The sequence below is a fragment of the Dama dama genome, chromosome 11 (genome assembly GCF_033118175.1).
Source record: "Dama dama isolate Ldn47 chromosome 11, ASM3311817v1, whole genome shotgun sequence".
Lineage (NCBI taxonomy): Eukaryota > Metazoa > Chordata > Mammalia > Artiodactyla > Cervidae > Dama > Dama dama.
In genome coordinates this window covers 5054876-5337143 of record NC_083691.1, presented here as the reverse complement: position 1 = coordinate 5337143, position 282268 = coordinate 5054876, and the positions used below count along the sequence as shown (strand labels likewise).

At 51.9% G+C, this 282268-nt stretch overlaps 6 protein-coding genes and 2 non-coding genes across 31 annotated transcripts in view; 5 read left to right on the top strand and 3 right to left on the bottom strand.

Annotated features, from left to right (window-relative positions):
* Positions 1-29656, top strand: part of PRRC2B (proline rich coiled-coil 2B) — an 84949-nt gene extending 55293 nt beyond the window's left edge. For 4 of the 15 annotated variants that reach the window (XM_061154368.1, XM_061154365.1, XM_061154364.1 and 1 more), the window contains 19 exons: positions 1059-1254; positions 5722-5938; positions 6576-8642; positions 9929-10125; positions 10692-10837; positions 11323-11464; positions 12951-13033; positions 13341-13529; positions 13675-13872; positions 14426-14512; positions 15088-15192; positions 15343-15535; positions 16287-16402; positions 17308-17435; positions 17829-18069; positions 20579-20755; positions 21208-21299; positions 23983-24064; positions 25280-29656. In XM_061154368.1, coding sequence (XP_061010351.1) covers positions 1059-1254; positions 5722-5938; positions 6576-8642; positions 9929-10125; positions 10692-10837; positions 11323-11464; positions 12951-13033; positions 13341-13529; positions 13675-13872; positions 14426-14512; positions 15088-15192; positions 15343-15535; positions 16287-16402; positions 17308-17435; positions 17829-18069; positions 20579-20755; positions 21208-21299; positions 23983-24064; positions 25280-25414 — 4791 coding nt within the window. In that variant the 3' untranslated portion in view covers positions 25415-29656. Of the gene's footprint in view, positions 1-1058; positions 1255-5721; positions 5939-6575; positions 8643-9928; positions 10126-10691; positions 10838-11322; positions 11465-12950; positions 13034-13340; positions 13530-13674; positions 13873-14425; positions 14513-15087; positions 15193-15342; positions 15536-16286; positions 16403-16678; positions 16740-17307; positions 17438-17828; positions 18070-20578; positions 20756-21207; positions 21300-23982; positions 24065-25279 lie in introns of those variants that run through there. The other 11 variants (XM_061154372.1, XM_061154367.1, XM_061154366.1 and 8 more) reach the window with 11 other exon arrangements.
* Positions 16000-16085, top strand: LOC133065704 (small nucleolar RNA SNORD62). The gene has a single exon (XR_009694965.1). It is a non-coding gene; the product is annotated as a small nucleolar RNA SNORD62 (small nucleolar RNA).
* LOC133065705 (small nucleolar RNA SNORD62) lies at positions 19945-20030 on the top strand. The gene has a single exon (XR_009694966.1). It is a non-coding gene; the product is annotated as a small nucleolar RNA SNORD62 (small nucleolar RNA).
* Positions 29657-31190: 1534 nt separating the features above from the next.
* Positions 31191-48933, top strand: POMT1 (protein O-mannosyltransferase 1). 3 transcript variants are annotated; one of them, XM_061154359.1, is made up of 20 exons: positions 31191-31351; positions 32002-32157; positions 33264-33370; positions 33753-33803; positions 34357-34503; positions 35228-35339; positions 35670-35735; positions 35822-35915; positions 36197-36352; positions 37129-37259; positions 37756-37851; positions 41351-41443; positions 43105-43201; positions 44541-44633; positions 44847-44967; positions 45252-45349; positions 45864-45977; positions 46660-46786; positions 47513-47690; positions 48163-48933. In XM_061154359.1, exons 2-20 carry the CDS (start codon positions 32036-32038, stop codon positions 48335-48337), a joined length of 2178 nt encoding a protein of 725 aa, XP_061010342.1. In that variant the 5' UTR covers positions 31191-31351; positions 32002-32035; the 3' UTR covers positions 48338-48933. The 3 variants fall into 3 exon arrangements, with proteins under 3 accessions (XP_061010342.1, XP_061010341.1, XP_061010340.1); XM_061154358.1 differs by having other exon boundaries at positions 31221-31351; positions 37186-37259; XM_061154357.1 differs by having other exon boundaries at positions 31272-31400.
* Positions 48930-54402, bottom strand: UCK1 (uridine-cytidine kinase 1). 3 transcript variants are annotated; one of them, XM_061154360.1, is made up of 7 exons: positions 54197-54402; positions 53651-53836; positions 52711-52807; positions 52405-52547; positions 52215-52309; positions 50572-50620; positions 48930-50126 (listed from the first exon to the last, which is right to left on the bottom strand). In XM_061154360.1, the coding sequence occupies exons 1-7, from the start codon at positions 54324-54326 to the stop codon at positions 49945-49947; spliced, it is 882 nt and encodes a 293-aa protein (XP_061010343.1). In that variant the 5' UTR covers positions 54327-54402; the 3' UTR covers positions 48930-49944. The 3 variants fall into 3 exon arrangements, with proteins under 3 accessions (XP_061010343.1, XP_061010345.1, XP_061010344.1); XM_061154362.1 differs by having other exon boundaries at positions 52405-52478; positions 53651-53810; positions 54197-54398; XM_061154361.1 differs by having other exon boundaries at positions 53651-53810; positions 54197-54396.
* A 7533-nt stretch (positions 54403-61935) lies between these two features.
* Positions 61936-84387, top strand: PRRT1B (proline rich transmembrane protein 1B). The gene is made up of 5 exons (XM_061156167.1): positions 61936-62033; positions 79003-79169; positions 79218-79466; positions 80148-80291; positions 81661-84387. Exons 1-5 carry the CDS (start codon positions 62024-62026, stop codon positions 81808-81810), a joined length of 720 nt encoding a protein of 239 aa, XP_061012150.1. The 5' UTR covers positions 61936-62023; the 3' UTR covers positions 81811-84387.
* Positions 84388-100677: 16290 nt separating this feature from the next.
* On the bottom strand, positions 100678-237387 carry LOC133064366 (rap guanine nucleotide exchange factor 1). Of its 6 annotated transcripts, none has more exons than XM_061154349.1 (24): positions 237281-237387; positions 167128-167267; positions 166447-166560; positions 161881-162059; positions 156953-157109; positions 144333-144421; positions 143517-143669; positions 142941-143064; positions 142348-142531; positions 140758-141258; positions 135766-135968; positions 118521-118609; positions 114743-114851; positions 113211-113286; positions 110414-110498; positions 108409-108501; positions 107436-107621; positions 106792-106876; positions 106562-106656; positions 105275-105353; positions 105091-105192; positions 104116-104213; positions 103015-103143; positions 100678-102830 (listed from the first exon to the last, which is right to left on the bottom strand). In XM_061154349.1, exons 1-24 carry the CDS (start codon positions 237339-237341, stop codon positions 102680-102682), a joined length of 3282 nt encoding a protein of 1093 aa, XP_061010332.1. In that variant the 5' UTR covers positions 237342-237387; the 3' UTR covers positions 100678-102679. The 6 variants fall into 6 exon arrangements, with proteins under 6 accessions (XP_061010332.1, XP_061010334.1, XP_061010331.1 ...); XM_061154351.1 differs by lacking the exon at positions 237281-237387 and adding an exon at positions 235422-235443; XM_061154348.1 differs by lacking the exon at positions 237281-237387 and adding an exon at positions 213150-213355.
* LOC133064367 (uncharacterized) lies at positions 120868-133957 on the bottom strand. Its single transcript, XM_061154356.1, has 2 exons — positions 133557-133957; positions 120868-121678 (listed from the first exon to the last, which is right to left on the bottom strand). Exons 1-2 carry the CDS (start codon positions 133869-133871, stop codon positions 121289-121291), a joined length of 705 nt encoding a protein of 234 aa, XP_061010339.1. The 5' UTR covers positions 133872-133957; the 3' UTR covers positions 120868-121288.
* Positions 237388-282268: the final 44881 nt, after the last annotated feature.

Sequence of the window (282268 nt, the reverse complement as noted above, 5' to 3'; positions counted from 1 at the left end):
AGCACCGGCAAGCCATCCAGGGAACCCAGCCGAGGCTGGAATTTGAGCCAGCGGCTGGTAGGATAGGGTGTGCCGGGTCAGCTGTCCTGCTTGTTTGACTGCACCTGTGTCCGGCCAGGATGCTGGTTCGGGATGCACTTGTAAGGGAAGCCCCGGGGGTCATCGGTGCTGTGGAGCAGGGTCTGAGATGAACTCTCACTGAGTCTAGGTCCTTGATTTTTAATACTCTATTGATGTGTTAGTTCATCCATTCATGCAATGAACTTTTTCTGTACCATGTCTGATGGTAGAGGTGAGTGGACTGCAGTGAACTTGGCACGCGATCTCCTGATACAGGGAGGGAGGCAAATGCAGGAGAAGCACCAGTGCTGTGAGAGCCGAGAACAGGGCACCTGATCTTCCTGGGAACTTGTGGCAGGCTTCCCAGAGGAAGTGCTCTTTAAGCTGAAACCTGAAGGAGGGGTGTGGGTGAGCAGGTTTGGGGCCCAGGGAACAGATGGCCCAGAGTGTTTCCAAGGCCTGAAGCAGGCGGGCAGACAGGTGTGTAGACTGGAGGCCAGGGCAGTCGTGGGAGGTGATGCTGGAGAGGCAGATGGGTCAAGACCCGCAGGACCCTGTAGATCACATGCAGCCCTGTGGGATTCCGGCTGTTGGATGGAGAGCTGTGGAGAACCCAGGAAGACTCCGGCTGTAGTCAGGGCATCAGAGTGTGGAGAGTGGATTGAAGGGACAGTAGGGGCTGGGAGTGGGGAGGAGCGTCGGGGAGAGGTGCTCTGAGAGGTGTGCTGGTCATGTGTCAGCTCCAGGAGAGCCTTTGATCTGTTGAGCACCTAAGCTGTCGTGTGTAGTGGAGGAGCCCGAGGGCCCCGTGTGATGATGGCATGACTGTGCATCCGTCCTGGGGGAGGGCCCGGGCCTGAACGTGGTCATGCATACACTGGGGCCTCCCCTCTCTGGTCTTCTGTCTGGGTGGGTTTTCCCTGGAAGCGTGTGTGTGCGTGCACGTGCAGCCTGTCTGCTCTGCAGCACCTGTGCAGCCAGGTCTCTGTCTCTACCAGGAGCAGCTGTACAAGATGCAGCACTGGCAGCCGGTGTACCCTCCGCCGTCCCACCCGCAGCGCACCTTCTACCCCCACCACCCCCAGATGCTGGGCTTCGACCCCAGGTGGATGATGATGCCCTCTTACATGGACCCACGGATCCCGCCCGCTCGGACCCCAGTGGATTTCTATCCCTCGGCCCTGCATCCCTCGGGTAAGCCCCAAAGTGCAGTGAAGGTCAGGGTATGTGGTGTGGTCAAGGGCGTTGCCTTGGGAGGTAGACAGACCCCCACCTGGATTCCAGTCTGACCTCTTTGCAAGTCACATATCCAGTCTGAGTTTTAACTTCCTTGTTTACAAAATGAGGGTGTAATAGTACCTCCCACAAAGAATTGTTAGGAAGAGACTTTAAGACTATGAATCATGCTGCTGCTGCTAAGTCGCTTCAGTCGTGTCCGACTCTTTGCGGCCCCATAGACGGCAGCCCACCAGGCTCCCCCATCCCTGGGATTAATTGTCTTAATTTTCCTATCTCTGCCATGTAGTTTTGTCCCTCTTTCCATTCTTTAGTGTTCTTTGTGTTCTCTCTTTTCCTTGATTAGTATTTCCCAAGGTTTGTTGAATGCCATTTTTTAAAAAGTATCTTTTGAGGTTCTTAATTCCTGTCTTTTATTTGCTTTTTATTTCATTAATTTCTGCCCCCCCCCATTATTTCCACTGAAATTATTTTGTTCTTTTTCTGATTATGTTGGATGCTTAATTAGATGACTAGTTTCTGAGTTTTCTGATGTATTTACATCTCACCTGATTTTATGAGCCACTGAGTTTTAAAATAACATTTTTATTATTATACAGTTTTAAATATTAGTCTGATTTTGAGTGATTTTTAATGATATGTGGTAAAATTTCCAAATACAGAGTTTTAATATCATCCATATGTTGTTAATTTCTACTGTGGCTGCCTTTTGGTCATAGATCATGGTCTGTATGATATAGACCAGCAGTCACAATTTTTTTCTATTAATACCAGATAATAAATATTTTAGTCTTTGAAATGCTACTCCAGTTTTGCTGTTGTAGAACAAAAACAGCTATAGACAATAGTAACTGAATGGATATGGTTGCTTTCCAGTAAAACTTTATTTTTAACAAGTGGCAGATCAAACTGCACTCAGGGGCTTGAAAAGAATATATTTTTCTGTTGGACATGGTCCATTAAAGTGTGCTTGCTAATTAACTGTGCTGTATAAATGTATATCATCACAGTTTTTTTTTTAATCCCCTTGATCAGTTTCTAAGAGGTGTGTGAACATTTTCCACCATGATTGTGGATTTGTCAAATCTTGTAAACCTGTCAGTTTTTGTTTTACCTACCTGGAAGCACATATGCTTGGGATGACTGCATCTTGTTTCTTGTATCTTCGTATAGCACCTTTGTTTCTTGGGTTTTCTACCTTTAATGTCTACTTTATCTGATGATAATTTCATTCCTGTTTTCTTTCAACTAGTATTCGTGTGGTATCTTTTTACCCCAACTTTTTATTGTCAGCCTGAGCCCTTTTCAGAGGAGAATATCTTTGTACATTTAAGATGTGTCTGGTTTTACCCACATTGAGTGGGTAAAACTGTGACTTTAGTTACCAAAGTTGTTCCCTTTAGATTGGGGGAGTGGGTATCAAGTTTTCCGATTCTTTTTTTTTTCTTCTACATTCTGTTTCTACTGTGAGTGGTTAGGTTAAATTCTAACATGCACCCTTGACTTAACAGAGGCTAATCAGTTTAACCTGAACCTGAGCTCTAATTCAGGAGTCTTGTAATTTTTGCCTAGAATTTTAATTCTTCCCTTGTTTTCATGCTTACCAAATTATCATCTTTGTTGTTTTATTCAATTTATGCTTGTTCAGATCTGCCTGTATGGTTACTAGTGTCTTTGTGGCTTATCCTTCCATCTGGGTTCCATTTATTTTTTCAGAACACATGTTCTGTCAAGGCCTCTACAAAAGTTTTTTGGCAATACATGTTCTTCACATGGGGCTTCCCAGGTGGCACTAGTGGTAAAGAATTTGCCTGCCAGTGCAGGAGACATGGGTTCCACACCTGGGTCTAGAAGATCCCCTGGTGGAGAAAATGGCACCCCACCTCAGTATTCTTGCCTGTGAAATCCCATAGACAGAGGAGCCTAACTGGCTACAGTCCATGGGGCTGCAAAGAGTTTGATGCAACTGAGCACTATTTCTCACCTATGGCAGCCTTTCTCTTGAATGATAGTGTAGCTGGGTGTAGAACTCTAGGTTTGCAGTTACTTTATTTTGGGACTGTGAAGGTAGTATTCCTTTTCTTCTGGCTCTTGTGTCTGGTTTGTGTTGCTTTAAGATCTCTTTGTCTTTGGTCTCCTGGAGTTCTTCTCAAAATGCTGTGTCTAGGTATATATCTATATCTATCCTTACTTTATTCTGCTTAAAACTCATGGTGCTCAAATCTAAGGTTGTATCGCTTTCGTCACTTCTGGGAGTTTCTCTTCTAATTATCGTGTTAACTATTTGCTCTTTTTCATTCTTTGTATCCTTTCTTCCCAGGTCACCCACTTAGATTATTTGTAGTGATTGTGCTGTACAGATGCCCGCATCATCATGATTCTTCTCAGTTTGCCTCCAAGTCTCTTGAATATATGAGAGCTGATTTCTGTGGTGCCTTCTGGGAAAATGCTTGGAATTATTTTCTAATTCCATGTTCTCTCCAACTGTGTCTAATCTGCTGTTTTTATTTTATTTTTTACTGTCCAGTGGGTTTTTAATTTCAGTGACTGTATTTTTATTACTAGACTTTCTCTCTCAAATCTTTCTTTTTTCTTGTGTCTTGTATTTTTTGTGAGTTTTCAATTCCTTATTTGCTTTTAATCATGTAAACCATAATTCTCTGGTGTTTAACATTTTGATCTGTTTCTGAAGTTCTTGGGGACGGTGCATGATCCTGTGGACTTGCTATGGACTTGTGGTGGATTGCTTTCCCTGCCGATGTTCTGGGAGTTTTGACTCATGAGTTCATTTCCGGCAGAGCTGTTCTTAACTTGGGGATTCGGTGTAGCTTGGTTTGAGAGCTTATCCCTCCAGTGTTGCTCTGTCTTTTCATCTGCCAGCCTAGAACTACCTTTTATTGTAACTCAGGAAGTTTTTGGAGAATTCTAGGGGTGTAAATCTGAACTCCACTCTGTTACCCCCAAGCCTGTGTGAAAGCTGGCACGTGACCATGAATTCCTCACTGGAGATTGTTTTCCCTGACCTGACCCTGGCCAGGACACTAGCTCAGTCATCTCCCTGTCCTAAAGAGTGTGAGGTTTTTCTGGTCTGCCTTGTAATTGAATGCATAGCCCTTTGAGGGTCTTTGTGTAAGCAGCACCTCAGCTGTAACTCTCTGCCTTGTGCAGAGAAGCCCCATCTCTTTTCGGGAGAGGGTGAGGGGTGGTGTTTAGGAACACGGCTGTAGGTTACTACATCTGACAGATGTGTCCCTGGCTCGTGCCTCTGGCCCATGGCTCTGGCCCATGGCTGTGGTTTCCGCTCCCTGGGGGTTTCCTGGTTTTGGGGAGCAGAGCTCTGCAAGTGAAGTGTGTGTAATATGTTTTGTGCAGCGTTTTTGTGACAGGAGATTTTTTTCAGGTAATGAGAGCTGTCATATTGCCAAAAACAGGTCTGTGTAGTGCTGAGCAGTCTGCCTACCTCATGATCAATAACTGGGTATAATTTTAGGATTCCAGAGAGGGTCCTCGCCACCACATGACTCAGACCACCTTTGTGCCGGAGTCATATATTGGTAACCTTTGGACAGAGCATCCACAGCTGAAAGACAGTATAAAACCACTGGCCTGATGCAGAATCATTTTCCTGATCAGATTATCTTTGCTTTAAAGCACAAAAACATTGGTGGCCAGTAATTAGCTTTGTGAAATATCTGAAAAATCAGACCCTCTTTTCTACACAGACTCTGGCCCAATGGGAGGCGTTTAATGTTGTCTACAACGTCCCATGTGGTAGAAGTGGACAGAGGGGCCCTAGTGAGGGGGTGCCATCTCCCAGGCTGGTTTGTATCTGGTTGGACCGAGATGTCAGCTTATCCCTGTCTCCTTGGGCCAGTTAAGAGTTGAGTGTCATCTGTGTGTCCCCTTCTCCCCTTCCCTGGAGAGAATGTGGATTATCACTATAAGCTCAGGGGCAGAAACAAGCAGAGCTGAAGCCCAGACCCCTTTCTGAATCTTCTTGCAGGGTTTGGAAGCAGGCAGACGCTGGCTCCTTGGTGCCTGTAGGCTCCCTGGAGCGTAGCTTATCTTCCCTGTGTCTGTGCAAGAGACCCTCGGGCATCTCCCGCTGCCGGTTGCCTGGCCTCTTAGCTTTCTGCTGCCAGCCATGAGCTCTCTAGTTGGTTGTGTCCTGTTTCCATATGCCAGTTTTTTATATCCTTCAACATAGGGGCTCTTTGTCGGGAACTAAGATTGGACCTCCAGGGTCTTTGAACAGGCCTTTCAGATGGCGTGCCTGTGTGCTTTCAGAGGTTCTGTGAACAGATGATGTGAAGCAGGTGGGGTGCTGCATCCGTGTGATGGTCGGGGCAGCTTGTCTCCTCTGGGCCTGTGGGCGACCCATGGCTTGCTGAACGAGGTGACCGATTGGCTGTTTGCCTTCTTCAGGATTGATGAAACCCTTAATGCCCCCGGATTCCCTCAGTGGGACCGGCTGTCGCTCTGAGGACCAGAGCTGTGTGCCCCCGCTGCCGGAAAGGAAGGTGACCGCCATTGACCCTGCCCCTGTGTGGAGCCCTGAGGGTTACATGGCATTGCAGAGCAAGGGCTACTCGCTGCCCCACCCGAAATCCAGCGACAGTTTGGCCATGGACATGCATGTCAGGTGAGGCGATGCTTGGTCCTGCTGCCCTGCAGCTGAAGGAGGAATCTTGGTCCTCAGTGAGATGGGCTCTGGGAGGAGGCCCTGTCCCAGGAGATACCACCCTTAGGGAAGGGGCACCTTGGGAGGGACCAGTGTGCTCTGGGGAAGGTGATTGAGATGAGGATGGCTGGGTGCTTTCATGTGAGAGGCTCCGATGGTGACTGAAGGCCCAGGAGGAATCCTGGGGTCAGAGGCAAATCCCACAGAACCTTGGGCCAGGGCCATGGGGTGGGGTTGAGCACGTGTGTTATGGCTCCTTCCTGTGAAAGTAAGGCGAGCTGGCTCTGCCAGCCCAGCACCCCAGACTCTTCTCGGACTTCCCGGCTCCAGCGTGTTTGAACCAGAGGATGCCCAGCTGTTCATGGAGTCCACCAGCCACTGATCATCACTCTGGACTCCAGGGGCCGCCACCAGCCCATGGCCCAGCATCTCTGAGGCCCGTTTAAAGATAGAGCGAATGTTCGTGCCTATGTTTTTTTCTTTTTCTTTTTAAAAAAAATTTTTTTTTCTTTTATTTTTTTTTTTTTAACTGTGTTCAGCGTGGAAACCAGGAACCAGGCTCCAATCACATTGACTGATTTTTCTGGTTCCTTTTCAGGAGTGAAAGCTCTTACTCTGCCTCCCCCGGAAGGTCAGGGGGCATGAGTGCCCAGCGCGAACTCCTTGAGGAGAGAGGGCAGGAGTACTTGAGCGCTTCTGACAAGAAGGCCCCAGCAGACTGTGACTCCCGTGTCTCCTCTCAGAGAGTAGGCCAGGAGCTTTTGTTTCCACCCCAAGAGAATGGTCAGGAAGCAGGCACTCCTGTGAGTCACACCCCAAACCTCAGGTGCTCCCCACTGGAGCCTGACTTTGCCCCCACAGAGAAAAAGCCCGAGTATGGCGACTGGGACGTGAACCACCAGTCAAAGGTCACCGACCCAGACGCTGCGGTTGAGAAGGAGGTACCGCGGGAGGAGCCACCCTTCAGTGTCTCCTCCTGGGAGAAGGAAGGGAGCCCGAGTAAGCCGCCAGCTCTGGAGCCCGAGTGGACGCCAGAAGCCCGGGGCACCAGCAGCCAGCACCCAGAGCAGACCGGCAGGACCCGTAGGTCCGGCCCCATCAAGAAACCTGTCCTGAAGGCCCTCAAGGTGGAGGACAAGGAGAAGGAGCTCGAGAAGGTAAAGCCGGAGCTGGCAGAGGGGAGTACCCGCCTGGCCCGGGGGACGGGGCCTGTCCACGAGGCAGCTGAGGACGAGGACCAAGAGAATGACCCTGCGCTGGCCAATGCGGCTCCGGCCACTTCGGAGGACCAGGGCTCAGCCCGTGCCAGCTTGGGCCGTGAGACCAGCCGTCCAGAGGAGGACAACAAGCCTGATGGGGCCCCAGAGGCCAGACCCTCTAGGGAGGCCAGCCACACACCCCCAACCAAGAGGAATAACTGGATCTTTATTGATGAGGAGCAAGCCTTTGGGAGCCGAGGGCCAGCCCGGGGCCGAGGCCGCGGGTTCCGAGAGTTCACCTTTCGTGGGCGACCCACTGGTAGTGGCCTGTGTGGCGGGGGTGTCCTTGGGGCACGGGGCCTCTACAGCGGCAGCCAGAGGAGTGGCCGGGGCCGGGGGCCACGGGAGTTTGGGCCGCCAGATGACTTCCCTCGGGCCAAGCCCCGGCGGAGGATTGCCAGTGAGACCCACAGCGAGGGCTCTGAGTATGAGGAGCTTCCTAAGCGGCGGCGGCAGCGAGGTGCTGAGCCCGGGGATGAGGGTGCACTTCCGGAGCGGGAGGAGGCCACGGGAAGGAAGGGCGACTTCAGGGAGTCCTGGCGGTCTGGCAGGATGCACCCCGAGGACCATGGCGGGCCTGAGGCCAAGAACCGAGGCCCCCGGGCCTTCGGGCGTGCCCTTCCCCCGCGTCTGAGCAACTGTGCGTACGGCCGGAAAACCTTCGCGGCCAAGGAGGTGGCCCCTTGGCCCAGCCGGGGTCCTGGTGCCTCCTGGAAGGAGCCTGGCCCCCCTGATGCGTGTGGGGCCCGGCGGCCCTTAGACAGAGACTACATCCCAGACACCTACAGACGCCCCGACACCTTGGGCTCCCGGGGCTTCGAGGATGGCCGCGTGGAGGACAAGAGGGCCTTCTTCCAAGATGACCACGCAGCAGATACCGAAAATGCAGAGAACCGGCCCTTCAGGCGAAGGCGGCCTCCGCGCCAGGACAAGCCCCCCCGCTTCCGGCGCCTCCGACAGGAAAGGGAGGCCCTGGGCCTGTGGGGGCCGGAGGACGAGCCATCCCTGGCAGCTGGCCAGTGGCCGGGCCGTCCCAGACCCTGCCCTGGGGACAGGAGCAGCGCCACAGGCCGCAGGTCCCCTGAGCTCGCCTATCAGAACTCCTCCGACCACGCCAATGAGGAGTGGGAGACGGCGTCCGAGAGCAGTGACTTCAACGAGAGGCGGGAGCGGCGGGCCGGCCCCGAGCTGGACCCCCAGGCCGATGGCGGCCCCCCCGGGGTGAGCGCAGGCGAGAAGAAGGAGCTGGCCAAGCGGAGCTTCTCGGGCCAGAGACCCCTGGTGGACAGGCAGAGCCGGAAGCTGGAGCCGGGAGGGTTTGGGGAGAAGTCTGTTAGGCCAGGTGGCGGTGACACTTCTCCCCGCTATGAGAGTCATCAGAACGGGACGCCTCTGAAAGCCAAAAGGTAAACCAGAAGCAGAGTCCCAGGTTCTTTTTTGTTGCTATGGTTCTGTTAGCCGGTGTTTCCGGCAGCACCTCACGCATGCTGTCCCGCCGTGTGTCAGGGCCCCGACTCCTTCCCTCTCGTTGTGCTCCAGGGCGACCGCCCGCCAAGGCCATCACGTGTGAGCACCTCCATCATTGCCTCTCACCCTGCTATCTGCTTCTCTTGTGGTGTGTTGTTGTTATTGTGGCTTCAGAACCGAGACTAGAGGCCCCATCTGGTAGTCCCCTATAGTGGCTGTCCCAGTACCACTCAAGAGTTCAGTCTCTGTATGTCTCCTCGGGGTCCAGCCAAGGGGCCCCCACCGCAGGGTTGGGGTCGTTCTCTGTGCGTGGCACCTGCTGAGCGCTGGTCTGTTCCCCAGACTCCCTCGCCCTCGACTGTGCCAGGCAGTTTCTTCGCTGGGGCATTGCTGGCCTCCTGGCCCTGCAGAGAGAGATGCTCCCTGAGTGCCTTTGCTTTTCCATGAAAGACAAGCAATCCCACTCTGAGGATTCCCCCCACACACTTGGCGATAGCCAGGCAGTAAGCAGGGGCTGTGAGTGACTCCTGAGGCCCAAAGGGCGCCTCTCTGGACTCAGAGGCATTGGGGTGGGTGCCCTGTGCTTGCTGCCTGCTCACTGCCCACAGCTGGCCTGGGATCAGGGTAGGGGCAGAGCCTGTGCAGCCCGCATCCCTGATGTGGCTCAGGCCCCCACCAGGTGCCGAGGAAGACAATTATGCTGTTTCCCGGCCTCCTCAAGAGTTCAGAGCACAGAGGCCTGGCCTGTAGTTCAGTATCTCTGAACAAGGCACCACAGGAGAATGTGAGTTCTTGTCGGTGTGGATCTAGAGGAACTTTCTAGGGCCCAGATGGCAAGACCTGTCTTTACTTGAGGTTTCTGCCCCAGGGGAGTGGCCGTGGAGTGAGGCCTGGGCTCCCTCTGTGGCCCGGTTCTAAGCCTTGCCCCTTACCTCTTTACCGTAGCCCTACTGGGTGTGGTAGGCAAAGGTAAAGGACAGGAGACGAGCTGGGGGAGGGGGTGAGGACAGAGCAGCTTCTCAGGGGCTTTGCTGGAGCAGTGGTCTGGGGTGGCCTCCCCACGGGCTCCCGGCAGCATGTAACTAGCCACCCCTTCTGCTGGGTGGAGGGGACACCAGGAGGAAATGACGGAGACGAGGGCTGAGCTTGGGTGTGTGCTGGGTGTGTATGCGGCTTCTCCTTCTTGGGCCGCTTCTGAGCTGACGAGATCCTCCTTCCTCTCTAGGTCCCCAGACGAGGCCTTGCCTGGAGGTCTTGGCTGTGGCAATGGGACTGGCCACTACACGCTGGAGCGGGCAGCCCATGCTGCCTCTGATGTCACTGAAGCCTCCTGTGAGAAGGCAGAGAAGGAGGCCAAGCTGGCCACCCAGAGGTCAGGCGAGCAGGGAGAGACCATGAAACCATTTGACCTGAACTACGGACGTGAGTGTCAGCTCACATCTTCAGGGGAAGAAAGATCCAGATAGAATGGGGGGCGAGGGGGGAATGGCCACTGCCATGGGTTGCTGAGTTTGCCCTTTCACTGAATATCTTAGGTTCTGGGCACGTACTGGGTTAAGAGCAAAACAGGAAGGATTCCTGCCCTCGTGTTGCTCACAGCCCTGCTGCACTCCCATAACAGCCCTGCAATGTCTCAGTTTTAAAGATGGGAAGCTGAGCCCCAGAGAAGTTGAGTGGTTTGTCCAGGGTCACACTGCTGGTTAGGAGTGGAGCTGGGACTTAGGTGTGTGTCTCTCTGAGGCCTGTTTTCTTAACTGTGACCTGTTTGGTTTGAGATAACAGTGCATTGCAGGGTTGTGAGAAGGGTGTAGAAATCCTCTCTGAGTTTCCTAGACCCTGGTGATGGTGAATATGCTGAGGCCCAAGCCAGCTAAGTGCCTGGCCTTTTGACCTGACTCAGTGCTTAGATATCACGTGTCTGTAGGGTTAGATAATCCTTAGCTTTCAATAAATGGAACCATTGCCCTTCCTTGTGAATCTTGGTTCAGATGCCATCATTGAAAATTGCGGATCCAGCCCTGGGGAGGAGAGTGAGGTGGGCTCTCTGGTGGGCGAAGGCTTCATTGAGGTCCTGACCAAGAAGCAGCGTCGCCTGCTGGAGGAGGAGAGGAGAAAGAAGGAGCAAGCTGTGCAGGTACGGGGTGTGCTGTGAGGGGACGTGGGTCTGGGACACGGACACCTGTAGCCTGCGGTGTCAAAGTGTTCTGAATTCGGCCCGGGCTGGGAGAGGAAGAAAGGCATGCTTGTAAACAGGCGCTGCCTCCCAGGGCCCACTGTCGCTATGCTCCATGGGGTAGATGGTGTGATTTCCCTGCTCTCAGAGGGTAACTGATCCCTGGTGACAAGAGCCGAAACAGGCTGAGCAGGACCCAGACCTCTGTTAGCCCCTGAAGTCCAGCCTACTCCTACTGTGGTCTCAGATCTCAGCCCACTGGGCACTTGCAGGGGTGGTTTGGTTGGCACTGCAGTTCCCGCATGGTTGAGGTCTTAACTGACGGTTGGTGAATTCTCTGGAGCAGTTTCCGTGTGTGGTTTTGGAGCCCACGGTCGTCTGCCTGGGGGGAACTCATTTTTCATGTCTGCTATCGAGGCTGGACCCTATCACCCTCTTCTCCATAGGTTCCTGTCAAAGGCCGAAGTCTTTCCTCTCGAATTCCTCCTCGGTTTGCGAAGAAGCAGAACAACCTGTGCCTGGAGCAGGGTGATGGGCCGGTGCCCGGCAGCAGCCTGGGCACCGAGATCTGGGAGAGCAGCAGCCAGGGTAAGAGCTTGTGTTGGGACCCCGAGGTTCGGGCTGCCTCCCAGGCTTGGGGCCGTGAGTACAGGCACAGCACTGCCTGTCTCCCGGCTTCCTCTGCCGAGTCTAGGGTTAATGCCGTCTGAGCACCACGTGCGGCTGCAACCTCTGAGCAGATGTAAGAGTTTCCTTGCCTGAAGCGTGGTGGCGAGCAGAGCATTCTGCATCCAGTGACGGGAAAGAGGGGTCCCCACCCCGCCTGGCTGAGGTCGCTCAGGAGTTGGTTTGACTGTTGCCCATGTCAGTTATCCTTCCTTCTTACCTTGAGGGCGAGCAGCAGACGACTGTTTGGGAGAACAGGAGTCCACTGCTTTCCTGTCTGTGCTGTGCGCCCTTTCCTTGCCAAAAGGTTTCTGTCAGCTCCTTCCCAAATGCTGTCTTAGACTTTAAAGCAGACTAGGGTGGCCCTTAATTTATAGAACATCTGTTTCCCCGAAGTTAAAAGAATTTCTTATCCAGTGGTATTTTCCTCGTAATCTTTCATTTTAAAATATAAAACCATTTTAACTGAGCAGATTGTTCTTGAGTTCCTGCTTTGGGCAAGGGCCTGCAGGGCGGGCAGCAGGAATTTGGTGAAATCATCCATTGCTAGCTCTTTTATTCAGAGCAGCTGAGGCTTCCAGAGTGAAGTGACAACCCCAGAGCCATGTGACAGACACCCAAGAGCCTGGTTCTGAGCCTGATTCTCTTAGTTCTGCCACATAGCCTGTCTTCATGTTTCTGATTAAAACCTTGATTCTAACACATTTCAGTGTAATATTGGGAAATTGTCAACTCTGATTGAAAGTACAATAGCCTTTTAGTAAATTTTGGTATCAGTCAGTTTGGTTTTGTGAGAGTGGTGGGTGTCGCAGTGTAAATGTCCAAAAATACGTACTTTCTAGCTTGGTCAAGCAGGGTGGACCAACTCAGGAGTCGCCCCTGGCTATCAAGGCTTTCCCTCCTGGATTGTGCAGTGTCTCGTGGTTGCTCAGACCAGGGGTGTGTGGATGGCTTCAGAAGGGCCCTGGATCTTGGAAAAGAGCTTGGGAGGTTTTGTGCACACAGACAGGGTCTGTGACTTTTGTTGGATTTTCAAGAATGGTTGAGCTAACAATAGTTGAGTAATAATCAACTTGACTCATTCAAAGACCTGTAGAGAGGTGCCAATTTGCAGAAATAAATAGTTGGCTTATGTGAAAAATGCTTTATCACAGCAGAGGTAGTGATACGGAGTTCTAATCCCTATGAGTGAGAAGTTGCTGGTGTGTTTACCTGGAGCTCATCGTCCATGAAATCTCGGGGAGCTCATTTATGGAGATGTTTCTGGGAACGTTGGGAAGTCGAGTGAAAGTGTCAGACTGAGGAGGGAGGTGGTTTGAACACTTGAGTTTGTGTGAGCTGCCTGTGGTCGTATTTCTGGCTTGGTGGTTCCTCTTTGATGTCCTGACTCTGTCTTCCTCTTTGGCAGCCCTCCCCCTTCAGGCCTCAACCAGTGACTCCTGGACCAAAGCTGCCACTGCCTTCACCAGCACTGAGCCTGGCTCTGCTGAGGTGAGTGGCCCCCAGGCACCAAGCGTGTGCTCATAGTCCAGAGCCGTCCCAGCGGCCTGCCCAGGCTCTCCCTGGCCAGGTGGTGAGCCTGGCTCATCGCTGGTCTCCAGTCTTGCTTTCAGGTGTGTGGGAGGGAAAAAGAGGGGATGGCCAGGGAGTACCCACTCTGGGTCCTTAGCATCTGGCCATGCTCACAGTGCAGGGGCCCACATGTACCAGGGATCACGGGCTTGGGCCGGGAGACATGTCATGCCCCAGGTCTCGCTCTGCGGGACTCAGGTGCTGACTGGCCGTGTGTCCTGCACAGCAGGGCTTTAAGAGCAGCCAGGGAGACAGCGGTGTTGACCTGAGCGCCGAGTCCCGAGAGTCCTCAGCGACCTCCTCGCAGCGCAGCTCCCCATATGGCACCCTGAAGCCCGAAGAGGCAAGCGGACCTGGTCTGGAGCCCAAGGCCGACGGCCACAAGGAGCAGACTCAAAAGCAGTCAGAGCCAAAGGTAACCTGGAGCCTGGCTCTCAGGGGCCAGGCTAGGCAGAATGGCTGGTGTCTTTTGTCTTCTTTTCCGGCTCCCGGTTCCTTGGAAGCTAGAGGTCAGGGTCACTCCAGACTGTGTGTCTCAGCCTCTTTGCTTTTCTGTCAAGGATTCAGAACAAGGCTCAGGACAGAGCAAGGAGCACAGACCAGGACCCATTGGCAATGAGCGCTCTCTGAAAAACAGAAAGGGCTCCGAGGGGGCCGAACGGCTGCAGGGGGCTGTGGTTCCCCCTGTTAATGGGGTGGAGATTCACGTCGACTCTGTGCTGCCGGTGCCACCCATTGAATTTGGAGTCAATCCGAAGGTGAGGCTTGAAGTGTTTCTTCTACCCACCTCCTCAACCCCTGTTTTTGGTGCTTAGGAAGGAGGGGCCTTTCCTGGAGGAGCGGGGTGGTAGGTGCTGGCAGCACTCCAAGGGATGTTGTGGGGTGGCGTCATGGATGAAGAGCTGCTGTGGGCTGGTTCCGTCTCCCTGCCAGTGCCAGGCAGGTTCTCAGACCAAGCAGGAAGCCAGGCAGAGAAGGGGGTGGCTGCCTTGCTTGGGGGCTGTCGGGGAACAGCTGGCTGTTTCGTTCACGTGGTGAATACTACTTACTTATTTATGTGGCTGTGCTAGGTCTTAGTTGCGTCACATGGAGTCTTTGATCTTTGTTGCGGCATATGGCATCTAATTCCCTGACCAGGGATTGAATTCGGGCCCCCTGCATTAGGATCCCAGAGTCTTAGCCTCTGGACCACCAGAGAAGTCCTGTATTGGGTTTTTTGAGTTGCTGAGGCTATGGGTCCATTTCACATGTGTCTCTGCCAGAAGGTGAACCAGGGTGATTTCTGTGGCTTTGTTCCCCTTTTTCCCCCAGGACTCTGATTTCAGCTTGCAGCCCGGCTCTTCCTCTGGCCCCGTGGGGAACCCAGTTGTCAAACTTCAGGACGCGTTGGCCAGTAATGTAAGTCTGTGCTTCTGCCGCCCGGCTTTGTGGCCTCTGTCCCAGCAGGCCCGTGGGATGAGAGCCTCGCCAGTGTGCTCTGGGGTTGGGCCAGGCAGTTTGTGTCTGGGTGCCATTTCTAGTTACACGCCCGTGGCAAGTTGTTCCATGCCCTGGTTTTGTGAACTTAAAACGGAGTGGTGTAACTCCTAAGGTCTGGTGTATTTGGCACTTTGTGATTCAGAACTTTCCCAGTTCCACGGTCACACACGTTTGAGAATGCTGTGCTAAATAAACAAGTGTCTTTACTCTGCAGTTTCTCAGAAATCCTGTAACCTGCAGGTGGGCGCCAGGCATGGCAGGAGGGGGGTCTAGTGCTGTATTTCTGACCAAATTTCCAGGGCCTCTTTTTCACGGTTTGGGGGAAGGGGCTAAGACAGGAACTGGGACCTCCCCGCCTTGCAGTGGGGCCTGCCTGCTGGCCGCCAGCCGTGCTTCTGTTGCCAAAACATGGCGGCCCTGCTGGAAGGCTGGGTCCGGGCAGGAGGGGTGTGGCTCCCCTGCCTGCAGGTGTCCCACCGTGTCCTTCCCTCCAGGCCGGGCTGGCCCCCAGCATCCCCATCCTACGGCGGGACCACCACATCCAGAGGGCCATCGGTCTCTCCCACATGTCCTTCCCCACCGCCGACCTCACTCTGAAGGTAACTCGGGGCCCGGGTTGTGAGGGGGCAAGAGCAAGCAGACCCCACCCCAGCACACACACCCCAGCCCCACCCCAGGGCCTAGCTTTGTGCCACCTGCTGCCTTCCCGGCAGTAACTTCCATCTCCCCCCACCTCCTTGCTTCCGAAGATGGAGTCTGCACGCAAGGCTTGGGAAAACTCACCCAACTTGCCGGAGCAGAGCTCGCCAGGAGGCGCCGGCTCAGGCCTGCAGCCCCCATCCTCCGGGGGGGCCTCCAGCGGGGTCAGCTATAGCTCCTTTGGCGGCGTCTCCATGCCCCCCGTGCCTGTGGCCTCAGTCGCACCTTCTGCATCCCTTCCAGGTACCTCTCCCCTGGTCCAGCTCAGAGATCCTTATCCATTCCCTCAAGGGAAATACAGGGTTCATAGCCCTGAGCACCCCTGCCTTGACCTAAGGAGCATGTTCCTGGCTGGGGGCCACAGGTTCCTGTGTGCTCTGGTCTCTGGCACTTGCTGCTCTCCGCTTCCAGCCCTGGGAGGAGACAGGACTCTGTGACCTCAGCAGGGCTCTCTCATCTCCTGGAGAGAGGCCCCAGCAGAGACTCTGTCACATGAGCAGCTGTCTGAGCTTTGTGAAATAGCACAGGGTCGTGATGGCTGGGTATGGGGTCACCACACTGATGAGATGAGCTCACACCTGGGAAGGGGTTTGTATCAACTGAGCCTCAGTAAGCGGGAACCAGTTTTATCCCAATTGTCACTGTCCTTGTCACGGTATCAGTGCCCGAAGGAGCCTGTGGGGATTCAGGGGGCCCAGCTGCCAGCGTCTCAGTGATGCGATTCCAATAGATCCTTCTGACCCTCCACTGTGGACTCAATAGCAGGGAGATGAAGAGGACCGTGACTGAGAGACCATGGCAGCCTCCTTTATGACCGAGCCCTTCCTGGGCGTGTGGGGCGGTGGGTGAGAGGGGAGGCCGGCTGCAGCGGCCCCTCCCCCCAGGCTGCACAGGAGCCCAGGGCCAGCTCTGCCACGTTCCCTCCCCGACCACTTCGCGGGACCTGGGACAGCGAGACTTGATCCTGTTCCCCTGCCTTGAATTCTGTTTCCAGGCAGTCACCTGCCACCTCTCTACCTGGATGGCCATGTGTTTGCAAGTCAGCCCCGGCTGGTTCCTCAGACCATACCTCAGCAGCAGAGTTACCAACAGGTGATGCCGTTGAGACAGGTGATCCAGGGATACGGGGGAGGGTGCAGCACAGGGCGTGATTGGCTGCTTCATGTACCTGTTCACAGCTTGTCTCGTGTTTTGCACCCCTCACGTTACTGCCCCGTACCTGGCACATTACGGCAGCCAGTCAGTGTTTCCTGAGTGAACGCGCGAGAGCCGAGGAGGAGGGATGGAGCTGAGTGCTCTGGACTGCTTAGCTTTCCTTTCTTGACGCTCTCCCTCCTGCACCCTAGCTGGGGAATTCACTGAAATGGGATTCTCTTTGGTGATCAGGTATCCTTCTGATGAAGAGAAGAAAGGCCTAGACTCCCAGGCATGGATGCGTTAGAAAGAGGTAGTTGTAGAAGTGAGCAGGTGTCTGTGTTCATGCACAGTGGGTACACTGCTGTGCTGCCAGGGGCTGCGTGTGGGAGTCTCCTCCTGAAGCTGGTGCTGGGCCTTCCACGGGGGGTCCTGTACCTGCAGAAACCAGGGTGAAGCGCCGCCCCAGGGGCAGAGGACACGGCCCGTCCTGGTCTTTTCAAAGCGTATTCTTAAACATTATGTTGTTTGGTTCTGCAAGGTCTCATAACTGGGTCGTAGCGCACGTATTCCTATGTCCGTGGCGTTTCCCATCCACTGTTGGGTTTCTAAACCCACCTCTGTTGGATGTGGAGCTCAGGCTTGTTCGTCCTGCTGTGCCGGGTCAGTGTAGGGACAGTTGTGCTGGTCTGGGGCTGCTGCTAGTTCTCTCTTCTCTCCCAAGAAGGAAGGAAGTGCAGGCAGGCTGTGTTGAGTTTGCTTTGAGGGCGGTGTTGGCTGCCTTGGGAAGAAGGACCGGGTGGGGGTGAGGGGGTGCCGTTGGCGGGCTGGGAGAAGCAGCTTGCAGGACAGCGTGGTGACCGCCCGCCTCCCGTCTGCAGGCTGCCGCTGCCCAGCAGATCCCAATTTCCCTTCACACATCTCTGCAAGCTCAAGCCCAGCTGGGACTGCGGGGCGGGCTGCCCGTCTCCCAGTCTCAGGAGATCTTCAGCTCCTTACAGCCCTTCAGGTGAGGAGCCTGGGTGTGGGGGCCTTGGCGGCCGGTCCCGTGGCCACTGGCGGCTGTGCGTGTGTCTGCGGGGTCTGGGGTCGGGGTTGAGCTGGCCCGCGCTCTCGGCGTGTCTGTCCTGTGCTTTTGGCCTCACAGGTTTTCCTGTGTCTCGTACAGCCTGTATGTTTGCTTAATATTGTGATGTTCAAACTAGGGTCCCTAGACCAGCAGCAGCAGCAGCAGCGACTAGGAGCTTGTAAATGCAGGTTCTCAGGTCTCATCCCAGGCCTCTGAGTCAGAAACCCTGGGGCTGAGCCAAGGGCCCATGTGGGAGCGAGTGCTCTGGGGTCTGAGGTGAGTGCAGCCGGTACATCCACCTGCCTGACCCAACCGTCCATCTGGCTTTTGCAGGTCTCAGGTGTACATGCACCCCAGCCTGTCACCGCCCAGCACCATGATCCTCTCCGGAGGCACAGCCTTGAAGGCCCCCTACTCGGCGTTCCCAGGCATGCAGCCCCTGGAGATGGTGAAGCCCCAGTCCGGCTCGCCCTACCAGCCCATGAGTGGAAGCCAGGCCCTGGTCTATGAGGGCCCGCTCAGCCAGGCGGCCGGGCTCGGCGCCTCCCAGATGTTGGACTCCCAGCTCCCGCAGGTCAGGAATTCAGTCATGCCTGCCTCCAAGCCCCAGATCTCTTTTCTTCATGACCCTTTTCCCTTGTATCTGCCTCTTGACTCGCCCTGGCTTCCATGTGGCTTGTGGCTGCTGTGATTAGTGTCTGGGCTCAGGCCCGGGCCAGCTCCTCCACCAGCCATGAACAGCCCCGAGACCTGGATTCTCCTGCAGCCTCTCCCCCTACCCAGGCTCAGGGGTGCTGAGTGTCCTCTCTCGTGCTCACTCATGCTTCTAGACCTTCTAACCCTGGTCCCACCACCAACCCCCATGTGCTGCAAGCACCACGTGACAGGATCTCTGGTTCCACGTCCTCCTGCCCCCTGGGCACATTAAACTGTTCTGAGGGTCACTCCCTTTCTTTGGACCCTGGATCAGTCTTGAGCTCCACTTCCATGTGGTTCTCAGCAGGGTGGACATCTCTGTGGATGACCCTCCTGCAGCCTCCTCACCCCCAGTGCTCCACTCACCAGTCCAGAGTCTGGACTGGTCCCTGCCCACAGCTGCACCTCTCCTATCATCTTGGGCTTAAGGGTCCTACCCAGTCACCACCTTGAACTTTTCACCCCCTCCCTCTAGTGACCAACTACCTCCAAACACCTTTTAACGCTCCCTCCTACTTCCCTACTCCTTGTGAGGTGGGGTGCACCATGGCTTGTAGGATCTTAGTTCTCTGACCAGGGATTGAACCTGTGTAGTCTGCAGTGGAAGCATGGGGTCCTAACCACTGGACCACCAGGGAACTACCCCTTCCTTGTCATTTGCACTCCGCTTCCCACCCCCACCTCTGTGCTCACCCATGTTAAACCCTGGCTTGCCTCTGCTCATCTGCCTGTGGATGGATTCAGGCTAAATACAGACCCTCCAGATGGCCCTCCACAGACACAGGGCCCTCCCCACCCGACGCACAGCCCCCTGGACGCACAGTTCCTGATGGCTAGATTCAGACTGAATACAGATCCCTCCAGATAGCCCCTTGCAGTCACACAGGGCCCTCCCTGCCCGTCGCAGAGCCTCCTGCATGCACAGTTCCCAGTGGTTTTGGTACCTCGCCTATTTATTGCCTTCTCCCCCACCTTGATGGTGCCTCCTGTGTCCACAAAGAAATGTGAGTCATAACCAGGAAGAGACCATCTACAAGCTCCCAGCACCATGACTCTGAAGGACGGAAGGGGCCCTGGGGCGAGGGCAGCAGCTGTCCTTACTTACCCGGGTACTGCGGCAGCACGCGTCAGCGCCTGCCATACTCAGCCATGAGGGTCTTCCACCCTGCGCCTGCATCCCCAGGCAACCCTGTCCTTCCTTTTTCTTCTAAAAAAGGAAACCCTTTAAGGGCATTAGCCCACTCCATATTACTGAACCTGACCTTCATCCTCCTCCTCCTGATCGGTCAGTAGCATCTGATGCAGGGGTCATGCTCGCTGGGCCACGGGGACTCTGCCCCTGGTTCTCCTCCCTCCCTGAGGCCGTCTTTCTCAGTCTCCTTTGCCGTTTCCTCCTCGCCTCCCTGGGCAGTAAGTCACTGTGCCTCCTGGGCTCTGTCTAGACCTGTGCTTCTGAGCCTCATCCCAGCACAGCTCTCCCTGGTTCTGTCTTCAGTCCAGACCTGTCTCTTGGAGTTGAACTCAGGCCCAGTGGGCTGCCCGCTGTCTCTGCTCACAACTCACAGTATCTCAGACTTAAGGGAAGCAAACTTCATGTCCAGCAGAGTCATCTTTGGGTTCCTGTTCCCCGCAAGCCCCTATTGATGCTTAAGCCCAAAAGTATTCAGAGTCTGGGCCTTTCTCGTCCTGTTTACCCCGCTCCCACCCTCACCCCCGTCAAGGCTCTGCACGGCTAACGTGGGACTGCCACTTGTCTCAGTGATGCAATTCCAATAGATCCTTCTGATCCTCCACTGTGGACTCAATAGCAGGGAGATGAAGAGGAACGTGACTGAGAGACGCCACGTGGTGGCCCCCGGCCCCCGCTCCTGAGGGTCTCCTGACCCACCTCCTTGCTCTCTCTCACCTCGTTCCAGCATTTAGGAGCATTCCCTTGGGCCTGGTGGTTCCCGCCTCGTCCTGTCATAACAGGCTTCAGGAGGATCCAAAGACACTAGGGACCCTAAGCCCCAGACCCTAGTTTTCTGTCACCTTTGGAGGCAAAGCATAAAGGACTCCTGCCTTTTTGTGCCACAAAAGGGCGCACAAAGATACCTTTGCTCTCCAGCTCCCCTCTTTGGGGGACTCACTGGGTCACTACTTAGGAGGAGGTCTCTGGGCCTTGCTGACCTTTCTGTCTTTCCTCTCAACCGCCGCAGCCAGCCTGTGGTTCTTTCTCCCGCTCTCCTGAGAGTGTAAAATTAGGGTGATTTCTGCTGCGGTCTGTCGAGAAGCTGTCCTTCTGGGGAAGAGCCTTGCTTCCTCCTCTGGAATGAGAGCCTGAGCGCGACACAGGCTTGCTCTCAGACATGCATGCTGTCCTCCTGACTGTGCCCTTTGCCCAGCAGTTGACGATGCCCCTGCCTGGCTCCCAGCTGCCTCTGCCCCGGTACGGCTCCGGGCAGCAGCCCCTGCTCCTGCCACAGTCCATCCAGCTGCCCCAGGCGCAGAGCCTCTCGGTCGGGGCCCCCCGCAGGATCCTCGCCCCTGGGTCCCAGCCTTCGGTCCTCAACACCAGCAGAGAGGTGAGGCTCACTCCCATCTTGCTGTGATCCTGGGATGCGGGGTGGGGGAGTCTTGGCTTTGGGGGACCCTCCTGGTAAGTCAGGAACCATAGCTGTCATGCAACGTGGAGGCTCTCGGCCTGACCAGACGGCTGGCTTCCTGCTCTTTGCCAAGTCCTCTCGGTCCCAAGGCAGGAGCTCCTTGCTCACGTGTCACCAACAGCATGGACAGGCCTGGGTGCGTGGATCAGGAGGGCCTTAGGGGGCTGCTGCTGAGGTCCAGGGCCAAAGTCCTCGCCAGCTCCAGGGTTCCACAGAAGGTGGCCTCAGGGTGGTGCACAGTCCATCCTCCCCATCTCGTGGCACCACCACCCCCACCCCGCAGCCCCAGCTCTGCCCAGGGTGGTGGTGTGGGGGCAGCTGTCCCCAGGGCCCTCCTATGACTCTGTCGCTTCCCTTCCCGGTGTTTGGAGTCCTCTCAGATGGAGATGAAGGGCTTCCACTTTGCCGACAGTAAACAGAATGTTCCTTCAGGAGGCTCTGTGCCGTCGCCGCAGACCTACAGGTAAAGCGCCACCCTGGGGCTGGGTGCCCACGGCCGAGCCCTCAAGGTGCAGTCACGGGCCCCGGGAGAGCAGGGCGAAGGCAGGGCGCTGAGGCGGGGTCGCCTTTGTCAGCCTCCTGTCACCAGGAGGCTGCAGTGCGGGGATGCAGGAGACTTGTGAATGGTTCTGCTTTAATCATTATCATAAACTGTTCTGATGCCGGAGAACTTTGTGGAGAGATAGGGAAAGGAAAAGCTGATGTTACAGTAACATCAGGGCTGACTCTGGCTACTGGCAACCTTCTCACCAGATTCTTCATAAAAGACTCACTGGCATGGGGGGTGCACACTCTGGAGCAGGGATTCCTCTCCCGGGGCCACATGTCCCCCATGGGCTTCTGACCCACCAGGGCTTGCTGCTCTGGGCTCGTGGGCATGAGTGGACCTCCTTTGGATCCGCCTCCACCTCTAGTAAGTGTCCCAGGTCACTTGCTGGATTCAGAGGGGGCTTGCTGTATGTAAGTCATGGGCTGAGTTATGGCTGACCCTTGAACAATACAGGGGGCAGGGGTGCTCACCTCCCACGTGGTTGAGAAGTCAAGTATAACTTCATAGCCCTTCATATCCATGGTTCCATATTTGAGGATTCAGCCAACTGTGGGTTGTGTAGTACATGTATATTGAAAAAAATCTGCGTGTAAGTGGACCCCATACGGTTGTTCAAGGGTCAGCGGTTCTTAGTATGTTAGAAAGTTAGGGAGCGTCCAGTTCTGACAGCGTTTGCACTGACTGGGAAGGCCCCACACTCTGGGGTCTGGCCCGAGGGTTGGCACAGTCGACTCTTGTTAACCGTGGAAGTTTCCTGGAATTCCCTCCTGTTTACCCGTGAGGAACACAGGTGTGTGTGACCTGCAGTGCCTGTGCGAGGTGACTGCGTAGCTGTGGCTGAGCTCACCTCCAACACAGCCAGCCGTGTGCCCCCTGACCCGGAGTGTGGAGGCCGAGTCGCCCTCCTTCACGTCAGTCCTTCTCCAGCTGCAGTTCCCGAGAAAGGGGCTTTTGTCAAATCGCCCCGTTTCATTATCTTTCCTGTTCTTGTTTTCACTCTCTTGGCTTGATTTTTTTCTGTTTGTTGTTTTCAAGTATATTTTTCATATAGGCCAAAACTACAGACCTGTAAAAAGTATATATGGGCAGCAGCAGCAGCAAACAATGAGTTTGATTGGGAAGAAAAAAGGAAGCTTCAGGCACAGATTCCCCTGCTGCCACAGGCAGGTTTTACCCCCGTCTGATTGGAGAGCCTTCCTTGGAGGCCAACCCGCAAAAGGCACGCTCACGTAACAAGAGTCGCCTGTGTCCATTCACTGTCAGCATGGCAGCAGCAGCTTTGTTTTTGGGAGAATGCTTAGAAAAGACAAGCATAGCTGGTAGCCTTTGTTGGTGTCTTAGTGAGGTTGGGAGAATGGGAGTGGTTTACAGTGCAGTGTTGCCCAAATTTTCTGGAGACAGGGCTTCGGATGCATGCCCTGTCAAAGAAGGGTTCCTTGACCAGATACTTGGGCAGGGGGCGGGGGTGACGTGTGAGCCCAGGAGGGCTTGCTAGGGGGTCAGGGTGCACCTCAGCAGACGGCCTGCATTCCCCTGGCCCTCAGGGGGTCTTCTTGAGCTCTTCTCATGACCTTTGACCACAGAATCCTTTTCCACATGTTATTTAGTCACTAAGTGGTGTCCGACTCTGTGGCCCCGTGGCCTATAGCCCACCAGGTTCCTCTGTCCGTGGGATTTCCTAGGCAAGGATACTGGAGTGGGTTGCTATTTCCTTCTCCAAGGAATCATCCCTACGTAGGGATCGAGGCCGCATCCCCTGCATTGGCAGTTGGATTCTTTACCACTGAGCCACCAGGGAGGCCTTTTTTTCCACACGGCACCTGATTAATTAACATCCTTGGAGCTAGTTGTCTGTCAGTGGAATACATGTAGAAAGGTGATTTACATTTTTATTACTTTTGGTATTATTCTTTGCTACCCACCACCCTCTACTTCCCAAATGAAGACTGGAAGGATACTTGGCATAACTCATGTATCAGGCTTTTGGGGGGGTGGGGGTGGGGCACGCTGTGTAGCTTGCAGGATCTTAGTTTCCCAGCCAGGGGTTGAACCTAGGCCCCAACAGTGTGAGCACCGAGTCCTAACCTCTGGATCACCAGGGAGTTCTCTTCTTTTTAAAGTCTGAACTCCTATTGGAGTTTAAGCTCATTTTTATTTTTTATTTATTTCATCAATCATATATACACATATGTATCTGCCGTGGCACTCAGCTTGTGGGATCTTAATTCCATGACCAAGGATTGAACCCAGATCCACGGCAGTGAAAAGCAGAGTCCTAACCACTGGACCACCAGGGAATCCCTTCATGTGTCAGGTCTTGTAGCCCTTTTGTCTGGAGCATCAAGTTGGTCCAGACCCTCCAAACCTGAGAGACGGTTGGTGACCGTCTGTCCTTTGGTCGGTGTCTGCCCATGGTGGGGCCCTGGCCACCGCCCCTCAGGTGCGTCCCTGTGAACTGGGTTGAAGGTGCCAGGGCCCCATGGCGACACCCTCGCCCCCTGTGCCCTGGCTGTCTGGGTCTGTGTCCTCCGATGGAGGCTTGACTCCGTTTCCATGGTGACGCGTGTGTTCTCACCCCCTCCTTTGGTTTTTTCAGGCCTAGCTCTGCTAGCCCCAGTGGGAAGCCCTCTGGATCAGCAGTTAACATGGGCTCTGTGCAGGGACACTACGTTCAACAGGTAGAAGATGGCTTTCCAGACCCTCCAGCCCCGGATGCTTAGGCCCGTCTCCAAGTGCCAAAAGAGGAGGGACTGTCCAGCCCGTTTGCGTGCTCCTCTTAGAAAGAGACATGCCCTGGCGCTTAGAGAGTGGCGCCGAGAGCCCGTGTCCCTCCCGGAGAAGGTGCTTCTCCTTTTGCCGGGCGTCTGGATCCTTCCTTGTCCTGCTGAGAAGGGAGGATGCGGATTCCTCGGAGGAGGTGACGCCGGAAGGGGGACTCTCCCTCCGTAACAATTGGGCTGTGAAGGCGCTGGGACCCGGTTAGGCCCAGGGGTCAGCTCTAGAAGCCGGGGGTATGCAGGCACGTGTGTGCCTGGCGCGTGTGCCTGTGCGTGCTGGCCTAGTAAGTGCTGTGTCTCATCCCTGTTTTGGCCGGGTGGGGTCCAGACGGATTGACATTCTCCCATTTATAACGAGAGGGCTCGCTCAGCATCTTTGCCTTCGGCACGATCTCTTCAATCCTCTAAAATGTGACCGAGCTCCAGAGCTCAGACAAGTCAGGTGTGGGATGTTAGCGAGACAGCCTTCCTGGCTGGTGGAGGTAGAGGCTCTGTTGTTCAGTTCACTTCTCCTAACTCAGTTCCCCAAGGGTCACTCTCTGAGTTGCTAGACCTGAGCTTCTAAAGCTTCCTTGAGAACTCACACCACCGTGTGAGGGGCAGAACCAGGCTGCTCACTCGGTGACACCCCTCAGTGTGCAGAGTTGCAGCATAAGGGGTCCCTGGCTGTGACTCGAGGTCACACTAGGGGCTTGGAGAACGGCTCCCACAAAATGGGAGTCAGGTGGGTTGAGGATCTGGGAGGCCGAGTTGGACGAGAGGCCCCATGCCCCTGCAGCATGGATGGGGGGTGCGTTGATTTGAGAAGGTCCCTGGGGCAGCCTTGGGTGGGCCGCTCCTGCAGAGGCCCCTGGGCGGCACAGATGCTTCCCCGGAACCCGGGCCTCCTGCCTCTCCGAATCACTGCACTCAGCGCCCTGGGAGGGAGCAGAGCCTTCTCAAGCCAGGGTCCTGCCCAGGAGAGGCATTTCTGAGTCTGGTCCTTGACTGAAAGATGGGCTTCTTAGGGTAGCTTTCCTCTGACGCAGGAGCAGGAAGCAGGTGGTGGGACCATGGGTCCTGGCAGGTATGTTTGCGCAAGGCTGACTTCCTCTGTCTCCATCCATCTGTCCAAAGGCAAAGCAGCGAGTGGATGAAAAGCCCGGCCTGGGAGCCGTGAAGCTGCAGGAGCCACCCTCAGCCGCTTCCCCGCTGAAGCGAACCGGAGCGATCAAGCCCCGGGCGGTCAAGGTGGAGGAGAGCAAGGCCTGAGGGGCTGGGCCCGGCCTGCCCGGGAGGACTCTGCCCTTGGCCTTGCTGCTGCCCGTCGCTGGGGAGTCTCGCCGAGGGATCCCCCATCCACTCACCTGGCCCGGACTTCGAGGTCTCCCTTCTCTCCTCCATTCTCGAAAGCTCCGTTGTCCAACCGGCTTGCACCCGTGGATCTCTGGCATTGACCTGCTTGCTTTAATACGAAACGAACAAGCAAACGACTCCATTCCCATCTCCTTTCCACCATGACTGCGGACTGACCGAGCGTGGAGTGCAGTCATGCCGTGCAGACTAACCCCGCCCTCCCCCGCTTCCACCCCTCCCTGCCTCCCGTCCTCGGGGCACCGTGGTCTGGCAGCAGGGCCGTTTTAGTTTGAGGCTTTTTGTTTTAAAAAGCAGCTACAGGTTTTTACAAAAGAGAAAGGAAAAGAAAACAAAAACACAGGCTTTGTATAGCTGGACTTTTATCTGTCCTTTGCCACCCTCTCCCTGACCTCCTCCTGTTGCAGTAGTTTCCTGTCACCTCCCCTGTTCAGTGTGGTAGGTCACTGCGGTACTGGTAGGGGTGATGCTTGGGAGCACGCCTCTCCTGCTCTCTCTCTGCTGGTTACTTGCAGAAAGAAGTGGTTTCAGACACTGCTCCTGAGCTCGGGAAGCGGTGACTTGCGGGGGCGGGGAGTGGGCAGGTGGACTGGCATTTCAATGGCCTCCAGCCTCTGGGCTGGTGACCACAGGGAGCTTATGGTCAGTCCATTGATGATGATGATGTTTTTAGCCTAAGAATGACACAGAACTTCTGTCTCAGACTCTCCCTAAAGCTGGTGGGGACACTGCTGGGAACGTGAGGTGAATCATGGAAATAAAAGGCCGTGGTGTGTTCCTGTCTTGAGCGGGGCGGTGCGAGCTGACAGCACCACCACCACACCCCACCCCCTCATCAGTGCCGGCTGCACCCACAGGGCCTGATGTTTTCTCATGCTCCCTCTTCTCCGAGCTGCCTTGTCTCTCTGGGTCCTCCTGTCCATCCACCCCTCCCGCAGCTCGGCACTGGAAACCCTGCTGTCCTCTGTGGCGACAGGCGGCTGGACCATTGTCACTAGAGATGACGGGTGTGGTCGGGTCTGTCGCTGCGGCCCGAGCTCTGGGAGGAGGCAGGAGGGCTTGCTTCTCTCCCTTTCTCCCCTCGCAGCTACAGGCCCAGGCTGTGGGGCCAGAGAGGCCTGAGCAGGGCAGTGGGGTCTCTGGTCTTTCCAGAGGCCAGAGCAGGGCCCAAGGGGAGGTGGGCGACTGCAGGGCTGGCAATGCTGCCAAAACAGCCTGCCTAGCCTTTTAACGTGTGCAGAGCTATTGCTGTCCAAATGTGGGGGCATTTATGCTAAGTCTCTGCTTTTAAAATAAGTACTAGAAGGAAATCATCCTAAACTCCAAGGAAAGGCAAGGGGAAATGTGAAGTTTTGCCTATGCTCTTGAGAGAACTAAGCTGCCATCAACAGTTGCTGGCAGGTCTGGGGGAGACTTGGCTTGAAGGATGGGAGGCAGGGAGATGGCACGGCCCACAGAGTCCACCTGCAGTGTCGCCCCAGGTGGTGACGGCTACTCGGGCTGGGACTTTAGGCTCTGGCTAGTGTGGAACACGGAAAGAAGGGCCTTAGGAATCGCTGTAGTCACTCGTTGCTCTTCGCTGCTTTAAGGAAGCATGGGAACAACAGCCTCTGGCAAAAGGTGCAGGGTTTCAACGTTTAATCAGTGGTGTCCAGCACTCCCCTCCTTGCCTCCACCCTCAGACCTTACTTCTCACTGGCATGTGTTTTTGCCTTTTCTTCTCTTTCATCCCCTGGATCTTTACTCTGAAGCCCTTTCTTGCAGGGCTGCCACTGGACAGAGCTCTCTGTGTGCTCACCTGCCCTTGTCCCCCTCCCCCTGTGAGCGCCTGGCTACTGTCCCCACTGACGGGGCTCCCTTCCCCTCCGGTAGCCCCTTCAGGGCCTCACGCTCTCAGATAGAAACGTGGCCAGACCCCTCACACCTGATTCCAGTGCATATTATCAAAAGGAAAAAAGGCTTTCTCGTTTTGAAATTCAGCAGGACAGGCCTGGATGCTGTTACAAACTCTTTTAAGATGTGTCCCTTCAGGTGAACCTGCCCTCAGAGTGACAGTACTTCCTGTTTGAGGAAAAAAAAAAGTGAAAAGGTCACCTGTTCTCCCTTTTCTCTACCTACCCCTGTATTCCCCCCACCCCCAATAAAAACAGAAAACACTAGAATTTATTTATATGTATTGATGTCGTAGGTCTAGGTGGAAAAAGAAGTAAATGTTTCACTGCTCTATTTATATATAATGTCTGAATTATTCTGTGCAGGAAAGGCCAGGAAAATTGCATGTGAAGTTCAGTGCGTTTACCACCTTCGTGTGCCCAAACTGCAGTCTCTTTCCGGATAAGACAGATTTTACAATGAACTCTGGAGGCAGAGGGTGGGCCCTGGGCCCACCCAGCACCCCATCCCTTCCTTGGTCTGATGAAATGCAGTAATTACTGCAGAGATGTCTTGGGGGGCAGTCTCTCTCCTGTCATGTGGTTTTGGAGCCAATCTCCAGGTAATAGGACTTGGGGTCATATTTTGCCTTCATATCCCCATCCTCAGAGTGCAAATCCACACAGAGGCCTCTGCCAGAAAGCCTTGGGTCAACCAGCGGGAGGGAACACGTAAAGACTAGCACTCAACAATTTTCTGCTCCTGGGCAGGGGCAGGGGCAGGGGTCAGAGCCCTCTCACTTTGCCTTCAGCTACTCAGCTTACCCTTCTTTGCCATGCTGGCTGCTCCACCCTGGCCGTTGATGATGCATCCTGTTCCTCGGCAGCCAGTGACCCTGTAGTTACTGTGTGTCGTCCAGCATCAATTCCTCTGTGGGGTAAAACCCAAGAGCGTGAGCTCATGTACCTGTGAGGCCTCGTCCACCCCCTGAAGGCTTCTTTGCCAGCTGTATTTGGTCTGGTTTTCGTTTCCTGTTTTGAATTAATGTTACTGTTTTCAAACTTGGAATTCCTACACTTTGGGCTCCAGGTTCCTTCAGGGAGAAAACTAAAGAATGACTATTACCCAGAAAAATCGGTCGGTCCGGTTCCAAAGCCATGGTCATTGCAGCAACTTCTGGGGACACTGGGGTATCTTGTTACATACTGACATCAGTTCTCTCCAGCTCTGCCCTCACCCTCCTGTCTTGTAGATCTGCCTTCTGGATGGTTGATGAGGTTTGTCAAGGGCTGTGGAGGCTCAGAGTGTGCACTCACAGGCATGGTCTCACTCAGAACTGGCCCGCTGAGGCAGCGTGGGGTCAGCAGCTGAAGCCCCCTCCCTCCTGTGTGGTTCCCCTCCGCTGAGTAGCTGCATGTTACCTCTCAAATCTGTATTTGTCCCATTTTTCTTGCAGAGCTAGCCTGGGTTAGAAGGTCTGCTGGAAATGGCCTTTGAGCACCAAGGACACTAGGGTACTTGAACTTAGTACTATTCTGTGATGACTGGGAAATGCAGACTTCAGAAAGCTGGCTCTTCCAGTTTGAAAAGTGAACCGGACCTAAGACATCACCAGGACAGGAGCGGCTCAGTGTTGGAGTCGGACACTGTTGTCCAGCCATGTCCTCCACCGGGACCACCAGTGCATATCTGGCCAGTGATCTTCAGGCACATCCAACCTGCAGTTCACCATTTCTCCACCCCAGTTAGGTGACCTCCAAGAGGGAGCAGTGTCCCCGAGGCCCTGCCTTCAGCATGGTACAAAGCCTCAGTGCAGAACTTTCTGTTGAGGCTCTCTGTGGACGACCTTCCGTTGTGAAAAGGGGGTCCTGCACACCAAGCTTTTGACCTCATGCCTTGCATAGTAAAAAGCGTTCGGGTTTTTGTTGAGAGGGTTGTGGTTTTTGTTTTTTTTTTCTTATCTTATTTTGGCCTTTCCTCTCTTTGTCTTTTCATGTAGACCAGATATTTGAAAGGGCAGACGATGGCTAAAAGGTGTAACGTGCAGCTTGTTTCTACGTTGTTTGGGGGAGCTTTTACCTTAGATGGGAAAATGGAACCTTGGATTCACCAGGCCATGGTGGCACCCTCCTCCTTCACCCTTCCCTCCGGTTCAGTACCTGTTGTTTCTCCTTTCAAATATGTGATTGTACTAGCTCTTTCCATATGAAAGAATTCTCCTTATTTAAATAAAAAAAAGTTAAAAAAAAAAGACCCACTGAAACCAAACATGCTTTGTTAGGCTGTGTGTTCCTCGACCATGTCATTTGAGTAGAAATGGAAGAGTTCCGCTTGTGTAGAAATTAAGAGACTGGGCAACGTGAGGGTGAGGAGGGGCTGAAGCCTGGGGTTATTAAGGTGGGTCTTCCCAGTGGGTGGACGTTAGCACTGCCTGCCCCCTGCCCTTCCTCACCCCACTCCCCTTGTGAAATGGCTGGGTCACAGAAGGTAGGTGCTTGACTTGTGTTTTGTTGCCACTTCTAATGTCCCTTTTGTTTTGCTGTAATAGGAGAGGTAATAAAGTACAAAGTTTTGCGGTACTTTGGGCTAGGAAAGCAGAGCAAGCCAGGTGTGGGCCGTGAAGGATGGAGAGTTAGGATCTGGGTTCGAGTGGTAGTCCTCGGTTCTGCCCTCCACTAGATGGTCACCTTGGGAAAGACACCACTGCCCAGAGCCACAATTTTCATAATTATAAAATGTGGGTTGTAAACAGTACCTACTGGGCAGGGTACTGTGGATGCAGAGGCCATGGCAGTGTTCAGCACAGTGCCTGGCCCCAGGTGAGGATGTAGGAAACTTACACATTCAGTGAGTTTAACACTTTCCAAAAAGAAATCCCAGGCAGGCGTGGCCCCTGGGTTCCCTGCTCCCAGGAGCCTGGCCCTGAGGGAGCCTGTGGGCCAACAGGAGGGAGGCCCTGGGTCCTCGGGACCAGAGGGCCCCTACTTTGAGAGCCCAGCCCCACTCCTCTAGGGCCCAGGACGCCCTCTGGCTGCAAGCAGGTGAGCCTGCGCTGCCTCCCTCTACATAGCCCGTGTGAGAGTCACCTGCACTACCTAATGCTGGGTGACGGGGAAGGCAGGAAAGAATCGTAATTCGTTATTAGACTTGTAGTAAGTACCCTTCCATCTGGGAGTTTAGTCGCTAGGTCGTGTCCGACTCTGCGACACCCATGGACTGTAGTCCGCCAGGCTCCTCTTGTCCATGGGATTTCCCAGGCAAGAATACTGGAGTGGGTTCCCACTTCTTTCTCCAGGGAATCTTCCCCACCCAAAGGATCGAATCGCCTCTCCTGCATTGGCAGGCCGGGTTCTTTACCGCTGAGGCACAGGAAAGCCCGTCCAGGAGTACTGACTCCCAGATAGACGAAGCTAGGCTAAAAAGCAGGGCTGCTTTCCTGCCCGTTAATCGTTGGGTCATTCGCTTGACCGGAAGACGCCGTGTCCCGCTGCAGAGCAGGCTCGGAGGGGCCCCTCGGGCCGGAGGGTGGGGGGCACCGCCGGGCCGGGGATGGGCCTCCGCGTCACACCGATCGAAAAGCCGATACGGTCGCACTGTGTCGTTTAACAGATGTAGCCGTGTATCTCGTGGCTCAAAGGAACCTGGACTCCCCAGCCGGGAGTCACAGACTTAAAAGACTGACAACCCTCCGGGATGTCGCACATTCTTTGAGCGCCGATCTCGGCTAGCCCAGTGCGCGCGTGCGCCGTCTTCGCCCAGTGCGCAGGCGCGCTGCACCCCGCCCCATCCCGCGCCCCGGCAGGCCCCGCAGGCGCGGCGAGTCGAGCGTCGAGCGGGCCAGTGGGCAGCAAAGAGTGCCGAGCGGCCTCGCCCACTACCAACGGTCGGCCTCGCCGCTCACCCCCGCCCCCAGGCAGGTCTGAGGCGCAGGGAGCGGCTCTGCGGGGACCTGAAGAAACAGCAGTACGTTTGTGGCGCCGGGGCCCAGAGCCCAGTCGGGTCCCCCGGGCAGGTGAAACCCTCCGGAGAGAAGCGGAGTGCCGGGCAGAGGAGCGGGGCTCCCAGGGCGGACAGGGTCCCGGGAGAGAACGGGGTGCCCCGGGCCGACGTAGCGGCAGGAGGGAAGCTTGTCGCCCTGAGGACAGAAGGGGGCCGCCACAGGCCAGAGGCGGCGTTGCTGTGAGAACGCGGGGGAGGGGGGGGGTCCCCCACGGCACCGGCAGCCTCCAGAGAAAAGTGGACCCGAGGGATGGGGGGAGCCTCGGGAAAGAGATGGGGTGCCCGATGTAGCGCGGTGAGAAAGGGGGCGCGACGGGAGGGCGGCCCTTGGCGCAGACGGTAGGCTCTGAGTCTCGGGGGTTGGGGGGCGGACGGAGGTCACCGGCTGTAAGCCGGCCACACTACCCAGGTGCACAGGGGCCCGGGGGTCCAACGCTGTCACTGACTGGAAGGGCTCCTCAGGTGGTGTGGGAGTGAGGGACTCTTTAGTCCTGAGGTGGCCACCTCACCGCGTGTGACTGCCGGTGAAAGAGGGTCCTGATGTCACAGCCTCCTCCTAGCCTGCAAGGGAGCCACCGGTGTTCTTGATGATAGCTTTTCCTCTGCTTTTCCAGGGCATCCTCCTCCCCCCGACTGCTTTTCTGCAAGATGTTGGGATTCTTGCAGCACCCTGTGGTGGTGACCGCTGAGGTGAACTTGAATATGGTAGCTCTGACCGCGGTGGGATTGCTGAGCCGACTGTGGCAGCTTGCCTATCCAAGGGCCGTGGTGTAAGTCAAGCAACTCAATTCTGGGGGCCTCCAGAAGGAACTGTAATTTTTTTCAGTGCATTGATGACTGGAAGTGCCTTTTTGAGCCCCATAAAATGGGAGAGCCAACTTCTGGGCTTCCTTGGTGATGGATGCCTTGGCAGTTAGAGGAGAGACCAGCTTGTCCCCAGGACAGCCCCTGCAGAGTCCACCTGTTCAGTCTTGCCCCGTAGGTCAGTAGTAGGTGCAGTAACCATGATGGGTGACCTTTGACAGTCCAGAGAATGGAGGGCAGAAGACTGAGGAATTTGAAAGCAAGTCCTCACTGATGGTAGAGCACGTGTTCTTTGTCATAATGAGAAATGATTGTTGTTATTATTAAAGGGCTGTTAATGATCTGATTAATATATGTGTTTCTTTTCACTTAACTTTTTATTATGGAAAACATCAAACATATACAAAAGTACAGAGAATGATATATTAGTCACCCAGTTGCAACAGTTACCAGCTCATAGCCAACTCCCTCCCTGCAGTGGGTCTTTTTGAAGCACATCATAGACACTATATTTCATTCATTGATCAATTTAGTATCTTTAAAAGATCAGGATTCTTGAAAATCACAGGATCACAGTAGCATCATCATGCCTAAGAAACTGACAGTAATTTCTCTGTGTCAGCAAACGTCCCTGATTGTCTGAAAGAGGTTTGCTGCAGTTGGCACCTCTCCCTTTTACACCTGTGACTGTTTTGTTGGGTCACCAGCTCTGATTCTGACTCTCAGCTGCAGACACGCAGGTAGACAGCCAGATCAGCTTTGTGTCCAGGAGGCCTTTGGTAGCCTGGCTCGTGGTACATCCTAACCTATACGCAGGGAGAGAAGTAGAATCTGTGTCAGAAAAGCCTCCTGAATGCCCAGCTTCTGGGGGGCGTTTCCCCCCTATCCTTGTGGATGTGTGGTGCTGCACATGTGTCTTAATATTTAGGGATGCCATGCAGTTGGGGCAAAAGATCCAACCTTGACTGGTCACTCTCCAAAGTCATTTGGAAGCAAAGGTGTACATTGCTCCTCATACCTTTTGTGTACAGTTAAGATCTCTAGCTGAACATAACATGGGTTTGCTTTGCAGTTTTGATGAAGTGTATTACGGGCAGTACATCTCTTTTTACATGAAGCGGATCTTCTTTTTGGATGGCAGTGGACCACCGTTTGGCCACATGCTTTTGGCCTTGGGAGGTAGGATTCCTTAGTAAAAGAAGTGGCTCTTTAACACTTAAACATGGAAGTTCATGACAGCAGAAGCAGTGTCTTTATTTTATTTATTTATTTATCTATCTGGGACTGCCCTGGGTCTTCATTGCTTTGCACCGGCTTTCTCTAATTGTGGCGAGACGGGGCTAGTCTTCCTTGGTGGCACACGGGCTTCTCATTGCAGAGGCTTCTCGTTGCAGGCTGTACGCTGCACAGGCTTCAGTATTTGCTGCACACAGACACATGGGCTTAGTTGCTCCGTGGGTCTTATTTTTTCTTTATCATTGTTCCCCTGATGCCTGCTGCAGTTTGGTGCTTCAGAAGTATTTACTGAACAGGATAGTTATTGATTCATCTTTTGTTTTAGGTTATTTAGGAGGATTTGATGGTAACTTTCTGTGGAACAGAATTGGAGCAGGTAAAATATCATTGTCCTCTCCCTTACTAATGTGCACGTATTAGAATTGAGAGGAGGTAACTATCCTAGAGATTAACAACTACGGTTTATTCATCTGAATCCAGGGTATGATAAATAGTTTGGGTACAAGAGAAAGAATTTCAAAAAGTCCAGTAAATTCCTTAGTGCTTACTTGTAGTAAGTATATTTTCCTTGGTCTTTGGTACACATAACACACTGTACATGGCATCTGTACATGCCACTGTATGTGGCAAGTACCTTTTGTACATAAACGTGTGTTGCCACAATGTTTTTGGAAACAGATTGGGTAAATCTGTAAATAAGCGTTAACTCATTTCAGAGTCCTCAGCATCATCGCATACTTACTGAGAACTGGCCCTCGACCACGTGAACCTGTGGCCCTCACACTTGGTCCCTGATGAGACCCATCCTTGCAGACTTGTGCTGTGGTCCATGGGCACGTGTGAGGAGGCTCCGTGTGAGGAGACGCTGCAGTGTAGGGAGGGGGGCTGTGTGCCCTGTGCGCTCAGCCACGCTGTGCTTGCTCTTCCAGAATACAGCAGCAACGTGCCCGTGTGGTCCCTGCGCCTGCTGCCGGCCCTCTCGGGGGCCCTGTCGGTGCCCATGGCCTATGAGATCGTGTGGGAGCTTGGCTTCTCTCACTGTGCCGCCACGGGGGCCGCTCTGCTGATGCTGATCGGTGAGGCCCAGGTGTCTGCCTGCTCCGGGGGGGCCAGGTCGACCCCAGCGCTGACCTCTGTCTGCGTCTCTGTGGCCCAGGAGGGCTCGAGGTTTAGTGGACATGCCCCCTCCCATGTCTGCTACTCTCAGGACAGAAGGAAGCACGTCTAGGGTATCCAGATCAGACTCTGGGAGTCACCCCATTCTCAGGCCGGGGATTGTGCATAGGACATAGTTCAGACTGTGACATTGTGGAGGGGCAGCCAACATGTAGCGGGGTTGCCCAAATGATGCTCCTATGTACGCGCCCCTCACCCCCTGACCATCGCCCCTGGTAACCCAGTCTGTCCTTGAATGAGAACCTCCCCTGCCCCCCTACCCACCTTGACCAGTGGAGACAGAGATTCAGGAATGAGTGGATATCCTCAGAGGGGACTCTCTCAGCCCAGGTCTGTGAACAAATGAAGTTAAGTCAGATGAAAATAAACCAAATTCATGTCTGTTGAGTGACAACCCTAACTGGGGCCCATGCCCACAGAGTGTTAGAATGTCCAGGCACCCTGCAGAATTGGTATTTCTCCTACAGATGAGGAAAACGAAGGTTCAGGAAGGGCCAGTAATTTCCAGCCAGGTCGAGCGCCCACTGCCCACCTCCACACTCTGGGACGTTTGGCAAGGACCATTTTTTGTGGACATTCACCCTTGTTCCCTGACACCTGATGCCCGTGTCCTTTTCCCAACAGAGAACGCCCTCATCACTCAGTCAAGGTTAATGCTTTTGGAATCAGTGCTGATATTTTTCAATCTGTTGGCTGTGCTGTCTTACCTGAAGTTCTCCAACTCCCAGAAAGACAGGTATGGAGGAGGCAGAGGAGTCCAGGGGCTTGTCCGCCTGAGCAGGTCTGATACCTTTCCACAGGGGACAGCTGCCCCAGGCACCTCCACTGGCTCTTGGCTCCTCACTTCATAAATAATTCTCATCTCTCTATAATGTAAACTAAGTGGAAACATCTTCTGACCCAAAGGAGAAGTTGTATCAGGAGGACTGCTCTTCGGGGAGATGAGAAATCTTTCCCTTGTACCCGGAGCTTGGTGCAGCCAGCTGAGATCTCTGCGGCCGTGCCTTCTCTGGCCCTCATGGGAAATGTTCCAAGGCCTCAGCTCTGCTTCTGTGCTTTGCTCCAGGCCCTTCTCCCCGAGATGGTGGTTTTGGTTGGTGCTGTCGGGCATGGCCTGCTCCTGCGCAGTTGGGTGAGTCTGGTGCACTGGGTCTGGGGCGGCAGCCACGCCCCCCACGTGTGTCTCGTCTTGACTTCCTCTTCACCCTGTGTCTTTAGCATCAAATACGTGGGTGTGTTCACATACTTGCTGGTGCTTGGGGTTGCCGCTGTCCACGCCTGGCACCTGATAGGAGACCAGACGCTGTCAAACGTAGGTGCTGATGCCAAGGGGTGGGGTGGGGCTGGCCTGGGGGCAGGGCTGGTGGGGATCAAGGGTGTAAGTCTGGGATCGGAGTTAGGCTGATCCTGGGGGCGCAGGAGGCAGAGCTGGGGTGGGGATGGAGCTGAGGGCAGGGCAGAGATATGGTGGGGTTGGGGGTGAGGTGGGGCTGGCTGTTGGGGGGCAGGGAGCAAGATGAGAACCCTGAAAGGACGACTGGCCGGGGCCCACCTTCCCCCGGGTCGGGTGATGTCCCCTCCATCCTCTGGCAGGTCCGTGTGCTCTGCCACCTGCTCGCCCGAGCGGTGGCCCTGGTGGTGCTCCCGGTCCTTGTGTACCTGCTGTTCTTCTACATCCACCTGCTGCTGCTCTACCGCTCCGGGCCCCATGACCAGATCATGTCCAGTGCCTTCCAGGCCAGCTTGGAGGTAAAAGTGCCATCCTAGAAAGAAGGCCACACTAGACTCGGGGTTTTCTTAACGTAAACCACCCCAGGTGAGCATCAGAGGGAAAACCAAATTGGGGAAGTGAGGCATGTCTTCACTCTCTCTACACTAATTCTGAACGTGCTAGTGGCGTGGGAGGGGACAAGGGGTCCGCTCTCCACAGTGTGACCTGCGGGCAGGTGCCAGGCTGCACGGGACAGACATATTTCTGGTGTTCATGCAACTCACTTTGCAAAAATAAAAACAGGCTTCAAATGAGGTGTCAGGAATGTAGAGCCTGAAGTCGGCAGACCTGCTCTTAAGGGCCGGCTCTGCTGATGGCAAATTCTCTGAGTATTCGGACAGATTTCCTAACTCACCCATGTCTTGAATTAGTCAGATGTAATTGTTATCACGGGCTACAGGTAAGAAGTAAATGAGGACGAGTGCGGGGAGTTCCCTGGAGGTCCAGTGGTTAGGACTCTGCACTTTAACGGCCAAGGCCTGGGTTCAATCCTTGGTCGGGGAACTAAGATCTCGCATGCCACATGGCATGGCCCCAAAATAAAATAAGGACAAGCAGGGGAGGGTGAGGTGAGCGCCTCCCCAGTGGCCACCTCCAGTCGCTGGTAATGTGTAACGTGCCAGGATTATGTCACACGTGACCATGGCTGATGGTGTGACTGTGGCCCAGATGGGAGGGGCTGTCAGGGCTGGCGCGGGTGTCACATGTGTGCTCTCTCTCTCCCTCACTGGCCACCCCTGTGCTCCTGGCTCAGGGTGGGCTGGCAAGGGTCACGCAAGGCCAGCCTCTGGAGGTGGCCTTCGGTTCCCAGGTCACCCTGAAGAACGTCTTCGGCCAACCCGTGCCCTGCTGGCTTCACTCTCACCAGAGCACCTACCCTATGATGTAAGTAAGGAAAGCCATGTTTTCAATCCAGAGGTTATAACATGTTTGTTTGTTTGTTTGTTTTCACATTTTTGTTGTTATCAACTTTCACTTCATGTGAAGGAGCTTCTGAGATTGAAAGAAATGAAGCGGGGATTTCTCTGGTGGTCCAGTGGCTGACTCCACACTCCTAATGCAGGGGGCCTGGGTTCAATCCCTGGTCAGGGAACTGGACCCCACATGCTGCAACTTAGATGGAAGATCCCTCAAGCTACAGCTAAGACCCAGCACAGCCAAACAAATAATAAATAAATAAGATAAACCTTTAAAAAAAAAAAAAGAAATAGAGCTCTCAGAACCTGGTGTCATTGAGTCTCGTTATATACCATCGCTGGAGGGACCAGCCCCTCTGGGATGGAAACATATCTGACACCTCGCTGGGTGGCGTGTGTAGGGACCTTGGGGGGAGGTCGTGGGCCCCTGACTCCCCACCCGCAGGTGCACCCTCTTCTTGCAGATATGAGAACGGCCGTGGCAGCTCCCACCAGCAGCAGGTGACCTGCTACCCCTTCAAGGACGTCAACAACTGGTGGATTGTCAAGGACCCCGGGAGGTGAGTACAGGTCGGGGGACAGCCTGGCCTCAGTCCCTGGCCTCCTCGTAGCTTCGGGACCAGCTCTGTGCCAAGAAGCCCACGGTCAGGGACATAGCAGCGTTCCTAGCAAGTGCAGTACAGTTAAATTCAGTCGCTCAGTCATGTCCAACTCTTTGCGACCCCGTGGACTGCAGCACGCCAAGCCTCCCTGTCCATTACCAAGTCCTGGAGTTTACTCAAATTCATGTCCATTGAGTCACTGATGCCATCCAATCATCTCATCCTCTGTCGTCCCCTTCTCCTCCTGCCCTCAATCTTTCCCAGCATCAGGGTCTTTTCAAATGAGTCAGCTCTTCACATCAGGTGGCCAAAGGATTGGAGTTTCAGCTTCAACATCAGTACTTCCAATGAATACCCAGGACTGATCTCCTTTAGGATGGACTGGTTGGATCTCCCTGAAGTACAAGGGACTCTCAAGAGTCTTCTCCAGCACCACAATTTGAAAGCATCAATTCTTTGGCCCTCAGCTTTCTTTATAGTCCAACTCTCACATCCATACATGACTATTGGAAAGACCATAGCCTTGACTAGACAGACCTTTGTTGGCAAAGTAGTGGCTTTTTAATATGCTGTCTAGGTTGGTCATAACTTTTCTTTTCTTCCAAGGAGTAAGCGTCTTTTAATTTCACGTAGTCACCATCTGCAGTGATTTGGGAACCCAAAAAAGAAAAATCTGCCACTGTTTCCACTGTTTCCCCATCTATTTGCCATGAAGTAATGGGACCGGATGCCATGATCTTAGTTTTCTGAATGTTGAACTTTGAGCCAACTTTTTCACTCTCCTCTTTCACTTTCATCAAGAGGCTCTTTAGTTCTTCTTCACTTTCTGCCATTAAGGTTGGTGTCATCTGCATATCTGAGGTTATTGATATTTCTCCTGGCAGTCTTAATTCCAGCTTGTGCTTCATCCAGCCCAGCATTCCTCATGATGTACTCTGCATATAAGTTAAAGAAGCAGGGTGACAATATACAGCCTTGACGTACTCCTTTTCCTATTTGGAACCAGTCTGTTGTTTCATGTCCAGTTCTAACTGTTGCTTCCTGACCTGCATATAGATTTCTCAAGAGGCAGGTCAGGTGGTCTGGTATTCATTCTTATATCGTTCAGAATTTTCCACAGTTTGTTGTGATCCACACAGTCAAAGGCTTTGGCATAGTCAATAACGCAGAAGTAGATGTTTTTCTGGAACTCTTGCTTTTTCAGTGATCCAATGGATGTTGGCAATTTGATCTCTGGTTCCTCTGCCTTTTCTAAAGCCAGCTTGAACATCTGAAAGTTCATGGTTCACATATTGTTGAAGCCTGGTTTGGAGAGTTTTGAGCATTACTTTACTAGTGTGTGAGATGAGTGCAATTGTGTAGTAGTTTGAGCATTCTTTGGCATTGCCTTTCTTTGGGATTGGGATGAAAACTGACCTTTTCCAGTCCCGTGGCCACTGCTGAGTTTTCCAGATTTGCTGGCATATTGAGTGCAGCACACTCACAGCATCATCTTTTATTATTTGAAATGGCTCAACTGAAATTCCATCACCTCCACTAGCTTTGATCGTAGTGATGCTTCCTAAGGCCCACTTGACTTCCCATTCCAGGATGTCTGGCTCTAGGTGAATGATCACACCATCATGATTATTTGGGTCTTGAAGATCATTTTTGTGTAGTTCTTCTGTGTATTCTTGCTACCTCTTCTTAATGTCGTCTGCTTCTGTTAGGTCCATACCATTTCTGTCCTTTATTGAGCCCATCTTTGCATGAAACGTTCCCTTGGTATCTCTAATTTTCTTGAAGAGATCTCTAGTCTTTCCCATTGTATTGTTTTTCTCTATTTCTTTGCATTGATCACTGAGGAAGGCTTTCTTAGCTCTCCTTGCTATTCTTTGGAACTCTGCATTCAAATGGGTATATCTTTCCTTTTCTCCTTTGCTTTTCACTTCTGTTCTTTTCACAACTATTTGTAAGTCCTCCTCAGATAGCCATTTTGCCTTTTTGTATTTCTTTTTCTTGGGGATGGTCTTGATCACTGTCTCCTGTATAATGTCATGAACCTCTGTCCATAGTTCATCAGGCACTCTGTCTATCAGATCTAGTCCCTTAAATATATTTCTCACTTCCACTGTATAATTGTAAGGGATTTGATTTAGGTCATACCTGAATGATCTCGTGGTTTTCCCCACTTGCTTCAGTTTAAGTCTGAATTTGGCAATAAGGAGTTCATGATCTGAGCCATGCCGTGTAGGGCCACCCAAGATGGATGGGTCATGGTGGAGAGTTCTGACAAAATGTGGTCCATTGGAGAAGGGAATGGCAAACCACTTCAGTATTTTTGCCTTGAGAACCCCATGAACAGTATGAAAAGGCAAAAAGATAGGACACTGAAAGATGAACTCCCCAGGTCTGTAGGTGCCCAATATGCTACTGGAGATAGTGGAGAAATAACTCCAGAAAGAATGAAGAGATGGAGCCAAAGCAAAAACAACACCCAGTTGTGGTTGTGACTGGTGATGGAAGCAAGGTCCAATGCTGTAAAGAGCAATATTGCTTAGGAACCTGGAATGTTAGGTCCATGAATCAAGGCAAATTCAAAATGGTCAAACAGGAGATGGCAAGAGTGAATATCGACATTTTAGGAATCAGCGAACTAAAATGGACTGGAATGGGTGAATTTAACTCAGATGACCATTTTATCTACCACTGTGGGCAAGAATCCCTTAGAAGAAATGGAATAGCCATCATGGTCAACAAAAGAGTCTGAAATGCAATACTTAGAAGCAGTCTCAAAAATGACAGAATGATTTCTGTTCATTTCCAAGGCAAACCATTCAATATGATGGTAATCCAAGTCTATGCCCCAACTGCTAATGCTGAAGAAGCTGAAGTTGAACAGTTCTATGAAGACCTACAAGACCTTCTAGAACTAACACCCCAAAAAGGTGTCCTTTTCATTTTAGGGGACTGGAATGCAAAAGTAGGAAGTCAAGAAACACCTGTAGTAACAGGCAAATTTGGCCTTGGAGTACAGGATGAAGCAGGGTAAAGGCTAATAGAGTTAGGCCAAAAGAATGCACTCATAGCAAACACCCTCTTCCAACAACACAAGAGAAGACTCTTCACATGGACATCACCAGATGGCCAACACTGAAATCAGATTGATTATATTCTTTGCAGCCGAAGATAGAGAAGCTCTATACAGTCAGCAAAACCAAGACCAGGAGCTGACTGTGGCTCAGATCATGAACTCCTTATTGACAAATTCAGATTTAAATTGAAGTACAGCACAGCTGTAGTCAATGTGATGATGGCAACGGGGGCCACGCCAGGAAGCGTGGGAAGTGACCCGAAGTTTCAGAAAAGAGTTAAATGTGTACGTTCACCTTGTACGAGGAACACGCTGACAGGGTGGCTGTGAGACTCCACAGAGCCTGAGCAAGGAACCCACGAGCCTGGCCGTGCTCTCTTCCAGGCATCAGCTGGTGGTGAACAACCCCCCGAGGCCTGTGCGGCACGGCGACGTCGTGCAGCTGGTGCACGGCATGACCACCCGCCTCCTCAACACGTGAGTCCCTGCCGCTGCTCAGAGCAGGCATGCCTGCATCACCGCCTCGGGTCCCGCTCTGCAGTAGGTGTCGAGGGTGGGGAGGGGAGACCTCAGTGATGGCGCACGGGCTGGGAAGGAGAGTCCCATCCAGAGTGATGTGTGGGGTGCCCTGGCAGACGGGGGCACGTGCTGAAAGGAGAAGCGAATTCAAGAAGGCCATGAGTTGGGGGACAGAGCACCTGACCTCTGGGCCACCTCTGCTGTCCTTCCACCTGGCCTCATGGGTCAACCACGTGGCCTCAGGGACCCTGCCCTCCCCCCTTGGACACCTGGGCTCTCCACGCCGTGTCTGCCTTGTCCTCTCCCCCTTCTGCCATCCCTGGGTCGGGAAATCCACGGGGCTCCAGTCCCTCCTGCCCTCACTCCCAGTCCCGCTGGGAATCGCCCGCCCTCTGCAAAACAGAGGCAGTTTTCCGTCTGAAAACTCACGCTTGACCAACCTCACGTCTCTGCCAAGAGGCTCCAGGGATATCCAGCGTGACTGTCACACTCAGAATAACTCCCCACTCTCCCCTGGCTGCAGGCCCCCCTGGGACCCAGCCCACGAACTCCTCGGTAGACTTCATGCCAGTCACCCTAGCCCCCTGCTGTCTCAAAATGACCCTGTGCAGCCTCCCTGGGGCCTTTGCTCACTCTGTCTGCCTGGAATGTTCTTCAGCTCAGACCCCACTGCCATCCTCACCATGGCCCACTCTTTCACTTTTTTAAAGAATAATTTTATTCATTTATATTTTTGGCTGCACCGGGTCTTCATTGTTGCCTCCAGGCTACTCTCTAGTTGTGGTGCTTGGGCTTCTTATTTCGGCGGCTTCTTTTGTTTTGGAGCACTGGCTCTAGAGCTCAGGCTTCCACAGTGGTGCCGCATGGGCTCCGTAGTTGCAGTCTCCAGGCTCTAGAGCTTGGGCTCAGTTGCCCTGCAGCATGTGGGATCTTCCTGGAGCAGGGATAGAGCCCATGTCTCCTGCATTGGCATGCAGATTCTTTACCACTGAGCCGCCAGGAAAGCCCCCATGTAGTCACTGTATTCAGGGGTCAGCTGAAATGTCCCTGCACCAAAAGCATTTCTTGTGCACTGTGCCCACCGGGGTCAGTGTCGTTTGTGGTGCCCACAGGGCCTGCAGTCATATTTGACTTTTCCAGTGTCATGAGGGCCTCTTCCTTACTGCTCACTGTGGGTTCTCCCCCAGTGTGGTCCCGTGCAAAGTCCGATCAGGCGTGGTTTCCCTGAAAGTGAACAAGGGGAACTGACGTCCCTGGGCGCTTGTTTTGCAACAGTATTCTTGGTGCCCCAGCCATTTCCACGACCTGGCGTCAGGGAGCCCCCAGTGGTCAGGCTGTGCTCCTGGCTCGGTTTATCCTCTGCAAAGGGGATGGTGAGCCCGTGGTTTAGATGGACGTCCTGCTGCTTCCCCATCACATGCATCCCTGGAGGCATGGTCGCTGCAGGGCCTCTGCCCTCCTTGAGGGATTTAGCGCCCTGGGGAATGGCAGCCAAGGTGCTTGAAGGTTGAGCTGGCTTTGTTTCCTGAAAAAAAAGTGTTTTTTTTTCTCCTTAAAGAACAGTGAGTGCCTTTCAGGAGAGCTTGGGGCGCCCCCAGCAGCGCTGTTTGGTTTTCCAGGCACGATGTTGCAGCCCCCCTGAGCCCCCACGCGCAGGAGGTTTCCTGCTACGTTGACTACAACATCTCCATGCCCCCCCAGAACCTCTGGCGGCTGGTGAGTTCCCGGCCTTCTTGAGCACGGGCATCACGGCCCTTTTCCAACCGCAAGTGGAACAAGTGACCCCCTGTTCTACAGAGAAGGGGAGCCAGGGGGTTTTCCTGTGTCCAGGAAGGAGCTGCAGGGTAGTGGGTGGGTCTCAAAGTGCTGTGGGGAGGAGGCCCCTCCCACAGCTCGGCTCAGACCAGCTGCCTGGGCACCCCGGGAGTCTCTTTAATCAACCCTTCCCTGGGGATAGGCAGGGCCATGGAGGAGCAATTTCTGGCACTGTCCCCCTGGGCCCCGGGCCCTCCTGCGGGTGAACCACTGGCTCTTCTGGGTGGCACACTTCGTCCTGGGCCATGCCACAGGAGGGAAGTTCTGTGGCTGGGCTGCTGGACCGTCTGAAGTCAGGGTCATGAGTGCAAAACGCAGCAGCAGGGCCGTGATCGCACTGGGCTTACTTTTGGGAGAGGTATGCTCCCCTTCAGCCTCCATGGCCGCTGCCTTGTACCACCAGCCCCTCAATGAGTTCTCAATGCTGTGATGCAAAGCCAGGGGCCCTGAAGGCCGCCTCTGTGTTTGTGCACAGCGGAGCCCGGGTGCTGGGCGCTGCACACAGGTGCGCCGTGCATCTGCCTCTGCCCCTCCCCCGAGGCTGCTCTGATGTGGTTGTCACCCCAGCTCCTTGTCCCCAGGATTGTCCTGAAGGTCCTGCCTGCTCCCCTCTCTGGTGAGGCCCATCGCTGACCCCTTCTCTGTGCCTCATCCCCTTTCAGCCCCACCCGCCCCTGTTTCAAGGACCTGAAGCTCCATGATGGGCAGAGAGGATGGCCAACCAGAGGGTGTGGCTTCCTTGTCCTGCTCCTGCTCAGCCCCTCGGGTGCTGGCTTGTCAGTAGCCATTGGACCTTCCGGGGTCGTGCCAGGCACCCGTAAGCAGTGCCAAGCTCTTCCAGTGTCAGTTCTTTATTACCCATCACCAGGAGACCCCGCTCAGGGCACAGTCTTGCGGGGACAGTCTCTGACCTTCCTCTGCACTATCTTCATGTTTGGCCCGAGGTCTCAGGGAGGAGGCATCACAGCAGCTCAGGGAGGAGTATCATCCTTAAATCCCCACTGGAAACGGTATCTGCATCTGGGGGGGGGCTGGTGTCCCCACCCCCACCTCCCAGCACCTCGCACAGACCTCTGGAATAAAGTCGACGGCACTGTCTGGGACCAGCCGTGTCAGCTTCCCTTGGGGGACTGTCCCCTCATATCAGACCAAACAGTCTCACCGTGGTGACTGGTCTTTATTTTTACATTTAAGGAAATCTGACAAAGAGTGAACTAATGGCCCAGACCTGCTTTTACAGGACATTGTGAACAGGGAGTCGGACACGGATGTCTGGAAGACCATCTTGTCAGAGGTCCGCTTTGTGCATGTGAACACCTCGGCCATCCTCAAGGTCAGCAACACTGCCTCCCTGGTCCTGCCCAGAGGGACAGACTGAAGGGGGTTGTGGGGGGTTGCGGGGTCTCTGTAACTGCTCAGAACTGAACCCTGGCATGAGCTCCCCAGAGGAAAGCCGCTGCCCTTGTGGGTGACCTGGGGTGGGGTCCCCCCAGCTGGGCGGGCCCAGGCCCTCCATCACGATCCCCCCACCATCTTGCTTTGCCAGCTGAGTGGAGTGCCTCTCCCAGACTGGGGCTTTCGGCAGCTGGAAGTGGTCGGGGAGAAGCTGTTTTGGGGCTACCATGAAAGCACCGTGTGGAACGTGGAGGAGCACCGCTACGGCAGGAGTGAGCACTCCTGGGGGCGGGGCAGCCCGCGGGCTCCAGTCCCCACTGCGGACCTTCTCCCTCCCTCCCCCACTCCCTCGCAGGGCTGAAGCGGTGAGAGCTGTCTGGTGGGCGAGGGGGGCAGTGCCACCGGAAGGCAGGGCAAGGAGAGCTGGAAAGATGGCCAGGCGGGTGGGGGACCGCGGACCGTGTCTGGCGGGTTCTTTGGAAAGCAGCGGCGGCTGCCCTGGGCGGCTCCCTGACCGGGTTCTGCTCGCGTCCTCCGGTCCCCGTGTGCCTGCCAGGCCAGGAGCAGAAGGAGAGGGAGCTGGAGCTGCACTCCCCAACCCAGGTGGACATCAGCAGGAACCTCAGCTTCATGGCCAGATTCTCCGAGCTGCAGGTGACGGGCGGGCGGAGGGGCGGGTGACCTTGCCCCTCGCCAGGAAGGCCACATGGTCTGCTCAGCATCAGCCTTCAAACTGGGACCTGACTCGGCAGGGAGGGCTGCTGCCCTCTGTCCTCTGTCCGTGTCATGCCTGGCACCGTCAGCCCCCGGCCCCCCGGCCTTCCTGCCGTGTGGCTTTGCTGGCAGTAACTGTCAGGAGGTGAGGAGACACGCAGCAGTGGCACTGCTCCCAGGTCAGGTTGACACGGCGCAGCCCCAGGGAACTCGGCACTAGGCACTCAGCGTCTCCAGTGTCAAGGCGCCCTTACCGCCCCATCCCATCCCTTAATCCACAAACTGGAGCCCGGCAGAGGCACCTCCTGGGCTGCTTCTGCGGGTGACCTGAGTGAACTTGAGGTTGGACGCCCCCATGAAAGGGGCAGCGGTTTACTCCGCCCCCTGACAGATCCCTTGGCCATGAAGGGCATCTGGCTGTCTGGTGACTCCCGGTGGCCTCTGCTGTCTGCAGTGGCGGATGCTGACGGTGAGAAGTGATGATTCAGAACACAAGTACAGTTCCACGCCGCTGGACTGGGTCATGCTGGACACCAACATCGCTTACTGGCTGCACCCCAGGACCAGTGTAAGCACAGCGTCTGTGGGCAATTGGCCCGCGCCCAAGAGGCCTGTGATGTTAGGAGTAGCCACTGCATCCGCCCAAGCCCCGGCCTTCCTGCGCCGTCCTGATGAAAGCCGAGGGCTTGCTGTTCTCCGAGTGCTCTGGCAGCACGGGGCCCGAGCTCCCCCGAGGTGCCGAGGGGTCAGGTCCCCAGGTGTCCGCAGGGAGGGACCCGGCTTTGCTGCTGCCATGGCAGCGTGTGGTTCCCCGTGCCCGGCCGACGTGGTTTTTAAAACCATCCCACTTGATTTCCCACCTGGCACCTGGTGTCCAGGCCGGTCAGTGTTCTGCTTCCCTGTCCAGCGTGTCTTCACCTGGAGGGGCAAACACAGCATGTGGTCGGCACCCAGTAATGACTTAAGCTAGGGGGGTGCACTCCCCTTACCCCCCCAGATGTGGGGGGCCGTGGCTTGCTGAGAAGCGGGCACTGAGGACATTCTGGTCTCAGCGCCTTGCTGCTCTGCATCAGCGTCCCTGTCCCCCTCCTCGTGAGCCGCTCTGCTGTCCAGAAATAACCCTGTCTACTCCCGGCTCTGATTCCACTTACAGAGCTGAGCACCTTTGCAGGTCCGTCCTGGCTGTGAGGGCTGAGGGTGGGGCGGCGCCCGCGCCTGCCCTGGGCCACACCAACCAGCCTCTCCCACAGGCGCAGATCCACCTGCTCGGAAACATCGTGATCTGGGCCTCGGCCAGCCTTGCCACCCTGGTGTACGCCCTGCTCTTCGTCTGGTACCTGCTCAGACGCAGAAGGAGAGTCTGCGACCTCCCCGAGGGTCTGTGCCGCGGCCCACGCGCCTCTTGCGCCCCGTCCCTCTGGTTTGGGCCAGAACTCCGTGTACTTCAGGGCCGCATCAGCAAGTGCGGCCTTGGGGCCACTTCTTGTTTCTGCCCCAAGGGCACTTCTGTCTCTTCCCCAGAGACAGGATGCTACGCTCCAGTCCCCATGTCACCCTCAAGGCTTCTCCAGGGCCATGCAGGTGTCGGGCCTGAATTGCTCCCTAACCCCAGCACCCCTGGAAGTGGCTGATGGGACAGAGCTGCCTGGAGGCACGGAGGAGAGGGGGCTGGTTTGCAAGAACAGAAACCCCCTAAAAACCGTCCTGATACGGGAAAGGAGCCAACGCCAGGGTGGGCCGCGAAGGCCACCAGGGGCGGGGAGGCGCCCTCTCTGGTCATTCTCTCTACTAGTCCCGGCTCCTGGGCAGGTGCACGGTGCAGGCCCTCCCCTGCCCCCTGAGGAGCGAGACCGGGAGACCCTCAGGGAACCAGGAGTGAGCTGGGCCTGGCCCAGGGCTGGCGTCTCAGGACGGGCTCGGCAGGGGCAGCAGGAAGTCCAGGAGTTTCTCGGGACACAGTCTGCTCTTCCTCCAGAGGTGGTGGAGGGGCTGGGATGGGAGACAGAAAGCAGGGGCCGCGAGTTCACAGCTCGCTTGTGGACGACGAGGTGAGCCTGCCCGGTGGCAGGGAGCCTCCTGGCTCAAGACGGCCTTCCCCCGCAGACCGCTGGCTGCGCTGGGTGCTGGCTGGGGCTCTGTGCGCCGGGGGCTGGGCCGTGAACTACCTGCCCTTCTTCCTGATGGAGAAGACGCTCTTCCTCTACCACTACCTGCCGGCACTCACTTTCCAGATCCTGCTGCTGCCCGTGGTCCTGGAGCACGTCGGCGACCACCTGTGCAGGTAGGTACCAGGCCTTGGTAGCCACGGGCCCCGGGTCAGGGGGGTGGTGGGGTCCGGGGGAGTCATGAATGGTGATTCCAGCGTGGTGTGGATGGGGTTCCAAGCACGAAGCTAAGGCTGGTGGGAGGTGAAGCTGGGGGATACACGCAGGGAAGGACCTTCAGCCTGGAGGACACCAGAACAGAGAAAGGAAAGGGAGGCGCGGGGCGGCCAGTGGCTGGGTCGCGTGGGGCCCAGCAGATACACAGGGTCCTGTAAACCAGAGGGGGCCTGGAGCAGCTCAGGAGGAGCTCTGTGCTCCTGCTGCTGAGATGGGGCAGGAGCTGGGGTTCAGGAAGCAGAGCGAGTGAGGAGCGGTGCTGAGTGGGTCTGGCAGGACTTGACGAGGGCTGACACTCTGGCCGGGGTGCCGAGGGGACCTCCCGTGGTAAGGGCCATCCCCCCCACGCCATGCTCTGCTCCGGGCCGGCAGGTCCCAGCTCCAGAGGAGCCTCTTCACGGCCCTGGTCGTGGCCTGGTTCACCTCCGCCTGTCACGTGTCCAACATGCTGCGCCCGCTGACCTACGGGGACAGGTCACTGTCACCCAGTGAGCTCAAGGCCCTTCGCTGGAAAGACAGCTGGGACATCCTGATCCGGAAATACTAGCGGGACGCGGACTCACCGACAGGCAGCAGGGCTGGGTGCGGACAAGGTCTTGGACGGGCGTTTCCTGCGGGCAGGTGGAGCCGCTCTGAGCTTGGTGGAGACACGGACTTGGCTGGGATTCTGCTCTGGTCTCGTTGAAGAAACGGCCCTCTGACAGGCACCTCGTTTTCAGCAAAGTCTGTTTTCCCTGATCATAAAGAGCACCTCCTCACTGCCGCCTTCTAAGAGCCCCGTGCGCTCACCGAGTGTGGAGCTGCTGGGTGGGACTCACCACCGCCGAGAAAAGGCAGGGAGGGGCTGGTTCTAGCAACCCAGGCAAGGCCCAGTCTTGCTCACAGAGGCTGGTGGTGGGCTCAACCCGGGCCCCTGCTCCTGCTGACCTAGTGAGGCCCTGGGAACTCCCCCTCATGGTTCAGTGGCCCGTGAGCCCTGGAACACCAGCCCAAGGGGGGCTGGGGGAGGCCAGCCGTGACTCCTCTTGGTGATCCCCAACCCCCACCTAGGGAGCCTGCTGAGGGGTGAGCTGTCATCCACACATTTCCTGGTCCTGATTCTGCCCTTTTTAATGTAATTAAAAAGGGACAAACTGGCATTCACATTTGGTGTTATTTATTGGTTCTCTCTCCAAAAAGAACAGTAAACTTGACAAAACCATCACAGTCATCAAAAACCAGCCCTCGAGCTCAGCCAAGCTCACCTGACGTCCCTGTGTAACTAGTTAGCACTCGACAGCTGGCGGCAACGGGGAGGGACCACTTACAGGAACAGCTGCCACATGGAGGGGGGACAACCAGGACAAGACCACCAGTGTCTGGGAGGTAAGGTCACTGGGCAAGCACAAGGGACTGGCCACTGTGGGCCGCCTCCCCAATCCACACACGCCTTGGCCATGGGCGACACTAGGAAGGGCCTGTCCAGATGGCATCCCGGGCTCTGGGGTGCCGAGCCAGACGCTGTGCTCTCAGGAAAGCAGGCGGGCAGGGCTGGGCTGGGCTGGGCCAGGGGACCCCGGCTATGTGTGTGGTGCTGGTTAAGGAAAAGCTTGCTCCCCAGGGCTCCCTCCTGGCTCTGCCTTCAGAGCACAGGCCAGAAGGAGGGACGCCTCTCCGTGGCTCCTTGCGTACCAGATCAGTGTGTACCAGGATCATGACCCGCCAGTGGGTCGTGAAGTTGGGTTACTAGGTCACAGCGAGCATGGTGTTAGGAAACCAGAGTAAACAGAAAACGTGTGGTTGTGTAACAAGTAAAACGGAAGAGGCTTATCTCTTCAAACTTGTGTTCCAGTTACACGTGCGTGAACCAGGTCATGCTAGTCTCTGTCGCCAGGGGTTCACCGTCAAAATCACGGTGACCGGGCTGTTTCTTCATCGTTCCCCCAAACATGGGCCTCGCGTACCACACATTCTGTGGCCATTCTCAGCACCGAAGAGCCCTTCCAGCCCCCGTGACATGAGGAAGCGGGGGAGGAGGTCAGGGCCGCCGGCAGAGAACCTGTCACACGGTCTGGACGACTCGTCCAGGTCTCCCAAGTTAACCTGGACCCCGACAGCGCCCCATCCTGGCCGTGTGTCCTCTCTGGGCCCGCCGGGCGCCGAGCAGCCCGCTCCTCAGTGGGGCCTGCTGCTGGACTCCAGGTGCGAGCGCTTGCCCGAGGCCAGCACTGCGGGGTGCTCCCCCGGCTCCGGGAACGTCCTCTTGTGGCTGCGCCCGTTGGCCCCCGTGCGATGCCACTTGCAGATGTCGCCGTTGAGGATGTCCTGGATGTGCTGCACGATGAGGTTGATGGCCACTGCGGGGACACGGGCAGGGTCAGCTGCCACCTGCCATCACCCGCGAGGCGCATGCTTCCCTCCACGAGGCGTCCGCCTGCCACCGAGCCTCAGCAGGCAGACTGGTGCCCGCTGAGGCTGGGCACGGTAAAACCGAGCTGGCCTTGTGGCACGGGCTTCAGTTAACTGACCCTAGGTGTGATACTTCTGCCAACAAGGGGCTCCCTGTCAAGCAGTCCTCCATGTTTTTTTTTTTTCCTCCTTTACTGAAACTTAACTGACATTGTACGTTGTGTCACTTTAAGGTGTAAAATGTGTTACGTGTTCTAAGTGTGTTGTAAACCTGCGCCACACACGTATGTGGACAGGCCTCACCCTCCGGGGGCATCTCAGTAACCTGGATGGGCTGGGCCGTGCCTGCCGCATGGCCTTGGGGGGTGGGGGCGGCACAGGCCTGCTCCTTACCCATGTTGTCAACCCCTCGAGGGATGATCACGTCTGCGTACTTCTTTGTCTGCAAGGCAAGAAAAGGAGGGTCTTGTGAGATGCCTTCGGCGTGCCTGGGCCTAGATGCGGGGCGCACGCGTGGGCCGCCATGAAGGGTGAGGAGGTGGGGGCAGGGGCTCAGGTGAGAGACCGCAAGCCAAGAAGGGAGGGAGGACAAGCCGAAGCAGCGGGAAGGGACGGCGCGCATCTGCCGGCCGCTCCCAGATGCTGGTCTCTGTGAGCACCGCGGTCGGGGCCAGTTCTCTGCACTGACTGCCTGGTGCTCCGGGCCAGCTGAAGTGGGGCGCCCTCCCAGTGCACACAGGGTGCAGAGCCCTGCAAGAGCAGGGCTGCGCCCCAGGCAGGGACGTCGTGGGACCTGCTCCCCTTCCTGCCTCGCCCCTCCTCTGCTCCCACGCCGACTAGCCCACTCCTGCCGGGCGCCTATGGTGCCTTTGAGGAGGGACCCCAAGTGCTGCTGGGGGGGATGGGGGGCACCTCCGAATGAGCGGAGGGAGGCCCGCAGACTGCTGAGTGCCGCCGGGGTGTGGACCTGCGCCAAGGAGGCCTGTCTCAAGAGATGAGCCGCGGGGGGGGCGGCGGGAGGAACGGGGACAGACTGGGTCCCCGGGCAGCCGTGTCTGCAGGCAGAGGAGACCCAGGGCCAAACTCCCACGGGGCTGGGCCACTCTGTTGGCTGTCGGGGCAGGCGGGGGGCGACCAGGAAAGGGCTGAGAAAGGTCCTAGCGGGGGGACATGGGTAACTCAGGCACCTCGCCATGGCTCCCCGTGAAGGGGAGGGGCGGGGAGGGACTGCCCGAGCACACTTCTGCTTCCATCCAGGGGCACCCGGTCACACGTGGCATCCAGAGCTTCACGGTAAATGACCTACTTTTCAAAAGTGTCTTTCTGGGGATAAGAGGCTGCACAACAGTCAATTTCCTAATCATTTTTTAGAAACTCCAAGACCGTGAATGTAAAATAAAATGTTTTCATGAACTAGCAAGAACAGAACTCCTTTGTCCCATTTATCTAAAGCAGGAATCCTGCTTCTAATTCCTCTGTGCCTCACTTTTTCCTTTAGGAATCAAAATATTGTGAAATTTCCCTTTAAATCTCTCCATAATCTTATCCAGTGAAAAGGTGAGATGGAGGAAAAGACAGATGGCCGCACACAGTGAATTCCTCCTCTGCACGCCAGCCGGACCTTCCCCCACCCCAGAGAAACACACGGTGTGGAGGAAGTTTTTAAGCACCTAGTGTGCGCCAGACAGCACTCTGGCAGCCGACAGAGACCCCCGCCCCCGTTCAGAAGGGCTGGGGGGAGGAGAGGACAGTGTGGGCAGTGGACGAGCAGCGCCCAGGACAGATGCAGACAAGAGCCTGGGAGGAGGTGATGCCGGTGCACGGGGTGAAGCCTGGCACAGGGAGGAGGGGTGCGAAGGACAGAGGACCCATTCCCAGCTGAGAACCGCTCCCCGGGACCGTGAGCACGAGTGGCTAACTTCTCCACGTATACAGCAGACTGCGTCCGTCCACAACTCGGCTCTCACAGAACGGGCACCGGGGGGCCTTCTGACAAGGGGGGGGAAGGAGGTCCCCGGGCAAGCGGAAGGCGGTACCGGCAGGCAGAACTCCTCGAAGGCTGGCTTGACAAAGGTGGTGTACTGCGTCAGGATCTGCTCCAGGTCCCGGCCCCGCTGCACGTCCCGGAGAACTGCAGCGACAGGAGAGAGCAGGGGCCTGCAGATGCCGGGGGGCGGTGCCTGAGGCTGGGCCGGCCAGGGGCAGAGGGGCCCGCATCCGCCTTACCTCTCCGAGACAGCCTGACGTCGGAGTCGGTGTCCACGAAGAGGCGCAGGTGGAACATGTCCCGGATCTCCTGACTGTAGAAGACAAGGATGCCCTCGAACAGGACCACGTCTGCAGGGTAGACCACCGTGGTCTCTGCGAGCCTGTAGGGCGGGCCAGGGGAGGGGCCTGCCTTCAGTGTCAGACCCTGGCCCCGGATGAGGGGGGCTATCCCGGGAACCAGTGGGGTGCAGCCCCAGGGCGGGGAGAGGTGTCCTCACCAGCCCCTTGCACACAGCCCTCTCCTCCCCAGAACCGCCCACTTACCTTGAGTGGGTCACAAAATCATAGGTGGGGACCTCCACTGTTTTGCCCTCCACAATGTTTTTCAGAGTCCTGTGCATCAAATCGTTATCAAAAGCATCTGCAGGGGTGGAACAGAAGGTAGGACAAGTCCTTGTGCTGAGAACTCACTCTGCCCCTGGGGTCTGCTGGGTGCGGGTGCTGCCAACGACGCTAAGGAACATCTGGCCCGGAGGAGCCCCCATGGCTTCCATCTGCAGGGCCCTCTGCAAGCCACAGGCTGGACCTGTCCTTGCTGCCTGGGCCACCACCTGGGCCGCTGTCCCACCCACAAGTCTGAACACACGGATCTCCTCATCAGCCAGTTCCGGGAGGTAGGTGAACTAGGCGTCTTGCTTCTAGTTCTGGGAAATAACAAAGACTAACGCTCCTCGGACCTTCTCCCCATGTGTACCCTGGAAAGGGATGAGGACCGGAGCCGGCCACTGGGCAGAATCATCTACTAGCAGCAGGGAGGGGCAGCATGGCTATCCCCCTCACCCACCCCCTCTCCACCTGTTCCCCTGGCCCCTGACCAGACCAGGAAAGGGAGCTTCAAGGCCTCTGGTTCTTGTTCACCCACTGCTGGCCTCTCGAGGACTCTGCCCCAGTGGACACGGTCTGCATAGCAGGCCCCTGATAGCAAGAAGACGTTTAGGTTTCTCCACGACCACAACTGTGGCAGAGCAATGGGCCTGAAGGCCCTTCTGAGGTGCACACTTCCTGACCGGCTCCAATCGATGGAGCCTGGAGCTCCTGCAGGGCCCAGAGGGCACAGAAGAGACCCCCCGGCTTAACCCCCAATCCGCTCCACAGAGGTTTAACCAGGGACCAGCCAGGCCTCTTCCCCATCCATGGCCAACTCTGGACCCAGTCTCCGGTCAGCCCTCCTCCCCCACTCCCTCCCCACCTCCAAGGCCTCTACCTGGGTGGTCGAAGTTGTACTGTCCCTTCAAGGCCTTGGCCTTCTGCTCCGCGGTCAGGACCTTATAGAACCTGTCCTGGCTCAAGATGACCAGCTTGCGCTGCCGGTGGTCCACTTCCTTCTGTCCCAGCAGCTCCATGATCTTCTCACACACGGTGGACTGGGAAACACAAACAGGAGCCCCGCCTGGAGACGCCCACCCCGGCGCATCAGCTCCCGAGGGGCCGCCAGGTCAGCGGCTGCGCCTGGCGGGGAGGGCGCTGGGCTGCATCAGCGGGGGCAACGCGGACCCGGACCACGAGCGGTCAGGCCAGCCGGGAGCTTGCGGGGGAGCCTCGGAGTCCAGCGACCCGCTCCCCGCCTGGCCCGCCGCGGCCACAGCCCCTCCGCCCCCGGCCCTGTCCACGCCCGGGAGGTAGGCGGGGGGACACCTCGCGGCAGCTATAGGCGGGGGCCTCCCTCTGGACTGAGGCCCGACAGGCCGCGCGGAGTCTCGGGGGCGCCCAGGGTGACTCGCAGGCCCTGCCGCGCCGCCCGGCCCCTTACCTTGCCGCTCGCGGTGCCGCCGCTCACGCCGATCAAGAAGGGCCGCTGGTGAGGGCGGTCCGCCTCGGGCCCGGCGCCCTCGCAGTCGCCGCCTCCAGCCGAAGCCATCTCCGGCGTCGCTCGACCGCATCTGGCTCCCGGCTCCCGCCGCCGCCGTCGCTGCGCAAAGGTCGGAGACGCCCCCAGCCCGGGGCTCCACTTCCGGGAGGCACGCGGCGCGGCGGGGGGCGGGGCTGCGCGCGCGCGTGGCACGGCGGGAGTTGTAGTCCTGGTTGGTGGCTGAGAGCGCCGCGCATGCGTGGGCTTGGCCGGGCCCTCCCGCCGGGCCTGGAAGGCGGCCGAGGCACGTCGACCCGCTGCCGCGACGCCGGGTTGTTTTTTATTATTTGCTGCAAAAGCCAAAAGCCAATCGGTTTCGCAACTGGCTGCAGAAGTCTCCAGATGTCGGGCGGCCTCCGAGAAGGTTCCTTCTGCCCGCATCTCCGCACCTGCCTGCCTGGGGTGGCGGTGGGGGGGCGTCGGAATGATCCCCCAGGACTGCAAGGTCGGGGTGGGGTGCTTGGGCATAGACGCGGGTCAGACTCCTGAGCCCCGTGACCCGGGTCGGAAACTAGAACCGGTTCTGCAGCCTCGTGTGCGGTCACCTAAGAGCACGCCGTCACCTCTGCACCAGGCCCGGGTGCTCAACCCTTGCCTCCACCACGTGGGTCCAGTCCTCTTGCCTGGGCACAGGCTGAGCCCTGCCCCTGTTGGCCCTCCACGTTATCCCTCCCTCCCCGAATTTCTTAACACAACCCTGAGCCTTCAGTGGTCCCCCACTGCCTCTGGCCAGCAAGTTCCTGACCTCCTCAACCTGCCCCTTACATGGTGGGCAGAAGTCGTGCGATGACTTTTTGACTGAGCCCTAGAGGAGCTGGGAAGAAGGGACCCTGTCTGCTGGATTCCACCTGTGCCCCTGGTCCAAGAAGGCAGGTACCGACCCATTCCTGTTGTGAAACTCCCTCAAGGCATCAAGTCTCTCTGCAAGCCTAGCTCCTGCTGCACTGTGAGCCCGCCATGAATATTTGATGAAACTGAAATATGATGCAGGAGAGACTAACGTGGAGACGTCAGGCGAAGTCACTGTTTATGTCACTTCCGAAGCATTAACCAGATTTCAGCAAGGGTTACAGGACGGTTCTGCTGGGGGGTGGAGCGGAGAGGGGATGATGAGGGGTTGGAGGGGGGTGGTTGGGCCTCCTGAGTCCTGAGGACCTGGGCAGAGGGAAGTGGATGAAGGGCGGCTGGATCAGCATGAGAAAGCACCACCCCCCACCCCCACCCCCGCCAACTGAGCTTACAGGGAAGCTCAGACTAGGGCAGTCACACGTTCACAGAGGGCGTGACAAGGTTGGGGACCAAGCGCCAGGGCGAGTTAACAGTGACTGACTGCCATGTTTCCCTACTCCCCAGCTGTTAGGGGGGACGTTGTGACTTTGTGAAATTAACGTATGTGAGTGAAGACAGGGCAACTGATGGCCAGTGGAGGGTCAACAACAGAAATGGAAGTAGAGAAATTTATTACTCACAGGTCCCGGAGGAGGTGCACCGCACGCCTGGAGGGGTCACGCAGGAGGTCTAGGCAGGGTGTGGAGAAGCGAGAGAGGCAGGTCCTGGGGCGTAGTCCTTTATCAGGATCCCTGGGTGGAGTGCTTTGGGGTTCCCAGACGAGGGCTGGATTGGTTAATTCAAGCCAAAAGAGTAGGGTTTGCTCAGCCCTACGGGGGTCTTATTTCTAGGGCACTCAAGACATTGAGGCACTAGAAGGCAGGGGGGAGACTTGATCACAAGAGCATGTGTTTGCTGGTGAAGAGGCTGCTCTCTAGGGTGTGTGAAGGGGCTCGAGTCCGTTTCAGGTCTCTGCAAGCAGTTGGCCAAACACAGTGGCTACCAGGCAGCAGAACGATGGAGTATCTTAATGAACTCTCATCAGGGAAATCCCATGGTGAGGCTGCCATGCTCAAGGCACAGAGAGGGCCTGGCATAAGGCCCGGCTCTGAGGAGGTGCCAGTTCTGTTTTCTTCGTCTCTGCATTGGCCTATTTGGCATCTGTTTCTCACAGGGCCAGCTATGTTAACTATATTTTTTGTATGTGCATGTGTGCTCAGTCGTGTCCGACTCTTTGCAACCTCATGGACTGTAGCCCACCAGGCTCCCCTGTCCGTAGAATTTTCCAGGCAAGAATACTGAAGTGGGCTGCCATTTCCTCCTCCAGGGGATCTTCCACACCCAGGGATGGAACCCACGTCTCCTGCATTGGCAGAAGGATTTTTACTGCTAGTGCCACCTGGGAAGCCTATTTTTGTGTGTGTATATTTGTATATATTTAATACTGACACTTTTTTGGGGAGGGGGGCATGCTGTACAGGTTAGGATCTTAGTTCCCTGACCAGGGATTGAACCCTGGCCCTTGGCTGTGAAAGCTCAGAGTCCTAACCACTGGCCTGCCAGGGAATTTCCATTATTTTTTGTATTCTTCTTTTAAAAAAATTATTATTATTATTATTATTATTATCTTTTGGCCACGCTGCATGGCATGTGGGATCCTAGTTCCCCAACCAGGGATCAAAGCCACAGCCCCTGTGTTGGCTGCTCAGAGTTGGAACCACTGGTAGTCCCTTCTTCTCTTTTTTAATATTTATTTATTTGACTGTGCCAGTCTTAGTTGTGGCACTCAGGATCTTTGATCTTTGTTGTGGCATGTGGGATCTAGTTCCCTGACCAGGGATTGAACCTGGGCCCCCTGCATTGAGAACTCAAGAGTCTTAGCCACTGGACCACCAGGAAGTCCTTATTTTTGGTATTCTTGTTGCTCTGGCACAAGGCTAGCCACTGGTGAGGGACAGCAAAGGGAGCCCATCTTTCACAAGCAAACCAGCCCACCCCCAACCAGCTCTCATCTAACCCTACATGCTCCCACCAAGCCCCAGGCCCACACGCCCTCCCAGACCCCGCCCTCTGCCCGGCTGACTCTTCCCAGCATGCCCTGGTCCTCTCCCACAGCTGGACCAGGCCAGCTCCTCAATGTTCTCCGTGGAAAGCATGGACCACAACCGCAACTATGGAGCAGGTTTTGCAGTCACCTGCTTGATGTTTGTCTCTAGAGCTGAGCCATGAGCCCGGTGAGGGCAGGGCTGTGGCTGCTTGTTCGGCCGACTCTGCCATGTGCAGGAAGCATCTGTCGTTGCTGAATGAGCAGTGGGGTTGAGACTCAGCCTTGGTTTTCTCAGAACCAGGTGAGGCAGAACTCTGGGATTCTTGCCCCCGTCTTCACCATTGCCCCACAAGGTCAAGTTCACAGGAACACAGGAAACATAGCTTTCCAACGTGGCCCTCCTCCCCCATCCCCTTAGCCAGCCCCACTGCCTGCAAAAATTGTTGGTTCATCCCCGCTTAGGTCTTTAAGCTTTTGTTGAACACAAGTTGGTGCTCAGCACTTGTGACCAGGTGCTTGACATTTTAAGAGTATTTATTGCTAGTTTCCCAATCCCAGGTGTAACCCATGCTCATTGCAGAAAATATATACACACAAACATGCACACAAAACTAAAATCAACCATAACCCCTCACCCGAGGAAAACCGTGGTATTGTATTCTGGTATTTGCTTTTCTGATCTGATTTGGCCGCAGCTAGATAGTGCAAAGTTAAACAAGGTTTGGTTATATATCTTGAATAGGAGTAAGGCTTTACACAACCTGTCAAAACTGCAGAAATAGTAGGAGTAAACCCACGAATCATTAAAAGCGTGTGTGTGCGCGCGCCTGCTCAGCGTGTCCAGCTCTTCATGACCCTATGGACTGTAGCCCTCCGGGCTCCTCTGTCCACAGTATTTCCCAGGCAAGAGTACTGGAGTGGGTTGCCATTTCCTACTGCAGGGGATCTTCCTGACCCAGGCATCAAACCTGTGTCTCTTGCATCGGTAGGTGGATTCTTTATCACTGCACCACATGGGAGCCCATGAATAGTTGAAGTGACAACTGTTAATAGTAAAAATTGATTGTGCAAAAGACAGTTCTTGAACAAAGAGTTCGCAAAGCATAACACAGAATAAGGCTCAGGGTGCATTATTATAAAGCAGCTCGGACGGTGAGAGGCTGTATTCTTTGCTGTGATTGGTTATATTAATAATGTTGGGATTTTCTTAAGTAATAGGGAATTGGTTCCTTCAGACCACTTCTGGGAAACAGTTTCAGCTATGCTTATGATTTCCAGAGGCAGAAGGAAGGAATGACCCCAGTCAAGTTACTCTTGCAAAATAAGCTACATTAAATTTTGTTTGTATGGCTGAACTGTCACCAAACCAAAGCTGAGTCTGTTTGTCTGAACGTAACAAAGCCAATCTACTGACACCAGGTTGTGGTGAAGGAAAATGGAGCGTTTATTGCAGGTGCCAAGCAAGAAATCCAGGACAAGCAGTGCTTAAAAGTCCTTAACTCCCCAAAGGCTTTCAGGGAAGGGTTTTTAAAGACAGGGTTGAGGGAGGGGGTCGTGCGATGCGTGATCAGCACTCCGACATTCTTCTGATTGGTTGGTGGTGAGGTATCAGGAGTCAACAGCATCAACCTGCCAGTTCTAACTGGCCTGGAGTCTGTGTGCTTGTGGGCAGCAGACAGTTAACTTCTTCCACCTGGTGGGGATTTGGGTATCTGCAAAACAGCTCAAAGGACACAGCTCAGAATGTTAACTATAGCCCTGGAGGAGGAACTAAAGGTCCTTGACTTTAATAGCTAAACTATTATTTTGTCTTGCTTGACTGTTTTTCTTTCTGCATTTTCTCACTTCTCTGATTTAATGTACTCTTTAGAACTTGGGGTTCCCTTGTGGCTCAGCTGGTAAAGAATCCGCCTGCAATTGGGAGACCTGGGTTTGCTCCCTGAGTTGGGAAGATCCCCTGGAGAAGGAAAAGGCTACCCACTCCAGTATTCTAACCTGGAGAATTCCATAGACTGTACAGTCCATGTGGTGGCAAAGAGTTGGACACAACTGAGCGACTTTCACTCACATAGGACTTGGGGAAGGCCTAGGATGCTAGTGGTTTTTCTGCAGACAAGAGGCAGGTGGAGGACATGGCGGGGGGGGTGGTTGGGGTCTGTTCTGGGAAGGCCCCATAGGGTCCTGCTTGGTTACAAAACTGGTTTTGTCTACCCAGGGAACGTTCAAGGCTGGCCTTCATTTGTTTTTTATTTTAACAAACCCATTTTCCTGATGGGGAAATTGAGAAGCAGAGAGATGACATGGTTCACCCAAGGCCTGTGGCTGCCAATGGACCTCCAGTCAAGAGAGCCGAGACAGCACGCTCACACACATACACGCTCCAGACATGGAGGAAGGCGTTGTCCACCAAGACAAGAAAGGGAAATACGGTATCCAGGCCTTGGGAGAAGGCTGTCATTGCCAATGGTTGAAGCCGAGTTGCCCATGACAGGGCCAGAACCCAATTGTGCTTTGGGGGCTGGGAGTCAGAGTCACAGCCCCACGCACGGTAGCAGGTTCTAGAACTGGCCCTCTGCATATGGCTGGAGACTGAAAGGGACTGGTGCTTTTGTGAGACTGAAGCAAGCCACTACCCCAATGACTGGCAGAGTCCTCCCGCAGGAAGTGGAACGGGCCTTCCACGTGGTGCAGAAATGCCAAGTGGAGAAACAAAAGATGGTTCGCCAGAGGAGCCACCTGACTCGTGTTGCAGGCGCACGTGTGGCTCACACAGGGCACCTTTGGAAGTTTACTTCTGCTGACCGTGAGCTCGTGATGATGCGGAGGCCCGCGAGGAGACCGCCTCTTGTGCAACAGCAGGTGCGGCAAATGGGCCGATTCGTATCTGAGAAACTAGACATATTACCGCAATTTGAAAAGAATTTAAAACCAGGTCTATACAAGTGTTTGCAAACATGGCAACCAAATGCAACATGTAATCTTGGCCTAGATTCTGTCCTGGCCAAAAAAAAAAAACCACACTAGAGAAGACAGGAAAGTCTGGTGTGCTGCAGTCCATGGGGTCTCTGAGTTTGAAATTACTTTCCAATAAAAAGTTTCAAAAACCATTTGAGGAGAAAGCACATGGACTAGAGAGTTGTTGTTTAGTCGCTCAGTCATGTCCAACTCTTCGCGACCCCATGGACTGCAGCACATCAAGCTTTTCTGTCTTTCACTATCTCCCAGAGTGTGCTCAAATTCATGTCCATTGAGTCATGGACATGGTGATACTAGCTAACCATCTCATCTTTTGCTGACCCCTTCTTTTGCCTTCAATCTTTCCCTGCATCAGGGTCTTTTCCAGTGAGTTGATTCTTCATATCAAGTGGCCAAAGTATTGGAGCTTCAGCATCAACCCTTCCAATGTATATTCAGGGTTGATTTCCTTTAGGATTGACTGGTTTGATCTTGCATTCCAAGGGACTATCAAGAATCTTCTCTAGCACCACAATTCGAAAGCATTAATCCTTCAGTGTCCAGCCTTCTCTGTGGTCCAACTGTCACATACGTATATGACTACTGGAAAAACTATAGCTTTGACTATACGGACCTTTGTCAGCAAAGTGATGTCTATTTTTTTTGCATCACCACAGAAAAGACATTATGAAAAACATACAGATTTTAAAAGGACCAGGTGAAAATTCTAACCGCGAAAAGTAAAGACTGACACATTTTGCAGGGACTCCCCTGGTGATCCTGTGGTTAAGACTCCACACTGCCAACGCAGGGAGTGCATCTGTGTGTAAAACTCAAGCCGTAGACCACTTCCCTGGTAGTTCAGCGGGTAAGGAATCCGCCTGCAATGCAGGAGACCCCGGTTCAATTCCTGGGTCGGGAAGATTCCCTGGAGAAGGGATAGGCTACCCACTCCAGTATTCTTGGGCTTCCCTTGCGGCTCAGCTTGTAAAGAATCTGCCTGCAATGCAAGAGACCTAAGTTTGAACCTGGGTTGGGAAGATTCCCTTCCCCTGGAGAAGGGAATGACTACCCGTTCCAGTATTCTGGCCTGGAGAATTCCATGGACTATATAGTCCATGGGGTCACAAAGAGTCGGACAGGACTGAGCGACTTTCACTAATAATGCCAGATCACTGAGACCACTAGTCCACTACAGGGCACAGACAGAAACCACCCTCCTTGGTCCTTCAGGGTTTCCCCCCTTCAGGGTTTGCCTCCTCCTCCTTGGTCCCAGGGATCTCTCTTCCCATCTTGGGAGCTCAGCTAGGAATTGAAATTGCTGTCTGGCTTGTGGGTGTAGTTTATCTAGCATTTCTGGATGTTTGGAGTAGACCTGCTTTGAATTCTCCAATCTGGCAAGTCTCAGGGAACAGAAGTGTCACACACATTGTTTTAAACCACAGGAGACTTCATATGAAAATCTGCACTGCTGGCTTCCCTTGCTGGGAGACACAGAAGGGGAGACTGGGCACTCCTCGGACCCGCAAGGCTCTTGTCGGCCACCAGGGCATCCGCTGGGCTCTCTGGCCGGCCCGTCTCCCGCGCTCCTTCACCGCCGCCGCCTCCAACCGTTCCCAGCTGGGCCTGGGCTGCGCCCCTCCTCCCACCCGCCTCCCACTCGGCCCGCTTCCCCGGGGCCGGCCGGGCGCGGGTCCTGCGGAGGCGGCCAGGCCACCTGGGTTCGGGCCCCAGCGGCCGGGGCGCGCGAGGAACCACCTGTTGACCCAGCCGCGGGCAGTCCCGCGGTCAATGATTAACCGGCCGCGCAGCGCGCACCAGGAAACCCGAGCGGTCCGCGAGAGCGGAGCCGGGCCCGACGGCGGCGGCGGGAGGCGTGCAGCCTGGCTGGTCGCGCCATGGACGCAGGTAAGGGCGGCGGTCCTGGGGAAGGCGGGGACGACCCTCACCCCGGGCGCTGAGGCTGGCTCCGCGGGGTCCCAACCTGGCCCTGCTCTGGGACGCCTCTCCCTGCCGCCCGGGACTGGGGGAACCGGCGGCTGCCGCGGGAAGTTCGGAGACCTTGGCCGTGCCCCCCTCCGCAGGGCGGGCGCCCCCGCGGGAGAGCTGGAGCGGGGCACCCTCGGCTTGGCCCCCGGGCGGGCAGCAGATGTCCCTGCAGTGGCGATCTGGGGGGTCATGTTCCCCTCAACCCCCACGCCCCGTCCTTCCTCTAGTAACTTTCTTCGCCCCTCTGGTTAGGCTGAAGTCTTTGGAGCGGGGGAGGGGCGACCCTGGCGGGGTGGGGGGGGGGGGGCAGAGACGCGGAGAGATGGGGAGAGCCCCCGCAGACTGAAGCAGGGACCAAGGGGAGCGGGACGGGAGCGCGAGCTAGAGAGCTAGACGGACTGGGTGGGGGCGCGGGAAGGCCCCGCAACTTTGGCGTCCGCGGCGCAGCCAGCACTGGGGGCGGGGGGCGCGCTGATCCGAGAATCCCCCGGCCCCGGCCCCAACCTCGGGAGTCCCGAGCTGGCGAGCCAGGGGCTGCTGGTGACGGCGGGGGGACCGGAGCCGCGGACTGTGCGGCCGGCCTAACAACCCCCCCCGCCCCCAACAACCACCAACCTGGGGCGGGGGCGCCCCTAGGTCTCTTCTGCAAGGGGCTCCCAGGGGGTTGCTGCAGCCAAGAGGGACCGGCCCGCCTGGCTGTATCTGCCGCCGCCACCCCAGACCTCCAGGAAGCGCCCTCTTCCCCACCTTCGAGCACCTCCCACCCGGCTCCCGCCACCCCCACTTCTGGCTGGAATGTCCCGGCGAGGCTCGGGTGTCAAGAACTCGAGAACCCGAGGCCGCGGCGCGGCAGCCCCGCCAGCAAATGTATTTACTCTGCAGCTCTATCTCCGCGCCATCGGGCCAGGTATTTGTCCAGGCCGCCCGGGACAGCTGCGGTTTTTGTTATGATAACTGGGGCAGGGGCTGGCGTCTCCGCGGGGCGCTCGGTGCCCGAATTCGCGGGGTGGGGAGGTTCAGGTTACGGCTGTGAACCTCAGCGAAGGAGGCCCACCTGGGGCCCCCCTGAGACACTCCTGTAGGAGGCTCTCAAAACAGAGCCTGGCCATGTGTCCACTAGTGTCATCTTTAAACGATCCTTTTACTGTTCTTGTCCCCATTTACACGTGAGGAAAGGGAGGATGGGGAGTTTAAATCTCTTAAGTTCGCACAGATGACAAAGCTGGCTCTTTTTTTTTTTTTTTCTTTAAAGACAACTGAGACACTCAAAAAAATTTTTTTTGGCTGCGCTGGGTCTTCCTTGTGCCCGGGCTCTCTCCTTGTGGCTGGGGGAGGAGGGGGTGCTATGCCTTTCTAGTTGTGGGGTGCCAGCTCTATCTAGTGGTGGTGGCAGGCCCAGATAGTTGCCCTGTGGTGGCATGCGGAATCTAGTTCCCTGACCAGGGATTGAACGTGCAAGCCCTGCGTTGCAAGGCAGATTCTTATTAACCACTGGATCACCCTGGCTCAGGGTCACTGCCGAGGTAATTATTCTCAGGGCCTGGCACCTGACAAATGCTTCAAAACAGTAGCTGCTCATTTGAACATCTTCGTGGCAAAGCTTCATCTACTTAGCAGCCGTACAGGCACCTAACCTTGCTGAAATGATGGTATTTTGGTAGGATTTGTTGTACAGAATTGTATTTTTTTCTGAAGTATGATCGATTTCTCGTGTTGTGTTAGTTTCAGGTGTGATTCAGGTATATATCCGCTCTTTTTCAGATTCTTTTCCTTTATAGGTTTTTTACAAGATACTGACTTTAGTTCCCTGTGCTATAGGTCCTTATTGTTTATCTATTTTATCTATTAGTAGTTTGTATCTGTTAATCCCAAACTCCTAATTTATCCCCACCCCCAATTCCCCTTTGGGAATAACAAATAAGTTTGTTTTCTAAGTCTGTGAGTCGCTTTCTGTTTGTTGTCTGTTTTTGTAAATAAGTCCATTTGTATCATTTTTTAGATTCCACATGTAAGTGATATATGATATTTGTCTCTGTCTGACTTACTCACCGAGTGTGATCATCTCTCCGTCCATCCCGAGTTGTATTTCTGAGCCTAGAACACAGTCCACTGGAGTTGCCCAGTGACAATGTGTGGGACTGAATGGCTGGCTGGCTGGGTGCCTCCACCCAGTCGCGTATTCAGAAGGTGGTTTGGGGGCTTTGTGTACCAGGGGAGGTGGATTTTGGCTGAGAGCTTGGTAAGTCAGCCAGCCAGTGACCCCTGGGCTGAGAGGACAGCCCTCTGGCGTGGACAGCAAAGGCGGCTTCTCGTCTTCGTCACAGTGTCCCTTTTGTTGTCGTTGCCTTGATTATTTAAAACCTCCAGCCCTTGGCAGGGTGGGTGAGGTTGGGAGCTGCCTTGGTGCCTCCCCCAGGGATATTTGGGCCAGCCCGGCCCTCCAGTAGATCAACATCCCTGAAGCGGCACCCCCCCCGCCCCCCCCCCCGGCCCAGATCCTTTTGGAAGAGCCCAGCTCTCTGGGTCAAGCTCAGAAGTCACAGGTCTTGCTGACGTTGTGTGACCTCATTTCTGGATGGTTTTCATTTCCCCTGCCTCTTGCAGATTCCTCAGCCTGGCCAGAATACCTTTCCAGTTTCTTCCAGCTGCTTCCTAACCTCAGATCACAGAGCCCATCTTAGTTGAGGGTCCAAGCACTGCCCACCCGCACACTCATCGCGTTCCCACGATGACCCCGAGAGGTGGTGGTGTCTCCATTTTAAGGACGAGGAAACCGAGGAGGTGCCGGGAGGGGAAGCAGCCCAGGCAATATGGCCGGTGAGCCCGAGCTCCTGGTCGTGACCGAGACCTTCATCCAGGGACCTCCCTGGCGGTCCAGTGGTTAGGACTCCACACTTTCACGGCTGGGGCCCGGGTTCAATCCCTGGCCGGGGAACTGAGATCCTGTAAGTTGAGTGGCACTGTTGGAAAAAAAAAAAAACACCCTCATCCCATATCCACCAGCCCAGCTCTGCCCCAGGCACTGAGGGAGGAGGGAAAAGAGGCGTGCGTGATGTGCCCTTTCGCTCTTGCCAGCTTACTTCTCCTCCTCCCCTCTGGATGCGGTCGGGCTGGGTGCACCCCCACGGTACCCACCAGCCCCCCAACTTGCCTGTACCCGCCTGGCCCTCAGCCGCCTTTCTGGCTTGGGCCACTGCGGCCTCCCCCTTTATTCAGCCTCTGCCTGCCCCCTACTCTCCTGCCCTCATCCGGTCCTTCCACTGCTCCCAGAGGAAAGCTTCTGTATCAGTTATCACTTGGCTTTTGTTGTGAAACAAACCAGCTCAGAACTTAGCGGTCTAATGCAGCAGGCGTGTGTGGTCAGGATTGTGTGGGTCTGCAGGGTGGGGCCGGCTCCCTGGGCCTGAGTGGTCTGGGGGCTGGCAAGGCATTGCCTGTGGGTGCCCCCATTCTCCTCCTTGGGGCCAGCCCAGTGGGTGGCAGAAGGATTCTCAGCGGTGAGAGAGAGCAAGCCCCATTGTGCAAGTGTTCAAAAGCATGTCTTTTTCTTTAAAGAATGCCATCACTTTATTTGGGGTATAATTGAAGTACACCAAGCTGCCCGTATTTAAAATGTGTGTTTTGATCAGTTTTGACATATTGTGCATCTCTTCAGCAATCAGTACATCAAAATAACAATCTTCTTCACCCCCAAAAGTTTCCTTGTGCCCCTGGTAATCCCTTCCTGCAGCTATGGGTGGCTCTCTGTCCATCTCAATGGCACATTGTTCTAGGATTTTATATACATGGAATCATATAGCCTGGACATTCTTTGGCTGCTTGTCCGTGGCTTAATGATTTAGGGATCCATCCACGGGGGCTTCTGTGCATATCCAGAGTTCATTCCTTTTTTACTGCTGAGGAGTTGTAACTGTTAAATAACAGGTGGTCCCCAACTACAAATTACAGATGGTTCAATGGTCTGGTTTTCAACTTTACAGTCGTGTGAAGGTGATGTGCATTTGGTAGAAACCTGACTTTGCGATTTGAATTCCAATCTCCGCCGCCCTGGCAGCATGCAGTCTGCTTCTCCGTCACAATGCTGGGCGGTGGCAGGGCCGTGGCACCCCGTCACCCACTGAATCACGAGGGCACATTGCAGCCATTCTGTACCCACTCAGCCCTTCTATTTTTCACTTTACAGTGTTCAGTAAGTGACAGGAGATACTCAAGCACTTGACTGTCAAATAGGCTTTGTGTTGGACAGTTTTGCCCAACTGTAGCTGCTGTAAGTGTTCTGAGCAGATTTAAAGCAGGCTGGTCTAAGGCTATGATGCTCTGGAGGTCAGTGTACTAAATACTTTTCTTCCCCCCACCCAACTGCATGGTTTATGGGATCTTAGTTTCTCGACCAGGGATAGAACCCATGTCCTTGGGAGTGAAAGTGCAGAATCCTAATCACTGGGCCACCAGGGAATTCCCCTAAGTGCATTTTTGACTTAACAATATTTTTAACTTTTGATGGATTTATCAGGATATAAGCCCCACCATTGTGAGTCGAGGAAGATCTGTGCTCTCAACACTTGGGTATTTTTTTTTTAAATACAATTTTATTTATGTGTTTACTTATTTTTTGGCTACACTGGGTCGTCTCGCTAGGAGGGCTTTTCCCTGGTTGCGGAGAGCAGGGGCTGCTCGTCATCGCGGTGCAGTCTTCTCATTGCAGTGCCTTCTCGTTGCCGAGCAGCGGCTCTAGGGTGTGTGGGCTTCAATAGCTGTGGCTCCCAGGCTCTAGAGCACAGGCTCAGAAGTTGTGCTGCACGGGCGGCACGTGAAATCTTCCCGGACCAGCGATCAAACCCGTGTCCTCTGCATTGGCAGGCGGATTCCCATCCACTATGCCACCAGGGAAGTCCCCAGCATTTAAAGAAGCCACATTTTAAAGAACCCGTATTTATTACCGCGCAGTCTGGTGTGGCTGGGCGGGGTGCCTGTGTCTTGAGTGTCTCCTGAGGTTGTAGTCAAGTCATCAGCTAGGATACAGTCACCCCAAGACTCAGCAGAGGCTGAAGGGCTGCCTGCAAACTCAGCTGGTGGTCCGCAGGTTTCGGCGCCTTGTGGGTGGTTGGCTGTTGGACGAGGGCCTCAGCATCCTGCCATGTCACATGGGCCTCTTCTATCATGGCTCATTTCCTTCTGGAGTCACCAGAGACACAAGGCAACTGTCAAGAAGGCAGGAACTATTTAAAACATAATCTCAGAAGCGACCGCATACCTGCTGCCTAGTCTCTTCACTGGAAGTCATGCAGGGGCTTCCCAGGTGGCGCTAGTGGTAAAGAACCTGCTTGCAATGCAGGAGACGGAATAGATGGCGGGTTCAATCCCTGGGTCAAGAAGATCCCCTGGAGAAGGAAATGGCAACCCACTCCCGGATTCTTGCCTGGAGAATCTCCATGGACAGAGGAGCCTGGAGGGCTGCAGTCCATGGGATTGAAAGGAGTCAGACACGACGGAAGGGACTGAGCATGCATGCAGGGACTTGCGTGATGGTCCAGCGGTGACGAGTCTGTCTTGCAAAGTGGGAGACATGGGTTTGATCTCTGGTGGGGAAACTGAGATCTCACGTGCAGCTACTGAGCCTGCGTGCTCTGGAGCCAGTGTACCACAGAATTTGTGAGCCACAACAAAAGAACTCCCGTGAGGCAACTATGACCCAATGCATCGGATAAATAAATCAGAGTGTGTGTGTGTGTGTGTGTATTTTTTTAAAGTCACTCAGTGTGGTGGACACTCAAGGGGAGAGAATTATGTATTGGGGGTCAGGGGTCATAGAGGGTGCCTCCTGCAGACATTCCAATGTACGGACACAGCACAGTTGCTTTATCCATTCATCGGTTGTGGGCTCTGGGTCGTTTCCAGTTTGGGTCTATTGCAAACAGAGTTTTCTGTAAACATTTGTGTGGTCATATGTTGTTTGTATTTCTCTTGAGTAAATACCTAGGAGTGGAATAGCTAAATCTTAACAGCGTACATACGTTTAACTTTTTAAGACATTGTCAAACTATTTCCCAAAGTGGTTGTTAACTGTTTTATTTTCCTATTTGCAGTGTTTGAATGTTTCCATTGTTCTACATATTTGCTCAAGCTTGCTAAGGTCACATTGGTTGGTTTTCGTTTTTAATTTTAGCTGTCCTAATGGGTGATAGCTCATGGCTTTAATTGGCATTTCTAATTTTTAAAACAATTTTACTCATTTGGCTGTGCTGGGTCTTCGTCGCTGCGGGGGCTTTCCCCTAGTTGCGACGAGCGGAGGCTACTCTCTAGTCGTGGCGTGCGGGCTGCTCATTGCGGTGGCTTCTCGTCGCAGAGCACAGGCTCTGGGGCGCTCAGACTTCAGTAGTTGTGGCTCATGGGCTCGGTAGTTGTTGCTCCCAGGCTCTGAAGCACAGACTCAGTAGCTGTGGCTTAGCTGCCCTGTAGCGTTTGGGATCTTCCCAGATCAGGGATTGAACCTTTGTCTCCTGCGTCTTAACCAGTGAGCCAGCAGGGAAAGCCGGCATTTCTAATTTTGATGGCATTTCTGATGACTGAGGACGTGGAGCATCTTTGTATGTGCTTATTGGGCATTTGAATGTCTGCTTGGAAGTGTTTACAAGTATTTAGTCTACTTTCTTATCGGGATATTTGCCTTATTATTGAGTTTGAGTTCTTTATACAGTGTTGATAGAACCCTTTGTCTGATTGATGTGTTATATTTTCTTCCACTCTGTGACTTGCCTTTGTAATTCTTCAGTTCAGTTCATTCGCTCAGTCGTGTCTGACTCTGTGACCCCATGGACTGCAGCACGCCAGGCCTCCCTGTCCATCACCAACTCCCAGAGTTTGCTCAAATTCATGCCCATTGAGTCGGTGATGCCATCCAACCATCTCATCCTCTGTCGTCCCCTTTTCCTCCCACCTTCTGTCTTTCCCAGCATCAGGGTCTTTTCAAGTGAGTCAACTCTTTGCATCAGGTGGCTAAAGTATTGTAATTCTTAGTGATGTCTTTAAAAAAAAAATTATTTGGCTGCGTGGGGTCTTGGTTGGGGCCTGCGGGATCTTGCGTTGTGGCACACGGACTTTCTAGCTGTGGTGCGTGGGCTTCATTGCTCCATGTCACGTGGGACCTTAGTTTCCCCCACCAGGGATGGAATCTGTATCCCCCGCATTGCAGGGCGGATTCTTAACCACTGGACCCCCAGGGACGTCTCTGCATCTCACACCTTGATGTGTTCTTTCTTCGTGGTCACCCAGTTCAGAATCACTTTTCAGTTTACCTCGTGACTTTATTTTTGGTCCATGAATTCTTTAAGGTGTATTATTTAATTTTCAGATAGTTGATATTTTCCTAGATACATCATTAGTATTGGTTTCTAATTCTGCTGTGGTCAGTAAATGCAGTAGGGATGATTTCAGTTCTTTTCACATTGATTTGTTTTATGGCCCAGTATGTGGTCTGTCTTGGTAAATATACATTGTGTTCTTGAGAAGAACGGTGTCTGCAGTTGCTGGGTACCATACTCTATAAACATCTGCTGGATCAAGATGCTTTATTGTATTGTTCAGATTGTCCGTGTTCTTACTGATGGTTTGTCTGGTTCTGTCAACTGGCGGATGATGGTATTAACATCTTCTATAATTGTACATCTTGCATGTTTTTCTTTAACTCTACCAACTTCTGTTTCATGTAAATTGAAGCTCTATTAGGTACATGTGCATTTATAATTGTTAATGTCCTCCTGGTAAATTATTCCTTTTATTATTAGTGTTTCTCTTTATTGCTGATAATACATTTTTGTTTGTTTCCATTTTTTGTTTGTTTTGGCCATACCATGCAGCTTGTGAGATTTTAGTTCCCCAAACAGGGATTGAACCCAGGCCCACAGCAGTGAAAACACCGAGTCCTAGTCATGGGGCCACCAGAGAACTGCCTGGAGTCTTCTTCGTCTGTCTAATCTGATTAAAAGAGCCCACTCCCGCCTTTTTTGCTTAGTTTGTTTGGCCTATCTTTTCCTACCCATTTATCACCTCTGTGTGTTTTAAGTGTTGTCCGTTGTCATTTGCTTGTAGGTCTTGGTTTTTATTTGTTATGTCAGTCTCCGATTTTTAATTGGAAAGTTTAGATCAGCATTTATTGTAATTATTGATATGCTTTTTAATTATTGACATGATGTGTCATAATGTGTTGCTGAGTTGTGTCCAACTCTTTGAGGCCCTGTGGACTGTAGCCCGCCCGGCTCCTCTGTCCATGGAGTTCTCCAGGCCAAAACACTGGAGTGGGTTGTCATTCTCTTCTCCAGGGAATCTTCCTGACCCGGGGATAGAACCCAGGTCTCCTGCATTGCAGGTGGATTCTTTACCTTCTGAGCCACCAGGGACGCCCATTGATATGATATTTAAGACTAATTTTTTTGTTTTCACTTTGTCGCCTCTGTTTTGTTCCTCTGGTTTCTACCCTCTTCACTCCTGTGCTGTGCCCACTTCCCAGCTTTGTTGGGTCTTAATTTGAATATTTTTTAGTATTCCATTTTAATTTATCTCTTGGTGTTTTTGCTGCATAGTTTCTGGTTATTTTTTTAGTGGTTGTGCTATTCCAACCAGGGCTCTTGGCCTCCTTCGTCAGTGAAATTGATCAGAGGTCAGACACAAAATTCAGGCAAGGCTTTACTGAGGGTCCTGTTGCGGCGGGGATGGGGGTAGTGAGAGCAAGTAACAGGTTCCCTTGCTTGCTCACTTGCTGAAGAGGGGGAACAAGCTGGTTCCTCATATGGGGTGAGGGTAGGGGTGTCCGGGGGTCGGGCTGGAGGGGTGGCTTACGTGGCTTGCCCACTGCTGAGGTGGTCGTGTGTGCAGAGGGCCTTCACAGGACCATGCTTTTGCTCCCAACCCTCTGCTTTTGCTCCCAGGTTCTTTGAAACTGGCAGTTGGGTTGTTTGGTTTTTTTAAACCTCTTTGTATCTTTTTGTCCAGAATTTGCCCTAACTGCACATGCGTGCAGTTATTTTTAGTCCCATATGGTCTCTTTGTATTTTGTTGTTGGAGGAGAGGTGTGTCCAGGTGTAAGCATTGAAGCAAAGGCTCCCAGGTTCCAGGCCTGTCTGAGGCCTAAGGATTAAAATACATACCTAACTTCTCACAGTCTCCTTAGAATTAGTATTGTATCACTTTCAGTAAGGTGTAGAATCTTGTAAATTTATAGATCTCTTTACCTTCATCCCCATGCATTAAGCTTTTATAACTTTAATAAGTGTTATAGTTTTCATGTGTACACATTGCAAACTCATCATAATATGTTATAATTTTGGCTTTCAACAGTCATACATTAGAGGACTTAAGAGGAAAAAATTATCTTTTATATTCACCGCAATTATTATACATCTATTGTTTTTCCTTTATTTCTCAAGTTCCAAGTTCACCTCTGATACTATTTCTTTTCAACCCAGAGAACTTTTTTTAACCTCTCTGTTACTGAAGGTCTCGGTAAGGAATCCTCTGAGTTTTCTCCCATCTGAGGATGCCTTACTTGGGGTAGGCAGAACTCTAAAGATGGTGCCCATGTTTCCCTTCCCTAGTTATTCTGCCAAACACTAGGATAGGTATTGCTGTGAAGGGATTTTTGCAGATGGAATTAAAGTCTCAAGTCAGTTGATCTTAAAATACAGATTTTTCTGGATGGGTCCGGCCCTAACTGTTGCTTCTTGACCTGCATACAGGTTTCTCAGGAAGTAGGTCAGGTGGTCTGGTATTCCTGTCACTTTAAGAATTTTCCACAGTTTGTTGTGATCCACACAGTCAAAGGTTTTAGCACAGTCAATGAAGCAGAAGTAGATGATTTTCTGGAATTCCCTTGCTTTCTCTATGATCCAGTGGATGTTGGCTATTTGACCTCTGGTTCCTCTGCCTTTTCTAAATCCAAATTATACATCTGGAAGTTCTTGGTTCATGTACTGCCGAAACCTAGCTTGAAGGATTGAGCATTACCTTGCTAGATGTGAAATGAGCTCAGTTGTGCAGTAGTTTGACTATTCTTTGGCTTTGCCCTTCTTTAGGGTTGGAATGAAAACTGACTGTTTGCAGTCTTGTGGCCATTGCTGAGTTCCAAATTTGCTGACATATTTAGTGCAGCACTTTAACAGCATCATCTTTTATGATTTGAAATAGCTCAGCTGGAATTCCATCACCTCCACCAGCTTTGTTTGTAGTAAAGCTTCCTAAGGCCCACTTCGCATTCTAGGTTGTCTGGCTGTAGGTGAGTGGCCACACCATGGTGGTTATCTGGGTCATGAAGATCTTTTTTGTATAGTTCTTCGGTGTATTCTTTCCACCTCTTCTTAATCTTTTCTGCTTCTGTTAGATCCTTGCCATTTCTGTCCTTTATTGAGCCCATCTTTTTATGAAATGTCCCATTGGCATCTCTAATTTTCTTGCAAAGATCTCTAGTCTTCCCCATTCTGTTGTTTTCCTCTCTATCTTTGCATGGTTCGCTTAAGAAGGCTTTCTTATCTCTCCCTGCTCTTCTCTGGAACTCTGTATTCAGTTGGGTATATCTTTCCCTTTCTCCTTTACAGTATTTATTAGAGATTCACCATGCTATACACTACATCTCCAGGACTTATTTGTTTTATAACTGAATTTATACCTTTTGACCCCCTTCATGGATTTTGCCCACCCCATCCCCATTTCAGACAACCACGGATCTGTTCTCTGTATCCATGAACTTCGGTTTGTGCCGAGGTCCAGCCCCGGCAGGACCAGGTATACCCAAGGGATGAGTGGCGTCGGTGAGGAAGACAGACAGCAGACACACACACAGAAGGTTGTGTAGAAGAGATAGCTTTTTTTTATTTTTAGGAAAGCTCAGTTTTTATAGAATGAACATTACCTCCCCCTTAAGTTACCACATATTACATCAGATATTGTTTTGTGCTTCTGTCAATATTTTTCTTTCCCATGTTTTTCCCCTATGCATTCATCTAGAACGTTTCCGATCACAGGGTTTATTCTTAAATGTCCCGTACATAGTCTTCTTGCCTCAATGGCCTAACATTCTCACTCTAACAAAAACAATGTTCCACAAATCTCAGGTATAGTGTAAATTCTTTGGACAATAAAACAATACATGGGAAGGGTCACAGTAACATGTTTGACATTTCTGAGAATAGTACCATGAGAAAAACCTGATGTTTTTCTTTACCTGAAACCACAAAATCTCAATTTACAACAATTAACTATTAAACAGCAAAAACACCTCTATTAATAGTGAGATAATGGCAGTGAAGTTGGTTAATATAAATCTTCTATTGAAATCCTATGTACCCCATTTTCTAATTCTACAAAAATACCCATAATCTCCCATGTTGTTTAAAGAAAGGGAAACAATGAACAAATAGCAGCAAGGAAATAGCAGTAGTGAAAACCCTCTCAACCAAGGAGCAAGTAAACTGAAGCTGTATATCTACTTCTAAATCTAAATGCATCTACTCTTTTCTATTCTAGAACATTATAATCTTTTAAGCAAGCAGCCAAACTATACCTGCTGCCTTTTCTTTTTTGACTTGATGTTTATGGTCGTGTCCTGAGCCAAAGCAATCATGAGCATTTCCAAAAAGGCTTAGACTTTTCCAGGGAGGCCTTGTTACTATCTATTATATTTCCAAAAATTAATAGAAAGCCCAACAACAGTAAGACAGAAGGAAGAAAGGGACATACCAGGCCCCCGGGACAACCTCGAGGGGAAGAGCTGCCTTGCAGGTTCCTTTCTGGTCCCGGCGGCTCCGGAGGGGACATATTGGGCCCCTGGGGCAGCCCCATGTGAGGAAGAGCTGCCTTGCCGGTTCCTCTCTCGTCCCACGACCTTGTCACGGACTGGGCGCATCCCGGCGGCTCCCGACAGGTTTGTTTTTTTCCGATTCCACATTTGAATGAGATCATGCACTATTTCTCTTTCTCTGTCTGACTTATTTCATTTAACATAATACTCTCAAGGTCCATCCACGTTATTGCACATGGTAAGATTTCATTCTCTCTTAATGGCTGAATAATATTGTAAGTGTGTATAACATATTTCAAGGCAAGATTTTTGTTAATATGTTTACACACACACACATATCATTTTCTTTATCTGTTCATCTATCAGTGGACACTTAGCTTGTTTCCATGTCTTAACTACTGAAAATAATGCTGCAGTGAACATGTTGAGTGCATATAGGTTTTTGAGTTAGTGAATTTTTTTTTTCCTTCAAAGACCCAGATTGGAATTGTTGAGGCATACAGTAGTTCTTGGCTTCCTTGGTGGCTCAGTCAGTGAAGAGTCTGCCTGCAACGTGGGAGACCTGGGTTCGATCCCTGGGTCGGGAAGATCCCCTGGAGAAGGGAATGGCAACCCACTCCAGTATTCTTGCCTGGAGAATCCCATGGACAGAGGAATCTGGTGGGCTACAGTCCATGGGGGTCACAAAGAATCGGACACGACTGCGTGATTAACTTTATTACTTTTTTTTACAGTAATTCTATTTTTAATTTTTTTCAGGAATCTCTATACTGTTTTCCATAGTGGTCACACCAATTTACATTCCCACCAATAGTGCACATGGGTTTTCTTTTTTCTACGTCCTCATCAACACTTGTTATTTCTTTGCTTTTTGATGACAGCCATTCTAACAGGTGTGAGGCGATAGCACATTGTGGTTTTGATTTGCATTTCCCTGATTGAGCATCTTTTCAAGGCACCTTTTGGGCCCTCTGTATGTCTTTGGAAAAGGTCTGCTCAGATCCTCCGTCCGATTTTTAATTGTAGGTTTATTTTTTGCTATTGGGTTATATGAGTTTTAAAAAAATATACTTTGGATATCAACCCATATAAAATACATGATTTGCAAATATTTTCTCCTATTCAGTAGGTTGCCAGTTCCTTTTGTTGATGGTTTCCCTTGATGTGCAGAAACTTGTTAGTTTGATGTTGTTCCAACTTGTGTGTTGTGGCGTTAGTTGCCTTTGCTTTTGGCTTCAAATCTAAAAAAAAAAGTCATTGTCAAGACTAATATCAAGAAGCTTACTGCCTATATTTTCTTTTGGGAATTTTATGGTTTCAGGTCTTACATTCAAGTCTTTAATCCATTTTGAGTTAATTTGGGGGTATTGTGTTCATTTATGGGTATGGTATAGTGGGCAGAATGTATTGTTGAATTTTGTTTGCTAATATTTCCTTGTTGAGGATTTTTACATCTGTGTTTATCAGGGATACTGGTTTGTCCTTTTCTTGTAGCATCCTTTTCTGATTTTGGTATCAAGGTAATGTTGGCTTCATAAAATGAGTTTGGAAGTGTTTTCTCCTCTCTTTTAGTTTTTTGTAGAGTTTGAGGATTGGTATTAATTCTTTGGGTGTTTGGTAGCCATCTGGTCTTAGACTCCTATTTGTTGCCAGGTTTTTGATCACTGATTTGGTCTCCTTAGTTTAGTCCTCAGTCTGTTCAGGTCTTTTTTCTTCGTGATTCGGTGTGGTACGCCGTATGTGTCTAGGAATTTATCTGTCGTCTAGGTTGTCGAATCTGTTGGCATGTAATTGGTCATAGTAGTCTGTCATGAGCCACTGTATTTCTGTGGTATTGGTAAATGTGTCCTCTTTCATTTTTAATTTTATTTGAATCTTCTTTTCTTCTTAGTCTAGCTAAATATTTGTCCATTTTCTTTATCTTTTCAAAGAAGCAGCTTTTAGTTTTATTAATATTTTCTATTGTCTTTTTAGTCTCCATTTCTACTCTGATCTTTGTTATTTCCTAAATTCTACTAGCTTTGGGCATCATTTGTTCTAGTTCCTTGAGGTGTAAATTTAGAATGTTTATGAGATTTCTGATGTTGTATAGGCATTTATTTTATGAGCTTTGCTGCAGCTCAAGTTTTGGTGTGTTCTATCCATTTTCATGTGTCTGAAGGTATTTTTTTTTAATTTTTCTTTTGATTTCTTCTTTGACCCATTGGTTGTTCAATAGCATGTTGTTTAATCTCCGAATTTTCCAGTTTTCTTCCTATAATTGATTTCTTGTTGGCAAAGATGCTTGGTGTGATTTCAATCTTCTAAGGTTTAGAAAGGCTTACTTTGTAGCCTACTATGAATTATCCTGAAGGATGTTCCATATACACTTCAAAAGAATATGTATTCTGTTTATTTTGGATATATATTCTATATATATGTGTTTGAGTTTATCTGGTCTAACATGTCCTTTAAGGTTGCTGTTTCCTTATTTATTTTTTAATCTGATTTATCCATTGATGTAAGGTGGATATCAAGGTTCCCTATTATTGTATTGCTATCAGTTTCTTTCTTTAGGTCTGTTATTATTTGCTTTTATATGTAGGTGCTCCTATGTTGTGTGCATATATATCACAAATGTTACATCTTCTTGTTGGATTTGAGCCCTTTTTCATTTTGTAATGTCTTTTTTTGTCTCTTATTACAGTTTTTGTTTTATAGTCTCTTTTTGTTATATAAGTATAGCTACCTCAGGCTTTTTGGTTTCCTTTTGCATTGAATGTTTTTCTGTTCTTTTTTGGTCTGTGTGTGTGGTCTGCAGACTCACATCTGCAGTGAGTCTCTTATAGACAGAGTATCTTTTTATCCATTCAGCCACTCCATGTCTTTTGGAAAATTTAGTCTATTTAAAGTAATTGATAGGTACGCATTAATTTGTGATTTCGCTCATTGTTTTCTGGCCGTTTTACTGGTCCTGTTTTTAAAGTCTCCCTTATGCTGGTCTAGAACTGTCCCCTACACGTGCATCTTGAGGGTGAGTTTAGGACTTGTGTAGTAGAAGTAGTTAAGTCGCTAAGTCATGTCTGACTCTTGCAACCCTATGGACTGTAGCCCGCCAGGCTCCTCTCTCCCTGGGATTCTCCAGGCAAGAATACTGGAGTGGGTTGCCATTTCCTTCTCCAGGGGATCTTCCCGACCCAGGGATCGAACCCTGCATTGCAGGCTCCAGGTCTGCTGCATTGCAGGCAGATTCTTTACCAGGACTTGTGTGGATCCATTCTAAGATGACTGAGCATTCCCGGATGTGAGAATTTCAGGAGTAAACCCAAGGAAGTCCTGGGCAAGCTGATACACATTGGTCAGCCCAGTTCACACACACGATTAGGGGATTCAGAGCCCCTCTGAAGCACCTTCTTCTCTAGGCTCTCCCTACCCTCTCCCTTCTGCAGGGGCCCTTTCCTGGTTCCTCTGGCCAGAATGACAGAGTTTATCATGGACTTTTAGCTGCCTGGTCATGTGGTTCTGGGGCGGGAGCTTTGAGCTTCGAAGGAAATGAGAGGGAAAAATGGGCATTTCACCCCCTTTATGGTCACTTCTGTGTTTTGACTACAGTCCATAGTGTGCCTACTTTTGTCCACTTTTCAGGGTCTTCTTTTGTATTTTGTCTAATGTTTTTAGTAGTGATCAGCAGGAGAGAGAGGCTTTTTAAAACTGGTAACATGTGTAAATTTTACCATCTGAACCATTTATAAGTGTACAATTCAGGGGCATTCAGTACATTCACATTATCGTGCAGCTGTCGTTAACACCCCCCTCCAGAATGCTTTCATCCTCCCAGATGGAAACTCTGTCCACATTGATACCTGAACTTCTCATCCCTCCCAGCCCCTGGTAATGTTAAAATGTTAAAAGATGTAGGTTTTTAAAGCCACTCTTTGCAAGATGTTTGTTAATGTTCCGTTGGCCCAAGCCCAGCCTGAAGCAGGTAGGGAATAGGAGGCGTGGCCTGGGTGGCCCTGTGGTGTGGAGCAGGAGCACCAGCGTGGGTCTCAGGAGAGGCCCTGAGTGGAGGAGGGGGGCGGGAGCTCCGGGGGCTCAGTACTCCTGTCCTTGGGGACCCCTCCCCTAGGGAAACCTGACCTCTGATTTCACCCACCTGCTGTATGGGCGGTGGGAGTGGGAGGGATGGGGGTGAGGCTAGGGGTGGGAGGGGGCTTTCAGCAAGGCCCTCCACCCTCAGCAGTGCTGTGCGCTGTTATGTCTGTTTCCTTTTTCTCTCTGCCTTCTATAACCCAGAAAGACTCTCAGGAAATGAACCTCAAAGCCACACTCTGGAATGCCCACCCCTGCTCTGTCCTGCCCCAGCCCCCTTCCAGCCTGTTCCAACAGGACCTGTGGCCTGGAGGGGCTCAGCTGGTCAGGACACTCTCAGGGGGTGCAGGGGGGCACCTTCAGGACTTCTGGGGCCCACGGGGGTGCCCGCAGGGTTTATTGAGCGGATGCTGGAGGTCCTGCCCAGCCTGGAAGGCAGCCCTTCGGCCTACTGGGTGGCCTTCTCTCCCACCCACTGTTCTTGGCTGCTCCCTTCCCCTCCCCATCTCATCACGTCTGTTCCTTCTCTGCCTCATAGGCTCTTGGCCCTCAGTGACCTGGCTCTTCTGGGTCATGGGGTAGCCAGGGTCCAGCGACTCCAGAGCGGAGAATCTGATTGGCTTAGACCAGCTCCATTGGACGGTGTCTCAGCCTATGAGGGGGCTGCCCTGCGCCGAAGCATCTGCCTTGGTTCCATCTGCTGGGGCATCAGGGCCCTGGGGCCAGGACCACCTCCCCGCAGGTGCAGTGCGGCCTGCCTTCCATCCCGCTGGCCATCTGTACTGGCTGTGTGGCTGCCAGGAAGGCACGTCCGCTCTCAGAGCACGGTTTTCGTGTCCCCTGGTTGCGCTTTGGATAGAGCTTCAGGGGCGCAGGCTCGGGGAGGCCTGAGTGTGGGGTTCACAGGTCAGGATCAGCAGGGTCACTGTGACTCTCCTCGGAGGGGCTGTGTTCTGGGGTCTGTGAGGAGGACTCCCCCCTGGGCCGGCAGCCTTTTGGGGGCTCACTGCCTCTGCCGTTTCTTCCCAGGAGCAGACGCCAAAGGCGGTGGCAGCCCCGCGGTCCCTGAGGACCCCGTGCGCCCTGGGCTCCCGCAGCTCCCGCGCCGCCCGCAGCTCCTGGAGGAGGACCAACCGCCCAGCGAGGAAGCGGCCGCCGCGGACGGAGGGGACGCCGCGGCGCCAGAAGGACCCCCGGCCGACACCCCCGCCGAGGCCTCCGCGGCGCCCCCTGCCCAGGCCCAGGCCGTGGCCGCGGGTGAGGCCCTGCAGATGCCCAAGGCGGCGGCAGGCGGGGTGCCCAACATCGGCTTCGTGGGCGAGCCCCCGCCCTACGCGCCGCCAGACCCCAAGGCCGAGCACCTGCTCTACCCCCCGCCCTTCCCGCCGCCGGTGCTCTTCCCGCCGGCGCCCGCCGCCCCGGCCCTGTACCCGCCGCCCGCGCCACTCTTCCCCGCGCCTGCTGCGCAGCCGCTCTTCGCGACCTTCCCGGTGGTGAGTCAGCCCGTGGGGACCCCCTCTTCCCTCAGCCACCCTTGCAGAGGTTGCGGCTGTGCCCTAGGTCGCAACAGAAAAGGGCTCCCTCCGTCTGGGGCGTGGGCGAGCCTGCGCGGCCTCGCAGGGGCCGGGGGTCATTTGAGCTGGGTTCTGTGGGGTGAATAGGAGAGTTCAGGCAGAGGCGAGGAGGAGCGCCCAGCACAGGCTTTGCAGGGATGCCAAGGCTGGTGCATCCTGGGAGTGAGGGCTGTTGGTCCAACTTATTGGGGAGATGATAGGAAGAGGTGGGGGTTCCACTGTGAGGGAGACCCCAGGGCCTTTGGTAGCCGATGAGTTGATATAGAGTTTTAGGAAAACCCTGGCTGCCTGTGGAGGAGAACTTTGAGGTTCGCCCCCTGGTGTGGAACAGTGGAGGACATGGAGATCCTGGGGGCTGCAGCCTGGACTGAGCGATCTGTAGGGGGCAGAACCCGGAGGAGTCCGGGGGGCTGTGTGACAGGCGGGGTGCTGAGCGGGCAGGAGTGGGGCCCTGCGCCCCGGGCGGCCTGCAGCCTGGCTGGGGGAGGCTGGACGGTGGCTGGAGTGTCAGCTCCATGGCTGTTGCCAACTGTGTCCTCACCCCGGTGTCTGGGGGCTGCGGCCCGCTCCCTTACCACGCCGTGGCCTCTGCCTCTGCAGTACAACAGCCCCGTGGCGGGCGTGCCAGCCCCGGCCCCGGCGGAACACAGGCCCCTGCCCAAGGACTACATGATGGAATCTGTGCTGGCGACCCTCTTCTGCTGCCTGCTCACCGGGCTCATCGCCATCGTCTACTCCCACGAGGTAGGAGGGTGGGGCGGGGGTGCCCTGGTGCAGCCTCCCGGCCTGCCGTGCCCGGGTCCGCCGTGTCCCCCCCATCCCAAGAAAGCTGGCAGAATTGGGAGATCAGTGCCCAGTTGTCTGGGGTCCTGGCCCCCTCCTCTGTTGTCTCTGCCCCCTGCCACTCAAGATCTGCTCTGGAAGATTCCACTGAAACAGTTCACACTGAGGCGTGAACGATCCAGGCCCAGGGAACTGCCCATCCTGTGGGGCTTGTGCTTCAACTTAGATTTTCTTAACAATAATTTAATTTGGGCTCTGCTGGGTCTTTGTTTTTGCTTGGGGCTTTCCCTAGTTGCAGCGAGCAGGGGCTCCTCCTGGTTGAGGTGCGTGGGCTTCTCTTGTTACGGAGCACGGGCTCTAGGGCACGTGGTCTTCAGTAGTCGTGGTTCCCGGGCTCTGGAGCACGGGCCAGTATTTGTGGCGCATGGGCTTAGTTGCTCCATGGCCTGTGGGATCTTCCCAGATCAGGGATCGAACCCACGTCTCCTGCATTGGCAGGCGGATTCTTTACCAGAGCCACCATGGAAGCAGCAGGGGCCTGTGTTTAATCTGTCCATCTGCTCGTTTATTCTACCCACCCACCTCTGTCTGTCCTTCCCAGCTACCCACCTCTCCATCCACCCGCTGCCCGCCTCTCCATCCACCGTCTGTCTAGTCTGCATCTATGCATCCACTCACCCCGTTCATCCGTTAATGCGCCCGTCTGCCTACTCAGCCGTCTGCCTGTCTGTCCATCCACCATCCACCCACCTGCCATCTCGATAACACCCTTTCTTCTTCCTCCCTGCCCGCCATTCCTGACGACTCGGCCCTGGGGGACTCTGCACGATGCTGTCCTAATAGAGTAGGAAGGCCCTGGGGCTTCTGCTCAAGGCTGACCTGAGTCCCCTGGAGGTCAGGCTCCCCGGTCGTAAGCAAGACGGGACCTGGGCGGGGGAGCTGAGTGAGGACCGGGCCCCTCAGAGGTGCGATTCTGGAGGCTGCTGCCTGCCTGTCAGTTCTGGCTCCGCCACCAGCTGCGAGACCCTGGGGTGGGTCACTTAACCTCTCTGAGCCTTTGTTTCCTCATCTTCAAAGAGGGGCCAACGATGATACTGAAATCGGGGTTGTGTGGATGGTGAGGGATGTGGCCTGGAGTGTGGGTGTGGGTCAGGCCTGCGGCCAGTGCCCGGGATGGCTGCCACCGCCTCGATGGCTGCTGCTCTCGCATGAGCCATGGCCTGGACCAGGCCTGACCGCCTCGTGGGGTCAGCTGTCCGGTCTGTGTGCTGGGGCCGGGCGGGCTCCAGGTTGTCTGGGTCCGCTCACCGCTCCTCCGGTCTCGTTGCAGACCCGCGCGGCCCTGGCCCGGGGAGACCTGGCCCAGGCTCAGGAGGCTTCTCGCAAGGCCCGCTCGCTGGTGCTCTTCAGCCTGCTTTTCGGGGTCTTCGTGTCCACCAGCTGGGTCATCTACGTGGTGGTCGCGCTCTACCTGCCCTGAGGGCTGCTGGCTCCCCGGCGACTCCAGGTCCTCGGCCAGGCTCCTTCTGTGGACGTGAATTCCCGCCGGCGGCCGCCTGTCACCCAGACGGGACCTGGGCAGGGGGCCGGGAGACGGTGGACTCTGCGGCCCGCGGCACCCCTGTGGCCGGGCCTCAGCATCCTGGCCCAAGGGGGCCCCAGTGCCCTGGAGGCTCCAGCTGGGGGACGGGGGCCAGCGCCCCCACAGCCTGGCCTTCGCCTGACCCCGAGGGACCAGCGCCCTCCTCTCCTCGGAGCCGCTGGCAAGGACGTTGCCACCTCTGTCCGCCTGTGCCCGCAGGGCTGAGCTGCCCGGCTCTCGCCCTCCCTGTGGGAGCTGAGAGGAGCAGCCTCCCCTCTCCTGGGTTGCCCCCACCCGACCCGGGAGGCAGCCTCTCTCTCCTGCTGACCCCTCGCCCTGAAACCAGGTCACGGCGTCCGGTCAGTGGACTCACAGCAACACGCCGGGCGGAGCGTCTCGTGGCTGCTTCGGGGGGTTGCTGGTCCTGGTCCCTTCGGGGGCTCTGGGGTTCCCCACTCCTGTCCCTCCGGGATGCTGTTCTCTGCCCATGCTGCCATGGTGTCTGACTCGTGCATGTGGGCTGGAGCAGGGCGGGAATTTCTGTTGGGTCTTTCCTGGCCAAAGGTGACGGGAGAGCGGGGATGTCCACCCGCATGGAGAGGAGGAGGGGATCCCGGCGGAGTCATGAAGGTGGACAGCTCCGGGGGGCTCTCTGAGTGCCCACTGGGTGCTGGTCATCATGCTGGGACCCACCAGGACTGGGAACTGAAGCAAGATCACATCCCGTCTCAACCCTTGGGATGCTTCCGGAGCCCGGGAGATGCAGATGCAGAAGCAAGAGAGGCAGGATGCTGCGTGGAGCTTGAGAAGTGGCCTCGTGGTCCAGGCTGCGGGGCTGGCCCAGACTAAGGCTCTCAAACCCTTATGCATGATTGTCACGAAAGAGGAGGAGGAAATGGGATTTAGGGGTCCATAGACGCTGGACGGCCACAGCGACTCCTGTCACTAAACTCTTTTAAGTAAAATCAAAATAGAAAGAAATCATGTAGACCAGTGTGCTGCTAGCCTGAAAGCCTACAGGAAACACCTGGGAGCCTTGTTAAAGTGCAGATCCTCATTCTGTAAGTAGGGCCCGAGATCCTGCAGTTCTCATTTCTGCTCCTAGGTGCCACTGAAGCTGGTAAATGGACCAACTGCATGTGGCTAAAACCATTAAACCAGGACCAAGCCACAGGCGCCCCCTAGAGTCTCCGTTCACCACTGTTGTGAGGTTCTAGCTAATGAAACAGCAAAAGATGAAATTTGTAGTATGAAAACTAGAAGAGAAAAAATGATGCTCTGGCTAGAGTATGCAAGAGTCCGTGTAAAATCAGAATAAGAGGACTCAGAAAAGTGATGATAGTAGTCAGTAGCAGTATTCAGTTAAAAGTGGAAAAAATTTAAAATTCCACTCAATACTGTGATTAAAAAAACAGTAAAACTTAAGCATAAATTTAACAGGAAGAGAGAGAACAATTTTTTTTGGAAGGAAAGTACAGTGTTATAAGGCGCCATACAAGGAGTCTGGGACAGCTAGTGTTTAAAAAAAAACCCAACACCTCTGAAAAAAGCAAAGAACAAAATATCTGCATAGAAAGATGTAATATATTAAAACATCTAGCTTTCTTAAACAGACTTAATGAAATTCCAACAAGAAAGCCAAGCTTTTAAAACTGACAAAGATGTTTAAAAAATTAATATGGAAGGAAAATGTGCAAAAATGACTAATTTTTCAGTTTAATGAGGGAAGACTATCTTCACCAGATTTTGAAACTTACGATAAAGCTACAGTAAATGCAGGGTGCAGCATGGCTTTGCCACAGAATTGGAATGGTGAAACAGAGAAGCCCAGAAAACATTTCAAGTGTATGTGGGACATTAATTTCTGGCCCAGATAGCATTTTAGTTGAGTGAGTCAGGGCAGACAGTAAGGAGAGCTGGCTAACTGGTTGGAAAAAAACTGATTGTCGTCCTGTTATATAAATAAATTCCAGACGGGTTACAGAGCTAAGTAGTATGAAATAAAGGTGTACTAATATTATATGAGGCTTAAGGGAGTACTTTTATAACTTCAGGGTGTTAGGCAGTGTGGAAGGGGCGGCCTCCTAGAATCTGGAATACTGTCGCGGAAAAGACTGGTAGCTTTGAGTTCTGTGTGTTTAGGGAAGAACTTACTTAAACCATCGGATGATTTTTACTTATCAGATTGGAAAACGTTAGAAAGATTCATTCCGGGGTTGGTGAAACCTTGACCCACTCATTTGTTGCTAGGGAGGTGTGCATTGCTACCCTCTTTGTAGAAAATAGACTGTGGTATCTATTAGTTGTATGTGTACTAGGTATTAATGTGCACATACGCGCAAAGACCGGAGTCTGGAAGGATGTGTTCCAAACTGCTGGGAGGGACTGCACTGGGAGAGTTTGTGCAACACATGGCTGGATTTTAAAATGCGGGTGTATTCACGTGTTGTGTGATTAAAAAGCAACTGGAAAAACTGTGCGTGCCTTTTGACCCAGTCATTCCAGTTTGGGGATCCTCCGGGGTGGAAGAAGCCGTCCGTTTCAACAGACGTTTGTCAGTGTTGTTACTGAAGGGCCCTGAAGGAGAGCTGGCCGGGGCAACTCTGGAATGAAAGCTCTGATGATATTGGGGCGTGTCCTAATTTTGGGGATGTTAAAATACACGTGTCTTAGCGTCGTGGCAGTGTGGTGTCGAGGTGTTTGACCTCGGAGAGTGGTAGAGACAGGCCTTCCTGAGAGGGCTGAGTGTGGATGCAGCCGTCCCCAGGTGGTTCCATCATTTTGCGTTCCCACCAGCACCTGTTGGGGGTCCCAGTTGCTCCACAAACTCATCAGTCCCTGGTTTTTGTCAATCTTTTACATTTAGGGCTTCTGGTTTTTAAACTATGGTGATATTTTGGTGTGGCTTTAATTTGCATTTTGCTGACTAATGGATGATACTGGGCTTTTAATCACATGCTCATCAGCTATGATGATCTGATGATCTCTTCAGATATGATCTCTTTTAAACTTTTATTTATTTTTGGCTGCTCCGGGTCTTCGCTGCCCTTGAGTGGGTTTTCTCTAGTTGTGGAGAGCGGGGGTGCCTCCTCACTGGGCTGCAGGGGTTTCTCACTGCGGGGGCTTCTCTGGCTGCAGGGCACAGGCTCTGGGGGTGCGGGCTTTGGTAGTTGCAGCTTGCCGGCGCAGTCGTTGCAATGCATGGGGCTAGGTGCTCTACGGCATGCGGGATCTTCCAGGATCAGGGATGGAACCTGTGTCTCCTGAGTTGGCAGGCGGATTCTTCCCCACTCCGCCACCAGGGAAGTCCTGGATCACTTGTGCTTGTTCAAGTCTTATGCCCGTTTCTGGGCTGGATTGTCTTTCTCTTATCAGTTCATAGGAGTTCTTTGGTGCTTTTTAGGTATGAGTCATGTGTTAGATTCAGGGATCGCAAATACCTTCTACTTTTGTAGCTTCCCTTTTTTACTCCCTTAATGGTGGTGTTGGATGAAAAGAAGTTCTTAACTATAACCATGCAGATTTATCTTTTCCTTTATGGATTATGTTCTTTTGGAAAATTTTTAGGAAAATTTTCCTGCTGCTGGGTCATGATCAGATATGCTCTTTTGTTGTCTTCACGATCTAGAAGCTTTATTGGTCTCTTTTCACATTGTTTTCAGATTTCCACCCAGTGGGACTAGATCCTAGAGATCCGTTTGTCTGTTTTGGTTACCACAGTCATACTTCATGTCTGAGACTTGATATAAGTCTTGCCATTGAGTGGGTCAAGTCCTGGCACCATCTTTGAGGGTCTGATCATTTAAAAATCATTTGTATTTACAGTAAATTTTAGAGTTAACCCTTCACCTCCTAAAAGCACTGGGATGTTGACTATGATCACTTTAAGTCTATAGATTCATATGGGGACAACAGACATCTTCACAGCACTGTTTTTCCAACAAACATGATGAATCTCCTTATGTTTAATAGGTTGTTTAAAGAGTTCCCTTGATTTTTTTTTTTTTTTGTGTGTGTATGCAGAAAATCTGCACATCTTTTGTTAGTATCCATAGGGTATTTGATTTTTTTGCTCCTTTAATAAATATGATCACTTTTATTTCTTTTGTTACTTGTTAGTGTACAAAAATGCAGTTGATTCTTGACTTGGAACCCGGAACCTCTTTCTAAATTCACTTATTCTGGTAACTTATCTGGAGATTCTGTTGGGTTTTCATTTTGCACTGTCTCTCTTCTATATAGAGTATTATAATCTATGTATGTAATGAGTTTTTTGTTTCCTTTCCAGTCCTTACTCTCCTTACACTGGTTGGAACCCCAAGTACAATGCCAGGTAGCAGAGCTGACAGTGGCAGCCTTCTTTTTCCTTGTTTCAAAAGGAAGCCTTCCACATATCCTGTTCTTAAGGACGTACTCTTCTATTTTGCTAAGAGTTTGTGTGTGTGTGTGTTTGTGTTTAATTGCGCTTTCTAATCATGCATGGGGGAATTCCCTGTGGTCCTGTGGTTGGGATGCGAGCCTCCATTGCAGGCAGGATCCCTGGTCAGGAACTAAGATCCCACAAGCCACTCAGCTTGGTGCAAAAAAAAAAAAAAAAAATCCATGCACAGATATTGAATTTTATTTCTTTTACGTGTCTACTGAGAAAATTATCTCACTTATTCTGTTAATATGGTGACTTCATGTTGATTTTCAAATATTAAGGTAACATTTCACTCTTGGAACAAACTGTCTTGATCATGACATATTATCTTTTTTATATTTGATGGACTGTTTCTAGATATTTTGTTTAGGATTTTTGGTACCTGTGTTCATAAGTGAAGTTGATCTGTAATTTCATTCTTATCTGTGATTTTGGTAGCAGGGTTGTTACATGAGTTGGGGAGGGATTTTCCTTCTGGAAGTGTTGTGTAAGACCATTCAGTTTTTAGTGTTCCTGAGAGCTGTAAAGCTCCCCTCTAGCATCATAGATTTGTTCATTTCTCCACGTCGGCTCTTGCCTCGGATATTTTGAGGCTACATAGTTAGATGCAGTGCGAAGAGGCATATATATTTAGAAACAGTTAAATCTTTCTGTTGTGTGTACCTTACAGCTTTCCAGGAATCTCTTTAACTCTAGTAGTGTCTTTTGCCTTTTTTTTTTTTAATAGTAGTATAGCTATGCTAATTTTTGGGCGGCTGTATTTGAAAGTAAAGTATAGAAAAAGACATACTCTATCTGTCTGAACCTTTATATTTTATTTAGATACATCTTGTTAACAGAACACAGATTTTTGTCTGACAGTCTGCCTTCCAACTAGAGAATGTAGTCCATTTATTTAATGTAGTTAAAAAAAAATATGTGTTTGAATCCACCATCTCACTGTTTGCTTTCTACTGGTCCCACCAGTGCCATGCTTCTGTCTCTTTCCTTCCTTGCCTTTTATTTATTTATTTTTCAGTTCAGTTCATTCGCTCTGACTCTTTGTGACTCCATGGACTGCAGCACGCCAGGCCTCCCTGTCCATCGCCAACTCCCAGAGTTTACTCAAACTCATGTCCATGAGTTGGTGATGCCATCCAGCCATCTCATCCTCTGTCGTCCCCTTCTCCTCCTGCCTTCAGTCTTTCCCAGCATCAGGTGGCCAAAATATTGAAGTTTCAGCTTCAGCATCTGTCCTTCCAATGAATATCAGGACTGATTTCCTTTAGGATGGACTGGTTAGATCTCCTTGCAGTCCAAAGGACTCTCAAGAGTCTTCTCCAACACCACAGTTCAAAAGCATCAATTCTTCGGCGCTCAGCTTTCTTCATATTCCAACTCTCACATCCATACATGACTACTGGAAAAACCATAGCTTTGACTAGATGGACCTTTATTGGCAAAGTAATGTCTCTGCATTTTAATATGCTGTCTAGGTTGGTCATAACTTTTCTTCCAAGGAGCAAGCATCTTTTAATTTCATGGCTGCAGTCACCATCTGCAGTGAGTTTGGAGCCCAAAAAGTCTGTCACTGTTTCCACTATTTCCCCATCTATTTGCCATGAAGTAATGGGACCAGATGCCAGATCTTAGTTTTCTGAATGTTGAGTTTTAAGCCAACTTTTCCACTCTCCTTTTTCATTTTCATAAAGAGGTTCTTTAGTTCTTCACTTTCTGCCATAAGGGAGGTGTCGTCTGCACATCTGAGGTTATTGATACTTCTCCTGGCAATCTTGATTCCAGCTTGTGCTTCATCCAGCCCAGGGTTTCTCATGATGTACTCTGCATATAAGTTAAATAAGCAGGGTGACAATGTACAGCCTTGACGTACTCCTTTCCTGATTTGGAACCAGTCTGTTGTTCCATGTCCACTACCAACTGTTGCTTCCTGACCTGCATGCAGATTTCTCAGGAGGCAGGTCAGGTGTTCTGGTATTCCCATCTCTTTTAGAATTTTCCACAGTTTGTTGTGATCCACACAGTCAAAGGCTTTGGCATAGTCAATAAAGCAGAAGTATATGTGTTTCTGGAACTCTCTTGATTTTTCGATGATCCAGTGGATGTTGGCAATTTGATCTCTGGTTCCTCTGCCTTTTCTAAATCCAGCTTGAACATCTGGAAGTTCACGGTTCATGTACTGTTGAAGCCTGGCTTAGAGAATTTTGAGCATTACTTTACTAGCGTGTGAGATGAGTGTAATTGTGTGGTACTTTGACCATTCTTTGGCATTGCCTTTCATGGGGATTGGAATGAAAACTGACCTTTTCCAATCCTGTGGCCACTGCTGAGTTTTCCAGATTTGCTGGCATATTGAGTGCAGCACTTTCACAGCATCATCTTTTAGGATTTGAAATAGCTCTTTTCTGGAATTCCATCACCTCCACTAGCTTTATTCATAGTGATGCTTCCTAAGGCCCACTTGGCTTCACATTCCAGGATGTCTGGCTCTAGGTGAGTGATCACACCATCGTGATTATCTGGGTCATGAAGATCATTTTTGTGTAGTTCTTCTGTGTATTCTTGCCACCTCTTCTTAATATCTTCTGCTTCTGTTAGGTCCATACCACTTCTGTCCTTTTTTGTGCCCATATTTAAGTTGCCATCTGAAAAGTTCCCTTGGTATCTCTAATTTTCTTCAAGAGATCGCTAGTGTTTCCCATTCTATTATTTTCCTCTATTTCTTTGCACTGATCACTAAGGAAGTCTTTATCTTACCTTGCTATTCTTTGGAACTCTGCATTCAGATGGGTATATCTTTCCTTTTGTCCTTTGCCTTTCGCTTTTCTTCTTTTCATAGGTATTTGTAAGGCCTCCTCAGACAGCCATTTTGCCTTTTTGCATTTGGGGATGGTCTTGATCACCGCCTCCTGTACAATGTCATGATACTTCGTCCATAGTTCTTCAGACACTCTGTCAGATCTAATCCCTTGAATCTATTTGTCACTTCCACTGTATAGTCATAAGGGATTTGATTTAGGTCATACGTTAATGGTCTAGTGGTTTTCCCTACTTTCTTCAATTTAAGTCTGAATTTTGCAATAAGGAGTTCATGATCTGAGCCACAGTCAGCTCCCGGTCTTGTTTTTGCTGACTGTATAGAGCTTCTCCATCTTTGGCTGCAAAGAATATAATCAGTCTGATTTCAGTGTTGACCATCTGGTGATGTCCAAGTGTAGATTCTTCTCTTGTGTTGTTGGAAGAGGGTGTTTGCTGTGACCAGTGAGTTCTCTTGGCAAAACTCTGTTAGCCTTTGCCCTGCTTCATTTTGTACTCCAAGGTCAAATTTGCCTGTTACTCCAGGTATCTCTTGACTTCCTACTTTTTTGCATTCCAGTCCCCTCTAATGAAAAGGACGTCTTTTTGGGTGTTAGTTCTAGAAGGTCTTGTAGGTCTTCATAGAACCGTTCAACTTCAGCTTCTTCAGCATTACTGGTCGGGGCATAGACTTGGATTACCATGATATTGAATGGTTTGCCTTGGAAACGAACAGAAATCATTCCGTCATTTTTTGAGACTGCTTCTAAGTACTGCATTTCAGACTCTCTTGTTGACTGTGATGGCTACTCCATTTCTTCTAAGGGATTCTTGCCCACAGTAGTAGATATAATGGTCATCTGAGTTAAATTCACCCATTCCAGTCCATTTTAGTTCACTGATTCCTAAAATGTTTGTATTCATTCTTGCCATCTCCTGTTTGACCACTTCGAATTTGCCTTGATTCATGGACCTAACATTCCAGGTTCCTACTCAGTATTGCTCTTTACAGCATCAGACTTTACTTCCATGACCAGTCACATCCACAACTGGGTGTAGTTTTTGCTTTGGCTCCATCTCTTCATTCTTTCTGGAGTTATTTTTAAACATTATGTATAACTGTTTATTTTAGACACTATTTTTGGCCGTGCTGGGTCTTCCTCGCTGCACAGGCTTTTCTCTGGTTACCATGAGCTGGGGCTCCTCCTAGTTGCGTGTGTGTCCTTCTCATTGTGGTGTCTTCTCTTGTTGTGGAGCGCGGGCTCAGTCGTTGCGGCTCCTGGGCTCTCCTGCGCAGGCTCAGTAGCTGTGGGACACGGGCTTTATGGCTCTGTGGCACGTGGGATCTTCCTGGAGCAGGGATTGAACCCGTGTCTCCTGCGTTGTCAGGCAGATTCTTCACCGCTGAGCCACCAGGGGTGCCCCTTGCCTTCTTTTAAATCAGTTTTTTTTTCCCTTAGCTGCATTTCATCCTCTGCTGGCTTGGCAGTAATGCGTTCTTTCCCGCTATAGTGGTTCCCTAGAGAAAACACACCTGCGTTCTTCCGAGAGCCCAGTACTTTTTTCCCTTTCTAGACAATTCAAGAGTCAACTGGAGAATCCTCTGCTTGTGTCTTCTTCCTACATCACACCCTGTCGATACGGATTTTAGTTTTCCATATTTGAAACCCCAGGAGACATGCTTATTGTTTGATACAGTTGATGCTCATTTACTACATGTTGACTTTTTTTGCGGCTCTTTCTATCTCTCCTGCATGCCTGACTTACCATTTGGGATGATTTCTGTTTGGCCTGAAAACACTGTTCCGCCTTGTCTTGATGTAGGTCTGCTGGTGATGAACTGGTTTTGTTCTTCTGACAGTATCTTGATTTTTTGCCTTCATCCTTGAAAGGGATTTAGAGTGAATACAGAAGTGTGACTGGTGATTTTCTTTTCAGTACTGAAGATACACATCGACTTTTATCCCCAGGCACTTCTGTGGGGGAGTCTTATTCACTGTACCTTTGAGGGTAAGTGTTTGTTTTTTTTCCTCCCTTCTCTACCTACTTAAAGCTATTCTTTTCGTTTCTGTCTTTCAGAAGGTTAGCACCATGCCGTGCTTACATGTGTACTCGCGCCCTCCCTGTCCGCGGGTCCAGCCAGCCTTGGGTCACGTGCTGTGTTTCAGATTTGGGGTGCTGACCCCCTGGGGGCAGAGGGCTGACTCTGGGATGGGAGTTTGGTATCCACAGCAGGTCTTGAATCTAGTCCTCTGTAGGTACTAAGGGACCACTGTATTTCTTTTTAATTATCCTGCTTGGCATTCATAAGGCTTCTTGAATTTAGGACTTGATGTTTTCCAGTGAAGACCAGTCGGAAGGCACAAATTATGGCGTCATTTGAACAGAGAAAGATGTTAACGGGAAGAATTATTAACTGCAAAGGGAATGCTAACGTTCCCCTGGGGTGAAGGTGAATACCCCAGGAAAGCGGGTAGACCCTCGGGTAGGCATTTAGGAGGGCCACGCACCCAGGGCCAGGATTCAGAGCTCGTTGGGGAAACTGTGGTCACAGCCCACAGGGGCTGTGCGGGGCGGAGAAACACCAGCTCACACGGGCCAGAGCTGGTCCAGAGCCGGGTGGGCTGAGGCTGAGGGTGGGCACAGAGGGTGGCGCCCGGCCTGGGGACCACAGCGAGGTGACCAGGTCGGGGCCGCAGGCTTGCCGAGAGACGGCCCGGTTGGGGGGTGGTGGGGCGTGGCTGGGGAAGAAGGTGCTGGACGTCTCCAGACACGTGCCTCTAGTCACCCTGAGGTCACAGCAGAAAGAAGTGGTCTCTACTCCAGGGGCCGCCACCGCCCGCAGTCTCCCTGCAGTGACAAAACCCCGTGCTTCTCTGCACACGAGAAGTGATCGCGGCCGAGCCGCAAGCGTGAGGAACAGGAAATTGACCACCGGCGCAATAGATTTTGGAAAACTTTTTAAAAAAACAGCTTTATTGAGGTATGATCTGCATGTTTTTGAGTATAATGATACATTTAGGGTGTTTGCAGGGCTGTGTAACTACCACCATGGAGCAGTTTTGAAACAGTCCCAGCGCCCCGGAAGCCCCTGTCGTGCGCTGCAGTCCGTCTCTGCTTCCAGGCCCTGCCGGGCTGCCCTGCCTTTAGGTTTGCTGTCTGTGCACATTTCGTTTAAACAGAAGCAGGAAATGTTTTTGAGGTTCGTGTGTGTTGCGGGTCAGTTCATTCCTTTTCTTTTGAACCGCTGAATGGTGTCCCGTTGTACGGAAACACACTGGCTTGTCCTTTTACCAGCCGATGTTGCGTCATTTCCGTCTTGGGGCTGTTGTGGCCCACGCTGCCGTGGACAGCGCTTCCTCTCTGCTGCTTTTCCTTTGGCCGCTGGCTCTGCAGTCACACGGACGACCTCTCACCCCCACGTCTTCCCGCCTTGGCTTCTGTCATGTCTCTTCATGCTTCATCCGGCCCGCAGTCCCTAAACTACCTCCGGGTCACTAATGCTGTTGAACATGTTCACTGAGTTCCTTGCATCAGCTGATGCAGTTTTTTGGTTCTAGAATTTCCATTTGTCCTCTGTTACCCGACTATTTGCCTCAACTCTCAATCCTGGCTTACACTGAGAGTAAGCATCCTGCTTCCGTGTCTACACCTGCTAACTGCGGAATCCCCGCCCCTGCAGGTCTGACTCTGTCCGTTGTTTCTGGCCTGGGTCTGTCTGTGTCTCTTGCCCTCTGTGCTCCTGGTTATTTTTGTTGTTTCAGTTCAGTCGCTCAGTCGTGTCCGACTCTTTGCGACCCCACGGACTGCAGCACGCCAGGCCTCCCTGTCCATCACCAACCCCCGGAGCTTGCTCGTTCGTTGTACATGACACGTGAAGTAACTGCAGGCCGAGGATGACGCCCGCCTCCTCCGGTGAGGCTCTGCTTTTGCCCCGGCAGGTACCCAGCTGCTAGCGTTCCACTTCCAGGGACCGAGATGGTCTGAAGCCGGCTTGGCCCCACGAGGGCTGGGGTATTCATTGTCATGGTCCCCTGTACACCTGGAAGCTTCCCTTGAGGAGTCTCAAAATGTAGTCAGTTCTGGACTCTTCTGTTGCTTCATATCTTCCTCTTGTCAGAAGTGCTGTTGAGCCTCTCAGACACCTCCTCTGGAATTGGCAGGAATGTGACCCCAAATGTCAGCTTCATGGATTTCTGCCCAGTAATTCTTCCTTCTCTTGCTAGCTCTCAGATGGATTCAGGCCTGGATTTAAAAATACTTGGTTCAGCTTTTCCAGCAGGGGAGCTGGTCTGAATTACCTAGCGTGCCATTCCCAGAAGTGGAAATTCCTTCTTAAATATTTTTAGAATAAGCTTGTCAAGAACCATATCAAATCCTGGCAACTATTAAGGTCTTTATTATTTTTAAAAATAATCTATGTACTTACTTTTGGCTGTACTGGGTTTTGCTGCTGCATGGGCTTTTTGCTCCAGTCACAGTGAGCGGGGCTTCTCGTTGCGGCGGCTCCTCCTGTGTGGAGCATGCGCTCTGGAGCACGGGCTCAGTAGTCGTGGTGCTGGACTCAGTTGCTCTGCGGCATGTGGGATCTTCCGGGACCAGGGATTGAACCCATGTCTCCTGCATTGGCAGGTGGATTCTTTACCACTGAGCCACCAGGGAAGCCCCAGCTATTAAGGTCTTCATTATTTTTAAATCTTATTTTTTCATTTTATAAAATATATAATTTTCTTGACGCCTAGTTGACATACAGCATTAGTTCCAGGTGTACAATGTGATGATTGATGTTTGTATATAATGTGAAATGATCCAGTTAACATGTGTCACCACACAGGTCAATATTTTTTTCTTGTGATGGCAACTTTCAAATATGCAATATGGTGTTACTAACCACAGTCACCAGGCTCTACACAGCACCCCCATGACTCACTATGTAACTGCAAATCCATCACCTTTTGACCCTCTTCACCCGTTTCACTCACCTCTCCTGCCTCCGGCAACCACCGGTCTATTCTCTCTATCTGTGAACTAGGTTGATTTTGTTGTTTTCTCCCCCAAATTCCACCTGTAAGTGAGGTCCTGTGATAATTGCCTTTCTTTGGCTTCTTTCACTTAGCATAATGCCCTCAAGATCATCTATGTTGTTGCAGATGGCTAAATTTTCCAACATTTCTTTCTCTTTGGCTGCAGTGGGTGTTCGCTGCTGCACACAGCCTCTCTCCGGTTGTAGCAGGTGGCGGCTTCTCAGCGCGGAGGCTTACCTTGTTGCAGAGCAGGGGCATGTGGGCTTCCGTGGTTGTGGCTCACAGGCTCAGTTGCCATCGGCGTGTAGAGTCTTCCTAGACCAGGGATCAAACCTGTGTCCCCTGCATTGGTAGACAGATTCTCAACCACTGGAACACCATGGAATTCTAAAATCTCATTTTTAACGGCTGAATAATATTCCATGTGTATATACACCACATGTATATACATCTTCTTTATCCATTCATCCACCGGTAGACACTTAGGTTGCTTCCCTGTCTTGACTGTTGTAAATAATGGCTGCAGTGGACACTGAGGGTGCTTACAGGGTTTTTTTTTTTAACAGATAAAGATTTATCTGTTCTTGTAACTCCTGCACCCACATACAGCTTTTGGAGTTTGTGTTTTTGTTTGCTTTGGATAAATACCTAGAAGTAGAATTGCTGCGTCATACAGTAGTTCTGTCTTTAATTTTTTTCAGGAGTCTCCATACTGTACGTCTCCCGTAGTAGTTGCACCGATTTACATTCCCATCAACAGTGCATTTGTTACGGTTGTTCAGTTGCTGTCATGTCTGACTCTTCTATCCTGTGGACTGCAGCACTCCAGGCTTCCCTGTCCTTCACTGTCTCCTGGAGTTTGCTCAGATTCATGTCCCTTGGGTCGGTGATGCCATCCAACCATCTTGTCCTCTGTTGCCCCCTTCTCCTCCTGCCTTCAGTCTTTCCCAGCATCAGGGTCTTCCCCAGTAATGGATTCCCTTTTCTCCACCTCCTCACCAATGCTGGCTTTTTCTTTTCATTCTGATGATAGCCATTCTAACAGGTGTGGGGTGGTATCGCATTGTGGTTTTGATTTGTATTTCCCTGCTGGTGAGTGGTGTATCTTTTCAGGTGTCTGTTGGCCATATGTATGTCTTCATTAGAAAAATGTCCAGGTTTTCTGCCCATTTTTTAAAAGTATTTTTTGCTGTTGAGTTGTATTCTTTTGATGAAAGTGAAAGAGGAGAGTGAAAAAGTTGGCCTAAAGCTAGCTCAACATTCAGAAAACTAAGATCCTGGCATCTGGTCCCATCACTTCATGGCAAATAGATGGGAAAACAGTGGAAACAGTGGCTGACTTTATTTTTCTGGGCTCCAAAATCACTGCAGATGGTGATTGCAGCCATGAAATTAGAAGACGCTTACTCCTTGGAAGGAAAGTTATGACCAACCTAGATAGCATATTGAAAAGCGGAGACACTACTTTGTCAACAAAGGTCCGTCTAGTCAAGGCTATGGTTTTTCCAGTGGTCATATATGGATGTGAGAGTTGGACTATAAAGAAAGCCGAGCGCCGAAGAATTGATGCTTTTGAACTGTGGTGTTGGAGAAGACTCTTGAGAGTCTTGGCCTGTAAGGAAATCTAACCAGTCTATCCTGAAGGAAATCAGTCCTGAATATTCATTGGAAGGACTGATGCTGAAGCTGAAACCCCAATACTTTGGCCAGCTGATGCAAAGAGCTGACTCATTTGAAAAGACCCTGATGCTGGGGAAGATTGAGGTCAGGAGGAGAAGGGGACGACAGAGGATGAGATGGTTGGATGGCATCACCAACTCAGTGGACACAGGTTTGGGTGGACTCTGGGAGTTGGTGATGGACAGGGAGGCTGCGGTTCATTGGGTCGCAAAGAGTCGGACACGACTAAGCGACTGAACTGAACTGTATTTCTTTCACATATTTTGGATATCAACCCCTATTAGATATATGACTTGTAGATATTTTCTCCCATCCAATAGCTTACCAATTTGTTTTGTTGATGGTTTCCGGTGTAGAAACAGTAATTTGATGTAGTCCCCCAACTTGTATGTTTTTGCTCTCGTTGCCTTTGCTTTTGGTTTCAGATTTACAAAATCATTGTCATGTGATGTCAAGGGGCTTACTGCCAATGCTTTCTTTTGGGAATTCTGCAGTTTCAGGTCTTAACATTCTTTAACCCATTCTGAGTTGGTTTTTGGGTATGGTGTAACGTGTTTCCCAACACCACTTATTGAAGAGACTGTCCTTTCCTCATTGTGTTTTTTGGCTCCTTTGTCATAAATTGACAGTATATGTGCTGGTCTACTCCTGGGCTCTCTCCTGGTGATCGAAGTGTCTGTTTTTATGTCAGTTCCATACTGTTTTGATCACTGTAGCTTTGTAATATAGTTTGAAGTTGGAGAGCATGATGCCTCCAGCTTTGTTCTCTCTCAAGGTTGCTTTGGTTGTTCAAGGTCTTTTATGATCCCACACAGATCTTAGGATTGTTTCTCCTATTTCTATGAAAAATGCCATTGGAATTTTGATAGGAATTGCACTGCATCTGTACATTGGTTTGGGCAGTATGGATATTTTAACATTAATTCTTCTAATCCATGGGCACAGATTTTCTTTCCATTTATTTGTCTTCTTTGATTTCTTTCACTAATATCTTAGAGGTTTCAGTGTACAGGTCTTTCACCTCCTTGGTTAAATTTATCCCTAGATACTTCCTGTTTTTTTTTTTTTTAATGCAGTCATGAATCATATATTGTACATGAGATTGTTTTCTTAATTTCTTTCTGATAATTCACTATTAGTCTATAGAAACAATACATTGATTTTGGTGCATTGATTTTGCATTCTGTAATTTTACTGAATTTATCAGTACTGAATTCATTTATTCTGACAGTTTTTTTGGTGGAGTTAGAGGTTGTCTATATATAATATCATTTATCTGCAAATAGTTTTATATATTCCTTTTCAGTATGAATGCCTTTTTTTCTTGCCTAATTGCTCTGGCTAGAACTTCTAATACTTATGTGGAATAAACATGGTGAGAGTGGGCACCCTTGTCCTGGTCTTTTTTCTGGCTGTGCTGCGCGACTTGCAGGATCTTGGTTCTCTAACCAGGGATTGGACACCCACCCTGGCAGTGAAAGCACTGAGTCCTAACCACTGGACCTCCAGAGAAGTGGCTTTTATGTATGTGCGTGTGTGTCTTGTCCTGATCTTTTATCTTTTTGCCACTATGATGTTAGCTATGGGCCTGTCACATGTGACTTTATGTTGAGGTATGTTCCCTCTATACCATACCTTTTGTTGAGAGGTTTAATCATAATGATGTTGAATTTTGTCAAATACTTTTTCAGTATCTGCTGAGATGATCTTTTGGGTTTTATCCTTCATTTCATTAATCTGGTGAATCATATTGATTTACAGATGTTGAACCATCCTTGTGTCCCTGGAATAAACCCAACTTGATAATGATATATGATCCTCTTACTGCATTGTTGAATTTTGTTTCTAATATTTTTTGTTGAGGATTTTTGCACTTATGTTCCTTAGGGATATTGGCCTGTAATTTTCTTGTGGCAGTCTCATCTGGTTTTCATGTCAAGGTAATGCTGGCTTTGTAAAAAAAAAAAAAAAAAAACAATTTGGAAGTGTTTCTTCCTCTAGTTTTTGGAAAAGTTTGAGAACTAATATTATTATTTCTTCTCTGAATGTTAGGTAGTATTCATCAGTGAGGCCACGTGGTCTCAGACTTTCATTGAAAAGTTTTTGATTATTGATTCAATTTCTTTACTAGTAAACAGTTCAGATTTTCTTCGATTTAGCGTTGATAGGTTGTGTGTGTTTAGGAATTTGTCTTTTAGGTTGTCAAATTTGTTAATTTGTTGGCATATAATTGTTCACAGTAGTCTCTTTTGAGCCTTTGTATTTCTGTGATATCAGTTGTAATAGCTCCTCTTTCATTTGATTTCGTGTCCTCCGTTTTTTTTCTTGGTGAGTTTAGCTAAAGGTTTATCCATTTTATCTTTTCAAAGAGCCAGTTCTTAGTTTTATTGATCTTTCCCATTGTCTCTTTGTGTGCATGCTAAGTTGGCTTCAGTTGTGTCCAACTCTTTGTGACCCTATGGACCATATCCCACCAGGCTCTGTCTGTCCATGGGATTTTCCTGGCAAGAACACTGGAGTGGGTTGCCATGCCCTCCTCCAGGGGATCTTCCTGACCCAGGGATCAAACCAGCATCTCTTACATCTCCTGCACTGGCAGGCAAGTTCTCTACTAGTGCCACATTAATTTGATATTTCCACTCTGATCTGGTGGCTCAGATGGTAAAGCATCTGCCTACAGTGCTTGAGACCCTGGTTCAAACCCTGGGTCGGGAAGATCTCCTGGAGAAGGAAATGGCAACCCACTCCAGTATTTTTGCCTGGAGAATCCCATGGACGGAAGAGCCTGGTGGGGTACAGTCCATGGGGTCACAGAGTCAGACACAACTGAGCGACTTCACTTCACTTTCTACTAACTTTAGGTTTCATTCATTCTAGTTCCTTGTTTGAGCTTTTTGTTTCTTGATTTAGGTGTTTATTATTATGAATTTTCCTTTTAAAACTGCTCTTGCTGCATCCTGTAAATTGTTGTATGTTGTATTTTCATTCTCCTCAAAGTTACCTTTTATTTTCTTTGAACTCATAGTTTTTCAGCAGTATACTATTTAATTTCCATATGTTTTTGGATTTTCCCATTTTCTTGTAATCTTTAGTTTTATACCCTTGTGCTTGGCAAAAACGCTTGATATGATTTCCATCTTCGTACATTTAAGAAGATTGTGGCCTAATGTGTTATTTGTTCTGGAGAATGTTCCACGTGCCTTTAGAACAGTGTATTCTATTTTTGGGTGGAATGCCCTGTATGGATCTCTAAGTCCATCTGATCAAATATGTTTAAGGCCAATGTTTTTCCTCATTGATTCTGTCTGGATGATCTAGCCATTGATGTAAGTGTGAGTTGTTAAAAGTTCCCTACTGTTACTGTATTGCTGTTTAGTCTCTCTTTAGGTCTGTTAATATTTGCTTTGTATATTTAGGTGCTATTTGGGTGAGTAAACACTTACAAATCTCTTTTCCCTATAAGGTCTTGCGCATCTTTTATTGGGTTTATTCCTAGTATTTTAAGCGTTGTGATGTTGGTGTAAGCTGTATATTTTGGGGATGTTTTCTAGTGCCTGTGTGTGTGCTCAGGTGTGTCTGACTCTGAAACCTTATGGACTGTAGCCCACCAGGCTCCTGAGTCCATGCAGTTCACTGTATATGGGGACATGTGTAGTTTTTTGATTTGTACAGTTAACTGCCTTGGTTTTCTTAGTAATCTCTTAAATTAGCTAGTATCTGCAGTATAACAATGAAAGACAAAGTGATGGTGGGGTCCTTACCTTGTTCTATTTTAAAGGAACTTGTCTGAATATTTCATCATTAAGTATAATGTTTGCTTAGGATTTTAGAAAGTAACCTTTATCAGACTAAGGAAGTTCTGATTTCTACTTATTTTAGGAGCTGGTGTTTTAATTTTTTTTTAAACCGGTCTTTCTGAGTACTGAAGTGATTATGCGATGTTCCTTCAATCTGTTAATTTATTTATTCAGGAGAGGCTAGGCCATGTTGTGAAAATTTATAAACCCTAAAATCTCAGCAGCTTAATTATTAGCACAAGTTCATTTTTCGATTCATGTAAAGCCCAGTATGGAACAGTGGAAGTGGTTCCTGACTGGGTTGCCTCCAATCAGGGTCCTGCCATCTCCACACTGGGAATCTTGAAGTATGCCATGGTAGAGAAAGTACACGTGGAGAAGGCATACCTGGTCTTACTTCCCCAGGAAGGAAAGGTGTCCCAGGTGGGAATGCCCAGATAAGGGGTCACATACATTGACTAGTTTCTGATCACTCCATGCATTTGAGATGAGCCCAACGGGGAGTACGGATTTTAACATACTGCTGGTTTGGGTTGCTAAGATGACCTGTAACTCTCCAGTCCTCATCTGGATTTGGCGTCCAGGTTGTATTCTACTCATACGAGGTGGTTTCCCCTTCTGTTCTCAAGGGCGTTTGCTTAAGATTGAAGCTGCCTGTTCAGTATAAAGTAGCTGTTAAGCCTGTCTGGACCTGATGTTTGTGAGTGGATTTCCAACTCAATTTAATTTCTTTCATGTCGAGCATCTCTCTCTTCTTTGTAGTGCTTTTCTGGGTTATAGTATTTTACTTGTATGATTTTCAAATTGAGAGGATCTATGAGGTAAAGCCGACTGCAGAGTGCTCGGTAGGCGATACAGGCTCAGGCGTAACATGCCGTTCCAGGTGTGACCTGCTGAGCGCGCACAGACCTCGTCAGGTAGAGCTGTCCTTGCTGCCCCTTCCACGTGCAGAAACTGCGGAGGCTGAGAAGGGGCCACAGTGTGGGGACAGAAGGCCCCTCACCCCTCCTGCCCTCAGGGTGATCAAAGAAAGGAGACAGCTCGGATGGTCGGTTTGACACACGCGGCATGCGGTGCACACACAGGCGGCCGCGGCTTTCATCCGTGTTTATTTCCTTTCATATAAAAGTTACAGGTTTGAAATGTCTGCAGGAAGATGCCACGATCAGCCGGTTAGTCTAGTAGGGGATATATTACAATGTAATAACACTGGGAGGTGGTGGGGGAGGCGCTGCTCAGAATCGGGGTCTAATTTGGACCTGGCACATGCCTGCCTTCACCCTGACCCACCCACAGGTGTGGAGGGGCCCCGCAGGGAACCGAATGCTCCCGAGCGTGTCTTTGTCACACAGGCTGCCTCGTACACCTGACTTGGCCCCTAAGCCAGACAAACCACACAGCCAGGCTGGCAGCGCCCAGAGCCAGGGATGGGTCTCCAGGAGGTGGAGGTGGGGAACCCTGAGCCCAATAAGTTAAAACGCACACTGCACCTGCTGTCCTCACACAGGGGGGTCACCTGGCCTCGCCGGCCCCTGGCCCACACAGTAGCGTCAGCAGAGCCGGCCAGGCCAGGAGGGAGGTGGGAGGAAGGCTGAAATGAGAGGACTCGAAAAAGCGAGAACAAACTAAAACCCAACCCCACACACAGTACTGTTCATAAACAGCGACTCTACACACACACTCCTTAAATAATAAAGTGACGCGTTCCGCCCAAGGATCGCTGCTGAGGGGTCGTGGCTGACATTTCAGACTCCTCCCCTCTGCATACAGGACAGACGGCTGCTCGATAAAAACCGTTCAGAAACCCACGAAGGACTCGGAGTGACAGGGCTGTTTCTTTAAATAGTTAACAGAGATTGCTTCCACTCTTTTCGTTCTGCTGAAACTGGGCTAAGCCTGGACCAAGCCTGCTGTTTGCCGGCCTGAGTCCCAAACCCGGGAGCAGCGGGCACTCAGTGATGTGAAACCAACCAGAAGGGGGGCGGTGCCCGCACGCCTAGGCCTGGCTGGCATGGAGTCTGGTGGGCGCCTCCGTGAGCCCCCACTGGCCTCGCCTCGGATTGTCAGCCTCAGTAGCGGGAGTGGCTTGGGGGAAGCACAGGGTGAAAGCACCTTCCCCTGAAGATGCCAGGCCTTGCGGGCGGGGCTTCACAGCTGGGACCCTGTCCTCCCACGGTAGAGCCGGCCTCGCGGCAGAAAGGGCTGAAGAGCAGCCCATCTGGCCCCAGCAGGCTGGGGACAAGGTGGGAGGGGAGCCCGAAGGAGCTGGAGTTTAAGGCACACGGCAAGCGACAGAGGTGGGGCCGCTGGCCCGCCCTCCGCTCTCTGAAGGGACTCACCAAGAGCAATGGCCCTGCTTAGCTGGAGTCATCCTTGGGGGGGGGTCACGGCCTGCCTGCCCAGCTCCTGGGGTGAGGGCAGGGGGAGACAAAGGGGCGAAACAGGACTGACACGGTGGCTGCTTGGGCCCGGCCAGGGCGGGCCGGTACCGTGAGCGGAGCCCTAGCTCCGGGCTGCTGAGGGGCCCCCTGTCGTACCTTTCCGGGCCAGGTGAGCAGCGCCCCCATCCTCCGTTGAAAAAGCAGCGCATGGGAAGTGAGAGGAGTCTGCCCGGTCTCCCTGCCCGCCCGCCTGCCTGCAGGCCCGGTCATCCATGGTCACCGGGTGGGCAGCCCCGGCCCGCGGGCCCCTGCCCCGTGTCACGACAGCAGACTCAGATGGCACCCTGTCCCTCCGTCCCTCGGTCTGCTGACCACATGCTCTGCGGCTCCCGGGCTCGGGGAGGGGACACAGGCAGAGTGGAAGACGGCGCGGAAGCAGAACCCCAACCAAACCCAGACCGCTGGGTCACAGCTCGGCCATGAGAGCCGCCTGTGGCTCCGCCGCGGCCGTGGGCTCCGGACGCCCGCCCGGCACCGCAGGGGCCCGCCTGGGCTGGGGCTCCTCGGCCGGGACACGGGCCACTGCCACCACACAGGTCCACAGTCCCTTCAGCCTCGGAGCGGCCCTGCGCCTCTCTCGGGCGTTCTCCTCGCCCGCAGCAGCCGCCCCTAGGTCTTCTCTTCTCTGTCTGTCTTCCTCCTGGTTATGTTCCTGGGTTTGATTTTCAGAGAGAGTTCCCATAGGGCCTCCTCGGCCAGGTGGTCACTGAAGTCGTTGAAGAAGTTAATGATGTCATCGTTTCTCCGGATGTCGTAGTGCCTGAGGGAGGAGGGGGCGGCCATGAGGGCCACACAGCCCCGGGATCCCCCACCGCCCCAGCGAACTCACGGGGCAGGGGTGCCCCCGCTGGTCCTCAGAGCTAGGGGCTCCCCTCTGCTCGGGCCCCAGGGAGACCCCCCAGCCCTGAGTCAGGAGGGCTGGGACGCCCGGGACGGCCACTCACACTTGCTGGAAGCAGCGCATGCTGTCCAGGATGTTGAACTGCTGCCAGCGCTTGGAGAAGTTCACCTTCCCGTCGATGAGGTCTGGGTTCCCCAGGTGGACGAAGGTGAGGTCCTGCAGGATGAGGCCCCTGGGGGCGGGCACGCCGCTGAGCACCCTGGGGGCAGCTCAGGAGGAGGCAGCGGGCGTGCGGGCTGGCGCCCCACAAGCGTGTCTGGGTGCTTGTGCTGCTTCTGGCGGGAACTCCTGACTCCCAGGCTCTGGGGCTCTGGGAAGGCGGGCTCAGGCCTGCCTGCTACGTAGGGAGCCCCGCAACCCCTGTGCTGGTCCGGCAGAGCCCCGGTCCACCGGGTACAGGTTACAGGGACGGGAGAACAGAACCCCGAACTCGGTGGTGGCGGCGGTCAATCCCCCGGGTTAGGGGTGCGGTCACGTGCTCTCACAGAGGGCGTGAAGCCACCTGACGAGGGGCGGGGCGGCTCTCCCACTGGGGACGGGCCGTCAGGGTGGGACGGAGGCGAGGAGGGGCTGTAAGCTCTAGGAGCTGCGTTTCTGAGGGCGGAGGCCTGCGGGACGTGCCCCTGGACAGTTGGCCCCGGGTCACTGCGCAGGCTCCTGGCCCTCTCTCGGAAGTCCTCGCTGTCCGCTACCCTACTAAAGGATCTGACATGCACAAGAAACCCACTTAGCTCTGATTTTTCCTGCTGTTTGCCAAGCATACGTGCCATGGATTCTTTTTGGTGAAAACGCCTACCCTTGTCCCGGCCCACAGGGGGACCCATCCAGAGCTGCCTCAGCCAGGCACCCCCAGGGTCCATGGGGAGACTGGAGGGACCTCGGGCTGCTGTGAGGTGCGGCCAGGCCCGGGGCAGCTGCACAGACCACGGTGCCACACGCCTGTCCACATGTGCGCCCGCACCCGCTCAGGGATGGGGAGGTGGGGAGACCGAGCCCTTGTCACTGGACCCTCACTCGTCTCCACCGTCTAACAAGGAGCACGTTTTAAGTTAAACACAAGCAGAGCATTCAGGTTGGAAACCTCTCCCTGTGGGTTTGTCTGCGGGGCAGCGAGCGAGGGGACCCTGGGGGAGGCTGTACTCACAGGTAAGGGATGCAGGGTGGCTCCACCTCCGACAGGGCAGCCCGGTAGGCACGGAAAGAGGACGAGCTGTCGATAAGCGTGCAGTACTCGGCCAGGCCCTGTCGGGAGGACGTGCCATCCATGAGCGCGGCAACAACACCGAGAGCCAACCCAGAGCCAGGCCCCCCTGCCCCGGCCGCAGGCAGGCCAGGCCTGCTGTGGACACGGCCGCGGGACTGCTCAGGCTGCTGCTTGGCTGTGCTCAGCGCCGCAGGCCGGGCCGTGCTGCTGCCCTGAGCCTGCCTTCCTGCCTCCCGACACACAAGGCAGAGCCCACCGGGGAGGGCGGTGACCTCGCTGCTCTGCACGCTGGGTGGGCTGTGCCCCGTCACCTGTCACATGCCTCGCACCTTGATGTGTCACCTCCTCCAGGAAGCCTTCCCTACCTTCTCAGGCCCTCTTATGTGTTCCTGGAGCAGCTGGGGGTAATGTCCCACTTCTCTAGACACTACTGTCTCATAACTGTCCCTTTATATTGCTGGGAGACGACTCCCAGGGAGCCCGGCTAACACCCAGCCCCGTGGGCCTTGCCTCGCGTCCCCAGGAGCAGCTCCACGCCAGGGTGAAGGTGCCCCAGGACTCCTGTGATGTGGCCACCCTGGCCTCTGTCCTGTGCCCTGTCCCCTCTGAGGGGACTTCCCCTCCCTTCCCAGGACACTCCTACTCAGGTCTCAGGGTGACCAGCACCACCTCGGTGCTGATCCCTGGCTGGGCCAGGCCACTCGGTCACGTGTTCGCTCAGCACCCCTTCTCCCTGAAGCGCTCCACCTGACAGCAAGTCTGGCCTGGTCACGGGACACCCGTGCCTCACACGGCCCGCCTGCAGCAGCCCCTGGGGAAGCTGGGCCTGGGCACGGCTCTGCGGGGCGGGCGACCCGGGCACTGCCTCCCGCACCCCAGGGCCCAGTGCCTGGAGACCAGGCGGCGCCCGCCCACCTCTGAGGTCTGCTTCTGCCACTCCAGCCTGCGGATGGGGGCCGAGTCCAGCGCTGAGAGGATGGCCAGGTAGGAGTTGAAGTTGTTCAGCTTCCGTAAGTGCTGCGAGGAGGGGGGGAGGCGGTTGTGAGGGTGGGCAGGGACAGGCGGGGGGGTCGCCGCTGGGGAGGGGGCCCCAAGTTACCTTCATGATCTTGATGAACTTCAAGAGCAGCCGTTCCCTGTCTTGGGCCTTTTCCTGCAACATGATTATCGACCGGACCCTGCGCAGACCGAGGGGAGAAGGACGGCTGAGTGACTCGTCTCCGGGCCTCTGGCTGGTCCTGGCGGCTGTGGGAGGTGGGCGCCTGCACTCGCTGGCCATGAGCCCCTGCCCACCAGGGGCCCAGTGCTGAACTCCAGGATGGGGACCTCTAACTGCACGGATGGGGGCGTTCCTGGTGAGCGCTGACCCTGAGCACCAGGGCGGCTGGAAACAGCCTGTGACCGGCCTCAGGATCAGCTCGGGAGGTGAGGGGGCGTGTGGGTTGAGAGGCTACCATGCAGGCCACAAGGAGGCCACCTCCCAGAACCTCAGCCGCAGCCCAAGGCCAGGCTCGCACAAGGACCTCATGGTGGCCTCGACCCTGTGCTGCCCAGAGGAAGTGCCCCTCATCTGACCTGTCGGGGCACGGGCCCTGAAGGGCCCCACCCACCCTCTTAGGCAGGACCCAGGGGTGTGTCTGTAGGCCCAGTGCCCAGCAAGGGGCAGCTGGCGGCGGTGCTCAGGGCTGCGTGGACCGGAAACCGCCTGGGGCTCTGCGGGGCAGCTACACCAAGCGCGTGCTGAGGAGCAAGAGGCTTCTGGGGGAGTGGAGGGGAGCAGGCCAAGGGGAGGCCCCGCTTTCCCCAGCACGCTGTCTTCAGAGCGCTTGAAAAGTCCCAGATGCTCCCTGGTGCTGGCGATGGGCTGTGTGTGGGTCAGGATGAGCCTGCTGGCCGCCATGCCCTCACCGTCCTCTATCGGAGCCGAGAGGCTGTGGGCACCCTGAGTCCCACTGTGGAGCCCGCGGCTCTGCTGTGTTACATCATAGATGCTCTGTGGGGCTTCACCCTGCTCTAAGAGGTTAAGGCTAGATAAAGTATTAACAGAGCCACTCTGCTGTTCTTCAGGCAGAGTCAGTGTGCAGATCAGCCCTGGGGCCAGGGGGCCATGAGCAGGGCAGGATGACAAAGCTAAGACCCTCTGCCGCCATCGATGGCAGACATTACTAATCAGTCCTGGTCGAGTCCTCCTCAGCTGGTGCCCAGGGGGCCCTTCTCAACGTGCAGAACACGCTCTGTCCTGCCCCGCCTCTGGGGCGCAGTGAATGCCCACAGGGCTCCAGAAGGAGCGGGGAGGGACGAAGGGGCTCCCCCTTCCCCCGGCCATGGGCGCGCTCTGAAGGCACCATGGGGCCCGCAGGAGGGTACGCGCCGAGGCCCGTCTCACCAGTAGGACATGTTGTTGAAGTGCTCCGTGAACTGGGTCAGGTTCGGGCTCTTCTCCTCGTTCTGCTCTTTGGCCCAAAGCAAAACCTCAGGAATCTGAAAAAGCAGGGGAACCAGCTAGAACCTGGGCCCTCCGGCTCTGCTGGGAGCAGCAGCTCCTCTCACTCAGCGCCAAGCAGCGGCGCTCACCCGGGCCAGGGACGGGCCCCCCAGCCCCACGCACGGCCGTACCTCTATTTTATAAAAGAGCTCGGCATCTAGCAGAGTCAGCTGCTCAGCTATTTCATGGCTGTGGAAGTCGTGCAAGGTCCCGGGCCTGGAAGACAGAGGCGCTAGATGAGCGGCCGGTGGACGGTACGGTGGGGGCCCCCTTGCAGGCCTCAGAGCTGAGGGAACACGACCTGCTTCACAGCCACACAGAGACCGAGATGCCAATGAGGAGGTGATACACCAACAGACTCCCACGGCCGTGGGAGAGGGGCGGGTAGCAGACTGGAACCTGTACACAGATTCTCAGAATGGTCAGGGTGGCATGGGGGCGTTTGAGAATTACTGGTAACAGTTGCTATATTAGCACCAGAAAGAACTCGCTGCTGATCACAGCCTGAAAGGCACTCCTGCCCCGTCCTGGGATGCCCACACATGCTCTGCCACCCCACTTCCTGTTAAAATGGGATGGCCCACACATCACCACCCTGGAAGACAGGCCCAGCCTGGGCACCCCCGTGGCCGGCCCTGAGGCACCCCATCACAGGCCCGCTCAGAACCGGCCGTGGGGCCAGGGAGGGGGTGCGCTGAGTGAAACAGGAGCGGCAGCTGCTGGCACCTCTCTGCAGAGGGGGCCAGGAGCAGCTGGGCGCATGGCGGGGGCTCACCTGGCTGCCACGCCCCGGGCCGCCAGGGGCTGGTCGGAGTTGGCACACCGGAGCAGCTTCTTCTGATCGACCTTGTCCAGAATGTTCTTGCGGAGCACGCGTGCCAGGCTGAGCTCCCCGCTGCGCACCAGGCGGAAGACCAGCTCCATCAGCAGCTTCAGGATCTCTTCTGTCAGCTCCACCAGGCTAGAAGCCCAAGGGCCACGCGGGGCGGCACAGGAGGCAAGCAGAAGGGCTGCTGGCACCAGTCCTGAAACCCCCAAGACCCTGAGGGCCACGGGACACCCCGCAGCAGAGCTGGGGAACCACTGGTGGGAAGGGAGCGGCAGAGACCCCGTGGTGGCAGGTAACTGCCGTCCTCTCGGGGGATGCTTGGAGGCACTGGACTAGCACAAGGGGCCATGCTGGGCCTGGGCTTGGAGACAAATCCTGCCCCAGAGGAGCTCCGGGCCCCATGGGGTGATGGGTCAGGAAGCCGTCCGGGCTCTGCAGACCGGACCCCCCAGGACACCCCCCGCCGCACTTCCTCCACACACAGTGTGTCCCAGCCCCACCCTGCGGTCACTGAGGTCACCTCCCTGAGGGCAGGGCGGGGGGGGGGGGGGCTCTGGATACAGGAAAGGGACCTCATGCTCTGCGTGTGTTAAATGAAGGGAAATGGCCAAGTGCCACGCAGCGGAGCAGGGACAGCTGCGGAGGGCAGGAGTAGCTCCCCACAGACGCTGGTGGCCGAGGGCATGGCCCCCATGAGGAAGTCAGGGCCGGCTGGGTCTGAGGGGCCAGGTCATCCTCCTGGGGCTCCTGCTGAAGCTGGCAGGAGTGAACCAGCCAGGACCCCGGGCAGGGCGGTGGGCAGGTGACCCAGGAGATGCAGGTGGAAATGTGACGGGAGGCTTATGTCTCTGGGGAAGCCTGCACCCCAACGGGGACCCCAACACCCACAGCCTGCCCTCATGTGGGCGGAAGGACTCACCAGAGCTCGTCCACCACCCGCACCAGCACGAAAAACGTGTTCTTGCTCACACGCTTCTTGAATGTGTCGGCAAAAGGAGAGAACTTCTCGTACGTGGAACCCGAGTTAAAGAAACAGCCGTCCTCGCGGGCAGCGGTGGCGATGTTGGGGGAGGGCTGCCCTCCTCCAGACCCCTTCCTGAGCAAACTCTGGGAACATGGGGAGGGCGGAGGCCTGTGTGGGGCGGCAGGGCGAGGTGGGGCACCCGTCTGACCCTGAGGAGCGCTCTCGACCACCAGCCTCTCCTGCCTGCAGAGCCGTCCCCTGCATACCGGGGTGGACCCAAGGTCCCTGAGATACACTGACCCACAGCTGCCTCCTGGGCTCAGGCAGAGGGAAGTGGCTCCATGGGGGCAGCCCACAGCCCGGCGGGGCAGGTCGTCCTCCACCCTCGTCATCCATCCCCTGGTCTTCCTCAGCTCTGGAGACCCACTGCCCTGGGGCATCATGGCTTCTGGCTGCCCTCCTGAGTTTGCCATCTCTGGACCCTTCTCGGCTCCCTCCCACCTGCTCTCTAGAAATACACTCAGGAGGAGTCACATCCAGGGGCCGTGCTGGGGCCTGCCGCAGTGAGGGCTTGCCAGCCAGCTGTGCTCAGGGGCTTGGTGCTGTGACTTGTCTGCTGAGACGCCTGAAGCAGCCACGCAGGGTAGATGCTGAGAAGCTGGGTCTGGGAGTCCTGGGTGTGGGTGCGTTCCCTCCACACTGCCGCATGGGTCCCACCACCCTCTCTGAATCTCGCTTTCCCTAATTACACATGGTGTGGAACAGTATTAGGACACCGCCTTACAGACAGTGACATTAAGTACATAAAACGGTATCAGAGCGAGTGAGGTCACCCGTGCGTCGCTCTGCTCCGTAACCAACACCAGGAGGTTCTCAGCAGGTGTGAGTCACTGTCACTCACTGAGCCAGGATTGTGGCCACTGCAGGTGTGAGGCTGGAAGGCATGAAGTCTGTGTGTGGGCCGGACTGTTCTGAGGGACCGGGACCCCGAGGCGGATCAGGGGAGAGAGGAGGGCCAGAGACAGGGGAGGCAGAGGCCGGGTGGGGGGCGTCTGGGCACTGGGGAGGGAGGGGAGAGCTGAAGGACTCAGGACTGCCCGCCCTGGGCTGGGCTGTCCAGCAGGTGGCAGCCACGGGCTGTGACGCAGGACAAGGCCTGGAGGGGACCCACTCCTGGGACAGGAGCTGCAGGTCAGCCTCAGCAGGAGGGGCAAGACTGCATTGAGAAAGAGGCAACCGAGCGGGTCTCTGCCAGCCTTGGGTCTTCCTCGGCCACTGCTGGTGGGTGTCGTATCTGAAGGGCAAGCCCGTGGGGCGGGCGCTGACTGCGGCGTGGACGCTGAGCTTCTGTCCACTGCTGGGCCTGCTGGCAGGTGGCAGGGCCAGGCCTGCCCGGGGTTGTTCACTGACGCCCTCACGTCCCGTGCACTCCGCACCTGTCACCCCCGGCGCCCGGGGCTCAGCTCCCAGAGGCCGCATGGGCCAGTGACCTGGGTCCCCCGGGGCCCACACGCTCCCTCTCAGGGTGCACTGTGCTCACTCGTGTCCGACTCTGCGACCCCATGGACTGTGGCCCGCCAGGCTCCTCTGTCCATGGGATTCTCCAGGCAAGAACACTGGAGTGGGTTGCCATGCCTTTCTCCAGGGGAGCTCCCAGACCCAGGGGTGGAGCCCACGTCTCCTGCACTGCAGGTGGGTTCTTTACTGCTGGCTCCACCTGGGAGGCCCTCAGGGTGTATCAGGTCCTTCTGTCTCAGAATCACCCAGTGATCACAACGGCCACCAGGCAGCACTCTCTGTTCAAGCACATCACGCAACGTCACTCGGCCCCCTCAAGACAGGAATGAGGCGCAGAGGAGCCTGGCCAGAGGCCCCAAGCCGGGACATGCAGAGCTGGGCTGAGCACTGCCCCTCAGCCTGCAGAGGGCTCTGGGAAGGAGGGTAGGACGGGCAAGGATATCTGTACTGCAGCTTCTTGATGAGCTCCTCGGGCGTGATGAAGGTCCTGTAGGTTGTCAGGAAGGCCTCGCAGTACAACACCAGATCTGGAGGGAGGAACAAGGAACGGATCAGCCAGCCCGCCGCTGGTGCGGGCACCGACGGGCAGCACTCCCGCTGCAGGATGTGCTTCCCTCTCTGACCAGACACTGAGGTCCTCTTCTTTGCCCGAAGACTTGCTGATTCAGGTCTTAACCATCACGGGCAGAGAGAACACAATTCAGAGCCATCAGCAGGGCTCTGCAGCTAAGTGACAGGTAACACTGGGGGCGGCAGCACCCGGGAGCAACCGCTGTGGGAGTCTCCACACAGTAAGACTGAGGGAAAGGCCTGGGGCTCCTCCTGGCATGCCGCTGGACACTCCGGGCTGCAGGCTCTGGTGCCAGAGGAGGGTGGGCCTCAGGCTGCCACTCCCACCCAACACCTCTCCTTCCCTTTGGAGGGGCTGGTTCTCGCAGGGGAATCCCAACCTTTCCAGATTCACAACAGCCCGTTTATTTAAGCTGTGACACACCCTCCTAACCAGGCAGTCTCCAGTACTGAGGGAAAAATCAGGGAGTTTTAAATGCAGGTCCCTCCTGGAGACCAAGGACCTGGTCAAGCTGGTGAACTTCAGGTTAGCCTGTGCTGGAGCTAAGGTTTGAGTCTGGATTTGACTCCCAAGTCTGTGGTCCTCCCCATGAGGCTATGGCCCTCCTCGTGAGGCTGAGCGTGCACTTGCTGGACACAGACCACTGTCCGCTGTCTTCTCTCATCCCACCCCTGACTCACTGCGGGGAGGCCTCAAGGACCCCTTCTCCAGCTGAGCAGCCCCACCTGGTCGAGCCCTGGCTCCTGTCCCCTGCCCTCCCTGATCACCCCCAGGACACTGAGGGGAGAAGCCCCCTCTGCACCCGTGTCTGAGCTGGCTGCGGGGAGGTGGGGGCGCCTGGCCAGCGGAGCGGTGACCTGAGGAGGGCTCAGGGCGGGGGCACTGGGCTCGGGCTCCCTCCTGGACTCCAAGCACCACCCCCCAACACCACCCCACTGCTGTCGAGACTGGGCTTCTGTTCAAAGAGCGATGAGGAAGCAGAGATGGGTCCAGCACCAGCCAAGGCCTGCTTCTGGAAGAAGGGGTCTGGGGCTGCACCCTGAGCCCGGGACCTCCAGCCAGTGGGTGGTCTCTGGTCCGCAGGCGGCCCCTGCCCGAAGAGTTTGCTATGGCCCGGGGCCTTTAACTCAGCGTCCATCCTGGGGACAAATGACTGGAGCCTCAAAACCCCTCCATGGAGAAAAGCTAGCGGAAGCCCCCGGGGGCAGCGGGGCCGCCTCCCCAGGCAGTCGGCACCAGCTGGAAGGTCTTAGGCCGTTCTGCCCGCTGGGCTCCCCCTCTGGCCTGGGCCTCAGCCCACGGCACCCGGCAGGTCAGCGGCTCCCTGCTCACAGCTGAGGACGGGAGCTGGCCCCCATTCAGCCTCTCACTCCCAGACAGAGACCGGGGTGAGGGCGGAGCTCCTGCCAGTGCAGCAGGCGTGGGGGAGGGGGCACTGCAGGGGGCACAGCAGGGGCTGTCCCGGGGTTGCAAACGGAGACTCCTCGAGCAGTTCCTATGTGCCAGGCGTGTTTCATCTCAGCTCATGCAACCTTCACACCCACAGGGCACCTAACCCCTTCACAAAGCTAAGTCTGCTGAGGCCAGGTAGAGGCTAGCGGCCGCCGGGCCAGGGTTAAACCCAGGGTCTCCAGGACCATGCTGTGCTTGGGTCAGAAGAAGCCTGGAGGGCAACAGCATGGCTGCGGAAAGTCTGGGAGCTGTTTCTTCTTTTTCTCTGTTTTTCAAATTTTCAGCAATGCAAACAATTACTCTGGTACTTCCTAATTTAAAATTTTCCATCTGGGCGACATACTTGGGGAAACCTGCTGTCAAGATGCAAGGACCAGGTCGAATACAAACATGAAATTGGGGGGTTAGGGTTTCAAGACTGAGGTGTTTCAATTCCTCCACTCCTTACTTTAACACCGCTGTTCCATCATCTTTCTGACAATTTAAAAAACGTAAAAAGAAAAAAAAATGTAAAAAGGAAATGGACGTGGGGGGAGGCGGGCCCAGCTGTGGGCATGTGTGCGGCCCCTCCTGCCTGACCAAGGTCACGGGCGCTGGCCTCACAGGCCCCCCCCAGCAGAACACAACCTGGAAAGACCGCCTTCGCCAGCAGAGAGACAGGCCCTGCTTCTTCGCCCTCCCGAGGGACCGGGGCGGGAACCGGGTGTCTCCGTGCTGAGGGCGGGGAGCCCTGCCCGGTGTCGGTACCGCTGCTGTGGGACTGGACAGAGTGTCTGCCCACGAAGCTCCCAGAGGAAGAGAGATGCGCCCAGTGCAGCCGTCAGGAAACATCAGGAAAAGTAGAATAAACGCTCCCTGTACGTCAACACTTCACCGCCGCGTCAAGCTGTTATTCGGACACTGTCCTTGCAGTGCCCGCAGGTGCTGAGCTCTGCCCCAGAAACTCGCCCCAAGACGAGGCAGGGGCCCCACTACCTGCACACAGAGGACCCACTCAAGAGAGACAGCCGGGGTGCCCAGGCGCTGGCTTTGAGTGCGGGCCACCCGTCCCCCAGCGGCGCCCCCTACAGTGAGCCAGCAGCACCGCGACGGCAGCTCCGACCCGCTCAGGGCTGGAGGGGAGGGCACCAGGGCCAAGCGTGTCTGGGCTTCAGTGGGACGGGGGGCTCCCCCCCTGCCCCCAGCATCGGCGAACTCTGCGCAGGGGCAGCCGTACCTTTCCTGTCCGTCTCTGTGGCGTGGACGAGGAGGATGTCGCCCGACCCTCCACGGACGTCTGGCCCGTCGTCGCCCTGCAGGACCACAGCAGAGGAGGGTGTGGGGCCGGGTACAGCCGTGAGAGTCGGTTTAGGGGCGAGCTGACAGACCCCCAGGTCCTCGCGCACCCCCATGCTCCGGGAGCGGCCCGGCCCGGTGCAGAGGCTGGGGCGCCCCACAGACGGCCGCGGGCGCCGAGGACACTGCTGGGTCAGGGGCCTGGCCCCTGACGGCTCTCCAGCCCACAGGTCAGAGAGGGGAGGAGGGGGCGGGGAGCCCACGGGGAGGCAGGCAGGACTGGAGGCTGCTTCCAGAGAGCTGCAGCGAGCTGCCGAACCCACACCTGCTCTCGGGGGGAGGGACACTGCTCACGACACACGTTCTTCCCGGGAGCCCTTAGAGGAGTGAGATATGTCACAAAGATGCTCAGTTATAGCCAGTGTGGCTTATACTGACCACAGCCTGTCTATTCAGGGAAAAGTCATGCTTTCCTAGGAGCTAAAGGAGGCGTTCACCCATAAACTTGGCCTGGAGCCAAGAAAGAGCTGTCACAGGCCCAGGAGGCCCAGGCTGCTCTCTGTAATCCTGGAGGAGTCCGCCCCACGCCAGCCTCCGCGTGTCTCCAGCGCTCGCTCTCAGAGATGCGCCTGCCTCTCTAGGGCAGGCTTTAACCCTGGAACCCAGGGTCCTGGGAGCGCCCTGGATTTCCAGCTAAGGCAGGGCAGTGACGCCTAGGACCTGCTTTTTCTCAAGAAATTTCTAGCAAGAGTCACGTCATTCTCTCTGCAGAAGAGCCAGCCCCCGCCTTTTGGTTCCTCTGGGCTATGACTGGGCCATGTCTGTGTGTGTAGAACACGGCTACCTCGTTGGGGAGTGGTCAAGGCCGTCACTGGGAGCCGTTCCCCCGAGTCCCCAGGGTTGCTGGGCAGCAGGGAGCGGAAAGCCGTCTCAGCTCAGCTCCTCGGGCAGTGATGGGTTGGGGCACCGTGTTCACCAGTGAGGTGCTTCTGATAAGACACGGGCTGCTGTGGCCAGGCCTGAAATCCCTTAATTGGCTTGTGCCTCCCATGCAGAGACACATGGATGGTTGTCACTGACAACATAAAAACACCCTGCCCTAAGGAGGCCCAGCACACAGGGCTCCAGGCCAAGCACCCACATGGGCTTCGTGCTCACAACAGCCTCCCTAGAGTCCTGTCATCCGGGGCTTACGGAGGACAGGCCACTTGCCCAAGCTCATTCTCCAAGTGTCGAAGAAGGGGATAGCACACTTCCTCCGGGCAGTCGCCCGTGTGCCCAGCGTCCTGGAGCACCTGCAGTGGCCCAGGCACAGGGCCAGGACAAGAGGGTGCACAGCCCACAGCCCAGGGCCACCAGGGTCAGCACTTGGCTGTGGCCTTTCTGTGTGGGTCACTTCCAGGTTCCCTTCTCAACACCCCCTCATCCTCTCTCTGGGCCAGACGCTGCACGTCCGGCCTGTGAGGAACCCACCTCTTGCTTGAGGGTCAGCCTCGCCATGATCTCATTGTGGTCAATGAGGGACAGCTCGTCCACCTCCTCTTCGGACTGAGCCTCTGAAGCATCTGGCGACTTCAGGGCCCTGGAAAGAGGTGTGATTTGTGTTGGTCAACAGGGCTGGGGCTCCACGTGCCTGGGGCCAAGGCAGCGTGGCCCTGTGTGTGGGGTGTGGGTGGTACCGTTGCTCCCCGAGCAAGTCCTCCCTGGACCGCAGCTCCACGTGAAGACCAGACCCACTCCCACCCCTCCACAGGAGGCCGGGGGTGGATGGACACCGGGACGCAGCTCAGTTTCCAACTCTGCTGCTGATAAGCTGTGTGACCTCAGGATAGTCCCTGCTCTCTGGGTGCTCCATTGGTTAAGTAGAAGGGATTAAGCACGCAGATCAAGAAGGTTCCACTGAGAGCTCTGAAGGAGTAACGGCCTCACTCATCTGCATCAAGGCCCACCGCACGGACGGCCAGTACTCCAGGAGAGGACGGCCCAGGGCCAGCGGGATGGGGCACAGGCCAGCATGCATCTCAATGCCACTCCAGGTCTTCGCCTGGGGCCACCTCTCCGGGGGACTGAAGGGGAGCAGGAACCAGGCCCTCGTCCTTGGGGTGCTGGTGGGGACAAGGGCCAGGAAGGCCTGAGGGTAGGACGGGCAAGCTGAGGCTGAAGTGCTGAGCAGGCGTTTGGGGAGGAGGAGAGAAGCCCCAGAGAGGCACATGGGGAGTTGGGGTGGGGAACACAGCAGGCAGATGGCCGTGGGGTCTGTAGGCACTGTGCTTTCCCCTAGCATTTTCTCTGGGATTCCCGTCATTCTCATGAAGGACCCCGTGAGCCACTGACTGGCCTTGTGGTCAGAGGCCTCATTTTTAATACTCAGTATCTAAGACATAAAATCTGACCATCTGGAGGAGCCAAGCAAAACCACGCGCAATCCTCTGGCCTTAACGGAAAGAGGACGGCGTCGCAGGGACGGGTTCCAGCCCATCAACATGTTCGTGCCTCTGCTTCTCGTACAAGGGCCACCTGAACTCTGAAAAATGGCATCCCACCCCACCCTCCACTCAGCAGTGGAGCTGCCGAGCTGCTGCTGTTTGGCAAGACACCTCTGCCGCTGGGTGTTAGACTAGGACACCCATCATCCCGCAACACTTGGGGAGACCTGAGCCGCCGCGTCACACAGACGGACCCCACGGGCATGACTCTGAGGAGTGGCCAGAGAAGGCCGGGTGGGCAGCCCTCGTCAACGGGCCCCTGGGGAAAGCTTTCCATTTTTTTTTTTTCTTGTCTATTGCTATTTTCACCGCATCTTTAACTATTTATGCTTAGGCTTGACAAAAACAACGGGTATTGCTGAGCTCTGCACCAGGACTCCAGAAGCAGCTAAACCTTAGCCAAAAGAGGGAGGAAAAATTTGAATGTGTGGAACATCTCACAAAGAAGGGGACGTCAGCATGAAGTCGCAGGTGGCAGAGCTGATTGGCGGGTCCTGCAATTACCCTTTCTACGTGCAAGTTGGAGACTTACTACTTATTTCTACACCTGGTCATGTTTGACTCAGGCTAACACTGAGAATGTTACCAAAGATTACAGAGACATATGGCTAAATGCAAACATGAATCCTGATTGACCTGGTTCCAAAAAAATTAGTCTTACGAGATATATGCTGTCTAGGTTTCTCACAGCTTTTCTTCCAAGGAGCAAATGTCTTTTAAACTTCATGGCTGTGGTCATTGTCTGCAGTGATTTTGGAGCCTGGGAAGATAAAATCTGCCACAGATTCTGCTTTTCCGCCTTCTATTTGCCATGAGGTGATGGGACCAGATGCCACGATCTTAGTTTTAATGTTGAGTTTCAAGCCAGCTTTTTCACTCTCCTCTTTCACCCTCATCAGGAGGATCTTTGCTTCCTCTTCACTTTCTGTCATTTGCATATCAGAAGGAATTTACTATTACTCTTCTTGGGTGTGACAATCATACTGTAATCAGGTTGGCACTTTTGAGGCATGCTGAAATATTTAGGGACTGAGGGTCATGTTTATAACAGTTTCGAATACACGTGACAAAAAACATACACACTACCTCTAGAAACTCACAATAAAAAGTTTGGGGGTGGGAATCTTTTATACTCCTTCATTACACTTGAACTCGTAAGAGGCGCAGGGGAGGTTGGCTTAGGATTTGAAGAAGAAAACACTGTTACGGGTAGTTTCTAAGGTGAACAGTATGTATGCAGATACTCAAGAAGCAGTGGCCATCTGTGGGCTGGCATGAAGGTCTTTGAGGGGTGGGATTATGTTACGTCAGCAGGCATGGAAACAATGCTGATTTCATCGCACATCAGTATCACCATCAGAGCTCGTGGGTGACCGGGTAAATTTTACATGGGCAGCACTACTTTGAAAGGCATCTTCTCTTCTGAGCAGCAGGTCTCAACAGTGGGCTTAACGTATTCAGCAAACCATGCTGTGAACAGATGTTCTGTCACCCAGGCTTTGCTGTTCCACGTACAGAGTGCAGGCAGAGTAGAGTTCACATCACTCGTAAGGGCCCTAGGATTTTCAGATGGTGAATGAGCACTGGCTTTAGTTACAAGTCACCAGCTGCGTTAGCCCCTAACAAGAGAGTCAGCCTGTCCTTTGAAGCTTTGAAGCCAGGCACTGACTTCTCCTCTCTGGCTATGAAAGGCCTGGATGGCATCTTCTTCCAGGGGAGGCTGTTTCCTCTACACTGAGCATCTGCTGTCTAGTGTAGCCTCCCCTATGAAATGACCTGAGCTGGGTCTTCTCGATGACTTCCTGCAGCTCCTACGTCAGCATTTGCTGCTTCACCTGCACTTGTCCGTTATGAGACGGCTTCTCTCCCGAACCCTCATGAGCCAACCCTGCTATGTTCAGAATTTTCTTCTGCAGCCTCCTCACCCTGGTCAGCCTTCACAGAATTGAAGAGATTAGGGTCTTGCTCTGGATGAGGCTTTGGCTTAAGGGCATGTTGGGCTGGTCTGATCTATCCAGACCACCCAGACTTTCTCCGTACCAGCAGGAAGGCTTTCTCTTTCTTACCATTCATGTGATCTCTGGAGCAGCACTTAATTTCCTTCAAGGACTTTCTTCGCTTTCACAACATGCCTAACTGTTTGGTTGGTGCAAGAGGCCTAGCTCTAGGCCTGTCTTGGCTTTCAAAATGCCTTCCTCGCTGAGCCCCATCATTTCTAGCTTTTGATTTGAAGTGAGACAGGAGCAATTCTTCCTTTCACTTGAACACTTAGGGGCCAATGTGGGGTTATTAACTAACCTAACTTCGATACTGTGTGTCTGGGAACAGGGAGGCCTAAGAGGTGGGGCAGGGGGGAACAGCTATTCAGATTGTGTGGAGCAGTCCAAACGCACACCATGTTTATCGATTCAGTCTGCCATCTTCTACGGGCATAGTCTGTGATGCCCCAAAGCAATTACCATAGTAACCTCAAAGATCACAGACTGTCATAATGAATACAGTAATAGTGAAAAAGTTTGAAATCCTGAGAGAATTACCAAACTGATGCAGGAACCATGAAGCGAGCAGATGCTGTTGGAAAAACAGTGCCCACAGACTGGCTTGATGCAGGGCTGCTACAAACTTTCTATTTGTAAAAAGCACAGCATCTGTGCAGCCCAAGTGTGAACACAAAGCCATCCAGGCCCTGCGGGCGGGGGTGGTGGTCACCAGACGGCAGACGCGCTGTTCTCAGGGTGCCCGCCCCCACGAGGGACTTTTCCTACCTGTCCCCGCTGTCCCTGCCCTCCTTCCCGGGCACACAGCCGGCCGACGTGGTATCTCTGGAGTGTCCGTCCTTCGCTGCAGGTGACTCCTGGAAAGAGAAGGCAGAGCTGGGTGTTTGACAGCTGCCCCTGCTGGGCCGCTCTCCGCAGAGCACCTGCCTGCATGCGGCTTCGGGGTGCGAGTTCCCAGGGAACAGCCTGAGATGCAAACATGTCCATCATGACCGGCACACAGGAAGCACGGCCTCTTCTGACTAGCATCCTGCCTTCAAGGAGAGTGAAGGCACCGCTGCTCACGCCTCCGTCAGCTGCCAGCCTAGACGGAGCCATGCCATCACCTCCCGGCAGAAAGTGCCGCCCCGGGGGCTGCCTACCACGCGGCCAACTCAGCCAGTGCATGCCCTTCCTCTGTGGCCTTGACCAACACCCTACCTGCTGGCGGGCATCCCCGTGCCTGGGCACAAGAGAAACAGAGACTGTGGGGAGGGATGGGGCCTGCCCCCGAGCCCAGCGCTGAAGGCTGCGGCCCTGCCGCTGTGCCCGGGGGTGTGCAGCACACCTCTGCTGACAGATGCCCTCTGCACCGCAGTGCTCGCCTGACTCCGTCACGCTTCCCAAGGACCTCGCTGCTCAGGCGCACAAGGCAGCCCCTCCCCTCCTCCAGCGCCCTGGCTCCTTCCCAGGAACCTGGCCCACCCCTCTCAGTGATCACACGGCCCTGGCACCCCTGGTCTGCCGCCCGGGCTGCAACAGAGAAGGGGGGGCCCGGGGGGGAACACAAAGATGCAGAAACGTCCTCATGGAGGGTCACAGGGGGAGGGGAGCCCTGGAAGGTCAGCCTGGGACGGGCTCCGTGTACAGAGGCTGGCCTGGAAGATGCAGGGGACACCCGGGGAAAAACAGCTCCCAGGGACCAGGCTGGATCCCACTGGAGTGGGAACTCCACTGCATTCTACAACTTGCTAATTCCTAAAGTGGGGCCTGCTTGTGTGGATATCTGAGGTGCTACGGGGGTCATCACAATGAGAGTGACCATGCTTTCAATGGCTGGGCCCTTTGAGCTGACCCCAGAGGAGGACAGAGTACCCTCAGGGTGCCCCCTCTAGGGACTGGACCTGGCTCAGGGTGGGGAGAGTTATTCTGGAAAGTTCTGCACTTGCTCATGTTTTGCTGCAGCAAAACTTGGAGAGCTGACTGGGACTGGGACAGCAGAAGACCAGGGTGATCACGACGGTGTGAGACCTGGGGGGCCCCCCAGCTGCCCTGGGAGCAGGGGTGCAGACGGGGAGCATGCTGGGGGAGAGGTGTTGGTTTGGAAAGCTCGGTGCGGGAGAGAGGAATCCCTGCCTGAGGACGGACAGGAGACAGGCCTCAACACCGGATGATGGGGCGGAAAGAAATCCCTGAGAGTAGCTAGCCAGGACTGAGCCGGCTGCTCTGTGATTTCCAGCAGGCCTGCCGGCCAGGCTGCAGGGCACCCACATGCGGAAGCAAAAGCAAAGAAAGCTCCACCAGAAGCTCTGTCTTCTCCCTGCGGAGCCAAGTCAGCCCCAGGCCGGGCATGAGCGGGAGCCCCAGGCCGACTGGAGCAGGGCCGAGCCGCAGGCCTGGCCGCATGCACGAGGCAGCCCGAGGTTACTTACTCCTCGAGGGCGGGCCAGCTCCTCGCCGCTCTGGCCAGAGCAATACAGACTGACGTAGTCCCCCTCATAGGCGTGCTCGCTCTGGGGGAGACAGGATGAGAGATACCCATCTGTGATGGCCCCGCCAGGCTGGCCCTGACTGGGATGCTCTTTCTCAAGGAGGGGAGGATGGTCCCTGGGGACCCTTCCCAGGGTCAGGGGACAAAGCTGTTTTTGCCACTGCCTGCCTCTGTCAGAGGGGACCCAGGTTTCCTGCTGGAGCTTCTCCAAAGACGTCAAGGGCACTTTGGCCCTCAAAGTGCCCTGGAGGAGGTGTACTCCTCTGTGCTCTGCTGTAGCAGGGACAGTAGGGGCCGCAGCATGGGACAGGGGGCAGTCATGGAGGGTGGGGGGATGGGGGATGGGGGGCAATCACAGAGGGAAAGAGGATGGGGGGCAATCATGGGAGGGAGGGAGGACGGGGGATGGGGGCAATCACAGAGGGAAAGAGGATGGGGGGCAATCATGGGAGGGAGGGAGGACGGGGGATGGGGGCAATCACAGAGGGCGGCGGACAGGGGGCAGTCATGGAGGATGGGGGGGTCGGGGGCAATCACAGAGGGCAGGGGACAGGGGGCAGTCACGGAAGGCAGGGGACGGGGGCAATCATGGAGGGTGGGTGGACATGGGACGGGGACGATCATAGAGGGCAAGAGGACGGGGGTGGGGGGCGATCACGGAGGGCAGGAGAGCATCCCCACGCTGGGGGGCCGGCTGCAGGCGCCTGCACTTGTCCTGCCCCGTCCCCCCGTCCCCGTGCACAGCAGCCTTGTCCTGAGCCCGGAGGAGGCACTGAAGCCCGCCTGACCCACGGCAAGCAGGCCCCCATCCTCAGTACCACAGCAACTCAACACGCAACTGCCCCTGGGCCGTCGGAGACCTCTGTGCCCTTCTCTAGAAACCCCTAACCACATGGAAAACCAGCAGCATTTATATCTCATGATTATGACAACAGATCATCTCTAAGTGGCCACTAACCCATCTGTGGAAAATGAGATCCTAGTTTGCTGGGAATCCACACAGAAGGTTTGCTTTCTGCTCTGGAAGCTGACAGGCTACCATCTCAGCGGGGGACCTGCGCACCCCTCAGCCCAGCCACAGTGCGACAGGGCCCACACCAGCAATGGCCTCGAAAGCGAGGGCGGGTGGAGGCTTTCCTGGAGCGGGCAGCCCCGTGTGGAGGCGTGCGTGTTGAGTTCTCACCGAAGGCGTCTGGGGCGAGTCAGTGAAAGAGGTTTCGGAAGGAAGGCAGACAGTGTTTCCGTGAAAGCTGCTCTCCTGAGAAGACGAGAGAAGCCCGTCCAGGGTGCTGGGAGGCAGACTGGCCACGGGTGGCACGGCTAAGTCAGAGCTCTGAGACTGGTGGACAGGTGGGAAGTGTGGAGAGGAAGAGGAGGTAGACGGAAGGAAAGGCTGGACGGAAGCTTGGCTGTGAGGCACGAAATCCTGCGAATAGGACCTAAACACGGACTTGTACTGCAGGGTCAGAGTGGGACACATACACGCACACGAGAGGAGGGAAGAAGAAAACAGACAAGAGAAAAAGTCGTTAGATTAACTTGGCTGAGCCGTGATGGGCCGATCACAGTCTTTCGAAGGAAGACACCGCTCAGGCCATGCCACCCCTGTGGCCCTCTGGCTGGAGGCCCCCCCACCCTGGCCTAGCAGCCCCTTGAGAAGGGCCTGAAGACCACCCAGAGCTGCCCACAGTGTCCACACAGGGGGATGCAGTGCACCCCACCACACACTGTGGGGGGGGGGGGGTCCCATCCTCTGTCAGAAAATCAAACCTATGTGGTCCTGTCTATGCCGACTGTCCTCCCAGGAACCTCATGACTGAACCGAGCGTGTGCAGACACCTGGTCACATTTACTCATTTTGAGTTTTTTTTGATGAATCTGATTTTAGTCCTTGAAAGTCAAATACCACAAGCCTTTTCAATATGGTAGTCACTTCAAATCCTTTGGAAGGGAAGTGATAGGCTTTAAAAATGGTTGAAAGAATTGTGCTCCCAAAACACTAAAAATTTCTGAGTGCATTTCCTTTTCTGCCCATCTTTTTTCTTTCATTTTCTTTCTTTAACAGATGAAGTGCAACGCCCTTCTGTTGACGGCCCCCTTAGGACCGCAAGGCTCTGCTCTCCGAGGGTCCCATCACGAGAGAAAAGCCTTAAGTCAGGCTGGGCAGAGAGCAGAGCCCGTGAGCACAGACTCAGGCCCGGGCTCTGCTGTGGAAGGAGGGTCGGAGACCACCAGCTAACAGTCCCCTGGGGTGGCCAGGCCTGCCCACTGTCCTAGAGAAACAGGGACGAATGTGTGGCAGGGGCTGAGTTTGAAGCCCCTGCCAGGCTCACTTCCCACCATAAGGGGCTGGAACTTGACAAAAGCCCGCCCAAAAAACAAACAGGCACACCGCTCGCTCAGCTGTCTTCTCTACATTCTGGCATAGGATTTTTTTTTTGGTGAGGTGTGTGGGATCTTAGTTCCCTGATCAGGGGTTAAATCTGGGCCCCTGGCAGTGAAAGCAAGGAGTCCTAACCACTGGACCGCCAGGGAGTACCCGGCACAGGATTTTTGAAATCCTGAAATGGAGCAAGAAGAAATGAAGTCCTAAACTAACGGGAGGCTAAAGCCACTCATTCCTTTAGGGCTTCTCTAAAGCTGCACTTCAACCTGGAGGGAGAGCTGCTGTCACTCAAGGGACAAGCACACCCCCCTCTGCGCCGCCCCCCATCCCCCGGGCTGTAGATCAGAGTTCGGAGCTCCCCGTTCCTTGGTGAGGCCACAAGCCCCATGGTTGTTGGTTTATATCCGACCCAGGGTACCTGCCTAAAAACTGACTGTCCTCACACGTCTTACTCCCACCTAATTCAGAAGCTCAAGGCCAACCCAGACACACAGGGGAACACATGAAGAAGCACAGTGCCGACAATGAGGCCTGGGTTCCTGTTGGTCCCATCTGTCCACGTGCCTTCTTTGGGGAAAAGCCTGCAGCGGCGGAGCCCGGGCTCAGCTGTCCTCCCCTCGGGACCGTGGAGCCTGAGCGTCCACGGGGCACCCTCCTCAGGGCCAGGGGCCACCACCTTCCGTCTGACCTCTCAGAGCAGCCGTCCAAGCCAGGGCCTTGCTGGGGGTGACCGAGGTGTGGCGTGTGTCTGGCTTTGGGGGCTGTTTCACCTCTGGAGGATGCTCCCCCCACAGCCACAGGGAGGCGCTCTCACTGGCAGGGAAGTTGCCCGGAGAAGACCACGAGTGAAATGCATCAGCTGAGGGAGGGGACGGCCCAGCCGGTCCTGGGAGACTGTCTGAGGGACCCCCGTGCCAGCCATTCTGGGGCAGTGGCTGCAGACTCCCGCAGGAGTCCGGCCCCCAGGCCTGCCAGATGCTCACTCCCACGCACAGGGGCCTCTTTCCTGGCCATGACTCTGCCTCGCTCATGATTCACCTCTGGTGCTGCTATGATCGGAATGTTGGTGCCCCCCCCCCCAAGTCTATATGTTGAAATCCTCACCCCCCACTCCCCGCCAGATGCTGGGGTCTGTGCTACAGAAAAGAGGCTCTACCCTCTGCCACGTGAGGACCGAGAAAAGTCCGCGACCAGGAAAAGGGCCTCGCCCAACCATACTGGGCCCGGATCTTCTGGCCTCTGGAGCTGCGAGAAACACACTTGCTGTTATAAGCCACCCAGGCTGCAGTAATCTGTTACAGCAGCCAGAACGAACCAGGCCAAATGCTGGCTCTGGGGTCCTGACGTGTGCTGACACGCCCCCCATCCCTGAAGCATGAAAATGCATACAGCACTGGAGTGGGCCCTGCAGTAACCAAGCCCTAATTTACACACACACACACACACACACACACACACACAGCAGGTACCTTTTCTGGGAACTGAGACAACTGCTGAGAGGGCACGGGCTCAAGTCATACAGACCTGCACCTGGGTCCTGAGCTCTCTACGTGTGACCTCGGGCAGGGGGTGTGAGTTCTGGAGCCTCAGTCTCTTCCTCTTTAAACCGGGGTGGAAACAGCAGTTCCTCCCTCCCAGGGGCTCTGTGTGCGTTTACTGAGACGCCCTGTAAGTTCGGCTGGGTGACAAGCAATCAGCGTCATCTCTCCTCTCCTGCCCTCCAAAATACCCTCAGGAGTGCCTCGAAAAACAGAGCTGAGGCGTTTAATTAACTCAGTACATACTTACTGAATGAGGGAATGCTTAGGAACGGATCCTAACGCTGTTATTAACCAAGGTGCCCAGAATGTTGCCTGACTCAGCAGTGTCTCGACGGTGGGTGCGGGGGGTCATGGGCAAGCTGCCCTGGCTGCGCAGGTGCGGGTCTGCAGGGGAGGCCACCGAGGGTGAGGACAGCAGAGGAGACGGGCGGCCGCCAGGAGAAGGGAAGGAGGGTGGGCGTCTCTGGGACAGAGTGGCTGGCTGCCCTGCCCTCCTTCCCTCAGCAACAACTAGGCTGCCTGGGCTCAGCTCTGGTATTCAAGCTATGCGGTCCTGCTGGGACAGCAGCCAGGCCTGAACATCACCTTCAGGGGGCGGGGGGGGGGGGGGGCACGGGGAAGGTGCACGGCTGCTCTCTAGTCACCACCAGGCCGGCCCCTCCCTGCCTCTGCAGGCTCATGCCTGTACCGCAGGCAACAAATCCGGTATCCACCACCTCCGCTGAGCAGTTTCCAGGCCCTTTAAGATCACATTTATTTCACAAGGGCAAGGGAGAACGCAGGGCTGGCCATGGAGCAGAAAACACGCCTTCCCCACAGCCTGGAGTCTATTTTAGGATCTGGCTGGTGCTGGGCTTTGCTGCTGCGCTCTGCGGCAGGAATTTTTATTTATAGCCGGAGTAAGACTGTCTGGGCCCAGGAGTCTATAATGGGACAGGCTGCCTGTTGGGAGGTGGCATGTTTCTGCAGAAGATCTATGCGTGCTCGAGTAACTTCTGAGGAGGAGAAGCAGTCGGAAGAGGGGCACTGGGCCCCCGGCGTCAGCCCTGATCTCAGTCAAAGCGCCAGCAAGAGCCATCTCATGATGGTGGGGATGACAGCTATTCTCACTGAAGGCGTCCCGCTGGGCAGATGAGGTGCTGAAGGTTTTATGTGAACCACCTCATTTACTCTGCACCAAGTTACGATCCTCCTTACAAAGATACAGAGATCTCTTCTCTACGTGTCTGACGTGTATGTCAGGCCTTGGCTCACTGCCTCTTGCAGGCTGGTCATCACTTGGGAGGTCTCTGAGTGGAGTGAGCAGACCAGACCTCGCAGAGCTGCAGGATCGCAAGCTTAGGGCCTGTCACGTGCCCAGAGTGCTCCCTGAGTGTGATGGAGCCGTCCCAGCACCACCTCTGCCGAGGTGAGTCCAGCCGTGGCTTACTAGGTCCATGGCTGCCCCTTCCAGCCTGTCTCTGCATCCTCGTAAGGAGGATTGTAACTTGGTACAGAGACATAGGAGCCACCAACCCACTCTTCGACCTACACACCTGAACGAACCACCAAGAGTCTTGTGGATGTAAAGGAGGAGGGCAACTGCCTGGATGTGTGGCCTTGATGTGCTAGGTAGCAGAGCTTCCTGAAGCGGGCCAGGCACCCTTTTCAGTGCCACTTCCTTTCCATTAAATCCTGGCATGAAAGATGACTGGGGACAGGCCCTGCACTGTGTTGGTAAGAAAGCAGGAAAGTAGATCTTCATAAGGAAACTTCTGATTCCTCAACATGACAGACATTTCATCTAATCCCTGTGATTATCAGAAGGCCAGGGCCCAGAGGAGGCGGTCAGCGTGCCAGCAGCCAAGGGCTGAGGCTGCAGGCCAGAGGACCTTGACCGTTACGGCTACTCCAGGGTGACTTGGGCAGGCCCCAAGCTCTGGAGAACATCCAGCCCTGCGAATCACAGCAACTGCACGGTGACTCGGGCGCCATGCTCTGGAGAACGTCCAGCCCTACCAATCATGGGAAATGCGCTCATCTGAGTGAATGGACTGACTGTCGCCACCAAGTGTTTGTACACTCTTGGCTCCACCAAGGCTCGTGACACTACTTAGCTTGGACAGCTTGTTTGGGGGCTTAAAGTTTTATCCCTCATTTGTGAGAAAACATATTCAAAGGAGCTGCAATTCGAGGGTGGTTTGGGCCTTCTTCTCCTATAGTGAGCCGGTGGGAACTATAGCCCAGGGCCAGTCCTGGGCTCAGCGGACGCGTCCTTCAAATAGGGCCTGTGAGTGTCCACACAATGTGGGCCTCAGTTATTTCTCTTGGAAGAAAGTAAAGCTTTTAGCCGCTGCAAAACACACAGCCTCGATTTCCTGGGGCGGGATCTCCTGGAAACCACCACACCTGATTCAGTTCTCAGATGGGACATGACCATTCCGAGGTCACCAGGAAGGACCCTTGATAACAGTCCTTCTCGCTCCAAGGGGCAAACTGGCCACAAGACTGCCTGTCTCCTCTCTCCTTCCTGCTCCCAGTTAACTACATGTTTATGAAAGCCGTCTTAGGCCCGGAGGGAACTTCCTTCTTTGAGATGCCTGTGTTAATTTATAATTACTACATGTTAGATAATGTCAAAAGCGGAGTTTCTGAAGCCAAGTGGCAGGGTCGTAGGCCGATACTGTGAGCTCCTGCACCCGAGGCGAGGGGAGACACTGCTGTGGGTCCCGTTGTGTGAACAAGGAGACAGCACTCAGCTCGCCCAAGGAAGGCAATGTCGACGTCACATGTGTCCAAAAAATGCCTTCTCTCTTTTCAAATAAACTTCTTGGTGGAGTCTTTTTAAATTCATTTAAAATTCTAATTTGTAATTCTACAACAAAGGATGTAGAAGAACAAAAATGTTCTGCTCAGGAGAACTTGAGGACAAGTGAAAGCAGAAATTTACTATGCTTCCTGTTTCATGCTTTTGCATTTGGATCACAAGATTTTCCTTGAAAAACACTACATTTTTGGCCAATGGTTTCATGGCTAATTACATTTTTGTGAGAACCTCCAATACATCTTGAGATGCTCTGTATATTCCTTAAATATTAACCTTAGGGCTTCCCTGGTGGCTCAGTGGTAAAGAATCTGCCTGCCAATGCAGGAGACATGGGTTCTATCCCTGCTCCAGGAAGATCCCACATGCTGCAGAGCAACGGAGCCCATGCTCTAGAGCCCGGGAACCACAACTATGAGCCCACATGCCACCACTGCTGACGTCTGTGTGTCCTAGAGCCAGTGCAACAAAAGAAGCCACTGCAATGGGAAGCGACAGCACAACTAGAGGGTACCCCCCGCTCACTGCAACTAGAGAAAAGCCTGCACAGCCACGGAGACCCAGCACCGACAAAAAGAAATAAATAAAATCATTTTAAAAAATGCTTCCCTGCATTAAAAAAAGAAACATTAACCTCGATAACGTCAACTCTTCATAGGAAGATTTAGTACAGATTCCACAGTGATCTGAATTTAGTTCTAGAAATACAACTCCACAATTTTTTTTACTCAGTGTGGCTTTATGCAGCACGACAGGGGCTCTAACTCACACCTACTCTTAGCGCTCTATGGAGAGCCTGCGGCTACACTCTGTCCTGCGTCAGAACACTGTCAGGACAAAAAAAGTGCATCTCTTGATGTCTGGCCCGTGCACAGGCTTTTCTTTCTTCTGAGCCTTCTTGGGTCTCAATGCTTACTGGTCAATGAATAATTCATAAATGTCAACCTGACACTGTACTTTTCATGAGGGGGATCTGATTCTAACCTCAGCTCTGACTTAAAACTCTTAGCTAGTGGTTCAGCTTCTCCAGTCTGGTATCTATCTCCAGGATGTGGGTAAACATTCCATCACAGAGCAGGAGGGAAGGGCCCCTGACAAGTTGACAAGCAGCCTGAAATCACAAGAGTAAAAGCAACCATCAGCGCGTGGCCAGCACCCTCAGGGGTCCTGTCACACAGGACCTTCCCAGGGATCTGGGGGCCTTGTGGTCCCTAACCAGAGGGCTGTCATGGACTGAGTCAGCTGTAGGCATCAGCGAGGGGAGGCAGAGAAGTACCTGTCTGAAGTTAGTCTGCGAGCGCTGACTGCCCACAATGACATGAGCACCAACAAGAGTCAGGGAGTCTTCAGGAGGACGGACAGAAACAGAGGGGGCGGAGCAGCCGCTTTGGCGAGCCCCCAGGACAAGATCCCTGAGCCGTGGTCCTTGGCCCTTGGGTGTCCACCGCAGGCGAGGTGGACTCACCCTGGGTTCAGGGTGGGGGCCTGACACAGAGCCAGGCTTCTACCTCTACCTGAGTGGGTTAGGAGCCCCCAAGAGTGCTGGCCCACCCATGCCTCCTTCTTACAAGGCCATGTCTGGGCTCGGAGTGGCAGTGAACTCAGAGGTCACACTTCAGGGAAGCGCTGGCCACACAGGCACCTGGTTATTGAAGAAGGGCAGAAAGGCACGGGGGAACTTTCTGGAGGAGCCACATTAAATTTCAAGGGCCCAGCAGACCGGAAAAGCCTGTGAAGATCTCAGGCCAGACTCAGAGGGGTCTACAAAGACTCCTGCGCGGCTGGCACAACAGCCCTGCTTTTCCCACTGCTGACGGTGCTGGGGACCACTCTTTAGGAAACCCTGGAAGGTTGGGCAGGCCGACGGAACAAAGTGCCCAAGAGAGGTCAACTCAGAGACGAACCTGCCTGCCCTGGGTCCCCGGTGCTGCCCACAGACCCTCCTCTCTCAGAGTTAAGTTCGCTCTAACCAGGCGGAAGCCAGTGAGGAAAAGATGATGTCAGGAAGACACAGGGACAGAAGGGGGACGCGGGAGCCTACTTAACCAGCAGGAGGACACACCTGCTGTGGTCCACAGTCTTCCTTCCTACCTCCCTCCCTCACCAGCTGTGGTCCACAGTCTTCCTTCCTACCTCCCTCCCTCACCTGCTGTGGTCCACAGTCTTCCTTCCTACCTCCCTCCCTCCCCTGCTGTGGTCCACAGTCTTCCTTCCTACCTCCCTCCCTCACCTGCTGTGGTCCACAGTCTTCCTTCCTACCTCCCTCCCTCCCCTGCTGTGGTCCACAGTCTTCCTTCCTACCTCCCTCCCTCCCCTGCTGTGGTCCACAGTCTTCCTTCCTACCTCCCTCCCTCCCCTGCTGTGGTCCACAGTCTTCCTTCCTACCTCCCTCCCTCCCCTGCTGTGGTCCACAGTCTTCCTTCCTACCTCCCTCCCTCCCCTGCTGTGGTCCACAGTCTTCCTTCCTATCTCCCTCTCCTTCCGTTTGGCCTTTCGACCTTTGTCTCAGTGATGGTTGATGACAGGAGGCCAAGGAGCGGGGCGGAAAGAGCGAGCCTCTCCTGGGGCAGGGTCCTAGAAGGGCCTGTGTGCTGCAGCATAGAAGCCCGGCCCAGCTCTCAGAGGATCACAGCCAGCGGCTTCACAGGCTGTCCCCCTTTAAACTGAAGTCCTCAACAGGACACACACGACTTTCTTACCCGAAAGATTTTTAAACACAGAAGACAGTTATTATGGGTATTTCTGAAGTTCTTCTTCTGGGTCTTCTAGAAGTTTTGCTTCTCCAGAATCATTTTGGAAGCCAAGATGGTAAAGAAAATATTTCAACAGACTCCTAGCATCCAGCTATATCTCTTGGTGACAGTAAATATCAGTGAGCCAAGAAAGAATAGGCATGGAGGATGGTGGCTTTTGTAACATCAGTGTTGTAATGTCTGGAGGACCAGAAACCCTCATGGTTATTAATAGATTCCCAATAATACCTTGGTCAAGGGTAAAGTGAATATGGACCCAACTCAGAGCTTCCAAGATTTCACCCAATTCACAGCTTCCCAGATTTCGCACCACTAGGGATCAGAATGGAGAAAATGCAAGCCCAAGAAGGGCCACAGTGGGAACAGCAGTGGGAATCCAGGGTGGTAGGGGAAGGACTGGTGCTGGAGGGATGGGAGTTTGGGGAGAGGTGGGAGTCGGGCAGCCAGCACAGGCAAGGCTGCAGTGAGGACAGGGCAGACAGCCATGGGTACAAGTGATGGAGGGAATCCAGGGGCAGGAAGAGGACACCAACACCACATCTGAGAGGTGTATCTCAGGGGGCCCGTCACTCAAACACTTATCCGTGCCACCAAGGGGCAGGCATACTGCAAGGCACGAGGGGGCCGGCTGTCCATGCCTGGGGGTGGCTGCACCTAGCTCTTCACATCGTTCTGGCCTCACAGTAGCTCATCATTTCCCTGAACACCTTCTTCTACAAAACCGGTCTTAATGTCCCAGATGCCACATGTCTGGGTAGCTGTTCAAGTCTCCTAGAATCATAGCGCATGCCAGGAAGGAAAGGGGGTCTGTGGACTGGGGGCTAAGCAGACCCAGACAAAGATTGTGAAGAGGAGGGTGGGCACCTCCCAGGAATGCGAGCAGGAACACGTCTGGGGACAAGCGGGGAAAGAGCGGTCAAAGCTGGGCCTGAGCCCAGAGGGCAGCACCCAGGAGGGAGCAGCAGATTTTGACTGAGGGGCAGGATGCGTGAAGGGCTGGCTGTTGTCACCCCTCCAGCCGCTCTCCCTGGACCTCAGTCCTGAGAGTTTATACTTGAGACAAGCTTCTACTCCCCACCTTCAGGCAGGTCCCTCACTGACCTTCGTCTCCCTGAAATCTTAACTGGCCTTCAGACCACAACTCAAGCGCCCCCTCCTGACATCCTCCTGCCTCCACTGCCCACAGCCTTCCCCAGACGTCTGTGACTCTCACTGCTGTCCACGCCCTGCCTGAATCGGAGTCTCCTTTCCGCTTGACTCACTCTGCCTACTCCCTTGCATGGGCTTCTCAAGGACGACGGGCCGTCCTGCTTGTGCTGGATCCTTCTGGCTGCCTGACCCACACTGGGAGCGGCTCCGTTCTTACCAAAATAAACCTTCCGTGGGATCCCAGGAAAAGTGAATAAGAATGCTTCTTCAGCACCTCCTTCATTTTAAACTGATCAGTGCAGGTTCACTGCTCTACAATTCCCTTGGCAAGGTTTTCAATCTTCCTGTTACAAGGCAGAAGTAACAGGTCACTGGGCAAAGAACTTCAGATTTGGCACCTGCTATTTTCCTATGAGGCAGCTCTTGGGAATTCCATGCTGGACTGATGACACAAGTCCAGGGATGAAGGAACAAAGACATTTGGCAATGAAGCGCTGCTCCAAGAGCACATCAAAGCCCTCTGTCTGGGGCTCATCTCAAAATGTAAGCAGAGACTATACATGAAAAACGTACTGGTATTATGGTTAAATCATTTCTCCGGGGTTTCTGCATTTCAGATGTCAAGTATTCCATATATTTAGGCCATTACTAACATCTCTGGAGGGCTGGAGGGGCTTCGCTTCAAGTGAAATAAAGCAACCTTCTTAGCTCACTCCCCTCAGGCTCCTTTGTGGAGCTGGTGCTGAGATGCAGGATGCTGTAAGACTCCTCTGTGTGCTGAGGGGAAAACTATGACATACTCATACCCCAGCTTAATTAAAATGTCCTCGAATTCTTCTTAATTCTATAGTACACAGTCCAGTTCATTCAGTCTTCTCCCCAAACTACTCAAAAGGGATGTTGTAGACATTCTTAGGAAAACATACACTTACTTTCTGTTCACAGAGGGGAGGGGGGAAAAAACACGTCAAGACCTAGGATTGTCTCAAGGCCAAGTTTTGTAAGATCTGTGAAAAGAGCTGCCGGAGGTGGCTGCTGAGGAAACAGAGGGCGCCTGTGCACCAGAGCCAGGGAGGGATGGGGAGTGGTCCTGCCTCACCCGGCGAGGTCTGGGCGCTAAAGGGAAGACTACATCCCGAGTTCCCCTCAATGGGGAGGACCAGCTTCACCTGGGTGCTGGGTGGCTCCCAAATATGGAGACCGGACAAGACGACACTGGGAACCCACACTTGGCGAGGGCCCTGACGTCACCAAGTCAACCTGGTCACTCAAGAGGGCAAAGGGAGTCCAGGCAGGTGAAGACATCTGCCCAGGCACTCATGCACAGGACCAGAACAAGCCAAGACTAGAACCCAGAGCTCTTAAGACAAGAGCAATAATGACAGACGTTCCAAGCTTACTACCTGCCTGGAAGTTTCCTGTGATTTTACTTAGTCCTCCCATTCACAGAAGAAGAGGCAAGGAAAAGTGCCACCCCAGAGGACTGAACTCGAGGCCTGGGAGGATGTGGGTCACCTCGGGATGGGTCCACTGAGCTCCCTTGGAAAGTCCTTTCCCAAGCCCTGACACCCAGGGTGTCACTGGATAGAGTTAGCAGGAGGGGGGGGTGGTCAGGTTCTTGAGCAGATGAAGATCCCAGAGGAAGACAGCAGACCTGCGTGGCCTCCAAGGCATCAGCGCCTCCGTGTCTGCAGACACCGCGCCAGCCCTTCTCCTGCCGCCCCACCTCCACAGGGTGACCCGTGGAAGGCCCCACCCAGTGAAGGTTGAGTCCACTCTCCTCCCCAGGCTGCATTGCCTGGGGCCTGACCCAGAGGACGCACGCCAGCCCTATGTCGAGATCTTATGATGCCTGCAAGTTCCCATCTGTCTTCCTGGAGCCCAGCCGATTGCCCTGTGAACAAGTCCAGGCTGGCCTGATGTAGCAGACGGGTCAGGAGGGTCACTGCCAGACTAGTCCCCGCTGGAGTGCCAGGGATGTGGGTGAGTCTAGCTCTTGGCAGCCAGGCCTGCCCTGATCAGCACAGCTGTGCTGCTAAGCTGTGCCCTAGGCAAGGCTTCCCTGGTGGCTCAGCTGATAAAGAATCCGCCTGCAATGTGGGAAACCTGGGTTCGATCCCTGGGTTGGGAAGATACCCTGGAGAAGGGAAAGGCTACCCACTCCAGTATTCTGGCCTGGATAATTCCATGGACTGTAGAGTCCATGGGGTCACAAACAATTGGACACAACTGAGCAACTCTCACTTTCCGGCAAGGACAAATGGTTACTGCTTTTTAAGCCACAGGTTTTGGGGTGATTTGTTACGTAGCAAGAGGTAGCGAAAGCTAACTGACGCAGCTCCCTTAACTCCAGCTTCATCATACTGGGTACAGCCTGCTCTGCTTCCTACGTGAGGAATATTCCTTTTTAAGCACAGAACACTACACGGCTGACCCAATACTCAGTAGGAGAACAGAATAAAAAGGCCAAAACATCTCTGCCAGCTTATGCCTAAGTGATGATGCTCTGAGCGTGGCTGCTAACAGTCCCACCCCAACCCACCCCAGCCACTCACACCGACCTTCAGGCCACCTTTCCTGTCTGGGGTCTGTGGAGGGCCGGAGCTGGTGACGGGCAGCAGCACGCATGTCGGGAGGCATCGGCCACGAGGGAAAGGTCTCACTCCCCAGGTTCCCGGTAGCGAGTGCAGGGAGCAACTCACCGAGGGCACAGGTAAGCTGCCGTGCCGGCTGAGAAAGGAGTTAGAGACGGACACACTGATGCCCTGACCGGCACTGCCGTCCTCGGGGGTGAAGGCCACTTTAGTTTGCTGGACACAGTAGGAGACAGAGGAGAAGGAAGAAGCAGCATAGGAGGCCTGCTGGACAGAGGAAGGAGGGAGGAGACAAGGCAGGAGGGAGAAAAGCAGAGAACAGTCAGGCATGTACACATAAAGGAGGCAGGCTGCTACCCGATCTGCTGGGACCTTCTGGAGAGGGACGGCTTCTCGGCCCAGCAAGGGGTCAAGGACATCCATCAAAGGCGAGCTGGGGGGCGGGTGCCCTCTTCACTCCTGTGTCCACTGGAAGCGCACACTCGAAGATGGAAGGAGTCACGTGGACTTGCGTGTGCACCCCAGCTCCTCCGCTTCCTTAGGGCCCCAGCACTCCTCTGTGGGAGCGACTGCACTTCATGGTGCGGAGCAGGAGCCAGGCGGCCTGGGCCCTAATTTTGGCATGGCCATGGGGGACTGGCTTGGCCTCGGGCGTCACATGACGCTCTCTGCACCTCAGGTTTCCGGCAGATGGCTGTGTGCACATAAAGCACCTAGAACCGGGCTGCCCTCAAGGCCCGTGGGCCAACAGGTGTACCTGTCATGCTCACTTCTGTCGGGAAAACAGGGTCACACTTCTTGCAGTGGCACTGGAGAAGGGGCGCCCAGTGGTCACACAGGGGGTGTCACACATGCCTGGGCTTCCACTTCTGCTGTGGGCTTTGAGCCCGTCTCTCCAGCTGTCTCAGCCTCACTTTAAAGAGGGGGTGACAGGGACCATGGGCACGTTCACAGGATGTCTGCCCACCCTCCAGGGCCCCCTGGCAGCCTCTCTCCAGAGAGCCCCTTGGACCACCGCCCCACTGCGAGGTGAGGCGCTGTGCCAGCTCTCACGGGGGCTGGGACTCAGGCGCGTCCCTCAGGGCTCTGTCCCCAGGGCTCGGCTCCTGTGGGAGACAGGACATGGGACAGACAGGACGCCCAGGGCCAGGCGACGGGTACCTGTGCACCCGGCAGGAGGGGCTGAGAGAACCAGATCTCAATGAAACTGGCCCAGCTGTTTAACCAAACATGTTAGGTCAGGGGTCCCTGGAGCAGGCATCTATGTGTCTGTGGTGAACAACAGACACTCACAATCGGGCATATTCAGCTGTCTGTGGGGAGAGCAGGGCAGGCGAAGAGCTGAGACCTGAGCACAGCCGGGGAGACACAGCTGGTCAGTGCAGGACTGGAACCCAGACCCCGGGCCTGAGCCTGGCCCTCCTTCCACGAGACAGGCTGCCCCAGCCCCAGAGGCAACTGTGTGTGGCAAGGCTCGGCGACTCCAGGACTGGGCATGGGCTCAAGGCCCAGTCGCAGGACTGCTGAGGCCCAGGCAGCTTCCAGGAGTGACCTCAGGACCTTCACTGTCTGGCCATCTGCCTCCCAGAACAGACAGGACAGCGTCCCCTCACAGAGGATGAAGGTGGCCCTCCCTGGTTAAGACACGAGCAGACCGGCCGGCACGAGAGCAAGACAGCACGTGCAGCTCTGACGGACTGCCCTCCCGGGTGTACTCTTCCTAGAGAGCTCAGCTGGACGGGGCGCTTGGATTCTAGAGCCTGACCACAGTCCACACGATTAGTAAACTGGTGGCGGAGAGAAGAGGGTTGAGAGGTGTACCCGAGTGCCCCCCGCTGGTCCCAGCGCCTCTCCAGCCTGCCCACAGCTGGAGGGCCCCTCTTGTGCTGTCTACACCGCGTCCTGACGCAGGAGGGGTTTTAAAACAGGAAGGGTGTGCCGGCCAGAAACACAAAGTGGCTCTGTGTCAGTCACCCCGCTTCCACAGAGCTGGTCCTCACTGGGCTGGCCCCGGCTGGGGGGTGCAAGTGGTTGTGCAGTGCTGCCCAGTATGTAAATCGAGTCCACAGATGGCCCCGCACAGAGCCTGCCCTGTGGTTCGATTGACTCCCTCCTTTCAGGGAGGTCTATATTGGAACCACAGAAGAGAGACAGAGAAAAAAAAAGACTGTCCACAGAGAAAGCAAACATTTTGAGTACAAGCCAGTCCCAGCTGCAGGGGCCCGCTCTGGAGGAGGAGCCACTCCTGCAGAGCTAGATTCGAGCAGGAGAGCAGGCCCAGTGTCCCGGGCCTCTGGTGGGGGGCGCCCCCACTTACCAGCTGCCGCTGCTTGGGGGGCAGGGCGGGGGGTGGGGCGAGCTCGTGCGGGGCGTCGCCGGCGCTGAAGGAGTCGTTGAAGCCGTACACCTCCATGAGCAGCTTGTTCTTCTGCTGATACACGTGCTCCTTCTGTGGCGTCTGGTAGAACATGGAGGGCTGTGGCTCTGAGTAGTCCTCAAGCAGCTGCATGTAGGCCAGCACTGTGGACACAGAGGGGCCAGGCTGGGTGGGCCGCGCACAGACCCCCGCCCGCCCCACAGCGGCCAGGGAGAGGGCCCGGGGTACATCTGTGTGACCACCACGTGGACAGCCGTGTGGAGGCGCCGGGACGCTGGGCGCCGCCCACGTGTCACGAAGCCTCTGGAGGAGAGGGGGGGCTTGGGGGTGGGGCGGGGGGCAGGCTCTGCGGGAACTCCCTTCTTTTCCACTCAAGGTCCCAGTGAACCCGGAACCATGCTAGGAAGCAGCCTATGTTTAGAGAAGCGCAGGGGCGCACCCACTCCTTGCCGAGAAGCCCTCGGGGTTTTCCAGCCTCTTGAGAGCAGGGCCGTGGCCGGGGTGCAGGCTCCTGGGCGCCCTGCCCAAGCCTCCGGCTCTCCGCTCCTGGACCATCCTTGGGGCTTTCCACACGTCTGTCCCGGTTGCTCTTCCTGCAGCCCTGCGAGCCAGATGCTCCCTCCCGAGAGACTCAGGCCCTGATCAACTGGCGTTCACGGAGGCCCCTCACCACGTTCCCGCCCTAGAAGCCCCTCTCAGCCTCGCGCTTCTTCCCTCCTGAGCCCTCCTCACGGCTCCTCACGAGCTAGCTGGGTTTCTCACATTCATCTGATCGTCACTGAGCACCTGCTCCGGGTCAGGCGCTGACCGAGGTGCTGGCACTCCGCAGAGGCCAGCAATGGCTCTTTAACCCATGGGAGGGCTGACCCCCTCCCCAGGGAGACAGAAAACAGGCTGAGATGGGGGGTGTCCCACAGAGGATGGTGAAACAGGGAGGCGAGGGGAGGCGTCTCCAGAATACGGTGAGGATGGGTGGAAGAGTTCCAAGAGGGGCAGAGGCCCCTGGCTGGGACCACGGTCCACAGGGCAGTGCTCCGTGGGGACCCGCATGGTGCGCGGGGCTGTGCGAACCGGGCAAGGATGGGGCCTGAACCACGGAAGGCCCCACCCCAGGAGCTGCCTGTCTCGAGAAGCCAGGAGAAGACACTTTGGGGGGCTAAGGCTGTTCAGGTGAAAGACCTCCATGGGGGTGGGGATAGCGAGAATGGTCTGGCTCAGGAAGAATCGTCAAATCGGGGACAAGAGAATTTACTGCTTCTCGCTTGAGGGCAGAAGCTGCTGCCCGAGGACGGGACCCTGTGCCTCCCGTCTGCAGCTCTATCACCGGAGCCTCGCACAGCGGTTCATAGAACCGACGCACGAACAGAACCCGCGGTCCGGCATCCGGCCCTGCAGTGCTGACGCGGCCTGCAGCCCCTGCGGGTCTTGCAGAGCCTGTGCAGGGAGGCAAGAGCCTCCGGTCACCGAGAACGCCGCTCTCCACTTCCGACAAGGCTGTCGGGAAGCTCCTCGTCCAGAGGGACGGACGCTGAGAGCAGAAGTGCTCAGGAGGCGCACAGACCCTCTCCTCCCGAGAAGCCCCTCAGGCAGCCCGAGCCCTGGCCCCTGCCCTCGGACCGGGGAGCCGCCTGCTCCTTCTGCTAGCCCCGTGTGGTGCCACCGCCGGAGCCCTCTCCTCACGCGGGGGCGTCCGTGTGGACCACACTCTCTCATCACGCGGGGGTGTCCGTGTGGACCACACCCCCTCTCCTCACGCGGGGGCGTCCGCGTGGACCGCACCCCCTCTCCTCACGCGGGGGCGTCCGTGTGGACCACACCCCCTCTCCTCACGCGGGGGCGTCCGCGTGGACTGCACCCCCTCTCCTCACGCGGGGGCGTCCGTGTGGACCACACCCCCTCTCCTCACGCGGGGGCGTCCGCGTGGACTGCACCCCCTCTCCTCACGCGGGGGCGTCCGTGTGGACCACACCCCCTCTCCTCACGCGGGGGCGTCCGCGTGGACTGCACCCCCTCTCCTCACGCGGGGGCGTCCGTGTGGACGACACCCCCTCACCTCACGCGGGGGCGTCCGCGTGGACCACACCCCCTCTCCTCACGCGGGGGCGTCCGTGTGGACCGCACTCCCTCTCCTCACGCGGGGGCGTCCGTGTGGACCGCACCCCCTCTCCTCACGCGGGGGCGTCCGTGTGGACCGCAACTCTTACCTCACGCGGGGGCGTCCGTGTGGACTGCACCCCCTCTCCTCACGCGGGGGCGTCCGCGTGGACCGCACTCCCTCACCTCACGCGGGGGCGTCCGCGTGGACCGCACCCCTTCTCCTCACGCGGGGCGTCCATGTGGACCGCACCCCCTCTCCTCACGCGGGGGCGTCCGCGTGGACCGCACCCCCTCTCCTCACGCGGGGGCGTCCGCGTGGACCGCACCCCCTCTCCTCACGCGGGGGCGTCCGTGTGGACTGCACCCCCTCTCCTCACGCGGGGGCGTCCGTGTGGACCGCACCCCCTCTCCTCACGCGGGGGCGTCCGTGTGGACTGCACCCCCTCTCCTCACGCGGGGGCGTCCGCGTGGACCGCACTCCCTCACCTCACGCGGGGGCGTCCGCGTGGACCGCACCCCTTCTCCTCACGCGGGGCGTCCATGTGGACCGCACCCCCTCTCCTCACGCGGGGGCGTCCGCGTGGACCGCACCCCCTCTCCTCACGCGGGGGCGTCCGCGTGGACTGCACCCCCTCTCCTCACGCGGGGGCGTCCGTGTGGACTGCACCCCCTCTCCTCACGCGGGGGCGTCCGTGTGGACCGCACCCCCTCTCCTCACGCGGGGGCGTCCGTGTGGACCGCAACTCTTACCTCACGCGGGGGCGTCCGTGTGGACTGCACCCCCTCTCCTCACGCGGGGGCGTCCGCGTGGACCGCACTCCCTCACCTCACGCGGGGGCGTCCGCGTGGACCGCACCCCTTCTCCTCACGCGGGGCGTCCATGTGGACCGCACCCCCTCTCCTCACGCGGGGGCGTCCGCGTGGACCGCACCCCCTCTCCTCACGCGGGGGCGTCCGTGTGGACTGCACTCTCTCCTCACGCGGGGGCGTCCGTGTGGACCGCAACTCTCTCCTCGCGCGGGGCGTCCGTGTGGACCGCACTCTTACCTCACGCGGGGGCGTCTGTGTGGACTGCACCCCCTCTCCTCACACGGGGGCGTCCATGTGGACCGCACTCTTACCTCATGTGGGGGGGTCCGTGTGGACCACACTCCCTCTCCTCACGCAGGTGCAGCAGAATAGACTTCACTTTTGAGTTCCCGTGGTGAGGGACCAGCCCCATCTCAGAGCCAGGCCTTCCTGAAGACCCTGGTGGGTCCTGATGAAGTGACTGCTGGAGCTGACTGAACCTGGGGGCCTTATGAAGCAGGGAGGGCTGGACCAGAGCAGAAGCCCTCTCGGTAGCCCCGATCTACTGGAGTGGACCGGACACTCCCACCCTCCCCTCCTCCAGACGGTGGCAGGAGCCCCGGTGTCTGCGGCCTCTGTATTTACGTGTGCTTGGCAGGTAAGGTGCTTCCATGCCCTGAGACGCCCCATCAGGAGTAAGTACTGACCTACTTAGTGTGACCGTGCATGCCCTGGGACGGAGCGAAGGGGTGATGGGGCCAGAGAGGAAAGGAGGCCGGATCCAAAGCAGAGGAGCCCCGGGTCCCGGGGGGACACAGCCATGTCGGTCTGGAGTGGGGGTGTCCCCCTTAGTCACAGCTCGGCACCACAAGCACCCTGGGTTCAAACATTAAGACCACGGCAAAGACAAGTTTGCAGGGCGGTATTCTGTGTTTTCAGATAACCAGAAAGTTGGCTTAACTGGAGAGCTAAACCAGTCAGACTTTCAGGACACCTGGAGAGGCACAGAAGGAAATGCCCTTGGCGCCGCTGTCTGTAGCTCCCTCCATGCCCCCAGCTTCCCGTGAGGGAACTTCGATGACAGACAGGAATGACACCCTCAGCCCCGCGAAGCGAGCTCTCCCTTCACACTGAGGCCACTACCCGAGCTGGGGGCATCCAGGGCGGTCACCCCTTCTGGGCACGGGCCGAGAACACATGCTCATCTGGGGTTGGAGTGTGGGTTCCACAGCCAGGTCACAGCAGTCCCCTGCGGGACGCTCCCACCGAGGCCAGGGCATCCTGGGTGGTGGGCTGACACGGCCGCACACAGAGAGACAGTGGCAGCCAGTCTGCCCATGGAAAACAAGGCAGAACCCTGCAGGTGATGTGGGGAGAGGGTGGGCAGAGAGTCGGGCCACATGGAGCAGTCGGGGAGTGAGCAGAAAAGCAAATTCCGCACAATGCTGCTTGGGAACTGGATGGCCAATTCACACTTGGGAAATGCTCAGAATACAAAGCCCCAAAGTTCGGCTCTACCCCCAGGCCCTGATCACATCATGTATCAGAGGCTCTGGTCCAACCAGCAACCCCAGACTCAAGTCATCACATGATACTTCAGGGTCTGTGAACAGAAGACAGAGTGGGACCAGGGGGTTCTCTCTAACAGCTGCTGTGCACTGTCAGGAGCCTCAGAAAGGCCCTGGGGTGGTGTCTGCCCTGCTTTGCCCCGACGCTGCTGTGATGCTGTCCTGAGGCTGCGGTCCCTGTTTCAGTCACCACATGTTCAGGCCAGGTCAGCTGACTGCCACGTAAAAGGCCAAACACTCTGTGGAGACCAGGCCTGCGGTTCTGCTGAGACCATGAGGAGAGGTCAGCTCACCAGGCTTGAAGAACGACCCCCGGTACTGACAACACAAGGCTCCCGTAAGTGTCCCTGTATGTGTGGGTCTGCCTTTCATGAAACGATGAGGCCACTGGTTTGACTCTGATCTACTGTTTCAATAAACGCAACACCATTTTAGGGCACAAAAGGCACGACCCCACAATAGCGTAACAAAAGCTTACTGTGTTTGTTTTTCTTCTCAGGGAGAGGCGGCGGTTTTTCTGGGTCACCCGTTGATTCAGAAACAGTGAAATCACCCATAAAGTCGACAGAGGCTGAGGAACCTCCTTGCTGAAAGGGAAGAATAGCAGCAAAGGGTGTGAAGGGGACGGACTGGACGGAGGCTGGGTTCTGCAGGTCGTCCTCGGAGATGTTGTCGTACTGCGAGGGGTGTCGCTCGTAGGATGCCCTGCAGCCAGAGCTGTCCAAGGTCTGGGAGGCCGCACTCCTGCGCTTCTTCTCAGGCAGGGCCGGCGGCACGTCCGTCTGCTGCCCGGGGGCCGAGGACCCATCTGGCTGGGGACAACTGCCCAGAGGCAGCTGGAGAGGATGGCCAAGAAATGGAGACCCAGACTCCCCCAAGGACTCCGGCAGCGGGCTGAGGTTACAGGCCACTTGCTGAGGTATCTGGTCTGCATTGGAGAGGTCTTGCTGAAGGAACTCATAGTCAGGATCGTAATGATCTGCATCCACACAACAGGGAAAGCACACCGTGAGCCCCTGACCCCCCACAGAAAGGAAAGACCCTCTCCTCTTCCCTGACCCATCCTATTCATGGGACACGTCTCCCATCTCATCCACAGAGACTCCCACTTTACTTTATAGGCTACACTTTTCTACTGCTTATAAAAGTAGAGCAGGAGGGGAGTATGACTGGTAGGTAGCCTATTCTTCACACTTTCCCAGATTTTTAAAAGTTTTACCTAAGAGAGAAAAACATGCATGACCACTGTAGAAAACATGGCCAAAAACCCTATGGTGAAAACAAAAATCACCCACAGTCCCATAACCTAACTATAATCTCTGCTGACCACTAGATGTATTCCCTGCGAAGTTTTTTCCCCCTGGATTCTGTTTTTTAAACTCTGAGGAAATACCACACAAGCAGTGTTGGCTTGGTCCACTGGTTTTTAGCACAGCTGCATACTGTTCCTCCAAGGGGGCATGTCACGAGTCTGCTGATTTCCTACACTGAGTGGTCAGGTTGTTCCCAGTTTACCAGGGCTCTTCATGATGCTGAGATTAATGTCTCTACACAGAAATCCTCCTATAAACCTCTGACTGTGTTCCTAAGACACAGACTCTCAGAAGTGAAATGTCTAGTTCACGGGACATGAACAGTTCAGTGCTCTGTACACCTTCTGCCAAGCTGCCTGCAGACCCTCCTCCGGCCCCACCACCTGAGGTCAGCACATACTGCTCACTTGCCTTTGTCCTCTGTCAGAAGCTGCCCGGGGCCCTCCCCTCCGTTTACAGTTCTGAGCACATGGGCCCCCCTTGAGCAAAGGGAGCTGAGTGACACGCTGGCGGACCAATTGTAATAACAGTGACCGTTGCCGTGTCTCTGCAGTCTCACAATGTTACTGCAATAAACCTTCAACCCCCTTCGGAGACAGTCTCTGGTATTCTCATTCTGCAGAAGAGGACACCATGGCTCAGATCCTGAGTGACTTAAGGTCAACAGAGCCAGTGACTGGCCTCACCATCTGACCTCACAGGAGCCACCGGGAAGTGCAAAGCTGGCGGTGGTGACGCGCATGCCCGTGGCTCACCTAGCGTTTCACAGCTTGTGTTCCGGGAGCACTGCCCGCTGTCCCTGTCCAGAGAGGACAGCTGCTCATCCGACTTGCTGAGCTTGCCGATGCTGCTGCAGGGCGACAGGCGGGGAGACTCACCGCTGTACGAGTGGCTGCCTCCCGACAGCCGTCTCTGTGCGTAACAGTCCACGTCAAAGTCCTCGCGTGCAAAGTGAGAACAGGCCCAAGTCACTGCTGGGGGTGGCGGCTGAGCCCAGGGGAGGGAGCTGGTGCGTATACTTGGCAAAGGAAATACTGGGATGTGCAGAAACTGGCTGCAGGCAGTAAACACTACGCACACGGCGCCTCTGAGAAAAGGGGCCTCTACAGGCGCTCGGAGTGCTCTGATCAAGGGAGGCCCTGGGCTGGGCCCCATCTCCCCACCCTGGGAGAGAACCCCACCATGGCCTGTGGAGGGAAGGACCATTCAGGAACGGGGGCTGCCCAGGGAGAGAGCTCCTCCCTGTGACCAAAGACAGGGACTGAAGACCACGGGGCCTCTTTCAGTTTTAGGAACCAATGCACCACACCTGAAACCGACCTCTGCCTTTCTGGATGGGGCTAATTACCTGCCTATTAATTCCAACAGGCAAACTGGAGCCGCTGGTGGCTCGACTCATGGGGGCCACAACGGCCACGCGGGTGGGGGATGGAGCCGACTGTCTCTTCTTTGGGGGCAGTGCTGGTGGAGGACTGAAACAGAGCAAGGAACCCCATCAAACCAGACAACCTGAACAAAAATCCTTTATACAGATGCTAGGGTGTGGGATGTGGGGTTCTTACATTATTAGACACTGATCCTACTTTCCACACTTTCAACTCCCATCCCACTCCCCTTCTGCCAAAAGCCTAGCATCTGAAAGTCCCTGCTTTTTCCTTTCATGACAAATGGTACCAGGTTCTGATTGGCTAGGGCTAAAAGGCAGCTGCTGGGAGTTCTCAGGGCGAGGGGGCAGGGGAGGGCGAAGGGCCGGCACCGGGCCAGATTCCTGTCCTCTGGAGACAGCTGTCCCAAGGAAGGTCAAACCACCAATGTGCCTGAAGAGCAAGTTCTTCCCCTAATGGCACCATCTTTTTGGCTGGCACCATCCGTTTGTCAAATTACCACGTAAAGACATGAGAGAGCTAGGAAAATGGAAAAGTACCTGTTATCAACCACCCTAATACCAGGTAAGGGGGGCTTGGGGGGTGCAACCTCTTCGTCCATAGAGTCTGGGAGCCCCTCGGTCGACTGTGACAGGCCGGTCGTCTTGTTTAGAATCTCCATCTCTCGATCCGTCAGGGGGAGCTCAGACTGGCTGGAGGGTTGAGGAGAACTCGGGGTTACAGAAGGCCCCAGGACAAACGCAGAGACTGAGAGTGTCAGGATGTGACCGGGACAGGGAAGTATCCAAGGGGCCCAGGACACAAAGCTGACACTATGCCCTGGGCTCCATGGCAGAGATGGGGTTCCAAGTCCAGTTTGATCACCCATGGAAGCTTGGCCACAGTCCCTGAGTCTGCACTTTCGTCTCATCTATGAGAGGGATCTCTGGACTGCATGATGCTTAAAAATGCCACTAAATGAAGGTGTTATTTTTTTCACTAGGGGCGCGAGTAGAAATTATTTTAAGGCCTTAAACTGTCCACATCACCCCCAGTAATGCTCTCAAGCCAAACCCCTAAAACCCAACCCTTCAAAGTTGTTTCTCATTATGGGAGGAAGCAGGTCAAGAAGAGTGTAGGTGGGGTCACTCTGCACATCACACAGTGTCCTGAGAGAAGACCATCTTGAGACCAGACAATCATTCAAGATAGGTGTGAGCTACACACACTTCACGGTGATCTGGGCTCTTACCCAGAGGTCACTGAAAAGGGACCACGGGCCTCACTGGGCACAGTCTGCCTGGCAAGGGCTCCCTTCTTTCTCAAGTGTCCACCAACCGAGACCGCAACCCCTGGAGGGTTTAGTTAGCACTCACCTGTCAGGTTTGCAGGCTGGGGAGCTGGGTTTCACGGGGCTTGTTGGAGACGGATGCCCCTGCTTCTCGATGGTGAGTCTGACCAGCTCCTACCCCCACACAAGAGAAACGAGGTGAGACATGAGGAGAGCTCCTCACGCTGAATGTCCTGACAAGGTGGGCCAGCTGTCTGCCCTCCACCGCCTGGAGTCCCCACTCACCCTACGGGTGAGCACTGTTTGACTCAGGTAATCTGCATGACTTCCCAAAGCATGCCCTACCCACCCAAAACACCTCCACAACGTGCAGAGACGTTTCTCATGCATAAAGACACTTCCTCTTGGAAAGGGGAAATGACCAGCCCACTGTCTCAGAATGACTAAATCCATCACACAAACTCCTGGCAGTGACTCCCAGTCGGTTTGTGGAGGAAGACCTGCTCTGAATTCTCTGAAGCCAGGACGCTGCCTACTAATGATCAAGCCTGTGGTCTGGGGGAAGGTGGTTTCCCAGAGTGAGCTGTCTGTGGGTGCAGCATCTGTGGGTACCCAGAGATGATGGGTGGGGATCTTTGTCACTGGACAGAAAGTTCAGGGCTTATCACCCAGCAGAGAAATGACTTCAGAAAATAAGTTTCTTTAATAGGAGGAAAAAAAAAAAAAACCAATTAGGGTTTACTTGGTTTTCTTTCAATGAGAATGCATTTCCCCCGACTTTGATGAGTTTTGATGGCTATATATGAGAACCACTCAAAAAATACAGAATGGGAGACTTCCCTGGTGGTCTAGTGGCTAAGACTCTGTGCTCCCAATGCAAGGGACCAGGGTCCGATCCCTGGTCAGGGAACTGGATCCCACATGCCGCAACTAAGACCCAGCAGAGTCAAATAAATAATTAAAAAAAAAAAACCCCGAACAAAATGTTTCCACCACTCTCTCTGGTCCATCTGCCCCACCCTAACTGACTACTTTCTCACTTCTGTTTTTTGGATCACTTCTGCCTAGAACTTGATATAAGTGGAACCACACAGTATGTATTCTTTTGTGTCTATCTTCTTTTTCTGAACAGCTTTATGCCATAACATCCAGCCATTTAAAGCGTGCAATCCAGTGGTTTTTAGTCTGTCCACAGTGTTGGGCTCTTTATTATTTCCAAAAGAAACTCTGCACCTTTAGGTGGTCCCTGACAGCCACTAATCCACTCTGTCTCCATTCATCCGTCGTCTTTTACTCAGTGTAAATGGCTGTGTCTTTGTGTGATCCTTGCTGTTGATGAGTTGTATTCCAGTGTATGGATAAACCCACAATTCCTTCACCCATTCTCCTGTTGATGCACTCCTGGGTAGGACCTACTTGTGTCACATGAGAAGTTCAGGCTTTCATCATGAACAACTATTTCTAAAATTACAGAGGAGAAGGCAATGGAAGAGAGTGGGGCAACATGGCAGTGTGCCCCTAGATCAGATTGCAAAGCCTCTCCAACACAAAACGCCCTACCCAGCAACCTCAACAAGTATGCTAAGGCAAAGAGTTAATGCCCTTCATGGTATTAACTTCCTTCATGGAACAAGCGTTCTTTGAAAAAACACAAAAACTAGAAAAAAGTGAACACACCAAAAAAAAAAAAGAAATTCACAAATGTAAAAACCAATGGTCAATAATCATTGGAAGTTCTCCAGTTCTGATGGTAATAAAAGCAGAAACTCTCAGACTTCCATGATGGAGGGAAGCAATGATTTGGGGAGTCTTTCTAAAAGATGACTACTTGTCAGTTCACATCAAAAGCCTTAAATACCTGCATACATTTTATAACAATTTAACCCAAGGAAAATAATATGGACATGTAAAAAAAATTAAGCCACAAAGAATGGTCACTGCAGCATTCTATGTCACAGATAAAATCAGACTAGTCAATATTCCAGAGTTAAATATTCACTACTAGGTACCGATACAGGTCAGGAAGCAACAGTTAGAACTGGACATGGAACAACAGACTGGTTCCAAATAGGAAAAGGAGTATGTCAAGGCTGTATATTGTCACCCTGCTTATTTAACTTACATGAAGAGTACATCATGAGAAACACTGGGCTGGAGGAAGCACAAACTGGAATCAGGATTGCTGGGAGAAATATCAATAACCTCAGATAGGCAGATGACACCACCCTTATGGCAGAAAGTAAAGAACTAAAGAGCCTCTTGATGAAAGTGAAAGAGGAGAGTGAAAAAGTTGGCTTAAAGCTCAACATTCAGAAAACTAAGATCATGGCATCTGGTCCCATCACTTCATGGCAAATAGATGGGGAAACAGTGGAAACAGTGGCTGACTTTATTTTTCAGGGCTCCAAAATCACTGCAGATGGTGACTGCAGCAATGAAATTAAAAGATGCTTACTCCTTGGAAGGAAAGTTATGACCAACCTAGACAGCATATTAAAAAGCAGAGACATTACTTTGTCAACAAAGGTCCATCTAGTCAAGACTATGGTTTCTCCAGTAGTCATGTATGGATGTGAGAGTTGGACTATAAAGAAAGCTGAGTGCTGAAGAATTGATGCTTTTGCACTGTGGTGTTGGAGAAGACTCTTGAGAGTCCCTTGGACTGCAAGGAGAGCCAACCAGTCCTTCCTAAGGGAGATCAGTCCTGGGTGTTCATTGGAAGGACTGATGTTTAAACTGAAGTTCCAATACTTTGGCCACCTGATGTGAAGAGCTGACTCATTTGAAAAGACCCTGATGCTGGGAAAGATTGAGGGCAGAAGGAGAAGGGGATGACAGAGGATGAGATGGTTGGATGGCATCACTGACTCAATGAACATGAGTCTGGGTAAACTCCGGGAGTTGGTGATGGACAGGGAGGCCTGGCGTGCTGCGGTTCATGGGGTCACAAAGAGTCGGACACAACTGAGTGACTGAACTGAACTAGGTACTGATTATATAAATTATGATAGAATCAAACAATGGACCATTATACTACTATTAAGAAAACTCAGAATAGGAATATATGATAGTGTGAAAAGACAATACAATGTTAAGTGGAAAAGAACCCACCAGATGGTACATTGGTGTATACATAATATGTTTTGGAAGCAAAACACAACCAAGAACACATGTATAGAAAAAAAATATGACTGTGAAACACCTCTTATTTTCTTGCTTTTGCTTCTCTGCTTTTTCTTAATTTGCCACAGTGAACATACAGTAATTCTGAAATACCAATTAAAAGAGAAAACAGGCATACTCCATATAAGCGGAGTCAGTGTCACTCCACTCTGTCACAGTCGATGCCTGTTCCTGGAGAGATGAGGAGAGTGGCGGTCGCCCACAATCAAGGACTGGAAGACCGGAGGAGAAGGTCAGCCTTGGCTGTTTACCACCATCTACAAGTTAAACATGACCCCCACACGCTGAAGGAGCAGCTACCTGGCTGGTGATTACAGACGGGGTACAGAGCCAAGAGCTGATGCAATCAGAAGAGGAAGGCTGCCCCCCCGCACGCCTGCAGAGGGATGGGGGAGGCAGTTTACCCTGTGGGCGTGGCATCAGGGGGAGTCCTTGGAAGCCCCACACTCACGCTCATGCTCTTTGTGAGCAGAGCAAGGGAAGACAGAGAAGTGTGTACACTCGCATCTGCCGAGGCAGGAGAACATTCCACTAATTCCTGAGGGACTATAATTAGAATGCCATCTTTCTGGAGAAGCAGCTGTGTGAAGTCAACTAATGAACGACAGCAACAGAATCACTGAAGACAGCACACATATGCAAGTGTGCACCCGCATTCCAGACCACGGCAGAGCCCATGCCCCCAGGCCCCACCCCACCAGGCCCAGGCCCAGAGTGGCAGGTGAGGGGCATGGTGACCATGCCCTCCAGCCCAGACTGGCTGACCAGCACGCCTTCACGGCCACAGGTAGTAAGAGAGCCCTTAGAATGGGCGCATCCTTGGCGACTGTGCCAACACCCTCAACCCCACTGAGAGAGCTACGCCCCCCACTGAAGCCGGATTTCTGGGAGGACGTCAGACTTTCCGGTCCTCCTGCGCACAGGTTAGGAGAGACTTTGAGACGACCGAGACTGGGTCCACAGCCGGCGGCTGTGCATCAGACAACTTCCAGTTCACAGAGAAGCAGTTTTCAGAGGCCAGAAAGGTATTTGGAAAAGTCCCTTTCTAAATGCATAATACTTCATTTCCATGTTTACTTTATTCATACCAAGTGATCACAGAGACGCTTCCATCTGAAATGACCCTCGTCCAGTCAAAGCACAGTTCGGGGCTCAGGTAAGACACACTCCTATCTGTTCTCGCCTTTTTGGTCCCTGCTTGGCAGTGGGCATGCAGGCTGTGTGTGGGGAGGCCCAAGCCCTCCGGGCTCACACAGGAAGAAAACATGTTGTAGCTGGCGAGTGCCCTCCTCTGCAGCCGGGGGCCTGTTGCTCTGCTCAGGCCGTGTCCCGACCTGTCACTATCTATCCTCTGTCCCCGCTGGGCCCTGAGCATACGGCTACAACACAGCCCTCTACCGGAGAGCTGTCTGCTGGATGCAGGCCACTGGGGAGCTTCCTGTAACTACAGAGGTATAATGCAATCACAGGGCAGTCCAGACCCTGTGTGACTTTCATGGTGACAAAAAGGGACTTTCCTTGCCCCCATCCTAAGTGGGGGTGAGGCAGCAACAGAACAGAGGAAGTGTTTTCCTTCCCGTCTGTGCTCAGGACGAGGCAGAGTGCTGAGTAGGCAAGGTGCCCGCGGGCAGCGGGCTGGCGGGAGACTCCTGAAGGCTGCTTCTGGAGTTCACAGCAGCTTCAACACAAGGCAGCTGGAGGAGAGCTCAGATTCCACCGGCCCAGAGGCGGGGCCGGGCCGGCATGGGGAAGGGGTGTAACTGAGGAACTGAGCACTTGTGTCTTCAATAAAGCTTTCAGGAACCACCCCAAAAAAGGCCCTGAACGAGCTTACCCTATCACTGAAAGCCCTTCCCCTGACTCTGTAACTGAGCAGAACACATCACGGCCCCAAAGGAGCTGCTGCTGCTACAGCTTCTAGCTGGATAGGAAGTCCTTCTACACCCAACACCTGTGAGAAGGAAAAAGCAGTATATGTTCAGTGCAGTGCTTCATGTCAGCAGGTCTACTAGAAAAATACTTGGTGAACTGCTCAGAAAGTGGACTGGGGAGGGCTTATCTTACTTTAAGATACCCTGTAATTTAAAAAACATACCAACAAAACACCCCCAAACCTGGAGTATGTGAACCTGAAATAGCAGCATGATGCCTTTTCTGACTTATGAAAGTACATCCACACAGTTCCTACGCAGCAGTTTCCTTCTACACATACCCTGTCGTCTTCTTCTTTCCCCTACCCTCTCCTTCTCTGCCTGTGTAAAGCAATGAATGCTAAGAACACTGCACACAGGAAGTACGCAAATAGAAGGTACATGGGACGGACCATGTGGCCATGTGGCCACACAAAGAAGAACTATTCAAATAACTGCAAAATGATGGATAACCTGAAGGTCAAAAATAACTCTAACACATCTTTAATAATTTCTAATACTCATGCTGATGGAGGAGGTTGCTGTTATTCTGAGACTGCTGTGTTTGCATTCTGAAAAAGACAAATGTGTCATTACGTTGATATTTTTGAAAACTGGGATTTTTCAGGGTTGGAGGAAGGAAACTAAGATATAAGCTTGATGAGGCTAAGTTAAAACTCCAGTGATCCTGGAAGTGAACTGGAACTACCAGAATAAACTCAGGACATGTTTTCTCTTAAACAAAACTAAGCACGTGGTCAATCAGGAGCAATGAGGAACTGTGGAGTGAGGTCTCTGAACACCATTCCCTGAGAAAGGGGACCGGAGCTCCCTTGAGGAATCTGGCTGATGCCAGGTTGGTGGGAAGAAATGTACTAGGTGATTACAACTCAGTAATAATGATAATAAAAAAAAAGATAAATAACACAATTTTAAAATAAGCAAAAGATCTGAATAAACATTTCTCTACAGGCCAGTAAGCACAGGAAAAGATGTTCACCATCATCAGCCATCAGGGAAATGAAAATCAAAATCACAGTGAGGTACTGCTGCACACCCACTAGGTAGTTGTATCAAAGAAGCCAGTGGTGACACATGCTGGTGAGGACGCGGAGAAACTGGAACCCTCGTGTTTTGCTGGTGGTGACATACAATGGTAGATCTGCTTTAGAGATCAGTATGGTGGTCTGTTACACGATCAAACACAGAGTTACTATATGGCCCAGCACCTGCAGTCTTAGGTGTATACCCAAGAGAGATAAAAACATATATCCAGACAGACAGTCAGACATGACTGAGCAACAACAACAACCCAAACAAAAACTTATACCTGAGTGTTTGCAGCAGCAGCGTTACCCAAAACTGCCAAAAGGGAGAAACAACCGAGATGTCCACACGTCGATGAATAAATAATATGTGGTATATCCATGCAATGGAGTATCAGTTCCGTTCAGTTCAGTCACTCGGTCATGTCCAACTCTTTGCGACCCCATCAATCGCAGCATGCCAGGCCTCCTTGTCCATCACCGAGTCCTGGAGTTTACTCAAACTCATGCCCATCGAGTCAGTGACACCATCCAGCCATCTCATCCTCTGTCGTCCCCTTCTCTTCCTGCCCTCAATCCCTCCCAGCATCAGGGTCTTTTGCATAGTTTGGCAATAAAGAGAGATAAAGTACTGATACACGCCACAGCATGGATGAACTTCAAAAGTATGATGCTAAGTGACAGAACCAATCACAAAAGGTCAAACAGTATAGTTCATGAGTCCATTTATACATGTAGAGTGTCCAGAAGAGGCAAATGTACAGAGACAGAAAGTAGACTAGCAGTTACCAAAGGCTGGGGGGATGGAGAGAACAAGGGCAGGGTCTGGGGATAGTACAAAGGGTATGGGGTTCCTTTCTGAAGCTACGAAAATGGTCTAAAATCAACTGTGAAGATGGCTGCACGATGCAGAGAAGGTACTAAAAAATCACTACGTTGTCCGTTCTAAATGGGTGAAGTGTACGGTGGAGGCATTATGTCTCAATAAAGTTATTACCACATTCACACCCAAGTAACTACAAGATGAACCTGGAACATCTTTTCATACCCCAAAGTGAGAAAACTATCAAAGACTTCTGAGGTCATATCAAAATGAACTCAAGAAACAACCTGAAGAAGCTGTCACTGCTCAAAGACGGGACAGGAACATCACTACGGGTCCTATGTGCAATGGACTGGACACAGAGTGTGTTTATACACCTGCGTTCAGAATGCTCCATTAAAAATCTCAATCCACGGGTCATGTTAAAGGATGCAAAGAAACACTCATTCTGATAACCTATAAGTAAAGAAAGGAACTGAGCGTTGATCCTGCCTCTTCCCTGGGAATTATAACACAGGGTAACCATGACTAACAAGGGGAGGTCTCTCTCAAAGTATTCCCGCTAAGGAATGAGGAAGGGAAGGCAGAAAGAATTAGAATGCTGCCATTTAGCAACCCCAGGGAATGAACCATTGAAGCAATAACCATCAACAGCTATTAGCATCAAAAAGGGAAAGATGCTTCTAGAAGGAAGTGCAGGGCAGCACCCAGGGAACATTCTTCTAAATACACAAACTTGAATCTGATTCAGCCTAGTTTTCTGGGAAATTCAAGGGACAGAAAGAAAAGTGAAGGTTTGGTCGCCCAGTCGCGTCTGACTCTGCAACCCTATGGACTGTAGCTCGTCAGGCGCCCCTGTCCATGGAATTCTCCAGGCAAGAATACTGGAGTGGGTAGCCATTCCCTTCTCCAGGTGAGCTGCCCGATCCAGGGATCTAACCCAAGTCTCCTGAACTGCAGGCAGATTCTTTACCATCTGAGCCACCAGGGAAGCCCCAAGAGACAGAGGAACATGTTAATAATACTGTAAAGATGTAATCAGCAAAACCAAAGTATGGGAGACTTTTAGGAGAAACAACCCTTCCTTAAACACACACACACACACACACACACACACACAAATAAGTTGCAAGGATAAAACTACAGAGAAGGGAGAATTTTAAACACTATTAATGCATAACAGTGTGTGGAATTTATTTGGATCTGAAATTGAAAAACAAACTGTTTAGAATCAGCAAGTTACTCCCTCCAGGCCAAATCCAGTCCAGGGCTTGCTTCTGTTAGGTAGTTAGCATAGGAAAAAGGAGCCCAGAATGGCGGTGGCTAAAAGACAAGGAAGGGAGAAGCCCGTGAAAATAGAACAAAGGAAGGTCCTAGGACCAGAGTGAGGACCTCAGGTAGAACAGCGGTCCTGGCTAGCCCAATTTACATAGGATGGGCCCGGGGGATGAAAAAAAAAACATAAAAAGAGGAGCCAAAGGTCTGGGGGGCGGGGGTTTTCCTCGAGCGCACCCATGTGCTTTTTCCTTCTCTCTCTCTCTCTTCCAGTCTTTTGGGTTGGCATGCCCTCATGCCTCGAGGATGTATTTTCCTTTATTTTCTGAATAAAACTGAGCTGTAACACGGAGCTGTAACACCATTCGAGAGCTGTGACGCGCCGAGGGCTTTAACAAAGTCTGTCGCTTCAACTTTTTGTTGTGATGAGACAGAACTGAGGAAATTACACTCCCCTGACACTTCTGTAAGGCCCTCAAGGTAAAAAAGTTTTGTTTTAAAAAATGAAATTAAAACAAAAACAAAGACTATGCAACAGGCCAATATGCAGCAGAGACCAAGCATAGCCCCATAAACCTAGAACATCTACTATCTGGCCCTTCGCAGAAAGTGTGCCTTGTTCCGAAGCTATGTGCTAAGGTATTTACAGATGAACGGATGTTAGGATGTCTCAGATTCACTTCCAAATAATCCAGAGGAGCGGGAAGAGGTCTGGAAGCAACGACTGGCCAACTGTGCAAGCTCTGTGATGAGGCTTCATTACACTGTTCTGTTTTTGCAAATGTCTAAAATTTGTCATCATAAAAAATTTTAAAATAGGCTGAACAAGGAATAAAAGTGATGGCTGATCTTAAATGTCAGTGTGGCAGAGACAGCCAGGGGCCCCACAATATCTGCGCTTCCTTGTTAACAGAATTTTACTTGGTCACTAAGTTCTGGCCAATAAAATGTGAGAGCTTGTGAGGGCTTGGAATAAGTACCGGCAAATGGAGAAGGGACAACTTCCTATTCTCTTTTCTTCCTTGCTAGTAGTTGTAACTGATGGAGACTGAAGAGTCATTCTGCACCACAAAGTGGAACCTGTGTGTTATGATGATGGGAAACCAGGATAGAAGACCACATCCTGGCCAGTCTGTGAAAACGCCACACTGGCCTTGGACTGCCTATTGCTAGGCTTCTTACACATGAAGGAGAAATAAAGTTCTACCTCTTGAAGCCAGGATTATTTTGGATTTACTTGTAGCCAGATCTACCCCTAGCTCATACAGTCAGGAAAATATTTCTTTCAAAATGTTCACCTTATTCAAGGTGAGTCTGGAACACAAGCACAGTTTTGGTTGGTGACTGTTAAAGGACAGAACTGTGGGTATTCCAAAGTTTTTCCCCCAGGTCAGTGCAAGAAGAAGGCTTTTTTCCCCCTCAATCAAAAAACTAAATGTGTGTGTGTGTGTGTGTGTGTGTGTGTGTGTGTGTGCTCTTGGAGAAGAAGCTGGAGGGCTCAGCAGGGAGATCCAAGAGGATCTGAAAAGAGGTAGAGCAGAGTCCAGGGAGACAGGTAAGAAGCTCTACACCTGAGAGAAGGAATGATGGAAAGGCGAAATGAGGAAGAGCTGGGGTCTTGGTTTTGAAGGACAAACTTGTGTATCCGTCTGACCTCAAGAAACTCAGCCCTCCAACAGCCAAGTCCTGGGCTGGAGGTGGTTCCTACAGCAAATGGGAAGTGAAGGCCTTTGAGTTAAGTGGTGAGTCAATTGTCAGCTGTTATGACAACTCAGACCTTAACAAACGCCAGCACCATGGGGTCTGGATCATCCCTGCTGTCTTGACTGACTCCAACCACAGACATCCCCTAGTGATGCAGGCCAGCTCCTGCTCATCCTATAGGCCTCAGCCTGCCCGTGGGAGCATTCCTGGGGAAGCATCTCTGATCACCCTGAAAAATGAAGGTCCCTCAAGACCCAAGTAAGACCTCGTGCTCATTTTCCTCCATAACCCCAGTCCTGTTATAATTAATTATACAATTATGGGTCTTTGGCTGTTGCCCTTTCCACCTTTGGATTGTAAACTCCATCAGGTCAGGGACTGTGCCAGTTTTATCACTATCTTCCTAATTCCACCAACTGCCCAGCACACAGGAGATTCTCACTAACGGCTTCTTGAATAAAAGAAACAAATGTGAATTTCCCGAGCTTCTCACTGAGAGAATCTCTGTTCTGCTTAAAATATTTTAGGGACAATTGTGGAAAAGTTCAGACACTGAGAGGTTCATAATCAACAGGTGTCTCTTGCTCCCTCCCCCTCTCTCATCCTGGTCAATCTGAAAAAACCTGATAAATTTTCTTTTAGACAACTTTTCAACTGACAGTGACATGTTAATGATACCACAAAGAAAATCCACTTGGGAACGTCACAAAGCTTAATGCCTGGAAACTCCTCTATTTGTGATGTCCTGACTTGTTTTAAACATCTCATTACAATCATGCAGTAGAAGGAAGCCTTAACAACGTCACCTGAGAAATAACACTTGTCAGTGACAGCATTTCCAGAAGCCTGGACAGGGAGAGGCAAGGCAAGGCACATATGACAGGCACCCCGACAGGGACGCATGGCCCCGGTCACGTCTCACCTGTCCTGCTGACCTCAGAGAGTGACCAGAGGCTCGCATGGGAGAATGTGTGGCCAGGTGCCACGTCTGGAAAGCGACCCCAGGCTGCCTCTGCAGGTCTCATGGCCAAAGCTGATGGTGTAGGGCCTCACTGTTCCGGGGATGAAGAGATTGGGAACTCTCAGAGGATGCTGTGATGGCGTCCAGTCCCTCCGCCTCTGAGTGAGCTCAGGAAGCCCCCGAAGACAGAGCGGCCCTGCTCACACAGAGAGGGAGCCCCCCGGATCAGCCCAGTCCACACGGCTCACTCTGGAGCAGCGTGGGGTGTTAATCAATGCGTTCTCAGCCTTCCGTATGTCATTTCTATCCATTGGGGGCGGGGAGATCCTTACTCTACTCTCCAGAGCGTCTGGGGAATATATGTCGAAGGAGGCAGCTTTTAGGAGTCTAGTAGCACAGCTGAATGGGGAAGGAAGTCTTTGGACCTAGGGTAAGTATCCCAGCTGCCATTTTGGACAAGAGGGTCTAGAAAGAAGAACACAGTTTTTCAAGCCAAGAGGTCTATTTGCAAAGTGCACCTCTAGCACCACATAATTACTACTAGATAGCAGCTAAGATCTGAGTGCTTTGTATGCCAGACATAATTCTAAAAGCTTTACATGCATTAAATAATTTAATCCTTCCTATAGCCTAAAGGAGATCAGTCCTGGGTGTCATTGGAAGGACTGATGCTGAAGCTGAAACTCAATACTTTGGCCACCTCATGTGAAGAGTTGACTCATTGGAAAAGACCCTGATGCTGGGAGGGATTGGGGGCAGGAGGAGAAGGGGACGACAGAGGATGAGATGGCTGGATGGTATCACCGACTCGATGGGCATGAGTTTGAGTAAACTCCGGGAGTTTGTGATGGACAGGGAGGCCTGGCGTGCTGAGACTGATGGGGTCGCAAAGAGTTGGACAAGACTGAGCGACTGAACTGAACTGAACTGATTAGCCCCATGATATAGGGTGCCATAACTGCCTGTGTTTTATAGATGAGTTAACTAAGGTTCAGAGCACTTGAGGAAATTGCTCCAGTTCAGACTGGTAAATAGAGGCGAATGCAGGAGTGAAATCTAGGCTCCAGCCTAGCCCTCCTTCCACGACATCACACAGCATCATCTAACAGCAGGGTCCACACCTGCTCACCGCTTACAGCCCTCGTCCTGACCTGAAGGCTCCCACCTGTTTCCTGCCCTACATTCTGTCTTGCTCCTTATCCACTGGGACTTATTTTCTCAATTAGGGTTTGTCCCTTGGACCCCAATTCCAGAACCATAGAACCTTCCTTAGAAGGACTTTGCTTCCCACCTTAACAATGATTCATAATTTTCTATTATGCCATTTCTGACTTCCCTGGGTAGTAAATTCACAAACTACATCAAAGATTCCAGTTTTACTTCTAACTCATCTCAGTCCTGCTTTTCTACTAAGACGTTCTTAGAATATGAAAAGGTAGCAGTTGACATGCTGGGAGTTTTGCTAAGAGTCAATGCAAAAACAGCTTCCATTGGACTTTGTCGAGCTGGCAGGCATGCACAGCCAAAGCTGTAGTATAAAGACTTAGTGCAGATTTAGCACAAGGCCTGGAACAGGCTGACTGCCTCTGGCAGCTTTTCTAACTATGGGCCCAGCCCTCCAAAGGTGAAATGGCTGTAAGAGCATGTGTACCAGAGAGACAGAAACAGCTGGGGGACAGAGTGGCACCCAACAGCAGAGACACCAGAAGACGTTCACTCCGATGTTCAGGAGTTTAGGAACGAGTTCTTGTGAGACAAACAGCTCCAAGTCCCTGCTGAGGACCACTGGGAACCCACACATACCTTTACTCCGTCCAGCACGGCCTTGATGACCCCCTTCACAGTTGTCACCATCTCTTTATCTTCTGAGTTCACGCCTTCCAGCATCACTTGGTCAGACCAACGGATGAGGTTGGCGAGACTTTGGTACACTCGGCTGTAGCAGGAGGAGAGGGCTGAGCTGGAAGCAGGAGGAGATTTTCAAGAGAATATTAAAACTCCAAAGCACGGCCATCACTTTAAGTCTTCTGTTTAGCACAGACCTAGTTTCTCAGTGACTCAGATTTCTCAGTCCTTTCTATAAAATCTGCACCTCCTTTTAATAAATACACTTTCCCTCCCTGAACCTATTTCATACATCCCATGAAGATTTTGTGGAGCTTTATATTCTGGCCTAAGTTTTTTTTTTCATTTCTCAGCTAAAACGTATAAAAATTCCACCACGAGAATTTATGTGCTTTTTCAAACTTCACATCCTCCATGAGATTCTGATAACATCTCTCAAGGAATGGCCCACCTTCCTCTCCTCCAACTAGGTCAGAGTGTTGTACACTTCTTATTCTGAATTAGATAAAAACTCACAGGTTGCTCTCACCTTCCGAGATGGCCCACACTCTATGGAGTGAGTTTCTCTCTAAATAAATCCACCTCTTACCTATCACTTGGGCTTCCCTGGTAGCTCAGATGGTAAAGTGTCTGCCTGCAATGTGGGAGACCTGGGTTGATCCCTGGGTCGGAAAGAGCCCCTGGAGAAGGAAATAGCAACCCACTCCTGTACTCTTGCCTGGGAAATTCCATGGACGGAGGAGCCTGGTAGGCTGCAGTCCATGGGATCGCAAAGAGTTGGACACCACTGAGCAACTTCACTTCACCTATCACTTTGTCTCTCACTGAATTCTTTCTGTAATGACACAGCAAGAACCTAAGCTTCAGCCTTGATGGGAGGGGAGTTTGGGGAAGAATGCATACATGTATATGCATGGCTGAGTCCCTTCCTTATTCATCTGAAACTATCACAAATAGTCAGGTATACACCAATATAAAATGTTTTTGGAGTTAAGAAAGTAAAAACTCATATGTGTCATGAGGAGCCAACAGGTTTGTGGGATTTTAGCAGGCAGGGTCTTTTAGAGAACAGCTTTTACTTTGATTAAAAAATTTTTCTTTAATCTTAGTTCCAAGACCAGGGATTGAACCCGTGCCCCCTGTAGTAGAAGAGTAAAGTCTTAACCACTGGACCACCACTTCCAGCGAGGGAAGTCCCAAGGAATAACCTTTAAATATGAGTTCAAAGAGATCTGAAATTTACTAGAATTCCTCCTAACATTGGCTTGGCTTTGTCATCCCCTGCAATAAACCATGGTTGAGAAGTCAGAGGAATGCACTAGTGAAGGGTATTTTAAGAAGGATAAGGCAGAGGCGAGGTGACCTGTGGTGGTGGGAGAGGCATCGACTTTGCAACAACACAAAACAAGCCCCAAGTACTTTTGGAGGCCCTAACAGTTGCAGAGTAGAGGCCAAAATGAAGATGTTTTATACCTCACACATATTTTTAAAATAACTAAAGATGATTATTCTGGGGATTTATGGAAAGAATTATTTTTCTATTTTGAATATTATGCATTACAATAGAAGAAGAACAAAAGTGTAGAAAACTTGCGGGCTGCTATCTCCTCCATTAAAAAAAAAAAAAAAGAAGCTGATATTAAGCAGCCAAAGATATGCTTTTTCTCCATAGATATAATTGTAAGAAAAATACATAATATTGTAAGATGATTAAAACAGGTTCTAAAAATATAGCCATTAAAAAAAAACACCTGAACAAAACAATGCTCTAACAAGAAGCTCTTCAGAATCAGATAAGGAAGAAGAGAATTTCCAGGAGACTGGTCTCTACTCTGCTGTTCACTCTACCCTGTGCGTGTTCCAACAGGGAGAAAAGAAGAGTCAGAAAGACTGAAAGCAAACTCCTCAAGTCCCATTACAAAGAAGAAAAATGTAAGAAAGAAGCCACAAGAAAGCCAGGGTTTGGTTGCTTTAGAGGATGATATAAATGCAGAGTATTCAATGTCACGCCTATTCTCTTAGGAAGGATGACTAGGAGAATAAAACAAAACTTTTAGACTTTCCTGGGTCCTGGATCATAGGTGACGTGGTCCTGAAAGGGAAGGTGCTCCTAGCAGTTCTGCCTTCTCCTTCCAGGCAAGGCCAGATGAGGCCTTTTTAAACAAAGACGGGCTTCTCACCCCCGGCCTGAGTGGATGCCACCAAAGCACCTGGCGGTAATTAGATGAAAGAGGTGGGAGGGGTCACTTTTCTGTGACGCTCAATTCCTACCTGCACTGGATGTTAACATTTTCCTGAGAGCACCTAAAAATATCAGTGATTGTGTCCACCCTTCACATGGTTAGCTTGGAGGAAGAACAGTCCTGTGTCTTAATGTCATAGGAAAGACATTAAAAAAGGAAGGAGGGTCCTGTACGATAAAGATGTCCAGAGGACCAGCTCATCTGCTTCCAAAACAGAGCACAGCCGTCTACATGGAGGGCGAGCAGGGATCCTGCTCTCACACCTCCGTTCATTGCCCACAAGGAGCAGCCAGCTGCTTGTTCACAGGCCCGTCACCACTGCCCTGGGAACAGGAGAGAAGGGTAGCCAACAATCTGCCTGCTGGAACCCACCCACAGAGGAGGCAGGATAATACCCTCCCAGCCAACAAACGGGCTTCCCGCGTGGCTCAGCAGTCAAGAATCCACCTGCCAATGCAGGAAATGCAGGTTCGATCCCTGGGCTGGGAAGATCCCCTGGAGGAGGGCATGGCAACCCACTCCAGTATTCTTGCCTGGAGAATCCCATGGACAGAGGAGCCTGTCCACAGGGTCACAAAGAATTGGGACATGACTGAGCAACTAACATACACATAACCAACAAATGTGCCAAGAGAAATGAGATGGTGGAAGTAAGCTAACAGAAACATTTGAGGGGGTATTTTGATCATGTCAGGGAGAGCAATAAAAATATCAATTGGCTTTCGAAAAATTTCAGGAGGAAAAATCCCTTAAATGGTATTAACCAAAGGACCACCAGGAAAAAACAAAAGGGAAAAAAACATTGTTCCTTGTGGCCACACCCAGGCATTTCTCTTTTCCCATCAAGGAAATTGTTATAGATGTTAAGTAATTATAAAACCTCCCCACAGACAAAAAAACACCCCAGACCACTGTCACATTACTTGATCAAGTCTTCCAGAGCTTGTGTGTCTAGAAAGTAGCTTCCCCAGCAGAGCCGTTGGCTGACACTTGGGGACGCGAGGCTGGGCAGCAGTGCGGGGCCAGCACTTTCACGGGACTCAGCAAAGGTGGCCGTGCTGACTCTCCCAGGGAGGGGGGCGTACGAGGTGGTGGGCACAGGGCTCCAGCAGGCGGTGCCCACGTGGTCACACTCTGCTCACACGACTGCACATCTCTTCCCTCCCGGGACACACCTGCCTGCCTCTGGTCGTCTTCTCCTGCCCCCAGAGCCCATCCAGCGCCTGCCTTGACGTCAGGTCCAGCCCCAGCGTCTCCTCCCCCAGGAAGTTTAGTAAGTGTGACTCTCTTGTAACTCGCCCTCCATAAAATCGGCACCTCATCAGAAACTGGGGGAGTTGGTGTTCTCAACCAGATCTGAACTCTCCCGTCGTGGGCCCAGCCCATGAGATGTCTATCAGAGCATTTCATAGAAAGCCGTCTATGCACCTGAAAAGAGCTTACTGTCAGGCACATTCCCTCCAAGGAGAGCCGCACCAGGCCTGTCCACGAGCCGGGCACTGGGACCTTGTGGGAAAGCACAGCACTTGTCTCACAGAGGCCTCCATGGGCCTCTGAACAAGGCACTGAAGCAACTGGCTGCCCCAGAGGCTTGGGTACATGATGGCAGCCTGCTGTGGAAAGTGAAGACAGAACCGGGCAGAGCCCTATCAATGCTGCATCCTTCCCCACCAACTGGCTCCAGTGAGCTTCCAGCCAGAAGACCACCATCTACAGAGGTCAGCAGAACCTACAGGGGTTGGCAAAAACCCCAGGGCAGGTAGCTTCTTGGAAATGAAGATACTGTTTGCTTTATCTCCCAAAAGAAGAAAACTATGTACTTCATTGCCAAGTTCTGAAAGCAGTTCATAAAAGCTTAGCCCCATGGGGCTACAAGGACACTAAACCATCCTGAGGAACTGAAACAGAGAGATGTTTATCCCGAACATGTACCAGGGAAGGAAAACAAAGCCAGCAGGCATCTGACAGCCTCTCGTGAGAAAACTCCTGTGAGGCTCTCACTGAAGATTACATTCAATACTGCTTTTCTTTCTGTGGTTAACAACAAACACAGAGGCAAGCCACTGACTAACCTTTCAGAGGAAAACGAACTCTAGCAAAAAAAAGAAGCTTACCCAACAGAGGCTGACTCCATCCCCGTACCTGGCTTCCAATGAATCCAGCTGCCATCTGGGAGGACCTGGCTTGATACCACTCAACATTTCACTAATCCATGCTCTACTGGGATTCCTCTCTACCTCTTTTGGCTTAATAATGTAAGTGGTCAAGGTCTCTAAGCAGCTAGATACTGGCAGGATTTGGTGTCACAATAAACTATGGTTAACACAGGGAACTGGGGAAAATGTATCCAAATCAATGGGATGACTGCCAATGAGCCAGCTAGTATGAAAAAAGAACCACAGGCTTACCCAGCGGCTACCCTCCAGCAGTGGTGGTGAGCTTCTTCAGTGTCGAGGCCTCATGAGTAACAGTGACCTCAACCTTGGGAGAAAACCAAGTGGAGACCATGGGGCAAGTCTGGGGGCAGGGGCTTGGAGGGCTCCTTTTCCTCCTGGTACTCCTCACTGTTCGTAGAAATGTCGGGTGTGAATGGCCCCCAAACCAAGGTGCCGCTATACCTCCACGGCCAGTTGCCCAACTCACCTGTGCTGAATCCGAGGGTCACTCTGCACCAGGGGTAAGATGGCCTCCAGCACCTTGCTGGCAGACCCCGGGAGCATCTCCAGGACCTTCTTATCAATGGCCATTTTGTCCACAATGGTCTTAAAGTAGCGCAAGGCACTGACAACTTCCTTCTCTTTCTCCTCCAGCCAGCTCAGGTTCTGAAAGGAAATGTTAAGCATAAGGAGGGAGGAGAGAGATTAAAGGGAGTGATTTTAAAATAAATAAATAACATTTCCTGTAGATCACTTTGAGATTGATGTCACTGGAAAGGGCTTCTTGGTGCAGAAACTAAGTCAAATTGTTTCCCTAAGGACTGCAATCAGGATACAGAGGCCAGACTTGGAGGCAGAAGAAGGGGCTGGATGGAGAAAAGTAGTTTAGGTATTCCTAAGTCCCTTCCTAGACAGAGACAGACTCGCCTGGGGTCTCCTCCTCCACCACACTGAACTATCACCGCTCATCTCAGCAAGTGTAGTGAGGACTGATTTGCTGATGGCTGTAGGATGCTAGGGTACTGTGCATGTCTATCCAGGAAGTCAAATTGGGAAACCCCAGGACATTCAAGGTCCTGAGGGCAGTGTGGGACTGGCCAGAGGCATTAGTGCTCAAAGCCCATTCTCTAGGGCTCCTTGCTAGATTCCCACATTTGACCTGCAGACCCAGTGCCCTCTCAATAAGATGAGATGGCTCTCCCAAAGGACCTGGAAGCCCTGGGGTTAAAGGGTGAGGAAGCTGGAGAGACAGCAGAAATTTAGGCACTGCTCCTGCTGCAACTGCTAACAGCATCCAGAGTATCTCTGCTTCTGAGGAAAGCTCACCAAGGAAGAAAATAAAAATATAGAGCCCTGTACCTCCCAGCATTCACATTCCCACACCCAGGTCTTTCTTCTCTGACTGTGGAGTACCTTGAATCCACTGTCAGTGGGTAAACACACTCCTTACAGTGAACCTAAGGTCAACAACCCAGGTCCCAGCTGGCTGGCAGGGATAGATAGATAAATCCAAAAATGGATAATCCATTCGAGTAGAACCGATTACTTGCCCAGGGCAAATTAAGGGTAGTATGTGTGAGGAAAACTCCCACCCATGGGCTCTTTGAGCTGCAGAGACTAAATAAACAAAACCCACCAAGAACAAGAAGATAATTTCTTAAAAAAGGAGATTTAAAACTATATAAATACATAAAAAAGTGATAAATAATAAAGTGATTACGATTCCGAACATTATTTTAAAATAATGAGGAATGTCATTTTAAATTAAATTTTTAAATAGTGGATTTCATGGGAATATCAAAGAAAAACCATATAAATGGAGTTAAGAAGTAATTAGTTCCTTTAGTGGGACAACTTTCAGAGACTTGATTTAGCTCCTCTCAATGGGTGTATTTCCCCAATGGTGTTGTGCAGAGCACTAGAATATCATTCTCCCATTCCCAGTATGGGTCTCTCTGCCCTCACTTTATTTTTCTCTTTTTACCAACTGACACCTTTATTTACTGTCCGTTTCCAAGAGTCAGGCACCTGCTTCTCTAACTCAAGGCAAGAGCGCTCTGCTTTGCTAGGCCTACACGGGGCTCAGAGGAACCTCAGTCTGAAGGAATCATGGCGCTGCGCAGACATCAAACGTGAGTAAAACCACACTGGCTGGTTGGGCAAGAGGACAACGGCCACAACACTGCCCTCTCAGCACCTCAGGACTGCGTAGGCGCCAGAATGACGAAACAGGGGGAGGAGGCTGGAAATGTTTTAAGAAAATGTGTCCCCAGGTTTGCTAGGGAGAAAGGGGCTGACCTGAAGATGGGAGGCCTCCCAAGCGGCAGGCGTTTCACAACCGAGAATTCTCCTGTCATTTGCAGAGAGATCAAACTGGGCTGCCCTGGGCTCCTAACAGAGGCGTGACAACCTCGCAGAGTGACAACCTCGCAGAGTCGGGTTTCATCCATTAACGCTCCAGCAGATTCCACTCCCTGACTCAGTGGCCTCTGAATGCTGCGCATTCCCTCTGCCCTCCAGCTGTTAAAACTACGGCTTCTCACAAAACGCAGCCAGCAGTCAAGAGTCTACAATGAGACACCCAGAAGAAGCACCCCCAGGAACCAGGAACCTGAGGCCAGGGCCTTGGAGAGGCAGGGCCATCCACCCGCACATTTCCTCATGCATCAGGGGGTTAGGGGCCACCACGGCACAGACAGACCTGGAAACCACCTGAGGCTAGCGGTGCTGGGGCAGGTCACGATCCAAAGGCACCACTGGGCTTCAGGCTCCTCGTGTGCAAAACGGGAATACTAACGCCTGCTCTGGGTAGGCTAAGGAGGTTTGTGAGGGTGCTGGGGCAAACTATTTGTGGAAGCATTTCATAAAATTAAGGGAATGGCAGATTCTGATTAAGCAACCTTGGCCCAGAGCCCACACTTTCTGTATACCAGAAACAGTGAAGGCTTGTGTGCACGATCAAGGTGAGAAGGAAGACAGTGTGTGATGTCACCCAGGACAGGCCCGGCAAAGGGAGACCCGAGGTAAGCTGTGGGTGAATCCAAATCTATTCCTGTCTACCTGAGCTGCAGCTTCCCAGGTAACATCCTGGGAACAGTGAGACTATACAGAGAAACACTACGATGTAGGAGAGTTAGTAAGTGACAGTCAAGGAGGACAGCACAAGACAGGCCACGGTAAGATATCTCCGGCAGAGTCAGCTACGCTCACACCCTGGCGGGCAGACCCCCAACACTTCCAGTCCTGACTGTGGGCCTCCATGTGGGTTTGGACTCACTCTGGATCATGCAGGTGACAGGGCACGGTAACGCCACCCTTCTTAAAGGGTGATGACCAGGAACCAGGGTGATGCTCTTCCTTGGGCAAGGATCTATACAGCTCCTTCCTAGAGAACAGTTTCTCAGCCACGGCATGGGCATTTTAGGGCAGACAATTCTTGTGGGGGGTGGGGGGTGGGGGAGGTGCTGTCCTGTGCATCGTACAACACCTACCAGCACCCCTGGCCCCTACCCACTGGCTGCCAGCCGCACCTGCGGCAGTCTCCAGGTTGTGACAACCAGAAATGTCTCCAGACACTGCCAGCTCTGCCCTGGAGTCTGCAGGAACCCCCACTAAGGAAAGGGTACCTGAACATCAAGTTTCCTCTATCATTTCTCTTGGAATAAGGAGGAAAGGGGGGCGGGAAATGCCAAGAAGTGAGCGGCTGGAAGAGTTTCCTATCAGAGTTCACTAGTAAAACACGGTGCTCAGTGCGTCATTTTACTCTGGGCTGCCTGGACAGTGTCAGATGACAACTGACACTCCTCTTGGTGTTCTATATAAAACCCAGCTCCAAGGGATTGCTAAACAGATTGTAATTAAAAAAAAAGAAAAGAAAAGAATTGTGGTACAGACCAAATCTTGCACTTTATTCCTCTCTTCAATCTGGAATTCAGATCAGTCTGGTAAACAACGTACATGTCATTCTTGCTCTCCAGCCTCTTTTTGTTAACAGATGGGGCAGGAAAGATGATTCAGTGAAAAGACTCTGGACCGAAAACCTTTATTTTCCCTACTTTTAACTAGTATTTTAAGATATTCTGCTGGTCAACACAAAAACAAGAGGAAGTACACTGCAAAATTCAACAACTATGTGTTTATGTAACAGGGCAGTGTTTGCTAGTGGCGTTAAATTGACAGCTGAGCTGTGACAACAGTTCTACACTGTGGACAGTTACTAAAGGATTGAGAATCTACTTCTCTGACAGGCTTGTCTTTATTTTACCTCGCTGAGTTTAATTTTGTTTTTATGTTCAGTTATGTGTAGGGGCTAGCATTAGGTTTGTGAGGTATTAAAAAGTAAACTGACTTTCATAAAGAGTAAACATAGCATCGTCAGAATTTCGACTTGATGTCTGGTGGCCTGGGTTTCAATCTCTGGGTCACCGCTCTCTGTATGGCTTTGCCCAGGTGTTTAGTAGCTCCACAGCCCTAGTTTCCTTGTCTGCAAGATTTAAGTTTCCACCTCCCAGGGTTATAATGAGAATTAAGTAAGGGAATGAGTGAAAAGTACTGAGCATGGGGCTAAGAAAACGCTTGGTAAATGTTAGCAGTACAAAAGGAGTCCCTGGCTATGAGACACTGGTTCTGTGCTATCTCATCACGCTTAGGAGTCTCGCGAGACATTTAAAGAGACCTTACACTTTACATGCCCTTCCTCAACTGTCCAGAGCATCTTAGCAGCTCAAGGAAAGAACTGGTCTTAAGAGATGAGACTCACTCGTTCCCCCCGAACCCGTTGGACCCAAGCAGCACACCCAAACCAATCCCCGAATCCCCAAGCTTTGACCGTGGAGCACTGGGCTTGCTCCAAAGACCACAGAGGCCTGGATAAACTCTGACTTTTATCCATGGCTCCTTGGACTGTTTCCTGAACAATTAAGCCCACAGTTGCCACCCAACTGAACACAATGATATTGCAACAGAAATTTTTTTTTTCCATCCCCAAAACCATGGGCCAGGATTCTGCAGTAGAAGGCAAGGCAAACCCAATTGTTCTTAGCATCACACTGACCTTCTGCCTTTGAGACCTGGAAGCCACAGCACTGGTGGACATAAACTCTACTGCCTGCTGCTCCAGATCCAAGGGGATAGGGTAGCCCTCTGGTAGAAATCTGTCTGTTGCCTCCTGGAAGAGAGGAAACCTGGATTCCTACAGAGCTTGAAATGGCCGTTTTAAGCTGAAGGAAAGGGGTTGATGAAAATCAACAGCTGTTGCAACACATCTGGCTTGACTGGCCCTGCTGAGGTTCCTGGTGTTTGAGGGCATCTTCAGCTGGGTTTCAAGGGTTTAGCAAGTTTCAGAGCGTGGGCCCTGGAACCAAATGATGGATGTTCTGGACATCACAAATCTACATGTGTGTGTCGGGGGGCAAGAGGGGCCTCTCTAGGGGCATGGAGGCCGTGGCCTGGGTGTGAACTTGATGCGCTGAGCTGTGCTGAATGCCCAGAGGAGGACATCTGGGAAAGAACCGTTCTAGCCAACCACGCTGGACTCTGATTAACGGGAGAAACACTCACCGTCCTAAAGGTTCCTATTTCACAAGGACACGGAAGTCCCACCTGGAACCGTGGAGCGCTACAGGAAAGGTGCTCTGTACTGAAAGCTCAGTCCCCAGGGCATGAACTTAGAAACAGCACAAACATATTGCTCCAAGCAGGTGACAGCCAGGAGAAACACCTGGAGTCAGCTTACTTTGTTCATGGGCTTCTCTGGAATCTTCACAGACACCTCGGCTGGTTTTCCCTTCTTTGATGGCGTTCTCTTGATTTTGGGCGAGTGGAATTTGTCCTTCAGCTTCATGGTGAAGGAGGAGAGATGAGAACGCTGAGAGTCTGAAAACAGAGGAGGTACTGAATGTTAGAGGCAGAGTGGGAAGAAGCCGTGGTTCACTTACCTTCTGTGGAAATGAGTGTTGTCCTCGGGCAAATCTTTCCCTTTCACTGTTTGAGGTTACAAAGAAAAGGAAACATGGATCCATTCAAACTCTTCTGCTTACACCTTTCAATTTTTGCAATTTCCTTCTAAGTTAGGGTGAAAGCAGTCAAAATGGGTGTGGAAAACGAATACGCAAATACTTCCATGCATCCCTATAGAGTTCACCCGATGATCTAACCAACGTCCAAGGGAACTGGCTAAGATGAAAGGACACTCCGGTGGAACCGCAGACGGGCTGGACACGAGAACTGGGAATGAAGGCCCTTCTGAGTGGACCTTCTCACTGTTTGGTTAGGGAACTGCAACAAGTGACATGCGTCAGGCCTCAGAGCTGGCAGTGGAGACTGAAGTAGAACTAAGGTGTTCAAAACCCTCACGGACACAGTGAAAGACAACATGGTTTCTCAACAAAATCAGGAACAAGACGAGGGTGTCCATTTTGATCCCTGTTACTCAATTTTGTACTCCAACACAAGCCATCCAGATTGGAAAGGGAGATATAAAACTAATCTGTTTGTAGATGACATAATTTTGTATATGAAAAATCTAAAGCAATCCACTAAGGAACTAGTACCAACAAACAAATTTAGTAGGCTCATAGGATACAAGAAGATATACATCATAAACAAGGTCACAAACAAGAATCACTTCTATTTCTACACAATAGCAAGAAACATTAAAAATGAATGTAAGAAGCTTCCATTCACAATCATCAAAACAAATAAAACACAGGCCAAAAACTACGTTTAAGTGACGTACTGATATGCTACACCATGGATGAATCTCAAAAACATGATGCTAAGTGAAAGAAGCTAGTCATAAAAGACCACATATTGTATAATTCTGTTTATCTGCAATGTCCAGAACTGGCAAATCTCTAGAGACAGAAAGTATTAGTAGATGAGAGGTTGCCTAAGACTAAAGGGGGTGGAGAGGCATGGAGAGCGGCTGCTGGTGACTAAGAGGTTTCTTCTGGTGGGGGAGAAGTGTTCTAAAATTAGAATCTGGTGATCCTTACACAACCCAGTGAATTACTATAAAAAAAAAACTTTGAATTCTACACTTTAAAGGAGTCGTGTAGTTATGTATGTGAATTCTATCTCAATGAAACTGTTGGAAGAAAAAAAAAAAAACAACTCAACGAGCAGCCTTCCTTCATTTACCACAGCACTTTCCAGGGTTTGAAACCATCTTATTAAATTAGTTATGTGTTTATCTCCTAACAAGAACACACTCGCTGAAGACTGTATCTGCCCTGCTCAAGACTGCGTCTCCGGTGCTAACACCATATGTGGCCCAGAGAAGATGCTCGGGAAACATTAATTCAACAAATGAACAAATCAACCAAAGGAAAAATACCCCATGAAAAGTACTGCTTCTTTGGGTAATGTCAGAAATTCACAGAAAATACTTGAAAATGGTTGACAGGGAGAACATGATTCTATGCAATGGAAAAAGAAGTATGTGTATTTTAAAAATAAAAAAATACACTCCCTTTCAATTTTTTCAGCAATTTAGTACTAAAAAACAAAAAACAAAAAAAAACCCTTCCAAATAAATGACATAGCACCTCTATTACAGGCATGTTACTGTGTCTACTAGTGCTGCACGTGGCTTATCAGGGGCCATGGCTCAATCCTCTTGTCAAAGACCTTCAGGCTGCAGACAGGATCAGACACACGATCCGCCCTTTGCTATTATCTAGGAGCCTCCTGCACCCTGGACCAGAGAGAGAAGCCAGGCCTGACCTTTGTTCACAGGGCAGTCAAACCAAACCCAGCCTTGCAGCTGTCTGTCCGCCAGCCAGAGCTGCGAGAAGCTCTTCTTAGAGCCCAGCGCGGACACAAATCCAGAGGGCTGGCGCGCCTCTCTCCTCAGCTGGAGCCACTCAACACAGAGCTCTGGGGCTCTCGGTACCAGTCCTCTCGGGCGGCGCCAGCCCTGGGATTCACAGCAGGCCAGCAGATGGTGTGATTGCTCCAGCTCCCCTTCTCTTCCCCACCCAAGCAGGGGGGCCCACATACAGTTTATACTTGCTTCTTTACAGCAACTTTGGTAATTCACACGGTACTTAAAAGGGTGGGCGGTTGTAGTCAGACTGTTTGCAGTCGACAGACTTCAGCAGCACCTCTTAAGTCTCAAGTTTTGTCTGATAACATTGCTCTACCTGAGACGTCTGATGTGATGTGTGTTAAATGAGACACTGGCTGTAGTAACGCAGGAAGGCGCTCGTCCACGTGCAGGGCACGTGGCACCTGCTCAGTGCTGGGAGCTAACCTAACTGTGTGATGTGGACTGGCTGCAGGTCGGACCGGGACACTCTGCAGCACTGAACGCATGACTCAGGATCCCGGGGAACGGCGGGCCTCACACATGCCCCCTCTTCTCCCTTTAGTACTCAGCGGAAGTCTCAACCCGGCTGGAGCCCGCTGGTCTCTGCCCCTCTTTCAGGCTGCTCTGCTTGCTGCCCCCACCTGCTCCTTAGAACGCTGGCCTCAGCACCCCCAAGGTCACAGCACATCCCTCTCCAGACAGGTTCCCAAGTCAGATGCTAGGGTGTGACTTCTACCCTGGTGAGTAAGACCGAAAGCAGGGCAAGAGAAGCAGACGCAAATGGGGAAGTATAGGCAGGATGCATGGTTTCTTTGGTGGTCAAAGATCTTCAGAGACACAGACTGGGCAAACCAGCTTCCGCCTCCTCCAGTCTGCTACCCTGCATAGCTATTACACATGGGTAGACGTGGGGCTGAGGGATGGCCAGTTTCACTCTGTGCCATCAGGGCCAGGGCAGAACCAGGGTAGGCAAACAGGGTGTGGAGGCCTCCCCAGCCCCCGATTATGACCGAGGGCCCAGGTAAGGCCACCTTCACTGGAGAGCAGCCAGAGCCGCCCAGGAAGTACAGGGCAACAGGCTCTGGGCTGTCCCGGGGCAGCTGGGGATCCACATCGGCACATAAAGAAAGTGCGCATCTACCAATAAACCTCTCTCCTTGGAGTACTGAACAGCCGCAGCCAGCCAGCTTAGCATAAGATGCAATACATCAAGTGGAGAGAGCAGGTTCCTTGTCATGACAACCAGCCTCCTCAAGTTTGGAAATCAAGGGCAGCACAAACTAGGACAGGCTTCGACTTGGAGGCTGCTTGTCGTCTCTTCCTTGAAACAACAACTTAGCAACAAAGCCTTCAGCACACGTTTCAGGAAATTTGGAAGGTCACTCAAACTACGCAACTGAGAGCAGATAAAGCACCATGATGACCAGGGACGGCAGAGTCGGGGCACACAGAGGTGGCGGCTATGTTAGGGTAACCCTGCCAACACACCACCCACAGATGTGTGTGCACATGCGCACCCGCACACACACTTCGGACCCCTTCTCACATCCCTTGTGTGTGTCACTCAACTCCGGTGGGGGGCAGTGCCAAAGAGATAGTCACACGACGGCAGAGTTTCAGGTAACTTTACCAACCACTCCGACTTTTCACTTGGGAAGTTACACTTCAGATTTTCTAAATGTGTGTGCTTAGAGATTTTCTAGCACTGAAATTAAAACAAAATTTTGAAAGACTGCATACATGAGTCTATACAACTTACAGAGAATGAATGAAATCTATGCATCCAGTGACCTCACCCACCAAACAGAACTTCGAGCAATGACGGACATGTTCCATGTCCACACCGTCCAACACGACAGCCACTTGAGGTTACCAAGCACTTGCAATGTGCCTCGTGTGACCAAGAAACTGAGTTTTTATTGGAATGTAGAGAAACAGCCATGAGAGGCTGGCGGCCGCCCCACTGGACAGCTCGGCTCAAGAAGCAGAACCCTGGCAACGCCCCCCCCCCGCCCCCACAGGCCCTGTCATGATGGTGTCTTCCCGCCCGACAGGGGGGAGCTGTGGTGCGGAATTTTGTGCTCGTCACTCCTTACTTTTTACGCTAGTTTAGATCTGTGAGTAGAGTTTAATAAGTAGGTTTGTGACGCTAACTTGAATGATGTTATATTGTAAACGCTCCTCTGTTCCTGCTTTTTCCCTCAATGGTAGGTCTGACACTTAACCAGGTGACGTGTACAGAAGTGCTTTCGTTTTCAGTCCTGTGCAATTCCACGTCTTCTGTAACGCCGGTTTCGTTTATCCACTCTCCTGTCAGTGAACGCTGGGTCAGTTTTGGCGTGTCTGCTTCTATAAACAGCACTGCTCTGACCTTTCTTGTGCATGCCTCCTGGAACACACGCGAGAGCCTCCATGACAAGAGCCGCTGGACTAGAGTGCACACCACATCCATCCGAGGGCTGCTGCCCAGTGACCTCCGGAGGGTCTGGGCCTCTCTGCGGCCCCACGAGCACGGCCGAGCCCCCCACGCAGGGCCACACCCACCAGGACCTGGGCTGGCCAGACCTGCACGCCTTGTGACAGGGCCACGCCTAACCGAAGAAACAAAAGCCCTCCTGCACGTGGAGGCGCCTGCTGGTGTGTCTTACTGTGCTCTATCAAATTGGCTGGAACAATCTCAAAGGTCACCGCCAGAACTTAAGAAAACAAACCCTCAACCACTGCTCGTGTATGCGTGTGCTCAGTCGTGTCCGACTCTTGCAACCCTATGGACTGCAGCCCGCCAGGCTCCTCTCCATGGGATTTTCCCGGCAAGAACACTGGAGGGGGTTGCCATTCCCTCCTCCAGGGGATCTTCCTGACCCAGGGATCAAACCTGCATCTCTTGCATTGCAGGCGCTGAGCCACTGGGGAAGCCCAACCACTGCTCGGTATGGCATTTACACCAAGGAGGGTCAGGAACTCCCAACGACCAACCTGCGAGTCATTTCTTCCAGAGGAAGAATGCTTACATGACCTCACAGTCAATTTTCACAGAGATGGCGTGACGTGACCGAGAGCAGCGCTGTCCTGAGGGGCTGCCACGAGCTGCAGGCGGGCTGCGAGCCAGATGCCCTTCTCCATCCAGAGGGAGGCAGAGAAGCTGGAGGGCATGAGCCTGTTCAGAGAATCACATCCCAACCCAAATGCACACGAGAGCCAAACCAGCTTCTTCTAAGCAGTCTGCCAGGCATCACTGTATCATCCTTGAACTTTCAATGTGCCCCTCGGCCATGCTTAACGGCCGTCTCTGCTTGTTGCTGACAAATGCACTTGCCCAGTGGCCTTTCAGACGTCATCTGTAGCAGCAGCTGGGATCCCAACTTAGCAGCGTCCCTGTCAGGGCTTAAGTCTGCCTTGGATGGGGGAGTCTACATGGCAACCACAGACGACCACACAAGGTCTAACCTGCACCACCACGCGGGGTCCACCCAGGACCACAAAGTCAGGGTCAGCGTGGATGATACTTTGAGGCAGCTGCAAGGTCATACAGCCAACCCTGAGAGACATGGCAGCGGCTCCCCCTTGCACGATGGTGCAGGGCGCAGAGCTGGGCAGCGGGGAGCACCCCTGCGCATCCCACACATGAGCTTGGGCACCCACACCCCCGGTTCCCAGATGGGTTGAAAGGACAATCAGAGGGCAGAAGTACACGAGGACATTAGGAAGAACCATTTTAAACGTGAGGATTTCCCATTTTTCAGAGGTCTGCCTGGTTATCTAGAATCGTACAGACTGACTGCACAGGCAAAGACACATGTGAGAGTGAGCGGGTCAGGGGCACGGCCGGTAGGACGGGGCTCTGGAGTCAGGCAGCCGGGGCTTTAACTCGCGCTCGGCCTCCCTGCGCTGAGGGCTCCTCGCCTGTAGAGCCGGCATGACCGCAGGCCCCACCTGCCCGGGGTGCTGTGCGGGTTAAGCGTGATCCTCGCGTCAAGCGTTTAGCAGAGGACCTGATATAGAGCAGATGCTCAATCCATAGCACCCGCCGCTGTTACGTGATAACACCGCTGACGCTCTGCCAGCACGCAGTAAGCAAAGGCTAAAAATAATCCCAGCCTAGCAGGTGCAAAGTAACCTGATGTTTTATTTCTTCCAGCAGTTTCATAGTAAAAGATCCTCTCTCTTACGTAACATAGGATTATTCACGTTCAGATACAGGGAAAATAATTTCTGGAGTGCTGCAATACCACAGGCTCTTATGAGAATCGGTTCATATGACCCCCTGGTTTAGGAAGTCAACGGATAGCTATGATGTTGCTGGGGGTACTAATGGAAGTAGCAAGCATCTCCTTTTTCCTTTCTTCAGCGACAAAACTAAAACAACCTCATTATAAAAATCCGAGCACTGCAAAAATATATAACACAGAAGGTGAAAATCCCTCATAACTCCCCATCTCTGTCATACAGAGCTGAAGTCTTTTTGTGACTGGCTTTTTTAGCTGGGTGATACGCTGTGGGCATTTTTCCACGTGAGCACAGTGAAAGCGTGAATAATGTCCTGCTGGAAGGCAAACCACAACACTGTCAAACGGTCTCCTGACTGAAGGTTCCCAACTCCTGCTCTTCCAACGACAGCACAGGAATAAACACTCTCCCGCTCAGCCGGCTGAGCACCTGCCTGAGACCGGCCCCCAGAAAAGGCGCTGCCAGGCCAAGGGGCGCAAGCACTGGACACCTGCCAAGACACTGCCCAGCCACCCGGAGCTGGGTGCAGGCCCGCGGGGGCTACGCCGCGGAGCGAGGCCAGGGGTGCAGGCAGGAGGTCGGGCCTGGGGGCCACCCCTGCAGGCTTCACTGAAGATCCGACAGAGCTACCGGTTTTGCTTTACTTGTGTAACCATCAGGATTAAAAACAGATTTGGAAATGAACAGATACTTCAGAAGAGATGAAATCCAAATGACCAATAAGCAGATGATAAGGTGCTCAGTCCCACTGGTTATCAGGAAACAATAAATTAAAAGCATATAGCAATGCTACGACATACACACCAGGATGGATACAAAGAAAAAGGCGCAAACACTCTGCGCCAGCGAGGGTGAAAAGCACGGGGCTCAGCCTCCCTCCACGGCTGCAGGGACGAGGCGGGACAGGCACCCGGCGTGCGCTTCCCTGAGGCCGAAGGCTAAGTCCTCCTCGCTTTGGAGCCTGGCACTCAGCCCCAAGACTGGCACACAGCGAAAGTGAATAAACGACTGTTAGTGAACACAAAGACAGAAGAAGCAAGGCCTGAGCTCTGCAACAGCTAATAACTACTGCATTCAACCAACACCAGACAGTACTATCTGATTAGTGATGTCAATGGGATGGTTTATTCCAATTTTTAATGTAATTGAGGAACACCAGCACACGAGTCAGACACAACTGACTCGTGTCAGGTGAGTCAGAGACAACCAAGAACTTTCTCTGCTGTGCTGGTTTGGCTTGGGTCACCCAGGTTGAGAGAATGCAGTTCAAGCTACTTCCAGAGAAAATATGAGAGAAAAACCAGACGTTTTGCTCTCCCCGTCGAGGTCTCCAGAGGACAACAGACTCTCCAACAGAAACACAAGAGCCACATGTGGTTTCAAATTAAATTATCCACAATGTTATAATTTCAATATACAACTAAATAAACATTATTGGGCGAGACACTCTACTCGTCTCTTTCTTTCATACTGAGTCTTCAGAATGTGGTCTCTGGCTGGACCAGACAGTTTTCCAGCACCCTCCGCAGCTCGAGGCCCTGGGAGTGGCCAGCCCTCCCCGTCTCTGCGAGGAGGGCTGGTCCACTGGCCTCCTGACAGGAGGCACCTTGGGCAGGCTGGATTCAAGGGCTTCCGAAACGTGCCCTGAGGTGGACCTGCTGGACTGACCGCGGGGGGACCTCTCGCCCCCAGCCTGGGTGTTCCAGACTCTGAGGCCCTCTGCCCACATGGCGGGGCTGCAGATCTCACTGGCGCCCCCACCTGGCACAGGGCCAGAGAGCCTGTGGAAACTCGCTGTGCACGGTGAGAGGAGCGGGGCAGAGGAGGGAGACTTTCAACAGAAGACACTTCTGACCATCGCAGCTTCCCAAGAACGGAGGCTGATTATCTCCGGCGGCAGGGAGCAAGGACAGACATACACGGTGGCAGTCACATCATGTCCTCTGCTTTGCAATGTGGGCAAAGGAGCAACACGGACCACCACATGGCCAAGGGCAGCCCTGTGAACTCACTCCCACACCACCTGCAGCTCTGACATAAGTGAAACCCCCTCAATGTGTGCAGCTGTGAGTAAGCTGCCCACTGGGGCCTCACTGTTCTCATCTGTAAGATGAGAATAACGGTCCTTGTCTCACCTCTTAGGGCTGTTATGAGGATGTGATAAATACTCCATGTAAGGTCACTTAGCACAGTACTGACACCTAGTAAACATCAGATAAATGTCACCTGCTGTTACCCAAATGTTCTGAGACAAATGCCACCACTCTGAATGGCAATTACTATTTTTTAAACACAGCAGATTTTTCAAAATTAATAAATGCCCCTACCGCCGTGGGATGTGCAACTTCCCCAACCAGGGATCAAACCCATTCCCCCTGTGTTGGAAGTGTGAAGTCTTAACCCCTGGCCCACCAGAGAAGTCTGTTTTAACACAGCAGAATTTTTAAATGGAGGAGATAACTCACTGAGCAGGGGCTCTTATGATTTGAGTATTTTTCTACATGTGTGTTTCACTTTAATTTTAAAAAGCTGTATTCAAAAAAAAAAGTAGAGCAGAGATGAGAAGAGGAACTGGATTCTTGGTGACATCGTCTGAGCTGTTAGTTTTATTTGTCTGAGGCTCAACTTCCAGCAACTTGGGGGACAGAAAAAAGAGGCGAATTCAGTAACTAAGGGTCCTTCAGGATTTAAACAGAAGCCACAGCCTCCACCAGGTAAACCTGTGCATGTGAACACAGCCTGGGGAGGACATTCGGGGTTGGGGGGCCTCCTGCCAGCGACCTATCAGAGAGGGCGCTGAACAGTTTCCCCCACACCTACTCCTATTATAAAAAAACTGGTCAAATAACGGACGAATCCCATGAGATGAAAAGGGACCCTCTGGGATTTAGAGCAGCTTCCCTCCCCGGAGCCCAACATCAGCAGCTCGTGCATTTAAACACCCTACTGGAAGCCAGGTGATCATCACATTAACTCTGGAAGGGACAGGTTCTCAGCACCATTTGGCAGATGCGGAGACCCAGTCCCAGGGGCTTGATCCCCTGCCCCCTACCCCCAGAATATGCATGTACACATCACAGACAAGGCAACTGCAACCCGTCACCAAGTACCAAGGAAGGATTTCTTTTCTATGACTGACTATTTATTTGGAATTGACTCCGAGATTCTTAAAGCCACAGACTCCAGAGACTTCCAGAGACGTAAATGAGTCACTTCTCCAGAGTGTGTTCCTTCCAGAGAAGACAGAAGGGAGAGAGAGGGAGAGCAAATATGCCACCACGCCAGGCCGAGAGCAAGCCGGCCAAAGCCCATCACACCGTCGGGATCCTGGGTGCACCCGGAAGTGGGTCCACCCTCACCTTTGTCCTTTAGGTGGAGTTGTTTGGAGCAGCCTCTGCCCCTCAGAGGAACTTGCATGTTAGGACTGGTGCCAGCGCAGAACTAAACAACGCTCCTCCAGGGCCGCAGAGGCTACCGTGCAGCTCTGTGTGGCCTACCCAGCAGCCCGAGCAGGGGTCAGCAGTGGAGGGACAGGAGCACCTACAGGCGGCCAGCGCCGCCCCCCCCCCGCCCACCCCGGCTGCTCCAGGCCCTGCTCAGGGACCCGCAGGAACGCACGATTTGTCAGGCCACCCTCTGGGCTTCCAGAGGAAACACATTTTCACTTGTCAGTCAGCACATGTTCCTTTTTTTTTTTACTTTGCAGACAACAAGAGGAGCTGGGAGTCACAAGCGCCCGCGGTTTGGGATGCTGCCGGAGTTGCTTGCTGGCAGAGACAGAAGAAAGCGAAGAGACAGGGTCCCCTGGAATGCCGCCTTCCGTTCCCATCACCGCAGAGAGACACGGTGCATCAGAGGGTGCGGGGTGGGCACACAGGCCTCCTCCTTCAGCCACTCACCTGCTCATTCCACACATACCTACACGCTGAGGAGCAGGACCCCCTCCTCCCCTCCAGAGAGCCCCCAGCCTCGTGGGGGAGAGCCAGGAGAGTCCTCAGTGCGGTCAGCGAGGGGCCGTGGGATGGAGACACAACCGGTACAGGCAGGGCCCTTCGGGCCGCTCAGAGCCTGCTCGGGAGGAGGGCAGCTCCCGCTGCCAGCAGGAGCACCTTGGTACCCGGGGACCCTGCATAACAACCCAGCAGGCTCCTCAGGGCAGGAGAAAGGGGTGCCCCTACAGGCTTCGGACACTTCACAAGGGAATGGAGGGAGGACATCAGAGGCAGCAAACGGGGCTGATTTGGAAGAGGCCTCAGAGACCTCTGAAGGACGCCCACGTCTCCGAAGGCGCACTTCTGGCTTCCTGGGCGCGGACAGAAGAGAAGGTCGTCACTCTCACCCCCCGGGGCAGCGCCTTTTCTCTGGAACAAAAGGGCCCCAGGGACTCACTGGCCACAGGGACGAGCACCCCGGGACAGACCTGCCCCCTGCTCCTGCCCCTCAGGCTGCGTCCAGGGCTCTGTTCCCACAGGAAGGTCAATCATGTCCGTTCATACACACAGGGGGAAGAAAGCCAGAGCCTGCTCTGCTCCACACGCTCAGAATCAAGCTCAGATCAACCCCAGCCTCTCGGGGATGGGGACCAAGGTGGCCCCTGCTGCCCCGCCTCAGAGGCCCCGCTCCCCACCCGCTGAGGGATGGGCTCTCGGCTTCCAGGAAGTGTGGGCGCCAGAAAGGATCCAAGTACTGACAGAGACTGCCGAGGCCTGGGAACCACTCTCCCTCAGCCTAGGGTCCAGGCCTCGCGAACAAAGGCAGTCCAGGGTCCCTCCTCAGCAGCGGCTGGAAAAGTATTAACTGCTTCCAGTCATTTCTCTTCCTCAGGGGACAACTTCAGCACAGCAGGTAAACATGCAAAGAAGCCTAGAATGGAAGACAGGTCCAGTGCTTGGGACACCCCCCCTACTCTCTGCTTCTGAGCCACTTCAGCTGCAGATGGTCTAACCGCCCACTGGAGGCTCTGAGCGGCCTCGATAATCTGAAGTCAGGCTGGTCTAGTCAAAGCCAGAATTTCATCAGCTCAGAGCCTGAAGACCAACCCAATCCGTGTCCGGTCAAATGTACGGATGCCCGTGTACAAGGGACTGTAAACACCACGGGAGGCTAACAACAGCAGCCACTGGGACCACTTCCTGTACCCGAGTGTGCGCATGACCGAGGTGCTCCAAGGATCTCAGCTAATCAACACAAGGACCCTCCAGGGTGGGAGACGGAGGCTGAGGATCAAGGGACAGACTCGATGTGATCCGAGTGCAGCTTCACGGTCTCCAAACTCAGAGAGAGAGAGAAGTAAGAACCCCCAAGACAGCCTGGAGGAAGCAGAGCCCGGTTCAGAGGAAGGAGGGCGCATGTGCCCCACGGGGAACAAGCGGGTGCCCACAGGTGCAGGACCCCGGGCTCGCCGCTGCGCACCACTCTCCACCACACCCTCCCCACCCCCGTCCCCCACCCGGCTTCCGACTCAGATGGCACATCTCAGCGTGGGCTCCTCTTCCTCTTTTTTAAGCCAGAGCCTAGCAAATATGCTGTTTATTAGATGTGTTCACAGCTTTGATCACCAGGGAAGCAAGTCACCACAAGAGCAGAAGAAAAGACTTTCAGGCTAGCCAGTTCTGCTTGTAAAAGTGATTCACACCCTCTCGAAGAGACCAGGACCCAGGCAGCTCACTCGGAGCATAGCATCAAAGGGCTCCTGGCCGTGCCAGCTCTTGGGCTAAAATGCCCTCGGTGAGGTGGTCTCGGGCACGGTCTCTTAGCCCAAGTCATACACTAACTCTTTCCTCTTGGGAGGTGGGATTATGGGTGGAAGTGAGACACTGTTTTTAACCACGAGCTACTGAAGAACTCATACTTCAGTGATTGCTGGAGTTGCCAACACTTGGCTAGAAAGTGTTGCAAGGGGATTTTCTGAAGTCAAGAAGGCGTACCAGTTCTCACGGAGTTATACCTTTATGGTCTGTGATAAATAACAGATGGCCTCACAATCTGTACTTTTAAAGAGCTCTTCAGTGGCGCCGGCCCCTTTCCTGGATCTTGGACGCAGCCAAACGACATTCCTCTCTCTCCAAATTCTCTCTCTTACTCAGAACTCTACCAAACCTACCCCACCCTAGTGAGTGCCTTAAGGAAAAATCCAGTTGTCTCATTCTAGAATCCTCAGGGCAGGAGACAGTGTGCATTTTTTGAGAAGGAATCTCATTTTCCCCTGTTCTCCCTCAGCAGCCGTATCCTTGAAGTCTCCTAGAACTGAAGCTCTTTTGAAAGGACCAAATCTTGCACAGGAGGCAGCTTCCTGCCGATTGTCTGCAGGCCTCTATCTTGGCAGCCTGGGAGGAAGAGCACACACAGGCCATATGGGGAGGAGAGAGCAGAGACCTGTGGTCTCAAAGTCAGCTGCTTAGAAGCAGAACTCACTTTTCCGTCGAAACCAGGCTGAACACCAAGTCCAGGCCCTGGCCCTGTGCACAGCGCACTCCTCCCACCAGCCAGATGCTGGGCATTTGGTCCCACAGCGGGTCTGTGGTTTAACAGGAATGGAGGCCCTGCCCTCAAGTAGTTTACAAGCAAACAAGGAAGTAAAGCTAGACATCCAGGGCTCCAACACACAGCAGAGGGAGACAACTGCTGAAGAAACAAAGGTTTACTTCCTAAGAGACCCATGAAACTCTTAGGAAGGAAGCCCTAGGGCTGTAAGCCTAGAAGACACTGCAGACTTCAGCTGTGAAAAGTGCAAAGGGGTGAGGGCTGATTTGGGTGAGAGATGAACTGAGTAAGCCCTGGGTACATGGGGTGGGGGGCAGACACGTGGCCGATCCCTCCTGCTGATGATTACTCAGATCACAACCCATTGGGAGGTCCCCAAACCAATTTCCTGGATGAAAAGCATAAAATGTGACACAAACCATCAGAGGGCACTGCAGCCAGCAAGGCTAAACACTTCTTGAGACTTATTTCGGTTACGACCAACTTGAGATGCTAAAGATCCCACTCCCTGGGGAGCACGGGGTGGGAAAACCCTCTAACTAGGACAAAGAGGAGCTATGGCTCGGGGTCCTGCATGGGCCATCAAGACCACAAAGCTAGTCTTGACCAGAAGTGGCCAGGACCCTGGCTGAGCCCCGACCTGGGTCTAGAACTAAGAATCAGGCACAGGGGCAGCGCCAACAGGTGCGTCACTTCTGAGGCGGAGGGAGTCAGCAGCGCCCACGGCTTTTCTGACCACATAGCATGGTAAGAAACGTTTTATTTTGTGATCAAGTACACAAAGTATATTAAACAAAACCTGAACGTGTTCAATTCTTTTTCACTTTTCAATCCCCCGAGGTGATTCTCAGCCTCCCCTGAGGGTGAGGGTGAGGAACTGGGGGGAGGACAGTGGGGCAGATGGCGGCACCGCCCTGACCTGGAGCTGCTCAGAAGGCGGGCTCTGCACCCAGCCCTGACCCCGTGAGGCAGGCTCTCTGGGGAAGGGACCCAGGGACTAGGGCTCAGCCAGTCCTCCAGGTAACTCTGCAGCATGTTCAAGTTTGAGAAGCACGGTGTTTGAGGATGAAAGTCTGGGGGAAAGCAGTAAAACCGTTAAAAAACTCCAAACGTGTGGGCCACAGAGTGGGAGGGGTGGACGCAAGCCCAGCAGGGACAAGTGCACACAGGCAGTGACACAAGCAGGTGGACCCTTGACTCTGACAGAAGGGGAGGGTTTAATCTCAGAACATGCCTCAGGACAAGCCCCTCTGGATGGGGAGAAAGATTCATAAATGCTCTATCAACGTTAGCACAGCCGCGAGGCCTGGGGGAGGGGGCGGGCCACCAGTCTCAGCTGACGAATCCCAACCAGCTCCCCCAAGCAAGAAACTCGGGCTGAGCCAGGTCTCCTTGGCTACACGCGACTCAGACCACGAGTAAGACAGTGAATAAAGCAGGGCCAACCATGTGCAGAGTTCTTGGGACAACGTATTTCACCCAGAACTGGTGGACCAAAGTGATGCACCATTGCTCTTCCTTCTGTTAACAATGCCGTGCTTCCTTACAGGGGGCATCTACTTTGGCTGATATCACTCTGTCCTCAAGTAAACTGTTCTATGACAGTGATTCTCAAGAGGGCAGAGGTGGGCTGACGACAGGGTACTGGCCTAAAAAGGTATAAATGAGACACCTATACACGTCCACATCTGCAGTCAGAAGCAAGCTGAAAGGAGAGAGGCCGAGGTGTCTGAGTGACAGTTAGGGCTGGGGGTGACAGGCCCCCATGCTGCTTGGCCCTTGAGGCCAGAGGTCAGGTCCTCACTCCACACTGCCCCCAGCCCGTGAATGCATTGTTTCTTTCATGGAAAGTGAAGAATCTTTAGTCTCTTTAAAGTGCAGGCACATTCTAAGGCAAAAGCCACATATTACATTTAAGATGGGAAACCTGCTATTTCCCAGAGAGCAAGGAAAGGAGTGTGCCCAGGACCAGCCTCCCCAAACATGGGTCCTCCCGATGTGACAGCGAGCAGGGTGCTCCCATCACCCAGTCTCTGGGTCTACAAAAACCCGCGCCATGGAGTGAAGGGGGTGGAAGGAAGTCTGCTGGTGTTCAACCAAAGCTTCTGAGAGCCACCAAGTGACCGCAGAGAAGCACACGTCACTTCACTTCTTGCAGGACGTGTGGGTCCATCATTCACCCATCATGACTGAAACCTGCTAAAAGACAGCTTTTGTTCTGCAACTGGGGTCTGACAGCCACGACATCCTCAGAACTAAGCACCGTAGTAAAAATACAAAGCTTCCAAAAAGCTTGTGGATATGTTTGCAAACTGTGCAAAAATCAGTGGACTGAATCTGTAAATGGGTGTACATGCTGCAAAGTTTGGCACATTTTTAAGGCCACCTTTTCAAATGTTTTTGGTTCCAACTTTCTCTACAAACTGAAATACCACCACAGAGAAGGGATCAAAATAGATTTAGTTTCTTTGCAATAACAGTATTTTTGTATTCTTTGTGTAGAGGCTGAGAATAGTGTTTTTAAATTTCTCATCGAAACAAAAATACTAGCGTGGAACTGTGTGTCCTGAAGCTTGGCTGAAGGCCGAGCAGTACGGGGCTCGCACGTTATCTCCAACGTTCATTTCTGAGGCGGTGAGCCAAAACCAACCACAGGGAGGCCAGTTCTGGAACGCTGAAGCAGGCAGCCTCCTGCATCCACTCTCATGGCGCACTGCTCAGCTTTAAAACTGATCTCCTACTTAGAGAAGTCCGCCTCCTAGAGCCCAGCTCACACCTCTGTGCAGTGCAGCTGGCCCTGGGCCAGCTCCCCACAGCCCGAGAGGCTGCCCTCTGGGCCTCTGCCCAGGGACGAAGACTCTGGAGCTCCACACGTGGGTCAGGAAACACTTCTCTTCTGCGTCATGCCCCCCTTCTAGGGCCTGAGCCACGCGTGGCCCGTGGCACTAACATGGCTCTGCTGGCTCGGGCATGGCCGGAGCTTGGGGAGGTGTGAACTGACAGCAGCCATCTGGTGAGGGTCAACGTCCCCCGACACGGCCCCTCCTGCTCCCGCTGTAAGACCCCAAGCCAAAGAGTGCTCCCGCGAAGTGAAGTCCAGCCTGAGCTGGCTGCCGGCAGAACCCCGGCCCACCCCCTGGCTCCTCCTCAGAGGAAGAGGAGCCCCGTGGAGATGACAACTGTGTGAGGGGAACACGGCACAGAGAGCTTTTCAAACCCCTGACTCCTCGGGGCCTGGGGTGCAGCGGTGTCAGACAGACAGGGCACCAGGGCCGAAGGGGAACGGGAAGTTCGAGACACCGCTACAAGGGTGGCAAGTGCTACAAAAATCGGGCCCCAGCCCCAAGCCACTGAGTGGAGGGCGGTGAACAATGGCCCCTCGGCCTGGGTCTCCCAGACGTGGACTGAGGCTGGGTTCAGGTGCAGCGGTTTCTGTGGGAGGTGCAGGGGATGCGGGTGGAAGACGGGGAAGCAGAGGGTGCCATGGAAAGTGTGCATCAAAGCCCTCTGTCACGGTGGGCAGCTACGCTCAGTGGGCACCAACTCCAGCAAACTCCAGGAGGTGGTGGAGGACAGAGGAGCGTGGCGTGCTGCAGTCCGTGGGGTGGCAAAGCGTCAGACACGACCTAGTGACCGAACAACAGTCACAACCACGTTCAATCCTGCAAGGAATCCGGTTTACACCGAAGCCTGAAAGATTCAATGCGGTTGGCCAGATTTTCCTTTTCTTTCTGGGGAGAAGTGCTCCTGGCAGAGGGCAGGGCATGTTTAGAAGGCCGGGGTCGGCAGAGTCAAGGTAAATCAGGAGACCTGACAGAAGGTCAATACGTAGAGGTGGGTCCTGCCGGATCAGGGAGCCCAAAGGCCCCGAGGCTGCTGGGAAATGTGTTTCCCAGCAGGTGACTCAGCAGAGGGCCCTGCGCATGCTTTCTTCATTTGCTACAGAAGCTAAACATGGTCCCCAACAGGGTGAGATGCCAGCCACCCTGAGGCCACCTTCCTTTCCACGAAGAGATTCATTACCAAGGGACTGGCGGTCTTGCTGTCTAGACAAAGTGAATTCCCCCAACCCTGTCTTAAATTGCCACCTGGCAAAATCCAAGCCCGCAGCACAGCCGACCTGTCCTTAGCCGGCGGAGAGCACAGGAAGCGGGAGTAAACAGGAACTGGAGGCAGCTGTGAGCCCAGCCTGCTTCACACCACGCTCGCTGAAAATAGCCCATAGTTCACGAGCACTCACTGCGCCAGAAATTACTGTGAAAACCACTACAGATGAAGAAACTAAGGCTCAGAGAAAATAACTAGGCCCAGAGTCACTCCACGACTGGGGAAGTGGCCTGAACGCAGACTCTTGCTCACTTTGCAGCCAGCTGACTCAACCACGACACCAAAGTGTCCTCCTTAAGCATTATCAGTGACTGAGTCTTTCTGAGTGGGAAGCCACTAGGAAGGAGGTGGCAGGGTGATGGAAAATGAAAAAGTGTGCACAGGAAACACCGACCATAACCTCTTTCTGCCCAAACTGAAGAGCTTCTGCTCCAAGCCTGGCTGCCCGCAGACATCCTTACCCATCCCGCCCAGAGGAGGCAGAGAAGGGCTGTGTGTCAGAGAGCCCTGGAGCTCCCAGGTCCATCCAGAATGCTCCTCCAGAAAAGGGAGCCTTCCCACAGTTGACGGTTCCGTAAGTCAGCACAGCCACTGTGGAAAACAGTCTGGAGGGTCCTCAAAAAAACTGAAAAAGAGAGTTGCTGTATGGTCCAAGATCCCACTCCCGGATACACATCTGAGCAAAACTATCTGAAAAGGCACACGCGCTCCTACGTTCACAGCAACAATATTTAACATCCTATTACACACTGTACACAGCTTATTTATAGTAGCTAGGCACGGAAACAACCTAGATGTCCACTGAGAGATGGACGGATAAGGAAGATGTGGTACATACACAATGGACTATTACTCAGCCATAAAAAGAATAAAATAATGCCATTTGCAGCAACAAAGATGGTTCTAGAGATTATCACACTGAATCCAGAAAGAGAAAGACAAATACCATATTTGTCGACATATTTGTGCAATCTAAAATATGACACCAACGAACTTACCTATGAAACAGAAACAGACTCCCAGATGTAAAGAAGAGAAAGAGACTTGTGGTTGCCAAGGAGGAGGGGGTGGGGGAGGGATGGACTGAGAGTTTGAAATTCACAGACGCAAACTATCATATATAGGATGGATAAACAACAAGGTCCTATAGTACAGCACAGAGAACTATACTCAACATTCTGATAAACCGTAATAGCAGAGAATATGAAAAAGAATGTACAGAAAAAGATATATGTATAACTGAATCACTTCATCAGAAATCAACATAACACTGTAAATCAACTATACTTCAATAATTTATTTTTTGTAAGTTATAATTTAAAATTTACAAAATTATTCTTAAAATAATTCAAACTTTTGTAATTTAATAAATTACAAAAAAAGTGCACCACTCTTCCAACTTCAGTACCAGCCACACAGCATGGAAATCACCTGTATGGGCGGCCAACTTTCCTGGGAGGCAGTGTCCCATCCACAGCTGACCAGGCACCAGGGCTGCGCTAACATCTCTTAGACCCTCAAGGGACATCAGGGACACAGCCGGCAATGATGCGAGGCCTCTCCTCAGCTCCCAAACAAACCACCCTTTTGATGGGCAGCAGATACTGTCACAAACGGGCACTTGTCACAGGCACTTTTGCAAGAGTAACTAACAAATATCTGGAACAACATCTCTTGGCCTCTGGTTCTGCCCAGAGTTGTCTTTCTTCCTTAGAAAGAAACTGGGGAATGTGGTCACCAGAGCAGTCTGCCGATTTAGAGACATCAGAGTACATTTCTCTTTCCTGGAAGTCAGAAAGTGGGAGGAAAGGTTTGGCTTTTAATGCCAGTTCTGCCACTAATTGTCAGTTTTGTCAGTGAGGTAAGGTGCAGCTTCTTCAAATCTCCTGTCTCATCTGGAAAACAAGGGCAATCCGCCTAGATGACGGTTCTCAAAAGCATGGCCCTGCCCCACCAGGCACAGCAGCCCCGCCCAGGATCTCCCGGCCCCCCAGGCCGCGCCCACTGAACGGGGGCTCTGGGGGTGGGGCCCACCATGCACTTTAACCACCTTCCAAGGGATCCTGGTGCACACCAAGGTCTGAGAACCGCAGCCCAGCTGATTCCCCTCCTTTCTTCATTGTTTCATGAGACCACTCTTCTTTACCTTTTCCCCACCTGCCATGCTACTGACTCCATGGATCCAAAAACCACTCACGAAGCATCTCCTGTGTGCTGGGCGCCGCCTGGGGAACAAGGCCCACTCTGGGGCCGGCAGGCAGGTGAGCAGGCTCTACGACATGCACGATGGATACGCACAGGGTTTCTTCCCAGTACTTTGCTGGATCAGCAGCACAACCCTATTTTCCAGCAACTTTCCTCTTTAACCACAATATTCCTCCAAAACTTACTACACTTTAAAAAATAAAGTGCCGTGCATGCAAGCAGAGATGCAAGGTGCCAGCAAATAAAATGTTATTGTATGGCTACTGATGAAAGAACTGGATTATGTAATGTCCAATTTCAAAATAAGCACGAGAAATCCACTGGAAAATTGCTTGAAGGAAATATAGAAAAGAGTGACAGAGATAACATTTCTTCCCTCCTAAAACTATTTTAGTGACTCACAGTGTTTACAAGTCTTTAGTTTATTTTAGGCACAAATAAACACCAAGTGACATTTTTAGCAGTCCATTTTGCTTCAGGAGGTATACGCAGGAAATGCAAAAACAAAAGCTAAAATACTCTCCCCTAACGGGAAAGACGAAACCCAACTACCATAACATTAAAAATAACTAAAATAAGCTTCCTCCCTTATGCCTAGCGAAAGTCGCTCAGTCGTGTCCGACTCTTTGTGACCCCATGGACTATATAGTCCATGGAATTCTCGAGGCCAGGATACTGGAGTGGGTAGCTGTTCCCTTCTCCAGGGGATCTTCCCAACCAAGGGATCAAACCCAGGTCTCCCACACTGCAGGCAGATTCTTTACCAGCTGAGCCACAAGGGAAGCACCCCTCACGTCTAAGGGTCCCGCTAAAAGCACATGCCAAGAGCTTTTTTCCCTTCCCGCTTGGCCCAAGGGACTGGGGAGGTGGAATGAAACCTGGTCAGAAGGCAGACAAACAGCCCAGAGGCTGCAGAGCTTGTCTTCAACACTGCTGCACCAAGCCCACAGACGCGCTCCAGGTCAGAATGGAGGGCTCCTCAGTCAAAATTACATCTCAGGACTTGATCCCCGAGCAGAAGCAGAAACCAGAGATCTCACGCAGGGTGTGCACAGGTCAACAAACTCTCCTCTCCATCAGTTAAAACCCGTTCCTAATAATTAACACCCACAGCAGCTTCTACTCAGAAGCAGGAACAAAGCAACTCTTCCCAGGCAGGTGTTTATTTAGGCAACACTAAACCCGTAACTAATAAGACAGTTTAAAAGAGAACATACTCAAAAGCTTGGAACACAGTATTTTCTGTGACTGAGCCAAGATCATTTGGTTCTTAAATCTCCTAGTAGCAAAGGTAAAAAGGCAAAAAAGCTGGGTTTACTTTGGCCCATCCAGAGAAAGTCAACCAACTCAACAGACAAGGGCTTCTTTTCCTGGTACAACATTCTAGAAAGAATTTTAAAGGGGATGTAAAGGAACACCGTGAATTGAGTCTTCAATCTTGGATTTACAAGATCTACAATGCTCTTCATACAACCACTTAATATCTGCTATCTATTAAAAAATCAATAACCCAATAACTTTTTATCGGTGAAGACACTTCTGAGGAATGTAAGCTACTAACATAGCCTGGTGTGTTGTTTCCAGGAGCTCCGGCTTAATATAGAAATAACCTTAGAAAACTTAATAGAAATGGGGTCTTTCCTCACCTATTTTTGGCAGAAATGAGATGGCAGTCCGAGGCCTACACTCCGCGCGGTCCCAGTCCTGATGACTAAGGCCTGCCCCAGGACTCTCAGCACTACCGGGGCGAGCTGGGACTTTGGGTGAAAAGAAACCCAATCAGATGGTGCACCTGCAGGCCGGCCCCCACGGAGGTGGGGGAGGAGAACCGGCCACCCACTTCCTCCTCCGAGAAACTCTCTTCAAAGCGCCCCACATTCAGGCAGGTGGCCAAGATGACACAGAGGCTGGAGGTTTGGCTTTACCATTCTCCCCCGTTTTCGGCAGGTGAAATGGATAAGGCCTAGAAGGGCAGGAGCAGGGCAAAGAAGGCAACAGGCAAAAGACAGATCCAGACGTTGGAGTCCTTCAGGTGGGGGAATGGCACTGATAGAAAGGAGTGGACACGAATCGGGCCCCAAGTGTGGGGAGTGGGAACCCCACTGCAGCTCAAGGGAGAAGTCAGGCCCAAACCTCACCACTGGACAAGAAGCGGGCACGCAGGCAGCGGTAGGAAGGATGGATTGTGACGCCCTGGAAGCTGAGGTGGACTCCAGGAAGGACATGCAAGGGGACAGCCCGTGCGAAGTGCCCATCCCTTCCACTGTGACCACAGCAACCTCCTGAGCAGGACATCTCTTATTGGGGTCCTGCCAGAAATACCTCGTTAGACCGCAGAAATGACTGCGGGACCACTTCTGGATTTGCCGGGTGAGGCAAGAAGGGGACTGGAGACAAAGCTCCCTGGGCTGAGCTCAGACGTGCCCTCAGGAGGTGAACTGCTGCTGGGGTCGTGTGATCGTGCCCCACCATCCAGACCACCTGAGGAGCAGAGCAGCAGGAGGCGCCCTCGGGCTGGTCTGGGGGTAACCAGGCAGAGACAAGGCCACGGTCAAGCCTGGCTCCACCACTAAGGAGCTCTGCAAACCTGGACGTTAGTTTAACATCCTTGCTAGCAAAAGAGAGACAAGCAACAGCAGCCCCCGCAGAGGGCGACAGCTCTGAAGGGAAGAGCGTGCTATGTAGGAGGGAGTCAGACTTCTTATACAGGTAACCACAGCCCGCGGGGGCCTGCAGCCTCTGGCCTCTTTGGCTTGGGCAAAACTATAACAAACACCAAGCGACATTTTTAGCAGGCATTTTGCCTCAGGAGGTATTACACATAGGAAATGCAAAAGCAAAAATAAACGGTAAAATGCTGTACCCTAAGAGGGAAGGCCTTCTAGAGCTTCTCTGACTTCATGTTTAAAAAACAGGGCAGAGGGGCTCCCCTGGTGACTCAGTGGTTAAGAATCCGCCTGCCAACGCAGGGGACACCAGTTTGATCCCCGAGCCAGGAGGATCCCACGTGCCACGTGGCACCCGGCCCCGTGCACAGCTACTGAGCCCGCGCTCCAGAGCCCGGAGCTGCAACAACTGGGCCCTTGAGCCGTGCTCCGCAAGGAGAGGAGCCACGGCAGCGCCGCGGAGAGCAGCCGTGCTCACCGTAACTAAGGCAAGCCTGCGCAGTGGCGAAGGCTGGGCGCAGCCATAAATAAACCTTAAAGCAAGCAAGCAAGCAGGCAGGGGGAAATACAACTCAAACACATCTATTCCCTTGACACGTATGCAAATGTTTCTGAACCATCTGAGTGTCACGCTTCAGTGGGCTCCCTTAAATACTTCAGTGGGTAGTTCCTGAGAACAGGGGTATATTCCACATCACCACAGTGCAGGGACCAGCTTCGTACAATTTAACACAGATTCAACACGGTTATCTAAGTCACCATTCCCAATTCTGTCAAGTGACCCAATAATTTAAGGACAGCTTCTGAGGAGGAAAAAACCCACTGCAGATTCCCAGGATTCATCTGGATTTTTACAAGGCTAGGATGAAGCAATAAAAAGCGGTGTAAACTCCTATGTTTTGTAGTATGACAGTTTCCTATTGCTCTGTAACCAAAAGCATGCACATATATTCCTGCGTCGTTTCTGTCGGTCAGGGTCCAGGCACAGCTCAGACGGGTCCTCTGCCAGCCGCAGTCGAGGTGTGGGCAGCGCTGATGTCTCACCTGGAGCCCTGGCCCGGGAAGGGCCTGTGTCCCGTCTCCCTCAGGTGGCAGGCAGAAGTCGTTTCCCTGCAGCCACGGACGAGGGGCCACAGCTTCTGGCTGAGTGCAGGCTGGAAGCCACCCTCAGCTCCTTGACACACACGGCCTCTGACTTCTCCAAAGCTCGCAAGGGAAGACGTCTCTAGTCTGTCTTAGACAGTCTCCTGTAACAACGGTCGTCGGGGAGGGACAGCCCAGCACCTCTGCCACACTCTCTCGGTTAGAACTGAGCTGTAGGCCTGTTCACACTTAAGGATTAGACAAAAGCTGTGAACACCAGGTGACACTCACGAGGGCCACCTGAGGGACCATCTGCCACGTGCGTGTAGCTCCTATACAATCAGAGAATCAAATTAAATTTATAATTAAAAACATTTATGTTAACAACACTGGTTTAACACCTGGGCAATGGTTTCTTAATAATGGTTTCTTAACATGAACACGGTATGGAAAGTCAGGGTAGTGTTCTGGGTTCAAGACGTTTAACCAGGTCAAAATGATGACACGTGCTTACCACTGTTCTCCACTGAAACCAAAATGACATCATTTTAGGGCTTCCCCGGGGGCTCAGTGGTAAAGAATCCACCTGCAATGCAGGAGACCCCGGTTCGATTGTAGTTCCCTGACCAGGTATTGAACTGGGGCCCCCTGCACTGGGAGTGCAAAGTCTTAGCCACTGGACCACCAGGGAAGTCCCAAGAAGTTGTTAGTTTTGATATAAATAGAAAAGTGTCAGCCCTGATACTCCGTCACAGGTCCCAACCACTGGCCCACAATACCCTTTCAGCTGCTTGTACAAGCGTTAGCCACCCACATGAGCACACTCAACACAGCAGTTCTCCCAATAAATCACGTGAGGCCCTCATGGAGGGAGGCTTCCTGGGACCTCCAAATGGAAAATACTCTCACTGGGAGCCCAAGTCGGAGAAGGCAATGGGATCCCACTCCAGTACTCTTGCCTGGAAAATCCCATGGATGGAGGAGCCTGGTAGGCTGCAGTCCATGGGGTCACCAAGAGTTGGACACGACTGAGCGACTTCACTTTCTCTTTTCACTTTCATGCACTGGAGAAGGAAATGGCAACCCACTCCAATGTTCTTGCCTGGAGAATCCCAGGGACAGGGGAGCAGTCTATGGGGTCGCACAGAGTCAGACACGACAGAAGCGATTTAGCAGCAGCAGCAGGAGCCCAACTGCCCGTGAAAAGAAGTAAAAATGACCCACAGCCAGGTGTCTTCTCCCCTCTGAAGGTCAGGACGTGTGCGGTTACATCCCGGGGCAGAGCTACCTTGAGGAGATGGTGCTGGCGACGCCGTGCCAGGCAAAAGGCAGGCCCTTCAAGATGGACTTGGAACACTGTCCCTCCAAGTCAGTCCCTTTGAAAGCTCCCAAATCCCGTAGTCAAGAACTTCGGGGAGAACTGAGTCAATTATTCTGAGTTTGCAAACACCTGCAATCAGTGGTTTTGACTCCTATGGTAATAAAAATAGAGAAAGTCCTGAAAGGACCACAGTTCACTGTTTATATGTAAACCAAGTAAACAACAGTGGTTTTCCTCCTGTGCTCATTTCAGTGAATGGCGACCACTCGTGACCATGAGCCAAAAACCTGGCTGTCCTTCAACTGCTTCCACCCTGCTACCCCCAGACCCCCGCCACCGCCAAGGCCTGCGTATTTCACTTCCCGAGCATCCAGGGCCTGTGAGACGCTGCCACCACCCTCGTCCAGCAGCCACCGCCTGCGGGGACAACTGACTCAGCCTCCGAGTCCACTCCTGCCCTTTCCGGTCCTTTCTCCCACCAAAGTCAGGGTCATCTTCAAGCACAAATCTGATCTCTCGTTATCTCTTTCACAGATACACACCACTTGACACAACAAATGTCTTTTCAACTTGTCAGTGCTCTTCAACTCAAGGCTTTGGCTGCACAGGTACATGTGAGTGGCCCCCTCGCCATCCCCAGACCGTGGCCTCGGGGCCTTTTCATGGTGCTTCCTCATCTACAGGGTTGTGTCCCCACCCACCCCCACCCACAGGCCCTGCTTGTTTCAGCTGGCTAACTCTGACTTAACCCTCCAGACCTCAGCTCTACTAATTTTCATAGCATTTGTCAGTCTGCAATTAGAATTCAGGTTTGGAAAGATTTGTGCCTCACAGCATCTCACATAGCAGGTGCTCAAACATCTATTAGAAAGTGAAAAGAGGAAAAAAAAAAAAAAGAAAGTGAAAAAAGAAATTAATCAGTGAACTATCCACTCAATGCTTCAATTCCTTTCACTGCATTGGGACTCCTGAGATTTAACTCAAGCCAATGTCAATCCCAGCCTGGAGTGGGGGGTGGGGGGATTCATCCCACCTCCTAATTTGCAAGAGACAATTTAAACCATTCAAATCACAGCAATCAATGCCCACAGCGCAGTAGCCATCAGCAGTAGCCCGGGAACGACAATGGGATCCCACACACTTTGCACACACTGGAGCCAGAGGGATGCAGACAACACTCCCAGTTAGGCCACTGGGTGAAACCAGGAGCAAGTTTAACTTCTGGGTCGGTTTCCTTCCTGTAGAGGGGGCTGATACCACCTTCAGCCATGACTCTTTTGGTAGCAAGGGACAGAAACCACATGAACACGTTCAAGTAAAAAGAAAAGTTTAAGGGAAACAAAGGCTTCCCAGGTGGTGCCAGTGGTAAAGAACCCACCTGCCAACGCAGGTGAGATGTAAGAGACAAGGGTTCCCTTCCCGGGTTAGGAAGATCCCCTGGAGGAGGGCAGAGCAACCCATTCCAGCATTCTTGCCTGGAGAATCCCCGGGGACAGGAGCCTGGCAAGCTGCAGTCCACAGGGTTGCACAGAGTCAACTTAGCACACAAGGTAGATAAGAGTAGGGAGACTCCTGGGAATCCAAGGCAAGCTCACCCAACTGTCAGCAAGGGTGAGAACTGTTAGGTGGTTGGAATAGGGAAAAGGAGTCCAGAATGGCGGTGGCTAAAAGACCTGGAAGGGGAAAGCCCGCAAAAACAGAACAAAGGTCCGAGGACCGGAGTGAGAACCTCAGGTAAAACAACACTCCTGGCTGGCCCAATTTACATAAGATAGGCCCAGGGACAGAGAAACATATAAAAAGAGGAGCCAAAGCCCTCCTCTCTCTCTCTCTCTCTCCCGTGTGATGGGGCGCTCTTCTCTTCGCATCTTTGGATCAACGTGCCCTCACACCTCGAAGATGGATTTTCCTGCTATTATCTAAATAAATAGAGCTGTAACACTGAGCTGTAACACTGATTTATTTAAGAGCTATAACACGGTCTGTCCTCCGAGAGCTGTGACCCGCCAAGGGGCTTTAATGTCCGTCACTCCAAATCTTTGTGACGAGACAAAGAACTGAGAAGCATACACTCGCGTGACAGAACCAAGAAGGTGGCCTGAGGACCAGCATCCTCCACCCCTGCCTCTGCCCCGGCTCCATGTCCCATTGAGGCTCACTCCCTTCAGAATCTCACCTACTCTGGCAGCTTTAGATACCATCTTTATGTCAAAACTCCAAGTTCACACCTCTAATCCAGCTCTGTCTCCTTTTGAGACTGGCATACTTAACTCTCCATTCAGTATCTCCAGTTGGAGATCTAAAAGGTACTTCTGCGTGAACTCCTGACCATCCCCCATAGCAACTCCATTCTCAAAGTTAGGGGTTCAGGCAAGAAACCGTGAAGTCCCCCTTGACTCCCCCTTTTCTCCTACAACTCTTATCCAAGCAGTCAGGAAACCCTGTTAGTCCTAATCTTCGAAATCCCTCAGAACCCCCGCCCTCCATCGTCGCACGGCAGCTCTCTGGACCCTCTCCAGTGCCTAGCAAGGCTTCTCTATCCCCCTATGTGCACAGTGGAGTGATCCTGTGTGTGTGTGCACTCAGTCGCTTCCGACTCTTCTGCAACCCCATGGGCTGGAGCCCGCTAGGCTCCTCTGTCCATGGGATTTTTCAGGCATGAACACTAGAATGGCTGCCATTTCCTCCTTCAGGGATGTTCCCAACCCAGCGACTGAACCCACATCCATGTGTCCTGCGTTGTGGGTGGATTCTTTACCTACTGAGCCATCGGGAAAGCCTAGGAAAACTGAAGTCAGATGGTTTCACTGCTCAGCTCAGAACTCTCCAACACCTGCCGTTGCTCTCAGGATGAAAGTCAATATCCTTACAATGGTCATCAAAGCCTGAGACATCTTCCCTCTCTGGCCAGTCATCCCAGCTTCTCACACCTCCGTGAACACACACACCTAACATCCCGCCTCCCGGAATGTCTGTCCCCCAGGTACGCACCGGGCCAACCCCCTTTCTCTACGTCCTGATGCAAACCTCACCCTCCCAACAAGGCCACCTGTCCGCCCACTTTAACTCTGCAAGCTGACACTTGGGAGCTGGACCTCCTGGTGCCCATTCCTCTGCTTCCTGCAGCACTCCTCACACACCCTGTAATTCACCAGTGTGCCTGCTTCCTCTGAGCCACTCCTCATAAAATGGGAGCACACGGCTGCCCACCTCCAGTTCATTAGGACTCTTTAGCTCAAATGCCCACCAGTGATTAGACTGTCGCTGAGTCCTGGTTCAAATTCCTGAGCCAGAACCAACTGGCCCAGCTCATCCTTCCAAGGCGGGTCACAAGACAGGTCAACGGCCAGCTGCTTGTGGGAGAGCCATTAAGGGCAGAAGGTCCTCTGGGCAAAGCTGAAAAAGAGCAAAGCCAGCTGGAGCTATCTGGTGGGGGAGCGTGAGCTCCCCGCAGACCACGAGTGGAGTGCTGTATTATAGCAGAGTGCCATCACGAATGTCAGAGCGCCTGGAAGGCGTCAGATCCGAGCAGACGTTTGGCTCCCAGTACTGACCTCACCGAGAGCTGCCGTGGATTGAGTGGTCCCCTCAGTGTCTGGTCCACCCAGAAGAGCTTCATCATCCTCTCAGGTAACTTAGGCATCTTAGCCATAAACAGAGTTTGTTAACATGGATAATTGGTAAAAACACTAAATAGTAAAAGGAATGGGTCATTTATTTTTCTGGAATTGAGCTGCAGGAGTTGCTTGTATATTTTTGAGATTAATCCTTTGTCTGTTGCTTCATTTGCTATTATTTTCTCCCAATCTGAGGGCTGTCTTTTCACCTTACTTATAGTTTCCTTTGTAGTGCAAAAGCTTTTAAGTTTCATTAGGTCCCAGTTGTTTAGTTTTGCTTTTATTTCCAATATTCTGGGAGGTGGGTCATAGAGGATCTTGCTGTGATTTATGTCGGAGAGTGTTTTGCCTATGTTCTCCTCTAGGAGTTTATTATAGTTTCTGGTCTTACATTTAGATCTTTAATCCATTTTGAGTTTATTTTTGTGTATGGTGTTAGAAAGTGTTCTAGTTTCATTCTTTTACAAGTGGTTGACCAGTTTTCCCAGCACCACTTGTTAAAGAGGTTGTCTTTTTTCCATTGTATATCCTTGCCTCCTTTGTCGAAGATAAGGTGTCCATAGGTTCGTGGATTTATCTCTGGGCTTTCTATTCTGTTCCATTGATCTATATTTCTGTCTTTGTGCCAGTACCATACTGTCTTGATGACTGTGGCTTTGTAGTAGAGTCTGAAGTCAGGCAGGTTGATTCCTCCAGTTCCATTCTTCTTTCTCAAGATTACTTTGGCTATTCGAGGTTTTTTGTATTTCCATACAAATTGTGGCTAACAAACACATGAAAAGATGCTCAACATCACTCATATTCAGAGAAATGCAAATCAAAACCACAATGAGGTACCATTACACGCCAGTCAGGATGGCTGCTATCCAAAAGTCTACAAGCAATAAATGCTGGAGAGGGTGTGGAAAAAAGGGAACCCTCTTACACTGTTGGTGGGAATGCAAACTAGTACAGCCGCTATGGAGAACAGTGTGGAGATTTCTTAAAAAACTGGAAATAGAACTGCCATATGACCCAGCAATCCCACTTCTGGGCATACACACTGAGGAAACCAGATCTGAAAGAGACACGTGCACCCCAATGTTCATCGCAGCACTGTTTATAATAGCCAGGACATGGAAGCAACCTAGATGCCCATCAGCAGATGAGTGGATAAGGAAGCTGTGGTACATATACACCATGGAATATTACTCAGCCGTTAAAAAGAATTCATTTGAACCAGTCCTAATGAGATGGATGAAACTGGAGCCCCTTATACAGAGTGAAGTAAGCCAGAAAGATAAAGAACATTACAGCATACTAACACATATATATGGAGTTTAGAAAGATGGTAACGACAACCCTATATGCAAAACAGAAAAAGAGACACAGAAATACAGAACAGACTTTTGAACTCTGTGGGAGAAGGTGAGGGTGGGATGTTTCGAAAGAACAGCATGTATACTATCTATGGTGAAACAGATCACCGGCCCAGGTGGGATGCATGAGACAAGTGCTCGGGCCTGGTGCACTGGGAAGACCCAGAGGAATCGGGTGGAGAGGGAGGTGGGAGGGGGGATTGGGATGGGGAATACGTGTAAATCTATGGCTGATTCATATCAATGTATGAGAAAACCCACTGAAATGTTGTGAAGTAATTAGCCTCCAACTAATAAAAAAAAAAAAAAAAGAAGGCAATTAGAAAAAAAAAAATAAATAAAAGGAATGGATTAAACTCTGCAGGCAAGCAGGCTTTTTTTTTTTTTTAAACCTCTCACTGTTCCCCCTTTCACTGCTGAGATTTTATAATCATCAGAAGACAGAATGATCTGAGCGAGCCGGGTGGCTCTGGTTCACGGTCTCGGGTGTGGCCAGGGCTGCATCACCTGGGCTTTGACCAGGGCCATCTCCAAGCTCACCCCCATGCTGGGAGCTGGAGGGAGCCTCAGCTCCTCACCCGGGAGCCTCTCCTCACGAAAGGGCAGCTCGTCTCTCCCAGAGCAGCAGATCCGAGAGAGAGAGGCACGGGGCAGAACCCACTGACCTTCAGGAGTGACAACCATGGCTTTGTGCTTGTGCCATAGTCTACTGGTCACGTGATCAACCTTGATACCAGATGGGATGGACTGCACCTGGGCTTGTGAGTGCCAAGAGACAGGGTCCCTGGGGCTGCCTCGGAGGCTGCTAACCACAGGTGACTCGTGCAGACCAAGGCCTGTTTTAAAAAGGCCCAGAGTTGAGATGATTTTTTACGTTATTGTTGTTGTTCAGTCACTAAGTCCTGTCCAATCTTTGTGACCCCGTGGACTGCAGCACGCCAGGCTTTCCTATCCTTCACTATCTCCCAGAGTTTTGTGCTTTTTTTAAAAACACTATAAAGGACTGTAAAAAAAAAAAAAAGAATATGTGACAGAGACCATACACAACCTGCAAAGCCCAAATTACTTATTATATGGCTCTTTATAGAAAACATTTGATGACTCCCCTAATATAGACTGCTTATTATAGATGACTGAAGGGGTTTTCAAGGGTAATTTTGACTACAGGCAATGTTTCCCTTATGACCTGACTACAGAAACTAGCCCCCAGGTAAGCAACTTCACTGAAGTATGTACTCAGCAAACTGCAGCTCTGAATATGGTGATGCCAACCACTGGGAAATGAACAGGTCATCATAACCTGAGCAGAGAGAAAATAGCATGCCGTGCCCCTAAATAGGAAGTAGAGAAATACCAACTCAGTGAATGAACAAGAAAGAAATACTACAAGGACACATCTTGGAAGTACAGAATGACCATAAAGTATGAAAAATCTTCACTCAATGATTTATAACATAAGACAAAGGGGAATTTTACAGAGTCATTATCATAGCTAAATCCATCCTTTGTTCACGCCTCCTTGTGCTCTATGAGATAGGGGTTATTAGCTGTCTTCATTTTTACAGATGAGCAAATTGAGGCTGACAGAAATTACGTAATTTCCCCAAGGTTTCATGAGAAGTAGCAGGATGATTTCCTCTTACAGCAAAGCACGTGAGAGTATACAGCATCTCTGCATCAGGAATCCGGGCTGACAGGTGGGCCCTCCCCGCTGCCCCAGGCCTACTCCAGGGAGGCTCTCCCTCTCGCTCCGCTGGAGGAACCCCAGCCCAGGGACTTCACAGCAGAGCGAAGCTCCTGGACTCCCTGTAAGCAAGGTTACTGAGACCTGTAGTGCTTGGTTTAACCTAATTACTCACTGAGGTGCTCCCTTTATCCAAAGAGAGCTTTAAAAAAGTATCTTCCCCGTGGTCTTTGCTTTCCAACCAAGTATCTTCTGAGACTGTGGAATAGCACCCAGACCGACTCCAGCTGCCTCCCCAATGAGCTAAGTGGAGGGCAGCTGCTGGAGCCCCGGGGCCCACAGAGTCCGGGCACTGGCGTGATGGCAGGGCCGAGAGAAGGTTTCTGCTCTTGCCGCAGACAGAGGGCTGTCAGATACACAGGACCCAGGACGCCCTGGCAACCACTGCGCCGGGAGCTGAGCCCTAGGCCAAGGGCTTCCTCCGTGAACGCAAGCAGACCTCATGCTCCCTGAGAGGTCTCTGAGATGCCTTAGCTTGTCCACTCAGGTCTCAGGTTCAGGCACCTCAGGGGAAATGACTTGTTGGAGGCTACCCAACCAGCAGCAGAGCCGAAGTTCCCTGAAGCTAAGGCTAATTTTTCTACCTTCTGGAAAGCGTGAAGTCCAGCTGGGTGAGGAGACAAATGCTGACCACAACAGGTTCTGGAGGGAGGCAGACTTGAGCAGAGGCAGCTGACCTTGGACCAGAAGCAGGGTGTCTGTGTCACGGACAGAGGGGAGAGGCAGGGATAAAGGTACACACAGGAAGTCAGAAGGCCTGGAGGCATAGCGGGTGTGAAGCGGGTCTTGAGGACAGTGGTAACTATGTGGACAACTGCTGCAAGGAACAGGACAGTCAGCTGAGCAATGACACGCACCCAGTCTGTCAAAGGGCAGTGAGGGTCCGGCTGAGAGTGGAGACACACGTTTTGTGTCAATCAAGGTCCTAATTACATACACCACTGTGACCTCAACAGGATTCTAATAAACACAGCTGGCCAATCCCCACAGCAAACATGCAAACCACAACAATATAATTGCCTCCCTCACTCCATCTTAATTATGAGATAATCATCATCTTCAAAAATGTTATTCCCGTGCCCAACAAAGAGAGGAAGCAGCACTCCAGTCTGCTTGTGCACCCACACTCTCAGGACAGTGGGGCAAAGAGAAGATCGAAGAAAGCGAGGTTCAGGCCCCAACTCCGCCCCCGACCAGCTGCGTGATCCTGAGCAAGTCACCAGACCCTCACTGACGCCGTGTTCCCATCTGTGAAATGAAGATAAAACACTATGCCCATCACATAAAACTCTCGGGAGGCGCAAATGCAATAGACTTGGCTCCCAGACCTATTTGCAAAGATGGCCACTGTAATCCCTCTTGACTTCAGGGGCCTTCCATCCAGAGGTGGGTCTCTCTCTTACCTTGAATCTGGGCTGTCTTGAGATGTGCTTTTACCAACAAGATGAAGCGGAGGCAACACCATGCCAGTTCTGACCCTGGGCCTCAGGAGGCCATGTGCACCTTGCTCTCCAGGAAGCCTACAGCTGCCAGGTGAGTGACCTTGGGCCCAGGCGGGGGCAGAGGTGAGCCTCCCGGCAGCTGACCACAGACACAAGAGGGACCCCAGCTGAGATCAGGACTCCAGCCTAAACCGCCCCTTTCAGAAGTGTGAACTAAATTAAGGCACTGCTGGGTCACTAAACACTGGGGTTATTTGTTAGCACTGAGTGAGTGCTAGAGTGGTACTCAAAACACACAGCTGCTATAGCCTCTCTCTCTCTGCCAGGAATTCCCCCAGTCTTCCATTTTTCCTTCTCTACTGGATTATCCTCAAAGATGGTGGAGTAGATGGACATGTACTCATCTTCTCCTGCGAGAACCCCAAAATTACAACTTGCTGCTGAACAACCATCGACAGGAGAATGTTGGATCCCACCAAAAAAAGATACCCCACGTCCGAGGGCAAAGGAGAAGCCCCAGCAAGACGGTAGGAGGGGGGAAATCATGTTTAGAATCAAACCCATACCTGCCAGAGGCGCTTGGAGGGCTCAAACAAAACCTTGTGCCCACCAGGACCCTGAGACCCCACAGAGACTAAGCCAGACTTCTGTTTGAGTCTCCCATGGAGGTCGGGATCAGCAGTGGCCTGCCACTTGGGGTGCAGGCTCTGAGTGCAGCTACCTGGGTTAAACAGCCTGTGGCTTAAGTCCTCTTGGAGGAGGTCGCAATTAACCCCATCATGGAGCCACTGAGCAGATGACCCACAAACTGCAGAACGATTTTACCAAAGAAATTCTCACACTGCTAAGAAATTTCTAGGACCCACAACAGATTTCCCAACCTGGATCTGGCAAAGGGACCGAGAATCCCCAGAGAATTTGACTTTGGAGGCCAGTGGGATTTGATTACAGAACTTACACAGGCCTGGGGAAACAGACTCTTAGAGGGCACAAACAGAACCGTGTGCACACCAGGACCCAGGAGAAAGGAGCAGTGACCCCACGAGAGACTGACCCAGACTTGCCCATGAGTGTCCAGGAGTCTCTGGTGGAGGCGTGTGTTGGCGGTGGCCCGCTGCAGGGTCAGGGGCACTGAGTGTGGCAGTGCATGCACGGGGCCTTTGGAAGGAGGTCATCGTTACCTTCATTAGCTCCACCACAGTTTGGTCTCAGATCAAACAACAGGGAGGGAACACAGCCCTGCCCATCAACAGAAAATTGGACTAGAGATTTATTGAGCATGGCCCCACCCATCAGAACAAGACCCAGTCTCCCCCACAGTCAGTCTCTCCCATCAGGAAGCTTCCGTAAGCCTCTTATCCTTCTCCAACAGAGGGCAGACAGACCGAAAACCACAATCACAGAAAACCAAGCAAACTTATCACATGCACAGCCTTGTCTAACTCAGTGAAACTATGAGCCATGCCATGTAGGGCCACCCAAGACGGACGAGTCATGGTGGGGAGTTCTGACAAAATGTGGTCCACTGGAGAAGGGAATGGCAAACCACTTCAGTATTCTTGCCTTGAGAACCCCATGAACAGGATGAAAAGGCAAAAGGATAGGACACTGAAAGATGAACTCCCCAGGTCGGTAGGTGCCCATTATGCTACTGGAGAAAAATTGAGAAATAACTCCAGAAAGAATGAAGGGATGGAGCCAAAGTGAAAACAACGCCCAGTTGTGGATGCAACTGGTGACAGAAGTAAAGTCTGATGCTGTAAACAGCAATACTGTTTACAGCAATACGTAGGAACCAAGAATGTTAGGTCCATGGATCAAGGAAAATTAGAAGTGGTCAAACAGGAGATGGCAAGAGTGACCATTGACATTTTAGAAATCAGTGAACTAAAATGGACTGGAATGGGTTAATTTAATTCAGATGACCATTATATCCACTACCGTCGGCAAGAATCCCTTAGAAGAAATGGAGTAGCCATCATAGTCAACAAAAGAGTCCAAAATGCAATCTGGACTTGGGTGCAATCTCAAAAATGACAGAATGAGCTCTGTTCATTTCCAAGGCAAACCATTCAATATCATAGTAATCCAAGTCTATGCCCCGACCAGTAATGCTGAAGAAGCTGAAACTGAATGGCTCTATGAAGACCTACAAGACCTTCTAGAGCTAACACCCCCCACCCCTCAAAAAAAATGTCCTTTTCATCATAGGGGACTGGAATGCAAAAGGAGGAAATTAAGAAATACTTGTATTAACAAGAAAAGTTGGCTTTGGAGTACAGAATGAAGCAGGGCAAAGGCTAATATAGTTTTGCCAAGAGAATGCAGTGGTCATAGCAAACATCCTCTTCCAACAACATAAGAGAAGACTCTACACATGGACATCACCAGATGGTCAACACCGATATCAGACTGATTATATTCTTTGCAGCCAAAGATGATGAAGCTCTATACAGTCAGCAAAAACAAGACTAGGAGCTGACTGCGGCTGATCATGACCTCATTATAGTCAAATTCAGACTTAAATTGAAGAAAGTAGGGAAAACCACTAGACCATTCAGGTATGACCTAAATCAAATCCCTTACAATTATATAGTAGAAGTGACAAATAGATTCAAGGGACGAGATCTGATAGACAGAGTACCTGAGGAACTATGGACGGAGGTTGGTGACACTGTATAGGAGGCAGTGATCAAGATCATCCCCAAGAAAAAGAAATGCAAAAAGGCAAAATGGTTGTCTGAGGAGGCCGTACAAATAGCTGAGAAGAAAAGAGAAGCTAAAGGCAAAGGAGAAAAGGAAAGATATAATACCCATCTGAATGCAGAGTTCCAAAGAATAACAAGGAGAGATATGAAAGCCTTCCTCAGTGATCAATGCAAAGAAATAGAGGAAAACAATAGAATGGGAAAGACTAGAGATCTCTTTAAAAAAAATAGAGATACCAAGGGAACATTTCATGCAAAGATGGGCACAATAAAGGACAGAAATGGTATGGGCCTAATGGAAGCAGAAGATACTAAGAAGAGGTGGCAACAATACATAGAAGAACTATACAAAAATGATCTTCATGACCCAGATAATCACTCACCTAGAGCCCGACATCCTGGACTGCAAAGTCAAGTGGACCTTAGGGAGCATCACTATGAACAAACCTGGTGGAGGTGATGGAATTCCAGTTGAGCTATTTCAAGTCCTAAAAGATGATGCTGTGAAAGTGCTGCACTCAACATGTCAGCAAATTTGGAAAACTCAGCAGTGGCCACAGGACTGGAAAAGGTCAGTTTTCATTCCAATCCCAAAGAAAAGCAATGCCGAAGAATGTTCAAACTACTGCACAGTTGCACTCATCTCACATGCTAGCTAAGTAATGCTCAAAATTCTCCAAGCCAGGCTTCAACACTATGTGAACCGTGAACTTCCAGATATTCAAGTTGGATTTAGAAAACGCAGAGGAACCAGAGATCAAATTGCCAACATCTGTTGGATCGTAGAAAAAGCAATAGAATACATAGGAAAACAACAGAAAAACATCTACTTCTGCTTTATTGATTACTCCAAAGCCTTTGACTGTGTGGATCACAACAAACTGTGGAAAATTCTTAAAGAGATGGGAATACCAGACCACCTGACCTGACCTCTTGAGAAATCTGTATGCAGGTCAGGAAGCAACAGTTAGAAACAGACATGGAACAACAGACTGGCTCCTAATTGGGAAAGGAGTACGTCAAGGCTGTATATTATCACCCTGCTCATTTAACTTATATGAAGAGTACATCATGCGAAATGTTGGGCTGGATGAAGCACAAGTTGGAATCAAGATTGCTGGGAGAAATATCAATAACCTCATATACATAGATGACACCACCCTTATGGCAGAAAGTGAAGAGGAACTAGAGCCTCTTGATGAACGTGAAAGAGGAGAATGAAAAAGCTGGCTTAAAACTCAACATTCAAAAAACTAAGATCATGGCATCCAGTCCCATCCCTTCATGGCAAATAGATGTGGAAACAGTGAAAGACTTTATTATCTTGGGCTCCAAAGTCACTGCAGATGGTGACTGCAGCCATGAAATTAAAAGATGCTTACTCCTTGGAAGAAAAGCTATGACCAACCTAGACAGCATATTAAAAAGCAGGGACATCACTTTGCCAACAAAGGTCTGTCTAGTCAAAGCTATGGTTTTTCCAGTTGTCATGTATGGATGTGAGAGTTGGACTATAGAGAAAGCTGAGCACTGAAGAGTTGATGCTTTTAAATTGTGGTGTTGGAGAAGACTCTTGAGAGTCCCTTGGACTGCAAGGAGGTCAAACCAGTCAATCCTAAAGGAAATCAGTCCTGAATATTCGTTGGAAGAACTGATGCTGAAGCTGAAACTCCAATACTTTGGCCACCTGATGTGAAGAACTGACTCATTGGAAAAGACCCTGATGTTGGAAAAGATTGAAGGTGGGAGGAGAAGGGGATGACAGGGGATGAGGTGGTTGAATGGCATCACCGACTTGAGTCTGAGCATGGACCGAGTCTGAGCAAGCTCTGGGAGTTGGTGATGGACAGGGAAGCCCAGCATGCTGCAGTCCAAGGGGTCGCAGAGTCGGACACGACTGAGCATCTGAACGGAACTGGATTATTCACATCTGCATTCAATCACGCCTTTATTTCTCGCTTTAAAAAAATCTCTCCCTTGGGACTTCCCTGGTGGTCCAGAAGATAAGAACCTGCTTTCCAATTCAGGGGACACAGGATCAATCCCTGGTCTAGGAAGATTCCATATGACGCAGAGCAACTAGGCCTGGGCACCACAACTATTGAGCCCATGCTCCTCAACAAGAGAAGCCTCCACAATGAGAAGCCCGTGCGTCGCAGCTATAGAGTAGCTCCCACTCCCTAACTAGAGAAAGCCCTTTCACAGCAACAAAGACCCAGTGCAACCAAAAATAAAATAATGAAAAAAAAAAAAAAGCTCTCCCTTGACCCCGCTACCCTCAACAACTACCAACCTGTCTTTGCTCTGTCTTGCAGCCAAAGCCCTCAGGGAGCTGCTCATGCCCACTGTGTCTGCGTCCTCTCTGGCCCTTCTCTCTCACACCCCCTTTCACCTCCAGCACCGCCCTGAAACTGGCCCTGGGCTCCAGTGAGCGCCATGGCCCTGAGTCCCGTGCTCAAGTCTCGGTCCTTACGTGACTTGCCCCAGTCAGCACTGTCTGTCAACCCTCGTCCTCTGCCCCGACACTGTCTGCACCCGGTTCCCAGGACAACACAGTCTCCGAGCCTCCTCCTGCCTCACCGCAGGGCCTTGCTCATCACCCCAAACTCCTGATTCTGGGGTGCCCCAGGGCTCAGTCCCCGGTTTCTTCTCTAACTCACTTCCTCGGTAATCTCTCTCATCCAGTCTCAAAAGTCAAAGACCCAAAAAGGCCCAGATTTGTTTTCTGAAATCCAGACTCCAACGCTCAACCTGCCTAGTGACCACCTCTTTTAGGTCTCTAAGAGGCACGCCAAACTCAACCTGTGCCAAACGCAACTCCCGACCCCGTCCCCAACGCCCGGGTCCCCCTCTGCTCCTCGGCCCGCCTCCATTTATGAGACAAAATGCTCAGACCAAACACCTCTTCTTCTCGCACACCCGACACGTCACCCCTGAGCAAGTCCCGCTGGCTCTCCCTTCAAACCCCATCACCCACAAGGCTCTGCTTTTCCCTGACTTCAGTCTCGCTGGTCCCTCCCAAGTCTGCTCCAGCCACGCGGGCCTCACGTCATCCTGTCGGCCCAGGCCCTCTGCACCAGCCCCCCGTCCTCCAGAGCGCACGCCCACCCGGCTCCCGCCCGACTGCTCACAGCTGAGCCCTGCCCCCTCTCCAGCCTCTGCAACACTACCAGCCCCTCTCCCAGTCCGACATCCCCTCCCTGCCTTCTTTCTGTGATGCCTGGCATCTAACAGATTATATACATTTTACTATTCATATTAAACTATACTTCAGAAGCCAATGATGTCTTAATTTTTCATTAGATGTCTCTTGTGCCTAGAACAGTGCCTGACACAGGAGCCATTCAATGAATGTTTGTTGAGTGGATGGAAGTCTGTCAATCAATGAATGAGTATAGAAACTGTGGGATGTTTTTACTATAGTGCCCCATTTAATGGTAAAGGAAAGCCGTTTAAGGCCTCCATGTTCAAAGTACCAAGTTCTTCAAACCTTCCACACTCTCTCTTGTTGTATTTTTATAGATTAAGACCTGACTGGTGTGATAGGCTAGAAAACAGAAGGTTCAGCTTAAGTAATCTCAATTTTTAAAATGAGGCTGTTGGAGGGTGATATTTAAGTCCTTTTTCTGGCTTGAAATGTGAATAGTTCTGGTGACTGACAAGTGACCTGCTTCTGAGTTCCCCAGTGATAATGATAGCAGAGAGCACCAAGCCAAAAGGACCCCGCAGGGGTCAGGGGTCAGCATGCTCCTGCGGCAGCCCGAAGCCTGTCAGCCTCTCTGCCGCATGTTCCTTGTATACAGCCTGCAAGGGAAGAAGGGTTTTCCCATCTGCCATAAAATGGTTTCACCTTAGCTGGTCACGTAAGTACCTACAGAACAGTCTTGATTTTGCCACTTGCCCTGCAAAGCCTCCAATACTCACTACCTGGCTCTTTAAATTTACCCACTCCTGACAAAGACAAGCTATCCTGGGGCAGATTCCTCAGCTGCAGACCACAATGTCCCCAGACACAGGGACCTAGGTATTTCAGCAAGATGTGACTTCCAAAACTAAGTGCCCTAACGTAACTGCCAAAAGGTAATTAGAGATAAAGTGGCCAGTGGCCACTGCTATTATCTTAAAAACTGGTAACACCCTCCATGTGGCTGGAAAAGAAACAGCCAAACACGGAAATGTATTTTACGCATGTTCCCAGGGTAAAGCATATCCTAAAACCAATGGCTCGGGGTAGATATTGTTCTAAATTTGGAAATATCTGATGACAAAGCGAAGTTTCCTTCCCTTTTCTTATCCACACCCAAAACAACACCCCATGTTTCTCATGAGAAAAATTCCATCACACTTATGGCTTCCATTTCCTACATTTGATCTTTCACTTAACAACAACAACAAAAGATTAATGGAAGGCCATAATGTATCCAGATCTCTTAGTACCAAATCTGGCATACAAGAAGCTACCAGCATTACTGTAATATTATACCCAATATGTTATTACTGTATTATCATTACATCTATTATTGTATCACGTTATATACTTTGTATATGGTAGATACAATATATAACATATTATATACACAATGTATTGAACATATATTCTGTAACATGTAAATACATTTTATGAATACAAAATATATAATCATAAATATACAATATGCTGTATCATTATATATCTTTAGTACATACATTATATCACTGTTATATTACTATCCTAACACTAAGCCACAAAGTAGTTGCAAGACTTCAGACAAGTCACTTCACTTTTTCTCCCTCTTTTTTTGGCTGTACCTTGCACCATGGGAACTCTCAGTTCCCCAACCAGAGACCGAACCTGTGCCCCTGCCGTGGGAGCACCGCATCTTAACCACTGGACGGCCAGGTGAGTCCCACTTCACTTCTTTACAAGCCTCGATTTCTTCACTGGCAAAATTAGGGAATCATTTTCGAGTTTTACCACTCTTTTCTAGCCCAAGACTAATTCCAAAAGCATGCTAAATAACCTTTGCTTTGAAAACTTCTCCTGCCCGGAAGCCTGCGCATGGTCACACCCAATCACGACTTGGAACCCCACAATGAACGGGTGTGGACATCATCTTTGTCCATCACAGTAATATCCTGATATTCTGAGCTTTTGACCCAAACCACCCTTGCAGGAAGGTTTGAAGCAAGTAGTCTAACAGCATATCTATTTTAATAACAATTGGGCTGGTGCCCAATCACGTAGGAGCATTTGGGGAATAATGGTAACGAATCGTCCCCCAACAGGAACGGGAAAGAGGAAGAGTTGGTCCTTTGTCACCCTGCCGAACAGCAAGTGTCACACTAATGATGCTAGCGTATCACTTCTGGGCTCACTCTGTCCCTTTCATGTGAGGAAATCAAAAGTGTTTAATAATCACTGCTCCCTGGGAGGCAAAAGACAAAAAGTTGTGATGGTAAATGGGAATCCCTGAAATTTTATGCCTTTGCTCTGTGAAACTCAACACTTAAATGAGACTGAGCCAAGTCCAATGCAAAAGTCCACGGGAAAACAGAAATTTGAAACAAAAATAGATTCTTTTTTTTTAGCCCTGATAACGGCTTTTGAACTTCCCATCCCCTTCTTTGAGCCCCTTGCCTGCATCATGGTAGCACTAGTAAAACCAGTTTAAGTTTTACAAGGAAAACAATTTCAAAATGACAATACTCAATGCAGATGTGCTTGTGGCTATCTGATAAATTTATGCATCGCTCATGAAAATATTAACAGATACATGTCTTTTGGAAAAACAACATGGCAATAGCCCATGGCAGGTTCCTGTACTGGGAACTTTACCTTGAGAATTCATGCTAAGGAGCTCATCCAGCAAATCACAAACATATAAATATAGCTGCTTATTATTACCTTACCTCTTAGAGCAAAAAGAGGAAACAATTTCAATATCCAGCAGCTGGTGCACGATCTAATAAGTTATGGAGGAGCAACGTGATAGAATGTCACAGTCCTTATGGTAGCTCTGAAGACCACATATGAAAAACACGCACGTGAGTGCAGCAGCTCTGGAAAAGATGACTAGCAAACAGCTCGTCCTTCGGTTCACCTACCAGCTTTCAGGCCCTTTAGATCCAGACATGCAAGATGCATTTTCCTCTTGGCATTTTGTCAATTTTTTTCCAATTTCTTCTTTAATAACATAAAATATTTTCACCTAAGATAAAACGTAATTTCCCTGTACTTAACTTAAAATTAACAATAATAAACTCTTACTGGATGTATACTACGTGTCTGGTACTGTTCTAATTATTTTACATGCATAAACCCCTTGGTCCTCACCCCATGAGGTAGGTACTATCTACAAATGAGAAAACTGAGGCCCAAGAGTTAAGGAACTTGCCGACCATCAGTCAGCTAGAAGTGGGAGACCAAGGCATCAACCCTGGCACCTGGGCTCTAGTGTACAGGCTCTTAACCACTTTGCAACTAGGAAAAAGACATTTCAATATTATTCAGGATGGGAAAATGGATTCTCCTGGTTAGTAACATATTCCAGTTAACTAGGAACAGCTCAACTATGCCCAGTCCTGCAGTAAATACTTTCAGAGAAATTTAGCACGATACTGCAGCACCCGTGCCTTCTGCAGGCACTGAACACCAGGGGAGCTCGCAGACGCGGACAGCAGGGATCGGCGCGGGTGGTCACTGATTCACAGCTCACCAGGCACCTCTGAGATCATCTGGCATGTGATCGCTTCAACCGAGGGAAGGAAGTGGGTAGTTAGCCAAGCTCCCACTGCTAGCTGGCCTGTGTAAAACCAGGGTTTGCTCTATTACGCAACGTGTGATAACAAGAATGACTACGATTCATCAAGTGCCTGAGTATGCTAAGGGCTATGACCCCTTTACATGAATTATCTCATTTAATTGTGCACAACAGTCCTTCGAGGCATGCGTTATTATTAATGTCATACAGAAATTAGGAAACAGGTTGGGATATGTAAAGTCGTGTGGCTGGCCTCTCTCAGCGGGAAGGCCCTGAGTGGGGTGCCGGGAGCGCATCACCCAGCCCTGCACGTTCTGGAGCACGTTCCGGAGCATGGCAGCCCCCCAAAGCGGTGGAGTGAGGGCAGACAACGGGTGGGGGTGGTGGTGGGGTGGGGAAGGAGGCCGGCTCCAGCTGTGGCCAGAAAAGCCATCAATGGTAATGATGTGGCACAAAACTAGCCAGCTTGGGACAAGCTTGTACAGGCAAGTCTAAACACCGCTGCTGAGTGGAATCCAGACAATTATAAATCTGCCCCTGTGGCAGAGGAACCAGAGAGCTTGCTGAATTTATGCAAATCCGTGACTCCCCACCCCCACCCCAGCCAGGCACCTCCTTCTCGGGGCTGCAAAGCCCACAGGCACCCCGGCCTGGGAAGGACAGTTTTTATAGTCAGCACTTCCACTGAGGGTATTCGTTTCACCTTCTCACACCCAGCTGTGTACAAACATGCAAATCATTAATATTTCCACTTGCCACGGCAGTGTGGCCTCGCACATGGGGGGCTTTCTGAGGGAGATAATTCAGTGTGCTACTACAGCCACAATGTTTAATTCCCAAGGAAACGTCTGCTCATGCTGTATTCCCCAAAGCCAGAATAACCACTGTCAGCCACCCTTCAGGTTATTCCTAGGGGGGAAAAAAAGGACCAGAAGAAACAAGGAAGTCTTCTGAGAGCAGGGGATAGCAGGCATATTTCAGAGAAGTTCAGTGCAGCTCTAGGCCAGAGGTTTCCCCGGGTGTCTGGGTCAAGAATCAACAACCAAACGCTGACTAAATGATTTAAATACCTTTAGTGAAGCGATTTTTTGCAGTGTGAACAATTGTTGATAAATTTAGTCTTCATGAATTCAGAACTGCTGTGGGATACAGGAGGTTGTACCTGTTTTCATCCCCCGATGACTCTACTTTGGGCAGAGAACTGCAAAGCGGAAGGCCAGCACCGGTAGCATCCACCACGCACCAGGAACCAGGCAGCGCCCTTCATACCCCAGGTACACCTGTGGCAGAACCGGAAGCCAGGCAGCACTCAGCTCGGTCACCGAGAGCCATACGCTGGGTGAGTGTGGAGGGCAGAGCCATGACCCCGACAGACAGCCCTCAGGTTTTTAATCAGGTCATGCAGTAACCAGAATTCACTTGTTCAAGGTCAGACAGCCAGACAGGGCAGAGCTCTGGGTAATTGGACCACGTAGGATCATAGAAGCTACTGCCTTATCCCATCTCCCATCCTATATTTTTGGGCAGGGACCTGCTAGAACTCACCATGATAATACAAATGATTTCAATTTATCAACGACGCCAAGCATTTGTTAGTGTAAAAACCAAAAAACGGCTGTATTGTCTCTTTCTTAAGTCTTGGGTTTTGTGAGCTGTAAGAAAAACTAGGATTGTAAGAGTCAGAGAGTATAACGATGGTCCCTTCAAAGGGTCTACGTCTCACACTGTTTAAAATCATGAGAGAGACATTCCTGCGTGTAAAATGCTCTTTTAGGGTGACAGCAAGAGGAGACAGTGAGATTCACGTTTTTCAAACTAGTATTCTGTCACCTCAGTTTTTTAACCTCCCAGATCTACAACATGGGAGCAGAAACATAAATGATCTAAAAGGGAGATAATGATTTCCTTTAAATGTCCCTTCAGAATTTATTCTGGATCTGACCTTCCTAATCACGACTGTCCGGCTCAGGTTAAAGTCTGCCATGGCAGGTCAACAGACAGGCTGGACAGCAGTCAGAGGCAGCCGGGGCTGTTGCAGCCGCCCGCAGCAACCACACGCGAGGACAAGACCCAGTTTCACTTGCCCCTAAAGCAAGGCACTGATTCCACGCTGCCTGCCCTCCAGCCTGGAGCCATCAAGTCATTCCCTGTGATTTCATGTTCGTGCTGAGCCTGGACTTCAGATCAGGGTCAGGGTGGTGACGGGGATTCACGATATCATTCCTGAACACTGTTCTGAAATTCCTGTTTCAAAACATCAACGGCCTTTACTCACAAACTGTGAAGAACAGATAAACTCCACACCCCTGTTATCATGGGTCCTTGGCAGAGCATCCATAGATGTTGGATCGGAGAACAAACTGTAGGTACGGGGTCTCCCATGTGCAAACCAAATCCCTGCACTGGCAGAGACGTGCCCCTGGTCTACAGGATCTGTGAAGACCCAGAAATCAGTGGCAGTTAATTGTTCTTTTTACCCCCAATTCACTGTGGATTCTGAAATCCCTGCCACCAGCCCCTCTCATTTACATTTCTGAACACAACTGAACAACACAACACAACAGCTTTCACTTTTGTCTGTAAGCCCAGATGCTTCCAGTGGAAATATCAAGAAGCTTTCATTCATATGCTTTCCTAAGGAAAACCAGAGACAACTTGAAAGTAAGTAAAATGTTAAATTCCTGTTATAACACCGGTGATTTGCGCTATTGGATCATGTGGCTTTTCTTCTCGGTAGCTGGAGACACCAACCCACACGGCAGTGACAGACAGTATTGCATCCCAGCCCACATGTGAATAACCATGTCTGCCAAGAGTCATTCTTTTGAAGGACAAAGTATTATGACATAAAAAGCAACTGCCTTTTTTAAAAAATGTTTCTCTCCCCCAAGTGAGTAAAGTACATTAAAGAAAATATAACAAATCTAATATATTCATTACCTGGATTCTAACAGTTGTTAAAATGATCCTGTTTTTCTTAGCTATATGCAAGTGTTCACTCACTCACCTGAACCATTTTAGAGTAAAATTACAGCCAGTATAACCCTTTCCTCCTAAATACTTCAGCATGACAACACCAAAGTGGACCTTCTACATGACTCATTACCACCATCACACAATGGTTTTAGCAACAGTTCCCAAATACCATCTACCACCCAGTTCATATTCAAATTTCCTGGTCTGTCCCTCAAATGTCTTTTACTGTTTTTTTATTCAAAGCAGGATTTGATAAAGGACCAGAAAGGAGTGCCTTTTCCAAACTAACTTGTTGACTGATGGAAACTTAGAGGGGGAATGGTAAGTTAGCATCCCACTGACTTTTTTCAAGGAGAAAAAAAAAAAATTTGTCCATAACCTGGCCACAAAAGACAACTATTACTGACAGTTCCATGCGTTTTCTCCCAGTTTATTTTTTCTGCTCATAAACACACACCTGTGCACACACCTGTGATCAAACTGTCTTGCTACAGGTCAGGTGCTACCTCCCTCCTTTTTTGGCAAATGGAGGTAAGAGAGTCCATACCTGATGGAGCCCTGTGGGCACTACCTTTGGTATTTTGGTGCCTGCTGGGTCTGCAAACTGCTGGTCTGCTAGGTTAATAACAGTGAAAAAGGGCAGCAAGTGCCCTGGGACCCTGCTCAAGGGTCCTCCAGTTCCAGGCACACCACAGCACACTGCTGTGTGGTCCCTCTGGCTTCTTCCTTCTCAGAGTTAACATTAATACAAGCCTGAGTGACACGGAGGTAATGTTAATAGGTGCTTCTATCCTCTATCATGGACATTGAGGATAGACAAATACAAGGTTGTCCTTTTTTTTTTTTTTTTTAATAGGAGGTACTTTGAACTCTTTGGAAGAGAGGTGCTATATAGTTAAAAGCTATTATTAACATTCTCTAAACCAAACTGTCACTAAAAATGCAAACTCCTGGATATCAAAATTTTTCTTTGGGACATTTTTTAAAGCTGAAAAATTTCAACCAGCGACATGTGCTGCACTAAATAAAAATATCTCAACGTGAACTAAGTTCTCAGCCAAGTCAGGCCATCACAGAGCTGCAAATCATTTCACTCCTTAGCAGAACTGTCTGTCCATTTTCTTTAAACTACTCTGAGCTGGAAGCAGGGTCTGATCTGAAGGTGCCCCCCCCCCCCCCCCAAGCAGGCTCAGGTCCGGTTTATACCGAAGTACCCTCACAGAAGGCGGCCAGACCCTCCTTCCAGGACAGAGCACAGGGTCGTCTTACCTTGCTTCCAGGGACACAGGTGGCTTCGTCTCAGGGGCTTCTGTTTTTCAATAGCATTGCCCATTCTAAATAAAGCCAGAGGATCACAGAGCCCTCCCAAGCCCAAGTGTCTTTGCTGAAGAGCAAACGTGGACCAAGTCACCAGCTGGACGGGGATTCATCTCTCAGACATCCCCATCACCCAGCGGCGAGCCCGTGCAAGAAAAACTTGAACTCTGCTCTGAAAGGTCTTTGCCTCCTGCCTCTCAAACTCTCTTCACTTCCAGGGAGGAAATCAGAATACAAGGCTTGTTACCGCCCTGGCGGTGGGTCTCTAGACCCGTCTATTCTAGGAGCTCCTCCTCGGCCTTCCTGACACTCCAATACTCATCGGCACAGCAGCAGCCTTGGAGACTGAACTTCATTTCCAAACTCCATCAACGCTGCTTTTCCTTGGGGGAGGAGTGGGAAATCACATGATCAAGAAGCTGAAAGCTAAAAATAGACCAGTTTGGGGGTGTGCCACAAGAAACACTGTCACAGAGACCCCAGGGTCACACCTTCTTTTTAAGGTTTTAGCCCTTAGACCAGTGTGCATCAGAGGACAAGTTCCATTGGTGAAAACAAACTGACTTCATTATGACTGTGTTTCCAAGGGGAAAAGTAAGCAAACATCAAAATGCAAGCTGCACTTCAATTTCCAAAGAAGAGCTCAGAGGACAAACAGGAGTTTGCAACCTCAAGCTCCAGTCGTCCACTCTACGTTGGAATTAACCTTTCTGGAGAAAATGCTGCACCACCTAAATTCTGAACAACAGATTTCCTGGAAGAAAGGGTATGAAATCATACACTTTTTTGTGGGGGAAAAAATTAAAGAAAAAAAAAATGTCAAGGTACACAGAAAGATTTCACTGAGATCCTAGAGCCTGAGGGTAGAAAAGCTCTTCAGGAATCTCTGGAGCACAGGCAGTGGGGAGACTGACTGAGGCCCCACGCCCGGGGCCAGATTCTGCCCTGCCCACCCAGCACAGCAGAGTCGGTTTCCTCATCCGTTAGCTGCGCAGAATGCCGCAGTCCCACCTCCTCGGCTGTGATGAGGACCAAATCAGACAGGCACTTAGGAGTCCCCTCGGGAAATCATTACCACCATCAGGTCACACAGTTTGACTGTGAAACCACAGTAGGTCAGAAGGCAGATATCTGGCTTCAGCCAATTTGGCCAAAGGCACGCAATCAAAGGGATTGGAGGGTAGGATTGGGGAGCCAGAGTAAAATTTAAAGACAGAAAAAGGCCCACGGAGCCAAAGAGACGGCGTTGAAGTGGCACTCGGTGCGCTAGGGCTTCCACACTCAGCGTGCTGCACCACTGCCGGGGCCATGACCAGGGCTCCACGCCGGCCACGGCCCCTTCCGAGGGAGCGAGAGAGAATCCCGCCGGTGTACGCAGGACCAAAGAAGCCAAATCCAGATCGCTACAGGAGCCTGAGGTTCCGACTCCCATCTACCAAGACAGAAGTCATTTTCACATGATCGTGGCCCAAGAGTCCAGACTTCTCAAAGCCAACAGCACGTGTCCGTCCCACCCTCGCAGGGACCGGGCGGAAGGAGAGTGGGCGCTTCAGGGCCGGCACTGCCGCCCGCCAACCTCACACTGTGCACGGAGCGCTCCTTCCAATCAAACCGCAACCACGAACCAGGAGAGTGCAGACCCGAGCCCAGCTGCCCGGAGGGGCCGCGACACCCGGGCGCGGCTCAGACACCCACAGCACACCCATCAGGGACCGCCCCACCCTTCTGACACATTCTGAAGGGCCCTCAGTTTCCTTCCCCAAACCGTAATAATTGTCCTTAGGCCAGTGTTCAGTGCCAGATATGTCCAACCTCATTTCTTCCACAAGACATTTAGTTCAATTTAGCTATAGAAGCACAATAGATCAAAGAAGTTCTACTTCCGAACCCGCATCCTAATGTCTCTTTTCACCTAAAGAAAGTTTTAACGTATCAGATGCTCTGCACACAGTGCTGCCCAGCACCAGCGAGTACCCGGACACGGGAGATGCCTGATGACCGATGAACAGACGGGCAGACAGGAGGGCTAAACAAATGCAGACTTCTCCCCAGCCCCAACAAATACATCCTACACTGGGTTAGTCAGAGCTTCTAATCCACAAACAAACTCTCCTTCCGGCAAGAGCCAGGGTGCGGGCCCACCAGAGTACTGTTCCATCCGCCTTCGCCACGCCTCAGCTCAGGCCAAGTCCCCGATGGGGAGTGTCACTCGCATCTTTTTCATCCCCGTTAGTCTGGAGAGCCCCTGATGTCAGGACCTGACTGGGTCTGGTTCAGTTCCCCACGAGCCGGTGTGCGCCCAGGACAGCAGGTCACCGCTGGAAGCTGGGCTTGAGGCCGACTCTGCCACGTCTGAGCTAGGGGCTGGCACGTTCAAACCGTGAGGAAAAGACCCCCAGCTCCAGACAGCTGGGTTACTGCCGAACCTTCCAAAGCACCTGCAGATGTCCCTGAGAGCAGCTCTGAAGGGAGGACCCTGTGGGTCAGCTGCGTCTCAGGTGACCGCGGCCTCCCAAAAGGATTCCCTGTGAACTGCAAGGGGGCTGGGGACAGGGAAAGATGAATCCGACAGCCTTTTTTCTTAGAAAGCACCTCCAGGACTTGTCCCAGGAAGGGCAGGCGACCACCTAACCCACACCTCAGGGGGCCAGGGGGCTCTCAGGTGGGAGCGGTCAGAAGGGAGGCGCCGCCCAAACGGTGAGTGCGCGGCCAGCATCCCGCCTCCCTGTCCTGCACAGACGCCCCGAGGACACCGTGGAGGCAAGGCTGCTGTCAGAGGCCCCCGGGGCATGCGCTGCCAGGTGACTCCCTGAAGCGTGACTACCGCAAGCCCCAGGTCGCGACAAAACCCTCTCCTCCTGAGAGCTTGCGGGGGGGTGGGGGTGGGGGGGCGGCAGAGCTGGGGTCAAGGCACCACCCTCAGTGACACAGCCAGATCCAGGCCCCAGAATCTCCACTTTTGGCCGGCAACCTGCCACCTCTCCGTCCTGACCACAGCGGCGAGGCAGGGAAGGAGCAGGAAACGCTGGCTTTGGAGGAGAGCTGGCCCAATCTGGATCTCAAGCTGGGCACCTCCCAGCTGGGTGACTTTGAGACAGGAGCTTGACCTCCCTGGACCTCATTTTTTTCATATGGAAAATATGTACTAGCAGATTGCCTACTTCATAGGGCAGTCTAAAGCTTCAACATAATATTTTAAAGGTGCCTGGCACACTTAAATAGTTACTGGGTTTAATATTCTTTTATTATCTACGAATATCCAACTTTAGAGACAATACATTAAAGAAAAATTATTTGCCATCATGAGGGATATTTTCCTTCTGTATCAGTAAGATTCGCTGGAACATTCTGGTAAACAACCTACTCCCTTAGCGCAAATAAAGTTTCACTTACAAACATTTGTATCATCAGAAGAATGCAGGCAACATAAGCTGGGGAGGTAGCATTGCCTCTGTTGACGTCTGAAGTGTTTTACAGAGTCGTCTCCTCAATGCAGGGATTCCCGGGTGACTCAGTGGTAAAGAACCCGTCTGCCAAGCAAGAAGCATGGCTTTGATCCCTGGGTTGAGAAGATCCCCTGGAGAAGGGAATGGCAACCAGCTCCAGTATTCTTGTCTGGGAAACCCCATGGACAGAGAAGCCTGGCTACAGCCCACGGGGTGGCAAAAAGAACTGGACGTGACTTAGGGACCAAACAACAATAACAACATCCTCGAGGCAAGGTGCAACTGGATTCAGAAGAAACCTGTGTCAGGGAGTCCTGCACGGCACCACCCACTGCTCAGCAGAGAGAGGTCTGCCACGGCTGTCATGCACAACCCCCACACCACGGGCAGGAGGCGGAAGCCGGGCTCGCCAGCGGGCGCCCAGAAGCTGACGTGTAGCTTTGTGCATGGAATTTGTCTGCTGGGAGGAAAGGCTGATGTTGGTCACTTCCCCTCCAGAGGAAAACACAACAATACAAGGAAGCACGGAGCGCTGTGGGAATGTTCCAAAGTGGGAGCTGCGGCTCCGTCCAGAGCGCGGACAGAGGGGAGGCCAGCCTGGAGGTCAGGCCAGCGGAGCGCCGAGGCAGAGAGTCTGGGAGCCAGTCTTCTGGGTGCCCTCGCCCCTGCTTTGAAGTGATGTCTCTGCCCAGCGCCACGGAAACCACTGATGGCGAAGGCGCGTCTCCAGCAGTGCGTCATCGGAAACACAGGCCGGGGCTCTCTTACGACACACACATGCACACTCACGGGTCAGTCTCAGACTGTTACGGCCTGAGTGGCCTGAGACTCACCCCACAAATGGGGAGGCTCAGACAAGGCAAGTGAAGAATCACTTAATTACCACTGTAAGCAGCACTGAGACGCTCAGGGCAGGGGAAGCAAGTCTAGCAGGGCCACCTAATCTAATCTGGGCAGTCAGGGAAGGGTGAGACTGGGAGGAGGAGCTGCCCAAGCACACGGGGAAGCACCTCCTGGGCTGGAAGAGCATGTGCAAAGGCCCTGTGCAGCTGGAGGTATGCGAATGGGGGAGGCGGGTGGGGGTCAGCGGGGGCAGAGCCTTCGAGGTCCAGGGTTTCATCTCACAGGCTTCAGGGGGTGTCCAAAGTGTTGACCAACGCACGTGCACTCATTTTCCTGGGAAGAGAAGTCCTTGGCATTCATTAAAGTCTCAAAGACTTCCAAAAGGTTGAAATCCACAGAGCTACTCCAATGCTCTCATTCCAAAACAAGAAAACTCAGGTCCTCATTTTGAGGGAAAGACATCTGCCCAAGGGTTCACAGACAACCCTCATCACTGGATCTCAGGCTGGTGTTTTTCCACAGTTAGCCAGCTGCCTTACTCCGGGAGGGGCATGTCAACAACAACAAAGTGCTAATCCTCACTGAACACGATACTGCATCCCACACAAGATGGCTTTGTTTCTGTCCAGGCAGGCCCAGAAGTGACACTCGACAGAATGAACTGTGAAGTCCTCCAGTCCATCTTTCTTGGGGTCTGACCTAACCTGCAAAATACTGGGGGCAGAACCTCCAATTCCAAGGCACCCCCACAATAAAGCTCCTGGGTTTTTGCAGACCCTGACAGATGGTGCTGGCTCACGAAGGAAGGGCAATAGGGGCAGAGTCTCACTCTGCAGCATCTAGCCCTTTAAAGAAGCTGCTGCTTGTTCGCTGTTCTTTCTGAAGTCATGACAAACCAGGAACGAGCCTGGAGGACATGGAAGGGAGGAAGCCCACACCCTCAACTTTATCAAATCCACCTGGAACTGAGAGAAATAAACTATTTTTTTAAGTGAACAAAAACAGTAATTTTCTCCTTGTGACTTATTTCACAATTACATGGACTACTCAAGGGAAAATCTAAGTATGTGCGGAGAACACCTCCTGAGCTTTGATGCTTCCTGGAAGACCCAAAAGAGGAAGTCACCTCCCGGAGTGAAAGGCACTTGAGGCCTTTGGGAGTCCAGCCCCCCCAACTTCCTCTCCCACATCCCCTCTCAGGAGCCTTTTCTTTAGCCGCAGACTCAGTGCCCAGTGAGAACCTGCTCCTGTGAGCCTGCCTGCGCTGAGTCCCACCTCCTTCCTCTGCAGTAAAGCAGGGGAGACCGAATGGTCAACATCTGGCAGACTGTCAACGGGTATCCATCAAGGGGACCCACAATCTCTGCTTCGGCTGGAATGTGACAGGGTCAGAAGAGGCAACGCCCTCACTGGGGAAAGGCTCCCATCACCTTCCTCCCACCCTCGAAGCCCCCAGGATCTGTGGGCTCCTGCCCTGCACAGCGGCCCACCGGGAGATGTCACCCATCGTGAGCAGGCAGCCTCAGCACGGGCGGGGCTGGCGGGAGCCACGGCAGCGGCCTCCAGGGAGGGCCCTCCCGGGTTTAGAGAGGCACAGCCTGCCCCACTGAGGCGGAAGCCACGCCCAGCGCGCGCCTGGGCGAACTCTGAGCGTCCCCTGTGCCTCCTGAGCCGACAGGAGCTCTGCTCCCGACAAGCGGGAAGAGCACACGAGGAAGCAGCAAAGGAACCTCACGTTAGACAGCAGAACAGGACAGGCCCGGGGCCCTGGGAGCGGAGGCCTGCGGGGCAGGAGGGGCGCCGTCACAGTCACCCCGGCAGCTCTGAGAGGAGCTGCGCGCTCCCTGCGCGAAGCCCACCACCCCCACCCCGGGGCCACGTGCCCCAGGAGCCAGGGTCGCCCAGGCTCTGAGCCCCGCTCTTGGCTCCCTGGGGGGTGGGAGGCATCACTCCCTTGCCTGGGGCAGGGGCGCGCCAGGCAGAGGGAGGAGCAAGCGCAGGGCCGGAGGCAGGCGTGGGATCCTCCAAAAACGGGGGCCCAGGGGAGAAGCTCAGGCCACCGAGCCGCGGGGGAGAACGCCAGGGACAGGGATGAGGGCGGGCCAGGGAGGACTCTGGCTTTCAGTCACGGTGCAAAGGGGAGCTATGGACGGCCTGGACCTGGCCTGGTTCAATCTAATTCACGCTCTGGCTGCTGAACGAAGACTGGACAGCCATGAGGGGTGGGGGGGTGGTGGGCAGAAGCCAGTCAGGAGGGCACCAGGGCGGCGCCAGCTGGAGCACAAGTCAGCAGAGATGGTGAGAGCCGGGAGGCTGGGCACACCTGGGGGAAGCCCAGGGGACCCGCGGGTGGTCAGGTGTGGGCGACGAGAGTCCGAGAGGACGCTGGATTTTATGGGCCTGGTCAGTTAGGCCAAAAATGTCATTATTTAGTGACTTCCCTGTGGTCTGTCGGCTGAGACTCCGCGGTCCCAACGCAGGGGGCCTGGGTTCAACCCCTGGTCAGGGAACTAGATCCCGCGTGCCAGAACTAAAGCTCCTGCCTGCTGCGATGAAGACGATCCCATGTGCGACGACTAAGACCTGGCAAAGCCAAATAAACATTTAAACAAACAAAAAACCTCTTTTAAAAAATGACATTATGCACTGTCATGGATACCCTGGGAGAAGCCAGTGAGGCGGGAAGTTAAGGTGGTGAAGCACCACCTAAACTAAGCCCTGGTTTAGTTTAGACACATCGAGTCTGATGCTGACAAGACATCTAAGTGGAGATGTGAGTGGGCAGTCTGCAGGTCAGGGGACAGTCAGGGGCTGCACACGCACATTTGGGGATGACCAGTATTTAGATGGCACTTACAGACACGGGACTAGCACAGACGTAGAGAGCAAACTTATGGTTACCAAGAAGGGGAGAGGAGATAGGATGAATTGGGATATAAGGACCGACATACACAATACTATGTGTGAACAGGTTAACTAATGAGAAACTGCTGTATATATAGCTCAGGGAACTCTACTCCACCATCTGTGGTGACCTAAAAGAGAATGCAATCTAAAAAAAGGAGTGGGGATATGTATACATATGACTGATTCAGGCTTCCCTTGTGGCTCAGCTGGTAAAGAATCTGCCTGCAATGCGGGGAGACTTGGGTTCGATCCTGGGTTGGGAAGATCCCCTGGAGAAGGAAAAGGCTACCCACTCCAGTATTCTGGCCTGGAGAATTCCATGGACTATAGAGTCCATGGAGTCGAAAAGAGTCAGACATGACTGAGCGACTTTCACTTTCATGACTGATTCATTCTGCTGTCAGCAATAAACTAACAACATTGTAGATTATACTCCAATAAAAATTTTAAAACAAACAAAAAAAAAGATATGGGACTAAATTGCTGAGGAAGAGACTGGAGGACTCAGCCCTAGGATATTCCAAAACTGAGAGTCTGGAAGAGCAGAGAATCCAGAAAAGGAGGGCTGAAATGGATGTGTCTATGTGTAACCACAACACTTACACATTAAGACAAGTCAGAAGCTTGTTTAAAAAAAAAAAAATTACCATGATGTTTTTAAAGTACTAAAGTTGACTACTGTGTGACTTTAAACAAAATTTCAGTTTTAGAGTCTGGTTCTCAAGTCCTAGATGCTTAGTTTTAAACTGTCTTGCTAATCACGGTGACAAATAAATCAAACTAATCAATTAGCTAATATCTCAGGGCACAATATACGCTGTGTGTGAGATTCATCAGAGTTTTCCTCATAGCTGCCAACCTTCTGGGCATCTTCTTGTCAGAGCTAATTAGAGCACTGCTTTTCACCTCACGAGCTGACAAAAACACACGCTGGAAGAGGAAGAACTGTGAACATCGTCCTTCTCCTGCTGTTCTCCTGCGCTAATCTTCTTCACTCTGAGGTGTCTGTGCTGCTCATCCATTTAAAAAGGATTCGTTTCAGTACCGGGCAATGGTTTACCCTAGTTCCTCCACATGCCAACCGGTAAGTCACGTAAACCTCAGTTTTCTCATCTGTAAAATGAAGTCACTCTCAGCTGCCCGCAGTGCTGCTAGTGGGATTAAATACACACAGCACAGCTCCCGGCATCGGCGCTCATAAACTGTTCCCTCCTCACCCTCCAGGAGCCGCTTTTCAGGTCAGGTCCCCAGGAGCCTTTTCATTCCTCTCTGTACTTAACTTTAAGCAGTCATCCCCAAGTGCCCGCATCCCAACACCTACCCACCAGCAGCACCTGGGTGGTTCTGTCGCTCAGTCATGTCTGACTCTGTGCAACCCATGGGCTGGAGCACGCCAGGCTTCCCTGTCCTTCACCATCTCTTGGAGCTTACTCAAACTCAGGTCCATTGAGTTGGTGATGCCATCCAACCATCTCATCCTCTGTCGTCCCCTTCTCCTCCTGCCTTCAATCTTGCCCAGCATCAGGGTCTTTTCCAATGAGTCAGCTCTTTGCATCAGGTGGCCAAAGGATTGGAGCTTCAGCGTCAGCCCTTCCAATGAATATTCAGGGTTGATTTCCTTTAGGATTCACTGGTTTGATCTCCTTCCTGTCCAAGAGACTTTCAAGAGTTTTCTCCAACACCACAGTTCTAAAGCATCAATTCTTCAGGGCTCAGTTTTCTTTATGGTCCAACTCTCATATCCATACACGACTACTGGAAAAACGATACCTTTGACTATACTGACCTTTGTCGACAAAGCAATGTCTCTGCCTTCTAATACACTTGTCTAGGATCACCTGGGAACTTGTTAGAAATGCCAACTCGCAGCTCAACTCCAGAACTGCTGAAGCAGAAACCGGGGGCTAGAATGAGCACAGCAACCTCCAGGTGCTACAGTCTGAGATGTACCGGAGAAGGTGGGTCACATTCCGGGGCACCTAGCAGGTCCTCAGAACAGGGACCCCTGACCTGTCCTCAACACCTGCTAACATAACAGGCTGTAAACTACCAATCTGTCGCAAACACAAACTTCCTACCTTTCTGGTTGTTTTCTTTAAACATCAACTGTAGCACTTGAATAAAAACTCTTACAAAAATTCAACCTCCATCCTCCTTTCTATGGCAACAGGGAAAAGAAAATCTCTAACTTAACCCAAGAATACTGTCCCCATGTAATTTTTTTTTCCAATTCTCTCCATAAGACTTGACACAAACACTAAGATCCCTCCCATCCATCCCAAAGAACATGAATTTAAGATCTGGCGAGTCTAACTTTTCTCATAAGGTAAATACATTCTGGTTGTTGTATGTACATGTTTATTGTTGCTGTTGTTTTAAAACCAAATTATCCCAGGTTTTGACGCGTCCATGAGTTGAGCAGTCGGAACGTAAGAAGTGGCAGATGCCCACAGGGAGAACGGGACCAAAGCCGAACTCAGCTGACCCTCCAGGGAATCTACCGCCCTGATCCCGCCCCGGAACAGGCTGTGTTTCTGAAACAGCTGTCTCACTGCAAGACCAAGACCCTCTCCAGCACAAAGGTGTGGCACTCAGGAGCTGTAAATGATTCCTCCCCCAGTGTCTTCCAGATCAGAACACTTCTGAGAGTGACAGGGAGGGTGCTATTAATAACCCTGCCAAGACGGCAGGTGGAGCCGGGACGTGAGATTGTCACCCCATCTGTCACATCGGCCTGAGCCCAGCGATCTTCAGGCTCCTTTTCCTGAGGTGTCCAGACGTCTAACTGCGAGGCAAGGCAAGAGTGATGTTTATAAGCAGAACTCTAGAGTCTGATTCTTCAATCAAAGGCTAGACCTCGTGTGGAGGGGAGCCCTGGACAGGCTCAGTGCAGACCGGGAGAGCAGGTGCCTGGCTCATGTATCACTGTGCCCCAGCATCTTTCGTCAGGAACTAAGGGCAATAGGTGCTCAAGAAAGCAGCTCAGAGACTGAATCAAGGCTTCCTGCTGCATTTCCCTGACTCTAAAAGGCATACTTCTTCATAGTTTCACATTTGGAATCAGAGTGTGTTGTCTTATAATCAACCCTGCTAATGTAATTTTATTTCCTGAGAAGTATTACTGTATTACTAGTACGTCTTACATGCATTGATGCCATAGGATCGAAAGACGCAGTGACTGCCTATCACCCCAGATTCATAGACGCGTTCACAGTGCTCATGGGACAGAGACTTGTCGTGACCACCTAAAGGCGGCAACTTCCAAAGGGACGCACTGTTTCATCTAACACTACCAGCGCTTCCCTGGCCTTAAAATCTTAAGAGAAAGACTGGACCTTGCTTCTGTAGGCCATCCTCTCTCGGCCCCTCCCCCAAGTCAGTGATGCCTTCTCATGAGTGCGGCCAAGAGCCTGGAATCCCATCAAGCAGAGCTAGTGCAAATCCCATCTGTGCCGTCAACTCAGTGGGTGCAACGAGGACAGTCTCCAGGCAGAAGCTTGGATGGAGGTCCCTGCCGGGCTTGTGAAGATCTTACTAACAGCCTTTACCGTGTGCCAGACTACTGCACCCACCGAGCTCTGGGCTCACCTCGACCTCTGCACCTCCAGGACGTCTCTCCCACTCACAGCACTGCCCTCCTCAGACCAATGAAGGATGAAGGACGGGAACCAAAGGCTGCCACAGGGCAGCAGTGGGTAATTCCCTCGAGGAGGGCCCTTAAGGAGTCCAGCGCAGCTGAAGAGCGTTGTGTAAGGGGAGGGGGTCCACCCTGGCCAAGCAGCTTCCAGCTCCACAGAAACCCATGTTTCATGATCACACAGGCTCGCCCAGTTATAAAAGCGGCTGCTCTCAGGAAGCCCAGAGAATCATGTCCCACAGGTACCTGTAGTTCACCTAGAGGTCCTCCCAGCCCAGATGTAATTCATTAAACCAGAGATCATTTTTAACATGAGCACTGCTCCCTAGTATTATATCTGGCATACTGTACCATTTAAAAAACGTTTTAATATAACTTACTATATTTAAGATTGAATAATTATAATACAAATAAATATTAAAAAATAATTGGTATCCACAGTACTTTTTAAAACCTATTGTCATAAAACTTATTGCCTTCACTGTCTTTAAGTGTACAGGTCAGTGGTCAGAAGTACATGCACACTGCTGGGCTACTATCACTACCATCCACTCACAGGACTCTCTTTGTCCTGTAAAACTAGACTTAAACACTAATTAAATGTTAAACAGTAATTCCCCATTCTCCCTTCTCCTAGCCCCTGGCAACCGCTATTCCACTTACTTTCTGTCTCGACTATTTGATTACTCTAGGTAGGCCATACAAGTGGGACTGTACAGTAGTCGTCCTTCTGCGTCTGACATTTCCCTTAGCACGATGTCCTCCAGGTCCATCCATGCTGACGGGATGCCCATCCTTTTTGAGGCTGGATAAGGTCTCACTGTGCGCACACGCATCACACTTTGCTTGTCCATCCTCTGATGATGGGCACCTTTTGGCTATCGTGTGAATAATGCTGCTATGAAACTGGGTGTACAGATACCTTTTTGAGTCCCTTCCTTCATTTCTTTTGGGTCTATTACTCAGAAGCAGAATTCTTGAATCATACAGTTACTCTATTTTTAATTTTTTGAGAAACTGCCACTGTTTTCCATAATGGGTGCACCATTTTACGTTCTCACCAAGAGTGCATAAGGGTTCCGATTTCTACATATCCTGGCCAACCCCTGTTATTTTCTCATGTTTTAAAGCAGACATCCTGATGGGCGTGAGGTGGTGTCTCACTGTGGTTGTGGCATACACGTCACTAATGGTTAGCAATGCTGAGTAATTTTTCATGTGTTTATTGGCCATCTGCATATCTTCTTCTTTGGAGATGTCTACTCAAGTTTTTTAATTAGGTTGTTTGATATTTTCTGTTTGTCAAATGCCAGGAAACAGAGGTAGTTAACCAAAGTAAATTCTATGCAGATAAATAATGATGATGTCCATGCAATGGAATACTACTCAGCTATAAAAAGGAATAAACTAAATAAAGACAGTAGCTTCATGTACCTCACAGGCAGTATGCTAAGTAAAAGAAGCCATTTTCCAAAATTACATGCTGTATGACATTCCGGAAAAGACAAAACTATAAGGACAGAAAACAGACCAACGGCTGCCAGCAGCCAGAAGTGGAGGAAGGGTTTGGCAACAAAAGGACAGCAAAAAGTCTTTGTTTTTTCCCCTCCTGGAGCGATGGAACTGTTCTCAATCCTGATGGTGGTGTGTGTGTGTATTCAGTCACTCAGTTGTGTCCTTCTCTTTCTGACCCCAGGGACTGCAGCCCACCAGGCTCCTCTGTCCTGGGATTTCCCAGGTCAGAGTACTGGAGTCGGTGGCCACTTCCCCGCCACCTCCCCGCCCCCCCCCAGGGGATCTTCCAGACCAGGGATCAGACCTGTTTCCTGCGCCTCCTGCACTGCAGGTGGATTCTTTACCGCTGACTCACCGAGGTCACACAAATTTACAGATGAGTTAAAACCCAAAGAGCCACAAGCTCAAAAAAGGGTCAGTTTTACTACAGGTAAAATTTTAAGAAATTCGCATGCAGAAGGGGAAAGAGGTCTCCTTTTATCCACAGAGTCACTGTGCTAACCAGTTTACAAGCATCATCTCATGGAATCCTTACAAAACTTCAGGGATGTATAAATACTGTCACTCGAGCCCAGGTCTGACTAAACTACGAGAAACTAAGTCCTGATTATTCAGACACCCAAGATTCCATTTGATCTTTCCAAGATCTGGGGTGTTTGCAAATTATTATTTATCATTTAGTAGCAGCAGCAGTAGCAGGAATTCAGGGTTGACAGGACCACGTACACACGTCATCTTTCTCTCCGGGCACTGGGTCCACAGGGCACCTAGCAGATCCTTAGCGGCACTTAAGGATCTTAAAAAGCTCAAGAACCACTGCTCCATACCGAGGTCCAGGGAGGGTCTGAGGCCGGCCCCAGAGGACACGGCAGATGTGTGACAGTGTCAGGCCTGACACTCAGGCTGGCTCTCTCTCCATGGTCCCCAAATGCCACAGCTCCAAGCAGCGCTGGCGACAGTGACTCATGTTCCCATGATAATCTGAGTCTACAGGACTTCCCTGGCAGGAGGTGCCCCGCACAACCAGGCTGGGACCAGGCCACATGGCCTGAAATGGAGTAGCCCAGGTTCCTAGTCCAAGTCCCGCTTGGTCAAATATAAAAACTGCATTCTACAAGCCTGCACATTTAGGGTAATTAATAGACAGCGCCCCGAAACAGACAAGAAAAAAAAAAAAAAGCAAGGATAGCTCTTACAGGAAAGCATGCTTATGATCTGTGCCTTGGGTTTCTGATGAGCTCAGAGAAATAGTATTTGTAAGGTGCCCTCTGACAAGCTGAGGCAGAAGCACAAATTCGTTTGGTGATGGTAATTAAATGAGAGGTTTTTTAGCTCCTGGACCGAAAGGTTGGAGAACGTGAAAAGGGTTGACTGGGCTTTAGCCTCTCTGCAAAGAGCCCCGTGCCAGCTGAACTGACAAGCCCGCAGGCAGATGGCACGCATTCACCCTCACTTACCAGAAAGGCCTGGGAGAGAACGGTTAAGGAAGAAGGCCTCAGAACAATACATCCGAATTTCCAAATCTATTTTAAACTGTGAAAATTAATCAAGGAGGAGAAACAATGGGTATGAAACCAACCCACTTGCCGATTCAGGGCAATTTGTAAGTTACCTGCACATAAGGCCCTTGAAGAGCTTGTGGGGTTTCGGCTATCACAAAACAAAGGCAACACCTTGTGATCATTTCACGTTCAGTGTTGAACAAAGATGGCCGAGTTAACCCTGAGAGTCTCCCTGACAATGAGAAACGGAGGTGCTGTCTCTGGGATGGAGCAAAAACGTACCTGCGGGTGACCAGCCCTGCTCCGGCTGAGATGAGCCGCTGCCCACAAGCACAGGCCCAGCCCTTTTAGGCAGACTTGCAGACAGAAGCAGGGCTTTCCTCCCCTACTGCATGTGACAGGGCACTTGTGTAGCTGAAGTGAAATGCCGTCTCCTCTTCCCATACATTATCTCTTTGGAGGTCTATTACTTAGTTGTAAAAACTTATCTCCTGGAATTCAACTTTGACAGCGACAGACACAGACACAGCCTACAAGGAAATACCTGAAGAGCCAGAGAACGCCCCTCCTTCTGGAGTGCTGAGGTCTGAACTTCACTTACCGCACAACCGTACTAAAGGAAATGGTCGTCTTAGAGCAGAAGGGGACATGGGGTAGGGACAAAACTAATGTTTATTGTGTCAAGACTCTGCTACATGCTTCATGGGCATCATCTCATTTAATCTTCTCTCAACACCATAAGGTAGGCCCTGTTAGAATTTTCTTTCCCTTTTACAGATAAAGCACTGAGGCTTAGACAGGCAAAGCCACCTGCCCACAATCCCACTGTTCCGTGGAGAGCTGGGATGCGGAACTGCAGCAGGAGGACTCAGCCGAAGGCCGCACACCCCCCACCCCCCACCCCGACCTGTGCCGGGAGTCCGTCCTCTCATCTCCTGGGGTTGGGGGGGAGACTGAGGCTCAGAGGGCACTGATCCAGGCCACGGTGCAGACCCAGGGGCCACGAAGCAGTTCTCCCGAGCTCTAGCCCCAGGCTCACGCTGCCTCTAATATGCATGAATGTTAAGAGAAGTGTGAAAGCCTAGATCAAAGGTCTCCTGCACGAAGCGCAGACCGGATCATCAGCTTCCCAAGGCCGCAGATTTCCCCTAAACATCTCAGTACCTGGTGCCGCGGCAGGCAGCTCGACGCTGGGTGAACAGTCACTGGCGCTGAATGGACGGAGACGTGCTGAATGGACGGAGGGGTGAGTGAGTGGGTGGCTGAGTGGGGTGGCTGAGTCTGCAGGTGGGTGGGCAGAGCTACGCTGACTAAGGCCCACTTTTCACTGTTTACATCCAAAGTATATTCCCCTGCAGTATTTTCAGCAAACCAAGCCGCCTCCATACCCCAGAGACCAGAAGCTGCTTCATAAATCTGTAGGCAGATGTGACGCCACCTTGACAGTCCTGGAGAGGAGCTGGAAAGCCCCAGGGGGAATCCCAGAGCAGGTTCCAACCAAAGACAACGACAGCGCCCTCGAGCCAGCTGCCCGGCGGCCCTGCGGCGGAGGAGCAGAGAGCCTAGCTCCAGGCTCTCGGGGGCCCAGGGGAGCACATGCCCTGCAGGGAAGGGAAGGATGACGAACCCAAGCTCCCCAGTGAGCCCCACCTCTCCCTCAGCTCATGACCCGCCTCCCTCTCCTCAACTGTCACATGGCACAATACTCGCCACTTCTCTCTCTCTAACAACAGACCCAATTAAATCATACAAGGATCAGAAGGTAAAACTCTAAAGCACACAGGAAGTAGTCAATAATCCTGAGTGGTCACTCTTCTCATCTGGGAGAAAGGCTGTGTTACTCTAACACCATTTAATAAAAAACCAGACAAACAAAACCTAAAACAACAGCCAAAAAACCCACGAATGCCTATCAAAGGGTTCTGAAAGCTATAAAGGAGTATGTTTTATTGTGATGATGAATGGTTACAGTGCCCTGCAACACCAGTGTCATTAAAAACCAACGACCCCAACTCACATCCCCCTTGATACTGCAGATGAGACTCACAAAGAATCAGTGTCAGAAAGGGCGTGGAGATGGGTCTGTCCTCCCCATCAGGTGACAACAGAAGCACAAGAGGCTCAGAAAGATTAAGCCGTCTGCCCAAGGTGGCTCAGCAAGAAGGAGGGATCCCTGCTCACCTCCCCCTGCCAGAGCTGGAGCAGGAGAGCCAGGGGAGCAGTCATCTCAAGCACCCCAAAACTGTCAGGTGGCCCTTTATGTGCAGCAGCCTCCTCACTGGTGGAAAAGTCCCTGGAAATGTGGACGCTCATTTCGCCCCAAGTTACAGCAGCCAAGAGAACAATGCCCTCACAGCCAATGGAAATATGGGAAAAATAAGATGCAGTCAAATGAACTTTAGTCCTATCTTGCCCCCAACGCAGTACGACCACAGGCAAATCTGAGCTGTTCAAGGACCTCAGGATCCCAGGCACAAAGAGAAGCTCCGCGTGGAGTTTGGTCCTCAACAGCGCCTCGCTCCTGCTGTGAGGACTAGTGGAGACCACGTGTGTGCAGCACACACAACGGAGCCTGGTCCCGGCACGTGGGAAGAGCTCAAGGACTGCCAGCTACTGCCACTACTTGTATTTATCACTGAAAGGAGGGGCTGAGAGCAGCCAATTCCAAGACCATGCACAATCCCCCATCTATTTATTCACAGTCACTCGAAGAGAGAGGGCACACATGATTATCCACAACCAGAAAATAAATACAACCTCTGTCTCCAAGCCAGAGGTTTTGTTTGTTTTTCTGTTTGCTTGTTTGGGGCCAATTAAGTGGCTACTCGGCGCCATCTCATCCTCCTGTTCTCTCATTCCATGTCCACGCTTTCCTTCTCTCAAAGGCTGCAAGCACCGCACTTCTGCTTGGGGGACCACGGGCTGGCTCCCAGTGGTAACAGTAAGCGTGTCACCGGGAGCCACCCCTGTCGAGTCCACACCAACGCCTGCAGCCTGCCCACTGTCCCCAGCCCAGGAAGCGCCACACACCATCCTGGGCCTCACAGCTGCATTTCTTCTACGCTTGAAAAGGAGGGCAGAGGGTCCTGATTACCAAAGTTAACCTGCAGTAAAATGACCGTCTGAAACCATCCAGCCAATGAAAAGTAAGCAAGGAGAAAGGGCATCTTTAAGAGACCAACGGGAACCGGGGATCTGAGCTGCTATGACACAGGAACTGTATTTTAGGAAGACAGGGTCCAGGCTGTAGCACAGGACAGTCAGAGAACCATCATCTATCTTCCAAACCGCAGCCTGGAAGAAACCAGTGGGGAGAAAGAGGAATTGAGACCATCTGAGGCCACTGCATCTTCGCTCACAAAAGAAGAAGTGGCAGGAGAGACTCTGCTTAAACCCCTGACCCAGAAGAAAGAGGAGCTGGCAGAAGACCATCTGGAAGAGACCGGCAGAAGACCAGCAGCCCAGCTCTCTAGCCCGTCAAAGACGGCATGTACTGTACAACCACTCCATACAGAGTCAGCAGAGCACGCAGCGAGTCCGAAATCCTGCTCAGAGGCCAAAGGAAAGAGATAACAAGAGCAGACAGGGCCTCCCATCATGGCTCGTCACGGAGGCAGGCTGGGCAGAGCAGGCACATGCTGGCTGCAGGCTGCAAATGAAAGGCAAAACTGTGATTGCCTGACACGAAGGAACACAGCCTGAGAGCGTCTGGATCCTGACGCCCCAGAACCACGCACGGCCACGGTCGCTGACGGCCCGGAGTCTCAGGCTGCACAAGCCTCAGTCTCCACCACACCCTCGCGCTCTCCCAAAAGGGCCTCCGGGCACCTGAGCTCAGCCTCCTCACCCATCTCTGGAAGGATACACTGAAACACTGATCCACGCATGTGGTTAACCCAGAACCCCAACTAACTGCACACCCGTATCAGAGCATTGGTCCAACTAACGCACCGAGGACCATCCTAGCTGGCGATTCAAAGCCCAGACAGAGCTCATTCAAAGAGGATTTCGAGACTTGGAATCAGAAACCTGAGTTCATCCTTTGACAACATTAAACTAAATTCACAATGAAGAGTCTTTGAGCACCTACTGTCTTCTAGACACAGTGATGCCAACACCATGGTGGACCCGGCAAACGCTGTCTCAAGAGGCTAACAGTCTACTAGGACTGTATCTGCTGATTTTTAACTTGAGGAAAGGAAACTGGGGCTTTGGTTTCTGAATGAGCTAAACAGTATCCTCCGATCCAGAAGGTTCCTCTGGGGCCCTCCTAGGGAATGCACTGTCTCTGCTACAGGAAGAGGAGCCATGAAGAGCCTAAAGGCAGTCAGCTCTGGCAGAGGCGGCTGAGCACGTCCAGGAAGCGGGTTTTCACACCGAGCTGGCAGAGGGCCCATGGAGGGGCCTCGCGGTGCCCAACAGTCAGCAAGCAGCGTTCCTAGGAACTAAAGAGTTCCTTCTCCTGCTGCTCGGAGAACCCTGCTCAACGTTACATGGCAGCCTGGACGGGAGGGGAGTGGGGGGCAGAAAGGACACATGTATGAAGTATGTACGGCTGAGTCCCTGTGCTGTCCACCTGAAGCCATCACAACACTGTTAATCGACTGGACTTCAATATCAAATAAAAAGTAAAATAAATAAATAAATAAAAATTTTTTAAAAAGTAAAAAAAAAAAAAACCTCACAAGTAAACTTAAAAAAGAATACAGGCCTGCTTTAAAACAAAACAACGATGCATTAATTTTAGATTCCCTCTTCTCCCCTTTCATGGCACAGATGGAGAAAACGAGACCCAAAAAGAAAGACCCTCCCGAGGTCACAACGGTCCAAAAGGTCAAATGGCCTGACAGATGAGCACAAACTCAGATGACAGATCCCTCGGTAATTCACAAACTGGTTTTCTTCTTTCTTTGGTTTTAAATCCTACAGCAGCCTCCGGGCAAGGTGGGAGCCAAACCAGGGGAACACCTGTCGGGCGGCAGGGCGCTGGGGGCAGCGGGGGTTGCGGAGCGGAGGCCCTGCCAGGCTGCTCTTCTGTGCAGTGCGTCATCTTGTTATGGCAACAGGAACGCAGTCAACTGGCCGGAGGTAAGACCCAGCCCTGTGCTCAAGGCGTGCTCCAATCCGGGCCGGCCTGGGACATGGTTTTTCTGCAAGCTCATACATGACTCATCTTTACAGGCCTCCTAGCAGGGCTGCTGGCTGCAAGGAGTCCCATTCAAACTGCCTCTGCCAACAGCTGCTCAGGAGACCAGGCAACAGGGGGTTGCTGCAGTTGATTTTGTAAAACATGGTTAGCCTGCGTCTGTGCTATTTCTTACGTCCTTATGATACAGCTGATAAAATTGTTATTAGTATCTAGGCAGCCTGAAGACTGCGTTGTATGCCATGTGCTTGGTCGTGACCGCCTCCTTGCTTCCCCATGGACTGCGGCCCGCCAGGCTCCTCTGTCCATGGGGATTCTCCAGGCAAGAATACCGAGTGGGTTGCCATGCCCTCTTCCAAGGGATCTTCCCAACCCAGGGATCGAGCCTAGGTCTCCCGCATTGCAGGTGGATTCTTTACTGACTCAGTCACCAGGGAAGCCCAAAGACTGCATTGGGCCTACCCTAATGTAACAGGATTTAAAAATAAAAAAAAAAAACAGAAAAGAAACTTAGAAACATGAACAATCAGATTAAGCTACTATGTCTCCAGCAATTAGGAAGCTCTAAGCAATGCTCCCTAAAGGGGCTGGTGGAGCTGGGGCACAGGTGCGCTGTGACCCTGGGCAAATCATCAGCCTTCCTGGGCCTCAGCCACCCTCGGGGGGAAAGCGGGGCTCACTGGCCCTGCTCTGGCCCCCAGGACTCATGGGGATCACTGAAATGAGGTCATCTGTCGATGCACTCTGGACAGAGACTACAGAAACTGTACACAGGTTCAAGACCGTTTTGATGTTATCCCTGGTCCAGGAAGCGGGAAGGCCAGGCCCAACGGGGTCCAGGCCACTGCGAGGGGCACATGGTGTCTCCCATGAGGAGGGCCATGGAAGGGAGGCAGTCAATGACCGCAGGTGCCCTGAAAGTGTTGCTATTTATTGACTGGATACATTTTGAGCACAAGAATCAATACTCGCAGGGGTAAAGGAAGTAATAAGATTTGAGGACTTTTAAAACTGATCTAGGAGGACACTCTCCTGGCCAAAAGTTGCAGCCTCCTGTGAGAGCTGGGCTTGTACTTTTCATCTGTTCTGAGAAAATACACAGTCACAACAAGTTACTATGACCGCAAACAAGGTAAAATTTCTTTTTAAGGAAAGCATCTTTGCACATCTGAAAAACTCAACTCCTGAGTCTGAGACACTGTACTTATTCTGCCCTGAGGCAGGGTGCTGGCCGAGTCCACCACCGCTTCAGTCAGCGCCCCACGGAGCAGCCTGAAGCCACAAGGAGCCGAAAGAGCCGCCAGAGGGCTTGGTGATGGATGAAGGTCCTGGACAGACCCCCAGGGTCTGCTAGGAGTACACGGCAGGGAAAGAACCACCCGCCTTTAAAAAAAAAAAAAAAACGAGAAACCCCTGCAAAATTTACATCTACTCCAGATGGATCCTATGGCCCTGGAGACAGAAATCCTTTTTGCATCCTGAACACCAGAACAACGTCAGGCCTCTAGGAGGTTCTGGATAAACTACCCAACCTGGAACTGAGGAACAAGCCCAGAGATTCTGAGGAGTACAGTTGGTGAAACTGAAACCCCCTTCTTCCTGCCCCCTCAGCTGGGCCCACTTAACTGCCCACCCCTCACGGTTCCACCAAAAGTCTGATGCGATCCCTGGTAACACCCCAGCACCCCCAACTCTGCCAGAGCTAAGGCCTGTGTGACTGCAACGTGTCCCCTGAGATCACCCCCATTCCCCAGAGCCCAGCACAGCACCAGACCCCAGGCGCTGACCCCTCGATCAGTGCCGAGCAAAGGGATGGAGGAACGAACCCGTGAAGGAACGGAGCAAAGACTTCAAAGTCCAGATAAAAAGCAAACAAACACGAGTGGTGGTTTCTGCAAGGAAAGGGACGCACACTGGAATGCTGCTAGTCTGAGTGGGAAGCGGGCGTGGGTGCTGGGGTGGCAGCGAGGGGGGTGGCCCCGCCAGAGCGGCTCGCAGCATCAGGGCTCAGGGTTACTAGGGCTGTTCGCTTTTCAAAAGAACCAGAAACCCGAGATTGGTGAATGATCTCCCGATTTTTAAATAATGACCATCAATTCGTTTTTCTCCAAGAACACACGTGGCTCACACACATCTATGGCCTGACTCCAGCCCACGGCCACCAGCCTGTCACTTCCGCTCATCAGGCAAGAGGGGTGTCTGGCCTCCAGGAAGGTTAAGGCTTCAGCTCCCCCCACGCGGTGTGCCTGCTGGGAGGAAGCACGCCCGCGCTGACCCCCGGAACTGCAGACGCGCCAGAATCAGGCTCACTGCTCCCCAAAGCGGCCCAGCACTGCACACCCCACGGCGCAAGTCCTCACAACAGGCCCCTCTCAGCTCCCCTGCAAGGCCTCTTCTCCGAGCCTGCCCTGCCCACAGCTCACCCCGGGAGCTCCCTAAGCCGTCTGGCTCCACTTGCTCCCTGCCTTCCCATTACATCTGGAAGACACCGAGGAGCCTCCCCCTACCCCGACTCCAGCAGCCTTCCTGGCCTTCCAGGTTCAACCCTTCTCCACCGAGCCTAAGTGGACAGCTCCAACCAGCCAGCAAGCTGACCCTGCGCCCCCCTCTGGAACCCAGACTGTGCTGACCCCCACTGGGCCCGGAGCAGATGACTGCAGACAGCCTGATCTGGTCCCGACGGAAGGGTCTACCCTCAGAGGAGGGGGGTACCTGTGACCCCGACGCCAGGCAGGCACTGTGAGGAAGTAAAAAGGTTGAAAGGCAGCATGACAGAATCAAAGATCTCCCTGGCGGCTGAAGGGGCTGCGGGTCCCAAGAGGGATTGGGTGGGGAGGGCTGCAGGGTTCCTGGGCTGCATCAAGCTTCTCTAACACTCGGAAAACCCTGGCTGCCTTAAGTCCCAAGAAGTCAGAGCACTGGTCCTATTTTCTGAGTCGAGATTACAAACACGTGGAAGCAACTCTCCTGCTCAAGTCAACAGAAAATAGCAAAACGTGACAACAATGGTCATTGGCTGGGTGTCAGGCTCTATAATTTTCCAGAGCCTGCTAAGAGGAGGCACCACTTCACCTGAGGGCCTTTCCTTTAAACGAAACACCCTGGTGGTGACCTCACGGTAGGTCCATTTAGGAAAAAACGCCAACAGAAACCCAAACGGAAATCTTGTTGAAATGCGAAGTTGACGGCCACCTACGATGACCAGCAGAAACCACCCAGAAGGCTTACCCTTCATTCCGGAGTGTCCCAGTCTGCCTTGACAGCTGTGCCTGCATCCCAGCAAAGGACCTGAGATTAGAAGGACGGACCTCCCGCCAGCTCCACGTGAGAGGCCAACCTCAGCATTTCCTGCTCAGCCACCTCCCACCACAGGCACCTTCCTGCGGAGCTTTCCACACCCCCGTCAGCCTCGCCCCCCATCTCCATGGGGGGCACCCTCACCCGATTTTCAGAGCCTTCCCCTCACCTGTGCCCACAGGCCCACCACCCGGTGGCCTGGGGTAATGCCGGGGTCGGCTTGCCCACCCTCAGATGAGCTTCTCTGAAGGCAGGCACCGCTTGCTTCTGCATCTACTAGAGCTCCTGGCAGAGGGGAAGGCCCAGGGGTAATCTGTGCGGAGAAGACCTGGCCTCAGACCTCCTTTCTCCCGGGAGCAGTGCATGCGAGAGGGCTGAGCCCGGGGGAGGGGAGGAGGTGCTTTTCATTGTGTTCTTTTGACTTTTCCATGACTTTCAAAATTTTCAATTACCCTTATAATGAGAGAAAACCCTGTTGATGCTGTTTTTGGAAAAAAAAAAAAAAAAAAACAGCCAAATTTCCCTGAACACTGTCCAGAGACATGCCACATCCTGAGGAACGCTGCACGGACTAACTGGAGGTGCTTCTGAAACAGCACGCGTGCTGGCAGGGAACTCGTGGTCTCGTGGTCAGCGGCCTGGGCCCCAGGCTGGAGAACAATGAGAAGGACACCCAAGAAACAGCACCTGAGGCCAAGGGCCCTGCCCCAAGGAAAGCACCGGGACCTCGGCTCCCGGGGAGTGGGGAGGCCTGCAAGAAAGCACTGAGCTGTCAAGCCGGGACCACATTTGCTCTTACAGACAATCGGTAAGGATTTAATAAGCCCGATGTTTAAGGCGTTCGGCACAGAGCCGGATACACAGAAAACCCTCAAGAAAGGCGATGAAAATGTCCTTCCTGTGCTCAAGCCACAGACTGCAAGTCACACAGCCTTCTGGGTCCACTTCCGAGGCGCTTCTCAGAAAAGTGTCCTGGTTCAACCTGGGAAACCAGCAACGTCCCAAATCAGTGTAACCTGCCCTATTTCCAGCCCCCGAAGAGCCCATCTTTCAGAGCTCAGGTGCCAAGGGGATGACAGGGTATCCGGTTATGACAACCAGTGGTGTCCCCGCCGGAAGCCCTGGACCCAGGGATGTGTCCTGCAAGGTGTCGCCGGCTTAAGTAAGCCCTGCGCCCCAGGTGCACCGCCCCCGAGTTGCGTCTTTGGAGACTACTATTTCCCAGCCCGGGGAAAACCCAGGTAACCGGAAGGCGAGGTTCTGAGATCTCTAGGAAGACACAAAGAGATGAGGCTGGCAACGAGATTTCTAACCGAACCCCAGACCCAACCGGCTCGCCGTACGCCCCCGCTTCCAAGGGCTCAGCCTGAAACCGAAGGAAAGCTCGCCCGCGCCCTGAAAACGCCGAGAGGCACATCCTGCCCCGCTGCCTTTGAAGCCTCCGAAGTGGAGACGTGTGGTTCAATTTAAACTCGAGGCTCCTCAGAAATGACACATACATTGTGGCTCGCCTCCGTTCACCGCCTGAAGGACGGCCGCCCGCCGCCGGGCCACTGGGACACGCGGTCCCTGCCCGGGTCCCCGGCCCCTTGTCTCAAAGTTCACGCCGCAGGCCGAGCGGCGCGCACCGGCCCGGCCCGGCCCCCGGGCCCCGGGTCCCCGGCCCCCGGCCCGGCCCCGCCGGCCTGTGGCCCCGGGAGCGCCGCGCGGCCCGGCCCCGCCGCCCGAGATGCGCCCCGCAGGCCTGGCGGCGCCTTTGCCCCCGGAGCCCGGCCGCCCGCCCGCCTCACCTGCTTTCTCGATCTTGCCGGACATTTCCGGGCTGCGCCGGAGGCCGAGGCCGCCGCTCATCGGGCCCGGGCCGGGCCGCTGCGGGCGCCACAGGCCGGCGCGGCCGCCGCTCGCCTCGGCCCTGGCTCGCTTCGCCTCAGGCCCGCGCCGGCATGGCGGGCTCCGCGGGCCGCGGCCTGTGCGCTCGGCCAGCGGCGCCCCAGCCCGCCCGGGGGTACCCGCCGCCGCTCCGCCTTCTCCGCTCCCGCCGCCGCCGCCGCTTCTCCGGGCCCGCGAGCCGGCCGCAGCGCCGCGCCGCCGCCCGCCCGCCGGCCTCGGCCGCGGCCAGAGCGCCACCTGCCGGGCGCGGCCTCCGCGCCGCCAAGGAAGCAGCGCCCCCTGCCGACCCGGAGCCGGCCGGAACTTCCCGCCCGGGACGCAGCGCCCCCTGCCGACCCGGAGTCTCCACGCCAGGGCGAAGGACCGCCCCCGGCCACCAACCCATACCTGGGCCTCCGCGTTCGCTGCCCGCAGGCACGGACCCTCGACGCCAGGGCGAGGGTTTGCATGGACCACCCGGAACTCAGCATCCTCTGCTGTAGAACCTGACTCCCCAACTCAAGGCCTGAGTCTGATCCCAACCAGGACTCAGCTTGCCCTGCTGACTTGCCCTCCATCACTTGGAACACAGGGCTCCCACCCAAACTCTCTTCTCCATGCCAGGGCCTGTGACTGACCCTACCTGGATCCAGAGCCCACTGCTGGCCCATAGCCCATAGGGGCACAGTGCCCCCCTGCCTGCTCTATTCACTTGACCCCCAAATATGGACCAGGGTCCCTTCCAGCCTGGACCTCTGCTGGACCTTTTCTAAGCACAGTGGTGAGTTCAGTAAAAGTCATTGACTTAAGAATCAAAGATCTTATTAGGCCTACAAAGATGTGCACAATCACTTATTCCCTCCAAAGAGTTTATAACTTGGAGAAGCAAAGTTAAATCAGATAATGCAAGTATAAAATAACAGATTTTAGTAACACAAAGGGTGTTCACATGTGGAAAAATCTCCAGCACCTCGCTCACTGTCCTTAGCCCAAGATGGAGTACAAGGAAGGATGAACTCAGCTTTTCCCCATTTCCCTCAGGTACACGAATAATCTGGAGATGGGGACAGAATCTGGAAGGGGAGCACAGAGAAGAAATGGTATTAATAATCGACATTGCAAAGAGTCTTGTTCACCGCTCCCTGAACCCTCTGGCGGGCTTGCTGATTCTGTAACTGAGAGCCAGCCTTAGGTAGCAGCCAAATTTCCGGAGTTGTCAATGCCAGTTCTCTAGGGGTCAAAGGCAAAGCCAAAGATTAACACATTCATCTCTCTTTTCCAGCTAATGAATGGCTGCTCTGAGCCAGGGTGGGTCGACTCTGTTCTCTTGGCAGCTGTAACACTGGGCAAAACTGACCCTTGGCCCCAGACCCCCTTCCCCAAGCTCCCAAACCTGTCACCAATCCTTCTAGGTTTCTGAGTCAGTCTTTTAGGTCCAAAAGTCTGTGTGCAAAGCAGAAAATTAGTCTGAATAGTAAGCCTGGTCAGGTTCATGAGAGTGGAACCAAATATTAACTTTTAATAAATAGACACACCAAACAACAAAAGATTTTCAAACAATAAAGTGCTTTATAAATGGACATGACTGTAAATAAGGGTCATGGAGCTTATTTAATAAAGGTTATTCATCAAAGGTGTTTATAGGGACTTCCCTGCTGGTCCAGGGGCTAAGATTCCGTGCTCCCAACGCAGCTATCCCAGGTTCCATTCCTGGTCAGAAAACTAGAACTCACATGTTGCAACTAAGAGTTTGCATGCCTCAGCCTAAAAGATTCCACATGCTGCAACTGGTCAGGGAGCTACATCCCACACGCTGCAACAAAGATCCAGGATTTTGCGTGCCACAACTATGACCCATCACAGTCAAATAAATAAAATAAATTTACAGCTGAGCCACCAAGGAAGCCCAAAAAATTTTAAAAAGGTGTTTATAATAGGACACACGCAAGGTGATGAAGCAAACACATTCCTACAGCTTTGTTCTTCCTACCCTAAGGCCTTCTCTCCTGCCGCTCTTTCTGCCTAGAATATTCCCTCTTCCTCTTCTCCACCTGGCTGACCCCTAGTCATCTTCACTTCTTGATTTAACTGCCACCTCGACAGGAAATCCTCCCCTGACGCCCCCAGTGGGGGCAGCTCCCTATACTGGTCAAGATGCTTGATTTCACTGCCAGAAACCCAGCTCAGCTTGGTTAGGGCAAAAAGGGAATTTGTCGGACATCATAGCTAGCAAACCAAGGATACAGCCAGGACCAACAGCTACCTCTAGGCTCTGAACCTGCACCATCACTCCTCTAGGTTGGCTCTATTTCCAAGTGATCTCTCTCTACCCAGTGGCTGAGTTGGGTACCAGCTGACTGTCCTTAGCCTAGTTTAAGTCCCACGCCTGCTCCCCAAGCCAGTGACTGGCAGGTAGGGGATGGGGAGGGGGAGGATGTATAAACTGGCCAGGCCTAAGAATTGCACCGATTACAAGAAAGCTTGGGAGTGAATGCCATAGAACCAGCAACTGGGAGCAGGGAAGGGTGATGCTCAAACACTACCTGGGTTGGCAGTGGGGAGACTTCCCTGGTGGTTCAGTGGCTAAACTCCATGCTCCCAATGCAGGGGGCCTGGGTTTGATCCCTGGTCAGGGAACTAGATCCCCCATGCTGCAACTAAAAAAGACCCCACATGCCACAAGAAAGATCGAAAATGCCATGTGCTGCAAGACCCAGTGCAGCTGAATTAATTAAATTATTTTAAAAAGCAGTGTCTTGGGAACAGATGCTAATGAAGCAAAATCCGTGGACATCCATCTCAGCATCTCAGAGGGTTAAGACCCTTGCAGTTTCCCATATGTCTTCTTGATAGCACACACCTCCACATATTCAGTTTCTTGTTATCTGTTTAATGTCTGTCCCCTTCAGGAAACTGTGAGCTCCTACAGGCAGGGACTGTCTCATCTGTACCCTTGGGATTTTAATTTACGGCAATGACTGAGTGCCAAGGAGAGGCCAGTGCCATTGAGAGAAGGATTCAGTACTTAGACTTCTTGAGAGAAGGAGGCACACCATACCTTGCAGGGCCATGTGGGGAGCATCAGGGTGGTCAGGAGGCAGAAACTGGGGTGAGAGGAACACTCAGGATAGGGTTTTTTTTTTTTTTTTTTTTTTCAGGAAAGGCTAGGAAGGGTAGGGTAAACAGTTCGGGATTGACTAGTGTGAGCAATTCCAATGGGCTCTGGGCAAAAGGGGTGAGCTCTAGTTGCCTCGAGTGGGTGCTCAGTCATGTCCGACTCTTTACAACCTCATGGACTGTAGCCTACCAGGCTCCTCTGTCCATGAAACGGTCCAGGCAAGAATACTGGAGTGGGTTGCCATTTCCTACTCTACAGAATCTTCTCCCGCAGGGATCGAACCTGAGTCTCTTGAGTCTCCTGCACTGGCAGGCAGATTCTTCACCGCTGTGCTGCCTAGGTAGTGCGGTTGCCTAAGGGCAGAGGAAATATTGGCATGGTGTGTGAGAGTTATGTGACAGATAAGAGAAATTTGAGAACCACATGGAAGCAGGTGTGTCTTCTTATAAAGTGGTTGGGGATGAAGATTCAGATGGGGTGGTTTGTGTATGAAAGGTGTTCTCCCTTCCACATATCTGAGAATTGGCTAGCCTCTCCCAGGTCAGAAAAACTTTGAAGATGTCGAAATATCATGAGATAGACACGGAAAACAAACTTATGTTTACCAAAAGGGATGGGGGGTGGGGAGGGATAAATCAGGAGTTTGGGATTAACATAGACACATGACTGTATATAAAATAATCAACGAAGACCTACCATATAGCACAGGGAACTGTACTCAATAACCTATAATAATCTATTAGGGAAAGGAATCTGAAAAGGAATATATATATAATATATATGTATGTGTGTGTGTGGGTGTGTATAACCGAATCATTTCGCTGTATGCCTGAAACTGACACAACATTATAGTATGGATGCGGGAGTAGGACTATAAAGAAAGCTGAGCACTGAAGAATCAATGCTTTTCAACTGTGGTGTTGGAGAAGACTCTTGAGAGTCCCTAGGACCGCAAGAAGATTCAACCAGTCCATCCTAAAGGAGATCAGTCCTGGGTATTCATTGGAAGGACTGATGCTGAAGCTGAAACGCCAATACTTTGGCCACCTGGTGTGAAGAGCTGACTCATTGGAAAAGACCCTGATGCTGGGAAAGATTGAGGGCAGGAGGAGAAGGGGACGACAGAGGATGAGATGGTTGGATGGCATCACCGACTCAACAGACATGCGTTTGGGTAACTCCGGGAGTTGGTGATGAACAGGAGGCCTGGCATGCTGCAGTTCATGGGGTCACAAAGAGTTGGACATGACTGAGAGACTGAACTGAACTGATACTTCAATTAGAAAATATAAAAATAAAATTTCAATGTAAAAAAACAGCATGAGATACAGATAATGAAAATCATTATTGGTGCCGAGCCCACGTCTGGCTTGTACATGCGGCAGCAGCCCAGGGAAGCGGCTCAGTCAGTACCTGCATGGGTGTGGCTGGGCCCTCTTCCAACAATCCAGGGAGGGGTGGCCCAGATGACCACTACACAGCTCTGCAGGCTCCACCGTGGAAGGGACAGTGAGGTGGCCAGGAGCTCCCTGAGAGAGCCTTTTTAAGACTGGGGCCTTTTCCAAAAGGGTAACATCCCCTTCTTGGCACTTGCGGACAACAGTCACCTATTGGAACAGCAGGAGTTCATGAGACTGGGGTAGAAAACAACCAAAGAGAGTCTGGTGGCTCCAGAGCTTATGTCATCTTGGCTTGTTGACAGTCATTTCACAGGTGCGTGCCTGAACTCCCAACTGCATTGTCAGTTCAAGGATGATCTCATCACTATATCTGATTGCAGATCAGAGGGGAGGTGGATTCCATACTGTTTAATAGTATGCAATAGTATGAGGGCTGCCTGGGGCTTGCGTGAGTTCAGTCACTGCTTCAGCCCTCACAGTGATCCTTGGAGGATGGGGTCTAGATCAGGGAGTATTTATTTGATCATGTGTCGCTAAGTCCTGTTTGACTGTTTCTGACCCCATGGACTGCAGCATGCCAGTTTTCTCCGTCTTCCACTATCTTCCAGAGTTTGCTCAGATTCATGTCCATTGAGTTGGTGATGCAATCTAGCCATCTATCTCATCCTCTGTCATCCGCTTCTCCTCCTTCCCTCTATCTTTTCCAGCATCAGGGTCTTTTCCAGTGAGTCAGCTCTTCCCATCAGGTGGCCAAAGTATTGGAGCTTCAGCTTCAGCAACAGTCCTTCCAATGAATATTCAGGCTTCCTTTAGGATTGACAGGTTTGTGGTCCAATAGATACAAGTTTCATAAGGGCTTAGCAAAAAGAATTTATTAGAAAGCATTGCGGGGGGGGGGGGGGGGTGTCTCACGGATAGAACTGAAGGGCAGGAAGTGCAATGCCTCCCTGGCACCTGACCTGCACATGTGGCCCCTTATCCACCCACCACCAGGTCCCCTCCTCTCCCACCTCAGCAGGCAGGCGGGACCCCTGAAGCATGCTCATTCCCAAACCTGAGTTCCAAGACAGATGATCTGATTGGCCCAGCTCCAGTCAGAGGCCAGCCTCTGGTCCAATTGGCCAGGTGGGCAGGGTTACACCTTCCAAACATCAGCTAGGGTCTAACCTTGCTGACTGGGTAAAGGTAGGCACATGCATCTTCTACAGTGAAAGTTAACCGTCTTGGCTGAGTGGCTTACAGAGACACATTTCTAGTACGTGGTCAGCCTGCTCCAGGCTCATGTCTTAACCTCTGCTGCTATAATAGGGAAGAGCCTTTGTATTCTATTACAAGTTAATCACTAAAGGGATGTTGCCTATAAGCTTAAATTACACATAATGGCCCATCTCTGGGAACTCTGTCTCCTAGGTAATGAGCATTGAGCTAAAATACCTTTTTTTTTAGTTCACAGGAAGCCTCCTGACCAGACCCAGTTGGTTAATGACTGCAGAAAGGAAGACATGAACACATCCCCTGGGAGGCTGACTGGAAGGAACCAGGAAATGTTTTCTACTTCCTCCCCTTTTAGTATAAAAGAAGCCTGAGTTCTAACTCAGGCAAGATGGTTCTTTGGGGTACAAGTCCATCATCTTCTCGGTTTGCTAGCTTTCCAAATAAAATCATTATTCCTTGCCCCAACAGCTTGTGTCTGTTTTTTGGCCTGTCGTGTGGCGAGCAGTATGAGCGTGGACTCAGTAACACTTCGACTTCCCAAACCCAGACTTCTCCTCCAGTGTCTCACAGTACATTCCACGATGCTCCAACTGTGTTCAGTTCAATTCACAGAGACGGCATGTCCTTGGTGTACTGGCCTCATGAGAAAAACAAAGATGAACGAGACCTGGGTCCTGGTCTCCGGGAGCTCCAAGGGAGTTGGGGTTGGAACTCTCAGCCCCTCCAAAACTCTATGAGCCTGGCTGTGATGGACGTTCCAGTGAGGGGCGGGGGTCAGGGGTGTGTGCCCACCATGCTGTCTGGGTGTGAGGGTATTCATCTCAACTCTGAGCATCAGTGAAGTCCAAATAGAGGAGACACATGCTTTCATGGCTTTGAAGGGCCCTGGGGATCTGTTTTCACTGAGATTTTGCTCATCATGCCTGCCTGTGAGTCCCCCACAGCCCCCTTCCCCCCAGGTGGCTTCATTCCCCATCTGGTTGCAGGGCTCAGGAAACTGGCGAAATGTCCGCAGACATCCTCTAAAAGGTGGGGACAGATGTCTGGGTCAGCTCTGCCCTATCTAAATGTGGCACCTCCCAGAGACTTCCCTGGTGGTCTAGGGGATAAGAATCTGCCTGCCAATGCAAGGGACACATGTTTGGTCCCTGGTCTGGGAAGATTCTACATGCCGAGCAGCAACTAAGACCGTGCGCCCCAACTACCGAGCCTGCGCCCCAGAGTCTGTGCTCTACAACAAGGGAAGCTACCACAGTGAGAAATCTGTGCACTGCAATGAAGAGGAGCCCCTGTTTGCCTCAGCTAGAGAAAACCCATGCAAAAGCAATGAAGACCCAGCGCAGCCGTAAAAAAAAAAAGTGGCATCTCCCAGAGTGATCCCAGCAGAGCAGGCAGGACAGGCTTCATGGTACTTTGGCTTTTTCTCAGCCAAGTTGGGGCTTCCCTGATAGCTCAGCTGGTAGAGAATAAACCTGCAATGCAGGAGACCTGGGTTCCAGGTTGGGAAGATCCCCTGGAGAAGGGAATGGCTACTCACTCAGTATTCTTGGATTTCCCTTGTGGCTCAGCTGGTAAAGAATCCGCCCACAGTGTGGGAGACCTGGGTTCGATCCCTGGGTTGGATCCCTGGGTTGGGAAGGTCCCCTGGAGAAGGGAATGACTACCCACTCACAGTATTCTGGCCTGGAGATGTCCACGGACTATAGTCCATGGGGTCACAAAGAGTCGGACACGACTGAGCAACTTTCACTTTCAGATAAGTTACCAGACTTCTTGTTCTGGATACTCAAAAGCTGATATGAAACATGGGATTTCCCTGGTGGTTCAGTGCTTAAGACTTCGTGCTCCTGATGCAGGGGGCCTGGGGTTGATCCCTGGTCAGGGAACTAGAGCCTGCATACTGCAATTAAGACCCGGCATGGCACAAAAAAAGGCTGGGTATGAAATAGATGCATTTCAGTCCTGACACATAAGGTGACTACAGCCTTGACAACTGATTAAAATGGGATGGTTGAGCCCGCAGGTGAAGCCTGCCAGTGTGAGAGGCCTGGGTGCTGTCTTCTCAAACAGCCCAGTGAACCTCACAGTCTGCTGAAGGAGGAAGTTATGCAAGAGATGTAGTAAACGGTGATTATCAAATAGCAGAAGCACAGAAACGCGCATCTCTCCTGCCCCCTAGTGAACATTTAGAATTCTAAACTCTGTTGGCTCAAAGCCATTTTTAGAAAAGTATTGTCATTTTACAAATCTTTAAGAAAATACGTGCCATCATTGTGCAAAATAACAGACATACAGAAGTGACGGTCTCTCTTTCACTCATGAGAGGAAACAACTTCATGTATATCGTTTCAGATTTCTCCATATTAAAAATATTGAGTTGGCCAAAAAGTTCGTTCAGGTTTTTCCATACCATTCCATTCCATCTTATGGAAAAACCTGAACGAACTTTTTGGCCAATCCAATATATCCATTCCATCACCTGGAATTCCATCACCTGGTCCCATCACTTTATGGTAAATAGATGGGTAAACAATGGACACAGTGACAGATTATTTTGGGGGGGGCTCCAAAATCACCACCGATGGTGACTGCAGCCATGAAATTAAAAGATGCTTGCTCCTTGGAAGAAAAGCTATGACCAATCTAGATGGCATATTAAAAAGCAGAGACATTACTTTGCTAACAAAGGTCCATCTAGTTAAAGCTATGGTTTTTCCAGTAGTCACATATGCATAGAGTTGGACTATAAAGAAAGCTGAGCACCGAAGAATTGATGCTTTTGAAATGTGGTGTTGGAGAAGACTCTTGAGAGTCCCTTGGACAGCAAGGAGATCCAACCAGTCCATCTTAAAGGAAATCAGTCTTGAATATTCATTGGAAGGACTGATGCTGAACCAATACTTTGGCCACCTGATGCGAAGAGCTGACTCATTGGAAAAGATGCTAGGAAAGATTGAAGGCGGGAGGAGAAGGGGATGACAGAGGATGAGACGGTTGGATGGCATCATGAGTTTGAGTAAACTCTGGGAGCTGGTGATGGACAGGGAGGCCTGGTGTGCTGCAGTCAATGGGGTCGCAAAGAGCTGGACACGACTGAGTGACTGAACTGAACTGAACTGAATATACCCATGCACACACTTTAGGGTTTTTTTTATGAACTGGTTTAAAAGGTACAAATCATTTGGCGTGACCAAAGCTGGCCAGACGCTCACCAAGACCATTGCTGCCACATGGCCAGCCTCCTCTTGCTGTGAGGAGTGGCCATATAGGTTCAAGGTCAGATAATGGCATGTGGTTAAAGTAATGATTGCCACTTCCATGCCCAGCCCACAAAAACCTCCCACACCTGCTCTTCTCTTTCTGCTGTGGGGAAGGTGGAAGATGGAGGAAGGCTGTCCTTGAATGGTTGCCTGGAGCAGAGCATTGCTCCTTCTCATGGACCTGCATGGGACTAAAGATATCGATAGATAGATAGATAGATATTTTAAAGCAATGTACTATCATTTACATATACGTGTATGTATAATACACACATATGGGCTTCCCAGGTGGCTCAGTGGTGAAGAAACTGCTTGTCAATGCAGAACACGCAGGAGATGGGGGTTCTATCCCTGGGTCAGGAAGATCCCCTGGTAGAGGGGATGGCAATCCATTCCAGTATTCTTGCCTGGGAAATCCCATGGACAAAGGAGCCTGGTGGACTAGTCCAAAAGGGTCCCAGAGAATCCGACACGACTGAGCACCTCTGCACAATAAAAAAAAGCTAGAAATAGCTTTTCTCGACTAGGAGGCTGGAGAACACACATAGGCCATCAAGTAAATCACTAATGAAAATAAAGATGTACATTAAGTCCCCCATGAAGTCCATGAGATCGCAAAGAGTTGGACTGGACTGAGCGATTGAGTATGCATGCATACATACATAGAAAGACTGAACGTCTTTCATGCTAATACATATAAATCTTCCTGATACTTTGTAAAAGCTGTGTAGCATTCCACTGTATGAATGTATAAGAATGTATTTAAGCATCCTCTTCTTGATGAACACTTATGTTTCCAATTTTTTTAAATTATAAACAAAGCTGCAATAAACACCAAAGTCAGTATATTTCGTGTGCACGTGTGCTGTTGCTCAGTTGTGTCCGACTCTTTGCGACCCTGTGGACTGTAGCCTGCCAGACTCCTCTGTCCATGGGGATTCTCCAGGCCAGAATACTGGAGTGGGTTGCCATGCCATCCTCCAGGGGATCTTCCCCACCCAGGGCCCGAACTTGGATCTCTTACATCTCCTGCACTGGCAGGCAAGTTCTTTACCACTAGTGCCGCCTGGGAAGCCCTTATCTTGCACATTCATGTTATTATTTCTGCAGGGCAGGTTCTTATTCCCTATTGTTTAAGATAAGGACACAGATACACAAGAACCTGAGCAGTGGAGAACAATATGGAATAGTTATACTTGGTTATGGAATGCACTTGGAGAGGTAGTAGAAAGCAATGTTTAAGATCCTTGAAGTAATAAAGAACCAGGTCCCAGTTCTGCTCCTGCTGCTTGCTAAGCAGCCTTGTACAAGTGACTTAACCTCTCTAAGCCCCAGTTTACTCACCTGTGACATGAGGGTAATGCTCGTGCCTGCCTCATATTGGCCCATCTGTAAAATGGGAATCACAAATTGGGGTCATGAGAACCTATCTCATAAACTGACCAAGGTTCAATGTTGAAGAAAGGAAGGAAGGAAAGGCAGTGATCCCTGAAGGATGGAAACACACAAGGAAGACTTATGAGTGTCCCGGCTTAATGCCTGGAGAGTTTCCAGGCCATAGACCAGGCAGAGGGACCCAGGCAGAGCTTCAGGGACCCCCTGAGTTGAGGTGACAGTGTTGAGAGTCTAAGGAGAGCAAGGCAGACAGTTCACAAGACAGAGGGGAGATGAACAGGGAACTGCAGGGTGACCTTGTAAAACTCTGCGTGGGGGGACAAGGCAGACTGTGCTTCCTGCTCTGGAGGAAGACAAAGGAAGTGGCTGCGTCTCACTTGTCCGTTTCCCCTTCTAAACTCACCAACCAGGGGGCTTCCCTGGTGGGCCAATGGTTGAGTCAGCTTTGCAATACAGGGGACACTGGTTCCATCACTGGTCCAGGAGGATCCCACATGCCTCGAGGCACCTGAGCCGGAGCCTCACCACTACTGAACCTGAGCACCCTAGAACCTGTGCTTTGCAACAAGAGATGACACCACAGTTAGAAGCCAGGGCACCACAACTAGAGAGGTGCGTGGATCGGCCAAAACTAGAGAAAGCCCGTAGGCAGCAATGAAGACCCAGGGCAGCCTAAATAAATAAATGAATGAACAAACAAAAACTCACCAACCAGACTGAGCAACTCCTCCCCAGGGGGGCAGTGCAGGCAGGGGCAGAGAGGCACTAGGAGTTTATGCAGTCCGAGCTCTATCTAGAAGGAAGACTGTGAAAGAAGACAGGAGAAGCAGCCGCACTATTGACCACGGGCCCCTCAACACGCTCTCCTCCCGGCTCTGGGATTATTATTATTATTCCGAGAGCTGGGTCTGGATCCTCGGTTCCTCTCCCCACCTCCCTGTCACAGGATCTGCTCAGTGGACCCATTTGCTGCTGTCTTGGTTAATTATTTATCTTGCTGGATAACAAACTGTCTCTGCATTTCGTGGCCTAAACCAGTGCAGCTTTTGGGTACCAGTAAGAGTTCACCTGGGTGGCCAGCATCTGATCTTGATGGCATCCCCCATGGGCCACTTACCAAGGGGCTTCTTCAGGAACCTGCTAGGCCTCTTTCTGTGTCTCCACAAGGCTTGGGTTTCTTGCAGAACAGGGGGCATAGGGAAGATGCACTTGGAACATGGTGGCTGACCCCAGAGAGGCTGGAAGCAGAAGCTCCTAGGACAGTTAAAAGCCACTCCCATCCCTGCCATTCTATTGGTCAAGCCTTCCATCCCTATGTTCCATTGGTCAAAGCTGTCCCGAGATCTGCCCAGATTCAAGTGGGTGGAGGAGCAGAATACACCTCCTGATGGGGGTTGGCAAGGTCACTAAAAAGGACAATGTGGGACAGAAGATGATGTCCTGATCATCTTGGGGAGGTTCATGTGCCACAGCCCTTGCTTCCAACCCTGGGTGGACACCACTTCCAGCTCAGACTTCCTCCTGAGTCCCCCATGGCCTGCTGAACATCTGCCCAAGGCTGTCTTGTAGGCAGCTCAGACTCAAAATGTCCAAACCTGGACCCAGACTTTCAGCCCCTGAACCTGCTCCTCCTCCAGGGGTTTCCTATTCAGGAAGTGCTATCTTGCTCCGTGGGTTGCCAAATTCAGAAGCCTGGGCATCCATCTCATCTCTGCCTTCTTTCAGCCCCCCACCCCACAATTACACATGCCCAGAGGCTCTGCTTTCCCCTCTCATCCTGCCTCACCACTCTCCTTGCTCCTCATCTGGGCCTCCATCTCACACCAGTGTAATTCCAACAGTGCCCTAATGCACCCCCTTCATGCTCGTCCTTCTCAAAATCGTTCTCTACCCTGAGGCCAGAAAAATCTTCCTGCTAAGCTGATGGTGTCAGTCTCCCAATTCAAAAGCCTCAGCCCATCATCCTTAGCACAAAGTACCACTGCCCACTCTCATCTTCAACCTCAACGCTCCTTCACCAGGCCCGCCAGGCCCACCCAGGACCCCTGGCCACCCTCAACCACTTGAGCTTTCCAGGTGTGCCAGGCTCTCCTGCTGTCTCTTGACCTTGGCAATTTCTGTCCCCTTCACCGAGGACTCTGCCTCCCACATCCTTGTCGAGATGGTTCCATCCCTTCCTTCCAGTCCCACTTGAAATGTGATCTTTGAGAAATCCACTACTTTGGAGCTTATCACTCAACTAAAACAATATTTTACCAGGCAGGATAGGATGTATGCACAGTAAACAGCATACATTTAAAGTGTATGAATTTTGACAGATGTACACACCGTGAAATCGCCGTCAATAATCAAGATATAAAACATTGCCACCACTCCCAGAGCTTTCCTCATGCCCTTGGCATTGACCCCCTTCATCCACCACCAGCCCCAGGCAATCACCGACCTGCTTCCTGTCACTCTAGATTCTTCTCCATTTTCTAGAATGTGATCTAATGGAATCATATGCGTGTGTCCTTTCTGGTCATATCTCAGTTTTATACTTTCTTTGCTTTGGGGGCATCTCCCCCTAAAAGAGTGCAAGATACACAAGGACAGGGTTTGTGCCACGCATGTTTACACTGTGCACAAGGCCTGGAGCCCCATGAATATTTGCTGACTAAATCAACAGACACCAAGACCTTAGGTAGCCTCTCTGGGGTAGGAGCTATTTTGGTTAAGGAGATCTTGAGTCTCTCTAGCCAACCAAGAGAGCAGGGAGCATGCTAACACAAAATTGCCTTCTTGGGGGCTTCTCTGGTGATGCAGTGGAGAAGAATCCGCCTGCCAACGCAGGGGATGTGGGTTCAATCTCTGGTTCAGGAAGATTCCACACGCCGTGGAGCAACCAAGCCAGTGGGCCACAACTGCGGAGTTTGAGCTCTAGAGCCTGCAAGCTGCAACTGCCGAAGCCAGAGCGCCTTAGGGCCGTGCTCTGCAATGAGAGAAGGCAGCACAAGGAGAAGCCCTCGAGCTGCAAAGAAGAGTATCACCCGCTCGCCACAACTAGGGAAGAGCCCGGGCAACGGTGAAGACCCGGGGCAACCAAACACACACGTACGTTAAAAAAAAGTCCTAGCTCTTTGGTGCAAAAACAGAGAATTGTCTTCCTGGAAATCCCCAGCCTGTTCTGGCATTGCCATACCCCTGCTCCCCCACCCCCACCAACAAAACCCCCAATGTGACATCTGGTAGACCTACAGGTCTCAGCTCACAGCTTCCTTTTGGAAGTCACCTTCTTTTAACTGTTTTTTTGTGGTAAAATATACACAACATGACATTTACCACCTTAACCATCTCAAGTGCATAGTTCAGGGCCATGAAATACATTCACCTTGCTATGCGGCCATCCCCACTGTCCATTTCCAGAGCTCTTATATCTCGCCAAACTGAAACTCTGTCCCCATTAAACACTAACTCTCCATTCTACCCATTCTACTCCACCCCTTCCCCCAGCCCCTGGCAAACACCATTCTACTTCCTGTCTCCATGAACTTGACTACTCTGTGTATCTAAGTAGAATCATACGGTATTCGTCCTTTTGTGTCTGGCTTCTTTCACTTAGCATGATGTCCTCAAGGTTAGTTCATCCATGTTGTGGCATGTGTAACGTCTAACGAATTTCCTTTTTAAGGTTGAATAATAATAATACAGTTACTTATTACATAATTAAATGTATAATCATATATTAAATTATATAATAATAAATATAATCAACAGAAGATAAAATGCAATATAATTAATATATAGTTGTGTGATAATAAATATAACTAATAAATGCAATATTTTATATAATATAATTACAATATTATATGTACTTTAATACTTATATATAATGGGCTTCCCTGGTGGCTCAGATGATAAAGAGTCTGCCTGCAATGCAGGAGACCCAGGTTCAACCCCTGGGTCAGGAAGATGCTCTGGAGAAGGGAATGGCTACCTATTCCAGTATTTTTGAATGGACAATTCCATGGACAGAGGAGCCTGGCATTAGTATATAATTATATAATAAATATATGTTATACTTAATATTAATTTGGGCTTCCCTGGTGGCTTAGAGGGTAAAGCATCTGCCTACAATGTGGGAGACCTGGGTTCGATCCCTGGGAAGGGAAGAGCCCCTGGAGAAGGAAATGGCAACCCACTCCAGTACTCTTGCCTGGAAAATCCAATGGACTATAGCCTATCAGGTTCCTCCGTCCATGGGGTTGTGAAGAGTCAGACATGACTGACCAACTTCACTTCTTCTTAATATTAATTATATTTATTATTATGTATTATATTTATAATAATTATTATAATATATTATACTTAATAACATGATATTTAACATGACATTAATGTATTTGCTATATTAATGTTTAATATATTTAATTATATAATAATTATATATTTATTATTATGATTATATATTTTTGTTCCTTTGTTTTTTGTTTACCCATTCATCCATTGATGGACTTGGGTCCATCAGTTGGGTTGCTTCCACCTTTTGACTATTGTGTATAATGCTTCTATGAACATGAGTGCACAAATATGTCTCAGTCTCTCTGCTTTCAATTCTTTTGGGTATTACCCAGAAGGAGAATTGTTGGATCATATCGTAATTCTATTTTTAATTTTTTGAGGAACCACTATACTGTTTTCCATAGTGGCTGGACCATTTGACATTCTCACCATCAATGCACAGGGGTTCCAATTCTTTCACATCTTCACCAACACTTGTTATTTTCTGTTTTGTTCTTTTCTTTTCATAACGGCTGTGAGGGAAAGTCAGCTTCTGAGAGCTGAATTGTTCCTCTTCAAGGTCTTCTCCCAAGAGAACCCTGATCTCTGAGCCACACAGATCTCAATCCTGGGAAATCTCAGCTCTGTTCCAACAGTGATCCCACAACTTGAGAGTCACCAGTGGAAACCTGAGGCAGTTTTGACTTTTTGATGTTGAATGGGTATTCACTCAACAGATATGTATTACGAGCGTAACTCAGACAGGGCCTGGGCCCATGGTGGGACCTGGGACCCCAGTTCAGGCTGGCCCTCCCCTTGGCTGCGCTGTAAGGAATTCCATGGAGACATCTTGTTACCCTGGACAATGAGGACTGGACCAAGAATAAACCTCCCGGCTGGCTCCTTTTGGCACCCATCCTTGTTCTCCTCTCTGCTTCCATCTGCTTTTCACTCTACACTATCTTGTCTTATTTTATGAACCCTGTAAGCCAGTTTTAATTAGGTTTTCCTCCCAGAACAAGGCAGAACATAAATATAAATAAATGAGAAATTGAAACAAGAGTGGCCTGTGGATATAATTAGCAGGAGTCTAATTTTAAGCTGACTTAATCAAAATACTCTGTTAGGAAGTCTTGGAGATATAATAGTCCCAAGCATCACACCTCCCTTCATGCTCATGACCCCCGGGAGTGGCGTCAGGACCAGCTCTTCCCAGCAGCCCCCTGCAAGGTCCCAGCATGCTGGGATTGTCCACGGATGACGACAGTGCTCCCCATCAGCACACGGCACTGCTGCATCAGTGCAGATCCCGGCCCCCATCTCGCCCTCTTTCCCTCCTGTAGGTGACCGGCAGCGTTGTGTGTTTCCCGCTTCTCCCATCCTCCCAGGGACCCTTGCCAGCCTGGCTTTCCTGCTTCTGCCAACCAGCTCTTATCTGCCTCCCTGTTCCAGTCCTCTGGCGCCTGGTTGCTCCCCTAGGACCCCCAAACATCTTTATTGCTTTCCTGGTTTATAGAATGAACACATGTTTGTTGTAATATTTTTCAGCTAACAGAACTTAGGAGAACGGGAAAAGGAGAAAATCATCCTAAACGCCACAATTCTGTGACCATCACTATTAATATTTTGGCAGGCAACCTTTCAGACCTGTTTCCCAAAGTGTGTTCCTTTGAACAATAGCCCTGAGAGACACTCCTTAGGGAATAAAAGAGATTCCATAGTCAAAAGTCCCTAGGAAAGGGACTTCCCTGGTGGTCCGGGGGTTAAGACCTCACCTTCCAATCAGGGGGTGTGGGTTTGATCCCTGGGGGAGCCGAGATCCCACATGCCTCTCCCGGAAAAACCGAAACAACACAGAAACAATATTGCAGCAAATTCAATAAAGACTTAAAAAATGATAGATTAAAAAAGAAACTCCCCAGGAAGAGCAACATTGTACTCACAGAGCATCACAGTTCATAAGCAAGGTAAAGACACTGAATTGGGTGTTCTTAAAATCCTTCAGAATAACCCCAGGAACCCAGATTGGAAAACATTATTTCAGGGTCTTTCCTATGAGCTGACTCCATGTACAGACATAAAAGCACTTTTAAAAAAAGCATTACAAAAAATCAGAATATACTAAACTGCTATTTTGTAAGATTTTATCTTTTATTTTCCTGTGTTAATAAGGATATATCATCAGTGCAATTTTAAAGTGAAATTTGATAGATAATAAATGCACAAGAATTGAGAACCCAGACATAGATCCCACAAGTATGCCCACCTGAGTTTTGACAAGGGTGCAAAAAAGAATTCAATGGAAGAAATATAGCCTTTTAAACAAATGGTCCTGGGGCAAGTGACCATTCGTATACCAAAATATGAACATCAACCTCAATCTCATACCTTGTACAATATTAGCTTAAAATAGATCACAGACTTAGACCAAAAATGTGGAACTATAGAACTTTTAGAGGAAATAAAGGGAAAACCATTTGGATCTAAAGGCCATTTTAAGGGAAGGAAAATGCAAGCCATAAACAGAGAAAACATTTGCAAACCACATATTTAATAAAGGACTAGTATGTAGAATACATAACACTCTAAAATCAACAATAACAAAAATGAACAATCCAGTTAGAAAAATGGGCAAAAGACATGAAAAGAGGATATACTAATGACAAGAAAGCAAATGAAAAGATGTTCAACATCATTAGTCATTAGGGAATGCAAATTAACACTACCATTCAGTATCACTACATGCCTATCAGAATGGCAAAAATGAAAAAAACTGAGAACCCCCAATTCTGGTGAGCACGCAGAGAAACTGGCTCACTTACACACTGCTGGTGGGGATGGAACGTGGCATAGCCCTCCGGAGAAGAGTTGGGCAGTTTCTTTCAAAACTAAACATGCAACCGTCATATCATTGGGCAGCTACACCCCTGGGCACATGCCCCAGAAAAATGAAAACGAGTGTTGACACAAAGACCTGTGCACCGTGGAACAGGACTCGGCAATAAAAAGAAATGAACTCGATGCACACAACAGCTGGATTGATCTCCAGAGAACTACACTGAATTTTGAAGAGCCAGGGCCCCAAAGCTGTGTATTGTATGATTCCATGTCTATGAAGTTTGTGGAATACAATTCTTAGAAGGGTGAAGAACAGACAAGTGGTTGCCAGCAGTTAAACAAGGATTGGGAGCAGGAGGAAAGAGGATGTGACTGTAAAAGGGAAACAGGTAGAATCGGTGTTGTGATGGGAACGTTGTGCATCTTGTCTGTGTGGATGTCAGCATCGTGGTTAACATACTGCACTCGAGTCGGCCTACTGTACAAGACGTTAACCATTTGGTAAAGGATACTCGGGCTCTCCCTGTATTATTTCTTATAATTACAGGTGAATCTAGTTATTTCTAAATAAAATATTAAAAAGAAACCAATGTATTTAGACAAGGAAAAGTAGGTTCCCGCCTTCCCCAGGAGCACCCACTGATCAGTTTCTGCACCTCTGTGTTTCACTGACTGGATGTGCCATGTTTTATTGCAGTGGTCCCCAACCTTTTTGGCACCAGGAACCAATTTCATGGAAGACAATTTTTCCATGGACTGCTGGGGTTGGGGGTGGTTTCAGGATGATTCAAGCTGCTTTATGTTTATGGTGTCCTTTATTTCTAAAGGGCTTCCCTGGTGGCTCAGATGGTGAAGAATCTGCCTGCAATGCAGGAGACTCGGGTTCGATTCCTGGGTCAGGAAGATCCCCTAGAGAAGGAAATGGCTAGCTACCCTGGTATTCTTGCCTGGAGAATTCCATGGACAGAGGAGCCTGACGGGCTATAATCCATGGGTCAACAGAGTCAGACACGACTGAACGACTATCACTTTCACTTCACTTATTTCTAACCTAATGCTGCCACTGATCTGACAGGAGATACCAGTCCGTGGCCCAGAGGTTGGGGACCCCTGCCTTATTGGGCCGATTCCATGTTGTTAGAGCTTACATTGTTTCTAAATTTACCATTACAAGCCATGTTATTATGAGCATCCTTGTGTATATATCTTTGCTAGAAGTGACATTTCTGGGTCAGGAAATACCCATATGTGAAATGTTGATACACGTTGCCATATTGTCCTCTAGAAAGATTGTATCAATTTACACTTTCCCTTGATGGGTTCATCCTCTGACTGCACAATCCCTCTCTCTCCTCATTAATCCACACTTTAAGAAAAGGCACAGCCAATAAAAATTGCAGTTAAACTTTATTTCTGCATTACATACAACCCAGGATGTCAGAATGAAAAAGAAAGGCACATCTTCCTTATTTACAAACTCCCACGAGGCAAAGGCATCAACTCATCACTTGGGCTGTTTTTTTGTTTTTGTTTTTGTTTTTTTAATGAAAAGACAATGCTCTAGATTTTAAAAAGATCAACCATTCCTAGCTTTGATATGACATTTCCTTTAGTCTTCACCTGAGACGTCTTCTTGAAATCCTTTCTACCCTCACTTTTGCTGCTCTGAAAAGCAAACCGTGTAGCCTCTCATGTGCCAGAGGGGCAAAAGTTAGTTGTCACAGTTGTCGGTGCCCAGAAAGGTTGGATAAGACAACGCGAAGGTCAGTGCCGGAGGGAACATCCTCTTGGCTTGACAAAGTTGGTCCTGGGCCAGAGAGAGGTCACCGGCCACTCCCTGCGCTGTCTCTTATGGATTGGGAGGGCTTGGTCAAGCTACTTATCCACAAACGTGTCCTTGAGAGTAAAATGGGTGCACTAATAGTGACCATGCTTCTAAGGCAGGGAGTGATACCTACCGTTGCTTGATGCCTTCACAGGAAGGATGGAGAAAGGAAGTTCCAAGTAGGAGAGATGATTCATAGAACATCAACTCATCAAGGGAGAGGGCAGGGCCGGAAGACAGTGCTCCTGATTCCCACACAGCTGTCGGGACCTCCCTGCTGGTCTAGTGGTTAAAGAATCCGCCTTGCGATGCAAGGGATGTGGGTTCGATCCCTGGTGGGGGGACCAAGATTTCACATGTCAAGAGCAACTAAGGCCGAGCACTGCAAGTACTGAAGTCCATGTAGCCCCAAGCCCGTGATCCACAACTAGAGAGCCCGTGTGCCGCAATGAACGATCCTGCACGATGCAATCAAGACCCGACACAGGGAAAAATAGTTGAAAAAAAAAGCCAACTGTCCCCCAAGCCACTCTGAGCCTTCCAACTTGTAAAGTGAAGGGAGGGAAAGTAAGTTGCTGAGTAAGCGCTCAAGAAACGACACAGCATGGTGATTCACGGAGGCGTGCCGTGCCTTTGTATCCATAAGTAGCCTGCTGCCTGGTAGTCAGCAGGCTCAAAAATCCCACATCCTTTTCCCAACCCATGTGACTTCGGTACTCTTAGTGTCTGACCCCACTACCAAATGTGCCTTCGTGCAAAATCTGCAAACCAGAATCTGCACTCACAGCTTTTTTTCTTTAATTAAAATAGCTTTTATTGCCTTCCCCCCCCCCCATATTGCAAAAACTATAATACTTTTATTATAGGGGGAAAAATCATGAAAATTACAGAGAAGCAAAAAGAAAGGGGGCAAAAAGCCACCGTTCTATTCTGCAGCTTTGAACTAGGAAATCAATTAAGTAAATTTCAGGAAAGGAAGCCATCTAGGAGGATCCTCTGGGGTTTTCAAAACAGTGAATAAAGGCCAGCCTCCCCAGGATCTGTCTGTGCTTCACGCGGGTGGTCTCTGTGGGGCCCCACAGCCGTCCCCAGGCTCCTCTGGCCTCAGAGGCCAACCAACACTGCCCGGCACTGCCCACCATTCCTCCCCTCCCTCCGTGTCTCTTGGCTTTCATTAATGAAGCAGGATAATCTTAAGTGTACAGCTTGATGACTTTTTACATGTGGGGACACCAGTATAGTCATCATCCAGAACAAAATCTAGAGCACACACAGCCCCCCACTCACAGGCTCCCCCAACTTCTTGGAGGCAACTGCTATTCTGACCCCTACCATCATAGATTCACTTAGCCTGGTTTTGAATTTCATATAAATGGGAAGCTTGGGTCTTCCCATCGCTCAACATCATGCCTACGAGATTGACTTATGCTGTACATGTAGCCCCCTTTTCACTGCTGCCTAATATTCCAGCACAGGAACCGTTTCCGACCGCCACAACGTAACTCATCCATTTTACTGTTGATGGACATCTGGGTTGTTTCCAGGGTCGAGCTAAATCAGTTATGGACATTGTGCTTGTCTGTCTGTGGACAGAGGGTGTGTGCTTCCTGAGGCAAGGTGCTGACACAGGAATGGACATGCTGGGGGTATGTATGTATTCCGAGCTTTGGCAGGCACTGTCAAACGTCGTCCCCAGATGGTGCATCGGTTAACACTCCTGCCTGTCTCTCAGCTTTTAGAATGTGCCGTGACGATGCAGGTAATCATAAAGCATACACTATAAAGAGTTCCCCTGCTACTCTAAACTCCATTTAAGGGACAGAGACACCATATGCCCTACAATTCTGTCTGTTTTCCTTCTTGCCTATTTATGCCACCTCCACAGGGTCCATACACACACGCACACGCACGCACACACACACCTGAGCCAGGCACCTGAACAAGGATTCCTGGAGGCCTGTGATCCAGCCTGGTTTCTAGCCACGCCCTCTCTCCAGCACTTGTGAGGTCTTGCAGGCTTCTCCCACTTACGTCCTGCGGGGGTTGGGGGGCGGCCACAGTGTGGTCCCGTCCCCACAGCACCGGGCAATGGGAACGTCTCTGCAGCTCCAGGACGTGAAGGGCAAGGGCGCGCGTCCCTCTGGACGGCGGCGCTGCGGTCAGAGTCCTGCACGGAGCCACTGGAGGGCGACACAGCCCCGCAGAAGCACCACATGCCCGGCTCCACTCTGAACGGGGAGAGGGGCTGACCTCGCTTCTCGCTCCTCAGGGACCCATCTGTCTCCCGCCTTCACGCCCTGGGGTGGAGCGCTGCGGCCCTCGGATGGGCTGTGGGGCGGGGGGCGGGGATCCAGGGCCCGCTTGACTCCTGTTCCTCCCCAGCTTTGGTTTTGGGGAGAATTCATTCAACCCCTCTGTGCCTCAGTTTCCACACCTGTAAAATGGTAACAATAGTGCCTCGCTCACTCCGTGGGTCTGTTGTGAGGTTTCGTTCAGGTAATAGTTATTAGTGACAATTGTAATACCAGCTGTCGCGGGCGTACTCTCTGCTGGAGTCTGTGTGGCACTCAGGGCTGGTGCTTTAAAGCATTCTCTCCTAGAATCCTCACCTCTGCCCTCTGAGGACCTGGGAGGGGAGGGAGGAGAGGGAGGGGAGGAGTCATGTCTACGCCCTCCTCACCCCCACCCCAGTACGTGCCGGGTGCCCTGCTCCTGGCTGGCCTGCACACTTAGCTCCTTCCTTTCTGCCACAACCCACCCCGATCGGTGCTGCTGGAATTATTCCTGCTGCATGCAAGACTGAGGGGCAGCTGACCCCGCCGAGTCGCAGGAGCCAGGTTGGGGTCTCCCAGCTCCTTCATGCGGTGTGCCTACAGAGCCCCTGATGAGAGTCGGAGGACAGCACTCGGTGGCCGTCTGTGAGCCCTGGGGCATCGTGTGCACATGTGGCTGTCACCTCCCCCGTGACATCTGCACTGCTGTTATCTGAGGGTGCAAACCCACAGGTGGCTCCCCAGGGCTCACTGCACCCCCCAACCTTGCTTCTCTCCCCATAGTGTGAGGAGGCAGAGGAAAATCTGTGCCCCGGGAGGCGTCCCAAAAGTCCTGGGGCTCGAGGGACAGTGGGGTGGGGAGTCCCGTGGTGTCAAACCCTCCTCCCTACTTCCTGCCAGAGCGGCTCTTGGAATCTTTGTACATTTTATTCTGGAAAAAGAGTCCTGATGCTAAAATGAACCTCCCCCCCCCAAATGTTCAAAACCACTAGACTAGGTTATTCTGGAGGTCCTTCAGAGTTCTAAATATTTTATGAAAACTTTTCTTGGACGTATTTCTATTTTTAGCTGAATAAGTTCAATTTACCTTTGCCCTACTGAGGGCAGACTTCTTTTTTTTTTTAAATCTTAAAATTTGCCTTCTTGCGTTGCAGGCACTCCCCACCCACATATCTAGTCCTGGAGCCCCCAGCTTTTCTATGAAGCCTCTATTCTACCCTGTTTCTGGCTTTATTTTCGTGACCTCACCGGCTCCAGCCCTATGCCTCCTGTTTTCTCACTCTGGGTTGGCAGCCTAACCTTACTCTCTGGGGTCCGTCACAAGACCACCGTTTAACATTATCGATCTGGGCCTTTCCCAGCCCGGACTTGCAGCATTTCTCACAGAACACAGCCAGAGGCCCACATGGCGTTCCAGGGATGGGGCAACCAGGGTCCAGTGGGAGAGTGAGATCGGAAAGAGGGAAAAGAGGCTCACTTATACGTGTGCATTTGTTTCATCAACGTTTTCTGATCGATGCTTCCTACCTTCTCTTTTGAATGCAGAGGTGAATCCATTCTACTTGAATAAATTCCACAATTGAGCAGATTCCCTGTCTCGCCAGGGAATAAAGTCATGCGGTAAGAAAGCCCACTTGCCCTGTAAATAAACTCTATTCCAGCCTCATCCGCAGCCTGGCTCTGAACGAGCACCTCACCCTTTCAGCAGGGACTCCTTCAGATGTCGCTGTCCTCTGAAGGACACGGTGTCCTTCATGACAGAGCCCCCCCCCCCACCCCCCAGCCAGCATAAGAATGAGATGATCAATTGCATCAGCCAGTGATCAATCCAGAAGTGCCCGTCGTCTGCTTCATGAGGACCTGGAGTGTTGGGAGCACTGGGGGTGGGGGAGGCAGAAGAAAACAGGGTCTCCACATGCAGAACGGAACTGTGCTTGAAACTGACATGGCCTTGGCTTTGGACGCTGCTGGGAAACGCAGCATGGATGCTAAGGGAGGGGGCGGTTTGGAACAGCGTCCGCACCTTCGCCCCGACCCTCACGGCCTTGCCCAAGCGCCTGTCCTCCCTGGGGTCCCCCTTGCCTGTGCTCATTCGCCGTTGTTATTGTCATTGTCCAGTCGCTCAGTCATGTCTGACTCTTTGCGACCCCATGAACTGCAGCACACCAGGCTTCCCTGTCCTTCACTATCTCCTGGAGTTTGCTCACACTCATGTCCATTGAGTCGGTGATGCCATCCAACCATCTCATCCTCTGGCCATATGGACCCTTCTTTAGCGATGGCACTGGGCCAATCTCTTCCCCATCCTCAACCCTGCACATGTCCTTCTCTTCATGCATGAACCCCATACCCTGTCTCCCCTCAGCCCTCGTTGGCTTGACCATCACACATCAGACAGCCTCCTCAAGGAGATTAAGCTCGTCCATCACCATCCCTCCCTCCAAGACCGTCACCCTTCCTGGCACAGGACAGCACATCTAAGAGGGTGATTATATGTTACTCATGAATCTTGGCTTCCAGACTAGACTGTGAGCTCGGTGTCTACCTGCCCCGGCCTCCAGTCCAGGGTCCACAACAGGTGCCCCCGAATGTTTGTTGAAATAATAAAGGAGAACATCAGCTCATGCTCAGTGAGCAGCTGGACCAGAGGGGCAGAGAATGTGTCCCAGGGGCATCCTCGTGGGCAGGAGCTGATGGGAGAGCGTCCCGGGGCAGTGAGCGTGAAAGTGCAAGTCGCTCAGTCGTGTCCGACTCTTGTCGACCCAGGGACCATACAGTCCATGGAATTCTCCAGGCCAGAATACCGGAGTGGGTAGCCTTTCCCTTCTCCAGGGGATCTTCCCAACCCAGGGATCAAATCCAGGTCTCCCGCAATGCAGGTGGATTCTTTACCAGCCGAGCCACAAGGGAAGCCCAAGAATACTGGAGTGGGTAGCCTTTCCCTTCTCCAGGGGATCTTCCTGACTCAGGGATCAAACCAGGGTCTCCTACACTGCAGGCAGATTCTTTACCAGCTGAGCTATCAGGGAATCTCTCCCAGGGGATATACCTTGGATATATCCCAGGACTAGGCTCCTGGGGGGTGGGGGTGATGGTGGGCAGGCAGGAGATGAGATGAACCTGCCATCTAGGGCATGTGGACATGAGCAAGAGACTGAGCAAGACAGCCAGAGATGGCTCAGGCCGGTGAGCTGGTGGGGATCCAGGGAGAGGGGTCAGCCCGGCTGCAGGTGTGGGGTCAGGGCATGTCCTCTCCAAGGCAACAAGCCTTTAAGTAATTAATTCAATTGCTACTTGTTGAGGGCCTACTATGTGCCGGCGTGGGTTCCTGGGTGCTGTGGGTATGTCGTTGTTCAGTCGCTCAGTCGTGTCCAACTATTTTTGACCCCATGAACTGCAGCACACCAGGCTTCCCTGTCCATCACTGTCTCCCAGAGTTTGCTCAAACTTACGTCCACTGAGTTAATGATGCCATCCAACCATCTCATCCTCTGTTGTCCCCTTCTCCTCCCGCCTTCAATCTTTCCTAGCATCAGGGTCTTTCCCAATGAGTCAGCTCTTTGAATCAAGTGGCCAAAGTATTGGAGCTTCAGCATCAGTCCTTCCAATGAATATTCAAGGTACAGCCATAAACAAAGTCCCTGCTGTTATGGCGGGTCCAGTCCAAGCAGAGAAAGAGATTAAAGCAAATACACGTCCATTCATCTGTTAATGGACGTCTGGATTCCTCCCCGTTTTTGGCTGTCACAAATTTAAAAGCGGTGGCATATCAGAATTTCCCTGGAGGTCCAGTGGCTAAGACTCTGTGCTCCCAGAGCAGGGGGCCCAGATTTGATCCCTGCTCAGGGAACTAGATCCCACAACCGCAACTAAGATGAGAGCAGCCAAATAAATAAATCAGTTCAGCTCAGTTCAGTCGCTCAGTCACGTCCGACTCTTTGCGACCCCATGGACTGCAGCACGCCAGGCTTCCCTGTCCATCACCAACTCCCAAAGCCTAAATAAAATAAATAAATAAATATAAAGAAATAAAAGCTATGGCATAACAACTCACCAGACCAGTGCTCAGCCAATAAAGAGAAGAAACTACCAATACACAAAACCACAGGACGTTGCTGAGTGAAAGAAGCTACTCTTTTTCAAAAAAGAGTATGTGTTAGAGAATTTCATTATAACAAAGTCTAGAAAATGCAAACTAATCAACAGTGGCAGAAAGTAGGTCAGTGGTTGTCGGGCGCGGGGGTGGTTGTAGGGGCCTGGGAGGGAACACACAGGGGCACAAGAGAACTTTCCGGGGGTGAGGGGGTAATCATATGAGCTTGCTGGGCTGCTATAGTAAAGCACCATGGACCGGGTGGCTAAAACAACGGCAGTCCATTTTCTGTCTTTGGGGAAGAAATCTGAGGGCAAGGTGTCTGCAGGGCTGGCTCCTTCTGAGGCCTCTCTCCTTGGCTTGCAGACGGCCTTCTTCTCCCTGCATCTTTAAGTGGTCGTCCGTCTGTGCGTGTCTGTGACCTGATCTCCTCTTCTTATAAGGACACCAGTCAAGGACTTCCCTGGCAGTCCATGGTTAAGACTCCGAGCTTCCACTACAGGGTCATGGGTTTGATCCCTGGTCAGGGAACTAAGATCCTGCATGCTGTGTGGTGCGGCCAAAACATTTGAAAAAAATAAAAAAAAAAAGGGAGGGGGAAGGGGTAAGCTGCAGGGCATCCTGGCAGGGCTGTAGATTTCCCAAAATGCTAGGAGACTTCAGTAATTAGTCAGATGGAGCAAGTGTTCTTACCGTCATTCCAATTTGGCTAGAAAACAAGAGTAAGAACTGAATTTTTTAAAAAAATAGACAATTTTTTTTTTTAGAGCTATTTTAGGTTCACAGTAAAACTGCGCAGAAAGTACAGAGATTTCCTGTATAACTCCTCCCCACCATCAACTTCTCTGCCATCAACACCGCCACCATCATCACCCCTACCAGACTGTAGATTGGTACGGTCAATGAACCTACACTGACATGTCATTATCACCCAGAGCCCACACATAGTTCACATGAGGGTTCACTCGTGGTGTGTACATTCTGTGGTTTGGACATATGTATAACAACATACATGTATTACAATGTCATACAGAGTATTTTCACTGTCCTAAATATCCTTCGTCTTCCTGTTCATCCCTTCCACTGCACAACTCCTGGCAAACACCGATCTTTCTACTGTCTGCATAGTTTTACCTTTTCCAGAATGTCATGTAGTTGGAGTCACATACTATGCAGCCTTTTCAGATTGGTTTCTTTCACTTAGTGACATGCATCTCATTCTCCTGGCTGGACAGGTCAGCATAATATTCCACTGTATCAATGTACCACAGTTTGTTCATCCATTCATCTACTGAAGGACATCTTGGTGACTAAGGATTTTTGCAAACATCAGGTTTTATGAATAAATTCAAGTGTATGTGTAGGAGAACTCAAAGTGAAGAAATACAGAGTTTATTGCAGGTAATGATGATTTTCTTAAGGCAACTTTTATTTTTAAAATTTATTTACTGTGGCTTCACTGGGTCTTTGTTGTGGCTCTTGAGCTTTCTCTCTAGTTGCATCACATGGGTTTAGTTGCCTGACAGCATGTGGGATCTCAATTCCCTGACCAGGGATCAAACTGGGGTCCCCTGCATTGGAAAGCAGAGCCTTAACCACTGGACCACTAGGGAGGTCCCTGGTAATGATGATTTTAAAGCAGAAGTCACCACTGTTTGTAGCAGGCTTGGCAATGGGCGTCATCTTACTAACCTTGATTTGTTCATTTATTCCACATGCGTTTACTGAGCACTGACTGTGTCGAAGGGCTTCCCAGGTGGCTCAGTGATAAAAAAAAATCCACCTGCCAATGCAGGAGACACAGGTTCAATCCCTGGTTTGGAAAGATCCCCCGGAGGAGAAGGAAATGGAATTTCCTCCTCCAGTACTCTTGCCTGGATAATTCCATGGACAGAGGAGCCTGGCGGGCTACAGTCCATGTGTTGAGAAGAGTTGACCATGCATAACCACGCCGTCCCACTGTTCCAGGTCACGTTATGGGGATACGCTTTGAACAAAGTGGACATAAATGCTGACCACATGGAGCATCCCTTCTGCTGCTCTGGAAGGTGGATTGAGACAGGCAGCTGGGATGGGAGAGGATTCTGGGGCTGGTGGGGACTCCCTGGGGAGGAGGATGTGACTCCTTAGTGATGACAGCTGTCAGGAGGGGGATCTGAGCTCTTTGTTTGCCACACCTGTCCTGGCTCATGACTGTCATCCCAATGTAAGCACTAATATCCCTTTTCCTGGCTGAACTTTCTGGTCGTGAGGTTGGGTTGGGGAGAGGGGGCCGGGGGGGAGTTGCCTGTCCTCTTTAACTCAGGAGAATGACAGAAGACATGCAGAGCCTGGAAGGTCCCCAAATCTTCCGGTTAGTTCACACCCCTGAGATCAGTCACTAAATTTAGATTTTTCTAGATTTAAATATTAATTTCGTTGATTGTATTCTTTAGATCAAAACTTGAAGACATCCGTCTCAGGGGGCTGGGGGGAAGCCAATACATTATAAATTGAAAACATTTTGAAGACGATGTTAGGGGGAAGGAATTATGAATTGGGGATTGGGGATCGGAGGAAAAAACGTCAGAGGGAGAAGATGTAAAACATGCTTTTGATTTATGGCGTCTTTTAAAAAATTCACATTTGTTGCTTTTAAAAAATTGATCACCTGCTCCACACCAGACTCTGCGCTAGGTGCTCCAACATCGCATTCAATTCTCTCCAAGTCCTCTCTGCTGCGTGCTTTTCATCAAAGCGGAGTCTGACGGCCTCGGAGGAGGCCGTGGGAGAGGCGATTGGAAGCCGGGTCTCATTTTTCCCAAGTGCGAGGCAGCTCTTGAGCCTCGTGGGGAATGACCCTGTTTCCTAGGAAGCGTCTCACCTAGAAGCTGGGTAAGAAGAGCAGGAGCAGTGTCCCACACGCACAAGCCTGGAGGAGTGAGATGGCATGGAAGCTTCCAGAAGCTAAGAGCAGAGCAGCCTGGCCAGAGCGTGGACTGGAGGAGCAACAGAAGAGCCAGAGGCATTATAGGCATGGGAATGACTGATAACTGCGCGCTTACAGTCAGTCTGGTGTATTCATTTCATTCCTTCCTCCTGCAGCCTGTGAGGAAGCACCGCAATTATCCCCATTTTACAGATACAGTAAACAACAGACCCTGATGCTGGGAAAGACTCAAGGCAGGAGGAGAAGGGGGCAACCGAGAATGAGATGGTTGGACGCCATCACCCACTCCATGGACATGAGTTTGAGCAAACTCTGGGAGACGGTGAAGGACAGGGAGGCCTGGTGTGTTGCAGTCCATGGGGTCGCCAAGAGTTGGACACGACGGAGCAACTGAACAGCAACAGATGTGGTATCTGAGACCCAGGGGTGGAGTAGCTCGCCCAGGGATCTAGCCTAGGCCTGCCTGACTCCAGAGCAGAATTTATCCAGAGACTGCAGGCCCAGCCTTCAGACCCCTGGTCCCGGCCTGTTACCCACTCCAGCTTGGCCTGAGTGAACTCCTGTGGCCCCGGGAGCCCCGTCCAGACTCTCAACAACGGCGCAGTCCCTCCGCGGGGTCCAACCTTCCTCCTCCACCAGCAGAGCCAGAGCTGTACGCAGGCAACCCAGACGCTGGGCACTGCCGGGCCGCTGCTGCGCTGGAAGAAAAACCCCCATCGATTGGGGTCTCCCCAGGGTCTTCCTTTTCTTCCCTGCCTTTCTGTGTGGCCAGGAGCCCCTCTGGTGGGGGCTGGCAGGATGTGAAGGTGACCCCGGGCTGCCTCCAGGAGGCTGCGTCTGAACAAAAGCCCAACTGACAAATGGGGGAACCAGCGGGGAGTGCAGTCAATATTTCAAAGTCAGAGCACAGAAACGGGGTTTGGAATGCAGGACGGCCACGGGGCCAGCGTGAACGGTGGTGGAAGGCCCTGCTCAAACCTTCTCTGGTGCCAGGACCCAGCAGTGGCCCCGGGCGCTGGCGGACGAGGCTGGTGTCACTTTTGGCGGGTGAAGCTCGGAGGCTGGTGCCACCGCTGGGGATCCTGGCACAGGAAACCTGCTCCCCAGGATTTAGGGCACAAGAGATCTCTTCAGCCTTGGCCGGTCTCTGCTTCTTTTGGCTGCAAAGAGGAGGAGAATGGAAAGGCTGGATCAAATGCCCTTTATAGCTTTGAACTCTAATTCTTGGCCCATCCAGTCCGGCCAAGGAGAAGAAGCCCGCTTCCACCTTGTCTCCCTCTGACTCCACTCATCCCAGCAAAGGTGGGCACCAACAGTGGGCCAGGCACTGTGATAACAAGCACTGGCAGTCCAGCGGTGAACTAGACGTGAGCTCCGTTGAAAATAAAATGGCCCCCAAAGACACAGGCACTTCCCAATCTCTGGGATCTCTGAGTATTGCCTTATATGGCTGAAGAACAAACGTTATTTTGGTGGGAGGGGAGGGTCTTTGTAGATGTGATTAAGGACCATGAAATAAGGAGACCATCCTGGACTCTCTGGTGGGCCCTAAGTATATCATGTGTCCCATTTTTTTCTGTTTTGCTTATATTCATTAATTTTTTGGATTCCACATATAGATGATGATATACAGTATTTGTCTTTCTGTGTCCGATTTATTTCACTAATCATAATACCCTCCAGGCCCATTCATGTGGTTGCAAATGGCAACATTTCAGCCTTTTTTATGGCTGAGTAGCATTCCGTTTTCTTTATTCATTCATCTGTTGATGGACACTTAGGTTGGTTTCCTATCTTTCCAATTGTAGATACTGCTGCAAAAGTTGGGTTGCATGTATATTTATGAGTTAGTGCTTTTATTTTCTTTGGATATTTAGCCAGGAATGTGGAATTGTTCGATCATATGATAGTTGTATTTTTAGTTTTTTTTTTTAGGAAACTCCATACTGTTTCCTATAGCGGCTACACCAATTTACAAGCCCACCAACAGTCCAGTGTGAGGAGGCTCCCTTTCCTCCACATGTTCACCAACATTCGTTACTTGTGGTCTTTCTGATGATAGCCGTCCTGACAAGTGTGAGGTGATATCTCAATGTGGTTTTGATTTGCCTTTCTCTGACGATTCATGATGTTATGCCACCTTTTCATGTGCCTGTTGGTCATCTCTGGTATGTCTTTGGAAAAAATCTATTCAGTTTCTCTGCCCAGTGTTTGATATTTAGTTGAATGAACTGTTTATATAGCTATTAACCCCTTGTCAGTCATAACATTTGCAAATATATTTTCCCATTCGGTAAGCTGGGTTTTTGTTTTATTTTGTTTTATCAATGATTACCTTTGCTGTGCAAAAGCTTTTAAGTTTAATTAGCTCTTGTTTATTTATTTTTGCTTTTGTTTCCTTTTAGAGGACAGATCCAAAAAATATTGCTATGATTTACGTTAAAGAGTGTTTTGCCTACAATTTCTTGAAGGAGTTTTATACTTCAGAGTTGTAAGTTTAAAGACCTTGCATTCAGTCTTTAATCCATTTTGAGTTTATTTTTGTATGTGGTATAAAAAACTGTTTCAATTTCACTCTTTAACATTAGCTGTCTGATTTTCCCACCTCTACTTCCTGAAGAGACTGTCTTCTCCTCATTGTATATTCCTGCCTCCTTTGTTGTGGATTCATTGACTATAAGTGCTTGGGTTTACTTCTAGGTACTCTATTTTGTTTCATTGATTTATGTGTCTGTTTTTTTTTTTTTTTCCTGTACTATACGGTTTTATTTACTGCAGCTTTGTGGTATAGTCTGAAGTTAGAGAGAATGATACAACAGCTCTGCTATTCTTTCCCAAATTGTTCTGTGTTTTCATACAAATTTTAGAATTATCTGTTCTAGTTCTATGAAAAATGCCATTGGATTCAATTTTGATAAGGCTGGCATTGAGTCTGTAGATTGTCTTGGATGGTATGGCCATGGAAACCACGCTAATTATTCCAATCCATGAGCATGGTATGTCTTCTCACCTAGTTTTGCCGTCTTCAATTTCTTTCATCAGTGTCTTATGGTTTTCTGAATCCAGGTCTTGGATCTCCTTCGGTAGGTTTATTCTGAGGAGTTTTATCCCTTTTGATGTGATGGTAAATGGGACTGCTTTGTTAATTGCTCTCTTTTTAAAAATGTATCTATTTGTTTTTCCCTGTGCTGGGTCTTCAGGGCTGCACGGGCTTTTCTCTCGTTGAAAGCGAGCGGGGGCTGCTCTGGTTGTGGTGTGCGGGCTTCTCACTGCAGCGGCTTCTCTGTTAGGGCTCCCGGCCCTGGAGGACAGGCTGTCGTTGTGCGCCTGCGGCTCAGCTGCTCCGCGGCGGGAGGGATCTTGCCGCATCAGGGCTGGAACCTGTGTCTCCTCCACTGGCGGGTGGATTCTTCACCACTGAGCCACCAGGGAAGCCTTAATTTCTCTTTGTGATACTTTGCTGTTAGTGTATAGAAATGCAACAGCCATATATGTTAATTTTGTATCCTTCAACTTTACCAAATTCATAGACAAGCTGCAGTAATGTTTTGGCGGCATCTTTGGATTTTCTATGTATAGTATCATATCTGCAAACAGTGACCGTTTTGCTTCTTCTTTTCCAATGTGGTTTAACTGTATTCATTTTTTGTCTGATTGCTATGGCTAGGACTTCCAATACTGTGTTGAATAAAAGTGGCTAACGTGGGCATCCTTGTCTTGTTCCTGATCTTAGAGAAAATCCTTTCAGCTGTCTCAACACCGAACGTGCCTGAGGGTTCCTGCTCTTCCCATGTGAAGCCCTCCCAGTACCCTGGGCCTCGCTGCCTCTTGCTGTGGCTGCGTGAAAGCCCCCTTTTTACAGACGACTCCATCCCAGGACACAGAGAGGTCTAATAACACACCCCAGGGTTTGGGGGCCCCAGCACAGCCCCAGTGGCTGTGGGGAAGGGGCGCCAGAGGAGGGGTCAGGCGGGGGCTGCAGTCCCTCGGGGCCTCACCGAGCCAGCACTCTGGCTCGGCTGAGGGAAGCTGGGGCCATCTGCGAGGTCTCGGGAGACCCCGCACTGGAGAAAGCGCACTGCCCCAGGACCCAGACAGCTCTGTCACCGCCGCCACCCCCAGCTCCTCCTGGGGAGACAGGACAGACAGAATGGCCGCCAGGAGAAGACAAGCGGGTCGGCCTGGGGGGCGGTGGGATGTTTCCGGCCCTCTCTAAACCCAGAGCCATCTATTCGGGAGGCAGACCCCTCCTGGTCGGCCGGGCCTGGGCAGAGGGAGCCAGGCCTCTTGCCCATGCCGGTCACGCGGCCAGCCCTCCCTCCCCTCACCCTCAGCTCCCCTGATGCTCTGTTGGAGCCAACACCTTTCAAAAGAGGATCAATGCCGGCAGAGGGATTTTTTTCCAAAGTAACAATGAGGTTCTCTAATTAAACTTCTCATAAGCTCTTAAATCCAGGGAGCTTTTCTGGCTCATCTGAAAGTTGGGTTCTGACATTTAGAGAGGGATGACCTCTGACCGGGGAAAGGATGACCTCTGTTCTCGGGGGGCAGCCTCCCAGCTGCTCCCTCCCCTCACTGTGGGTGGCCTTGCCAGCCTCTCCCACCCTGGCTAACCCCCTGCCCATTCCCAGGTGGCTCTGCCTGATTCTGCCCACCAGTCCTTACTGGGCACTTACTGTTTGCCGGGCAGTCAGGGGCAGGGGCTCCTGGCCTTCCGGAAGACCACAGTCAAGTTCTAGAGAGGAAGGACAGGGCCGTGGCGGCTGGTACAGGTCACAGAATGTGAGCTTGAAAGGGACTGAGGGGATGTCCCTGGGGGTCCAGGGGCTAAGACCCCACCCCCAAGGCAGGGACCAGGGTTTCATTCCTGGTCGGGGAACTAGATCCCGCCTGCCACAAGATCTTGCTTGCCACAATGATGGTGAAGATCCCAAGTGTCCAAACTAAGACCCAGTGCCCCCTAAATAAATAAATATTAAAACAAAAAAGGGACTGAGAGACACTTAGGACTGCTGCCCCTCCTCCGTCCAAGGGGGAGGGACTTCCCCATGTCATTGAGTGAGTCAGTAGCAGCCTAGCCTTGAAACAAGTAGACAGTTCAGGTCAATAGTTTTCATCGGCAACATTTGCTTCCTGAACACTTGCGTGTGTGTGGGCTGAGTCCCTTCAGTCATGTCCAACTCTTTGCGACCCCATGGACTAGCCCGCCAGGCTCCTCTGTTCATGGGCGTCTCCAGGCAAGAATACTGGAGTGGGTTGCTATACCCTCCTCCAGGGGATCTTTCTGACCCAGGAATTGAACCTGCATCTCCTACATTACAGGTGGATTCTATACCAATGAGCCACTGAGGAAGCCCACTGAGCACTTACTACATGCTTGTCGGACCATAGAAAAAGCAAGAGAATTCCAGAAAAACAGGTACTTCTGCTTTATTGACTAAGCCAAAGCCTTTGACTGTGTAGATCACAACAAACTGTTGAAAATTCTTCAAGAGATGGGAGTACCAGACCACCTAACCTGCCTCCTGAGAAATCTGTATGCAGATCAAGAAACAACAGTTAGAACCAGACATGGAACAACGGACTGGTTCACAATTGGGAAAGGCATATGTCAAGGCTATATATTGTCACCCTATTTAACTTATATGCAGAGTACATCATACGAAATGCCGGGCTGGATGAAGCACAAGCTGGAATCAAGATTCCTGGGAGAAATATCAATAACCTCAAATATGCAGATGACACCACCCTTATAGCAGAAAGTGAAGAACTAAAGAACCTTTTGATGAAAGTGAAAGAAGAGAGTGAAAAAGCTGGCTTAAAACTCAAGATTCAAAACACTAAGATCACGGCATCTGGTCCCATCACTTCATGGCAAATAGATGGGGAAACAGTGGAAACAGTGGCTGACTTTATTTTTCTGGGCTCCAAAGTCACTGCAGATGGTGACTGCAGCCATGAAATTAAAAGATGCTTACTCCTTGGAAGAAAAGTTATGACCAACCTAGATAGCATATTAAAAAGCAGAGACATTACTTTGCCAACAAACGTCTGTCTAGTCAAAGCTATGGTTTTTCCAGTGGTCATGTATGGATGTGAGAGTTGGACTATAAAGAAAGCTGGGCACTTAAGAATTGAAGCTTTTGAACTGTGGTATTGGAGAAGACTCTTGAGAGTCCCTTCGACTGCAAGGAGATCCAACCAGTCCATCCTAAAGGAGATCAGTCCTGAGAGTCCATTGGAAGGACTGATGCTAAAGCTGAAGCTCCAGTACTTTGGCCACCTGATGTGAAGAACTGACTCATTGGAAAAGACCCTGATGCCGGGCAAGATTGAGGGCAGGAGGAGAAGGGGACAACAGAGGATGAGATGGTTGGATGGCATCACTGACCTGATGGACATGAGTTTGAGCAAGCTCCAGGAGTTGGTGATGGATAGGGAGGCCTGGCGTGGTGCAGTCCATGGGGTCGCAAAGAGTCAGACACAACTGAGCAACTGAACTGAAGTGAAACACTCTACTGCACGGTATCTGATGTAGCCCCGTTACAAGCCTGCGAGGTGGTGGCCCCTTTTTGTAGATGAGAAGACGGAGGCTGTAAGAGGCTATGCCATTTCCTGGGTTGTTCATCAGCAGGAGAGAGAGCAAGACTTGATCCCAGGTCCGTCAGGTTCCCAGGGGTGAGCTCTGAAGGCTGCCCCACGCAGCCTGCTCTCCTCTGGGTGGGAGGGGTGAGAACATGCGCCCGGGTGGGGAGCTGTTTAGAAATTCAGGGAAGGCTCCAGCCCCGGAGTCCTAGGTTGGCTCCGGCTCCCTCCCTGCCCTGGACAAGGACACGGTGTCCGCAGCTCCCCGTGGAGTGGCAGGCTGGCACGTCCCTGCGAGGTGCCCGCAGCCTTGGGCCGCAGCCACAGGGTCGGTGCCAGCCCCACGGTGTCATCTGAGGACGTCGGGAGGCTGTGCTCCCTGCAGCAGCTTGCAGGCTGTTCACACCAGTGCCCCCGTGGGGTTTCTGCTCTGTGCCTGGAGAGCCTGCAGTCCAGTTCAGAAAGACAGCCTGAGCCCCGGAGGCCCCCTTTACGACACAAGAAAGGGCAGTGCAAGGCGGGCCAGCAGGGGGCCAAGGCACCGCCTGATCCGTTCTGCCCATTTTCCAGATGGGGACCCTGGGGCTCAGAGACAGGGTGGGACTGCCCAGGGCCGTGGGCCACCACCAGGCAGACTTGGGACCCGGGCCTCAGGCTGTGGGTGATATGGGGCCTTCATGAGTTCCTGGAGCCCTGGGTGCCTGGAGAAGCTTGGGCCTGCTGTACCCCGGCCGGGGACCCTTGCACACAGGTCCCCCTCGTGGCCCCCCAACACCAGCAGCAAAGCAGAGGAGGTGATGTTTCAAGAGCCAGGCCTCTTCCCCTGGGAGAAGGGAGGCCCACGGTCAGGGTAGGGATGTAGAACCGCAAACTGCAGAGACCCACAAGAGACAGGAGTTAGCACCTCACAGCCCAGAACAAAAGTGAATCAGAGGGACTGCCCGGGCGGTCCAGTGTCTAAGACTCTACACTCCATGCTGGGGGCCCTGGTTCGATCCCCAGTCAGGAAACTAGATCCCACATGTTACAACTAAGGTCCAGTATACTGCAACAAAGATCCAAGATCCGGAGCACTGCATCTAAGACCCGGCACAGCCAAATAAGTATTTTTTTTAAAAGAGAAAAAGAGTGAATCAGGGCTTCCCTGGTGGCTCAGTGGTAAAGAATCTGCCTGCCAATGTCTGATCTGGGAAGATCCCACACACCGCAGAGCAACTAAGCCCATGGGCCACAACTACTGAGTCCACGTGCTGCAACTACTGAAGCCTGTGTGTCCTAGAGCCCGTGCTCCGCAACAAGAGAAGCCCCCGCAAGGAGAAGCCTCTGCATCGAAACCAGAGTAGCCCCCACTCTCTGCAACTAGAGAAAAGCCCACCTATGCAGCAGCGAAGACCCAGCACAGCCAAAAGTAAACAAGTAAATAAAATTAGTGATTAGTGAAGTCGCTTAGTCGTGTCCAACTCTTGGCAACCCCATGGACTGTAGCCTACCAGGCTTCTCCGTCCATGGGATTTTCCAGGCAAGAATACTGGAGTGGGTTGCCATTTACTTCTCCATAAATAAAATTACATATATATAAAAAGAGTGAATCAGAGGTTAAAAGCAAGACCATGATGCTGACAACCGCACTGGGTGGGGTGGGAGCTGTGGGGAGGGAGAGGGGAGCGGGGCATTATGGAGAGATTTCACCTCTTTGCCTTCTCCTCCTCCTTCTCCAACTCCTAGGATCATTCCTTCAAGGAGGGGTCTCCAGTTCTCCAGAAAATGTATGAGGCCTCTCATTTCTCAAGTATTTCATGTCCCCGAAGCACCTTTTTATATCTGCAATTAAATGACTGCAGGCTTAATCCCCATCTCTCTGGCCAAACTGACAGCTCTCCACCGGCCTGGGCCCTACCTGCATTGATCTGGCTGCCTCCCTGGGTGAAATGACTCAGTCAGCTATGCCCACCCGGGGGTCCTGGAACTCTCCAGGACAGGGAAGCCAGACTCGGATGAATTGAGCCCAGGGAGGGCATTGGAACAGAGAATGCGGGACTCAGGTGCCAGCCCTTCTCCCCAGGGAGTGACCCATCAAAGCTGACGGGGGTCAAAGGTGATCAGGGTTTCACCCGACGACACTGGGTCGCACTCTGACCTGGCGAGTGTGGTCAGAAGCATGTGCGTGCCCACCCCTCCCGTCCAGTTTCCCCTGAGCTGCTCCTGGGGGGTCACCGGGGATTGGCCCCCTGCATGGGCCCCCGAGTCCTCTCAGGGGGAATCTGCCTGCCCTTGACCTGAAGCCTGAACTTTCTAAAGGAACCCTCCACCGCGGGTCTCCTCTCCCACCCTCCACTGTGCAAGGGAGACAGCTGTGGGGGACAGAACGATGCTCCCCCAAGACAGCCACATGCTAGTCTCCGAACCTGAGTATGGAACCTGCTACGGCAAGGGGACAGTGCGGATGGGGTTAAGTTACGGATTATCCTGGACCCTGTGGGTGGGCCCGAGGTAATCACCAATCCTTATAAGAGGGAGGTGGGAGGGTCAGAGAAAGAAACTGCAATGATCGAAGCAGAGGTCAGAGACAGAGGTTGACTCTGAACTGGAGGAAGGGGCTGGGAGCCGAGGAAGTCTCGAGAAGCTGAAGGGGGCAAGGGACAGAGTTCCCTCTGGAGTTTCCAGGGGGAGCGAGCCCCACTGACACCTTCGTATGGGGACTTCTGACCCCAGAACTGGAGGAAGACAAACACGTGTTGTTTGTTCCAAGCCACCGCGGTCGTGGTAATTGGTTAGAGCAGCTCCAGGCAACTAATAGAACGACTGTGCCATTTTGTATTTGTCCCTCCCCACCATGTTTTAAAAACTCACTCCTTGATGATGAAATGTATACTTGCACTCTCCTTTCTAAAAAAATTAATTTACTTCACTATGCCAGGCCCCAGTCACATCATTCGGGATCTGTCGCTGCAGCACAGAGCCGCGGCTCGTGGACTCTGGGCGTGACACGCAGCCTCAGTGGTTGCACTGCCTGGGCTTAGCTGCCCTGCTGCCTGTGGGCATCTTAGCTCCCCAACCAGAGATTGAACCCACGTCCCCTGCATCGAAAGGTGGCTTCTTAACCACTGGACCGCCAGAGAAGTCCCCCCACCTCACCCTGATTTCCATTAGATAGTGAAGTGGTTATCTGTAGCTGTGTGACCTCAGGAAGCCGCTTGACCCCTCTGGGCCTGTCTTTCCTCATGGGTAAAAAGAGAGGAATATTCCCCACTCCTCACAGCTTTTGTGGAGGTTTAGATCTTCATGACCCAGATAACCATGATGGTGTGATCACTCACCTAGAGCCAGACATCCTGGAATGGGAAGTCAAGTGGGCCTTAGGAAGTATCACAATGAACAAAGCTAGTGGAGGTGATGGAATTCCAGAAAAGAGCTATTTCAGATCCTAAAAGATGCTGTGAAAGTGCTGCACTCAATATGTCAGCAAATTTGGAAAACTCAGCAGTGGCCACAGGACTGAAAAAGGTCAGTTTTCATTCCAATCCCAAAGAAAGGCGATGCCAAAGAATGTTCAAACTACTGCATAATTGCACTTATCTCATGCACTAGTAATGCTCAAAATTCTCCAAGCCAGGCTTCAACAGTACATGAACTATGAACTTCCAGATGTTCAAGCTGGTTTTAGAAAAGGCAGAGGAACCAGAGATCAAATTGCCAACATCTGTTGAATTGTAGAAAAAGCAAGAGAGTTCCAGAAAAGTATCTACTTCTGCTTAATTGACTAAGCTAAAGCCTTTGACTGTGTGAATCACAACAAACTGTGGAAAATTCTTCAAGAGATGGGAATACCAGACCACCTGACCTGCCTCCTGAGAAATCTGTACGCAGGTCAAGAAGCAACAGTTAGAACTGGACATGGAACAACAGACTGGTTCCAAATCAGGAAAGGAGTTTGTCAAGGCTGTATATTGTCACCCTGCTTATTTAACTTCTATTCGGAGTACATCACTCGAAATGCTGGGCTGGATGAAGCACAAGCTGGAATCAAGACTGCCGGGAGAAATATCAATAAGCTCAGATATGCAGATGACACCACCCTTATGGCAGAAAGTGAAGAAGAACCAAAGAACTCTTTGATGAAAGTGAAAGAAGAGAGTGAAAAGTTAGCTTAAAGCTCAACATTCAGAAAGCTAAGACCATGGCATCCTTTCCCATCACTTCATAGCAAACAAAACAGTGAGAGGCTTTATTGTCTTGGACTCCAAAATCACTGCAGATGGTGACTGCAGCCTGAAATTAAAAAATGCTTGCTCCTTGGAAGAAAAGCTATGACCAACCTAGACCGCATACTAAACAGCAGAGACATTACTTTGCCAACAAAGGTCCGTCTATTCAAAGCTATGGTTTTTCCAGTAGTCATGTATGAATGTGAGAATTGGACTATAAAGAAAGCTCAGTGCCAAAGAATTCATGCTTTTGAACTGTGGTGCTGGAGAAGACTCTTGAGACTCTCTTGGACAGCAAGGAGATTCAACCATTCAATCCTAAAGGAAATTAGTCCTGAATATTCATTGGAAGGACTGATGCTGAAGCTGAAACTCAAACTCCAAACTTCACTTTGGCCACCTGATGTGAAGAACGACTCATTGGAAAAGACCCTGATGCTGGGAAAGATTGAAGGTGGGAGGAAAAGGGGACGATAGAGGATGAGATGGTTGGATGGCCTCACCGACTTGAGGGACAGGAGTTGAGATGGTGATGGACAGGGAAGACTGGTGTGCTGCAGTCCATGGAGTCGCAAACAGCCGTACATGACTGAACTGAACTGAACACAGTAGAGAATACACGGACTGCAGCACAAACCTGATACTGATGTTAGCGTGAGATGCCCAGGCCCAAGCTCCTCTAGCTTGATTTGAAAAGGTGCCTAACTGTTGGAACATCTCCAAGCCATGCAGCTGGTCACAGACGTGTGTCATCAACCCTCTCCAGCCCCACTTTGCTTGTCTGTGAAGATGGAACACCTGCAGATCCGGCTGTCAGGCTGGGCTCAGCCTGCAGACAAGCTTTGTGAAGCCTGCTCACTGTTTAGAAAATTAAAATAAGCTGTCCAGGTTTAAAAATTGTGAATTGCATCTTAAAATTCTATTTCAACCCTCTTTTGAAAAAAGGGGCCCGGTTACTCCACTGCGGGAGTGACCGGAGCCCAGGGAGAGCGGCCTTTTTGAGACCCGGCCCATGGCCAGGGGGCTTGTGACCGTCCCCGTCCCCGCTCCTGACCACTCCCTGCCTGTTCCTTTCACTCCTGTGACCTGGCTGCTCCCACCGAGTCCGTGAGTCCCGCGTGACACGCTCTCAAGTTCTCCGCCCCTGCCCTCTGTGATCCTCTGTTTTGAAACAGCGATGAGTCTGTGAGCTCTCATTTCTGAGATGCCGCGTCTCTGGAGTCCTTCTTAGAACTGCTTTAAATTCAAGCCAGTCAGGCTTGCTTAATATTTAACACCTTTGTGAAGCCAGAGCCCTCGCAAGGGCACCCGTGAAGGGCCCGGACAGCTCTGTCTTCCTCCGACCCCCGCCTGTCGTGCACCCTTTCCCCTCCTTCCGGTCTGGCTGCCTCTGGCCAGGCTGTGCTATTCACAGCGTCTCGTCCCCACAACGGCCCCCTTCCCTCTTTCCAAGTATCACCGCTTCAGACCTGCCAGAAGGGACGAGAAGAAAACTCCCCTGCTTTCGGAAATGAGTCCGAAATGAGCACTGGGGCCTGAGAAACTCTCATGTGTCAAGGGCATGAACTTGAATTCTTGGGTTTGGCAACCTTGAGATGGCCCCTCCGTGGGATTTTTCAGCTGCCTTTCTGCGTTCTCTTCAATATTCTAGACAACTTGAGTTGTTCTTCCAGTGATTTCTGGATGATGAAGCTGTTTCTAATACTAAATTGAAGATCACCAGCTTCAGACTGACTCCATTTCGCAGAATGGACCTTAGGGTCCTTGGTCCTTAGAGGGAGATGCTGGTTCAATGCCGACAGTCCTCTGCCTCAGGGATGCCTGTCCTCCGATGCCCAAGGCAGGAGTCGGAGCTCTCTGACTTCCTCTCCTGTCCCCCTGCAGCTCCCCCTCCTCAGCACCGCCCCCTCAGTGTCCCCAGGCCATGACACGAATTGCTGACCCTGGAAAATGAACAGAAAGGAAACTGAGGCACAGACAAGGGCCAGCTGGTGAGAGGACAGAGCCTCTTCCTACCTGTTGCTCTCTCCAGATGCCTACCCCTTTCCTCTTCCCTGCCCGGCTGGGAGGGATGTAGGGGCTGCCCTGGGGAAGGGGAGAGGAGACGTTCTCCCTTTAAACATGGATCAGCAGCTCTCTCCGCAGCTTGCCTTCCTTAAAAAGAGAACTTGTCAAGGTTTACATCAATAATGGATAATGGTGCATCACTGTGGCAGGTTCCAGCCAGAGGCTGTTTTGATATTTCCTAGAGAATTTGTCAGCAATCTCACAGTCAAGGAGGAGTGGGGGCTGGGGGGCGGTGGGAGGGGAGGCAGCACCTTCATTAATTTCTCCTCATTTGCATTCTCACCATTAAATAATGTATTGATCATTCTCTGTGTCTGCAGTCCTCTCCCGCCCCCAAGCCATGCTGGGGTCCTCCCCACTATGAGCGATGAGATGATCGCTGCCCTTTGACAGCTAGGGGAGTGTGGGGGGCAGGGCGGGGTGTTCTGGGGACACCCCACAGCCCCTCTGAACCCGCCCCCAGGGTCCTCACAGACAGGAACTCTCGATGTCCAGGGTATCCTTATCTACCATTTATTAAGTCCTTACAGGAGCTGGTCCTGAACGAAGTGGTTTATGAGGGCAGTGCTGTGAAAACCTTGCCACAGCCCCGTGAAGATGGCACTGTTGTTAAGCCCATTTTACAGATGAGATAAGTGAGGCTCAGGCAGGTCACAGAGCCAGGAAGTGGTAGAGCTGGGTTTGAACTCTGCTCTGTCTGGCTCTAAAGTCAGGGCTCTGGATCTTTCAACCTGCAAACCTCACACCCACCTAGGAGGCTTCCCAAGGGCAGTGGGGAAGCCACCCTCCCCTGGAGCTGAGTGAGAGAAAAGGGCAGGTGTGTGGTGAGCTGGGAAAATGCCGGTCGGCTCTGGGGTGGGGAGGAGGAAGGCAAGGCCAAGGGGTGAACAGTCCAAGTCACTCCAATGCAGAATTGACACTGGCTTACAGAAGATCTTGGGAGACAGATGTGGGGTCCCTGGGACCCCTGCTAACAGAACGAGGCTGCCTTGGGTGGGTGTTTGAGAGAAGGACTTCCACCTGCACGAGGTGCCTGCTTCCAGTGCTTCATCTGAAAACAAAAGACCACCACTGAAGGATCTCTACCCCAGCTGGGAATTTACTGATTACACGAGGCTCTGTCCACACAACAGAGTATTATGCAGCCAGTAAAAACAATGCCAGAGGTGTTTTTATAAAGAGATGTGCACAATTATCTGTGTGTGAACAACGCTGGGCCCAAAACCAGTGTGGAGCTTGATGGTGTGTATGGAAAATTGTGTCCACCAGGGTGTACTTGGACACATGTATGGAAGGGCCAAGAATGTGCACTGTGGTCTCACCCTACCTGGCTCAGAGTGGTGGGATTCGGGCAATTTGTCTTTTCTTTGTATTTTCCTATATTTCCTAATTGCTCCTGGACATGTATTGCTTGCACGATCACCAGGCAGGTAGACAGAGGGCTGTGAGGGTACCCAGAAGAGGGAAGACACAGCCATAGGGACTTCGCCTTCAGCGCCTAGGGTGACATCTGACACTGCACCTCCGTACTCCCCTAAAGTCACCCTGAGCAGCTCCTCTGTGCCTCGGTTTCCTCCAAGCTCGAAATGTCCTTCATTCTCTACTGAGTCTCTATCAAGCATCCCACTTACATCTGGCCCTGCAGAGGGACCTGGGATCGAAACAGACAGACCCTTCAGAGAGATTCAGTGACTTACTCAAGGTCACAGCTTTGAGGAAGGGGGCAAAGCCTGGGCAGCAACCCAGGTCCCCACATTCTGAGCTGATTACTCTGCCTGCCTTTCTGTCCTTCCCCAGGTAACTGACCAGGTGTGCTGGGGGCCAGGCTGGGGGCCGATGATGTAACAATGGCTCCCCCAGCAAAGAGAGATGAGCTTTGCCCCATTCAGGAAGGGTTCCCCTTTCTGCCCAGAGTCTCACATCAGCACTCTACCGTTATTTTTCAGAGCTTCATTTCTGCCTTTTCTCTTGTAGTTAGATGGGGCTGAGGGAGTTTATAGTCTCTAATCTGCTGCTTCTTTTTTTTTTGGCTGCTCCTTGTAGCTTGAGGGATCTTAGTTCCCTGAGTAGGAATCAAACCCACCCCCTCCCCCCCTACAGTGGAAGCACAGAGTCTTACCCACCGGTCCACCAGGGAAGTCCTGCTTTTTTTTTTTTTTTTAATATATACATCACTTTGTTAATTTTCTTTCAATTTAAACGATAGATGTATTCAAAACCTTTGTCCTTCTAATTTTTTGGTACTTAAGTGTTTTTTCCTCAGCTTTATTGAGATGTAACTGACATATAATATTGTGTAAGTTTAAGATGAACAATGTGTTGATTCGATACACTTACGTATTGCAGACATTATCACCACGGTGTTAGCTAACACCTCCATCACGTCTCATAACTACCACTTTTTGTGGTGAGAGTATTGAAGGTTTATTCTCTTAGCAACCTTCCAGGATATAACACAGTATCATTAGCTGTAGTCACCAAGAGAGCCTTATTTTCAAATTAGCTTAGGGCTACTTGGCCTGAGCGGAAAACAATCTCTGTGCTGTGAATGCCACCAGGGGCCGCCAGGGTGTGGGGCAGGGGTGGGCGGGGCATTACTCTGTGCCTGCAGACTCCCTCAACTCTCCCATCCCCTGGGGGGCACCCAGCGGCTGCCTGGCTGGCCAGCTGCCCCCACGCACCCAGCTCAGGGCTTTGCAAGTGAAACCTCACCTGGCCCACCTGACAGTCCTGTGGGGCCGGTGCTGATAATGTCTCATTTCACAAATCAATAAACTGAGGCCTGGAGAATAAGGGACATCCTCAAGGTCACACTGCAGAGCCAGAAATCGGAACCCAGATTGTTCAGCTAAGAGCCTCACTCTGGAATCCCTGTTTTCCTCAGTCATGTCTGACTCTTTGTGACCCCATGGACTGCAGCATGCCAGGCTTCCCTGTCCTTTGCTCTCTCTCCCAGAGTTTGCTCAAACTCATGTCCATCAAGTCGGTGATGCCATCCATCCGTCTTGTCCCCTGTGGCCCTCTTCTCCTCTTGCCCTCAACCTTTCCCAGCATCAGGGTCTTTTCCAGATGGTCGGCTCTTCACATCAAGTGGCCAAAGTACTGGAGCTTCAGCTTCAGCATTGGTCCTTCCAAGGAATATTCGAGATTTATTTCCTTTAGGATGGACTGGTTTGATCTCCTTGCAGTCCAAGGGACTCTCAAGAGTCTTCTCCAACACCAAGTTCAAAAGCATCAATTCTTCGGCACACAGTCCTCTTTATGGTCCAACTCTCACATCTGTACATGACTACTGGAAAAACCATAGCTTTGACTAGATTGACTTTTGTCAGCAAAGTGATATCTCTGCTTTTAATACACTGTCTAGGTTTTTTATAGCTTTCCTTCCAAGAAGCAAGCATCTTTAAATTTCATGGCTGCAGTCACTCTCCACAGTGATTTTGGAG

What these genes read in the sequence shown, in the direction of transcription:
- PRRT1B (XM_061156167.1), top strand. An exon ending in CGGCGCCAGAAGGACCCCCG is followed by an intron (nt 79,170 to 79,217) that starts GCCGACACCCCC and finishes GCCCAGGCCCAG; the next exon opens with GCCGTGGCCGCGGGTGAGGC. An exon ending in CCATCGTCTACTCCCACGAG is followed by an intron (nt 80,292 to 81,660) that starts GTAGGAGGGTGG and finishes GTCTCGTTGCAG; the next exon opens with ACCCGCGCGGCCCTGGCCCG.
- UCK1 (XM_061154360.1), bottom strand. Translation starts at nt 54,326, where the DNA reads ATGCGGTCGAGCGACGCCGGAGATGGCTTCGGCTGGAGGCGGCGACTG. An exon ending in CGTCAGGCTGTCTCGGAGAG is followed by an intron (nt 52,310 to 52,404) that starts GTAAGGCGGATG and finishes CTGTCGCTGCAG; the next exon opens with TTCTCCGGGACGTGCAGCGG. An exon ending in TCGAGGAGTTCTGCCTGCCG is followed by an intron (nt 50,621 to 52,214) that starts GTACCGCCTTCC and finishes CTTGCCTTGCAG; the next exon opens with ACAAAGAAGTACGCAGACGT.
- LOC133064367 (XM_061154356.1), bottom strand. Translation starts at nt 133,871, where the DNA reads ATGGATGTCCTTGACCCCTTGCTGGGCCGAGAAGCCGTCCCTCTCCAG. An exon ending in GCAGCTTACCTGTGCCCTCG is followed by an intron (nt 121,679 to 133,556) that starts GTGAGTTGCTCC and finishes CTGACCCTGCAG; the next exon opens with TACAAGTCCGTGTTTAGGTC.
- LOC133064366 (XM_061154348.1), bottom strand. Translation starts at nt 213,213, where the DNA reads ATGGGCAATGCTATTGAAAAACAGAAGCCCCTGAGACGAAGCCACCTG. An exon ending in CCGTGCTGGACGGAGTAAAG is followed by an intron (nt 144,422 to 156,952) that starts GTATGTGTGGGT and finishes GTGTGGGGGTAG; the next exon opens with GAGCTGGTCAGACTCACCAT. An exon ending in GGCAGAAGCAGACCTCAGAG is followed by an intron (nt 104,214 to 105,090) that starts GTGGGCGGGCGC and finishes TCCTCCCGACAG; the next exon opens with GGCCTGGCCGAGTACTGCAC.
- POMT1 (XM_061154359.1), top strand. Translation starts at nt 32,036, where the DNA reads ATGTTGGGATTCTTGCAGCACCCTGTGGTGGTGACCGCTGAGGTGAAC. An exon ending in CAGAGCACCTACCCTATGAT is followed by an intron (nt 37,260 to 37,755) that starts GTAAGTAAGGAA and finishes CTCTTCTTGCAG; the next exon opens with ATATGAGAACGGCCGTGGCA. An exon ending in CCCAGAACCTCTGGCGGCTG is followed by an intron (nt 43,202 to 44,540) that starts GTGAGTTCCCGG and finishes CTGCTTTTACAG; the next exon opens with GACATTGTGAACAGGGAGTC.